At 51.5% G+C, this 275,688-nt stretch overlaps 9 protein-coding genes and 1 long non-coding RNA gene across 17 annotated transcripts; 5 read left to right on the top strand and 5 right to left on the bottom strand.

Moving 5' to 3' along the window:
- Positions 1-47,124: 47,124 nt before the first annotated feature.
- On the bottom strand, positions 47,125-89,783 carry MORC2 (MORC family CW-type zinc finger 2). Of its 5 annotated transcripts, XM_083874030.1 has the most exons (27): positions 89,690-89,783; positions 83,523-83,576; positions 82,071-82,105; positions 81,069-81,137; positions 75,011-75,101; positions 73,335-73,443; positions 71,966-72,125; positions 71,773-71,884; positions 70,398-70,523; positions 66,140-66,219; positions 64,651-64,733; positions 63,702-63,787; positions 61,666-61,806; positions 61,090-61,244; positions 60,834-60,962; positions 59,499-59,604; positions 53,724-53,856; positions 53,292-53,366; positions 53,024-53,180; positions 52,806-52,924; positions 52,252-52,392; positions 52,104-52,158; positions 51,187-51,328; positions 50,671-50,862; positions 50,483-50,576; positions 48,922-49,110; positions 47,125-48,073 (listed from the first exon to the last, which is right to left on the bottom strand). In XM_083874030.1, exons 1-27 carry the CDS (start codon positions 89,773-89,775, stop codon positions 48,005-48,007), a joined length of 2,988 nt encoding a protein of 995 aa, XP_083730156.1. In that variant the 5' UTR covers positions 89,776-89,783; the 3' UTR covers positions 47,125-48,004. The 5 variants fall into 5 exon arrangements, 4 of the variants coding, with proteins under 4 accessions (XP_083730156.1, XP_083730155.1, XP_083730154.1 ...); XR_014591302.1 differs by having other exon boundaries at positions 50,460-50,576; positions 52,806-53,180; XM_083874029.1 differs by having other exon boundaries at positions 52,806-53,180; positions 61,702-61,806.
- A 386-nt stretch (positions 89,784-90,169) lies between these two features.
- On the top strand, positions 90,170-95,414 carry LOC310916450. Its single transcript, XR_014591300.1, has 2 exons — positions 90,170-90,233; positions 94,218-95,414. It is a non-coding gene; the product is annotated as an uncharacterized lncRNA (long non-coding RNA).
- A 15,366-nt stretch (positions 95,415-110,780) lies between these two features.
- Positions 110,781-132,705, top strand: SMTN (smoothelin). The gene is made up of 21 exons (XM_083874249.1): positions 110,781-111,005; positions 115,985-116,145; positions 116,383-116,476; positions 116,569-116,647; positions 116,741-117,024; positions 118,491-118,593; positions 118,798-119,027; positions 119,154-119,217; positions 120,383-120,481; positions 120,998-121,336; positions 122,291-122,394; positions 124,554-124,670; positions 125,668-125,826; positions 125,918-125,993; positions 126,253-126,417; positions 126,927-126,989; positions 127,159-127,222; positions 127,557-127,727; positions 127,826-127,946; positions 128,018-128,169; positions 131,798-132,705. Exons 1-21 carry the CDS (start codon positions 110,955-110,957, stop codon positions 131,946-131,948), a joined length of 2,847 nt encoding a protein of 948 aa, XP_083730375.1. The 5' UTR covers positions 110,781-110,954; the 3' UTR covers positions 131,949-132,705.
- Positions 132,706-133,345: 640 nt separating this feature from the next.
- On the bottom strand, positions 133,346-134,978 carry SELENOM (selenoprotein M; the record flags this gene model as incomplete). The annotated part of the gene is made up of 5 exons (XM_083874291.1): positions 133,346-134,038; positions 134,128-134,206; positions 134,600-134,634; positions 134,714-134,749; positions 134,832-134,978. The coding sequence occupies 5 exons, from the start codon at positions 134,976-134,978 to the stop codon at positions 133,826-133,828; spliced, it is 510 nt and encodes a 169-aa protein (XP_083730417.1). The 3' UTR covers positions 133,346-133,825.
- A 4,287-nt stretch (positions 134,979-139,265) lies between these two features.
- Positions 139,266-147,355, top strand: INPP5J (inositol polyphosphate-5-phosphatase J; the record flags this gene model as incomplete). 2 transcript variants are annotated; one of them, XM_083873712.1, is made up of 12 exons in its annotated part: positions 139,266-139,864; positions 140,689-140,799; positions 142,271-142,379; positions 142,971-143,087; positions 143,159-143,334; positions 143,873-143,984; positions 144,387-144,496; positions 144,793-144,982; positions 145,193-145,330; positions 145,692-145,784; positions 146,020-146,124; positions 146,280-147,355. In XM_083873712.1, the coding sequence occupies 12 exons, from the start codon at positions 139,266-139,268 to the stop codon at positions 146,898-146,900; spliced, it is 2,481 nt and encodes an 826-aa protein (XP_083729838.1). In that variant the 3' UTR covers positions 146,901-147,355. The 2 variants fall into 2 exon arrangements, with proteins under 2 accessions (XP_083729838.1, XP_083729839.1); XM_083873713.1 differs by lacking the exon at positions 139,266-139,864 and adding an exon at positions 140,016-140,481.
- Positions 147,356-147,442: 87 nt separating this feature from the next.
- On the bottom strand, positions 147,443-150,179 carry PLA2G3 (phospholipase A2 group III). Of its 2 annotated transcripts, none has more exons than XM_083873714.1 (7): positions 149,691-150,179; positions 149,485-149,617; positions 149,280-149,414; positions 148,726-149,186; positions 148,487-148,616; positions 148,244-148,378; positions 147,443-148,084 (listed from the first exon to the last, which is right to left on the bottom strand). In XM_083873714.1, the coding sequence occupies exons 1-7, from the start codon at positions 150,124-150,126 to the stop codon at positions 147,877-147,879; spliced, it is 1,638 nt and encodes a 545-aa protein (XP_083729840.1). In that variant the 5' UTR covers positions 150,127-150,179; the 3' UTR covers positions 147,443-147,876. The 2 variants fall into 2 exon arrangements, with proteins under 2 accessions (XP_083729840.1, XP_083729841.1); XM_083873715.1 differs by having other exon boundaries at positions 147,444-148,081.
- A 12,197-nt stretch (positions 150,180-162,376) lies between these two features.
- Positions 162,377-197,171, bottom strand: POLE (DNA polymerase epsilon, catalytic subunit; the record flags this gene model as incomplete). Its single annotated transcript, XM_083873630.1, has 48 exons — positions 162,377-162,628; positions 162,789-162,878; positions 163,004-163,129; positions 163,411-163,611; positions 163,817-164,010; positions 164,114-164,245; positions 164,336-164,525; positions 164,619-164,751; positions 165,272-165,397; positions 165,676-165,849; positions 166,269-166,473; positions 167,084-167,304; positions 167,452-167,675; positions 168,046-168,222; positions 169,248-169,354; positions 169,435-169,588; positions 171,822-171,962; positions 172,294-172,437; positions 173,568-173,777; positions 174,831-175,049; positions 175,137-175,259; positions 175,334-175,414; positions 175,605-175,707; positions 175,965-176,179; positions 178,380-178,575; positions 180,524-180,681; positions 181,155-181,299; positions 181,965-182,057; positions 182,415-182,563; positions 183,326-183,471; positions 184,044-184,190; positions 184,285-184,387; positions 185,196-185,324; positions 185,997-186,104; positions 186,807-187,019; positions 187,788-187,901; positions 188,514-188,646; positions 189,387-189,506; positions 190,773-190,858; positions 191,127-191,237; positions 191,639-191,746; positions 191,963-192,043; positions 192,337-192,478; positions 195,371-195,525; positions 196,021-196,113; positions 196,252-196,296; positions 196,381-196,461; positions 196,941-197,171. 48 exons carry the CDS (start codon positions 197,169-197,171, stop codon positions 162,518-162,520), a joined length of 6,888 nt encoding a protein of 2,295 aa, XP_083729756.1. The 3' UTR covers positions 162,377-162,517.
- An 18,019-nt stretch (positions 197,172-215,190) lies between these two features.
- Positions 215,191-253,152, top strand: AIFM3 (AIF family member 3). Of its 2 annotated transcripts, XM_083873963.1 has the most exons (19): positions 215,191-215,236; positions 222,526-222,739; positions 228,636-228,745; positions 230,104-230,213; positions 231,264-231,308; positions 232,497-232,593; positions 234,642-234,754; positions 237,617-237,703; positions 238,284-238,375; positions 240,063-240,193; positions 241,287-241,402; positions 241,733-241,804; positions 242,133-242,196; positions 243,110-243,186; positions 244,009-244,126; positions 245,040-245,138; positions 245,716-245,791; positions 250,124-250,228; positions 251,910-253,152. In XM_083873963.1, the coding sequence occupies exons 1-19, from the start codon at positions 215,206-215,208 to the stop codon at positions 251,947-251,949; spliced, it is 1,797 nt and encodes a 598-aa protein (XP_083730089.1). In that variant the 5' UTR covers positions 215,191-215,205; the 3' UTR covers positions 251,950-253,152. The 2 variants fall into 2 exon arrangements, with proteins under 2 accessions (XP_083730089.1, XP_083730090.1); XM_083873964.1 differs by lacking the exons at positions 215,191-215,236; positions 222,526-222,739 and adding an exon at positions 227,846-227,887.
- A 3,975-nt stretch (positions 253,153-257,127) lies between these two features.
- LOC310916614 (transmembrane protein 17B-like) lies at positions 257,128-258,811 on the top strand (the record flags this gene model as incomplete). The annotated part of the gene is made up of 4 exons (XM_083874292.1): positions 257,128-257,251; positions 257,543-257,646; positions 257,963-258,148; positions 258,548-258,811. 4 exons carry the CDS (start codon positions 257,128-257,130, stop codon positions 258,809-258,811), a joined length of 678 nt encoding a protein of 225 aa, XP_083730418.1.
- A 544-nt stretch (positions 258,812-259,355) lies between these two features.
- On the bottom strand, positions 259,356-269,434 carry P2RX6 (purinergic receptor P2X 6). The gene is made up of 12 exons (XM_083874174.1): positions 269,177-269,434; positions 268,927-269,071; positions 268,659-268,730; positions 266,515-266,590; positions 265,986-266,079; positions 265,618-265,698; positions 264,743-264,884; positions 264,463-264,572; positions 262,922-263,015; positions 261,253-261,318; positions 260,474-260,551; positions 259,356-259,763 (listed from the first exon to the last, which is right to left on the bottom strand). The coding sequence occupies exons 1-12, from the start codon at positions 269,299-269,301 to the stop codon at positions 259,725-259,727; spliced, it is 1,122 nt and encodes a 373-aa protein (XP_083730300.1). The 5' UTR covers positions 269,302-269,434; the 3' UTR covers positions 259,356-259,724.
- Positions 269,435-275,688: the final 6,254 nt, after the last annotated feature.

The following is a 275,688-nucleotide window of genomic DNA, read 5'->3' on the forward strand; positions in this document are numbered from 1 at the left end:
TTCCCTCCCATGGATTTTCCAGGCCCATAAAGTACCCCCTTGTCCTCCTGCTTTTGTGCCCTGGCTTTTCCACTGACAGATGTGTTGGAGTCCAGGATATCCCTTTGGATGACCTGGGACCTGGAAAAGAGAATTTGATCCCTGGACAGGGGGGTGTGGAACAGGTTCAGGGGGGTTGGAAACCTTGGCACAGAGCCCAGGAAGACATTGAGTTTGATCTTAGCCCATGGGAGAAACTTCCAGCATTAGGAGAGGAATTGCAAATCACCAGGAAGTGAAAATAGTAGTTTAGCATAGTAGAACATACAAAATTCAGTAGTTTTAGGATTCTTAGAATAGAGGTAAATGGGGGCCAAGATGGTGGAATTTGGGTGGTACCTCGTGTCCCTCTCCTTCTTCCTCATCCTCCATCTTCTGGGGTGGTGATGATATAAGGTAGTTAGAGTGGATTGGGTCAAAGTAGGAGTGACCCTCTTAGTGTAAGCACTGGGCATTGGTGTGAAATAGTAAATATCCTATACGTAATTATCTGTATAAATGTAAGGTGATGTCCCATCGGTGGGCAGTCACCTCGTGTCCCAGCCGCTGTCCGGACCTTGGCTGGGAGCGGAGAAAAACTTTGTGATATCAAATAATAAACAACTCGAGAAACCAGAAAGCAGGGCCTTGAAGACTCCGCTTCTTTGTACCAACACAACTTGGGGCTTTTAGAGGGCAAGGACTTTAAACAACTTGAATCTTGGGTGAGAAAACCAACCCGAGAAGATGAGTTCCACCACTTAAGACCAAGACCTTTTCTCTTCCCAGACATTCACACCCCAGAACAATGGGAGTGGGCCAGCACTGAGCCCAGGGGTCCAGCAATGCCTCCCCATTAGGTGATCATGAGTCCAGTGTGCTGGTGCTCAGCAGCCAGAGCTGGGGCAGCTCCTGGTCAGTCCTGCTCTGGCACAGGGATCATAGCTGTCTTTGGCAGTCCCAAATCCAGACAAAGAGTGCCTGCACCACAGGAAATTCCCTCTCCCCCAGAACCCTCTCTGTCCCTGACTATGATGTCCCCAGGGTGCCCAGGGCACCAGGAGCCTGGCTGGCATGGGCAGGGCAGGGCTGCAGGGCTGTTTCCCTGTGAGCAGCACACAGGGGATCTGCTGGAGCAGAGCAAGAGTACCATAGCAAACATATGCTGCTCCACATTGTGCATGGGCAGCTGCAGTCAGCACCCAAGGGCACCCCACTGCAACAGTGGGCTTGTGGCTCCCTTTTCCTGTGCTGGGAGTTTCCACAGCCCTGATCACCACTGGTGTCCCAGTCAGAAGAGAGAGCCTCCTCCTGCTTCTCCTCTTCCTCTGCTTGGACCCAGCCATGGGTAATGTGGCCATGGAGATGAGTGCATTCTCAAGTGCTATATATCCCCTCTCAAAATGCCAAGGAACAGGCAGGGACATGGGACTCTAAGGGAATGCCAGGCTAAGACATCAGGCACAGCCACATGCAGTGCAGGGCAGCAAGGGCAGGGCCATGGTGGGGACCTGAACCCCCATCAAAGAGGCACAGCAGAGACTCCTGACCGATATGTGCAATAACAGGAGGTTTTTGCATCACTTCCTCAATTGCTGCATGCCACTGTGGAAGCACTGCTGCTGCTGTCCTCACTACCACAGAAATAGACAGCCTCGTCCTCAGCTTGGACCCCAGAGATGGTTAACGTGTTCGTGGTGCCGGACTGAGATCTGGAGAATTGCGAAGGGATGCCTGAGGGTCTGCTGGTACCACCATAGATCAGAGTGACAGGGCCAGTGCCAGGGACCTTCTGCTGGTACCAGCCATAAGCATTGTTGCTGCCCCTGCAGCAGATCAAGGTGTTTTGCTGCAGAGACATGGACACTGGGGACAGCTAAGCCACGTGAGAGCCATGGGCTGTGGAAGAAGCTCTCCATGCCCAGCCAGAGCACCCAGGGCTCCTGTGTCCTGGCAAACACCCACACACCCAGCCCTGAGCTGCCAGGGCGGCTGCAATGCTGCTGGGTCCTGGGCAGGACTCAGACTGTGGAGCAGATATGTGACAAAGGTGTTCTTGGGCAGCTTCACAGGCTGCAGCTCCTAATATGGTTCCAGCTCCTCTGTCCCTCACACAGATATTGGGCAGTGAGGATGAGACCAGGCCAGGGCTTCTGCAGCACCAGGGCCCAGTCACTGGGAACATAGTCATAAAATCATGGAATGGTTTGATTTGGAAGGGACATTAAATACCATCAACACCTCTGCTATGGGCAATGACACCTTTCACTAGATCAAATTGCTCAATGCCTCATATAACCTTGCCTTGAACACTTCCAGGGATGGGTCATCCACATGTTCTCTAGGAAACCTGCCTCAGTGCCACATCATGCTCAGAGTCTCAGCCTTGAGACATGGCACACACAGGGATGGGAACCAGGGAGAGAAAGGAAAAGTCCCAAAGCTGGAAAGTTGGCCATGCCTGGCAGAGTGGAATGAGGCACCAAAACCAGCCTTTTTGAAACTCAAGGTCTCACTTGCCTGTGGCTCAGTATCACCATGAGAGCAGCACTGTTGCTGTCAAAGCTACCACAGTAATAGATAGCCTTGCTCTCAGCTTGAACACCAGTGACCCTCTGGAGCCAGACACAAGACCAGAGAATCGTGAAGGAATGTCTGAGGGTCTTCTGTCATTCCAGTAGATCACAGTGACGGGGCAGTGCCAGGGACCTTATGCTGGTACCAGCCATAATCATTGCTGCTCCCAGAGCATATAGCCCAGAGAGTTTGTCCCAGCTTGGCTGGCAGCGAGGATGACTGAATGGACCAGAGAGCCTGGAGAGGGAGAGCTGAAAGGCAATAAGATGGGGGGGAGCCATTGCCTCAGGAGCACATCTCTGCCCAGACAATGCGACAGGTTTGCCTGTGGTTCTTATGCCACAGTGGGACACACGGCCTCAACAGAGAGAGGAAGATTAGAGACCCATGGCCCTAGAAGGACAACTGACAACAGTAGAACAGTAGAACATCACCCTCTGGGGGAAAGGGACCTGGTCATGGCTACAGAAACATAGGGGAATCAGAGGCTAGCCTGGCCCAGGGCAATGCAGCAGAGGCAGCTTCATTAGCAACAGTAGCAGCGGCAGCAGAAGGGGGTTGCCTGAAGCAGCAACAGACAACAAGGCTGGGGATGAGGCAGTGCCATTCCTATTATGAGGACAGGGGAAAGAGTCACCTCCGGTGCCTTGTTGTGCACATTCATGTACACAGGCATGGGACAGGAACCTGCCTCAACTCCACTATCACAGCTTAGATTGGCCATGAGAAAAATGGCTCAAAACCTTCCTGTTTTGACATTGGGTTCTGTGTCTCACTTTCCCATTACTCATGGCTTCATCACCCCTATCAGTACTGCTGCTGTCCCAGCTACCACAGAAATAGACAACCTCATACTCGGCTTGGACCCCAGAGATGGTTAACGTGCCCGTGGTGCCGGATTGTGATCCAGAGAATCGCGAAGGGATGCCTGAGGGTCTGTTGCTATTGGCATAGATCACAGTGACACAGCCCATGGCACCTCAGCACAGAGGGAGCAGGAAGAGGACATGATCATCAGCAAGATGTGATGGGCTGGGGGACAAAGCCACACTGATCTGTGTAGGGACAACAACAATGACCTTCAGACATGGTGGAAAACAAGAGAACCTCCAGTTCTGTGGGACAATGGAAGAAGGACATTTGTAGCCATTGCTGTACAGAAGGGATAGAAATCTACCCCACAGCCAGCCAAAAGGGAGGAGGGCTGAATTTTTTTCTATAGTTTTGGATTCTGGAAATCCTTGCAATTCACATTTCCTAGTTCTTGTTGTCATTATACACCATAGCCACCACTGCTGCTGTCATAGCCACCACAGAAATAGACAGCCTCGTCCTCGGCTTGGACCCCAGAGATGGTTAACGTGCCCGTGGAGCCGGACTTGGATCCGGAGAATCGTGAAGGGATGTCCGAGGGTCTCTTGGTGTTTTCATAGATCACAGTGACAGGGCCAGTGCCAGGAATCTTCTGCTGATGCCAGGCAGCGTAGCTGCCACCACCGGTGCAGGTGATCCTGACGGTGTCTCCCACGTTGGCTGACAGTGAGGATGGCTGAGTCAGTGCTGCTGCCTGGACCAGGGAACCTGGAGAGGGAGAGGAGACAGGGGAAAAGAGGCAGTCAGCCAGTGTCCCAGGAGCACAGTCCCCTCCAGGCAGGGGAAGAGTAATGACAGAACTCTGCCTTCAGGCACACATGTGCGATGCCCTGGGTGCAATCCCCACCCCAGGCACTTCTGAGGGATTGCTGTAGCCAGAGCCAGAACCTTCTCCCTGCAGACTGCACCTCAAGGGCACTCATCCCAGGCACTGAGGCCAGACAGCCTGGGGACATGACCTGCTGCAGACACCCAGTATCTGGGGCCGTTGGCGACAGCCCTGCCCATGGACCAACAGGAACCACGTCCAGGCCAGCAGCCAGGGACTGCAAGGCAGGGGGTCCCCAGGAAGTGGGGTTATAATGCATGACAAAGGAATGGGGACCTCTGGAATACACTATGGCCACCAGACGGGATGTGGCATGAGGACACAATTGCAGACAAGACGCGGTAAAGCAAGAACCAAAATCGCTGCAGGCACCAAGGGTAGGAATTGTCTATGCTTTGAAACTTCCCTACACAGGGAAAGGTTCAGCAATCGAGGAGTGAAAAAATTACCCCATCATCACCAAGACCCTGAGCAGCACTGCTGTCCCAGCCACCACAGAAATAGACAGCCTCGTCCTCAGCTTGGACCCCAGAGATGGTTAATGTGGCCGTGGAGCCGGACTTGGATCCAGAGAATCGCGAAGGGATGCCCGAGGGTCTGTTGGTGTTGTCATAGATCAGAGTGACAGGGGCAGTGCCGGGGACCTTCTGCTGGTAAAAGCCAAACCAGTTGCCGCTACCCCCAGTGCAGGTGATCCTGATGGTGTCTCCCACATTGACTGAGTCACTGCTGCTGCCTGGACCAGGGAACCTGGAGAGAGAGAGAGGAGAGAGGGGAGGAGAGGGTGTCAGTCGGTGCCCCAGGAGAACTGACCAGCCTGGGGAGTAAGGTTACAGGGAATGCCCCAGTTAGAGAAGAATGGAGGACATGGTCATCTGTAGCCAGAGGCAGTGAGGTGGGGAACTATACCATGAGTTTTGTATAGGGGAAGAGAATGGTTCCCAGCCTCCTGTTCTATGGACAAAAAGGGAATTCATAGCCATGGTCATGCAAGAGAGACATAAACCAGCCCCAGTCTCACATCCACAACTCTGCTTGGCCAAGTGAAGGATTGAAAATCTATATTTTTAATTCCTCTACACTTGATTTGAAATTTTCTCTTTGTCACTTCAGCAACGTAGCTGCTGCCGTCCCAGCCACCACAGAAATAGACAGCCTCGTCCTCGGCTTGGACCCCAGAGATGGTTAACGTGTTTGTGGAGCCGGATGTGGATCCGGAGAATCGCGAAGGGATGTCCGAGGGTCTCCTGTCATTCCAGTAGATCACAGTGACAGGGGCAGTGCCAGGGACCTTCTGCTGGAACCAGCCAAGGCCATTACCACTGCTAGCCCCAGAGCAGGTGAACCTGATGGTCTCTTCCACCCTGGCTGGCAGTGAGGATGGCTGCTGACTCTGCACTGCCGGGACCAGGGCAAGTGGATGGAGAGGAGAGAGGAGAGAAGAGTGGAGCCAGTCAGTGTGCCAGGAGCATAGACCTGCCTGGACAAGGGTACAAGGAATTCAACAATCATGGACAAAACACACAGTGACAAGGTCACAGGCACATTTGAGCAACAGAACCCAGCCCATTGCAGAATGGAGGCACAAAACCTGCTCAGGCAGCACAGGAGGTCATCTGTAGATGGAGGCTGTTGGGGACAGAGCCACACAAGAACTGACAGAAGGGAGAAGGACCAAAATGTTTCCTCTGCATTTTGAGTCTCTGTCACTTTCTTTTACTCATGGCCACCACACACCATAGTAACTGCCACTGCTGCTGTCCCAGCTACCACAGAAATAGACAGCCTCGTCCTCGGCTTGGACCCCAGAGATGGTTAACGTGCCCCCAGAGCCGGAGAATCGCGAAGGGATGTCCGAGGGTCTCTTGTCATTGTAGTAGATCACAGTGACAGGGGCAGTGCCAGGGACCTTCTGCTGGTACCAGCCATAGTAGCTGCTGCTACCAGTGCAGGTGATCCTGACAGTGTCTCCCACGTTGGCTGACAGTGAGGATGGCTGCTGAGTCACTGCTGCCTGGACCAGGGAACCTGGAGAGGGAGAGAAGAGAGGGGAGAAGACAGGGGTCAGTCAGTGTCCCAGGGGCACAGACCTGCCTGGGCAGCCAGACAAGGCCCCTGTGCCAAAATGCCTAATTAAGGCACAGTGAGTCTGGCCATGGCATCTGAGCTGTGGATGAGCACACTGAAGAGTAGAAGGACCCAGGCCATGGTGCAATCCCGCCAGCTCCATGTCTTCACATTGATGGGGCTGAGCTGTGGGCATTGACCTGTTTTCAGCCCCTACTTGCCCAGGCACAGGCCCTCCATGGCTACATGGCCCTGAAATGTTCCTGGGACCTCCTGTCCCACTGCTTCCTCAGCCGTCTGATCCCTCAGCCCCCTGCAGGAATCTCTGTCTCTCCAAAAGGCAGCAAGATTGGTCTGGGTTGCCTCCTCCTTCCTCAGCATGACTGCTGAGCTCTGAGATCAGCCATGGACAACCCAAAGCCTGTTCCTACCCAGTAGGACCACAACCTCAATGCACACATCCTGCTTCAATCGAGGGTGCCACCCTGGGCCTCTCTGAATTGCCACAAGACAACGGTGGAGCAGAGAAATGGGGTTTGAAAGGGAATGGGAACCACACCAAGACCAGGAGCTTCAGGGCTCCACAACACTAAGGAAAATCAAGCTCCCAGTTGCTCCAAATTCCAAGTGAGCTGAGGGTGTCCAGCAGCTTTGCAGCAAGTGTGGGCAGAGCTGGTGTGGTGTTTGTAGCAAGCAGGAGCACGGGGCACCTGCACTCTTGTCCGGCCAGGGGCAGCCCCTCTGCCTCCTGCGCACAGCGCGGCCCACGGCAGCCGCCAAAGGAGCCTGCGGGGCTGCTCTGAACCTCGCTGGCACACGCTGGCACCTGGCTGGCCACAGCCCCTTCGCCTCCCGCCTGCCCGGTGAGCCTCAGCACTGTGCAGTGCAGCCACACTGACACCGTGTGGGGACAAGAAGGGCGTCAGGGACAGCGCTGCAGGAACTGAGAGCAGAGCCCGGCCCAGGACTCGGCCCTTGCTGCCTCTCACCCCTGCCACGGCTTCCACCAGCTGCAGAGATTCCTCCAGCCCTGGCCACAACCATCAGGGTCTCTGTCTGGCACCCTGCCCACGGCAGGCTGTGCTCACCGGGGAGAGCCTCTCCCACAGACACGGGGCCCTTTGGCACAGTTGCTGTGTCCAGAGATGAGTTGGCATCAGGCCTGAACTGGCAGGGACTGGCAGAGACCAGAATGTCCAGAGATCATGACAGAATGCCCATCACCAGGACAGACCATGCTCAGCTCCTCTGAGCAGCCATAGGGTAGGACCTTTTGAGGAGAAGGACAAGTAGCCCCACCACAGCTTTTCACTTCCAGGAGCTATGTCAATTTAATGTCTTCCAGCACCACTGAGGGTCTCTTGGAGCTATCACAGATCACGGGGGCACCGTCAGGGACCTTCCGCTGGAAGCAGGCACAGCCACAACTATCTCTGGGGCAGAAGACCTTGATGGTTTCCCCCAGACTGGCTGGCACTGAGGATGGCTGACTCAGAGATGCTGCCTGTGCCAGGGACTGTGGAGAAGGACAAAAGTGGGGAGAACAGGGGTTTCCTTGTTTCCATGTTTCAGGAACATGGCCGTCTCCTGGGCAGGGGGATGGGGAATGCCACATTCAGAGGAGAATGGGTGCAACCACAGCTATGAGTGAATTTAGGGAGCAGAGCCAAGCCAAATGTACCCCAAGGTATCCCAGCACCTCTGAGGCACCTCTGGCAGGAGCAGGAGAACGTGGTCATGTGTAGCAAGAGGTAGTGGGATGGGGGACAAAGCCACAGCATGAGTTTTGTAGGGACCAGAACAATCATTCCTATCCCCAAGTTCACCTCCAGTACTCTATGACACAAAAGAGGGTAGCCACAGTCATGCAGAGGAGAACAAAACCTCCCCCAGCCTCACATCCACCACCCTCCTTGGTGATGAGAACAGTAAAATGCAATTTTTCTTTCCTCTGTACATAGTTTGAAAATCTATCATTTTCATTACACCAACATAGCTGCTGTCAATGCTACCACAGAAATAGACAGGCTCATCTGCAGCTTGGACCCCTGAGATGGCTGAAGTGTTCCCAGAGCCAGAGAATTGTGAAGGGGTGTCCAAGGGTCTCTTGTTGTTATCATAGATCACAGTGCCAGGGCCAGCGCCAGGGATTTTCTGCCATAGCTGTTGCTGCTACCAGTGCAGGTGATCCTGACGGTGTCTCCCACGTTGGCTGACAGCGAGGATGGCTGCTGAGTCACTGCTGCCTGGACCAGGGAACCTGGAGAGGGAGAGAAGAGAGGGGAGAAGACAGGGGTCAGTCAGTGTCCCAGGAGCACAGACCTGCCTGGACCATGTTACAGGGAATGCAACAGTCAGACATGGACATGGTCACAGGCACATTCCAGGAGCAGAGCCTGGCCCATTGCAGAAGGGCTGCCCAACAGCAGCTCTGGCAGCAGAGGAGGACATGATCATCAGGAGCAAGAGGCTGTGGGGGACACAGCTACACCATGAGCTGCCAGGAGGTAAAAGGGTCACAATGTTTCCTCTGCATTTTGATTCTCTGTCACTTTCTGTTCCTTATTGTGACCACACACCATAGCTGCTGCCACTGTATTCATAGCTACCACAGAAATAGACAGCCTCGTCCTCGGCTTGGACCCCAGAGATGGTTAACGTGGTCGTGGTGCCGGATGCAGAACCGGAGAATCGCGAAGGGATGCCCGAGGGTCTGTTGGAATCCCTATAGATCACAGTGACAGGGAGCTTCTGCTGGAACCAGGCATACCAGCCACTGCTACTGCCCCCCGTCCAGGTGATCTTGATCATGTCTCCTACATTGGCTGACAGTGAGGATGGCTGCTGAGTCAGCACTGCGTGGACCAGGGAACCTGGACAGGGAGAAGGAGAAAATGGGGGTCAGTCAGTGTCCCAGGAGCACAGATCAGGCTGGGCAGGGGAACATGGCCCAAAGGCCCTCCAGGCACAGGGACTCTGGCTGTGCCACATGAGCTGTGGGTGAGCACTGCAGAGGGGGAGGGGCCCAGGCCATGGTGCAATCCCACCAGTTCCATGTCCTCACACTGGTGGGGCTGTGCCATGGATGTTGACCAGCAAAGCTGCTGCTGTCCCAGCCACCACAGAAATAGACAGCATCGTCCTTGGCCTGGACCCCAGAGATGGTTAACGTGTTCATGGTGCAGGATATGGATCCAGAGAACTGTGAAGTGATGTCCGAGGGTCTCTTGTTGCTGTTGGTGATCAGAGTTAGAGGGGTACTGTAAGAGACCTTCTGCTGGTACCAGCCATAGTTGTTGCTACTCCCAGAGCTGGTGATCTTGATGGTTTCACCCATGTTTAATGACACTAAGGATGGCTGTGTCAATGATCCTTCCCAGGCCAGGGAGCCTGGAGAAGGAGAGGGGTAGCATGAGAAGAGTCAGTCATTTCCCTAGGAGCACAGCCCTGCCCAGGCAGTGTGACAGTCCCCTGTGCCCAATTGTCCTGGTGCCACAGTAGGACACACAGCCTCAATAGAGAGAGGAAGATTGGAGACCTGTGGCCCTGGAAGGAGAGCTGGCAGCAGCAGAAGAGTACAATATCACCCTCTGAGGGAAAGGGACCTGGTCATGGCTACAGAAACATGGGGGAGCCAGGGCCCAGCCTGGCCCAGGGCAATGTAGCAGAGGCAGCTTCCTCATCAGCAGTAGGAGGGGGCAGCAGCAGGAGGAGGCAGCCTGAAGCAACAGCCAACAAGGCTGGGGATGAGGCAGTGCCATTCTTATTATGGGGACACAGGAAAGGGTCACCTCCTGTGCCTTGTCATGCACATTCATGTCCTTAGGCAGGGGACATGAACCTGCCGCAACTCCACTATCACAGCTTAGATTGGCCATGAGAAAAAAATGGCTCAAAACCTTCCTCTCTTGACACTGGGTTCTGTGTCTAACTTTCCCATTACTCACTGGCTTCATCACCCCCATCAGTACTGCTGCTGTCCAAGCTACCACAGAAATAGACAGCCTCGTCCTCAGCTTGGACCCCAGAGATGGTTAATGTGCCCCCAGAGCCAGAGAATCGTGAAGGGATGCCTGAGGGTCTCCTGTCAGTCAAGTAGATCACAGTGACAGGGGCAATGCTGGAGACCTTCTGCTGGAACCAGCCATAGCCATTACTACTGCTAGCCCCAGAGCAGGTGATCCTGATGGTCTCTGCCACCCTGGCTGGCAGTGAGGATGGCTGCTGACTCTGCACTCCCTGGACAAGGGCATGTGGAAAAGGAGGGAAGAGAGGAGAGAAGAGTGGAGCCAGTCAGTGTGCCAGGAGCATAGACCTGCCAGGTCAAGGGTACAGGGAATGCCACAGTCTTGGACAAAACACACAGGGACAAGGCCATAGGCACCTTTGAGCAACAGAGCCAGGCCAGTTGCAGAATGGCCGCAAAAAAGTAGCTCAAACAGCACAGGAGGTCATCTGTATATGAAGGCATTAGGGGACACAGCCACACCAAGAGGTGGCAGAAGGGAGAAGGACCAAAATGTTTCCTCTGCGTTTTGAGTCTCTGTCAATTTCTTTTACTCATGGCCACCATACACCAAAGTAACTGCCACTGCTGCTGTCCTCACCACCACAGTAATAGACAGCCTCGTCCTCGGCCTGGACCCCAGAGATGGTTAACGTGGCCGTGGAGCCGGACTGGGATCCGGAGAATCGCGAAGGGATGCCTGAGGGTCTCTTGTCTTGCTGGTATATCAGAGTGACAGGGGCAGTGCCAGGGACCTTCTGCTGGTACCACGCATTGTAGCTGATGCTGCTACCAGTGCAGGTGATCCTGACGGTGTCTCCCACGTTGGCTGACAGCGAGGATGGCTGAGTCAGTGCTGCCTGGACCAGGGAACCTGGAGAGGGAGAGAAGAGAGGGGAGAAGACAGGGGTCAGTCAGTGTCCCAGGGGCACAGACCTGCCTGGGCAGCAGGACAGGGTGTCTGTGCCCATAGATGCAATTCAGGCACAGTGAGTCTGGCCATGGCATCTGAGCTGTGGATGAGCACTGTGAGGAGGAGAAGGACCCAGGCCACGGTGCAATCTCACCAGCTCCATGTTTTCACATTGATGGGGCTGAGCTGTGGGCATTGACCTGTTTTCAGCCCCTACCTGCCCAGACACAGGCCCTCAAGAGACATGTGGCCCCAAAGTGTTCCTTGGATGTTCTGTCCGACTGCTCCCTCAGCCCCCTGCAGGAACCTCTGTCTCTGCAAAAGGCAGCAAGATTGGTCTGGGTTGCCTCCTCCTTCCTCAGCATGACTGCTGAGCTCTGAGATCAGCCACGGACCACCCTAATCCTGGTTTTGCCCAGTAGGGCCTTGACCTCAATGCACACGTCCTGCTTCAATCGAGGGTGCCACCCTGGGCCTCCCTGAATTGCCACAAGACAACGGTGGAGCAGAGAAATGGGGCTTTGAAAGGGAATGGGAAGCACACCAAGACCAGGAGCTTCAGGGCTCCACAACACTAAGGAAAATCAAGCTCCCAGTTGCTCCAAATTCCAAGTGAGCTGAGGGTGTCCAGCAGCTTTGCAGCAAGTGTGGGCAGAGCTGGTGTGGTGTTTGTAGCAAGCAGGAACACGGGGCACCTGCACTCTTGTCCGGCCAGGGGCAGCCCCTCTGCCTCCTGCGCACAGCGCGGCCCACGGCAACCGCCAAAGGAGCCTGCGGGGCTGCTCTGAACCTCGCTGGCACACGCTGGCACCTGGCTGGCCACAGCCCCTTCGCCTCCCGCCTGCCCGGTGAGCCTCAGCACTGTGCAGTGCAGCCACACTGACACCGTGTGGGGACAAGAAGGGCGTCAGGGACAGCGCTGCAGGAACTGAGAGCAGAGCCCGGCCCAGGACTCGGCCCTTGCTGCCTCTCACCCCTGCCATGGCTTCCACCAGCTGCAGAGATTCCTCCAGCCCTGGCCACAACCATCAGGGTCTCTGTCTGGCACCCTGCCCACGGCAGGCTGTGCTCACCGGGGAGAGCCTCTCCCACAGACACGGGGCCCTTTGGCACAGTTGCTTTCTCCAGAGGTGAGTTGGCATCAGGCCTGAACTGGCAGGGTCCAGCAGCACTGTGGGTCTCTTGCTGCTACCATAGATCACAGTGACAGGGACTTCTGCTGGGAGCAGGCACAGCCAATGCTTCTGATCTTGAATGTCTCTCCCACACTGGCAGACCCCTCAGACAGCTGACTCACAGATGCTGCCTGGACCAGGGAATATGGAGAGGGAAAGGAGAGAAAAGGGTTGTCAGTCTGTGCCCCAGGACAGCCCTCTCTGACCTGCAGGATGGGGCTCCTGTGCCAAAAGGTCCTGGTGGAACAGAGGGATCACTGCCTCAGACAGAGCCCAAGGCCTTGAGCCCAAGGCCATGGCCCCATGAAGGGATGTAGGTGATTTAAAGGACGTGGCTGGCAGCAGAATGAGGTGGTGGGGCTGTGACATGGCAATGCCAGGCACTGCACAGCCCCAGGGTCTCCTCCTGCACAGCATGGGGCAAGCAGGAGGCCATTCAGGGTCAGTGGTCATGGAGGGGGACATGAAGCTGCATCAAGCCCAGAGCCCTGCTCAGCCCTGAGAGGGAGGGCAGAAAACTCCATCTTTTTACTCCTCTGTACCTCATTTCCACATCTCCCTGTATCACCATACCAGCTGCCACTGCTGGTGTCATCACCACCACAGAAATAGACAGCCTCATCCTCGGCTTGGACCCCAGAGATGGTTAATGTGGCTGTGGAGCCGGACAAGGATCCGGAGAATCGCGAAGGGATGCCCGAGGGTCTGTTCGTGTTGTCATAGATCAGAGTGACAGGAGCAGTGCCAGGGACCTTCTGCTGGTAAAAGCCAAACCAGTTGATGCTACTCCCAGTGCAGGTGATCCTGATGGTGTCTCCCACATTGACTGAGTCGCTGCTGCTGCCTGGACCTGGGAACCTGGAGAGAGAGAGAGGAGAGAGGGGAGGAGAGGGTGTCAGTCGGTGCCCCAGGAGAACTGACCTGCCTGGGGAGTAAGGTTACAGGGAATGCCCCAGTTAGAGAAGAATGGAGGACATGGTCATCTGTAGCCAGAGGCAGTGAGGTGGGGGACTATACCATGAGTTTTGTAGAGAGGAAGAGAATGGTTCCCAGCCTCCTGTTCTATGGACAAAAATGGGAATTCATAGCCATGGTCATGCAGGAGAGACATAAACCTGCCCCAGTCTCACATCCACAATCCTGTTTGGCCAAGAGAAGGACTGAAAATCTATATTTTTAATTCCTCTGCACTTGATTTGAAATTTTCTCTTTGTCACTTCAGCAACATAGCTGCTGCTGTCTTGACCACCACAGAAATAGACAGCCTCATCCTCGGCTTGGACCCCAGAGATGGTTAAAGTGTTTGTGGAGCCGGATGTGGATCCGGAGAATCGCGAAGGGATGCCCGAGGGTCTGTTGGTATCGCTATAGATGACAGTGACAGGGCCAGTGCCAGGGACCTTCTGCTGGTACCAGCCATAGTAGCTGTAGCTACTGGTGCAGGTGATCCTGACGGTGTCTCCCACGTTGGCTGACAGTGAGGATGGCTGCTGAGTCACTGCTGCCTGGACCAGGGAACCTGGAGAGGGAGAGAAGAGAGGGGAGAAGACAGGGGTCAGTCAGTCTCCCAGGAGCACAGACCTGCCTGGGCAGCCAGACAAGCCCCCTGTGACAAAATGCCTAATTCAGGCACAGTGAGTCTGGCCATGGCATCTGAGCTGTGGGCGAGCACTCTAAAGAGTAGAAGGGCCCACGCCATGGTGCAATCCCACCAGCTCCATGTTTTCACATTGATGGGGCTGAGCTGTGGGCATTGACCTGTTTTCAGCCCCCACCTGCCCAGGCACAGGCCCTCCATGGCTACATGGCCCCAAAATGTTCCTTAGACCTCCTGTCCCACTGGTCCCACAGCCGTCTGCAGGACGATCGCTCCAAGCCACCTGCTCCCTTGGGGACTCAGCTGCGAAAAACAGGTCCTGCTGCAAGCCAGGACACCACAAACTGTATCTTAGGAGCCATAGGACTATGCTCAGCTGGATGGAGGTGTGTGGGCAAAGACCCCTCAATTTTAGCAAAGATCAACTCCTCCATCTCTTCCTTCCCACACAGGGACTTCTGCACTTCTTCCACCCAGGCAAACACATGGCCCCCTACCAGTGCTGCAGTGCCACAGCACCCCCACTGCAGGCCCTGCCCCAGCACCAGTGATTCTCTCCCTTGTCAGCAGCACCAGAGGCAACAGAAGTGCTCTGCATCCTGAAGCCCCTGGAGCATGAGGGCGAGGGCCCAGCCTGGCCAGCCCCACACACCTGCAGAGGCCTCTCCACACCACCCTTCCCAGATCTGCCTCTGCCTTTCCAAATGCTGTTGCTTTGGTGGTGGAGGCAGACAAGTAAAACTGTAAAGGGATTCTCCAGGGTATGTTGTTGCTCTAGTGACAGGGGCACTGCCAGGGACTCTGTGCCTGGATCAGCCAGCATAAGTCTAGCTAGTGCTAAGCCCAGAGCAGCTGATCTTTGTGGTTTCTCTGAGATTAGCTGACACCAAGGATGGCTGACTTGGCAATAGAGAATGGATGAGAGGTGCTAGTGAAAAAGATGGCAAAAGACATGGTTCAGTAAGGCAGGAACATCTACCCCGATGCTTGACACTGGAATGTAGGGACTCAGTACAGAACTATGCCATGGTCAGTTTTTCTATCACTTCAACAATCCTCTGTACCACTGTGGCAGCATCACTGCTGCTGTCATCAGCACCACAGAAATAGACAGCCTCGTCCTCGGCTTGGACCCCAGAGATGGTTAATGTGTTTGAGGAACCGGACACAGATCCGGAGAATCGCGAAGGGATGTCTGAGGGTCTCTCATCATTTCGGTAGATCACAGTGACAGGGATAATACCAGAGACCTTCTGTTGGAACCAGCCATACCAGCTGCTGCTGTAGCTACTGGTGCAGGTGATCCTGACGGTGTCTCCCACGTTGGCTGACAGCGAGGATGGCTGAGTCAGTGCTGCCTGGACCAGGGAACCTGGAGAGGGAGAGAAGAGAGGGGAGAAGACAGGGGTCAGTCAGTGTCCCAGGAGCACAGACCTGCCTGGGCAGCCTGACAAGGCCCCTGTGCCCATAGACGCAATTCAGGCACAGTAAGTCTGGCCATGGCATCTGAGCTGTGGGTGAGCACTGTGAGGAGGAGAAGGACCCAGGCCACGGTGCAATCCCACCAGCTCCATGTCTTCACATTGATGGGGCTGTGCTGTGGGCATTGACCTGTTTTCAGCCCCTACCTGCCCAGGCACAATCACTGCATGGATATGTGGCCCCCAAATGTTCCTGGGACCTCCTGTCCCACTGCTCCCTCAGCCGTCTGATCCCTCAGCCCCCTGCAGGAGACTTTGTCCTTCCAAAAGGCAGCAAGATTGGTCTGGGTTGCCTCCTCCTTCCTCAGCATGACTGCTGAGCTCTCAGATCAGCCAGGGACCACGCTAAGCCTGTTCCTACCCAGTAGCACCACAACCTCAATGCACACATCCTGCTTCAATCGAGGATGCCACCCTGGGCCTCTCTGAATTGCCACAAGACAACGGTGGAGCAGAGAAATGGGGCTTTGAAAGGGAATGGGAACCACACCAAGACCAGGAGCTTCAGGGCTCCACAACACTAAGGAAAATCAAGCTCCCAGTTGCTCCAAATTCCAAGTGAGCTGAGGGTGTCCAGCAGCTTTGCAGCAAGTGTGGGCAGAGCTGGTGTGGTGTTTGTAGCAAGCAGGAGCACGGGGCACCTGCACTCTTGTCCGGCCAGGGGCAGCCCCTCTGCCTCCTGCGCACAGCGCGGCCCACGGCAGCCGCCAAAGGAGCCTGCGGGGCTGCTCTGAACCTCGCTGGCACACGCTGGCACCTGGCTGGCCACAGCCCCTTCGCCTCCCGCCTGCCCGGTGAGCCTCAGCACTGTGCAGTGCAGCCACACTGACACCGTGTGGGGACAAGAAGGGCGTCAGGGACAGCGCTGCAGGAACTGAGAGCAGAGCCCGGCCCAGGACTCGGCCCTTGCTGCCTCTCACCCCTGCCACGGCTTCCACCAGCTGCAGAGATTCCTCCAGCCCTGGCCACAACCATCAGGGTCTCTGTCTGGCACCCTGCCCACGGCAGGCTGTGCTCACCGGGGAGAGCCTCTCCCACAGACACGGGGCCCTTTGGCACAGTTGCTGTGTCCAGAGGTGAGTTTACATCAGGGCTGAACTGGCAGGGTCCAGCAGCACTGTGGGTCTCTTGCTGCTACCATAGATCACAGTGACAGGGACTTCTGCTGGGAGCAGGCACAGCCAATGCTTCTGATCTTGAAAGTCTCTCCCACACTGGCAGACCCCTCAGACAGCTGACTCACAGATGCTGCCTGAACCATGGAATGTGGAGAGGAAAGGGGAGAAAAGGGTTGTCAGTCTGTGCCCCAGGACAGCCCTCTCTGACCTGCAGGATGGGGCTCCTGTGCCAAAAGGTCCTGGTGGAACAGAGCGATCACTGCCTCAGACAGAGCCCTAGGCCTTGAGCCCAAGGCCATGGCCCCATGAAGAGACGTAGCTGAGTTAGAGTACGTGTCTGGCAGCAGAATGAGGTGGTGGGTCTGTGACATGGCAATGCCAGGCACTGCACAGCCCCAGGGTCTCCTCCTGCACAGCATGGGGCGAGAGGGAGGCCATTCAGGGTCAGTGGTCATGGAAGGGGGACATGAAGCTGCATCAAGCCCAGAACCCTGCTCAGCCCTGAGAGGGAGGGCAGAAAACTCCATCTTTTTACTCCTCTGTACCTCATTTCCACATCTCCCTCTATCACCATTCCAGCTGCCACTGCTGCTCTCCTCACCACCACAGAAATAGACAGCCTCGTCCTCGGCTTGGACCCCAGAGATGGTTAACGTGCCCGTGGAGCCGGATACAGAGCTGGAGAATCGCGAAGGGATGCCCGAGGGTCTCTGGTTATTGTTGTAGATCACAGTGACAGGAGCAGTGCCAGGGACCTTCTGCTGAAACCAGCCATAGCCACCATTGCTGCCATAGCTGCTACCCCCAGTGCAGGTGATCCTGACAGTGTCTCCCACATTGGCTGACAGTGAGGATGGCTGAGTCACTGCTGCTGCCTGGACCAGGGAACCTGGAGAGAGAGAGAGAGGAGAGAGGGGAGGAGAGGGTGTCAGTCGGTGCCCCAGGAGAACAGACGTGCCTGGGGAGCAAGGTTACAGGGGATGCCCCAGTTAGAGAAGAATGGACCCAGGTGGAGTCACCAGCCTATTTGGAGTAGAGCCCAGGCCAAGGCATTTCGGCAGAGAGGCAGCTGTGGCAGATGCAGGAGGACATGGTCATCTGTAGCCAGAGGCAGTGAGGTGGGGAATATAGCTATACCAAAAATTTTGTAGGGACAAGGACAATGGTCCCCAGCCACAAAGTCACCTCGTGGTCTCTAGGACAAAAAAGGGAATTCATAGCCATGGTCATGCAGGGGAAACATAAACCTGCCCCAGTCCCACATCCGGAATTCTGCATGGCCATGAGGAGGACTGAAAATCTATGTTTTTAATTCCTCTCTCTTGGTTGCTTCATCAGCATAGCTGCTGCTGTCCTGGGCACCACAAAAATAGACAGCCTCGTCCTCGGCTTGGACCCCAGAGATGGTTAACGTGGCCGTGGTGCCGGATATAGAGCCGGAGAATCGCGAAGGGATGCCTGAGGGTCTGTTGGAATCCCTATAGATCACAGTGACAGGGACCTCCTGCTGGAACCAGACATACCAGCCATCACTGCTACCCCCCGTGCAGGGGATCCTGACCGTATCTCGTACGTTGGCTGACAGTGAGGATGGCTGACTCACTGCTGCCTGGACCAGGGTACCTGGAGAGGGAGAAGGAGAAAATGGGGGTCAGTCAGTGTCCCAGGAGCACAGATCAGGCGGAACAGAGGAACATGGCCCAAAGGCCCTCCAGGCACAGGGATTCTGGCTGTGGCACATGAGCTGTGGGTGAGCACTGCAGGGTGGGAGGGCCCCAGGCCATGGTGCAATCCCACCACTTCCATGTCCTCGCACTGGTGGGGTGTGCCACGTTGACCAGCAAAGCTGCTGCTGTCCCAGCCACCACAGAAATAGACAGCATCGTCCTCGGCCTGGACCCCAGAGATGGATAACATATTCATGGTGCAGAATATGGATCCAGAGAACTGTGAAGGGATGTCCGAGGGTCTCTTATCGTTAAGATGGTTCACAGTGACAGGGCCATTGCCAGAGACATTTTCCTGGTACCAGCCATAGTTGTTGTTCCTCTGGAGCAGGTGATCCTGATGGTTTCACCCATGTTTAATGACACTAAGGATGGCTGTGTCAATGATCCTTCCTAGGCCAGGGAGCCTGGAGATGGAGAGGGGTAGCATGAGAAGAGTCAGTCATTTCCCTAGGAGCCCAGGCAGTGTGACAGTCCCCTGTGCCCAATGGTTCTGGTGCCACAGTGGAACACACAGCCTCGATAGAGGGGAAGATTAGAGAACCATGGCCCTGGAAGGAGAGCTGGCAGCAGCAGAAGAGTACAACATCACCCTCTGAGGGAAAGGGACCTGGTCATGGCTACAGAAGCATGGGGGAATCAGAGCCCAGTCGGGCCCAGGGCAATGCAGCAGAGGCAGCTTCAGTATCAGCAGCAGCAGTACCAGGACGGGGAAGCCTGAAGCAACAGCAACAGGGCTGGGAATGAGGCAGTGCCGTTCCTGTTATTAGGACAGGAGAAAGAATCACCTTCTCTGCCTTGTCATACATAATCATGTCCTTAGGCAGGGGACAGGAACATGCCTCAACTCCACTATCACAGCTTAGATTGGCTATGAGAAAAATGACTCAAAATGTTCCTGTCTTGACACTGGGTTCTGTGTCTCACTTCCCCATTACTCATTGACTTCATCACCCCATCAGTACTGCTGCTGTCCAAGCTACCACAGAAATAGACATCCTCATCCTCGGCTTGGACCCCAGAGATGGTTAACGTGCCCCCAGAGCCAGAGAATCGTGAAGGGATGCCTGAGGGTCTTTTGTCATTCCAGTAGATCACAGTGACAGGGGCAGTGCCGGGGACCTTCTGTTGGTACCAGCCATAGTTGCTGTAGCTCCTCCCAGTGCAGGTGATCCTGACAGTCTCTCCCGTGTTGGCTGACAGCAAGGATGCCTGAGTCATTGCTGCTGCCTGGACCAGGGAACCTGGAGAGGAGAGCAGGAAGGAAGAAGAGGGAGGTCAGCCAGACTCTCATAAGCACAGACCTCCTTGGACAAGCTTACAGGAAATGCTAGACTCATTGAGAGAACACACAGGGACAAGGTTACAGGTGCATTTGTGGGGAAAAGCCCAGCCCATTGCAGAATGGCTACACAGAAGAAGTTCTTGCAGTACAGGAGGACATGGTCCTCGGTATCAAGAGGCTGTGGGGGACACAGCTACACCAAGATCTGTGTAGGGAACAGGATAATGGGCCCCAGCTGTACAGCCACCGCCTGATCTCTGCAACACCAAAGAGAGGACATTCCGTGCTGTCGGCATGCAGGAGGGACAGGAACCTGCCTCAGCCACACATGAGTCAGGAGGGAGAAAGGCCAAAATCTTTCATCTGGTTTTGGAGAGTGTCACTGTTTTGGTACCCATTGTCACCACACACCATAGCTACCACTGCTGCTGTCATAGCCACCACAGAAATAGACAGCCTCGTCCTCGGCTTGGACCCCAGAGATGGTTAACGTGTTTGTGGAGCCGGATGTGGATCCGGAGAATCGCGAAGGGATGTCCGAGGGTCTCTGGTCATCGTAGTAGATCACAGAGACAGGGCCAGTGCCAGGGACCTTTTGTTGATACCAGCCATAGCTGCCACTGCTACCAGTGCAGGTGATCCTGATGGTGTCTCCCACATTGGCTGACAGTGAGGATGGCTGAGTCACTGCTGCTGCCTGGACCAGGGAACCTGGAGAGGGAGAGGAGAGAGTGGAGAAGGACAGAAGTTAGTCAGTACGCCAGGAGCACAGACCTGCCCAGATAAGGTTATGGGAAATGCAACAGTCAAAGGAGAACAAACATGGAAAAAGGCCACAGGCACAAGTGGGGAGCAGAGCTCAGCCCCAGGTATCCCAGCACAGAGGCACCAGGAGGAAGACATGGTCATTACTTGTTTTAGTGGAGTGGGAGACAAAGACATTATTTTTGTAGGGACCAAAACAATGATCACTAGACCCAAAGGCACCTTCTACTCTTTTGGACACAAAATAGGCAAAATTCAGAGCTGTAGTGGTGCACTACAGGAGACGAAAACCTGCTCCATCCAGCATCCACAACTCTGGTTGGTCTTGAGAATGATAGCAAAATCTCCATTTTTAATTCTTCTGTACATCACTTGAAAATGTGTATGTCTACCCCAGCACCACTGCTGTCCCAGCTACCACAGAAATGGACAGTCTTGTCCTCAGCTTGGAGCCCAGAGATGGTTAACGTGGCCAAAGAGTTGGATGCAGAACTAGAGAATCGTGAAGGGATGTCTGGGGGTGTGCTGCTGCCATAGATCAGAGTGACAGGAGCAGTGCCAGGGACCTTCTGCTGATGCCAGCCATAGTAGCCATTGCCACCAGAGCAGGAGGTCCTGATGATGTCTCCCATGTTGCCTGCCAGTGAGGATGGCCAAGTCACTGCTGCTGCCTGGACCATGGAATGCTTAGAGGGAGAGGGTAGAAGAGGATCAGCCAGTCGCCCAGGTGCACAGACCTTCCTGGACAAGGTTATCAGGGAATGCACAGTCATGGACAGAACATACAGGGACGAATTCACAGGCACATTTAAGGAGAAGAGCCCAGCCCATTGCAGAACGGCTGCACAGAAGTCGCTCAGACAGCAGAGGAAGACATGGTCCTCAGTATGAAGAGGCTGTGGGGGACACAGCTACACCAAGATCTGTGTAGGGAACAGGATAATGGGCCCCAGCTGCACAGCCACCGCCTGATCTCTGCAACACCAAAGAGAAGACATTCCGTGCTGTAGGCATGGAGGAGGGACAAGAATCTGCCTCAGCCACACATGAGCCAGGAGGGATAAAGGCCAAAATCTCTCCTCTGGTTTTGGAGTCTGTCACAGTTTTGGTACTCAGTCCCCACACACCATAGTTGCCACTGCTGCTGTCATAGCTACCACAGAAATAGACAGCCTCGTCCTCAGCTTGGACCCCAGAGATGGTTAATGTGCCCGTGGAGTCGGACTTGGATCCGGAGAATCGCGAAGGGATGCCTGAGGGTCTCTTGTCACTCTGGTAGATCACAGTGACAGGGCCAGTGCCAGGAACCTTCTGCTGATACCAGCCAGCATAAGCATAGCTGCTGCTAATCCCAGAGCAGGTGATCCTGACGGTGTCTCCCACATTGGCTGACAGCGAGGATGGCTGAGTCAGTGCTGCCTGGACCAGGGAACCTGGAGAGAGAGAGAAGAGAGGGGAGAAGACAGGGGTCAGTCAGTGTCCCAGGGGCACAGACCTGCCAGGGCTGCAGCATGAGGCCCCTGTGCCCATGGACCCAGTTCAGGCTCAGCAGGTCTGGCCATGGCATCTGAGATGAAGGCGAGTCCTGTGAGGAGAGGAGGGTCCCAGGCCATAGTGTGATGCCATCAGCTTCATCCTCTCACTTTGTGGCACCCAACACCCTCTTATGTGCCTGCCTTCCCAAGAGAGACTCTTCATGAAATGTGGCCACCAACATTTTGTGACTGCTCCTGTCCCACTGTTCCCTTTCCCTCTTTCCGTCTAATGCAGGAAGATCACTCCAGGCCACCTGCTGCCTTGGGGACTCAGCTGGGAAAAACAGGTCCTGCTGCAAGCCAGGACACCACAAGCTGATGTATCTTATATCTAAGGAAATGTCCCTTCCTAGGCTTAAAAATCAAAGCTTTGGCCCTGGCCCATGGCATTTCCCCAGCTCTGGGTGCTGGGCCCACAAGGCTAAAGCCCTTTGGGTGATTTCCAGGGGCTTCAGGCACATCTGGGCTGGGAGGCAACCAGCAGGGCCCTGGACACAGCTGAGGAGCACAGGAGGACACTGGCCCTGGTGCAGTGTGCAGGGACAGGGCTGCTGGGAGGTCATCCCTCCTCCAAATGACAGGAGATGGGCACTGTCATAAGACTCCAAGAGAGAGCTGAGGCAGGAGGCTTTTGTATCACTTCCCCATTGTTCCATGTCACTGTGCAGCATCACTGCTGCTGTACCTGCCACCACAGAAATAGACAGCCTCGTCCTCGGCCTGGACCCCAGAGATGGTTAACGTGCCCGTGGAGCCGGACTTGGATCCGGAGAATCGTGAAGGGATGCCCGAGGGTCTGATAGTATTGCTATAGATCACAGTGACAGGGCCAGTGTCAGGGATTTTCTGCTGGAACCAGCCATAAGGGTTGCTGCTACTCCCAGTGCAGGTGATATCCTGACCCTGTCTCCCACATTGGCTGACAGTGAAGATGGCTGCTGACTCAGCACTGCCTGGACCAGGGAACCTGGAGAGGAAGGGGAGAGAGGGAACAAGCAGAGTGGCGGATGCTGGATGGGGCAGGTTTTTGTCTCCTACGCACCACCACAGCTCTGAATTTTGACTATTTTAATTTTAATATTTAAATTTGCCATTTTTAATTCTTTGGTACATCACTTGAAAATCTGTGTCTCTATTCCAGCATCACTGCTGTCCCTGCTACCACAGAAATAGACAGCCTTGTCCTCAGCTTGGAGCCCAGAGATGGTTAATGTGGCCGTGGAGCTGGACTTGGATCCGGAGAATCGCAAAGGGATGACCGAGGGTCTGTTGGTACTACTATAGATGACAGTGACAGCGCCAGTGCCAGGGACCTTCTGCTGATACCAGCCATAATAGTTGCTGCTACTCCCAGTGCAGGTGATCCTGATGGTGTCTCCCACATTGGCTGACAGTGAGGATGGCTGCTGACTCAGTGCTGCCTGGACCAGGGAACCTGGAGAGGAAGAGGAGAGAGGGAAGAAGAAGGAGATCAATCTTCGCCCCAGGAACACAGCTTGCCCAGAGCAGCAAGATGTGGCCCGGGGTGCAGAAGCCCCATCCAGGCAGAGTGAGAGGTGGCCATGGCACCTGAGCTGTAGGTGAACACTGTGAGGAAGGGAGGAGCCCAGGCCAAGGTGCAATCCCCCAGTTCCATGTATTCACACTTTGTGGGGCTGTGCCGTGGGCCTTGTTTTGCTTTTAAGCCACCATATGCCTGGGCCATGGCTCCTCCATGAAATTCAGACTCTATCCACAAGTCATGAACCTGCCCATACATCTTTCCCCAGCTCCCACTCAGCTCCCTCATTAGGGGATTCTTCCCATACCACACTTCAGCTGCAGAGAATACCTGCCAGATTTATGGTGAGTTAAACCTGACATGGTGATGACCAAATGTTCCCATGGGAGAACAGGCTGTTGGTCCTGCCAGGGTTCACTAAGGCCAAGGGCCTCTGATGCACTATCAGTCTGCAAAAACATTCATGTAAAAGGCAGTTTTCAAACCTCAGTCATTCCCCAGACACAGCATCTCCCAGCAGCCATGGCCAACAACAACCATGCTGCAGGGCACCTCAATCCTCACCAGCACTGCTGTCCCAGCTGTCACCACAGAAATAGACAGCCTAATCCTTGGCTTGGACCCCAGAGATGGTTAACGTGCCCCCAGAGCCAGAAAATTGTGAAGGGGTCCCGAGGGTCTCTTGTCATTGAAGTAGATCACAGTGACAGGGGCAGTGCCAGGGACCTTCTGCTGGAACCAGCCATAGCCATTACCACTGCTAGCCCCAGAGCAGGTGATCCTGATGGTCTCTGCCATCCTGGCTGGCAGTGAGGATGGCTGCTGACTCTGCACTCCCTGGACAAGGGCATGTGGAAAAGGAGAGAAGAGAGGAGAGAGGAGTAGAGCCAGTCAGTGTCCCAGGAGAACAGACCTGCCTGGACAAGGGTACAGGGAATGCAACAATCAGGAACAAAACACACAGTGATAAGGCCACAGGCACATTTGAGCAACAGAGCCCAGCCCATTACAGAATGGCTGCACAAAAGTAGCTCAGGCAGCACAGGAGGTCATTTGAAGCAGGTGGCATTGGGGGATACAGCCACACCCAGAGCTGCCAGGAGGGAGAAGGGCCAGGAGGGAGAAGGGCCAAAATGTTTCCTCTGCATTTTGGGTCTGTGTTGGTTTCTGTTACTCATGTCCGCCACATACCATAGTAACTGCCACTGCTGCCATCCCTGCCACCACAGAAATAGACAGCCTCGTCCTCGGCTTGGACCCCAGAGATGGTTAACGTGTTTGAGGAACCAGACCCAGATCCGGAGAATCGCGAAGGGATGTCTGAGGGTCTCTTGTCATTGTAGTAGATCACAGTGACAGGGGCAGTGCCAGGGACCTTCTGCTGGTACCAGCCATAGTTGCTGTAGCTGTAGCTACTGGTGCAGGTGATCCTGACAGTGTCTCCCACGTTGGCTGACAGCGAGGATGGCTGAGTCACTGCTGCCTGGACCAGGGAACCTGGAGAGGGAGAGAAGAGAGGGGAGAAGACAGGGGTCAGTCAGTGTCCCAGGAGCACAGACCTGCCTGGGCAGCCAGACAAGGTCCCTGTGACAAAATGCCTCATTCAGGCACAGTGAGTCTGGCCATGGCATCTGAGCTGTGGATGAGCTCTGTGAAGAGTAGAAGGACCCAGGCCATGGTGCCATCCCACCAGCTCCATGTTTTCACATTGATGGGGCTGAGCTGTGGGCATTGACCTGTTCTCAGCCCCTACTTGCCCAGGCACAGGTCCTCCATGGCTACAAGGCCCCCAAATGTTCCTGGGACCTCCTGTCCCACGGCTCCTTCAGCCATCTGATCCCTCAGCCCCCTGCAGGAGTCTTTGTCCTTCCAAAAGGCAGCAAGATTGGTCTGGGTTGCCTCCTCCTTCCTCAGCATGACTGCTGAGCTCTCAGATCAGCCAGGGACCACGCTAAGCCTGTTCCTACCCAGTAGGACCACAACCTCAATGCACACATGTCTTGTTTCAATCGAGGGTGCCTCCCTGGGCCACCTTGAGCCCAAGGCCATGGCCCCATGAAGAGATGTGGCTGAGTTAGAGGATGTGGCTGGCAGCAGAATGAGGTGGTGGGGCTGTGACATGGCAATGCCAGGCACTGCACAGCCCCAGGGTCTCCTCCTGCACAGCATGGGGCAAGCAGGAGGCCATTCAGGGTCAGTGGTCATGGAGGGGGAACATGAAGCTGCATCAAGCCCAGAGCCCTGCTCAGCCCTGAGAGGGAGGGCAGAAAACTCCATCATTTTACTCCTCTGTACCTCATTTCCGCATCTCCCTATATCACCATTCCAGCTGCCACTGCTGCTGTCCTGGCCACCACAGAAATAGACAGCCTCGTCCTCGGCTTGGACCCCAGAGATGGTTAATGTGTTTGAGGAACCCCAACCAGATCTGGAGAACCGTGAAGGGATGTCTGAGGGTCTCTGGTTATTGTTGTAGATCACAGTGACAGGGGCAGTGCCAGGGACCTTCTGCTGATACCAACCAGAGCTGCCATAGGTACCCCCAGTGTAGGTGATCCTGACGGTGTCTCTCACATTGGCTGACAGTGAGGATGGCTGACTCACTGCTGTTGCCTGGACCAGGGAACCTGGAGAGAGAGAGAGAGGAGAGAGGGGAGGAGAGGGTGTCAGTCGGTGCCCCAGGAGAACAGACCTACTTAGGGAGCAAAGTTACAGGGAATACCTCAGTTAGAGAAGAATGGACCCAGGTGCTGTCACCAGCCTATTTGGAGTCGAGCCCAGGCCAAGGCATTTCAGCAGAGAGGCAGCTGTGGCAGATGCAGGAAGACATGGTTATCTGTAGTCAGAGGCAGTGAGGTGGGGAATATAGCTATACCATGAATTTTGTAGAGACAAGGACAATTGTCCCGAGCCACAAAGTCACCTCCTGGTCTCTAGGACAAAAAAGGGAATTCATAGCCATGGTCATGCAGGGGAAACATAAACCTGCCCCAGTCCCACATCCAGAACCCTGCTTGGCCACGAGGAGAACTGAAAATCTATGTTTTTCATTCCTCACTCTTTGTCGCTTCATCAGCATAGCTGCTGCTGTCCCGGGCACCACAGAAATAGACAGCTTTGTCCTCGGCTTGGACCCCAGAGATGGTTAATGTGGCCGTGGTGCCGGATGTGGATCCGGAGAATTGCGAAGGGATGCCCGAGGGTCTCTGGTCATCACCATAGATGACAGTGACAGGGGCAGTGACAGGGAACTTCTGCTGGTACCAAGCAGAGTATTTTTTCAGATTGCCTTCAGAGCAGGTGATACTGACAGTCTCTCCTAAGTTGGCTGACACAGAGGATGGCTAACTTGGCGATACTGCCTGGACCAGGGAACCTGAAGAGGGGGCAAACAGAGGAGAGAAGAGGAGCTCAGTCAGTGTCCCAGGTACACACACCTGCCTCGACAATGTTACAGGGAATGCCACAAGGTGAGACATGGACATGGTCACAAGTACATTCCAGGAGCAGAGCCTGGCCCATTGCAGAAGGGCTGCACAACAGCAGCTCTGGCAGCAGAGGAGGACATGATCATCAGGAGCAAGAGGCTGTGGGGGACACAGCTACACCATGAGCGGCCAGGAGGGAGAAGGGTCAAAATGTTTCCTCTGCATTTTGAGTCTCTGTCACTTTCTGTTCCTCATTGTGACCACACACCATAGCTACTGCTGCTGCTGTATTCATAGCCACCACAGAAATAGATAGCCTCGTCCTCGGCTTGGACCCCAGAGATGGTTAACGTGCCCCCAGAGCCGGAGAATCGCGAAGGGATGTCCGAGGGTCTGTTGCTATTGGCATAGATCACAGTGACAGGGCCAGTACCAGGGACCTTCTGCTGGAACCAGCCATAGTAGCTGTTGTAACCAGTGCAGGTGATCCTGACGGTGTCTCCCACGTTGGCTGACAGTGAGGATGGCTGCTGAGTCAGTGCTGCCTGGACCAGGGAACCTGGAGAGGGAGAGGAAAGAGGGGAGAAGACATGGGTCAGTCAGTGTCCCAGGAGCACAGACCTGCCTGGGCAGCCAGACAAGGCCCCTGTGCCAAAATGCCTACTTCAAGCACAGTGAGTCTGGCCATGGCATCTGAGCTGTGGATGAGCACTGTGAAGAGTAGAAGGACCCACGCCATGGTTCATTTCAACCAGCTCCATGTTTTCACATTGATGGGGCTGTGCTGTGGGCATTGACCTGTTTTCAGCCCCTACTTGCCCAGGCACAGGCCCTCCATGGCTACAAGGCCCCCAAATGTTCGTTGGACCTCCTGTCCCACTGGTCCCACAGCCATCTGCAGGACGATCGCTCCAGGCCACCTGCTCCCTTGGGCACTCAGCTGGGAAAAACAGGTCCTGCTGCAAGCCAGGACACCACAAGCTGTATCTTAGGAGCCATAGGACTATGCTGAGCTGGATGGAGGTGTGTGGGCAAAGACCCCTCAATTTTAGCAAAGATCAACTCCTCCATCTCTTCCTTCCCACACAGGGACTTCTGCACTTCTTCCACCCAGGCAAACACATGGCCCCCTACCAGTGCTGCAGTGCCACAGCACCCCCACTGCAGGCCCTGCCCCAGCACCAGTGACTCTCTCCCTTGTCAGCAGCACCAGAGGCAACAGAAGGGCTCTGCATCCTGAAGCCCCTGGAGCAGGAGGGCGAGGGCCCAGCCTGGCCAGCCCCACACACCTGCAGAGGCCTCTCCACACCACCCTTCCCAGACCTGCCTCTGCCTTTCCAAATGCTGCTGCTTTGGTGGTGGAGGCAGACAAGTAAAACTGTAAAGGGATTCTCCAGGTTATGTTGTTACTCTAGTGACAGGGGCACTGCCAGGGACTCTGTGCCTGGATCAGCCAGCATAAGTCTAGCTAGTGCTAAGCCCAGAGCAGCTGATCTTTGTGGTTTCTCTGAGATTAGCTGACACCAAGGATGGCTGACTTGGCAATAGAGAATGGATGAGGGGTGCTAGTGAAAAAGATGGAAAAAGACAGGGTTCAGTAAGGCAGGAACATCTACCCTGATGCTTGACACTGGAATGTAGGGACTCAGTACAGAACTATGCCACGGTCGGTTTTTCTATCACTTCAACAATCCTCTGTACCACTGTGGCAGCATCACTGCTGCTGTCATCAGCACCACAGAAATAGACAGCCTCGTCCTCGGCTTGTACCCCAGAGGTGGTTAACGTGTTTGAGGAACCGGACCCGGATCTGGAGAATCGCGAAGGGATGTCTGAGGGTCTCTTATCATTCCGGTAGATCACAGTGACAGGGGCAGTGCCAGGTACCTTCTGTTGGAACCAGCCATACCAACTGCTGCTGTAGCTACTGGTGCAGGTGATCCTGCCCACGGCAGCCGCCAAAGGAGCCTGCGGGGCTGCTCTGAACCTCGCTGGCACACGCTGGCACCTGGCTGGCCACAGCCCCTTCGCCTCCTGCCTGCCCGGTGAGCCTCAGCACTGTGCAGTGCAGCCACACTGACACCGTGTGGGGACAAGAAGGGCGTCAGGGACAGCGCTGCAGGAACTGAGAGCAGAGCCCGGCACAGGACTCGGCCCTTGCTGCCTCTCACCCCTGCCACGGCTTCCACCAGCTGCAGAGATTCCTCCAGCCCCGGCCACAACCATCAGGGTCTCTGTCTGGCACCCTGCCCACGGCAGGCTGTGCTCACCGGGGAGAGCCTCTCCCACAGACACGGGGCCCTTTGGCACAGTTGCTTTTTCCAGAGATGAGTTTGCATCAGGGCTGAACTGGCAGGGTCCAGCAGCACTGTGGGTCTCTTGCTGCTACCATAGATCACAGTGACAGAGACTTCAGCTGGGACCAGGCACAGCCAATGCTTCTGATCTTGAAAGTCTCTCCCACACTGGCAGATAGCTCATACAGCTGACTCACAGGTGCTGCCTGAACCAGGGGATATGGAGAGAGAAAGGAGAGAAGAGGGTTGTCAGTCTGTGCCCCAGGACAGCCCTCTCTGACCTGCAGGATGGGGCTCCTGTGCCAAAAGGTCCTGGTGGAACAGAGGGATCACTGCCTCAGACAGAGCCCAAGGCCTTGAGCCCAAGGCCATGGCCCCATGAAGAGATGTGGCTGAGTTAGAGGACGTGTCTGGCAGCAGAATGAGGTGGTGGGTCTGTGACATGGCAATGCCAGGCACTGCACAGCCCCAGGGTCTCCTCCTGCACAGCATGGGGCGAGAGGGAGGCCATTCAGGGTCAGTGGTCATGGAAGGGGGACATGAAGCTGCATCAAGCCCAGAGCCCTGCTCAGCCCTGACAACCCAAAGCCTGTTCCTGCCCAGTAGGACCACAACCTCAATGCACACATCCTGTTTCAATCGAGGGTGCCACCCTGGGCCTCTCTGAATTGCCACAAGACAACGGTGGAGCAGAGAAATGGGGCTTTGAAAGGGAATGGGAAGCACACCAAGACCAGGAGCTTCAGGGCTCCACAACACTAAGGAAAATCAAGCTCCCAGTTGCTCCAAATTCCAAGTGAGCTGAGGGTGTCCAGCAGCTTTGCAGCAAGTGTGGGCAGAGCTGGTGTGGTGTTTGTAGCAAGCAGGAGCACGGGGCACCTGCACTCTTGTCCGGCCAGGGGCAGCCCCTCTGCCTCCTGCGCACAGCGCGGCCCACGGCAGCCGCCAAAGGAGCCTGCGGGGCTGCTCTGAACCTCGCTGGCACACGCTGGCACCTGGCTGGCCACAGCCCCTTCGCCTCCCGCCTGCCCGGTGAGCCTCAGCACTGTGCAGTGCAGCCACACTGACACCGTGTGGGGACAAGAAGGGCGTCAGGGACAGCGCTGCAGGAACTGAGAGCAGAGCCCGGCACAGGACTCGGCCCTTGCTGCCTCTCACCCCTGCCACGGCTTCCACCAGCTGCAGAGATTCCTCCAGCCCTGGCCACAACCATCAGGGTCTCTGTCTGGCACCCTGCCCACGGCAGGCTGTGCTCACCGGGGAGAGCCTCTCCCACAGACACGGGGCCCTTTGGCACAGTTGCTTTCTCCAGAGATGAGTTTGCATCAGGGCTGAACTGGCAGGGACTGGCAGAGACCAGAATGTCCAGAGATCATGACAGAATGCCCATCACCGGGACAGATCATGCTCAGCTCCTCTGAGCAGCCATAGGGTAGGACCTTTTGAGGAGAAGGACAAGTAGCCCCACCACAGCTTTTCACTTCCAGGAGCTGTGTCAATTTAATGTCTTGCAGCACCACTGAGGGTCTCTTGGAGCTATCACAGATCACGGGGGCACCGTCAGGGACCTTCCGCTGGAAGCAGGCACAGCCACAACTATCCCTGGGGCAGAAGACCTTGATGGTTCCCCCCAGACTGGCTGGCACTGAGGATGGCTGACTCAGAGATGCTGCCTGTGCCAGGGATTGTGGAGAAGGACAAAAGTGGGGAGAACAGGGGTTTCCTTGTTTCCATGTTTCAGGAACATGGCCGTCTCCTGGGCAGGGGGATGGGGAATGCCACATTCAGAGGAGAATGGGTGCAACCACAGCTATGAGTGAATTTAGGGAGCAGAGCCAAGCCAAATGTACCCCAAGGTATCCCAGCACAAAGGCACCTCTGGCAGGAGCAGGAGAACATGGTCATGTGTAGCAAGAGGTAGTGGGATGGGGGACAAAGCCACAGCATGAGTTTTGTAGGGACCAGAACAATGATTCCTATCCCCAAGTTCACCTCCAGTGCTCTATGACACAAAAGAGGGGAGCCACAGTCATACAGAGGAGAACAAAACCTCCCCCAGCCTCGCATCCACTACCCTCCTTGGTGATGAGAACAGTAAAATGCAATTTTTCTTTCCTCTGTACATAGTGTGAAAATCCATCATTTTCATTACACCAACATAGCTGCTGTCAATGCTACCACAGAAATAGACAGGCTCATCTGCAGCTTGGACCCCTGAGATGGCTGAAATGTTCCCAGAGCCAGAGAATCGTGAAGGGGTGTCCAAGGGTCTCTTGTTGTTATCATAGATCACAGTGACAGGGCCAGTGCCAGGGATCTTCTGCCATAGCTGTTGCTGCTACCAGTGCAGGTGATCCTGACGGTGTCTCCCACGTTGGCTGACAGCGAGGATGGCTGCTGAGTCACTGCTGCTGCCTGGACCAGGGAACCTGGAGAGGGAGAGAAGAGACGGGAGAAGACAGGGGTCAGTCAGTGTCCCAGGAGCACAGACCTGTCTGGAAAATGTTACAGGGAATGAAACAGTCAGACATGGACATGGTCACAGGCACATTCCAGGAGCAGAGCCTGGCCCGTTGCAGAAGGGCTGCCCAACAGCAGCTCTGGCAGCAGAGGAGGACATGATCATCAGGAGCAAGAGGCTGTGGGGGACACAACTACACCATGAGCTGCCAGGAGGTAGAAGGGCCAAACGGTTTCCTCTGCATTTTGAGTCTCTGTCACTTTCTGTTCCTCATTGTGACCACACACCATAGCTGCTGCCACTGTATTCATAGCTACCACAGAAATAGACAGCCTCGTCCTCGGCTTGGACCCCAGAGATGGTTAACGTGGCCGTGGTGCCGGATGCAGAACTGGAGAATCGCGAAGGGATGCCCGAGGGTCTGTTGGAATCCCTATAGATCACAGTGACAGGGAGCTTCTGCTGGAACCAGGCATACCAGCCACTGCTACTGCCCCCCGTCCAGGTGATCTTGATCATGTCTCCTACATCGGCTGACAGTGAGGATGGCTGCTGAGTCAGCACTGCGTGGACCAGGGAGCCTGGAGAGGGAGAAGGAGAAAAGGGGGGTCAGTCAGTGTCCCAGGAGCACAGATCAGGCTGGGCAGGGGAACATGGCCCAAAGGCCCTCCAGGCACAGGGACTCTGGCTGTGGCACATGAGCTGTGGGTGAGCACTGCAGGGTGGGAGGGACCCAGGCCGTGGTGCAATCTCATCCAGTTCCATGTCCTCGCACTGGTGGGGTTGTGCCATGGACGTTGCCCAGCAAAGCTGCTGCTGTCCCAGCCACCACAGAAATAGAGAGTCTTGTCCATGGCCTGGACCCCAGAGATGGTTAATGTGTTCATGGTGCAGGACATGGATCCAGAGAACTGTGAAGTGATGTCCGAGGGTCTCTTGTTGCTGTTGGTGATCAGAGTTAGAGGGGCACTGTATGGGTCCTTCTGCTGGTACCAGCCATAGTTGTTGCTCCTCTGGAGCAGGTGATCTTGATGGTTTCACCCATGTTTAATGACACTAAGGATGGCTGTATCAATGATCCTTCCTATGCCAGGGAGCCTGGAGAAGGAGAGGGGTAGCATGAGAAGAGTCAGTCATTTCCCTAGGAGCCCAGGCAATGTGACAGTCCCCTGTGTCCAATGGTTCTGGTGCCACAGTAGGACACACAGCCTCAATAGAGAGAGGAAGATTGGAGACCTGTGGCCCTGGAAGGAGAGCTGGCAGCAGCAGAAGAGTAGAACATCACCCTCTGAGGGAAAGGGACCTGGTCATGGCTACAGAAACATGGGGGAGCCAGGGCCCAGCCTGGCCCAGGGCAATGTAGCAGAGGCAGCTTCAGTGGCAGCAGCAGGAGGGGGCAGTAGCAGGAGGAGGCAGCCTGAAGCAACAGGCAACAAGGCTGGGGATGAGGCAGTGCCATTCCTATTATGAGAACACAGGAAAGGGTCACCCCCTGTGCCTTGTCATGCACATTCATGTCCTTAGGCATGGGACATGAACCTGCCGCAACACCACTATCACAGCTTAGATTGGCCATGAGAAGAAATGGCTCAAAACCTTCCTGTCTTGACACTGGGTTCTGTGTCTCACTTTCCCATTACTCATTGGCTTCATCACCCCCATCAATACTGCTGCTGTCCCAGCTACCACAGAAATAGACAGCCTCTGGGGTCCTCGGCTTGGACCCCAGAGATGGTTAACGTGCCCCCAGAGCCAGAGAATCATGAAGGGATGCCCGAGGGTCTCCTGTCATTCCAGTAGATCACAGTGACAGGGGCAGTGCCAGGGAACTTCTGCTGGAACCAGCCATAGCCATTACCACTGCTAGCCCCAGAGCAGGTGATCCTGATGGTCTCTGCCACCCTGGCTGGCAGTGAGGATGGCTGCTGACTCTGCACTCCCTGGACCAGGACATGTGGAAAAGGAGGGAAGAGAGGAGTGGAGCCAGTCAGTGTGCCAGGAGCATAGACCTGCCTGGACAAGGGTACAGGGAATGCCACAGTCATGGACAAAACACACAGGGACAAGGCCATAGGCACCTTTGAGCAACAGAGCCCAGGCCAATTGCAGAATGGCTGCAAAAAAGTAGCTCAAATAGCACAGGAGGTCATCTGTAGATGAAGGCATTAGGGGACACAGCCACACCAAGAAGGGAGAAGGACCAAAATATTTCCTCCGCATTTTGAGTCTGTGTCACTTTCTTTTACTCATGGCCACCATACACCAAAGTAACTGCCACTGCTGCTGTCCTCACCACCACAGTAATAGACAGCCTCGTTCTCGGCCTGGACCCCAGAGATGGTTAACGTGGCCGTGGAGCCGGACTGGGATCCGGAGAATCGCGAAGGGATGCCTGAGGGTCTCTTGTCTTGCTGATATATCAGAGTGACAGGGGCAGTACCAGGGACCTTCTGCTGGTACCACGCATTGTAGCTGCTGCTGCTACCAGTGCAGGTGATCCTGACGGTGTCTCCCACGTTGGCTGACAGCGAGGATGGCTGAGTCACTGCTGCCTGGACCAGGGAACCTGGAGAGGGAGAGAAGAGAGGGGAGAAGACAGGGGTCAGTCAGTGTCAGTGTCCCAGGAGCACAGACTTGCCTGGGCAGCAGGACAGGGCCCCTTTGCCCATAGACTCAATTCAGGCACAGTGAGTCTGGCCATGGCATCTGAGCTGTGGGTGAGCACTGTGAGAAGGACCCAGGCCATGGTGCCATCCCACCAGCTCCATGTCTTCACATTGATGGGGCTGTGCTGTGGGCATTGACCTGTTTTAGTCCCTACTTGCCCCAGCACAGGTCCTCAAGAGACACGTCGCCCCCAAGTGTTCCTTGGATGTCCTGTCCCACTGCTCCCTCAGCCCACTGCAGGAACCTCTGTCCTTCCAAAAGGCAGCAAGATTGGTCTGGGTTGCCTCCTCCTTCCTCAGCATGACTGCTGAGCTCTGAGATCAGCCAGGGACCACCCAAAGCCTGTTCCTACCCAGTAGCACCACAGCCTCAATGCACACATCCTGCTTCAATCGAGGGTGCCACCCTGGGCCTCTCTGAATTGCCACAAGACAACGGTGGAGCAGAGAAATGGGAAACCACTCAAGAGGGGATGGGAACCACACCAAGACCAGGAGCTTCAGGACTCCACAACACTAAGGAAAATCAAGCTCCCAGTTGCTCCAAATTCCAAGTGAGCTGAGGGTGTCCCTCATTTTGACGTGTTCAAATTTTGGAGGTGGTATCCAAATTTGGGAGGTGAGCTCATGAAGGAGGAGGACAGTGCCTTCCCTTCCTGGGGGAGAACAATACCCAGACCCAGGGTTGGTGGGGCAGATGTTGGGCTGCTCAGGGAGGGTAAAAGCCAGTGACAGCTTTCTGCAGTGCTCTACAGTCTCCCCCGTGCTCCTGAGTCCTCCTCACGGCTCCCAGTGCCTCTTCCATTGCTCCCTGTCTCCTGCACTGCTCCCAGTGCATCTTCCAGGACTCCCAAGTGTGCCTCACTGCTCTCCACTGTCTCCTCCTTCCAGTCTTCTCCAGTTTCTCCACTTGGATGGTGGCACCTCACTGGGCAGTGACATCTCAGCAGGCATCAATGATCCCATGGGTGATCATTGCTCCCCAGACAGCACTCCCTCTTGGTTCCTTATCACCTGTACCAGGAAATGCACTCTGGAAGTCTCCCAGATGTTTGGATTCTCCTGCTGTCAGGTACCAGGGAAGGATGGAGGCCTTGGGAACTGGCTCAGGTCCCCCATGAGGACCAGGGCTTGTGAAGGAACCTCACCTAACCTGTTCCTCCTGAAGAGCAGGCACATCCAAACATGACACCCACCTGCTGCTCGGTCCACCCTGAGCAGTAGGCAAGAGGCAAACCCACCTCCTCACCTTCCTGAAGAGCTCATGTCCCCCCACAAGACCCGCCCCCCTCCGTCCCAGCCCCCGGGGTCTATGCGTGGGTCCCCATATCTGCATTCAGGGGTACCTCTCAGTACCTTTCTGATCATGTGGGTATGAGCCTCAGGCAGAAACGTGGCAAGTGGCCTGGAAGAAGAAAGGAGGACTCCCACGTGGGTTCCAACTAGGTTTTATTTCACCCAGAGGGCTGCCCACATACAAAGTGAGGTTTTGCCCTTGGGTTTCGGCTTAAGTACAGGGGGCGTGTAAAGGCGCAGGAGGTGATCTAGAACCAATACCAGTGAGGAGGGGAGTGACCCAGAACAGGGGACAATTAACAGAACAATAAAAGAGGGAGGAGAACCGAGAACTTGCCAAATCGCCTTGCAGCCCCACCAGAATATTCTAGGCTTCTGGGAGGAATTGCAAAGTGCTGGACAGGACCCACAACCCGGGAAAGACCAAGGGGGGATTTGAACAGGAGATATAGGGACAAAATGAGGAACAAAAGCATGCAAAACTTTGGTACAGCCAAAATGCAGCGCGACAGTGGTGCCAGCACAGTCCCAGCCATTAGACAGCTTCATCACCAGGCCTAGGCCACTCAGTCCAGGTAGGAACAAAGGTATTTATTTTGTATCCACAGGTGGACCTCAGCAGGTGAGCAGCCTTCCAGCCCCATCACCAGCAGCCACTGCTGCAGCCACAGCTCCAGTCCCAATCCTTCATGTGCTGGACCGGCACCTGGAGCTGAGGTGAGAGGGAGAGAGAGAGAGGTCCAATCAAACAGGCAGGCAGAAGACAGTGAATTTTTACAGGGTTGGCTCAGGCCACCTGGGATCGGATCACATCAAGGTGCCCATGGAGATGGCTCTGGTGGTTTCCCAGCCCATGAGAAGGTCTCTGGTGCAGCTGAGGCAAAGCCAGGTTGGGCTGAGACCTTGGGTGTCCCATACAGGTATCCCCGCTCAGGACAAGGTGGTGTGGGGTAGGACTCCACCAAGGAAGGACATGCTTTCAGGTTTGGGAAGGGGACAGCCTGTCATCAAGGTCCCTCTGCCTTCAGCCAGGACTTTTCTGTCCCACATAGCAAACTGATGCTGGGTGTCCAGGTGGGGGTCAGAGAGGTGTCAGGCAGCCCAAAGGCAGCCTTCAGATCCCGATTCTGTCCCTCAGGGCTGCCTCTTTCCATCCCTTTGGAGTGACCTGCAGAACTGCCTCTGCTGCTCCTGCTGCCGGCGGTTGTTCTCAGCCAAAAACATGAAGATGTTCCTCCGTGTCTGATGTGGTTCCAGTCCACGGAGCACCTGGATGGCTCGTGGGGAAAGCTGTCTGCAACAACAGGGAATTGGCATCCCAGAGCTGCCAGCTGCTTCTCCCCTTTCCCCACCCGGTGCTCATGCAGTCCCACATCCACCCACCTGGCCCTGCATTCACCCACCTGATCCCAGGCTGGAATCTCTCTGCCGTTTTCTCTGTGGGGAGGGGGGGTCCAGCCCTCCCCCACCTCACAGTGACCCCCTTTCTTGGTGGCTGGGATGGATGGTGGGGAGCCCAAGCACCTCCAACGGGGAATATCTGCCAACGGGGGGACACTTTCAGCAAACCAGAGGTGCCACTTCCCAGAGGACCCCTGGAAATGACCATGAGACTTGACTATCCACCATGGCCTACAGATGCTTTTGTTCCCCCAGAGCTCTCCATTGGGGCATATGTAGGGAAATCCCTGCCCTGCACCTATGTGACCCCCAACTGCACCCCAGAGACACCCACCTCCTTGAGTCCTAAGAATCCCCTTGAAGTCCCAGGCCACCCTAACCCCATCTGAGACCCTTCTCTCAACTTCGGTGTCCAGGGACTCCCATCTCCTGGGATCCCAAGAGTCTCCCTAGTCCCCAGGGACTACTCCCAAACTTGCCTGGGGTGCCCAAAAGCCCCCTAGGACACCCTAAGCCCTCCAGAAACATCCAACCCCTCCAAGGGACCTGTCCCATGGACGGACAGGTACTTCAGGTTCTCAGTACTTCATGGTCTACCCTGACCTACAATTCCATGCCCTGTGCCCCTGTCCCAAGTGGTTCTATGGGCAGCCAGGGTGACCTGACACAGTGGGTTTCTGCCCCTACCTCCGGCATCTGTTGGTCCTTCTCAGCAGCCCAGGCTTCCCACGCCACCCATTCCACCTTCTGTTCTCTCAAGTGGAAATTCCCATGCTCCCATTCTGAAGATAGCTGCCAGACCACCTGGAGATGTCAGGCATGATTAGCCTCAGTTTTTGAGGGGCTTCCTTCAGGACTGAAGGACTGTCCATCTGGCACATACCTGCAGTGCTCTCTGGCAGTTCTCAGAAGCCAGGAGTGTGATGTCAGACCTGGCTGAAGGAGATAACTCCTGCCCACCTGCCTCCCTCATCCTCAGAGAGCTCGCTGGGAATGGGGTGAGCACACTGCAGAAATACCAGCAGTCATCAGCATGAATGTGTGACAGATAGGGGACCTGCTTCCCGTGAGGCCAAAACTCCACAGGTGTTCAGAAGTGGGGAGCTAGGGCTGTTCCAGTGGACCTTTATGAGTTGCTACACAGTCCAATGAGGGAGATTTCACCCAGGGTGCATGTATCCCTCCAATCTATTACCATGAGAGTTTCACCTGGCAGGTGGCTTTGGCCCTGGCTCTTGCTGCCTCGTGCCTGGCCTCTGGTATGGCAGCACAGGGAGAGAAATCTTTCCAGGATCCTCTTGTTTCCCTAGGAAAGGAGGAAGCTCTTGGGAGCAGCCTGTGAGGTTGTGTGGTCACAGGATGTGTGTGGTCACCCCATGTGTGACGGAGAAGCAGGAGCCCATTTCATACCTGTTCTGACCCTGTGTTTCTCTGCAGCCTTTGTATGTTGGGTGGAAAAGGCCTCAGACACAGCGAGCTGAAACCTAGAATCACAGAATGATAACATCCTGAATTGGAAAGGACCCACAAAAGTAAGTGAGGCCAACTCCAGAAGCAAATGATGCCACAGGCTTGAAGAATGGCAGACCCCACACTCTGTAGGCAATGAAGGAACCAGAAAATCACCAAGGAAATGCACTCACCTTGGGAACATGTGAGCCAGTGAAACCTGCACCCCCTGAGCAGTGGTCACTCCACTGTTGACACCAGAACCTGGCACACTCAGCCTCTGCAGAGTGATGGGGGGCTGTCAGGAGATTTCTATGGAGGAAGCAAACCTGTCTCCTGCTCCTATAAGAGCAAATTCTCCAAACTCCTCTTGCCAAACTTCATTCATGAATATCATGGAATCAAAAAATCAATAAGGTTGGAAGAACCTTTGGAAGCCAACAAGCCCAACCACGGTCACATCCACATGTCTCTTAAATCCCTTCAAGGATGATGAGCCCACCACAGCCCTGGGCAGCCTGTGCCTGGGGTGAACAACCTCTTACATGAAGAAATTTTCCCTAAAATCCCACCTTAACCTCTCCTGGTGGAATTTATTTTTTGTTATCTGGGAGAACAGGCTGACCCCCACCTGGCTTCATCCTCCTTTCATGTAGATGCAGAGAGCAAGGAGGTCCCTCCTGAGCCTCCATTTCTTTAGGCTCAGCCCCCACAGCTGCTCCTCATGAGACTTGAGCTTCAGATCCTCTCCCAGCCTCTCTGCCCTTCTCTGGGCACTCTCCAGCACCTCAATGTCTCCAGATGCCAGCTTACCGTGAGCAGCAGAGCCACCCAGGTGTCCCGACTCTCCAGTCCTGCAATGCAGCTGCAGTGGAACTGCATGCACAAGACATTGTCCTGGCAGGACAGGATTCCAATATTCTCAAAGGCAAAGGCAGGGCACTGCCCGTCCCTCAGCTGGAAGGAGTACAAGAGAATTGTCTCCTCCACACAGCCCCTCACCACATCAGGTGGGAGGGAATTGGCCTGGGACAGCCACCAGTAATCCAGTGGCATGATCTCAATGTCACCTGCAAGGAGGAAAGCATTCTCACTACCACAGCTGAGCAAATTTTCAAGTGAGATTCATGGCAAGATTCCAGAAAGACGGGTTTGGTCTAGGGGCAGCTCAAGCTGTCTTCCAGCTTTTTGGAGGTGATTCTCCCCTTTGGAGGCAATTGAGGGCACCCAGTCCCCCCAAATCTGGAGCTGGATCCCTTCTTACCAGGCATCATCACTGTTGGGAACACCAGCTCCCGTAGACAAGACATGTCCATGTCCAGCTGGAAAATGGGTCTTCGAACAACATACACCTCTTCTGTGCCATTGATTTGCTCAGGGACCACAGCAAAAGTCCCAAGACCTGGGACAAGAACACCCTGCCCAGGAAGAAGACAAAACAGTTAAGTGTTAGATCCCAGACCCTTGAATCGAGGGGTTAAACTCGAGGTTCCTTTACTCTAGTTGGTGCAAAGGAGAAATCCCCACCAGCTATTTTCAAGAGGTAAAACATGACACTGATTTGAAGGCAAAAATATAGAAAATTAAGGAAACTTTGGCAAAGGAATAAATACACTAATAAGTTCAACATAAAACCACTTATAATCCCATTACTTAGCATTTATTTAGCATTTACCTGAAAGGTGCCATGAAAAGAGGATTAGAAAGAGAGACAGACAGAAAAGGTACAGCAAAACACACATATAGCAACCAGCTCCCAGGTTCCCCCCCAGAGTCCCAGACCAGGCAGGGTCCACGTGCTGGATACCTTGTGCTCAGCCTGTTTTAAGCCCTTGGGCCTTTGTGGGCCCGTGCCCCAGGTGGGACTGCTGGTCACTTGGCCAGAGGGCAGCTTAGCACCCCCCGCCCCAGGTGCTATGGTTGACAGCCCGGCTGGGGACTGGGGGCAGAACAGGGCACTGCTTCACCTACCCAAAACCTGACTTTCCCCTCCCACCAGACATAGACACTGGCATTACCAAGTGCATGATGTTTCGTGACCTTGTTCTAATCCAGTCTCTAATAAAGGAAATGTGAAAACTGTGGGAAAAACCCATGTTCTCAATTTTTTTACTTTCCCTCTTCAAAATATTCACAAAAATTCCTCGACTAAAGAAGACCCCAAGCAATTCCAACCCAGGGAAAGATTCCCAGGGATGACCCTTGGCATGGACCCGGCAGGATCCTGTATCTCTCTGCTAGGTCTCTCCACCCCTGGCAGATCAGGGAACCCTAAGATGACTTCTCTTGGGGTGGTGCTATGATGCTCAGGGAGGGGTATCACAGGGGTCCAAGACATCAGCCAACCTTTTCCAGCTTCATCTGTCCAAGAATGTAGGCAGACACGACATCCCAGATGGCCACCACCTCTGGAAAGTACCAGAAAGAGGCATCAGGTTGCACTCATGGCATTTCGGGGAGCTCTGGGAGTGATAGATGGGGCTGACAAAGAGCCTGGACTGGACTGTGCCCCCGGTTCTGCCTCCTTCTACTCCCCAAGCAGGTTAGGGCAGAACTGGGGGTGTGGACAGGGCTGAGAACCAGGGGTGTGGTCATCCAACCCCCAAAAGATGGCAACTCAAAATCCAGCTGGCTCCTGAGAGCCCAGGAGGAACTGTCAGAGCTCCCATAAGAGCCAGAACATCAAGAGGTGCCCATGGGACCCTCAGAGCAGCCCCAGACTTGTTGAACCCTCCTTCTGGCCCCTGGGGGGCCCTCAAAACCCTCACCTTTGGTAGAGAGACTCAGTAGTGTGGGGAACAAGCAACTCTGCTTCTTGCTGATGCTGATGGTGCAGCACCCCTCCATCTTGCTCCCCAAATTCCTCTCTGATCAGCCCCTGCCCTGCCTGTTCCTGAGGGCCCTCCCATAAAAGCCCCCAAACTGACCAGAACAACCCCCCAGCCCAGCTTGAGGCTATAGGCAATTCCCAGAAGCCCTCAGTTGTCACCATGGGGTGTCCCAGTGATGGGGCTGCCACCTTGTGATGTCACTGGCAGTCTGAGGAGGTGCCCTGTGATGTCAGCAGAAAGATTGCACCATGGAGATGGGGGAGGGGGGTTGTGGAAGGAAGAGCCTGTCTTGGCCCACCCCAGGTGTTGCCAGGTGTCAAGAGGTATCACTGCTGCTGAGCTGGGCTGTGTTCCTAGAGAAAACCATAGCTAATAACCAAAATAAACATATAAAAATAAAAATTCTTCAATAATATAAATTAAAAATTATTAATGTTGTGAATAAGGTGTAATGATTGGCTCACGCAATTGAGGAAGAGTTGTTGAGTGTGGTGGGGAGAAGTATTGTTGGGGTTTACAGTTCTTTTGGCATGCACTTTTGCTGTTACAGTATAGTTTGGAATTGGGAATACAGGCATGTATGTCAAATGCTGCAGGACAAAGCTTATGAAGCAGGTGTTGTCCAAGTTGTGGAGCTCCCCCCACCCCAAAACTGGCTGGTTGCTGAACCCTTTGTGGTCAAGTGGTCAAGTTATTCCCTCACTAAGGTCTGCAAAGAAATCAGATGCTGATGGACAAGAAAAGCTTCTTGTGGCGGAAGAAAGGCTTTTCGCAAAGGACTCTTCTGCACCCAAAAGACGCAGCTCTCACCTATAACCCAAGCACACTCTAGAGGCAGCCTTAGCGCTGTCATTCTCCTTCACTGCTCCACACACAGCTCTGGCAAAAGGGCAGTTTCCTTTTGCTCACATGCAAGAAGCTGCTTTTCTCTATCTCTGGCCAACTTTCTTTCAACCCAGAGCCTTTCATCTGATCACTAGTCTGATTAGGCACCATGCATTTCTACAGGGATTCACCCGGTAAAGAGCGTTCAGAGGAAAGACAGAAAAAGGCAAGTGACTAGTACACAAGGCAAGCCCACTCACTGCACCTTCCTCCAACGTGTCTTGTCTTTTGGGGAAGTTGGGACTGTCTTGGGATGATTTTGTGATGATGTTTTATTCCTTAATCAACTGTTTTATGCCCAGAAAATAAGTGCTGTAGCTTTAAGATGGATCCAGGGATGGGGTGGGGAGCCTTGGGCTCCTGCATGGATTCTGTTCCAGCTCTCTCTCTCCAGGTGCTCCAGACAGTGTGGACTGGGATGCTACACTGTTCCTTTTGTTGGATTGTTGGGTTTTTCCCCTAGCATGAGGCGGTTTTTTTCTCTTTTCTTCCTCTAGCCTGGAGGCTGTACTAGGAATCCTCTTGGTGATTTGTTTCTTTTTACTTGAACTTTCTTGGCTCTTTTTTTGTTTTGGTTGGTTGGTTGGTTGGTTTTTTGGTGGGTTTTGTTTGATTGTTTGTTTTTTTCCTTTCTTCAGCCATCCAGGGAGCCAGCCAGACCACCCCAAACCCAAGACCTTGCCAGAGATCATTATAGATGAGTAACAAAATGGTTGGCTTTCACATTTAACACATAAATATTATCTGTATGTTAGAAAAAGTTTTGTGGATGTATAGCTATGTTACTGTGATTTGTCCTCCCACAGTCCTCTTTTCCTTCCCCCTGCACTGTTGTCACACGATGGCCTTGGTAGTCAGGGCATTTGGGGATGGCTGGTTTGTTAATAAGGGGTGCAGCATACCCACACCTGACCTCCAAACAAGATGTAAGAAAGTGATCTCCACCAATGGATGGCAAAGAAGAAGTTGACTGACAACACTTTGGGGAGGTCTATAATAGTATAGAAAGCAAAGCATTGATTTTGTAGACATGCACATGGCTGCTGGTCACAGAGACTCCCAGCACTTCTCTTTCTCCTTATTCAGTGTTTTGTTGTATTTTGTTAAGGTTTAATAAACCTTTGAAATTTTAAATGTGAGCATAGTTTCTCACAAGCTGAAACAACATGAGAAAGGATATTTAAACCCACCAATTTCAGCTGCTGCAAGAAGACACACATCAGAAATCCAACAGGTTCCCAGCTGCTGTGAACTCTTTTCTCCTCCCATCTCTACAAAGAAGGGCAGTCGCCATCTTTGCCTCTCAGCCACGTGGTAAGGTGGGAGTGTGATGTAAGGTTAATTTGGGGTTTTTTTTTTTTTTTTTTTTTTTTTTTTTTTTTTTTTTTTTTTTTTCCTGTGTCTTGCAGGCACCCCTATTATGTTTTTTCCTTTCTTAATAAAAAATTCCTCTTTTTTTCCCACTTTTATCCTCTGGTATCCATTTCTGTTATTGGTAGAAGAAAGGGAGTTGTTGAAGCCCTCTATCTTTAGAGAAAAACATTCGTTTTAGAGCATTTTTCTCCTAGAATTTGTCTCCAAACTGAGACAGGTACTCAGGGGAACTGCTCTCTGTGATGGCAATTGCTTGGACCTTTAATGGGGGAGTGTTAGGGCTTAGTATTTTTTCCTTTTGTTTTTTTCTCTCATGGAATTTTATCCCATCTGTTGCTAAGAAAATATAACAATTGGTACTTAAGAGAGACAAAAGTTACCAAGCTCAGGGGAGGAGGACACATGGCTGCACTTCTCTTACCTGTGGGTTTCCCTCAGAGGAGCAGAGATACTGAGAGAATTGGGCTAGAGAAAATGGGGCTGGGCTCCTAGCTCTCTTGCCTTCTTGGCCTTTGGAGGTGGAAGAGACTGCAGTCGCTGTGGGAAGAATTTGCCATCACTGTGGGGCTCTGTTTCCTGATGCCTTCTACCAGTGGAGCTCTGCTCATAAGAGCAGCCATTGCACTGAGACCTTATTAGCACTCTTCCTGACCAGAAAAAGGACCCTTCACTGTCTGCTTGGGTGCCTCTGGGGAAACTCCAGGATCCCTGAGCCCCTTTTCCCTCCAAGGGAGCCTCTCCCAGCCCTGTTCGGGAGCTGGCCTGCTAGTAGCTAGCTGACCAGTTACTGCTCTGGGGTTTTTCTGCAGGACTGTAAACCCCAGACCCCCTGCCTGTCAGGACACCCCATGGCTCCTGCTACAGATGTTGAGTTTCTGCTGCCTCTTGCTTGCTATCCTGGGTGAGCTCATTCCTGCCATTTTAGCTTGCTGCTTCCAAGGTTCCTGCTGAGGCACTGGGATCACCTGCCCCTGAAGGTCTGTGGAGCAAAAGCCCTTTTTCCATCCCTTCTGCCAGCATGGCACCATTACATGAGAGGCAGCCGAGCTCACGCCACAGCGCCCCCTGCAGCCACAGGAGATTCATCGCACCTTCCCTGCCTGGCCGGGAGCCAGCAGCGCCCCTGCTGGCTGTGCCCGGAACTGCACCAAAGGGGAAGGTGCTGTAGCCAGGAGAAGGCTGGGACTGGGTCTCTGGGTCTGTTTGTTGTTAATGCCATAGTTGTTGTTTGTTTGCCTTGTTACACATATTAGTAAAGCACTGCTGTTCCTTTTCCCCATATCTTTGCTGAAAGTCCCTTAATTTCAAAGTTAGAATAATTCAGAGGGAAGGAGGTGATAGTCTCCATTCCAAGGGACGCTCCTGCCTTCCTTGGCAGGAGCCTCCTTCTTCCCTTCTTGTCTTTCAAACCAAGACAAGGTGGAAGCTTTGGTTGACAAAAAGTGTGTCAAGAAGTACTCCAAAGGACAGGAACCACACAGTCCTCCTCATTTCCTTGCTAAGAAGCAACTCTGGACACTGAGAAACTTTCAGGGACAATGAACACCTCAAAAACTGCATGCACATACACCTCGGTGTTCTCCATCCAAACCAGATCAGTGTTACTTTACACCTCTGCAGAGCTGAGCATGCAGGATATCCCCTCCATTTCCACAGTGTTTTAGTCCACAGCAATTATTAATTGGTGAATTTCCCAGACCCACTTGGTTTCTCCCAGAGTGACCCTCACTGCCAGTCTTTAGTTTCCCGCAGGCAAGAATGTCAGTCATCTGCCGTTCCTGCTGCCCTCAGCAGATACTAAGGGAATGGGGTAGAGCTTGAAGGGAAAATGCAGCAGAAGTGAGCTGGCATGAAATACCCAGCCGACAGCTCTGGGGGGAATTTCAAAAAGAGGGGCATAAAGAAGGGATTAAGCTGGCCACAGAGAAGGGGAGGAGAATGCTGTGCAAAATGAAACTTGTGTCGTTAGTATTTCTGCTGCAAGAAACAGCTGAAAGTGAAGAGGAAGACTTAAGGGAACACCTGAGGCATCAAGAGGCTTAACTGCAGGATGGAGGTGTCATGACAGGGTTACAGACAGGGGACATGTTCTTGATGGCAGCTGGCACCAACCTTCAAGATGTGGCAGGGACATGGGAGAAGTGTGTGGTGCAGAGCTATGGGGCAATGTCTACCCCTGATTTTAAGAGCTAAACAGGAAAATACCCTGAACCACCTGATACAGCTTTGGAGCATACACCACTTGGAGCCAGCAGTCTGGATCCCCTCTGGAGGCATTCTGAGCCTATGGGTTTTAAAGGTGTTACTAAAACCTGATGTTACACACATACTTGCTTAAGAAATTTACAGAAACAAAATCAAGGAAAAAAAAAAAAAAAAAAAAAAAAAAAAAAAAAAAAAAAAAAAAAAGCAGCTGTAGAGGATTGCCCAAAAGGGTTTGAGAATTAAAAACTTGTTTTATTGGACCTTAAAAGCTTGGCTTGCTCTTCCTGACAAAAAACCTTGGTAGAAGATCAAAAAAATTAAATGCATTAAAAAACAGAAGTTCAAATTGGAAATCAGAAGTTCCACAGAGCAGAGGAAAAAACCCCAAATCTCAAAACAATTGCACTTTCCTAACATGAAAGAAGTAGGGAATCAAACTGTGCCAGGAAGCTCAAGAACTGTGTAAGAGCTGTTAGCCTCATACTGGTGCCCTCTGGGTGTCAAAAATTAAAGCCTGTGTGAAGCATCAGCTGTAATGCAACAAAATTATAGTATTTTGTTATATTGCTGAACTGCAATATAACAAAATCTCCTTCTCTAGAACCTCTGCTGGCTCCTGGGAAGGATGAAGACTTCTTTCACCTTAATAAAAAATGCATCTTCTCCAGATTATTTTCATCAGAAACTGCAGTGTATCATCACAACTAACAAACCTCCAGTATGTGTGAGGAAATGAAGACTGGTAGTCTGTTCATCTGTTTAAGGAACACTGCCCCTCTGTGCAGGAATGTGTTATAGAGGGATGTCAGGCCCAGATTCTGAAGGGAAGCAGTCAGTCTCACTGTGTGCTGTGACAAGCACCTGGAATTCACGTAACAAGCAAAAGCCTCTTCTGAGGTGTGTAGAAACTTGACAGTTCTTCAGGACTATAAACACTTAGTGCCAAAGATTTTCTGTGCAACAGATACTTAATTTGGAAGGGTTTTCTGAAAAACATCTATTACACATCCAGGTGTCAACTCCAAGGGGTCCATTCCACCTGACCTCCCTGATAGACGGTACCTCTTGCTCACACCACGTTTCTCCAATCATCTGGCTTGCAGGGGACGCCTGTTTCCGAGCATGAGTCCAAAAACACTTTGTCCTAGCAGGCCTGAGAAGCTGCTGGCCAGCTCACAAATTCTGACCAAGTCCCCTTGGCCACAAGTGGCCTACCAGGAACTGGCTGCAGCTGAAGGATAAGGGACAGGTATTTCCCTTGCTACAGGCACAGGGCCAGATGCCAATCAGCGGTGTAGCTCTGAAGGTTTCAAACAGCCTCTCTCTAATAATTAGAAATCTCTAATAATAAAAATACCTGGTAGAGCAAATTGATCAAAGCAACACAAACCTGAGGGGGTAACAATAGAACAGGGGTCACTTTATTGTCAGGCGGTCAAGGAGTTCTTCTGACGCTGTAATTATGTCTCAAAGAAACAGCAGCAGAAGTGAGTGATAAAGTAACTGCAAGCAGAGAACCCGAACTCCAGCATTCTTCCTCTGATGCTCACAGCCCATTGTAAGCAGTTGAGGAGCTGATCCTCTTCTAGAAGGACCCTCAGCCTCTTAGCTGTTACCATGGTGGCAGTTTCACCTACTTGCAGCGACCTCCTGTTCAGGAAGCTCACTGCAGGTGCAGTGCCAAACTTCCAAGATCCACCGAGGTTCCATCCCCTCTGCTCACACTCATAAACAGACATCTCCTTTCTGTAGCTCCAGTTCATGGTTGGCTTCCTCTAGCCCTAGTCCAGTATCTTCCCCCAAAAATTCCTGACCCCCTCTGCCACAACTCAAGGCTTATTTTTTAATTGCTGCCAGGTTCTTACTGCAGAACCAGTAGGCTAAGCAGGGTGCTCTGAGCTCCCAGGTTTACCGTTATCAATATACTCAAGTTGCAATAGGGTTACTCATACTTCTACATCACTAAAAACACCCATCGTATCAGGCACAGTTCCCATTTCTTTTAAAAATAAATATTTATAAACAAAAGGGAGAGATTCAGAGAACTACAAAGTTAAAAATTTTCCTGCCAACAGCACAAATGTTTCTTATGTACAGTTATGGGAACAAGTTGTACACCAACATGAGCACTGTCTAAAAAACTCTCTCCTCATCAGCTGCCCCAGTCCCCCCACACAGAGATCCACATCTCCCTTTGCAGCAGCCAGCTCTTCTGCACTTTTCCAGGACTTGTACTGGAGCTGCTCACTCTCCTTTCATGATCAAGTCCTCAATATATGCATCCAGTTCATCATCTGTATTAATATCAATGTCCTGAAACCAAAGCAAAAGGAATACCAGTGAGAAGTGAATCCTGAAGAACAGTGCAAGAAAAAAGGAGCCAGAGCAGCTTAGCATCCTCTGTTACATCTGGCCTGCTCAGCCTCTATGCCCCAACCTCCAGCACCCTCCAGCTGCTGACAGCTGCAGTGATAGCACCCCCAGCTTCCCCTCTCAGCATCTGAAAGACAACAATGGAAACCCATCAGCACCTGATGCTCAAACAATGCACTCAAGTGATGGACTTACTGTACTGATTTTGATCAAGGCAGGTTTGGTTGGGGTTCTTTTAGATGCAACATTTTCCTAATAGGGAGCAACTGCTTCCAGACACATTCAGTAGCCTTTCCATGTGGATCTTGATTTTATTAAAGTAGTTTTTAAAGTTAGTTTATTTATTGAAATGTTTTAATTATATATTTTCTACTTTAATTTAATAGTATAACTAATATATCAATTTCACCACAAGACTTTTTTATATTGTCTGTTTTAAGGTTTGCATTTCTATATGTGGAGTTCAGAATCTGCCCAAGAACAGGGCAAAAATTCCCTGCTGAGCACTGCCTATGCCTGGGGAAATTCTCAAGCAGCCTTATGGCAGAAAACAAACAGAACCCGTGCATTACATAAACACTGAGAAATCATTCTGTGAACATTAATATACATCAGGACGCCCAGAGCCTGGATCCCAAGGGTGGGCAGTGACAGCCCAAGCTGCTCTCAGCTGAGAAAGCTGGAGCCCAGTGAGATGCTGGACTGAAACACTTGTAATGCCTGGAGGGGATGAGCCAGGTGGCTACTCTGAAGCAGCTCAGGGTTTGCTACTCCTCCTCCTCACCCACCTCCTGCACTTTCTGCAGAAGGGCCATGATATTAGACCTCAACTTCTGCAGTTTCTCCTCCGTTTCCCTCAGCTTCTTCTCTGACTTCCGGAGGTTTTCCTCGCAGGCTTTGGCTCGGGCATCAGCACGTGTCTGATATGAATTGCACAGGTTCTGCAGACCCACCTCATACTGCTTAAAATATTCTTTCTGTAGTAGACAAAACACAACAGATGTCACTTTAAGAGAAAGCATCAAGCATCACAAAAACACAAGCACTCACAGGCTATAGAAGATCCAAACTCCTGGCCCCCATGATCAAATCCTCCCCACAGCGTGCCTCTGCATGCACTGCCCATGCTCATATTTACATCCGATTTGCCTACACCAGCCGGCACGGAATTCACAGAGCTTTTCATATCCTTCCAATACCAGAACTGCCCACAAAGCTGCTTGAATTTAGATTAAGGGTTCAGTGTACTTTAAAAAGCCTGAACCCACAGGTATGCTGCAGGACTGACATCCCCTGTACACTGAGTATCCTTGGTACAGATCATCCAGACAACACAGCCTCTCACTGCAAGGTACCAACAGCTACACTCACCAAAAACCCCTGACACAACCAAGGTGTCCTGTGGAAGAAGCAGGAGTGGTAACTCCAGCAAATGCCAGCAGATGCCTGAGTTAACAGAAGGGGAGGAGACAAGAGAGAGACTGCCAATACACACAATGTGAGTGTGAGAGTCTAGAACAATTGGCTTTGGTCATGTGGTCATCTGCAGGCAGCTTTTTACATGCCTCCTTGGAAAGGTCTCTGTTGGTGGTATGTTAGAGAAGGAAAAAGTCAGATACGCCAGTTCCCTTGCCCTGCATTCTAGCCAGCACTGGTCCTCCCAGTACTAGGCTGCTGATGGAAACTCATTCCCACCTGTCCTGTACTCAAATAAACAGAGGTCAAAAGTCTTAAGGTGTGCAGATGACTCACTGGTAATCAACCTGCTCTCCTGGAAAAGTGGGAAAGGGTTGCCTTCCATGTTCTCTCACACTAAAGTAAATAGCCTATAAAGGGATTGAATCCACACTAACGTGGATTCAATCCCTGTATGGCCTATTTACCTAAAAGTTGGACTTGATCCTTGTGGTTTCCTTCCAACTCAGAATATTCTGTGAAGCTGGGGATAATTATTTGTTATTATTTATAATTTTTACGATTGTCTCCAGATAAGTTATAAGGCTGGGAGCAAAACAAGCAGATATGTCTACCTCCTGCTTCTACAAACCTCTAACCTGGTCTCTTTTTTTTAGAAGTTTAAAAACAATGGTTAAGAATTTAAGGTAGTAGCAGCCAACAGCATTCCCACACAGATGCATGGTAATTAGAAAAATCCTCAGACAACTGTTACAAGACTCAAGGCATCTCTCAGAACTCTCAGTCTTTTCCTCAGCTATGTTAGTCGGCCAAGGATCCAAATTATCTTTTCAAGCGTGCACTCTTGCATCAGCAAGATGCACATTTGCCGTAAGAATGGAATATGTGTGGGCAAAACACACAAACTTACTTTTCTAGAAGTACTGAACTCACCAAGGGAAATGCCAACAACCCTTCTGAGCTCATGGAACTCAGCTCATTCTTGGAAATTGGAAAACTTGGAGGCAAGAAGTATCGCAAACAATTCCTGTGCAGGAAAACAAAACACAAAGCCAGAGCTGGGAGTTTAGCAGACTGAAGCAATCAGACTGCAGAGTTCACAAGGTCTGTGGTGAACCCACCGAAGGATCTGGACTAGCAAGTCAACTGTTTCTTGGCTGCTGCTGGGACCAGTGGTGTCAGGCTCAGTTCTGACGCAGTCTGAGGTAGAAGGTTCAGGCATGACCACCTCCTCTTCCTGCTGTGTGTCTGGAGCCTGGTACTCAGGAGAGGGAGGCTTCATAAGCCTTACATCCTCACTGCCCTTCTCTACCCTGAGAAAAAGTATTAAGGGAATGTCAGGAATCTTTTTCAGTATTGGACATACCTGAAACATGGTTAACAGTTTCATCAGAACATGTACCCAAATGTCACACAGACCTCTAAACACAAAACAGCTGCCTCCAGGGCAGGCATCAGAGTGACAGACTGACGGAGTCTGTCATGCCCATTCCTTATGAAGCCCTGAACAGTCCTGACCTCACACATTTCTTGACATGACAGCAGCAAATCTGTTTTCAGCATCTATGACAATAAAACAGGCCCTTCCTCCCAAAAACAAAACAAGACTCCAAAATCCAGTAGCTTGAGATAGTTACCAACGATCCCTTGGTGTGGTGTCTGTAGGGACATAATCAAACTTCACCTTCCACCGGATTGCATGCCTGACCTTTTCCACAGCCGTGACACGGCCTGTGAACCATTCCTTGTTCACACGCACCTCCACGTGTAGCCCCTTATCTGTGAGGGGGAAGCAAAGGTGTTTGCAAACATTCAGCTGCTGGAAAGCACGTCCTACAGGAGCTCTAGAGACTCAGGCACCTCAGCAGGAAGCACACCTGAACCTCTGACAATGCCCTCAAACAGTATGGACACCACCAAAACACAATGGGCACGCAAGTCGGCTCCTGCTGAGGAACATGAAGATGCATGGAAATGAGCTGTCAATTCCAGATGGAAGGTTTCTCCTGTAATCCAAGTTGTTTGACATGGGCTTTACAGTCTTATGGTGGGCTCTAGGACAATTTGCCATATGTCCCTAGTGGGTCACATTCCAGACAGCTCCCTGAAAGCATGCTGAAAAGATGCCCTGCTCTAGCAGATGGTGCAGTAACATCCTGGCTATCACCTTTCCTGGGGTCTCCCAGTCCCTATTCTCTCACAGCACTGCTGCAGATCTGCATACAGTCCTGAGCACTTTCCAGCTGGCATGGCTGCATGATACGCTCAGGAAGTGTGAACATGCCATCAGCTACACCCTGTGCATCCCAGCCCCACCCCTGTGAACGTGATGCAGCCATCATCACAGACCTTTCCATGCCACAACTGCCTCTGGTCTAATCAATGGGCTCCCACCCAAAATGTTTCATGCAAGTTAGAGTAATCTTGGGGTTTGGAATTCAAATTTACACTATTTCTTATTTAAAAATCGCATTAATGAAATTGCACATTTAACTGGTGCAACAGTTCTTTTCTACGTCAGATACTGGTGGCAGCCTAAGGGCCCATTTCTCACCTTTCTGTGCTTTCTTCAGTTCCAACAACTCTTCCTCTCCAGCACTGTCTGTGAGCTAGGAGCAGAGAGAGTTCACATTAGTTGCCTCCCATCAAGATTATAAACACCTGACAAATACCTTCTGCTGGGGAAATTAGCACACTCTCACCTCCACAACCACCTCATTGGAATCCTTCTCTTCTTTCACTGCCAAAAATTTTCCTCGTTTTGTCCTCTCCTTTTTGGGCTCCCCCTCCTCCTCAGACCCATCCTCTGGGATGTTCAAGGCCCTCTTTCGAGTGCTGGAGGCCTGAAGGAAGTGAATAACCTCTAGCTATTAATTCCAGCCTGCTTCCAACCAAAACCTTCTTGCAGCCAAGTTAAAAAAAAAAAAAAAAAAAGGCGCCCAAAATCCAGTATTTAATTTGGTAGTTAATTAGCTTTTTTAGAAGGTTTAGAGGTGCTACATTATCATGCAAATGCTCACCCCACTGCTCCACGCACTTTTTTTTTCCTGGGGAAACAATCTGATCTAACAGGAAAGAGATGAGACCAATCTTCTCCAGGGGTGTAAAGGGCACCCTAATGGCACCTAACCCAAGAGTAAAATAAAAGTTATCTTGTCCTGTGCAGTGCCCACAGTGCACATCCACAAGACAGAGCAGACAGGCTTAGTGGGACAGTGGGTTAGGAGCTGAGAGCTTTCATCCCATTGATTCTTACCTGTACACTTCTGCCAGAGGCAGATTTCCTTACTGCTGGAACCCTGGCAGCTTTTGAAGTGGGTGTCTCACGTGGGCTTTTGGGGCTCTGCAGGCCAGAGAGGGACTTCATGCTTGTACCTGGTGTGGCAAGAGTTTTTAAAGTGCTGTTAGACTTCCCAGCTGTCACAGTGTGGTGGTGTGTCTTGGAAGTGCTAGCCTCCTCCTTTAAGAGCATACTGGATAGCTTGGGAGAGCTGGTATTTGGACGGTCTGAAGAGCTCTTTTTCAGCTGACTGCAGGACTTGGGAGGAGGTGAAGATCCTGGTGGTCTGCTGGGAGCATTCTTGATTACATCAGGCAAAGGAGGAGATCGTGGGCGCTGAGTTCGGGTGTGCTGAAACAAAGGAGGGTAGAGAGAGAGGAAAGGTACACGAGTGGGGAACTGCTGTTCAGAACAGCTAAGGAAGCACAGAAGAGTAAAAGCCTACAGCAGGATCCCATTTACCTCCCTTGAAGGCCGTGTGGTCACTTCCAGAGGCAGTTTCTTTAAGTCAGCCTGAGATCGAATTGGAGTGGTTCTCTACCAAAAAAAAAAAAAAAAATATATATATATATATAAAAATTTAAAAGTAATAAACAAAAAAATCAGAAAGGTCATGTTTACAAGCTGCCAGGGGCTGCCTAAACCCATTGGCAGTTTTCCAGGCTAAAACCAACAATCATATGGTGTGTTTTGTGTCCTTCAAGAGATAACCCTTCAGCTGTCATTCCCATTTTCCCAACAGAAAGTTAAATGCAAGCTGAGATGGTCAATTTCTGTTATTAGAACAGCCCTAGCCCAGTGAAGGAGCATAGGTGGTTTCAGACTCAGCAGCAGCCCCTGGCACAAGGAGGTCCATCACACCTGCTCTGCTTAGCTGGAGACCTCCAGACTCACCTGCAGAGCTTCCAGCTTTTTCTGCTGCTGGCGGATTTTCTCTGTCAGTTGTTTCTGCTTTTCCTCATTTGATTTCATGTCTTTTTTTAGAGTTCCCAGTGGTACCTTCTGTTTCTGCTCTGCAGCCTCACATCTAGCATGGAAGGAATGGAAGACAACCTCAGCAAGGACAGCAGAACCTATATCATCTCATGCAGGATTATCCCAACATCCCATTCCAAATGCAGCAGGAAAGCCACTTGCCTTTCTACAATAGCCGCAATCTCAAAAGCAGCGGTTTTCATTTTGGAAAACAGATATGAATTAAGGATCAAAAGCACAGTTGTTAATAAAAAGGCACTTATGCTGGGAATCACCAATTCAGAGCCCAGGAACTATGATGGCTGTGATAGATTCTGTACTGCATCTGTACTCCAGACTTTTTCAGAAATTCTCCTTCCTATCAGCTTATTTCTTCATATCAGTTCTTCTTTCTACAGACTTCAGAAAGGAAAGCACAGTACCAGAAACCCATGACTAAGATGTTACCACAAGCCTTCCAAGCCTCAGATGCCTTCTGCCTTGCCACTCAAGGCCAGGCAGTGTCCTTTGCAATATCCTGTTGCTATTTGCTTTTTCCATCATGTTCAGCCTATGGCTTACAAGAGTGGTGAGTATCCTACTCTCCCAGGTCCTCTCAGATGCAGAATCCTGGAAGAGTCCTTGAGAGAGAAGAAAAACAGAGGTAGGAAATACTCGCTCAAATGGACTGACATCACCTTTGAAGTGCTGGCTGAGCAGCTGGCCCTCAGGAACACTGCCAGACGAGGAAGAGGGGACTGAGCCCAGGCGCATTGCCTATCACTGAACAGAGTCATGAAAAGACAGACCAGGATCAGCTCTGCTGGAGTAAGGTCATGGAAGAATGGTTTGAGCCAGCAAAACAGCAGACAGCCCTTTTACAATACAAGAGATCCAGCAGATCCCACTCTGAACTGGCACCAAGCTGGTAACCTGCAGATGTGAGTCTTACTAGTAAAGGGAGAACCCTGCTCTCTCTGTAGAACACTCAAAGCTCCAAGAATCTGGGGAGAGATGATTTTATCAAAATCTCTATCTACAAGATACACACTGATCAGCTTTGTGAGTGAGAAGGAGCACAAGCAGCAGTTTCTCCATCAGTCTCTTCCCAGCTGAAGCACTGCTGGGGTGTTTTCCATAGACTGGTTACTTCCTTGGCTAAGGAAGTATGTATCATCACTGGAAAATGACTGCCTGACATTAAACCTGCAGTTCCCAAAGATAAAGTTGAACAAGTGGCACCATGAACAGGTTTCCCAGCACAGAAATGTGTCTTCCAGCTCATAGCAAGGCTGGAAGCATTGCCAAGCTGTATCTTACAGCACAGTAAACAGCGAAAGCATCTTAAGTCCTGCGACAAGAAAAATTCAGACTACTCATGACATCCAAACCCAGAGATTGCATCACTGGCAGCAGCAAATCAGAACAAAGAAATTATCTTGGTAGTCAGAATGGACAAAAACCAAGACTCTGGTGGTGCTCAAGGAGCTCTGAGACACAATCATCTTCAGCTGGTGCTTCAGCCACCCATTCAAATGACATTTAGGATCCAACTGGATATCAGATAGGAGAATAAAGGCAAGCAAGCCTGACACCATTTCACAGTGTGAACCAGGGACACTGCCTTCTCTGTAACAAAGTGAGAGATGGTGGCACCTGGTGCTGACCTCAACACAGACAGTGGCATTGGAGGGAGTGACTGGTTCCCCCTACAGAGACTAAGAAGGGCATTCATCTCCCATGATCTGGAACACCATGCCACAAACAGCCACTGAAGGGTACGTGAACAAACCAGAAGGGTGGGGAACAGCTCAGTGCCAACAGTGGACACTGTGCTGAGGCAGCCAAAACTACCATATGACCTCTGATGCCAGGAGAGTCTCAACACCTGACGTTGCTCTGACATTGCTTCATTTCCAATTTGACTAGATGAGACCCTGCACAGACTCTCACAGTACAAAAACCTGAGGACCCCATCCATGTGCTTCTCAAATCTTGTCATCTTTCAGACACTACAAATATCTGGAATGGTCAGGACACAGATGTGAAGGTTCCAAACTCTGCACAAGGACCCAACAGTGCAGCATTTTGAATTGGCCCCAGGCAAAAGCCAGAGGAGTGCTGGAGCAATTTCTGCTTCATGTAAAGGACACAACTGCACTCACTGCTGTAAAGCACATGTAAGCCTATTTAACCAAAAAATGTCCTGGAGTTCTTTGTTCTTCCAGAGAAAGACTCCTGAGATCCCTTTTGAAGCTAAAATGACCAGACGTTTGGCTCACCAGTGCCAAGTGCCCCACCTGCCCTTTCCCAGCTTCTTGCATGGGGGATATAGGATGGCACAGCACACACTGCAGAGGCACTCGGACTCCAAACAACACCTCAACATGTTCTCATATGAAATGTAGCCACCCATCCCCAATTTTCAAGGTATTGCAAATAAAAAATCTAAATTCTTTCGTCAGTAAATCAAGTTCCTGGTAGGTGATATAATAAAGACCCCATCTGCAGACAGAAGTGCACAAATATAATGGCAGTTTAGGGAACCTGAATAACACCTTTTCATGGCTACCTCCAGGCCATCCCAGGAGCTGCCATCCCAGAAGCTATCAGCCCATCTAGGGTCCATTTCCACGAGCCCAGAGGCCCAAAGGCAGCTCAGGGGATGTTTGGGAATTAGGTTTTCTGGGAATTGGGGAATGCAAATCTGTTGAGATGATCAGAAACCCTGTTTGGGGTCCTGCTAGGACTATCCTATGGCCACCTCAGCCTCAGTGTCTTGTCAATGGGGGCAGCCCTCTGAAACATCTTCTGGACCAACAGAATGAAAACAAAACAGGACTGAGATTATTTAGGAAGAACAAACATGGGAAAAATAGACTATAACAAGGGCCAGTTGTACATAAACCTTTGGCTGGTCAGTATACCTCTGTGTACTTACCTCCATGTCTCCCTCCTTCCTAGGTGAGGGCCTCTGTTCTGCATGTGCACCTGTTTACTGGAGTGCAAGTGCCAGCAGCTCTAGTGGGACCACTGGTCACAGTGATCCACATGCTTGACTGCCACCAGCTGCTGTGACTACTGGCAAGTGAATGAACATGAGCCACGGGAACGTTAAGCCAGAGGAGCCAACCAGAAGGCTACCTGGGAGCAGGGGAGGGGATGTCTGAGGGTGACCCAAAGAAGCTGATTACTGGAGGCACAGGTGAGTCCTGCCCAGCTGATGGAGATGGGTATAGGGATGTAGGCAGATATGTGAGTTTCTCTAGGCAGAAAGCACCTAGGAAGAGCAAGGATCCCAATCCAGGCAAGACAGAGAGATGCCCAGTGTGAGACACTGGGAGGTCTGTAGTGTGTGTGTGCTATCTGTAACCACAGAAGGTCTGTACACCTCCACCTCCTGGGACTGCAGGCCTCAGGGCTTGTCTATCCCAATGCAAGTAACCAGAGGAAAAGGATCTGGAGGCCAGGCATGGACATGAGTATTTCCACTAGTGGTCCTTTATCCTGACAGGCCAAGAGGGAAAAGAATGAAACTGCTAGTGCAGTCTGTGGGAGTGCTGCACATGGCCACCTGTGCTATCTGTGGGGCTGTACATATACTGTCTGTCTGTTGTGTTTGTGTGTGTCTACAAGCAACATCTTCTGAGCCTCGTGACTGCTTCCACCTGAAGGGCTGGGGATGTGGCAGCCCCTTCTTAGGTTCCAGGCTCAGCCCTGCCCCAGCATTTTGTCATCTTCAGCACTGCCACATTCCTCAGAGCTCTACAGCAGGAGCTCTACATACACATGGAGCAAACAGGGAAGTCAGCACAGTTATTCTTCCACTGGGAGGTACCAAAAGGAAGAAGCCAGAAAGTCAATACTTTGAAATAGAATCAATATTCTGTAAAATTTTTGGCCATTGATGTTAATTTTTTTATTCCAATCAAAAGTTACTGCCTGGATTCATCCCCTTTGTCTTTAAGCCCTGAGCCAAGGAACTGAGTTACAGTGGAGCAGCTTCCCTTCCTTATACAATACAGACAAGAACTGGCTTCCAGCAGTGTTGCTCTCCACAGAGAAGCAGCCTAGAGCAATCATTTTCCTCACTCAAGTAAATTACTAGATTCTACCTACATTTTGTAACTGTAACACACATCCTTGGAAAGTGAACCATTGTGCTGCTCCCTCAAGCATGCAAAATGTCCCTCCTGGACTCACCCCAACTAAGTGCAATTGTGAACCATTTGCATGCTCCCTTAAGCATGCAAAATGTCCCTCCTGGGGACAACCAAGCAAGTTCACCCCAACCAAGTGCAATTGCTGCAGCTTGATGTCTGATGGGTGGGAGCAGTAGGAGCAATAAAGACAACTGCAAGTAGGAGCAATTAAGACAACTGCAAAGCCCCCCTGAACTCACCTAACTCCCAGGCTGCACCATGACAGTTGTCCAACTGTCATCTATTTTGCCCATGGCAAAATTAATATAATCTAAACCTACAAGAGTATTTCCAATGCCAGTGCAGAAAAACCACTGAGGATCCAAATTTCACCATATCACTGGTTGATAGGCTCGAGGCAGCTCTGGGGTGTATCTGGTTCCACCCTGCTTAGGCAGGGCTGCCGAGCACCAGGAGCCCAGGACCACATCCTTGAATATCTCCAAGGATGGAGACTGCACAGTCTCCCTGAGCAAGCTGGGCCAGGATTTGGTCACCCTCACAGGCAAAAAAACGTGTTTCTGATATGCAGAGGGACCCTCCAGCATTCCAGTTTGTGCCCATGGTGTCTGGTCCTGCCACTGGGCACCACTGGGAAGAGTCAGGCTGCATCCTCTTTGCAGCCTGCTTTGAGATGTTTGTATACATTGATGAGAATGCTCTGAGCCTACTCAGTTCTGGGATGGACAGCACACACCAGTGGCTGGGGCTGTCCTCCCCAAGGACAGGACTTTGCATTCACCTGGTTGAATGTCAGGATAGGTTTCTGGTGGTCTGTTGCAACATTCCTCAAGGAAGGAGGACATGATTTATATCTAGATATTGAACTACCCTGACTGAAGCCTGACCTGAGGCCTTGCTGAGGCCTTGAAGCCTGTGACGCAGATAAAATTCCTTAGTAAGTTGTGGCACACTCAGAATTAGATATTAAGATGTCTGGGAAAAATAATGAAGTGTTGAACGTCACTGAATAGAGTTATTAATAGGCACGTGTTAGCCACCTTAAGAGTAAACTAAATAATGTGTGTTTGCATTCTTTCTTCTGCTGTGTGCCAATGAAAAAGTTATTACATGTATAAACTATGTAGAATTGTATATGTCACCGTGCTGCACATAATAAACAGACAACATAGAATTAACCACAGCGGTCGGATCTGTGTTCTCTCAGTCCAACCCTCTCTTATTATTATCGGTATCCCTGACTTCACTGGCCCATTTCTCCAACCTGCAGCTCCCTCTGGATGGATCTGTGGCTGCCTGATTTGTCAGCTGTTCCTCCCAGTTTGGTGTCACCTGTCAGTTGTTGAGGGTGTCCTCTGCAATTTGCACATCACAAACACCTACCCAGCATTCAGTTCCCTACACAATTGCTACTACTGCCTTTTCACAGACTTTGAGCACAACTTAAAAGGTACAGAATCCCTCCAACTATTTTCAAAGAACAGACAATCAGAAAAAAAGCTCCAAATGTGCAGATAAGGCATCCTGCAGAAAGTCTTAATATTATTCTTACCTGTCTTGTTCAGGATCAGGGTTCATGGAGCACACCCAGCTGTCAGGGTAGTTCTTCTCCACTGAGCTCAGCTGGAACGGAAGAGTCCGCCACTTCAGACAGACATCTGTCAGACAGACGCTTTGCAAGTCAGAAATACATAGCCTGAGACACATAATTTCTTCCCATAGCCCATTTAATGCCCAAGGACCACACCAAAGTGTATCCAACAACAGTAAGACTAGTGGCCAAAAAAAACCTATGATGGTCACAGAATATATTGAGTCAATTCTTTCTTCGTGCTCACAAAATGCTTGAATGAAACCCTCAAAGACAATCCTAACAAGAATACAATGAAGCCTGGCATCAACCAACACCAGAGGACCTCACACTCCTGCTGCAACATACAAACTGAATTGAACAGCCAGTCCTGACATCACAGCTCAGCTCAGCAGTCAGACTGTCTCATAATGATATCAAAGTAACAAAAATCAGAGACTTATCCATTAAAAAAAAAAATCTATTAAATTTTTGATGAACCAGGAACACAAATTTGTATTCCAGAGTATTGCTGGCCTACCAGAAAACCAACAGCTTCACAAAGTCAAGTTCTGCCAAGAAAATCCAAATATCCTTAAATCAGGCTCTGGAAGGATATCAACAAGGGAAGACAAGAAGCAGGAGAGCAAAACCTCTCCTCCTTCAGAAGAACCTTTTTTCGACTGAGACAACCATCAAGGCAGAAGAGCCTAACAAATAGTTCCACAAGAACGGCCTTACATTCCTTCCTACAATCACATCCTCAGGGACAAAATAAGGGAGTTTGGTGTTCCTCTACCAGGCGACAAAGTGATGGTGTTGAGCTTCCCATCACCCTAAGAAGGGCACAGCCAGAGCTGTTTAGAGGTGCAAAGAAGAGAACTTGGATTAAATTCCAAGGCAAGTGTAAAAGGTTCCCTCTGTGCTGACACAGTGCATCAGGGTACTCATTATTTGGCCACTTCCCATTGCCTGTGAGGATGTTTCAGATCTTATTCTGGTGCTGGGATGAGTGCCTTTGATGAGTTCCAGTTCATATGACATATCTAAGTCTGCTCTCAACACTGCTACTGGCCATACCTGTCCTGCTCTGTCAGGGCACCTGAAGATCAGCTAGCGAACTGTGCAAGAAAGGAGCCTTACGCCAGGATGTCACAGAGTACCACTGAGTGCAGACAAAGGCAAACTGCAGAGGAGACAGGCCCTAGGAAGGTATAGTGATAGCCCATCCCGAATCTCTTATACATGTAACTGCCCTCATCTGCAGCCAGGAGCGTCCCCCCCTTCCCCAGGGAGAAGCAGCTGGATCAAACGCACCGCACTGAATTGTAGTGGGGATCTCCATGGCTCTCCTGCGCTTGTAGCGCAGTTCACTAGATGGAGGCTGGTTCCAGTTTGCTGATAAATAACCAAATTCATCCCAGAACTTGATGATACCTCTCTGGGCTGGAAAACAAACCACATCCTGCTCAATACAGAGCGATTACCACAAAATCACCATCTGCATTTTTGGCTGCCCTCCAGCCACCCAAATTTCTCCTTCCAGACCCTAGTAATCGTGAAGCTTCATTACCTATTGCAACATCCTTCCAATACTGAGCCAAATGCTCTCCCATGGCCTTCAGCAAGTGTCGATACTCCTTGGCATCAGCGAAGTCTTGTTTATTATGGGTTGGCTCCAGAACCAAATAGGGCACATCCACCACACCTACCACTCCTCCACATGCCCTGGAAGAGGGACACAGAGATGCAAACATTAAACTGACAGGCTGGCAACCTGAACCATCATACAAAATGTAAGATGGGCTCAAATATTTGTATTTGCTGTTAAGACCTATTTTGCCTGTCTTTAGAATGAGGCACTATTACTACCCACACCCATCAGCACCAAATGCCAAACACCTCCACATACGCTGCAGGGATGACTAAAATTTGTGTAGAGAACTCTCTATCAAGAAACTAGGGAAATATTACACAGTATTAAATATCATTTATTAGTCAGACTGCAAACTTAAGGCTGATAAAATGAGCAAGCCTCAGACTCACGAAGAATGATTAATGCAGAACGTGGTTATTGAACAGCCTAAGTCAGATGTAGACACGTGCTAGGCTTAAGCAAAAAGATTGCAGAAAAATCTGCAGGACTCACATGCCACCCTCCAGCTGTGGGCCCACCTTCTCATACATTTTGATCAGACGACTGCAGTTATAAATGAACATGCCGTCCAGCTCACGTTGCTCAATGTTCACCCCAAAGATAAAATTCAACTCCTTGGGTTCCTTCAGTGCCCTGTAGGGGACAAAAGACAGCTTGAAGAGATGCTGAAAATAAAGCATATTATTGGCTGGTGTTAGAGAGAAGGTATGGAAATCCAACACCCTTGAGCATTAAATTAATCCTGTAAACTGCTACTCCTGAAAAAAACCAAACTTTTGTTGAAAGAGCATTACAACCAAATATGAACAAAATACAAAAACTTCTCAATACAGATACTAATTTAGGCTGGACACATAATTTAATTATTCATTTGAATATGTTTTCTTCTTCAGAACGGATTCTGGTTTTTACTTCAGACGTTTATATTCAGTGAACTAGTTTTATGAGATCATCCAGACTGGTCCTTTCTCATGCTATTTTGGTTTGTATTTTCCAGCTATATATCCCTCTCTAGATAAAGAATGGAAATTCAGATTTCAGTACAAAACTACTTGATATTCTGATTGTAGAAAGTTCTCCTAATTCCAGATTTCACAAGACTGCCCCTTAAGTTGGAGGATGCAACACACAGTCCAAGCAGAGCTGTTTTTTCTGGAATTCCAGGATATCAATTTGCATGATTTCTCTCTTATCTATGCAGCAGATTACTCCAACAAAAGTTGGCCTCGAGTACATTTGTGAGCCCATAGGGATTTCTCAATCTGAATCTTTGGTTACCAGGAATTTTATCTCCATTAAGGCCAAAAACCTTGAGATTTTGATCTCTTTGTGCTATAAATGAAACAAAATCCCTGTATCTCACAAACAGAAGTCCTGTTCTTCAACATACTAAATTAATCAGGTTCCACAGCTTCCCTGATATCCATGCTGAAGTTTTTTCATAAGAAGGATTCTCAGCTTCAGGATGAAGGTATCCTCAAATATGAGGTCCAAACCAGTAACTCCTGCACAGAAGACTCTATACAATGGTCCTGCCCACCCCTCTCAATTTTGACCACCTTTATATTCCCCACTTGCCTCCATCAAGTCCTTTGCAGTTATGTACTCTATCTTAATGAGGAATTTGACTTCTGCTTAAATAGTTAGCTGAAGATAGTGGAATTCTTTAAAATGTTCTGTTGACTGTCTACTAATATCAAGTATTAGGAAGACCTGAGCCGTGCACACCTGAACCCTACACAATGATCACCTGCAGATACGAGATCCGAGTCTGTCTTAACGGTGAAATGTTGCAAAATAAATCCCAAAAATAAATAAAATTCATATTCTTTTTTTTGTTTAGAGCCATCCTCGCTCACACAGATGCAATGGTACCCTGTGACACACCTTCATTTAAAACAGGTGACTGTAGTACATTCCTAGGAAAATACCTGAAATAGCAGCTTTCAGTAATTTTAAATCTAAACCTTTACCAAGAGGGGTTTTGAACTGCTGTGCTGGAATGTGACCCTTTGGTCTCAGCTCACTGAGGTAGACAACCATGATGCAAGAGCATGAGCAAGCATGGCAAAACACCCATATCAGGGATTCATTTTCTAACTTCTGGAGAAGAATGTAGAGCCTTACACTTCAAGGAATAGCATGTACTCACCTACAAAACAAGAAGAAAATCTCCTCATTTTTATCAGAGAGGACAGGAAGTAAAATTATCATCCAAATCATGGAAAAACAAAGCCAGGGATTTCATTACTAGAAATTTAGTATCTGCCCTATTGTCTGGATTCAGATCTAACCTGATCTTACACAGCCTTTGCAAACCATAAAGAACTTCTTTCATTGATGTACCCAGCATCAGGGAAACAGCAGAAAATTGTCCTAGGACATCCTCTGTAACTGAAGAATTTTCCAAAAGACAACAGGAATTGATATTTAAGCTGAACCAAACACACATGCAAAGCAGGAGAGATACATGAGCACCTGGAGCAAACAGCCAAGGTACTCCAGAATTTGGAAGCCTGTGCACTCACCGTTGCTTTGCATCCTTAATCCTTTTCTTGACGTCAGCCTCCCGCCGCATGGTGATGGCCGAGTTCTGGACCTGACGCAGTGTCACCTACAAACAGGCATTGTCACAGTCAAGCTGGGAAATTCATCAAGTTCACTCCATTTATGATTTTCTGTTCTTTCAGAAAGAGCTGAGAAATGTTTTAAATGTAAAGAAGTCACAACCGGTAGACGGTGACAACCAGCGTGACTCCACCTGTAGGGCACACTTATGCTAGGTTGTTTAAGCAGCTATGCAGTAGCTTGGAGAAAAATGTCTACATGTAAAGAAAGGATTAAGGAAATTGAAACCAGTGGCAAAGGAAACATCCAGGGCAGTTGGATATTGTGGTTTCCATAAGGTACCAATAGGAAGCTCAGTGATTTTAAACTGGTGTTACTTGCTGACCTTCCTGGTGTCCCTGCCAGCCCTCCTCCTCAACTCCTGGCACCAGAGCTCAGCCTTGCCCCTCTCAAAGGCACAGTCTCACTGGAAAGAAGCAAAGAGGCCCCTTCCAAAAGCCTCTGCCCAAATGCCTCTGAGACAGCTGCACAGGCAGCAAGGAATAGCCAAAAAGCCCATAGCTCTAGTTCTGTTCCCTGGGCCACTTCCATAGAGGCTATCAGCAAACAGCACCTGGAGTCTGGAGGTCACCTTCCCATGCAGAATATATCAGGGGTGTAGGCAGGGGAATGCCAGCACACTTCTCCCTTGGGCTGGACACCATGTGAAGATGAAGCACATCCAGATGAGGCCATGGAGATGCCTAAATGCTGCTGGAAGTTCACTGCTGACTGGAGCCACCACCTGCTTAACCAGCACACCACATGCTGCCACGGGGTGCTGCCCAGGCAGCATCACTCCACTGCCAGCACTCCGAACCATCCCTTGGTGCCCAAAACACAACACGTGGCCAAAAGCACAAGGCTCACCCTGGACTCCCGCGTGAGATCCCCTCCGAGGCGTAGCTCGAGAGCACGGGCTTTGCTCTCTGCCTCACGAGCCTTCTCTTCCGCTGAAACGTACAGGGATAAGGATGATATTAGCCAATTGGTACAGACAGACATTGTCAGGCATTCATCCAAGGAGAGCAATTCCAGACAGCCTTTGCTGAATTGATGCGTACAAGGGTACAAAGGGAACACAAAAATGTACAAAAATCAAACCTTACATAAGAGGGTCCCACTGACACGGCATCTTAAACATGCTCAGAGGTCACAGTCAACACTGGCACAATAGCAGGGATAAACTGTGCAAAAGCATGTTTGAAGGAAGGATTTGTGAGGAAGTCAACAAGGAACCGGAAAGTATAAGGATGCCCATGGCACTGCCTGCTCTGCCTGGTAATGTGATTCAGAGAAAGATTCTCACAAAACCAGGACTAAGTTCAGGCTTGAAAAGAAGTTCCAAAGACGTCATTTTCTTGCAGACATTAAGGGAAAGGACTACTCTCAGAAACACTTTTATCTCTGATAATTGCTAATTTTTGCAATTCGCACCATTTCCCTCTGCTGCTTTTCTCTGGGGCACAGTCACAGTCACACTGTCCTCTGTGATGCCATACAGGCTGAAAGTAGCATCATCCCTTGTGCATCTGACCTGCAGCCACACATGGAAGTGCCTAGAGCAGCCCTGAGACAGGGACAGAGGACGCATGCCTCCAATGCCTGATTTATGCAGCTGATTTATGAAACCTACCAGAAGAAACAGGTCACATATAAATCAGTTAATACTTCCAAGATTCTTCCTTCACTACAGCATTTTTCCATCAAGGATTAGGGAGGGACGCTGCTTTATGTGTTAAATTTCTGGAGATTTAATGCAATTATAATACAGTTTAATGCTGTATTTATACGCTTGTGTGATTTCTATATGCTGAATATCCATTAATGACAAACTGAGTTTTCCCTGAAGATTACAGAACTTAACAGGAAGGGAAGATTAGATTGGCAAAAGGTATGCCTGGAAGGGTTAAAACCAAACAAACCAGGGCTCCCTTGTACACCCAGATCAATCCCTTTACATTAAAATGACAGAATAAAAATCTACTTTTTTAACTGCCTGAACAAGAAGGGCACAGAACAAAAACACAATCAAAAGCTCAAAATATGTTAAAGGTGAGAGAAGAACTGCAGGGTGACAGTGCTCAGCCAGGCTTCTGCTGGAGTGGGGGCAAACTATTGGGACTCCAAGGGTTATCCTGTACATCTGCTACTCAGATGAAATGGTCTCTGGGAACAATGTACATTCCTTCCATTGCATGAATGTAAGTCTGTGCCATCTGTAGTTGCTGCATTAATTCAGTTCCTGAGCAATCCTAATGATCCCAGAGGCAAGCAATCCCAGGTCAGAGCAATCAAGAGTTTGGTCCTTTTGTTAGCAACAGCTGAATGAGGGCACATGCATACCCTGATAACTCACCTATCTTCGCCATGTGCTCTGCTTTTTTCACTTCTTGCTCTGCACGGGTCTTGAAACGATTTGAAGTGTATTTGTACATCCTGTGATGATCAAAATTTATTAATCAGCAAACTCTGTAGTAAGGTCAAACCAAAATTTTATCACTGCACGAGAGAACAAGGTCCCCACATGCTACTCCTCAACAGATTCAATAAATGGAAGTTTACATATCATAAACTGGACGTTTTTGGATGAAGCTAGGCAAAATCTTTTTAAGTCAGAGATGATTTAGTAGTAGCTGCAACCACAATATCCTCTCTTTTTCTGCATTAACCCCTGGAGGTGAAAAATATCCATATTCTTGTGGCAAATCTCAAGACTTAGACGATTTCTTCAGAAATAGAAAGGAGGAGTGAATATATATGGAATGGTTCTCAAAACCCTCCCACCATAGTAAATAACTGTTCCTGTGAACAGCTGTCCACAGGTGTAGTCTGACAGGTCCATCTCACACAGGGCTAGCTCAAAGCAGAGCAACAATTAGACCAGAACTTCAAGTTTCAGGACACTTCTGTATGCTTCACATCTAACTCACAACACTGTAAATTGTGCTGGAGATGGAGCAGCTTGTTTCACCTTCTCTGCATAACATGCCAAATACAGACCCAAATTCATTGACTGCTGTAGAGTGAGAGATGGGCGTTTCTGAGGCAGAAGCTCATGGATGTGAATCACCTCCATAGGAAGGGAAGATGATACCTAGGACAAGCAGAGCCTGCAGGAACTCAGATCACCTTAAGACACGAGGTTTTGGATATGCCAAGAGGAGAATCCCATCCCAAATGGATGAGATAAACTTTTCCAGTATTTAGCTAAAGCAAAAGCCACAGAGAGGCAAAAACACATGGGAATGTAACACTTGACTGACCAACTGATTGGAATCACACTCAGATCCTAATGAGAGACAAAATTTCCCCCAAATGGCAGATAAACTGTCAGGATTCATGAGAAACAACCTTGTACTGATGAAAAATTTTGTTTACGTTTGTTTCTGTGGGTGAGCACACATGGATGTCGGTACTGACATCAGATGTAGTCTCACCAACAGGAATCCCTTGCTCTCACATCTAGAAAATTAATACCACAAGCACAGTTCCCGGAAATACATTCTGTTAAACTCATTTTCTGCTATTTATAAGGATTTCCTCCCTGGGGAAAAAGCAGACAGGTGCTAAGACTTCCAGAAATCACAGCTGGTGATTTCATCATGTCAGGATCTACAGAGTCAGGATTTCAGTGGTGCCATCTCTAACATATGCAAGGTTGATGAAAGCTATCTGGGGCAGGAGACGCAGACTCTGAAAAGTCAGACTGTTTTCAACATGTTGGAATAGCTACATTACTTCATCCACATCTGCCTGACTTTGAAGTGGAAAATAAAAAGATAGAGAAGCAGAGTGAAGCTGAATTATCTCCCCATGCCCAGCTCAGAGGGCAGGGCAGCACTTGGGGGGACTGTAGGGACAGCACTCCTTTGCACCGCAAGCAACTGTGGGGTGTTCTAGATGATGGCACTATAAGCCATCACCAGCTTCAAGACACTCAGTCCAACTGCCTTGAGTGTCCTCATGGAGGCACATGCCTTGTATGTGGCCTGGCTATTTCTACCTGCACAGCGCATATTGCTAAACAAGCTCCAACAGGTACTGGGGAAGAGAAGAGATGGAAGCAATCCTTCAAGACACAGGCCATTCCCAGGGAAGCTGGGAATGTGGTAACACAACTGCAAATGCTGGTGAAGGATCTGCACACGACCAGCCTGCCCTGCCACCGGGATGTTATCAGGTGAGGAGAAGCCTCTCCCATAGAAACAGGGATGGTGATGAACAGAAAACAAGTGTCCTGCTCAGAAGATGCACAGTTATTCCTGAAAAATAGTGCAAGGGCTGCAAAATCTTTTTTTCAGTAAGGGCACTTATATACCCTAAATCCACAGTGAATTTCCACTCATTGTCGACTAACACCAATGCTGGAACCTGCAGACAAGCCACTGTACAGGCTTTTCCTTCAGAGATAAAGGCAACCTGACTGACAGCAGGAGGGAGCCTCCTCTAAAAGAAAAGAACCCTTCAGATGTCCCACACAAGCACAGCAGCTACTCAGGCTGTAAGGCAGCAGCACCTCCACTGTCTGTTTCCTATCCCTTTGCTTGACCAGAAAGTTCAACACTTACCTGGCCCAGGCTACTGGGCCAGAAACGCAGCCATGCTAAAGAGCTGAGCATCACTGCTACATCAGCTGACCCCAAAGGAACACCATGATGGAGGTCCCTGTCCCTGTGCATTCACGCACAAAGCAGTGACTGTACAAATGCAAGTGATTAACCCAGTATTAACCTGCAGAGCACTCAAAGCCTAGTATATAAATGGGGATGGTGAGCTCTGGCTCCAGCTCTAAAGGGAAAGTGAGGGCATAAGCAACCCTTTTCAGCATGTTCAGGGAGAAAAATGTAAAAAAACCCTACACCTATGGCAGTTAAAGCAGAGTAACTCCACTTTCAGAATGGACAGATTTACTGGTTTTCCCTTTGGAAAGGGCCACCCAGGGCAGATTCGACCTCTCCTCAAGAAAAAGACTGAGTTTCCTCAACCTGCCCAGGGCACAGTGTGGCCTCTACCCCAAGTGCTGTGCTGGCTCTCAGAACCCACAGTGAAGACTTTGATGGTTTGTCCTGAAGGCCACGCAGCTTCTGGAGCCCGAAGGTGGCATATCAGGAAGTCCAGCCAGAAGGGAGCAGCCTGGACACTCTCCAGAGAGGCCCAGTAAAGCCACAATAATTGCCACAAGCCTGAGAAAATTTACACTGTGCTCTACAAGAAGGCCTTGCACAGTCTTTACTGCTCTGTTGCAGGAATGAGGACTTTAAATGCAAATGTCTTTACAGTGTTTGGGAATTTGTACTGGCCTATCACTATAAGCAGATCTACAGGAGTCTGCTCAGATGTGGCACAAGCAGATCTGTGAGATATACCTGCCATCAGCACTAATCCATTTGGGCTCCTTAGAATAGACTACTGATCACTTGAAAAAGAAGACACTGGGCTAAATTAACATCTGGGGTGACCTGGGACACCTAATATTGTCATGATGCTGGAAGCAGCACCATCCACAATGATGGCATCCTGTCTATGAGTCTTGCAAGAAGCTTGTCTCAGATGAGATAAAAACCTGTGTCCTCCTCTGGTTTCTCTCCCTAGTACTTTTGATGGACTGCAGCACAAGAGAAAGGAGCACAAGGCCCTCACATGTAGGTAAAACACAGTCAAAAATCTGGAAATCCAGAGATTCTCTACCCAGTAAATCAGGATTTACAGTGACAAGTTTCCTGCTTTCCACAGGGAAACAACTGGCCTGGCCAGCAAGAGGAACAGCGGGTGTAACATTCTTTTATTTTGGCAAGGTTTCTGATACCATTTCACACAACCTCACATAAGGAGCTGAGGAAGACTAAGTTTAAAACCAGCCAGGCTCTTTAGGCACTGTCAATGGTGTGACATTGGCCTGTGGCTGCTAACAGCACCTGGTAGGCTGAGTGAGCCCAAAATACCATACTAAAAAATCCACAAATACCCTACAAAATTACTACTATTTTATTCAAATAAATTATGCCACATTATCTAGAATGCAGACTGTGTGCTCCCAGAGAATCTGCCTCAAGCAGACTTAAATACAGGTTTCCCTTTGCCTTCCCATCCTAGTAATCTTTTCCAGTCTCTGTTCAGCCAACTGACAGCATGCTCCAGCTCACTGACACATTTTTTGTTTAAAGAAATTTAAAAGGAATATAGGGAAAGCTTTTTCTCAATCTCTACTCAAACTTAGATTAGCTACATGTAAAAGCAAGTGTTTCAAAGTGCTCAGTCTAGTTTTTTGGAAATAATCCTAACACCCACCATATGTATATCCCTCTTCTGCTCAAATTACCCAACAGTTTTGTGTGAGTATAGCATTTCATACAACCAGGATCTTAATTCATTTGCTCTGAAAGGGAGTCAAATTGCACCACTGACTCATGCAATTTTCAAAGGCATTAGATTTTCTTCTATGTATCTCTCTTCCTATTATGTCAACAGCACACACCATTCTCTTATGGTCTTATTCCATGGATTTAGGGTTAGGAACGGAATTACACAGGATACACCTGGAGAGCAAAACACTACACCTTTTCTCCAGCTCCAAATGGTACCACATATCCACTGATTTTGGATCCAACACTTACCTTGGCTTGTAGAGGCAGCATGAGAGTCGTTTGGTTTGTACTTTGTGTCCGTTGATGAAGATCCTCATCCTGGGATCAATATAAAGCACAGCAGCATAGGCACGGAAGGAGCGGCGCTCCGGCTTGCTGCAAGAGATCCATCTACTTCAGAACAAGCCCAAGAGATAACCACAGCAAAACAGGCAGGTGTAAGAAAAGGTCTTTTTATTTTAATTACCATGAAGCTACATTAAGCAAAGCTTTTCTTTAATTTTTTTTCTACCTGTGTCTTCTCTGCACTCTTTGTTGAGTTGTACATCATAACTACTGCTACAAGACAGTGATACACGTTACTGCAACCTGAAGAGGGAGTTTGAATACATCTGGATAACAATGGCCAAAGCTATAAACTGGATTATTTAACACTAAAAGTGTGCCCACCTATCAGAGCTTTTCTACCTTTCAGTGAGTCAGCAGTATGCTGCCACATAACCTGCATTAGTCGCTGACACACATGGTACCACAGGATCAGAAGAAAGAGGCAGTGATCAGTGGCAATCATGGCTGCCTTACAAACAGGCATTAAAGATGCTGAGACCCCTTAGAGAGCCCCAAGGAATTTGCTCAGTATTATCACTCTGATACATATTCAAAGCTGCTTTACAGGGTCTGAAACTCCCTATGGAAAATTCAAGCACTTCAGGGAAGAAGCATGTCATCTCATCAAAAAGGCACAGCTTGCTTAGGTGTGCCCATGGAGCTCTGGGATTTAATCAAGCATTTGGCTCATTTCAGCTCAGTTTTTCATTTTCAGGCTACAAGTAATCAACTCAGCAGACACTCAGCTCTCTCTAAACAGGGCCCTGTGCTCCTCCAGCTGCCCTCTGAACACATCCTTCTCGCCCCTCTGCAGGTAGGAGTGCTCCCTGCTCCCTGACAGATGTGATTATACACCCCACCTGCCTCCTGTACCATCCGCCCACAGAAGCTGACCTGCACAGCACCTCATGTTTTGCCACAAAATCACAAAACTGAACAGCAGTTTGGGAGCAGCAGTGATGCACAACCAGCTCTCATTCTGAAGAAACTATCTTTGATAGGTGTAGAAAATGAAACATATAGCTTAGGTCTCCTTTTTTTATGGTGCTTAAAGGACACTGAGTCTGCTGCTTTGGCTAAGCTGAGATCAGCCAGCGCAGGTGTTCACCCCAAACACAGCCACAACACCCATGGGCTGACACACACATAGACCCCAAACTGCTAAAGAACAAACTATGGATCTTCTAAATTCTCTAATTCACTACAAAAAGAGAAGCTTAAAAAAACCCCTATGCACAGTATACAGCCAAACCTTACGCAAAATTTGATCAGGGCCTGTTACACCAGTCACACTTACGTTCCCTCTGGGGGTGTTTCTGCCATCTGAATATCTTGAGGGTCAGAAGTCACATCCAGCTCTGGCTCTCCATTATCCATTAGTTTGAGGTTAAAGATGATCACCAGGGTGCCTGAGCAAGTAACAAGTCAACGAGGTGAACCCTAGGCAAACCCCAAATACCTCACCTGTGACCTGCTCCACCCACACGTACCTTTCTCAGCACGGATCTTATTGAACTGGTCCATCACTTCCCGTTCTGATTTGAAAGGGGAATACTTGTAAATGAGCTCCGTCTCAATAGCAAATTTCTCCATGTTGTCCGTCATGGGTTCACAGGTCCGTGCATTCCAGGTGGGGAGGGGAACTATGACCTGCAAATCCCATTGTATTGAGAGTGACTCAGGCTCTCCCACTCCAGTCAGCCCCTCCTGCAAGTCATGGTCCAGTGACTTATCCTCCTGACAGCTCCCTAAGTCAGCATGAGAATCTTGTCCAGCTTTTCAGTAGTTTGCATGTCTGTCAAATGCTCATAGACCCTCTCTGCCAGCCTCTGAGTTGCCTTCTTACAATACCACTCTCAGAGTGAACCATTCCCAAGTCACATGTATAGTACTAGCTACTCACACACTCAATGACCTTTTTCCCCTTCCCACGTAGCAACTTCTGTAACACTGAAAAACCACTCTGGCTTAATTTCTGTCTTGAACTCAGATATCCTTCACTCATATTTATCCTGATCTCAGTCTTTGATTTTTTAAAGGATGCTAGCAAGGTGGTTTCTGCCATTTAGAGCAAAAAAAACCCAGATAGAATTATTAACTGCAGCTGCACATCAAGGACACAAATGCCATTCCAGAACTGTAGTCAAGCCAAAAACTGTCGTGGGAATTAGAATTACTTTACTGTTCCCAACCTGCTTCAGTCATGGGCTGGCTACCAGCATGCACTGCCCCTCTCCAGCTTCTCTGCACAGATCCCTTCAATCCCTCCCTCACAATGGAAGATGCTTTCTGAGATACCACTCCAGTGCAAATTTAAAACTTTTAATTATCAACCTTGTCTGGAACAACAATGCCTGATCTATCTATTAAAATATACAAGCTTTTCATAGGTAGAACTACATTGACTTTTTATTAAAAATCAAAAATATCTGTAAGAAGAGAAAGAGCTGCAGTTAATGACCTGTGGGTAGCAACTTCAAACACCTTTAATTCTCTACACAAAATCAAATCAGAGCAGTAAAATTAAATACATCTCAAACTCAAATTTTGTGGGAAAAGGAAAATGCAACATGTGTGGCTATATCCTGAACTTAGAATAAGCACACCTCTAAGTGACTGAAACAAGCCCTTCAAACTTGCTCTACTCTAGAGAGAATTCTCAATTAGAATTAAAACCAAAAGGAAAAAAAACTCTGTTGACTTTGCAGAAGCCCTACAAGCATAATCCCAAAAGAAAACCAAACACTGATCCCACCAGAGTCACAACCAGTCCTGATATAGACTCTTCTGTGAGAGCTGGACAAGTTCAGATGAGGCAGCATTCACTATATTAGTTCATTATGAGTAGCATATGCAAACCTCGTCGATGCCTTCTTCCTCATGGAATGTCCGTGACAAGAGGAGGCAAGTCATGGTGTTATCTTTCTTTGTGAACAGGATAAAATCCTTCCCAATCCGCATGGAACCCCTGTAGACAGAGGTCAGACTGTATTACACCTGATGTACCACACTGTTCAGAATGCAGGCCACATTACTGAGCTTTCTTCCCATTATGTTCACTTATGTGATGCCAAAACCAGGTTAGGCAGAAGGGCTGAAACAGCAACTACCATTTCTCTCTAAACATCTCATTTCTTTAAGAAGGCATAACAATCTGGGCACTTCGGCAATGTTTAAAAACATTTAACACCAGTCACAATTAAAAGGTGCACAGCATTGCAGACTCATATTATGTAGAAAGTTTAAACAAAAATTTTAAAAAAAATTAAAAAGACAACTGAGGTGAGATGTGACAATAACCTTCAAATTTCTGAGCAGAAATGTCAATGAGAAAGCAAGCACATTCCTCATTTCACTGTACCTAAAATCAAGTGTAGCAGTCTGCAGACAGAAAATTCATTTCCTAACCTAACTAAAGGCTTACTGACACTTCAGCTAAGGCAGCTTAGGATCTTGTTGTCATAAAAAGGGACAGTCTACTCTTCCTCCCCACTCCCCTATCCCAAATAGTGTCTTTGCATCTTCTCTATCTTCTCTACCAAGTTATCCTGTTACCAAACTCATCCAAAACACCTTAACAGATAACAACTAACATTGCACTGAAAGAAGTACTAGTGTTATGTCAGTGCATTTCTCTTCAGATTGGCTTATGTCCATACCACAGCGATACCACAACCCACCTTTCACATGCTGGGGCTTCAGGCAGCATTTCTCAGATACAATACAGTACACCTCTTGCTCAAGCTTAAGAAAGGACAGAGATCTGTTCTGGAATCCTGATCTGTCAGGATCTGCAATCTGTCCTGCACTGCAGCTGAACCAACAGTGTCTTAAGATCTCCTAATCCTGGATTTTTTTCCCTCAGGTTATAGAGTCCCACTGATTTCCCAGTAGGATGCATATAATCAAGCCACATGGGTGAGCACAAAGAAGAACAGCTGGAGTAAGTCACAAAGCCCTGTAACTTTTCCAAAGACACAACAAACTTCTTCCTCTTTCCTAGCAAATCCACTCCAGCCAGCAGGATTCCCTTCCCACATGTGCTCCTCTGTACTTAATCCCACCCCTCCTCTCATTGCTTCCATGATTCCCCTTTTCCCTGCATTTGTTTCGTTTAAGAACAAAAAGAAAAGGTTTAAGTTCATCTGCCTTGCACCAGAGAGCCTTTCCTGTTGAAAGGCTGCAGCACTATTTTGCTGAAATTGAACTACCCAACTGTAACAGGGAGATTAACATTTTGTTTCCAGCTCTTCTATTATTTTCCCTGACCTCTGACCTGTACACTCTGCCTTATGCAAACCGTGCCAAATCACTGTCATCAGCCTTCTTGGCGACTGAAAAACTACAGCAGATGTTGACAGAGCTCTTGTCTACCAAACCAGGGGATCTTGGACTTCATCTGCTTTTTTGCCTTTTTTTTTTTTTTTTTTTTTTTTTTTCTGGGAAAAAAGCTATACACCTCTGAGCAAAAAGCACATCGATCACCTGCACTATGACCTCTGCAACCTCAGAAGGCTGGCTCTTGTTGTACCTACGATTTCAAGCCGTTTCCATATTGCCCGATTTGAGTGGACTCAGGTGATCGCTTGGCTGATTTACCAAACTGGATAACACTGGCAGCTTCATCTGCAACAAGAGACAGGGAACAAAAAAGGCTTATTTCAGTGTACAGACACACACACACACACACTTATTTTAGATAAAGAAGGAAGATAACTCCTTCACCACTGGAAATAGGCCAGAAAAGAGACCAGAAGCCTAAGCTGAAGTTCTATCCTGAAGCTGTACTACAAAGCCCTATGAGATACATGCTGATTGAGAGCACCAATGTTACCAGAAGCTTTATACAGGTGCCAAGATACTGACAAGGAGTTTTAAGTTTCAGTCTAGTTCACCGTCCCATCTGAACTGCATGAAGATGTTCCTTAAAAAAAAACCCACAAAAATGGTCTATTGTGTCCACCACGGTTGTCAATTCTCATAAATTAAGACCCTAGGATGCAGTGGATGTGTTGCACCCCATGTCCCACTAACACCAAACACTTGAGCACACTGGCACTAGAGCTTAAGTCAGGACTACTAAAAAGGTCAGGAATCGAGAATAAACACTGCTATTTCCTCACAGTGCTGAACTGAACACTCTGGTTAATTAAAACACTAGTAGGGCACAAGCTAACTGGCAGCAGGACAGCTGGGGAGAAAGTCAACACAAGCAGGCCCTACAGCAATCAGCAGAGGATTTCATTAGCACAGGACAAAATCAAAGGACACAATGGCTTTACAGCTGAGAGGGTCTGTAATTTTTAGTTCAAGCCTTTCTATTGTTCAAGGAATAAAGCCTTTTCACATCAACCCTAGGACAGAATGATTCCTTGCCCTTCCCCCAAGAGATAGTAATCATTTCACCAGAGTTTACTAGGAGAAATAAAGTTTAACTCCAGAGAAAAGGAACACAAAGTGCCTTATTGTGAGGGCTAAAAACAAATGCATACACAAGCCATAAGGAAGCACAAGACATCACTCAACCCACCAGGTAACTTATAGGGAGGCTGAGCCCATGGACAAGCTAGATTTCAGCACACAGGAGACTCACACAGGCCTATGAGCATTAAGCAGTTTTACAGTAAAATATTCTGACATCATTGAGCTGGAGTCAGAATGCCATTTTCAGTTTAAAATATATTCAGGTTTAAAGACACAAATATGGGAGAACAATTGTGCAAACGCCTCCCTGCCTCAATGGCAGTTGTTCTCAATGAAGCTTCACAGCCATTCCAGAAACAGCTTTGGACTGGATAAGGGTACCTCTCCCTTCCCTTCAGCCTACAGTAGTATTTCCAAAGAAGGAAAACACTGGAATGTCTTGTATTTGAGATCTGGGTAAGGATATTGGTGATACTGATATTATTATTGTTATTATTATTATTACTCTTACTACTATTACTGTGTTATTTTTAAAGCCTGGTGAGGAAAGCAGATAGGAGATATTCTAAAAAGAGAAGGACTATTGGAACCTTTTCGCTCTACAAACATCTTTCATTAACTATTTTGAAGAAACTTTTTGAAAGCCTAAAAGGGGTAAAGAGTAATTATCCAAAGCACTTTCCCTCTCAGGAAAGGTGACCAGATGGTCTATCACTCAATGCTGGATGTCTGAAACTACTGTATTGTGACTCTTCTTTCAGGGCAGAGGGATGAAGGTGATGCTGAGCAGAGAGGACTGTGAGACAGCACCTCTCTCCAGGCTGTCTTTAGGAGAGATTTAATACTTATATCCTCTCAAGAATCAAGATAGAAATTAATTTTTTTCTAGCTCTTTATAGGCTCTTGAGGGTGTTTCACTTAAGGCTATTTTAGTCACACTTTTTTTGTTTCGTTATGCCTCAGATTTACTGGATTAAAAAAAGCCAAACTCCCTAGCAAGAAAAATGGGGGAGGGAGATTTACACAAAACAAAGAGAAAAAACAAGCTGAAGAAATTTGCTCAAGATGGTCAAGATAGCAAGTTGATCTTCAAAGCCCAAGAAATCAAGGGCACATATAAAAGGATTCTTCATAAGAAACACTGGACACCTGGATGAAGGAACTGGTGGACGGAGCTGTTCAGCTCCTGAATGTTCCTGAAGTCAGACCCCGCTTTGCTTGTTAAGCAGAGTCCTCTTGCATCTCCAAGTTCTTTAGCTGAGAATGCTTTAAAAATGTCCCAATCTGAGCAGAGAAAATTATACTTCCTGCCTTCTCCACAAAATCATCTGCTATATTCACGTTAGGTGAAATATTTGCAGTGGAGTCAACAGCATCTTCAAAAGATATCCCAGAGCTAAAGGATTTAATTCACTACCTGGGGAAAATTAGCCTAAAGCCAAGTTGAATTTTCCTGAGGATAGGGGAACAAGGGAGAAGCTGTGAGGCCCTTTGTCACTATAACAAACACAGGACACCAACCCCACGTGGGGCAATGACTGAAAACAGTGACTGACCAACCACTTTGATATATGTTCCTGTGATTTATTTTAAAAATCTGTTAACTTTAGAGGAAATATCAATGTTTAGGTTAAAGATTTAACCTTAAAAAAGGTTAAAGACACATTTTCTCCTGAGAATTGTGTAGACTGCTCCCTTGAAAGTAGCCCCCAAGGCTCATTGTCCACACACATAAGTGTGTACACACTCTAAAGTAGGAATTGGACTTCCGATTAAACAGTGTTCCTCACCACTGTGAGCCTTGCATAAACACTATTTTTAAAATACCAAACCTAATAAAGCAACAAGACACTACTACTTAATTAACTGGTTCCATTAAAACAAAAGCTGTTTTGAGCTTCCAAACTTCAAAAATACAGTTGAAAAAAGCAAGACCTGAGATATTTACTTCAATCTCAAAAAGCAAGGGAACAAGTCCTCTTTAAAAGTATAAGAAGCCAGACAAGGCAGGTGACTGGGCTAAGTCTGCAGAGATTTACAAAGGCAAGTCACACTTGACTGATTTGATCACAAGGCAGCACTTCCTGTCCATATGGAGAGAGCAGTGGGTGTTATTTGGCTGGACTTCAAAATGTTGGACATAGTTTACCACAGCCTGTTCCTGCACAACTGGGGAGACACAGCCTAGGCAAGTGGTATACAAAACAAAGAGGCAACTGGCTCATGGGTTATGCTCAGAAGTGATCATCAATGATTTTCACTCTGGCTGGCAGCCTGTCACAAGCTGAGACCTCAGGGACTGATGCTGTGCCCTACATTGTTCAACATCTCCATAAAGAACCTCGATACCGGGGTGTTTTTGCACACTCACCAGCTTTGTTGATGGGGGTAAATTGGGCACATAAGGAATGCCTTTCTTAGACACCTGGACAGGCTGTGCCCAAAATCGATAGTCTCTTTAAGACCCAGCAGTGCAGCCAGAATCAGAACCACAGGGTTTTGGGTGGGGGCAGCTGAGTGTCAAGCTCTTTAAAGTCGAGGCACTCAGGCAGAGCTTTCTCTCTCCCCTCATAACTTTTGCTCAAGGCAGAGGCTCTGCTTTGTGAGGTTTTTTTCTCTCTGTTTCTCTCTGACCTCCAGGGGGGGTTGTTTCGGGTAAGTTTTCTACGCTCACAACAGTAGCAACTGTTGCTACAAAGTGATAAGCTACATTTCACAAACGAAAACTGTTTCAGTGTGAATTTTGCAACATCTCTCTGCAGCCTAGCGTGGTGCTGGGAGGAGTGAGGAGGCCCCCCTCCCTGGAGTTGCAGCAGCCGCCAGCAGCACCCGGCCAACACGAGAAGGCACAAAGTCTGAGCTGCCTTGCCATTCTCCACCAAGAGGAAGGTGAAGTCCTTCCACAGGTTCTAGTCCTTGCCCAAGTACCAGGCGCCTGAGCGCGTCAATCGCATACACTGATGGAGCTGCTGCCACCAGAGAGATAAAAGGGAGGGTTCTTGCCATTTTCCCTTTGTCTCCCCACAGTTGCCTATGGCAAGTGTCATCTTGGGGAAAGGGGTCATTCTGCCATTTTAAGTTTCTCTTTGTTCCCAGGGATTCCATGAGATTTAGCAATTTTGTATCTAGTGATTATTTATGGTTATTTTGTGCCTGTTGCTGTTTTACTTGTTAGTAAACTGGTTTGGTTTTTTTTCACTTATATTTACATATATTCACTTTCTGTGGAAAGGGATTGGTTAAAACTAAGGGGACGTAACTCATTTCAGAGCATCCCCCTTAAGCTGTCTAAATCCATGACAATAGCCAATACTAAAATCCCATTTTGTCACAAAAACAGCTATACAGAAGCAATAACAGTATAAAAGCTGTTGCCAAATTCTGTGGCATTAGGCACCTTCCAGAAAAACACACCATTTTCAACACAGGCAGAGAAGGTTGTATTTCCTCTCCCTGATCCCAATGATTACAAGAAGGCCACACTTCAATCTCAGAGCTTCTTTTTATGGATGAGGCTTTTCCTTCAGTTAGACTGGTGGCAGAAAAGTACTCTTGGAAGACCTGTTTAGTATTCTTAATTGTATTGCAAAGAATATACAGAAGGTACCTAGAGTTCAAACCAAATTCCTTTATGGAAGTCACAAGTCTGTGTATCAAAACACAAATTAAACTGACTGAAATGTTTCATATCTGTACTGATTTGGGCTGGGATAAAGTTCAATCTCTCCATGCTAACTTGCATGGGACTGTGTTTTAGAGAAGAGTGTTGCTAATACAAGAGTGTTTTCATTAGTGCTGAGCACAGCTTACACAGCATCAACGCCTTCTCTGCTCTTCAAACTGCACCAGCAAGCCAGCTGGGTGGCACAAGGAGTTGGGAAGGGACAAGTCTGGGATGGCTGACCCCAACTGATCCAATGGATTCCAGACAATATCATAAAATCCCAGAATGGTTTGGATTAGAAAGGGCCTCAAAGAGCATCTCGTTCCACCCCCTGCCATGGGCAGGGATGCCTTCCACTAGACCAGGTTGCTCCAAGTCTCTTGCAGCTTGGTGGAGTGCTTACTGAATAAAGCTGGGGAAGTAGGAGGAAGAGGGGGACATGTGGCCTTACAGCATTCACCTACCCAAGTCACTGTTACACATGATGGAAGCCTGCTCTCCTGGGAATGGCTGAACACTTGCTTACCTATAGGAAGTAGGGAACTAATTCCTTGGTTTGCTGTGTTGTGTGCATGGCCTTTGTTTTCCCAGTTGAACTGTATTTATCTCAACACATAAAGTTTTCTCAGTTTTTACCCTTCTGATTCTCTCCATCATCCCAATGGAGGAGGAGCAAGCAGCTGTGAGGGGCTGAGCTGCCAGCTGGGATTAAACTATCACAAAAGGAACTTAAAGTACTGAGGAGTAAGTGCAAAAATGTTAGTTGTTACTTATTTACCCCTTTTCTTTGTCTTCTCCAAATTCACCTCCCAATTTCACCCAATTTTTCTGCCCTGTACAGACCTCCTCACAGGATGATTTACCAATCCTCAAGACATAAAGGTGGGTTGACAGCACTGCTCAGTGATGCTAAAGTAAAGCAGAAAAGCTTTTAGCTTTCTCCTGCTAGATACAACACTAATTTACACCAATACTTTCAAAGCAGAAAAACATTTGTAATAATCTTCTCATATTACTAAGATTTTATATTGTCCAGTATTGATCACAGACATAATGTGCATGATGAAACAATGGCAAACTGTTTTCAAAGCAGAGCCTCTAATTTCTGCCATGGTACACCTTCTGGTTACAAATGAGAAACACTGATCACCTGGCAGCCAGATGGGGAAAAGGCTTATGCCATCAAACCTTGTGCTTGTTCCCCTTCTTGCTCCACTATTCTCCCTTCAGCCCCAAGGCCAACTTCAGTATACTGGGTAACTTCATGCCAGGCTGACCCAACTCTATAATGCAGCAAAACAATTTTCTTCTGACCAGATTAGTTTTCTGCAATGGAAGAGGTAAATGGTTTCATATCTAACATGGTGTGAAAAAGCCAGTGGAGAGGCAGGAACATGTATAAAGCCGTGGAATATGCTCTTTTCAATGCAACTAAGCTGTTAATTCAACTTAAACCATAACATGAAACCTCAGCTGGCAAATGCAAGTGTAACTCTGTCACTTACTTGAATCCATTCCTGTTCCATCATCCAAAAAACATAGCATGAATCCACCTCGTAGGTCCTCTCGTCGCTCTGCAAGAGAAGAGTTATTCATTGCGCCCATAGCAGAAGTTAAAAGTTCCATAAACTCAACCAGTGTTAACAACAAAAGTAACACAACAAATGGGACTTTTACACCTGCAATATGGCTACGCTGTAAGAAGGAGCACCAGATTTCTGTTACAGTACGATTAAGAACTTTTTCACTTCTATGCTACAAAACTGCATTGTGTCAGTGCAGTTTTTTAGCATCCACTACAAACAGCAACTCATTTCACCTGACCTCAGGTGAAGGCTGACTTAATTGCTTCCCTAAGGTATTTGTAAAGGTACTCCTTCTTGAAAGACAACAGGCACGGAAGAAATGGTAGAACAATAGAATTGTTCAGGTTGGAAACTATCCTTAAGATCATCAAGTCCAACCACAAACGTTCACTAAACCAAGTCCCTAAACACCAGACATACACATTTTTAAAATATGGATAGATAGTGACTCCCCCACTGCCTGGGGTAGTCTGTTCCAGTGTTTGACTAACTTTCAGTGAAGGTATTTTTCTTAATATCCAATCTAAATTTCTCCTGGCACAACTTGAGACTGTTTTCTCTTTTTCCTCTCACCTGTTACCCAGGAGAAGAGCCCAACCCCACCTGGCTGCACCCTCTCAGGGAGCCGTAGAAGCCATAAAGCCCACCCAAGACTCCTTTTCTCCAGGCAGAGCTTCCTTAGCCACTTCTCATCAGACTTGTGCTTCAATCCCTTCTTCAGCTCCCTTGCCCTTCTCTGGATATGCTCCAGCCCCTCAATTTCTTGACCTTCTTGTCTGGAAGGGCTCACTACTGAGCCCAGGATTGGGCATAGGCATTCTCACTCTTATTCTATCAAGGACAACACACATCTGCAGCCTAAATCCCAGTAAACTACTGACTTAATTTCTGACATGCAAGGAAGCAGCAGGAGTGACTTACCAGTATAAATGTCTATTCTCGTGGCATCTGCATCTCTACAAAGAAATAAAACCAGAATTGTTGTTCAAATGTTAAACAGAAATGAAGCTAAAAATCTAGGCATGTACAATCATTTCCAAAAGAAATAGCTGCACAGATCAAAGTCTACAGAGGCCCCACAGCCATCACTGACAGAAAACACTGTCCCACTTTTTATCTATTTGAACCTAAACTCCAGCATAGGACATTACTGGCACACTAACAGTTCTGGTGACAGGAAGTATCACTGGCATTTTACAGAAAGTCATTCTGAGCTCCCTCCTGTACAAAACAAACAACGCCTATAGTTTTTCTGTCAAGCTGTGTACAAAGGGTTTAGTAACCCTGCATAAAGCTTCATTCCAATACATTCAAGATTGTTAGAGGAAACTGCCATTAGAAGATCACTGAAGTGAGGCTCTTAACACACTGCACCCTTGTATTTGAAAGTACAGCACGTACAGCACTACTGCTGTCAAACCAATCTTGGTTTGCTGACTAGAGGCATGGAGTGCTGTAACAAAACCCCACCTGATAAATGCCACAGCCACTTTGTTTCAATTGTGTACCTCCAGCCCAGCCACCTTTTTCCCAAAGACAACCTCTCTATAGCCAAGGAAAACCAAGAGGTGAAGGAAAACCAAGAGGTGAAGGGAAAACCAATTCCAAAGACCCTACTTTTTATTACCTTGTAGCAACCCTGAACACAAGATCAGCTCACACAGACACACACAGGGATGATTCCTTAAACAGAAACTTTCCAGCTCAAAAATGCCCCAGTTTCAGCTTCTTACATCACAAAATGCACACTGTGACATATCACATTTGAGAGAAAACAATCCCAAAATATTTCCATAGTGTTTCATGACAGTACTTCCTGCACCTCAATAGAAAAGAATGCAAGATTTGGGAGGCTGCTATCAGGGATTCCCCACACAAACAAGACAGCTGGCCCAACACCTGCAATTTTCAAAGACCGTATCTCCTCAAGTGTCAAAATTCCTTTAGCTATTCTTTCTCTATTTTTTAGCATCCCACTCTGTGATTTGATTTTTATTGTCATGTTTGATACTATGATAATTTAGATATCAGAAAATTCATAGCACCTGTAATATACATTTTAGCAATTTCTTTACAGAAAAAGGCAGACTAGTTTTTTCTTTAAATCTATCTTGTGTCTGCTATCAATTTCCTTTCCAATATGAGTTGTTCCAGGATTCATTCAAACCTGTCTTTCCAGGAATAATTTTTTTTAGGGGTTTGATGTGACCATGTAAGAGGAGCAAGTGAAATATTCATACTAGATTGCAGCAATGCCTTCTATTTTCTTGTAAAGTCTACTAGAAGTGAAAATTGCTTAAGATCAACTAATACATAGGTGAATTAAATCTTAACCAAAGTTACCTTGGGAATTAGGTAGTCTCAGGTACATACCTGGCATTGTCTACAAGTTCAGCAAGGGCACCAAACAAGAACTCGTGCGTAGTTCTGCAATGAAAGACACAAGTCAGCAGAGTTACATCAACACTTAAAAAAAGAGAGACCTTTAAATAAATGAGAATCTCAGCTATATTTTAAACAAATCCAGTCAAATGGGTAATACACTATAATCTGGCTGACAGCAGACTAGGAATGAGTGATTTACTGTCTGCCAGAAGCAGCCATGTAGCAGCCGGTCTGCCCCAAACTGCAGCTTACTATGGTCTAAAACACACTGCAGGTACACAGACACAATACAGAACATGGGGATCTAAAGAACCAGCCTATAACACAGTGAATACTTCATGGAAGTCCTTATTCACCACACTGACAGGTCTTTTTATGGCAACTAAATACTGCCTGTAAGTAAATATGGCCAGATGAGGATTATCATAGAATCACAGAACAGTTTGAGTTGGAAAGGACCTTAAAGCTCATTTCATTCCAATCCTCCTGCCAAGGGTAGGGACATCTTGCTACAAGCCCTGTCCAACCTGGCCTTGAACACTTCCAGGGATGTGGTAGCCACAGCTGCTCTGGGCAACAAGATATGAACAAGGTGAGTCTCTCCCATGCACACAGTCCCATTGCAGAAGTTAAGTGAGACAGAAAAAAGCTTCCATATCCTGGCTAATGTCCAACAGGTGCAACTGCAACTAATCCAGAGAAAGAGTCTTCTGACACCACTGTACCACACCACCTTCCCAACTTAACGCTAAAATCATGAACCCAGCTACCACTTCAGCACAATCTCCAGAGACAGATTTAGTTTCCAGCCTCTTAATTGCCACCTATTATAAGCAGCTCCCATTTGGAAGCCATTAGTTATATGCCGCAACATTGAAAGAATATAGATGGTACGAAAAACTTAAGCAGTTAATAAAAATCATTATAATACATTGTCTGTCAACATAAATGCCCTATCTCCACTTCATGCACAAGCTGACAACCTAACTTCAAAATCTAACAATTATTTCAAACATAGATGAGCCACATCCACCATAATGTTAACAGCAGAGACGTGGAGAAACAGTTGCTGGGATTTGTTGCTCCTCTAGGTTGTTCAATGAAAAGACCAAGACCTCAGAAACTAGTTTTATCAACGTTTCAGCCTGCACAAACCCCTCATACACAGCCAACAGGTAACCAAAGAGAAGATATTTGTTCATATTTTCAGCCATCCAAGAACAGACAAATAGGTACTTCCTACACATAAAATATATAGCTGTCCACACCGTTAATAACCACAAAACAAGCTTTCATATCCATCTTCAGGATGATGACACTGAACACATCAACACAGCTCTGGTTAGAGGAAAACACATCAGTCTTCGAAGTTATCACTAAAACCATGGAAACAGAGATTTCCATATCTCCACTGTCCTGCAGGTCTTTCCTGCAGAAAGACCAATGGGAACAGTGTTTGGAAGACCTACCTACCCAATCAGAAAGCTTCCATAGAAACACAATCTTGGTGTTCCTTCCTTTGAACAGGATTTCCAGCTGTCCTGGTTTCAGCAAGGACAGAGTTAATTTTCTTCTCAGTAGGTGTTACAGTATTGTGCTTTGGATTTAGTGTGAGAATAATGTTGATAACCCACCGATGTCTGGTGTCAAGCCATGCATACCCTAAGCAAAGACTTTCCAGTGTCCTATGCTAGTCAGCTATACGAGAAGCTGGAGGGAAGCATGCCCAGGGCAGCTGACCCAAACCAGCCTGAGGAATATTCTCTACCACAGAATATTCTGCTCAGTCTACAAAGTGGGGGAGCTGACCAGGAGGGGCCAATCGCTGCTGATGGACAGGATGGGCAGGGGTCGATGGGTGCTGAGCAATTGTACTGAGCATCACTTGACTTTGGGGGTTTATTCCTCTCTTTTTCCTATTATTATAAAATGTTTCTTCACTCCAATTTTTGAACTGTTCCTAGCCCATGTGTTTTAGCCCTGTACAATTCACCACTCTATGCCACTGAGGAGGTGAGTGAATAGGTATGTAAGATGACTACAGATTTCAAGTGTTCTCTTGAATTTACAAGTGTCTATTCAGCTCCACAGATCAACATCACAGAAGTTTATTTAGGAAGTAACCCATAAGCATGCTTTAGCACTAGTAACTGCGCTTCATGAGCACCTTTTACTCTACAATTTTAGGAATACGTCAAAGAAAAAAGCAGATAAGATAAAAATAAGGATTTCCAAAGATGATAACACAGCTATAAATGACAAGAAAGGCAAAACAAAACATCTCCACGTAGCCCTACACTGTACTGACCTTGACCATCTCCCCCCCTATAACCTCCTGTGCTGACACAAGCAAAGGGAAATCTTGGTACAAGCCAGTGAAATTCACTCCAGCTGTTTATCACTAACAGAAATGAATATACACTGTAAAAGTCTACAATTTATGAATTTGAACATACTTGTCAATATCTAACTAAGGTCACATGAAGTGCTTTGGCCTGATTTAATTAACTAATCTCAAACAAACCCCGTGATCTCACCTTACAGTCAAAAGTTCCTGAAATACTTCACATCCATCATGATCAATCAACAACCACTTCTCACACCTCCCCAAAAAAGTTTGAGACTATTTTACTTGCAATACAACTTTAAAAAAACAAGACAAGCTGTTGGCAAAATGAACTCTATCAGAGCTTGCAAGAAACCTGCAAACATGGTAAGCTTATTTTAGATAGGCATCATCAGAGGCAACAACAACCTGCCTCAGAGCATCCAAAATACAACTTTTACTGCCACACAATGGGTGAAACAACATATAGAAGGGAGGAAAGTATTATCAAAATCCATATTGTCAAGAGTTCATCTGAGTAGACTGTCTGGGTAGACAGACAAAGACTGGCCTGGAGCACCCCACAAAGTTTATCTTCCATTTGAGCCAGCTCCATGCAGAACTGGAGGCTTGACAAGGAGTAGAACAGGGAACTCCAACACTGGCAATTTATTGAAACATAGGTGACAAAAGGTCAACTTAGACAGCTCTAAAACACAACCAACCTCAAACACCTCTACAAAGAATCATTTGGTGGAGTAATGCCCCAAGGGAAGAAAAGCTTGTTCTGTGAGGAGTTCCTACAGGAACCTCCTGCTTGAACCTAGTTGGACTCCAGACCTTCCGGACAAGTACCTAATTACTAATAAGACATTTAAGATTTCACTTTTGTTTTGAAGGAAGGTACATCTGGGAAAATGTTTTATTGTGGCACATGCCTCAGGAACAACAGCCGTTCTCTAAGTAATGCACTCTGTTTCAGGCCAAAACAGAAAAAAGGCACAAAAAGAGGGAATTGGGAGGGGGCAGGGAGATGATGTCGGTCTGTCATTACTAGTTTTCCTCAAGTCCATAATTTAGTCATCTTGAAGTCTATTTGAGTGACCTCCTTCCACTCCAACTGTACTCACCAGGACAATTCCAGTTACACAACAATACATAAGTTACAAGCTAAAGGCTACCAACTGCTAGAAGACAATTTCAGGTCCAACTTTCTACAAACTTCTTCAATTTTTTATTACAAATATTCAAAATATAAAATTACAAATTGGCTGGTCTCTATTATATTTTTTGCATCATCTCAATGAATAACTTTGAGAAGCATCTTAATGTAACAGCACTTAATTGTTAAGGAAAACCAATGTGAAGGCAAGCGGATAACTCTGGAAAGTCATAAAACAATGCACACGTAATTTTCATGTGCTAACACACAGTGATTTTCATTTTAGGATTGAAGAAAAGAACTTTAACATACAAACATAAAGGTTGAAAAAGACCTTTAAAGGTCATCTAGTCCAACCTTCCACAACGCCAGGCTGCTCCAAGCCCCATCCAACTTGACCTTGGACACTTTGAGGGATGGGGCAGCCACAACCTCTCTGGGCAACCTGTGCCAGGGCCTCCCTACCCTCACAGGGAAGAAAGTCTTTTTATCTAGTCTGAATCTCCACTCTTAGATTAGAGTCATTATCCTCTGTCTCATCACTACAGAACTTACTAAAAGTCTGTCTCCACTCAACTATTCATCAAGTAAAGCACTTGGAAAAGCACAGTGGTACTTTTACTTTTAAAAAAACATGGCAACTGAATCGATTCATGTAGTTGCTGGAGGCTCAACTCAACGTGCCATCAGACACATAAGTTGCTATCAGAAAGATCTGCTGTAGGTCCTCAAGCTCAGGGACCTGATCAACCGTCTCCTGCAAAGGACTTCGGACTGAGCACTCTGAGTTAGATATATGGCAACTTTTCTGAAAGGTCTTAGAAAGGAAGGAAAAAAAAGGCATGGATTTCTTCGGCACCCTAACAGCCAGATGGTTGGTCTTTCACTGCAATTTAAAGAATTTCCACTTCCTCGACTGTGAGAACATGCTTAACACTGAACTAGAATTTATCTAAGATGGGATAGTCTTCCTCAGCAAGACAGAACGGTTCAAAAGACCAGTCTCCTCTATCAAAATCCCTACACTGGCCTCGGGTTGATTTTGGGATTGGCTCTTTTTCTTTTTTGCTCATTTTTTTACCACAGGAACAGGAGAGGTTATGTGTTAGTTTGGTGCCTTCTTTGTTTTTATAACGATGTCCATTACTCCCATTGCCATTCTTAGGGAAGCATTTGACTTATGCACTGATTCCCATAACCTCAAGACTCTTTGTTCACGATGGACAAGAAGCTCTGACTTCGGCTTATCAAAGCATTAGCTTCCAGCTCCTCCCAAGATTTCGGTAATGCAGCTATCACTGTAGACATGTAGCACACTACAAGAAGACAGCAGCGTATGCACAATGACCACATGAAGTAGCTTTAATGTACTTGAAAGCAGCAGCAACAACTCAGTCTTTTCTACAGCACAGGCTTTATCTTCTTATGAAGACAGAGTTCTGGAGTTTTGCTGGCAAACACAACCTGCTGACAGAGCACTGCCATCATCTGCATGGTCTTCTGATCCATAAAAAAAGATTGTCTTCTGGAGCTGGACATGAGACTTTCACAAATCAACAACAGCAACATGACTCAGAATTGTCCATCTTCAGGCACTGACTGTTTACTCCATATGCAACTGCTACCAGCCAAGCTAGAGAGCAGACCCATATGTGACATGGAACCATTACTAGATTTATTCCCCTGTTCAAAACCCATTACTTTCCTGATTCTGAAAATAAATGGATCGTAATGGTCTTGGCATATGTAAGTGAGATGAGTCTTAACTGCTCTTGCAGATGTATCTCATTGCCAACAGAGCCAAACAAAAATACTTTGAAACCAAGTTGCCCATGTTTCCGTGCCATCTTCACACTGCTGCAGGGCACCATGATCCTTCACACGTTGAAAAGGGCAACAAAAAGATAAACCTGCACTTTATTTGGTCTTCTATTGATGGATAGAACAATAGATGGTAAGCCAACTCTTCTATAGAACATCAGCAGACAATCTCACACCGTTGACCGGCTGATCAAAATGAAGCAATTCCAAGTGGTTCCACAGAGTTCTTCCAGTTTGGGCAGAACAAGCTCCTTCCTCTCCTCTATACATGGCATTACAAGGCTTAGGAGCAGCAGGCAGGTGTGGATGGGTGCCTGACCCTGCTAAGCGCCGCTTCCTGATGGTGCTTCTCATTTTCTAGACATGCGCTCAGAAGAAACTCATTTTAAATAATGGCTTTGCCTCTTCTCAAGAGGTGTTAGTTTGGGGTATTCACCGGCGATATATAAAAACCTGACTGGAAAAAGAGTATCATAATCCTGTTAAATATAAACCTGCGAAACACTCAGAGTCACACACAAAACCAGATGCTGCAGAGGGATGGTAACCAGCACGGCAGCCCATGCACACTGCTCCACAGAGGCCTGATCGTGTGAGTTTGGTTGCCAAAAGGGCCTCTCTTGTTTCTCCCGGGACCTCTTGTCCCCACGCACCGGCTCTCTATGCCCCACGGATGTGCCCGCGGTACAACAACCTGTCCCTGGAGGGACCACGAGGCGCCCGGGCCGGGGGCAGGGGCCGCTCAGCCAGACCGGCCCGCGTGGCTTCGGCCAGGCCCATCGCACCGAGCCGGGGCCCCGAGCAGGCCGGGTGCCCCAGGCCCGCCCCGACCCAGCCGGTACTCACGAGTTGGTGTGCAGGTATTCGAAAGTCAGCTGGGCCCGGTTCAGGCTGCTGTAATTGCCCAGGGACATGGCGGCAGTGGCCGCCATCGGGCCCGGGCCCGCGCCGCATGCACCGGCGGCCGCGCGCGCCTCGAGGCCTCCCCGCCCCCTGCTGGTCACGGCCCGCGCCGGGTGAGCGGCTGCGCCGCGCTTCGTTACGCCGCGCCCCGCCGCCCCCTCGCGGGTGCGAGTGAGGATGCGAGTGAGGATGCGGCTGTGGATGCCGGTGAGGATGTGGGTGCCGGTGCGGGTGCGACTGCGGATGCGGGTGCGACTGCGGATGCGGATACGGACGCGGCGACGCGCAGGCCCAACGTGGGCCCGCTTTGTCTCGGCCGCGCTGGAATCGCACCCGCCGCCGCAACTGCCCCCGCGGGGCGGGGCCACGCGGCCGCCCCCCATTGGTCAGGAAGAGGCACGTGACACGAGTGCCCCGGCGCGGCCAATGCAGGCTCTGCGCCGCCGCGTGACGGGCGCGCGCGGCCGGGAGGGAGCGGCGGAGGCGGGTGAGTGGGGCCTGTGCGGCCGCTCCGGCATCCTTCGCGGGACCCCCTTTTTTTCCCCCTTTTTGCTCCGTCCCGGCGGCAGCCGAACGCCTCAGCGCCGCGGGAGCCGCCGCCGCGGTCTCGTAGGGCGGGGGAGCGGGTGTGGTGGGGCCGGGCCGCGCGGTGAGGCGGCCCGGGAGCGGGATCCCCATCCGGCCCTGGGCGAATAGGCCGGAGGCGGGGACCCGATGGCCGCGGTGCCGGCGGCGTGCGCGGTGCGCCCCAGCGGCGGTGACTGCTGAGGGCCGGGCTGGAGCGGGTGAGGCCGCCAGTCCCCAACGTCGGGAGCGGCTCCGGGAGCGGCTCCGGGAGCATCTGGATGGAAGGATCCTACTGCTGAACTCTTACAGAGGCTCCGCGCGGATCTCGGCGGGTGCCGGCCCTGCTGCGCTGGTGAAGGTTCTGGGAAGTCACCGAGGAGAAGCTCCTGTGCGTGCCTGTACTTACGGAAAGCCATTAGTGTAAAGGGTGTATAAAATCATAAATAGTCTTGCTTCAGTTCTGTGCCTTGGGTTCATCTTAAAGCGTGAAGAGATTGAGCTCAGGGGCTGTCTACCTCTGTCCTGCCCCCACCATTCCCCCCCCCCCCCCAAAATGCAGCCTGAATGTAGGAACCCAGGAATGCTTGTCTGAGCACCTGATGGAAAAACACCCTCAACTGTCCTTCTGAAATGGGCAATTTGTGTCTGCTGTGTCTTGGATAATAAGAGTCTGAACTTAATATCCAAAATCTGAAGGAATTCAGTCTGTGCAGAGATTAATGTGGCATATTTCCTCTTGAAGAATGTCCAGCCAGAATAAAACATGTAAGATTGCAGATTTTAAAAGGATAAACATAATTTGATACTTTATTAATACGGCACCACAGGGAAAAGGTAAAGGTTTTGTTAAAAAAAAAAAAAAAAAAAGAAGCACTTAAATGTTTTCTCATAATTTTCCAACAATAAAGTCTAATTCATCAGAGGGAAAAAAAAGGCTGTAGGAGTTGGGATTATTCAGCCTAGGGAAGAGAAGCATCCAAGGTGACCTTACTGCAGCTTTTCAGTACCTGAAAGGGGCTCCAAGGGAGCTGGAGAGGGACTTTGGACAAGAGGTAATGGCTTCCCACTGCCAGAGGGCAGGGTTATTGGGATACTGAGAAGAACTTCCCTATGAGGGTGGGGAGGACCTAGCACAGGGTGCCCAGAGAAGCTGTGGCTGCACCATCCCTCAATGTGTCCAAGACCAGGTTGCATGGGGCTTTTGAAGCAACCTGGCCTAGTGGAAGATGTCCCTGCCCATCGCAGGAGGTATGACAAGATGAGTTTTAAGATCCTTTCCAACCCAAACCATTCCATGATTCTGTGATTCTCTGGTATCCAAGATACGTGGTAAAAAGTTAAATGTTACTTATGATTGGTAAATGGCTAAAACCTGAATTTCATATTTGAGTTGTTTGACCTCCATCCCCAGTGGTGTGTGAGCCTGAGCTAACAAGTCTGCAGCTTTGGCCTGAAAACTTCACTTCCCAGAACAGTATTTAGCTCTGTTTACCCTCAGATTGGCCTGTGCAGGCCAGCAAGTTTTATCATTCCTCCTGGCAGAGATTTCTCTGTGTGTTCTTGTGAAGGCATCAAAAAAATCACTGTGCATGTATGTGCAGTGGCTCTTTTAGGTCTTATCTCTGAAAAGCTGTGCACAGCAGGACATTGAACTACATGAAAGAATTAGGAAAATTATGGTTGAGAACTATTTAGGTGTATTAGGTTTATGACAATCAGTGAGTCTGTTAAAGATTGTAGCATCATCTGTTGTGCTCAGCTTTTATTTTGTCACATTGTAGTCAATATCAGCAGCAGATGTTCAAAAGCAATTAAAGATCCTATCAGTGTAAGGGCAAAGTAATTACCCAAATGTGTTCCTGAGGAACGTGAACCTGAACTTATGCATCGTAACAACCTTGTCCTCTTAGGTAATCAGAATGTATCTGTGCCTTACCAGGAACTTCGTCTCAGCATCTTACCTTTAGGGAGGAGCCAATGTTTCTTTCCTGCTGTTGCAGAGGTTGACAACATCACCCAAGTACTGCAGTGCTGTGGACAGAGCAGTTGAACACCTTCCTGCTGGTCCTATGGGATCTGACCTGTTCTGAGGATGGACTGGCTGGATGCCAGTCCATTCCATCTGGCCCTTGGTAGAAGGCCAGTATATTGCAGTTCTATTTCATTTGGCAAGCCCAGGCAGGAAATTGCTCATTACTGTCTTGCCATTTGGTGGTGATCAATTTTACAAAAGTGAGGTGAGAATTTAATTCTTACACTTTCTTTAGCTGTTCTGGAGTAGGTTTCAGACATGTTCCCAACTTCTGCTCTTTGGTCTCTCTTGCCCAAGTTTTGAAAGATTTGTACCTTCATTTGCTGTCTCTCTGAGCTGCTAGATGTTGGCCCAAGGTGTAATGAAGTGAATTCATCTTTTGCAGAGCACCATTTAGATTACATCACAACTCTGCCTTGGCCACAGCAGAGCTATGCTTTGATAGGAGCCTCTCTGCCCATGGATGGAGACATAACAGGCTTGTGTGACCTGTGTACCACTGCTGCAAACTGTTGAATTTCTCAGTACTTTGAAGATTAAAGTCTTCCCACTTTAAATTCATATTTATCCTCTTTTGGGGTACCTGTTTTTCCTTAGAAACTCTCTCCCCAAACTTTGTTTAAATAGTTCTAGATCCTTCAGTTATATTGGTTATGACAGGCAACCTTTTTTTTTTTTTTTTTTTTTTCTGCTACCAGCACCATTTCCCTGATTTCTGTTCAGTCCCAGGATCTCTGCATCTTACAGTAATGAGCAAAACTAGTCTAGCTGCTCAGGTGTCACAGGCAGTCCTCCTTCATTTTTTGAAGTCTCCAGTGCAGTAGAAGGCAGCTGTTTGCTCTAGTGCACATAACTTTCCTCATAAATGACCTGTGGGTTGGTTTATCCAGCCTATACAGGTGGAGCTTGGGGCAAACTGTACTGCTTTTCTTTAACCCTAAGGCTGAGTTTCTTACTCTAAAATAATCCCCAGGTGCCCTTGTAAAACTAGTCTTTTGATTCCACACTATTCAAAATCTATGTTTCTAGGCTGTGGTGTGAGTTCCTATGCAGTCCTGTGTGGTGTTTGCTGGGTCCTTACTCCGGCATAACATTTTGTTAAGCCTCTTTCCGCTGGAGTCCAAGCCATGACCTGAGGTCATTGAAGAGTTTATTTATATGGCCATTGTTCTGCAAGTTGGAGGCAAACGTTTCTACACCTGTGTGGGTCTTGCGTCAGCAATTGTTATTTTCCTCCCTTATTTTTTAAGAAGCTAGCCTTCTAAGCCAGTACTTGATGCAGTGGTAAGTACTAAATGCAGTGGTAAGTACTAGATTCTGCACCAGACAAGTGCCATGAGATCAGCGAAGTGACTTTTCCACATGCCTGTGAAGTCTCCCAAATTAATTGTTTGTAGCTTTATTCTGTGTTTATGTACATGAAGAAACGTAAAGCTTTGCATTGTAGAAATGAGGTTTTCAGTGTCAGGTGAAATAAGCAGGCAGTGACAAATAAATCTGAGACATCACCAGTAATCCTCAGGTGTTTAATGGTCCTTCCTTTATCCTTCATTTTTCTGGAAGGAAAAAATGGCATTGCATTTGGATGCAAGGTCCTCTGTCTATGTCGTGACAGAAACTGCTGAAGTTCTAGGTCAGTGCTGTTCTACTGAGCCTTCACCTTGGTACTTCTAAGAAGATTGCGTGCAGTTGCAAGCCCCAGTAACCAGATTAGCATGGATCTCTTTTCCATTGCCCTGAGTTTGTAGAAAGAATTTCAAAGCAGCTTCCTTTAATGGGCTTGAAATCATGTTGCCTCACATCTTTTTGGGTTTGTGTCATGCCGTATGCTGCCTCTGCTGTGCGATGAGTTCTCATTGTCTCCTTTTACAGAATGGGAGCTTCTGCCATGGAACACTGCTGCCTCTGGTGTGGGGTGTTCTCCTTTAGATAGAGCATGCCAGTCTCACTCACAGAGAAGAGCTGCTTCAAAAAGCATCAAAAGCATTCCACCTTTTCTTGGTCATGAGTTGCATCTCTATGTCGATTGAATATAATCCAAGAACACAACCCTGAAGTCAAGCATTTAGAAGGAAGTGTTTTTCTTCTGGCTTCTCCTAGTAAGGAGTTATTCCCTATATGACCTGGGGCAGCCCTGTTTCTTGTGTACATAGCTACACATCTGCCCAGCCTCTCCATCATTCGCATCAAGTAGCAGAGCAATTTACTGACTAAATATAAGTATCATGAAGTCAGACCTCTCTTCATGGAAGTGTGTCTTTTTCTCCTATGTTGGGAAGCCTAAATCCTGTAGTTCTTCCTTGGAACAGTAGTTTTATGAAGAGTCTGTGTATCAGTCCTTACAAGACGTGCAGAGCAAGATGTTCAAAGATGAGTGCCTAAACATGTGTGTGGAAGATACTGGAATAACAGTTCAGAGACCTTTTCTGTAGTGCCAGGTGTCAGCCTCTTGATGCTTTGTTTTCATGGAAAGTCACATCATGGATTTAAATTCCTTATTTCAGTCTAGGTACCACTCTCACTGAGACACTGGTTGTCAGAAATTACTTTGTAAATGAGTTTGTCGAAGAGTGGAAAGGATAAGATTAGGTGAGAGCAGGGAGACATCTTGGAGTGAATTGTCAGTGGAGTGGTGAACAGGGAGGATCCTCCACTGCCAGTCAGGCTCCCAGTGTCCTGAGCCCAGATTTGATTAATGAATTAATAACATGAAAAAAATGTCACAGCTCTTACAGCATTATGTCATCACCTCAGGCCTACTCTGTGCCTTGGCAGGAAAGATAGGCAGAAGAACCTACAAGAAGATGGTAGAAAAGGAGCGATGGTGTCTTATAAGAATTTTCCTCACAAACTTTAAAGAGTTATGGATGGCATGAACTCATTGTCAGAAATTGATAGTTTGGTTGAGGTTGGATGGTTTTCAACAGGGATGCTGCAAAGGACCCAAGCCTGACGACTTTTTGCTCTGAACTGTAACTGTATGATGATGTTTTTAGTGGCTTCGACCAACATAAGACGGTGTGCAAGCTTCTTAACAAGGCGACTAACTAGTACAATTGTTTTCATGAATGGTTTTCCCTGTCTCATTATTTGAAATACGTGGACTGTGTTTCTTGTGGGTTTGGTCCAATTCAGAATATCTGTTTAACCCAGTCTGATGGATGTGTGCGTGACATGGGCAGTTCAGGTAATTTCAGTCTGGCATCTTGAAAGCAACTGAAAACTTTCTCTTACAGTGAAAAGCTTATGATAATCTCTTGGGTGCCTCATGGAAGCAGCATCCAAGTAGATTAAGCTGTGATACCAATGAAGAGATGAACAGATATGTCACCATGTCTGGCACAGAATACACTTGGGGAGTGCTGTGGAGAGATCAGGGCTTTGCCAGTCATTCCCATTGAAGCATCTGTCAGTGGTGACTAGATAACTGTTCCCCTAGCATGTGCTGGGAATGCCACCGTGGATCAAATGTCTTTTGTCATCTCTGAAGGCATTCATCTCCCCAAGCTTTAGCTCTAGACAAGTGCAAGGTGCACGAGAATGCTGGGCTGCCTTTCTGCATTTTAGGAATCTGTCACCAACATGAAGGGCTGACTGCCTTGCTGGGAGAGAATGAGGGGAACTTCACAGATGTGTAATATATTCCCTGGAATGTCATGGTTTGTGAGAAGCTGGTTGGTCTGGCAGTCAAGAGATGTTGCGAAGAGCAAAAGTACTGTAGGAAAACTCTGTCAGCACTCTGTCAGCTCTGGAGACTGTCCCTCGCCTGAGCTGGGACTATCTGGAAGCTGGGAAGTTCTTGGGAGGCCACAAAAGAAGAATCTGTGAGGCAGTGCCATTTTTTCAGCAACTTCATCCTGAAGTTATTTCTTGTCACTCAGATCTTCCATCCAAACCTAGCTATTTTCTTTAAGAGAAACAAACTCAGGAAATGTTTTGTCAGCACAGTTGGATCATCTCATGATGGTTTGACCAGTCCTCATCGAACCTATAATGCCATCCATTTGGAGGATGTGTGATGTCATCATGCTTGCTCAATACATCCTAAGCCGTGCTTCTTTGTCCTGCATTGGTGATCTGCATAATACATAATCTGCATAATATTTTACAAAGACAAAAGATTTTGTTTTGTGAAAATGTTCTTGCCTGTGTGCCTCTCCCAAACTCTTTCCCTAACCCCGCCCCACCTAATTTAAGGAAGAGCAAGAGTATCCGTAGGCTCACAAGGAGTGTCGTGGTGACTTGTTCCTACTGGCACATGGAATAATGGGTGCATGAAAGCCAATGAAGAGAGACTCCAGCCTGTGTTGAAAGTCAGTTTTGGTGTTGCATCAGGTGGCAGTGGCTGAAATGTAGGAAAATACCAACACTAATGACAGTAGTGCAAAATTGCAAGGAGGCTCTGGGCTGAGGTTAAATGAAGAGGTGACTGCCAGACCAAAGAGAGGCCAGCCCTGTCCAGGGGCTGAGCAAAAAGCAAGAAACAGTCAGACAAAGGAGTGAGAGTATCAGCAGCGCTGCCTGACTGGAGTCACTCACCAAGGCTACAATCACTGAACAAGGGTGCAAAATCAGCAAAAATTGAGCCTGAGAGAGAAAGAACTGGGCTAGGTTGTTCATATGGTGGGGGGAAATGGGGGCAGAATAGAAGGCAAAGCATGTGATGGGGCTATTTGGGGCCAGGATGGGCATCAGCTCAGGAGCACAACACCAAATCTGCTAGGGCTCTGTGGGTGGGTTTGCCTTGCTTCTGCAGCCATGGTAGTGGGATGTGACCCTCAGCATCATTGAACAAGTCCCCTGACATGGCAGCAGTGAGTGTGACTTAAATTAGCAGCTCAGTTCATCAGAATCTCAGAAAAGGCCATTTAAGGAATCTCATTTGTGTTTACATCCCTCTGCAGCCCTCCACATAGGACTGAAAGACAGAGGAAGGTCACAAACTGCCTTTCCACTTCCCAGGAAGAGCTTTGCAGGCCCTTTCCCAAGCTCCTGCTAGCAGGGTCTTTGAAGTCAACAGCACATCTCACACTCCAGCACACCCCATACTCCAGCACACCCAGCCATTTGGTTCAAGCTGAGAGGTGACCCTCACCATTCCCAGGCAGCAGGAACACATGCCACCAGACCTGTCAGTGGAACTCAGTCCTACCAGAAGTCATCCCAACTCCAAACACTAAATGGGGAAGCTGCCTGAAAAATGAGGGAACACTTTTGCATCAGGAATTACTCAAGGCTTTGGTATAGAGTGTTCTCAAATATTTATTTCAGTGTTCTTATAAATGTTCTATTTGAAGAAAAATACTGTAATTGGCCAATATTCCACAGAATCTAAATATTTTGCTCTAAGACAGTACTTCCTTCTCCTGCCTCATAGAGATTTAATTCTTTGCTAATTATATAGCTCAGGTTCTGGTCATGGTGAGGGCTTCCCTGTACTGTTCACATGTAGCTAAGGTATTAATCCAGCCACTGTCATAGCAAGGGGGAGAAAAGTTATCCTTAGTTAAACCTGGGAAAAGCTTTCCGTCTGACAAACTTATCTGCTGAGAAGGAGGAGTATGAAAGAATGCACATTGGAAGATGATGGGACAATGAGGGGGCAAAAGCCAAACCTTTCTGCATCAGCTGTGCAGGGAAGGGGTCACTTGCCAGGAAGGGGCAGCCCTTGAAAGAGAGGCCATGGGATGTCAGAGCTTGTGGGATCCTCAGAGCTCACAGCATGGTGAAGAGCAGGCAGTGTGCATCAAGTGCCACAACTGGAACTTGTCCCTGCCAGCTCCTTCCTGAGGTTCCCCAAAGCCTTTGCTTGTTGAGGGGCTCGCCTTCCCTCTGGATAGCAAAGGTGTTGCCCAGTTTCATAGTACAGAAAGGATGCACCTTTCACAAGTGTTTTTAGGCACACCGCATGGTCCATGCTGTGGAGAAACATCCTGCCCTGCACCCAGGGCTCTGCAGCGTTCACAAGTATCTGCTGGATTCATGGTCTGGAGATGCAACAGGCATAGAGGAGTGTGAGCCTGCACTGCGGGATGCACCTTGGCAGGACTGCCATCAGAGCACAAAGTGGTTGGCCATGCTCTCTCCTCTCCTGAGTTTGTGGCCGAACTGAGGTCAGGCTACTGGGCTGTAGCTGTTGGAATGAGCAGGCACCAACTTCCAGGTGAAGACGGGTGAAGCCCAACTTCCTTTTGGGATGTCAGTAACTGGTAGGAGCTGGGTGTCTCTTGAGCAACACTTCCCTGAAACATGGAGAAAGATGAGAGGACTGGAGACCAAAGGATTCAAGAAGAGAAGTAACAGCATGCAGGTGTGTTGGCACAAGTTCTGCCCAGCACAGGGAAGCACATTCAGCTGGGAGCCCACCACCCCAGCCTGGTGTTGAGCTGTAGCTGGTGGGTTTTGGACCAGCTGGAGGTTCCTGCTGCTACTGAGACTGAGCCAGAAGACTAGGCACACAATGTGGTTGTCAAGGGAATGTGGACCAATGTGTCTGTCACACATGGTAGTTGGTGGGACAAACTGCCTGCTCTTTTTGCTTTCAGTGGGAAGTTTGGCAGTTACAGTATGTTCTGTGGTGTTTCCTCAGTGACCAGTCTGGCAGTACCTGCTGTGTTTCCATGGGGTGGTTTGAGAAAGTCCACTGTAGGAGCATCTTAAGAATTGTGAGGAATTTTTGTAACATCAGATGGAGACTTTAATCCATTTTATGATCTTGGTGGATATATTCATAACATCCTTCATTATTCTGATGGTTCACTTTACCATGTGTACCTGCGTCCAGGAACATCTTAACAGGTACTGGAAGAAGAGAAGGAGCCTTGTAACAACCACCTGCTGATATGCAGGATGTTAAAGGTGTGTGGGTGTTAAGAACAAAACATAAATGCTGCAAAGTGGTTGGGAGAAGCTTTACTTGACAGTTGGTTTTTGTGTCCTGCGTCACAGCTTCTGGAATGGGGACAGGAATGATTTGGATGGCAGGCAGAGCAGCTTCTTGAGGGACCAAACACAGCATAAGGGACATCGAAATGTGGGCACAGCTTGCGAGGAATGGCAGAATTTTTGTGAAAGGTTATTTTAAGATTTCTCTGTGTGCCATCATACTGCTGAGGAGGGAGAAGAAATATCATGGAAGGAGATAGCTGGATTGGGATGCACATGACAGCTGTAAATGAGTCAAAAGAAGCAAAGTGCTGGTTTGTAACCGCCATACATGATGGAGCTGTAGTTGACCCTAGTTCAGTGACTGAAGTTGGGACTTAGGAGAATGACCTCCAGAAAAGGGAAGGGTGGGAAAGCACTTAGCAGAGACCCAGCAGAGCATCATGGGATGCTGGTGGGAGCTTTTGCTGCATACTTTTGCTTCATACTGGCTTTGCAGCGGATAAATTAATCTTCCACCTCCAAAGTTAATTTGAGACCACATGTGAAATGCTGAATGGAGTACTAGCAATCTTAGTTGGTCAGAGCACGGTGCTAGTAACTCCAAGGCTGTGAGTTTGATCCCCCATTCACTTAAGATTTGGACTTGATGGTCCTTCTGGCTCCCTTCCATCTCTATTCTGTGATTCTGTTTAAAGCTCTGTGAATCTCATTGTGTGTGGACAGGGCATTTTAATGCAACAGCTCTGCCTGACTACAGTATTTTAGGCATAGTAGTAAGGATTAGGAGTCCAATACAAGAGTTGGCAGAGTCACAGCTGGGTAGGGAAGACTCCTGACCGGGTGGCTGTTCGGTTCTTTCTTAGGTAAGCTATCTAGACAAGAAGACGAGAAGCAATGCCCTGGCATGAGAGTATTGCTCCCTACACACATGGTCTCCAGTCTACAGCTTTCATATCAGAAAGCAAAGCTTGTGCAAAGCAAAGAGGGGACAGAAAAAGGATGTTGGTAGTGCAGCCAGCTATGCATCAGAGAAAAATCTATGAACTGCTATAAAACTAATGGAAAAGAACAGTAACTAGTGAGATTTATTACAGCTAGGAAAATTTATTACAGTTATCTGATGTTTGCATACAGAAGGTGCAGCATTGACAAGAAATAACTCCTCATGGTGAGCCCACAAAACTTGGGTAGTGCAAGAGGACACAGCATGGAGCTGCAGGCAAGGAGAAGGATGATCCTGGGGAGGAGCAGCCCTGAAGAGCATACTCAGGAATATTTTTCCAAATCTTCTTAATTCCTTGTGACTGTCCCAGGGAGAATCAAATGTTTATAAGCAGAAAATATGTTCAGAAAAGAGTCTGGTCTTGAAAGACTTCACATGGTAAATGAGACAGAAGGGTCCCTGCCTGAGACAGGCGCAGAGGCAAACAGAGCTGTCACCAGAGAGCAGCAGATGAAAGCTCATCCTCTTGATCCATAAGGAGATGATAGTCCTGGAGCATGGGGCAGCCATCATCAACCACAGGCAGCAGAAAGCCCAAAGGTGTGACACACAGCCAGACCCTCCACCAGTTGGTAGGACATGACCCATTTGGAGCAGTACGCCCAACAGTCTTTCATCAGCATGTGATGTGACTCATTAGCAAATACCAGGTCTAGTCATGTACAGGTGCTCCATAACATTACAGCTTCCAGGTTTCTTGGAGTCGTATGGCACTTGTGCCTTGGATGCAGTTTCCATGCTGCCAGTGACCACACGAGGGCAATCTCCTCAGTCGTGGAGGAGAAATTGTGCCTGTAGCCAGGGCTGCCCATAGCTAGGGCTGCCTACAGCCAGCCTGTGAGTGTGGGCCATGCTGAACCCTGCACTTGGGGCTCTGTCTCCCTCCATGTAGGTAGTTTTGCAGCTCCAGGACAAGCAGCCTGTTTGCCTTGGCACAAGACTGCAGAGAAGATCTGGGCAGTCGAGGGGGTTTGGCCACCTTTTGGGGGTTTGGCCTTCTTTCTGGCACAGTGTGGGAATACACAAGACAGAGAGTAAGACAGACTAAATTAGCATGACTGGTTTGATAACCAGAATGCCATGGCAGGAACAAACAGAGCTCTGAGATTACAGAAGATGGGATTAAACTTCCTTACAGAAAGATGGGATTAAACTTCTTTACAGGAAGAGGAGAGATTCAATCAACCCCCTGCAAGAAAGATGTTGTAAATGTTGTTTGTATGATCTTTTAACCTAATTATTGTAGTGGAAATTATTAACCTTCCTGAAATGGTATATAAGCTTTTGGAAAACCTGAGTAAAATCAAATTCTGATCATCGAATCAGTCTTCCCGTCTCTCCATCAATCATCAATAATTGATGCTTCATGTGAACAGAGAACAGTCAGCTAACTGACGGCAACTGACGACACCTCTGGAACTGATCGTGGTGGTGAAAGAACTGTCTTTGGGCCCACAATCCCTGTACGCTGCTACGAGCCAGGGGAACTAAAAGTATGGGACAGGGAATGTCTGCCCAGAGAGACGTCTATGAAACCATGCTACACCTCCTGCGCAAGCATGGATCCTCCATCATTAAGCGGGACCTTACGTCGCTCTAACAACGGGTGTCACGCATATTCCCTGATACCACCCCTTCTATTTTTACTCTCCGCTACTGGGACAAGGTCAGTGTAAAACTCTATGACCTGGCTACTCTGCCTGGCCATGAGCCAGAACTTCATCTGCTTCCTGCTTGGAGGGCAGTCATGGATACAATTAAAAAAGAGGGGGGAGTGAGGCAACCTGTGAGGCTACCACAGAGATGGCCCCTGCAGCCGTGCTAAACCACAATGTGCCCGGGTCCCGCTCCCTGTCTCCCATCTGCACACCCTCCCCGATAAAAGCCAGAGATGGAGCACAGACATCACCTGTAGCCTTGCCACTATCCCACCAGCAACCCCAGAACCACTGAATGCTAACTGATTATGGGGACACACACTCTAGCAATGATGAAGAGCCTTTCGACCCTGGCCCTGAAAAAGATCTGGACTTACTCCCTTGGGATGCACGTAACAATTTGTTACAGATAAAAAAGAAAGTCCTTAAGGACAGAGACTTTGCCTTTATTTCACTAATCAATGCTGCTTTAAGTTTCACCAGAATGGCCAGCTTTTACAAGGAAGCATCTCACAGCATGGCAAACTGATCTACAGGCTTTTGACTGGCAATGTGTTCTTTATTACCTCTTTATCCCTTTTCTCCTGGACTAATCCAGTCCTAAGCTAAAAGGTTTACCAGTTCTTGAACTCAAAAGAACGTACCTTCCCTTTTAGCTTTCCTGTGATTAATCCCCAAAAACTCCCCGAGTTTTGAGTTTTACGAGTGAAAGGAGTTTTATCCTGTTACGTTCACTTCCCAAATGGCTGACCATTTCCCTCATGGGAGAATGGAACTGCAGCCACAAGGTCCGCTATCACTTTGTGATAATATCATGTCTCAGACACACGCTCAGTCAACCACGCGATACTTACAGCTCCTTTTCCTGCGTGGGCTCTTTGTGCACATAGAATTTTATGAGTGAAAAATTGCCACAGCTTCAGAAGACCCCTCTCTTGGGTCTCCTCCAAGTTCTCTGAGAGCTCTGAACTCATATCCCCTTTTATCGTGGCTGTGGCCTAAATTTGTTTGTGATAAAATCGGTTCCACGGGATTTCCCACACTGTCAGGCCACTAAAAAAAATCAGTGGGGCACCTCCTGAGTGGGAAGGGGTGCCTGTGAACCCCAAAATTGTATCACGTCGGGGTCACCAATAATGTAATAAACAAAACAGCCATATTGAAAATAGAAAAATAAAAAATTATTTCGCATAACAGCGAACTCGTAAAAGCCACAATAAAAGGACAACTCCGATCCCAGGATCGGAGCTGGGAGAAGCTCGCACTGGCATCTATTGCACCAGTCCCCCCTCGTTCACAAATCCCACCACGGAAGGTGCAGTTTGTATACTGTTTATTTTCCCTAAGGCAAGGTTTCTTTATCCACTTCTGCTCAGATTGCATATTCATGTGTCTTCCTTTGAGATTTCTGCTTCTTTGGGACAGCTTTCTGGGCAGAGGCGAGGGATTGATGAGTTTTCTGAGAAGCCGATATTGGGATGTACAGTCCTGACAAGCTTGGGTGTCTTGTCTTAGATGCATATCTGGTATCAATGACCTAGGCGTAACCTGGCTTATCACCCTTGATTGCCCATCTCCCTGGCCGCAGCTCTTTTACTGTTGTAAATTCATGGTTCCTCCTCAGAGCTGCCCATCCCCTTACAGTTGTAAATTAGCCTTCCCCATTAGCCACTTGTAAGTTCTCAATTCTATATTTCTTAATTTCCAAGCACGAATTATTTTATAGAGACATTACACATAAGAGTACAGAAGGGGGAGATGTTGGAATACACAATACAGAGAGTAAGACAGACTAAATTAGCATGACTGGTTTGATAACAAGAATGCCATGGCAGCAACAAACAGAGCTCTGAGATTACAGAAGATGGGATTAAACCTCCTTACAGGAAGAGGAGAGATTCAATCAACCCCCTGCGAGAAAGATGTTGTAAATGCATAAGTTGTTTGTGTGATCTTTTAACCTAATTATTGTAGTGGAAATTATTCACCTTCCTGAAATGGTATATAAGCTTTTGGAAAATCTGAGTAAAATCGAATTCTGATTGTTGAATGTCTTCCCATCTCTCCTCAGTCGTCAATAGCATAGTAGTGCCACTTTGGTCTCTAGTCCCAGTGATTTGGGGAACCTTCCCCAAACCCATCCCTGCAAGAAGATTTGTCTTGCTCTTGGCATACAGCTTGTGAATAAAGCCATTTTTTAGGGCAGTCTAGAACACAGTTCCTTGATTGCCTCCCAGTGTATTGGTGGTCAAAACCCCTAACTCCTAACTGACAGGAAGGATTCTTGGAGATGCAGGTGGCTGCTCTAGTCTTGTGGGAAAGCCCTGAAAAGGTTGGTATGTTTCACAGAATAGTTCAAGCTGGAAGGGACCTCAAAGCTCATTTCATTCCATTCCCTTGCCATGGGCAGGAACATCTTCCACTATCCCATGTTGCTCCAAGACCTGTCAATCTGGCCTAGAACACTTACAGAGATGGGGCAACCACAGCTTCACTGGGCAATATGCCAGTGTTTTACTATCCTTACAGGGAAGAATTTCTTCCTAACATCTTATCTAAATGTCTCCTCTGTCAGTTTAAAACCATTCCCCTTTATCCTATCACTATCTGCCCCTCTAAGTACTGGAAAACTGTAATAAGATCTCCCTAGAGTCTTCTCTTCTCCAGGCTGAGCAGTATTTGGAGGTGTCTGGAGCCTGGGTTTTAGGGGTAAGTGACCAGGAGCAGCATCTTTCCTGAACCCCTGTTCTTTTCCCAAATCCTTCATTTCTTGCCCACAGCAGATCTCAACATTTGATTTATGGGGTTTTGAGGTGTCTCAAAAAAGAGTTGTGTTCATTCATCATGGGAAAGAAATTGGAAAGGCAGGAGGGGAGATTGCTGTCAGGTCACCTTTCAGGAATGTCCTGTCTGGAAATACTGAAGCCACGTCCCTCAGTGTAACACACAGCCAGGGCTTCATGTGAGCTCCCAGAGCTGCAGCTGAGCTGGAGCCTCCCTCTCTTCTGATAGCACAAAGATATTTCTCTCCAGCTCCAGGTAGAACTTCTGACGTGGCCAGGAGCTGAGGTGCCCCTGGGATCCTGTTTCTTACCACCGGTCCAGGTGCAGAGAAAAGCAGGATGAGAGTCCTGTGGGTCAGCACGGCAGGAGGGATACAACCCATTGGAGGAAGGAGAGTCAGACAAGGGACATCTGGAGGTCTGGGCAGGGTGGAGGGGAAACTCTTCAGCCTACCAGTGCCATCTAAGCAGGGGCACAGCTCGGCAGGAAGCTCAGGTGCCACAGAGTGCCTCTGCAGGCCCTGGCAGCAGTGGCTATGCAGCAGGACAGGGACCATGCACCCAGTCTGGGTACACATGTTGCCATGTAGCCCTGGTTCATGACTGAGATGTTTGGTTTTCTGAAATTCCTTTCCCAGGGAATTTTCTGTAAACAAGAAACATGTTTTTCTAGTGGCAAATTTGTTGACATTTCTTCCCTAGGAGAGACTTCTTGATGTCCTTCTGGTCTGACCAATGTGATTGAAGAAGTTTGTCTTGTCACCAATCAAATTGGTCTGTGTAAAATAGTATAAAAAGGGAGACATGTCCCAAGAATAAAGGAGTAATTTTCAGCATTCTGAAGTCAGAGTCTTTGTGTCATTGTGGTGTACAACAGCACCACTGCCGTGCACGGATCCATCTGGAAATGCCAGCATACAACAGGGAAGGGAGGTTCCCACTCTTCTTTGCAGGCTGGCAGCCCTGTGGTTACTGGAGATGCTAACACCAAGGCCCTGACAGTTTTCAAGCACTCTAATCCTCTGGGCCCACTGCCAGGGAGCAGGCTGCTGCCTGGGGAGTCATCTGCCTGTGGGCTCCCTTTACTCCTGATGGACATAATGCCCTGCTTGTGGGTGCATCCTACACTGTGGAGTGCTGCTCAGTGCCCTGGGTTCCTGCAGTGCTGGGTACTGAGAGTGTTTCCCTCTCCCTTCCTTCCTGGGGCACAGGCAAGGTGGACTCATGGCCAAGAGGTGCGCAGGTAGGAGCAGGCTGTGTCAGAGGCACTGCAACAGAAGCAGATCCAGGCTCCTATGGCAGATGTGGTGCTGCAGGATAAACCCACTGACTCCTGTGGCAGGGCAGAGAATGGGACAGACTGTGCTTGCTTCACAGGATCCTTGGGAGATTCTGTGCAAGACTGGGGCCAAAGGTCAGTGGAGGGAAATGGATTAACTTATCTATGCTTTAACTCCTACAAGCCAAGGCTGCAGTGGGGCAGGAGCTCAGTGCCCTAGTGCTGCAACCCCCTCAGCAGGAATTGAGCTGGACCAGGGTGGGCATGGGCACTAACCCAGCACCTTGTGTGTGGATCTACCCTCTTCACCAGAAGCAGAGGTGCATGTCCTGAGCAGGCTGAGCCCCCACGTACTCACCAGGATTGCTTCTGTACCAGCATGAGCAACAGACAAGAGCCTGCAGATAAATGGATAGACCTGCCTGTTCTCTTCCTCTGCACAGGTAAAGAGGCACAACAGAGATCCAGCCCTTGAGATCTGCACCTGGGGAAAATTGCTTCTGACTCATAGGGAAGTGATATGTGCTTTTTGCATGCTGGTCCCAATACAGGCCAGCCAAGTGGGACAGCTGGAGCCTGTTGGAATTTTAGAAACTGAAACTTCCTGTGCTAAAAGGCACTGACTCTCAAGCAAGTACTACACTTGACTTGAGGCCATGGAACAGACTTCCAAAACTGAGTGATAGCACTGGGGTTGTGGGTATGTAGTTTGAATAGTATTATGTGATCTCACAGGGTGAAAAACTTAGGATTTAAGGTTTTAGTATATAGTAATATATATGGGGCAATATGGAGGATTTAGGGTGTTGCCTAAGTCCTTCTTCACCTTCTTTTTCTTGGTTTCGGGTGTTTTTTTCTAATTGGGTGAAAAAGGTCTACATTCCAGGCCCTGTGTGGTCAATTATTGGGTTAAAAGTATAAATAATATAGGTGTTATCTTGTTATTGGATAGTTTCTGCTTAAATAACCTTGGAAAGAGTTAGAGACACCTCCATTTTCTATCTTGCTAGTTAGAGCTCATGACTAATGAGACTGTAATATAGATAAGAATTAATAAACACTGAGTCCGATCAAGAAGCTGCGACTCTTGTGTATTAATCCTGGCTCTAACACAAAGAAAAGAAGATAAAAACCTCACAGGAGCCCCCAGTGCATGTGGCAGCACTGATCCTCCTTGGGCAATATAACACCCCAAAAGTGGGACCTTCCTTGTCACATGGCTCCTTCCTATTCTAGATGAAGCAACACCCCTGGGCAGATTGGAGGCTGCCCAGTGCCCCTGCCAGCAGCAGGATGTGAAGGATCCGTCATACCTGATCCTGCTCTGGCTCCCAGCAGGATGTATGTGAATCAGGCCTAAGAAAAGGGGATATGTTTAGGCATGAGTGCCCTGTCTTTAGCAAGTGGCACCAGTTCTGTGCAGGCAGGTGGTCCCTGTGGCTGCTCTGGCTGCAGCACAGCTGTCCTACTGCTGCCTTCCTGCTGCTGCTGCCCTCCAGCTGCACTATGTGTGCCAGGACACCTTCCTGTGCATCACCCTGAACACTCTGTGCTTCCCAGCCTCCATTCACACCCAGGGGCAGCCTTTAACCCATCCCTTGTCCTTCCCCATCTCTGGGATGTGCCCATGCCCAGGTTCTGCCATCTTTCAGAGGGCACAGTACTACATCCACCCCAGGTCCTGCTGCTCTGGCCTCTCTTCATGCCAAGCCTCTGAATTAAACAAGCTGCATAGTTCCCAGAAACTTACTGTCAAGGAGGATCTTGGCACATCATCACACCCAAGGCTGCAATTCTCAGGAGTGAGAGGAGGAAGAGGAGGCAGGGAGAGCCCAACTTCTTTTGCAGCCTCAGGCAGCTGGAGGAGCTTCCCTCCTGCCCTGAGGAGCTGGGAACCATGGGAGTACCCTGCCATGGGAAACCTTGGGAAGTAGGTCTGAGGGCTCTAAAACTCTACCACCATATGTCACTATTGATAACAGCATGGTGCCCTCTGGGAGCTGACTGTTGTCAGCATAGAGGAGTGGCAGCATGAGGCTTCACATGTACACGCCATGGGCAAACAGCACAGTGCAGTGAAGCCTGGAGTTATCCTTCTTCTTCTACCCTTTTTCCTCCTCCTCCTCCCCCAGTCAGCCAGGAGTAGGTGCCTGGCCCAAACATCCTCCTGGGGTGACAGGTCCCTCCTGGCTTCCTCTGGGACTGAGGCCAGCCAGGTCAAGCCAATTTGTGATTTTAGAAGCAGTCACAAAGTATTGGGTGTGCAAAAAGTGGGATTGACAAAAGCGTGTGGGTGTCAGAAGTTCCCAGGAGAGGAAGCATGAAACCAGGAAGGCTTCAGGAAGAAGAAGAGATTGATTCCAGGACCCTCGTCTGCCCACTGCAGCCTGTGTGGCCCTTCACTGCCAGAACAGCTGGGTAATGCTGGCCCCACACTGTGCTTCTGTGCCCAGAGGAAGTGCTATGCCCCAAATGAGACTGAATTCTCCCCGCCTGGCACTACCGTCACATCCCTACCCTTGTCTGCATTGTCCCATCCCTGAGTCAGGCAGGTGCCCAGACCAGTTCCAGATGTGCTTGCACAATAAAATTCCATCACTGGTATTTAACATTAGTATCCCCAAAGGGAACCCAAGGAATTCTTGCCCCTCCTCCCTTTGCTGCACTTGTCCCCTGACTGGGGGAGCTCCCACCAGCTGTGCACCCATCCAGGCCTCTGCCCCCATCTACTGGGCAATATGACTGACTTTGTCAGCACAGAACACGCAACAGAGCACTGTGATTGCTGCAAACCGAGGAGATCACTCCCTCACCTAACCTGCACCAATGCACAGGGCAGCCTCCCTTGAGCCCTCCCAGAGCCAGGCCTGGAGCTGGAGCCGTGGGCTCTCCAAGCGGTTTGTAAATATCTCCTTGCTCCACTTCATGGAATAAGGAGATCTGCTTGGAGTCTGTGCTTGGCTGGCTGCATGCCCACCTCACCCTCAGGGAACCCTGCATATGCTGTGTGGTGGGTGGTGATCCTGGGCATGTGGCAGTAGATCAGTGAGGATGTGACAGGATCACTACGTGGGGAGGATAGAGCCAGGAGTGGTGCAGACCTGTGGAAGCACAGGCAGGATAAATGCCCCTGCACATGCTGAGAGCTGTGCACCCAAGGCTACTTTATCCACACAGCTCAGCATGCTTCTGCTTCTGGGTGCTGCATGTGGGAAGGCCACCGTCCATGCTGCCAGCCATGCACCAGTATCCATTGCCCTGCCCAGTGCTGCTGCTGGCAGAGGGGCTGGGGAACAAACCTCATGTACCTTCAACAGATGAAGGTTGGCAGTGGGGTTCCCCCCATACCCCAAGCGCAGATGAACTGCTGCCAGCTGTGCTGCCTGAAGGCCAGGAGCTGGGTATGTGGCAGTGCCTGCTCCCATGTGACTGCAAAGCTGCAAGTGATGCAGACCCCTGAGTGTGCTGGTGCCTGGTCCCTGAGGGGCTGTGTAACAGCAGAGATACAGGGCAGGGCAGACCCCAGACCCCTGTGTGACAGTTCTGTGGCAGACATGGCAGGGATCATCCAGCAAGTGAAGATTATGTTGCTGCTGAGATTGACAGAGGGTAATGTGATGTTATGTTAGAGGTTACAGTGCTTGAAGGGGTTGGTTTAGTGTAGCTGCTTGGGCAGCAGCTGCCATGCTCCAGTGGAGCCCAGTGTTGCTCAGGCCTGGAGAGTGGAAAGCTGCTGAGGAACCTAGGGGAGCAGAGGGCTCTGGGATGCCAGTGCAGCTGGAGACCCACCCTGCCAAACAGGCCTGAAGTGAGACATCTGAACCAATACTTCCAGCATGGAAACTGCTGGACCTTCTAGGCACCTCTACCACACCCCATCTTTCTGGCCTACAGTGGTGGGTCCTTCCCTATGTCAGATGATGTGGTCCTGCTCCATCCCATCCATCTGCCCAGAAGTGCAGTGAACTTAACCTCAGTGACTTCCTCTGGAGAAGCCCCTTGGTCTCTGGGTTGCCAGTCAAGGCAGGGAGCAGCACCTCTCCCCCTCCCCGAGGAGCTCAAAGCAGGTGGCAGCTGTCTGCTTTGCAGAGCTCACAGCACCTCTGGGTTATGTCAGGTACTCAGTCCTCTCCAGGGTATCCTTCTGGCCTTTGCCTGGAAACAAGATTAAGCCCCAACAAGATTAAGTGCAGAGCAGGGCTGCACTTCAACTGCAGGTAAGGAGCTTGAGGTCTCCAGGGGAACCTCTCCACAGCGAGACACCAGGGCTTGGTTGTCCTAGCACTGCCTTCTGGGCCCTGGGACAGGATGTAAGGACAAGGACACCACAAGCAGCTTCTGAGTTAGAGCAAGCAGTGAGACCATGTGGGGGGAACAACACATCCCAGGGAGCCCTTGCAGGCTTTTGAGGGTGTCCTGGGCGTTAATCCTGCCCAGGATTAATGGGATTAATAGGAGCTCAAACGGGTCCCTAGTGCACACAGGAGCATCCCATGGTGTGATCCCCGGGGCCCGGTGGCGAGGGCCTCTGGGTAGGAGGTGCTGGTGGCTCTCTGCCCGCATCTCACAAGCCACGGGGCTCGGGGACACTCTGCGGGCAGCAACACACCCTGGGGTGCCATCCCAAACCCAAACGGGCTGGGCCCAAGTTCTGCTACTCCAGCTCCGGCACGGGGGCCGGGACGGGAGTGAGCCCGGAGCCGCACGGCACAGCACGGCGGCTCCTCTCGGTGCCGGTACCGGGACAGGGCTGGGCGCCGGGATACCGGACCCGCGGGGCCGGAGCGCGCCGGGCTGGGGGCAGCGGGCGGGCGGGGCGGGGCGGGGGCGCTGCTGGGAACACGAACGGGAGTGGGACGGCGCCGCGGCGGGGCAGGGCCGGGCCGGGGCGGGCGGGGCTGGAGCGCCGCCGAACGAGCGCGGGGCCGGCCCGGCCGCGCTTTGTTGTCTCGGCCGCCAGCGAGTCCCGGCCGCGGCGGCGCGGGCCCGGCGGGCAGGATGTCCCAGGAGAGCCTCCTCGGGATGGACGAGGGAGCGCTGCGGAAGCTGGTGAGTCCCGCGCCTGCCCCGCGGCTCGGGGTGCGATGCGCGCCCGCGGCGGGTCCAGGGCCGGATCGTGCCCGGAGGTGCCTTTGGCTCCTTGAGCCCCCTGGGCCGGGGGCTGCTGTCCAGGGCGCGGCAAGAACGGGGCCGGGCGGGCCTCGGGTCTGTCGCTCGGCCGGGGGATCCGGAGCCATGTCTGGGGGCGGATGTAGCGCCGGGGACCCAGCGCTGGTCCCAAGGGCAGCACCTGGAGGGATCCGCGCCGGCTCCGCTCGGGCTCCGGGCCGGGTGAGCTCCAGCACGAGTCTCCGCTCCGCTCCGGTGATTCCCAAGGCTCTGGCTCGGCCGCTCTGGCCGTGCTTGGCCCTTTGCTCGCAGCCGTGCCCGGGCGTACCGCCTGTGCCGGCTCCATCTTCTGACCGGCGGGTCCCGGGGAGTCGCTCCCCGATGCCGGCGCAGTTCCCTCTCCCCGCTTTCCCCACGCGGGCTCCCGCGCTGCCGGGGCTGGCGCCGTGCCAGGCGCCCTTCCCGGGTTTTGCCTCCATGGCTTTGCATCCCATCCCGTCCCGCGGGGCGGCTTGTGGGGCACGGACCGGAGCCCTGCCCCGGGAGCGAGAGCCGCAGCCGTGGAGCAGTCCCGGAGCCCTGCCCCAGGAGCTGCCGCGGCCGCTGAGCTCTGCAGGACGAGGGCCCCCGTGTCCCCAGACGGGACTCAGAACTCAGCCAGGGCTGGTGTCCCGGGAAGCCCCTAGAGCTGCCCGGCTTTGGGTACCCCCGGGGGCTCCCGGCCCGGGGCTGGGGCTGTGCTGGCTGCCCCGGGGGCTGCCCCGGGGGCTGAGCCGGGCCAGCGATGGGGAATGGGCACGGCAGGAAGCTGAGTCAGCCGGGAAGGCAGGTCTGCTGGAACAGGAAAGAGTCGGGATGCCGGCGGGAAGTGAGGGCTGTGCCGTGGGTCAGCACAGGGGCTGCTCCCGGCTGAGTCTCCTGTCCTGCCACCCTCAGCCAGATCTGAGTGACAACACGCAGACCTGCCCGTGGTTCGAGCTGAGGAGCCCACTTGCTTCTCGTGGGGTGATGTCGGGACAGACGGACCACCCATCCAGAGGTTTGGGGATGGGTGGTCAGGGTGTCTTCCCATCCTGCCAGTACTCCAGCTCTGCCATGGCCCAGCTGAGGTCTCTGATCTGAGATGGAGCCCCAGGAGAGGTGGTGGGTTCCTGGTGTCCGGCCAGCCCAGGGAGGTGGATCTCATCCTGCAGCAAGCACTGCCTCTATGGATGCTTTTTCTTTGACATGCTGAGGCTTTGCCTGTGCTTGTGACCCACATCTCCCTATGCTGTGTGGCACAGGCTAGGGAAAGCCTCATCTGAGCTGACGTGAGTCAGGGAAGGAATTATTTTTCTTTTGGTTAGGTTTTTGGCTCCACTCTGCTGGAAGAGGGTTAGTCCATATAAGGGAAAACTGCCTCTCCTACTGCTTCCTCCCTTCTTCTCTGCTCTCCCCAGCCCTCCACTCTGCCTTGCTTATCCTCATTTCTTCCAAGTGACACCTTGGCAGCAGCATCTATGTCCCCAGGGAAACTGGAAGAAGGAGGCTCGGGGACTTAGAGGTCCCTGCAGCCCCCTCACTCCTATGCTAGCTGGGCTGGGAGCTGCCAGGAAGCCTCTGTCCTGCAACTCCTGCCTAGGCATCCATATGATTCCCTCCCCAGCTGCCCACTGGTATCCCAGTCACAGGGAGGCCAGTTGGGATGAATCAATGGTGCAGCCTAAAGGTGACCAAGAGCCTGGAGAAGCCAGAGGGAGCTGTGGTGGATGGGGTGCTACTGCAGGGTGGCCCTTAGGTGGATGTTCAGAAGGAAGAGATTGTTTGAGCATTCACCGCTGTACTGAGCTCCAGGCTAAGGCCTGCTGGCCTTGAGCTGGGGAATGGTTCCCTCTTCCAGCCCCTCTAACTCTTAGTCTGGTGAATTAAGGAGGATGTAAATACCTTTGGAGACAGAGGCAGGGCAAGCTTGAGATAGGAAAGTCACTGCCATGGGAGCCTCTTCTTCTTATACACAGTAGCCTTTGGCAAATCTTTGATGGCCCTGAGAAGCACTGCGTCCCTGCCATGTCCCTGTCATCCAGTGTCCTTCCTGCTTTTCTCTGCCTGGGGAGCAGCCATGATCCCCGTGGCTCTTTCCAAAGGTGAGAGTGAAGCTTGGAGCTGTAGAAGGTGCTTGATGTGCCAGGCTCATCCAGTGTCCCAAAGTGGTTTCCCTGTGGCCAGGCACCAGCCTCCAAAGTGCTGTGTGCTCCAACCCTCCAAAGAGCCCGGATGGATGCTGGGCTAAGTAGCCTTCCTGGAGAAGCTGCCCACTGCACCAGGCTCTGAGCACTGCTGTGTTGGGCAGCAGTGGGGAAGCAGCCTATGGGTGCTGTGCCAGTGCCCTTTGACAAAGGCACTCTGTGTGCCGAGGAGGGTGTTTGCTTGAAACCATTAATTTGCTGGCAGCTGGGCAGGGCCCATGGGGCCCTAGCGTGTGCTGATCCCTGAGCCTGCCTATGCTGGCAGGGTTGGGCCCCGAGTCCCTTTGCAGCTGTTGTGGTTTCTGTCGTGCTTTCCCCTGCCACTGGCTACGGAACTTCCAAAGCTGCTCATTTGCCTCATCCAAGCTCCCTGCTGACGTGGGCTTGGAATAAAGCATTTTCTCCTGCCCTGCTGTTTGTCCTGTGGGGAGAAGCCTTCCAGGACCTCGGTGCAGGTCAGGTCCCAGCTGGAGCCTCCTGGGTAGGGCAGACCCCAGAGCTGGCAGGTGGGTGCCACACACTGGTGCCAGCAGATTTCCTGCACCACGGTCCGCAGGTCTGGTGTCCCACTGTGTCCCCCTTTCCTGGCACTCACAACTTCAGCAATTGCTGTGTGCACGCCCCTTCTCCTCCCTCCCTCCACCTTCCCCACCGCCCTGACCCAAGTGCTGGGACCAAGCCACTCACTGCCAGCAACTTATTTAGGGAAGGCCTTGGCCATGTAATATGCAGTTAAGGACTGTTTTCCTGTCCTCAAAGCCTTTGGATGGCTGCAGGGAGAGCTGTCCTTACCACAAAGCTCTGCCTCCAGCCCCTCATTTTGAGTTGAACCAAATTGCACCACTTCCCAGCCCATCGATGCTGCCCTGTTTGCAGGGAGCTAGGCCACCATTGCTGCTGGACCATGCCTTTGTCCTGGTAGTAGTTGTCACCACTGTAGTGGCATCTTTGGGATGCTGGCAGCCATCCAGAGCAGACGGGAAATGAGAGGCCCATGTGGATGGACGGGCTGGTTTTCTCTCCAACACTCCCCACTGTTCTGGCAGTGCTGTGGCTCCTTCTCTTCTCAGCCACTTCCCTGGCCTTGTGGTGGCAGAGGTGCCTGCTCTGGATAAAAGCCCAGAATGGGCTGCAGGCCTCAGCTCTAGCCAGGATGCTGAAAGGGATGATACTGCCTGCTGGTATAGTGGGGACTGCTGGGGTGGAAGGGAGAGAGCACCCTGGCTCCAGGCAGCTCCTCCATTTTTAGAGTTGGTCCGCCCTAGGGGTTGGTAGTCCTGACCACCAGGATCTTCCCAGCTGGGGAAGGATAATGCTCCTAGTTGGGCTTTGCAGCTGCCAAGGGTTGGATGACCACAGTTTTGGCTGTTGCTGGGGTGGCACATGGCATCTCTGTGCCTGCTCTGTGCTTGCCGGCTTCACTAAGATGGGAACACCCTCCCATATCTCCAAACTCCAAGCAGAGAGGGCAAAGGGCAATAGCTTTTCAGGGTATCTGCAGAGAAGTCTGCATACAGGTGGTGGTGTGGGGCCACCAGGCTCAGTTCAGGTCCAGTCAAGGGACTAACCCTGGATCCCTGCTGCAGCAGAACCCAAAGAGCCTGGATGGGTGGCCTGTCAGTGGCCCATGGGACAGGAAGGGAAGGGACTGATGCTCTTGTCCTTTGGCACAGCCATGGCTTTTCCCAGCAGGATGTGGCTTGATGCTGACAGCAGCTGCTGTTGGTCACGGGGTTTATTTTTAGTGAGCTCCATGGGAAATCATCTCCTGGGTTCCGAGTGTCAGGGCAATCTTGATGTCCTACAGCAGGACAGTGTGAGGATAGTGGGGCCATGCCTGCTCTGGCTGGCCTTTCACTGCAGATCTGGCTGCCTTCTGCCCCTTGAACATCAGGAAGTGTGTTCATGGCCCTCCAAAAACTGGAGCTGGCAGTGGGGTTGGGCTGTGACCTGCTCTGGAAGATGGGGAGAAGCTCTGGGTGCCCGTGCCAGATGCTGGCCTTCGGTGGGCTGAGGAGCACCTGGAGCACCTCTGAGATGTTTATGGGGACACTTGTGGCAGATTTGTGGCTGTGCTTCCCACACATAAAGGGTTGGACTTGGATTTAGGACAGATCCCACTCATGGATTTGGTTCCAAGAGCTGTCTGCCATCTGCTAGCAGTGGATGAGGGTGGGGAGGGCTGCAGGGTGGACAAGATGACCTCTTGGTAGGATGCTGGGGCCCTTTCAACCAGGACCTCCTGGAGAACATGGGATGGAAAGACAAGGGGCTCTCCTGTCCATTTGCTCAAGAGGGGCTGGCGTGGGTAGGAGGACTCATTCCAGAGCTGGTGGCACTGGGAGGGGCAGAGCCGCAGGGCACCAACCCTTGCAGGCAGCAGGACCACTGGTGGGTGTTCATTTCACATGCTAGTCTCTTTGATCTTTACACGCCAGGAGGTCTCAGTGCCACCATGGCAGCCCTTCCTCACCATGGCTGGTCCCAGCATCCTGCCTTGGGGGACACCCTGCCCACTTCCTGCAGGGCCTGGCAGTGCCGGGCAGCGTGCACTGGGCATGCGGGTGTCACACACAGAGAGCGCCTTTGTCCAGAGCGTGGGCAACTCATGGTAGTGTGGCAGAGGGCGGCACCAGCGCTGAGACAAAGGCTCAGTGGCCAGAGCCAGTGTTGAGCCCTGTCCTGTGCACCCAGCTGGAGGCCACACTGGACCTGGCCGAGCGGCGCCGCATCCGCTCGGCTATCCGGGAGCTGCAGCGGCAGGAGTTGGAGCGGGATGAGGAGACATTGGCATCCAAGCGCTTCCGCCCAGAACGCAGCAGCCACCGACAGGACAACAAGGAGAATTGGCCACAGTGAGTCCTCTTGGGAGCTGGGATCATTCCCTGCCTCTGCCCCTGGGAGATGGGGGCTGTGGTACCTGGCCCCACTGTATCTGGGACAGATTTGAGTGAACGTGAGGGTGGGAGCAACCTGGCATGCTTGGTGCATGGTGGGACCTGTTGCCTGGATCTGCCAGCTGCCCACAAGGGGACTTTGTTTGCAAGTGCCCATGACAGCTCCCAGATAGCCACCCCTCTCACGCTGCTTAGGTCCCAGCGCCTGGAAGAGGAGCAGCAGGCAGCCCTGGCTGCCTTGTCTGAGCAGCTCGAAGCCATAACCAGCGTGGAGGAACTGACAAAACTGGTGAGCAACTTTGTGCCAGGGTGGGCTGTTTGCTGGGATGGAACTTGTGCTGGGGCTGACCCACTTCTTTCCTGGGTCCTTCCCTCTTGCAGCTGCGGGCAGCAGGTGAGTATGAGGAGCGCAAGCTGATCCGAGCTGCCATCCGTAAGCTGCGGGCTGAGGAGATTGAAGGTGAGGCACAAGTCCCGTGTTCTGGGGTGGATGTCCTGGAGAGTCTGGGATGTGGGCAGCTCCTTCCTGAACACCATCTTTGCTCCCATCCAGCTGCGACCCTGGCTGGAAATGTGCAGAGCAGCCGGAGGGATGGCAGCAAGCCCCTCACTGTGCCTGGGGAAACAAAAATTGTCCAAAGGGACAATGCTGAAACACCAGCCCTTACTGGAAGTGAAGAGAGCTGTGATGAGGGCAGCACCAAGCCTCCAGGCAAAGACAAGAGTGGGGAGAGCAGCCAGCAGGACGACACAGAGCCGGCACTGGCTGGGCCAGAGGAGAGTGGGTACCAAGACGCTGTGGAGCAGCACCCTGCCCAGGAGCCCAAAGGCTCAGTGGTGAGTATGTAGAGCACTGCAAGGGGTGGGACTGTTCAAGATTTCACCCTTTCCTGGGGTTCCTGTGCCAGCCTGTCTGGTGCACAGAGCCCTGGGCAATCTGTGCTTTCCGGCCTGAAGCAGGTGGGGCTGGGGTCTTTGGGGACAGGGGAAACATGGCTGGGCTGTGTCAGCATGGCCCCAGAAGTGGTGAGCTGGGGCTGGGGCCTCAGGCCAGAGTGCCCCTTGGGCTTCTCCCAAGGATGCAACCTGGTGGGGATCTGGGAGCCCCTTGATGCATGTAGTACACCCATCTCTGCTCCAGTTCTTGGGGATGCGGCTCTTTGGAGGCAACAGCCATTCATCTCTCCTGCAGCCATTCCCTTGCATGGGTAGAAACCTTGATTCCCTGTCCCTCTTCTTGTGATGGCTGTTCCTGCCAGCCTTTGAGGGGCCAGGGCCTATTCTGGAGTGAAGCTGAGGGCTTTGTGGATGGGAGGATAAGCTGATGTGCAGAGCTGGAAGTAATGAGTACAGGGATGTGACCCCAGTGCAGCAGGGGTGACCCTGCAGAGACTGTGGTGGTAGGAGATCTCTGCACCCAACCCTGTGGGGTTGCCCCTTGCAGGTAAGGGTGGGAAGGGGAGAAGCAATGGGTGTGCCCACAGCCAGGTGAGAAGCTGTGGGTTCCCTCATCTGCCTCTGTCCAGCCCTGCTTCTTCCTCCACCTGCCCCAGGGTTGTAGCAGGAGACTGCCAAAGGGATGTGGCCTTGTGCCACTTTTCATCATTGTCTGCCTCCCCATCCGGATGTGCTGGCACACTGCCCCCCCCTGGATGGGCTGGGACATCACTGAGCAGCTGAAAGGGCTGTTCTGCTCGGTCTGGCTGATGACTACAAACACAAGGGCGTTTCCATTCTTGGGTTTGGGGCTTGATTTCCCTGTCCCCTCTCAGGGCACCTCTTTGTCTCCCCCTGCCCTAGAGTCATGGTGTTGCTAGAGGCACTGGCACAGCCAGGACTGGCACCTTGTTCCCTAGCTGACACCAGGACACCCTAGCCCTGCTCAGACTTATGTCAGAGACACAGCTGTCACCTGTGTGTGGTCCTATGTCCAGAATATTTCATCATTTGCCAAGCAGAGCTGCAGGTGCTACAGACAGGGACAGAGTAACATAAAACTGGGTATTCCCTGCGTCACGGAGCCCTGAAGTGCCTGGGCTGTGGGCATGGGGAAGGTTTGGGGTCCCCCTTCACTAGACAGTCTCCCTCCCTTGCCCACAGGATGCAGCAGGGTGTGGGGACACTTGTCCTCCTGCAGCCTCTTGCTGTGACCCCTGTACAGAGACTGGATTGTCAATTCCCAGCAGCATACAGGCAGGGACCTGGATAGCACGGGAAGAGACCACAGCCTGTGCATCCCTGGCTGGAAAGGGCCATGGTGGACCAGTCAGAGACTGGAGCGGGGCTGGTTCTGTTCTCCGCAGGCCTGCAAGCAAGAGGATGTGGTGGAGCAGGAGCATGTCCCAGATGGGATGCAGAAGCTGTGCAGCCAGCAGGGAGGAGACCCCCAGAAATCCAGTGCTCAGGGTGAGTCCCCACAAATATCCATGGCAAGTCCAGTCTAGGTGTGTGCTTGAGACCAGAGCTGTGCCTGGCCAGTTGCAGGACAATTGAGGACATACCGTCTCACAATGGTGGGTGGGGCAGCCTGGTTCCTGGCGGGGCTGCCAGAGTAGGGATGCATTGCAGGCAGCTGCAGGCTTCCCAAGCAGAACCTCTTCTCACGCACAGCTGTGGTTTCGGGGACCCTCGTGCTTCTGGAGCTGCAGCCAGCCCCAGAGCCCAGTCCAGAGCCTGAGGATGGTGGTGAGGACCTGCAGCAGGGCCACCCCCAGGGGCAGCCCCAGGCAGCCTGGAAGGAAGGGAACCTGGGCAGCCCTGCCAGCGCCCCAGAGCCCAGTGTGGCGCAAAGCCCTAAAGGAGAGCAACTCATCCCAGGCCAGCCCAGTACTGGCAGCCAGGTACAAAACTGGTGGCAGCTGCCACTCCCTTCCTTGCCCAGGGCTGGCAGTCTGTGGGTGAAGGCAACTTGATGGGGGGACTGCATGTAACCCCTAGCTGAGTGCTCTGCCCTTCTACTCCCACAGCTTCATGTTGGGGTGCACTGCCAGGTGCTGGGGCCAGGTGGGAGGCACGAGAGGCCATCAGTGGGTAAGTGTAGCCCTGAGGAGGGTGACATGAGAGCTGTGGCCCCCTGCCAGCTGGGCAGCACCACCCCAGGGCCCACCCACTCCCCTGTCCTGCAGCATGTACATCGCAGGCAGCCCTAGGGACATGACCCCAGCCCGTGTGTGCTGGGCCAGGAATGTGAGTGCAGGACACGGCCAGGCCAAAGGTCACCCTTGGCTGGGGTCCGATTGCTGCCTAGCCAAGTGGTGGCAATGCCCGCCCCAGCCAGGGAACTGGGTGCCAGGCGGGCTGTTTACTGGGGCTCCCACTCTGGCCGGGTTACTGCAGGGCCATGAAAGGGAATCGGTGCCAGTAGTAAACCCTGGCCTTTTGCATTCTTTGTCCCAATAAGGCTGGGAGCTGTGCACGGCTGGTTTTGACCACCCCCACCCTGGGCCCAGCACCCTGCAGGGCCTCCCCACACCCCTGAGGGATTCCAGTGGACAGCAATTGCCCTCTTCCTACTGCTGGGAAAACCATCCCCATGGCTGTGCCAGGAGGAAATTAGGGAAAAACCAAAAAGCAGCTCTCCTTCCGGGGTCAGGGGTGCTGCCCTGGCAGGCAAAGGTTGCTGTCCCTCTGAGGAGTTCCTGGAGTCTGCTGGCTCCTGGGAAGGAAAAAGCCCCGGGAAGATGCTAGGGGTTGTGGGTTGCAGCATGGCACAGACCTGGGGTAGAGGGAAGTGTTCAGGATCCGACACGCTCCCCCCCCCTCCCCCTCCTTGCCTCACAGGGGGCTCAAACCTGGGTTCTGGGGAACTGAGCCCCCCTCCCTCCATGGGCATCAGTGACTCCAGAGCCCTGCCTGCACCCTTGAAGGCTGAGCCACCTGCCTCCCTCAACATCTCTCCAGAGGCAATGCTGTGCTGGGGAGTGGAGTGATCCCAGCCTTTCAACACAGACCCCAGGGACCCCCACTGCACTGCTGGGCAACAGAGCCTCCCCTCCTCTGCAGTGTGGTTTTGCAGTGTGGTTTTGGGGTGTAGGGCAGCCTACACGTGCTGATGAATTTTGGCACTAAGCTCTGAGAAGTGTGGAGTGATGGGGGAGGATGCTGTGCTGGGGTGGGGGGATGCCAACAGCACCTGTGCCATGCTCACCCTCTGCTCCCTTTGTGTCATTCCTTCCCTGGCCTGTCTCTTCCCAAGCATCAGTGCCCACCCAGGAGGTAATGGGGGCCCCGGCTCGCCTGAATACTCACCGGTGGGAGCTGGCATCCTCCTCCCTTAGCCTGGCTGGCCCAACAGGTAAGATCCTAGTGGTGGCTGCCTCCATTCGCTGCTTCCCAGTGGCAGGATGTCCCCGGTGGAGCCCGGGCGGGTGCGGAGCTCCGCAGTGCCAGGATGCCGCAGGATGCTGCCGGCTGCCCACCTGCTCTTTTGTTTCCTGCCCAGAATCCTTCCCCCCCTCCCTCCCATCGATGTGCACAAGCATCCGGCAGCAGTGGGGGGAGGGAGCAGAGGCTTTGAGGGGCTGCAGCCGCCCTGAGAAATGCTGGCTGTGTGATGGGATCTCTGGGAGGCACCAATACATCCCGTGAGCACCGTGGGGGATTGCACGCATAGTCAGGCACTCCGGGGGCATTGTGCGTCATGTGGGTAACCTAGGGGGGGCTGCATGCATCGCAGGGGGCACCCCAGGATGGGGGGCGACGCGTATCGCAGGGGGCACCGCGGGGCGCGGCGTGCACGGAGCGGGGCCGAGCCCCGGCGGGGACACGCGTGGGCGGCCGCAGCCCGGTGACCCCGCGCCCCTCCCCGCAGCGCCGCGCCCCGCCGGACCCCCGCCTTCCCCCGCCGCCGGCTCGGTGCGGGAGCGCGCACAGCGGTTCGGGCCCGCGGGGGCGGGCGGCGCGGGGGGGCGGGCCGGGGCCGGGGCCGGGGCCGCCCAATGGCAGCGGGGCCCCCGCACGGCCCCGCCGGCGCCCGCTCAAAACGCGCGGGGCAACGGCGGCGGCGGCGCAGAGCAGCCCCTGGCGGCCCCTCGCCCCGCCGGCTCCCGCCTCGACGCCATGAAGACCTTCTTCACCATCGAGATCAAGGATGGGCGCGTCCAGCCCCTGGCGCCCCGCATCACGGCCACCCCCGGCGGCCAGCGGGCAGGTGGGCACCGATGGGGTACGGGGGTGTGCAGGACGGGTCCAGCGGGCAGATGGCATCTGTCATGAGGCTTGACACTGTAGGGGCGATGGGTGTGGGTGTCGTGCAGGGAGGTGGGACTGGAAAAGGTGGGATCTCTCGGGAAGGTGGGCACCACAGGGGAATGGACATCTGCCAGGCTGTAAGCACTACACTAATATGACAATGTGCACGGCTGGGCAGTGGAGCAGGTGGGTGCCAGTGGGCAGTTGGGCACTGACAAAAGCTGGGCATAAATGGGCAGGTGGAGGTGAGCAGTCCGAGCCAGGCCAGGTGGGTGCTGATTGGCAGCAGTGGCATTTGAGTGCTGGCAACCCAGAGGCTGAGCTCAGGTGCTGCCAGGAGAACAAAGCGTGCCTGTTACCCCTCATCTCAGCCTGCTTGGGGCATTTCAGTTCAGGAGACCCTCTGGCCCTGCAGCCTGACCCCAGCCCCACTGTCTTACCGTGTTTATATTTGTGGTCATTCCCCAATCCCTGCCCTGCCCCTGTAGCCCTGCCCCATCCTCCCCCACTGACCTGCTAGTTCAAGGGAGCCCACGCCATCCTGGTCTGTCCCATCCCACTGCTGCACTGTGTCTGTTCCAGCCCTGCCCCAACCCTGCTTGCCTGCAGATATGGCTGGCTCAGGATGCTCCTGTGGCCAACCTTCTCACCAGGGGGTCTTGGCTCCAGCTGAAGCACTGCAGAAAGTGCCCTCCCTGGGGGAGGATGATGAATCAGGGCAGTGAGGAGTCTCAACTTCCCCATCTCTTGCTTGCCCCCAAAGCCCTTTCCTTATACCAGAGCTCAGTGCTCACTGCTGGGGCAGGGCAGGGTGTGTGGGGCAGGCAGATAGTCCAGCCAGAGTCACTCCCCAGCTGTGGGGCTGAGCCTGCGGGTTGGATCAGCCCCCACATGCCTGTTGCTCCCCTTGCAGAGGTGACACTGGGTCTGCGGAACACCCCCATCCGCATCACCACCATCCCCAGCAGTGTCAGCAGCATCTGCAACATCAGCAGTGTCAGCAGCAATGTCACCAAGGTGAGTACCCAGGGGGTCTTGTGGGGTTGTGCCCCACCTAGTTGTTGCCTGGCAGCTCCAGGGCTTGGGGTGGGGACCAGGGACCAAGGAGTTAGTGTAGGCAGCATGCTCTGTCTGTTTTTGGTTGATGCTTTTGTTTTGGTAGGGTTTTTTTCATCAAGAGACCCTGGACTTGGTGTGTGGTTGCACAGCCCCACATGAGCCCCCTGCACTCTGGACTGTGCCACCATGTACTCAGACACTTGGGGAGGTGGATAGCATGGGAAGAGACATGGGGGACAAAGGAGTCTTTTGTGGGTGTCCCTCTGTTTTAAACACCTTTAAGGGTGGCAGCAGCTCAGGGAAAAACCCACTGGCAACCAGCCGTCTATTTTTTCTCCTGGGGATGGACTTTGGCCATTTCTGGGGAGCCTGCCTTGGAGGAGGATACTCCTCAAAGGTCTTCAGCTTTGGGGCTCACCCTTGTGCCCACTTTGAGGGCACTGAAGAGCAGTGGCCCTGTGGTCCATCTACCCACTTTCTCCACTATGCACCAGCAATCGGCCCTGGAGGTGTGGGTTGGGATCTTGCCTGTTTCTGCTATGCCATCCTGAGTGGAGAGTGCCCAAAGCCCCAGTCCACCTAGGAGGGATTCTTGGGTGCAACTGGCGAAAAAAAATCCAAAAAAACAACCCCTCTGCAGTGTCTTGCAGGGAGAGCAGGCTGTGGCCACCCTGGGACTGGGTGCATACAGGAGACAGCCCTTCAAGGGCTTCAATCTGCTCCTGCCCATCTAGGGTAATGCGAGGCGCCTGTGTGCTGCCTTGGCAGGAGCCAGGATGTCAAACATGGCTCTGTCTCAGTTATGGCCCTGTGCACTCCTGGCTGCCTCTGCAGGAACAGCACGGTGGGTGGCCTGTGTCACTGTGAGTGGCTGTGGTACCACCCATAGCCTGGGGCATACTGGTGGCTGTGGTACCACCCATAGCCTGGGGCATACTGGTGGCTGTGGTACTACCACTGGCTTCACCACATCCTCAGCCCAGCCCTTGCCAGCATGAGGCTGGCAGTACCCACAGGTGCTGCCCACACCTGCCACCAGGTCCTGCCTGTAGGCAGCTGGCTGTGGTGGGGTGACTTCCCTGTGCTAATGCGCTTAGGCAGGCTTGGCCCAAGTGCTTGTCAGCTCCCATTAAGGTATTAGTGGGTCTGTCCAGTGATGGGTGGGGGGCCTGAGACCCATCAGCTGCCTGGCAGGACACGCAGCCCCCAGGTATGCTCCTGGTGGGCAAGGAAGAGGAGGAGGATAAGGCAGCGGTGCTGGCAGCCCTGCCAGGAAGCTTGGTCAGAGAACCAGCAAGCTCCAGGGACCTGGGGGAAGTAGCCACAGCGACATGTCTTCTCACTGGTGGGGTGCTGCCTGTGCCTGTGCAGGGACCTGCTCCCCCTGGGGCAGGCATTGAGCAGCACGGGGATATGAAGACTAAAGTCCATGCTGTGACCAAGGCCCTTGTATCAATGCCAGCGTGGGGCTGGAGATGTTGTGCTGTGGGTGATGCTGGCCCAGAGTGGGACGGCACCTTGGCAAAAGAACACAGCAGTGATTGACCTTTTCACTCACCCAGCACTACAGTGGTCAGGGCTGGTCCCCAGGCTGGTATCTGGCCCTGGCAGCTTCCAGGGGTGGGGGGGGGCACTTGCTGAGCCACCTGGTCCCATAGCTGGATACACTGCCAAGTGTGGTGCCTGGCTCAACACCCCTGCACGGGACCCCCGGCTGCTGGGACCAGAATAGCCCACAGGCAGGGAGCGGGCCAGCCTCCAGCTGCGGGGGTGCCTGGGCCCCTATAAAGGGCAGCGAACAGCTGAGTGGGGCTCACTGCAGAGCCTGCACCGCCACCATGCCAGGGCTCAGCTTGGAGGGGCTGGTGCAGGCTGGGGCAGCTGAGCTGGCAGAGCTGCGGCAGGAGCTGGTGGCATTCTGTGGGACGGCAGAGGGGCAACTGGAGCAGGCTCTGCAGCGAATGCAGGCGCTGGAGCAGGCACTGCAGACATTGGAGCAGGAGCACCTGGAGTTGTGGGCAGAGCTGGGGCGCCTGGGCCGCTGCCTTGATCTGCTGGCTCCAGAGCTGCAGGGATCCCCTGGGGAGGACATCAGCACCCTTTTTCTGGAAGCACAGGACCCTTGTGCCCACTTTGAGGGCACTGAAGAGCACAGTGGCCCTGTGGCCCATCCACCCACTTTCTCCAGTACGCGCCAGCAATCGGCCCTGCATCTCTCCCGAAGCAACAGCAGCGTGAGTGTGGGCAGCCCTGCCCCATAACAGGGGGAAGGGAGGGTGTCATCACCAGCCCCCAGGGCTCCTGGGGGTGTCCATAGCCCTCTCACAAGGTGTGACTATGGCAGTGGTGCATGGGGACACGACACCGTGGGGATCTGCCACTCCTTGGGCTCACTGTGGTGGGGCTGTGCACCCATTTCGCATTCCCAGTGTGCCAGGTGGGAGGCTGCAGGCAGCTGTGTTGCCCCCACCACAGCACCAGGGACAGGTGGTGGCCAGCATCAACTCCTTCTGATGGCTTTGCCATGGATCAGTTGCTGGGTCACAGGATGCAGAATGGGGCCAGGTGTGTGCGTGGCTGTTCTGGCCCCACTCTCTCATCCTTGGTGCCTCTGTGCCCTATTCCGGGCCTGGCCCACTGCCTGCTATGCATTGCTGGGGGGTTGTGCTGAAAGGGACTTGGCATCCTAGCTGTGCTCAGGCAGGGGTTGAACTGGCCTAGATCCTGGCAGGGATGTGGGGGAAGGCTCTTGAACTCCTGCACACACTCTTCTCTACACTAAGTCCCTTAATTCCATGGAAATCCTTGTGCTGCTAATGGTGTGCACTGGCCTTGCCAGCACCTTGCACACTGCTGGGTGACAGCCCCTGCCCAGCCCAGAGCCCTGGGCAGCCCCTGCCTGCTGGGGGACCCAGCCACCTCCTACCAAGGAGCAGGGAGGATTTGGAGATATTATGGCATTCAGACTGGAAGGAAGAGAAGGACTGCTGGGCCCTCCTGGGGCATGGGATGCTGCAGATTGTCATACTCCCCTGCCTGCCTTGGGTTCTGCAGATGCTTGCGGCATCCCACCGGCTGAGAGCACTTAGGCCTCATGCAACACATCCTCTCCAGGGTCCTCACTGCCTGTAGCACTGGGCAGGTGTCAGGGTGATGAAGGCCTGAAGCCTGAGAAGAGGTGGGGGGTGGCCAGGCTGGCTGGGGCTCAGCTGCATGGTGATGTTCTTGCAGATGGAGCCGGAGGTGGTGGATCAGCACCAGGCACCAAGGCGGGAACCAGAGCTGCCCAACGGCATGGAGAAGGTGCAAGTGAGGGAGGTGGAGAGAAGGAGCAAGTTGAATGTCGAGGAGCTGAGCAAGATTGAGGATGAGGATGTTCTGGATAAGATGGTACCTCTTCCTCTGGCTTGAGCTGCTGCAAGAAGGTAAAGGGACCTCAAGCTGATGGCAGAAGACTAATGATGACTTTCCCCTCCTGCAGCTGGATCGGACCACAGACTTTGAGGAGCGACGGCTGATTCGAAATGCCATGCGGGAGCTACGCCAGCGCAAGCGAGGTACTCTGGGATTCTGACCCCTGCTGGGGTCAGGGTGGTGGCAGTGTAGGGTGCTGAAGTGGGGCTGTTCAGCCGTGGGGAAGCAGTAAGGGTGTGTGCTGGGTCCTCTGTTGCCCTCCCTGGCTTTGTGAGGCCAAGGACATCATCCTTCCCACAAACCAGTTGTGGCCCAGCAGCAGCTGCAGGACCCCTGGTATGGCAGGAACCATGCCCTCCACTCCACCTCCCTACTAATGCCATCTCCCACTCATGTTTGCAGACCAGCAGGAGAAGGAGCGGGACCAGCGGCTGCAGGAGGCTAGGAGCCAATCTGTGGCAGGAAGGGCTGGCCACGCCACAGAGACCACCACCAGGCAAAGCACTCAGTCAGCTGATGGCTCAGCACGCAGCACCGTCACCAAGACTGAGCGTCTCGTCCAGTCTAGTATGGGCTGGGCCGGGGAGTGGTGTGCCAGTCCTTTGGGGGCCTTGTAGAATCCTTCCCAGTGGTCTGCCACCACAGCTCCTTTGCCATTCACTGCCTGTCCTGAGTCTGGCTTGACTGTGCTTGGGAGCAGGACTGTGTTTCAGAGCTGAGTCTCTGTCTTCCCCAGAGCCTGCCAGGGGATAATTAAGGGTTCTGCTCTGGTGACTTCTCTCTGAATCTCTAACCCTGTCAGGATGGCAGGGCCTCATCTGCACCTTTGGCCTTACACGCCTGCTCTCCCAGTCCCTGGGTGGCTCAAGCTGAGTGGCTGCAGGGGCTGAGGGATGCCCCAGCTCCCTGCTGCTTTGCGCTTGCCTCTGTCCTCCCTCTGCCTGCCATGCCCATGGCCCTACCACCTGGGACTTCTCCCTGTTGCACTGCATGGGTGTGAAGGTGCTTGGCAGCAGCAGGAGTCTGTGGGTGCTGCTCCTTCCAGCCCAGCAGTTCTTGTTGCTTTGTCCCTGCAGGTGATGGCACTAAGACCTCCCGTACTACTACCATGGAGTCGAGTTATGTGAAGAGATCAGACAGTAAGAGGGTTTTTTCCTGCTCTTTCCCCACAGCTTCCTCAGGGTGTAACCCTGGGGCATTGCTGCTTCTGAGCCGTCGCTGCCCTGGTGCAGGCAGATTGCTGCCTGCCTGGCACAGCTGCCCTCAGCTCCTGCCCAAGGCCTCTCTCTCCTTTCTCTCTCTCTGCAGATGGCAACAGCACTTTTGTTCAAACCAAATCATCCTACAGCTCCTCATCCAAAAAGACAGGCAGGTGAGCAGCGGTGCCTGTGGGGACAGCCCCACATGGTAATTGTCACTCATCTGCTTGCACAAACCCTCTGCCCAGCTTGCAGTGTCCCCATGCAAAAGTGACCCCAAAGTCTCCTGGTCCTTGGGGTATATTCATTGTGTTCAGAGGTTCTCATGGGTTCTTCCATGCGCACAGAGATAGATAGGTCTGCCAGCTGAGGACCTTAAGCCACCTGTCTTCTGTCTCAGGGGCATGGAGGTCTCCAGAGTTCCAGGGCTGGCCATGGGCTGAGACCACTGCTTGCCCTCCTCTGAGTTGCCCACAGCCCCTTTAGCATTGCCTGTGTCTCTCTCAGCATTTTTGACCGCGAGGATGAGAGTGCTTCTCGACAGAGCAGCCTGGCTGCACTGGAGCGGCGACAGGCAGAGAAGAAGAAGGAACTGATGAAGGCTCAGAGCCTGCCCAAGACATCGACCTCACAGGCACGCAAGGCCATGATGGAGAAGCTGCAGAAGGAGGGTGGGAGGTGAGGCTGGGGCTGGGCCAAGCTGGCCAGGGCAGTGAGTGCTGCACAAATAACAACACCCTGCAGCTATGGATAACATCCCACATTTCCTGCTACAGTCCAAACCCTGCAGCATCACAGACCACCGTGCAGCGCTCCTCCAGCTTTGGTGTGCCTAATGCCAACAGTATCAAGCAGATGTTGCTGGACTGGTGCAGAGCCAAGACCCGGGGCTATGAGGTGGGTGCCACGTCCTCTTCCTGCCCCAAAGCTAGTCACTCTGTCCCTTGGTAACTCTGTTTCCCTCTCAGCACGTGGACATCCAGAACTTCTCATCCAGCTGGAGTGATGGCATGGCCTTCTGTGCCTTGGTCCACAATTTCTTTCCCGATGCATTTGACTACAGTAAGCTGACGCCTCAGAACCGCCGCCAAAACTTTGAGGTGGCCTTCTCTTCTGCAGAGTAAGTACCTCTCTTGCCATTGTATGGACTTGGGATGGCTTGGAGTGGCTTGGGGTGGCTCTCCTGCTCACTGCTGGGATGAGGGGGGACATGTGGAGGTGATGGTGTTGGAGGTGGGTGCCTGTAGGCATCACTCCCTCCATGCAATGCAACAAGGTTAGGTGCTGTGGGGGCAAGCAGCAGCTCTGTGGCCAGAGTCACAAGAGGCCAGTGCAGCCCAGTCTGGTGTGTTAAGGGTGGGTATGGGGTCTGGGTTCCTGGGGGGGGCAGAGCACCCAAAGGCAGAGCAGCAGCCCTATGAGCCCACCTGGCTTCAGGCAGTACATTCCATCCTGGGGTACCAGGTGTGGGACTGCAGCCTGTGGGGCAAGCAGGGTTTGCCTATGCCAGGTGCCTCCTTTCACAGTTGTAGGGGCTCAAACACCGTTGCAGCTTCTCCAGTCTCTTCCCTTCCCCTTTTGCTTCTGGTTTTCCTGGGTGCTGAGAGATGGGAGTGCGCCCAGCTGGAGAGCTGGCAGCAAGCCCCTCTCTTCTTCCTTCTGTCTATCTCCCACCCACCCATTCCTCTCCTCCAGCCCCCTGCCAGGGTAGGCAGGGCTGGGGGTGAGGGTCCCATCCTGCTGATGTCCAAGGTGGTGGGGTGAGATGGGGACTCCTGCAAGCTCCCAGGGTGCCGTGGTGCTATTTGGTGGAGCGAGAAAGGGGCTATGGGCCTGGCTCTTGGCGCTCCTGTTAATGGATTTTTTGCCTTAATTGGGAAACTGATGCGCGGACTTGAGAGAGCCATCGATCTCTCCGGCCTGTAAGCCAGGTGGCCTCTCGTCCTTCCTCCTCCTCCAGCTCTTGTGAGCGTCCTTTCCCAAGCTTCCTGCACCAGGGCTGTGCTGCGTGGTTCCAAGTGGAGCTGGGCAGGAGGGCTGGGCTTGCCCCCACCCCCACCCCATCCTCCCAGCGGGTCTATATAGGAGCTATATAGAGCGCCGCTCCACTCTGGAACCCGCTCCCTGAGCACCTGGCGCACCAGAACACCTCACTCATCCTCCTACTCCCCCTCCTCTTCCATCTGTCTTTTCCTCTGGACTTCACGCCTCTCCACGCCACTCACCTGCCCCTCTCCCCTTTGCTTATGCCCCCCCAATATCACTGAATGGCCTTGGCATGGGGTGCCCCAAGCCCTCCTGCCCCTGCATCGTGCATCCCCAGAGCATGCCAGAGCGGAGCAGCTGCCAGTGGGATGGGAACTGCACTGATCTGTGTCTTGTTTTCTCTTCCTCCCCTCCCTGACTGGGCTGCGGTCACTGGCTTGCCCCTCTCTCTCCCTGCACCCAGGAAGCACGCGGACTGTCCGCAGTTGCTGGACGTGGAGGACATGGTCCGGATGCGCGAGCCAGATTGGAAGTGTGTGTACACATACATTCAGGAATTCTATCGCTGCCTGGTCCAGAAGGGGCTGGTAAAAACCAAAAAGTCGTAGCCCATTGTCAGCCCCCCAGGACCCATGGTGAGAACCTTCCCCTCCAAGTACCTGCCCGTGCCCTCACCACCACCAGGGCTCAGCAGGGAACTGACTGCCTCAGCTGTGGATGAGGCTGGGGGATGCTGGTGGGTGAGGGGCTAGACAAGGCCCAGCAGGAGCTGGGCAGAGACAGCTGGCTGGGCTCAGTGCCTATGGGGATTTGGGCAGGGGGCACTGTCACCTTGGAGTGCTGCTTGTTCTCTAGCTGTGGGGAAGGCAGTAGTTAGAACAGAGCACTGCCCCCATGGCTGAGCCTGACCCAGGGATCTGGTGCTGGGGATGCCACTCAAGGTGTTGTGAGTGGTGCTGGCCTGAGTGTGGGTGGCCCCCAAGGATGCTGCAGCATCACTGCTTCCACTTGCTGCCTCATTCCCCTGCCCCAGGGTGCATGCCCAGCTCCAAGATGCTGCCTGCTCATATATGGGCAGAAGCAGGAGCCTGGAAAATGTGACTCAAGTTTCAGGTCCTGCCTTGTCCTGCAGTGTTTGTGCCTGTCTCAGGGCATCCTGGCTGGTGCTAGAGCTGCGGCTCCCCTGGCTCTGCACAGTGCTGGCACACCAGGGCCCAAACAATGGCTTTATAAGGGCAGAGCTGCTCTGTGCGCTGCCATTGCTCCACCATTACCCCCCCAAGCCAGGCTGGCAGTGGCAAAGGGCTTTCCCAAGGCCCCAAGCCTCATACCCCCCATCCCCACAGTGGCCAAATCATGAGGTGGGGCTGGTGCCAGCCAGGCTGTGGGCTTGGAGCCCACTGATGGGATGGTTGGGCCCATGGGACCCAGGGTGGGGGACTCTCCTGGGCCCTAGTGCTCTCCCAGGGGCTGGCAGTGGCAGGAGTTGCTCCTTGAGATGGGGCTGTTCTAGAGGGCCAACATGTGCAGCAGGGCTACTGCAGGAGGGGAGAGGGGAGCTACAGAACTTGGGTTGAAGGTGTGGTCCTGGTGGCAAACATAGAGTTCAGACCCTCTTTGTGCACCCAGAACCTTGAGTGGCCCAGGCCAAATCAGCAGATCTGGTCATGGCAGCAGCAGGTGCTGCCAGTTTGTGTCAGAACCACCCCCAGTGCCAATGCAGCCCTTGCTCCAGCAGCAGCCTGAAGGGGGAAAAGTGCCTGATAGGGGTGTGGGACCTGGGCAGGGCCAGCAGGGTTGGCAGCAGTGGCAGAGTTGCTTCTGTGCCCCCCACTCCTTCTCTCCCAGTAGAGAGGACAAGAGGTGGCCAGATCCTTTTCATGCTCTTCCTGGTTTTTATCATAACTCCTAATTGTGTTGTCAGTCCCTTCAAGCACCCAGGGAGCCCCAACTTGAGGAGAGACACGGCCCAGAGAACTGGATGGGTGGCAAAGCAGAGTGGGCCACCCCACCAAAAGGGCAGCAGCAGAGCTCCAAGTCTACTATGGGGATGGGGACACAACCACTGATGATCTGCCAGGGTGCCACAAGAGTGATGGCTGCTGGAGGCGGGTCCTGCATGGACTCTTGCATTGTGGTGGGACAGGGAGAGGAAGAGATAGGCCAGGTTGAGTGAGCTGAGGCAGGGCAGTGCCCACTCCAGCAGTAGGGTGTGCTGTGCCTGGAGCAGGTGGCCCCCAGGCTCCAGTCCAGGGCAAGGCAGGGAGCCAGGCTGGCAGGGCTTGGGGGAAGGCAGAAGAACAGGGTCAGGGCTTGAGGCAGGAGTAAGGGGCAGCATGTACCCAAGACCCCTGCTTTCCCTGAACCACTTGGTATGGTTTGAGGCAGGGACACAGCAGACACCTGCAGCCAGGCTGGGCTCTCTCTAAAGGCCATCAGCATCAGCTGGAAGAGCAGGGTGGGCATGGCTTTAGCAGGGGATGACTGCCAGCACCAAGAAGTGGGACAAAGAGCACCCAGGGGAGCAAAGGGTGCAGACAGTTGTGGGCAGGCACTTCCCAGGGCAAGACAGCATGTGCTCTTCCTGTTAGCAGCAGCAGGACTGTGGGTACCAGGGTGGGATGGGAGATTTGTGAAAGGAGCTGACGAGGTCTGAGGGCAGCAGTGCCCACACCAGCAGGCCCTGGGCAGTGTGGTGTGCCCATCCCAGCCCCCACATGGGGCAGCTGCTTGAGGCCATGCTGAAGGATTCATCTCTGCAGGACGCTGGTGGACTGCGTGCCGCTGGTGGAGGTCGAAGACATGATGATCATGGGGAAGAAGCCTGACGCCAAGTGCGTCTTCACCTACGTGCAGTCCCTCTATAACCACCTGCGTCGCCACGAGTTGCGCATGCGGCAGAAAGAGTGCTAGACCCTGCCCTGCCCACCCCCACTGCCGACCTCATCCCAGAGCTGCCTGCAGGCAAGGGAGTTGCTTGCCTGGGAGGATCTGGGGGGCCATGGGTGTGGCACTGGGGATAGGAGAACTCTTCCACCAGGGCACCCCCCACACCTCTGCCTTGGCAGAGCTGCTTCTGCTGTGGGCTGACCCTGTGGGCAGAGTCAGGTGGGCACTGCTGGGGATGCTCCCACCTTGGCTTGCCCCTCATGCTCCAGCCTTTTAAGTTATTTGTTCTCCAGGAATTATTTGCCCTGCAGGTATCATCCCTGTGTCCCTGGGGTGGCCCAGGCACAGCTGTACCCTCAGACTTGGGCCACCTACTGGGTCTGTGGCTGAGCAAGGCTGTACAGTTCAGCCAGGGTCATGGCACATCCTGCAAGCAGCACCTGTCAGTGGTTCCCGTGGCCCCCTGCAAGGAAGCCTCTCTGCCTACTGCAGGCCCTGCTTGATGTCACCTCCCTGGGGACAGCTCCACAACGTGCCAATACCCTGCTTCCCACCTCCACGTGCACTTGGGGCACTTCCACACTGGGGGCACCTGTGGGCTGGGGAGGGGGCAGCAGCGAAGGGTCCCAGGGGAGTGCAAGGCAAACAGAGCAAGCTGGGACAACTGCCCCCACTCTCCAGCTCAGGGCACCCGCGTGCTCAGTGCCGCTCGCCCCTCTATCGCATCTCTACACCCATGCTGACACGTGTACCAGCACCAGCCAGATAATAAAGGTTTATGTAGGGCAATGCCTCTGCCTCAGGTCCTTCTGCTAGTGGCGTACTGCACACCACAGTGCTTGAGGAACGCTGGCAGTCCAGCTGCTGCTGGCCCCTCTACCTGCAATTCGAATGCTCACCCAGCCTGGAGGGACATTGGGGCATGTACTACTCCTCGCCTCATTGATGATGCTGAGCCACCCTGACCAGGGTTCACTGGTCCCCATCGCCCCAGGCCTGGCACAGGGAAAAGATCCCACATGGCCAGCAAGGCTGTGGTCAAGTGCAGCTGTGCCCCACTTCCTTCCCTAGCTGAGGGCCAGATGTCCCCACTGTGCCAGTGCAGCCATGGGGCCTCAGTTCAACACTGCAGGGCTTGCTGATGGGCTCATGCCCATCCTGCTGCTGCCTTGTGCTGAGAGCAGCTCATCGTATGCCATGGTGCCCGCCACCCTCACCCTTCTATCATGCTGAGGAGGGATGGCACAGGAGCAGGACACTTGGTCTGTAGGTTGGTTTGTGGCTCACCAGCAGTGTCTATGACTATGCCATCCTCTCCTGCCTCTGTGAGAAGCTGTGGGGCACCCAGCTGTCCTTGGAACAGAGCAGTGTGGCGGGATGCATGCTGCCACGCTCACTCTGAAAAGATGACACAGTGCAGATGACTGCAAATAAAAGCTTTTACTAGGAGTTGGATATGACATAACCCTGCTGGGGGATAAAGTCCCCTTTTTGGGGCAGCTCTCCCACCTTTGGGACTCAGCACATCTACCCTCAGCACCTGGTGCTTTCTGCTGAGGGTATCATCCTGTCCCACACAGGCAGGATACTGCTGCCCAGTCCTGGGACCATCTAAACCTCTGGGCATAGCAAGGGACTGCAAGGAACGCTGCTCCTCCCGACTGGCCAGGGATAATGGGCTCCAAGGACAGGAGGGCATCAACCAGTACACAGGACCCTCAGAATGCCCAGAAGTGCCCAGGAAGCCCCTGCCTGAGGCTGGATCTGCCTAAGGCATCTTCAGGGCAGAGGCTACACAGCACCAAGCAATAGTGGAGGGGAAAACCCTTGCCACTCTGCGACACCATCCCCAGCTGCCATAACACCCTCACTTCCCTACACTGGGGAAGTTGCACTCCTTGCTAGAGGTCTGGGCGTTCTTCCTTATCCCATTTGGGTGGGGTCTTGCCATCAGTGGTGGGTGCTTGTGGGGGCCGGAGTACTGGCAGAGGCTTGGCAGGGGCAAACTGGAACTCCTCTGGCACAGGGGCATCAGGCGTCTCCTTGCGGTAGAAGCCCAACTCCTGCACCAGCTGGTTGATCTCCTCCCGGGTCATGTCGCTCAGGGGAATTCTCTGCACCCAGACAGGGACTGTAGCCTGGCACCTGCGGGGCACTGACCACCCCAGGCCCTGTGGCTCCAGGTGACACACTGCTCACTCACCTCTAGCTCCTCGTACCGGCGGCTGAGGAGCACAAGCTCAGGGTCGGCACCAGGCAGGTGTTTCATCTCCAGGTTATGGCTGGGCAATGTGTCAAGGAGTGGGCAGCTCTGGTCAGGCCCATGCAACCTTTATCCCATCCCATCTTTTATCACACCCCCCTCTATCTTCTATCACATCCCATTCCTGCCCATCCTGTACCATTCTCCATCCCAGCCCATCTCTTACATCCCACTGACTTCCATCCCATCTGTTCTCTCCCCCACCCCATCCTTCATTGCGTACCATCCCATCCTGTTTCCCATGTAATACCATCCAATTCTCCATCACATCCTCCAACCACCCATCCTCCACTCCTCACCAAACCCTGTCCTTCATTCCTAACAAAACCCCATCCTCCCTCAGCCGATCCCCTCCCATACTTCATTCCCATCCCACCCCATCCGCAGCGCTGCAGCCGCCGCCGGCGGGTACTAGAGCGGGATGTCCTGGGTGACGAACGCCTTCACCTGCGGAGAGCGGCCGGTCGGGCCCGGCTCAGCATTAGGAAGCCCCGACTCCCCGCCCCGGCCCGACCCCGGTACGTACCTCCCTGAGGCGATTCAGCCGTCACCCGCCGCAGGTCTGGAGGAAGAGGACACCCCATCAGGCACCCGGCGGGCACCGCTTGATCCCGGCACGGCCCGCAGCCCCCGCTCGCGCTCACCTCCACCTTGCCGCGAGCCAGGTCCCGCAGCACGGCCTCGGAAAGCCGGGGATGCTCCGAGCCGCCGCCCGCCGCGAGCACCGCCGTCAGCAGCAGCCACAGCCACAGCCACGACCCTGGACACGGCCCCGACGGCACCGCCCGCATCGCGCCCCACACCGCCACGTCCGCCGCGCCTCGGACACGCGCACGGCACCGCGCATGCGCGGGGACTCGCCCTCACAAATACGTGCGCACGAAAACGCAAAAACAGACATGCGCGCACACGTGTGCGCACAGAGGGACACGCACGCGCTCACGTGCACGGACATGCGCAAAGGCGTGCCCACTGCGTGAGTGGCGCGTAAGTTTCGCGGGCGCGCGGCGTGTACAGGACGAGAACGGCACCGCACAGTGGAACAACACCGACACACAGACAGTGACACCGGCATACAGACAGCAACACCAACACAGGGCAGCGACACCGACACACAGTGCAACACCAACACAGGGCAGCGACACCAGCACACAGTGCAGCGACACCGACAACAGTGCAGCGACACCGACACACAGACAGTGACACCGGCACACAGACAGCAACACCGACACACAGTGCAGCAACAGCAACGCACAGTGCAGCGACACCGACACACAGTGCAGCGATACCAACACACAGTGCAGCAGCACAGACCCTGCACACATGAGCACCACACAGACCAACAGCACCGCCACCAGCAGCACACACACAGCAGCGCACACCAACTGTGCACAGGCCGGCACTGCACAGACCAACAGCACCAAAACACACACAGCAGCACACACCAGCCGTGCACAGATCGACACATGGAGACCAACAGCACCAACACACATAGAGCAATACACACACCCAACGTGGACAAATCAGCACCTGGCACCACAGAAATTGACAGCACCATCACACACAGCAACATGCACCAGCTGTGCACAGATCAACACATAGAGACCCACAACACCAACACACACAGAGCAACACACACACACAGTGTGCACAGAACTGGCACCACACAGACCAACAGCACCAACACACACAGAGCAATACACACACACAGTGTGCACAGAACTGGCACCACACAGACCAACAGCACCAACACACACAGAGCAATACACACCATACACAGACCGGAACCACACAGACCAACAGCACCACCACCAGCAGCACACACACATCAACCGTGCATGATTGACGCACAGAGGCCAACAATGCCAACACACAGAGCAATACACATACTGTTCACAAAGTGGCACCATACAGACCAACAGCACCAACACCAGCAGCACACACACCAACCATGCACAGATTGACACACGGAGACCAAGAACATTGAACACATACAGAGCAATACACACCAACAACACCAACACAGAGAACAACACACAAAGAAACAGCAACTACACATACACACACAGCAGTCACACACCATGCACAGACTGACACTGAAACAACACACCCCAACACATACATACCAACAGCACACTCCAATACAGACACACCCTACACACCCCCCAACACCACACAACACATGCACGGACCAACACTCAACAGCTCAACAACTCCACACACTCCAACACCACACACACTATCTCACACAGGCACTGCACACATCCGCACTATGCACACTGACACCACATATACAAAGACACGCAGACATCCAGGTCAGGGTGTGTGCATTCACACACAGCTGTGCGCACTCACACACCCTCCTGAACACACACACACACGTACCTGTGTGTGCACACAGCCCTACATACATTTAAATGCAGTCTGCACAACAGCACATGGGTACACACACTGCTACCCACCTTCCAGTTGCTCTCAGCCATGCCTACAGCTGCATATATCAGCCTACACCGCAGTGCACAGGTGTACTGTGATGATCTACATGTACACCCAGTTGTATGCATACACTGCACACACACACATCTGAGGCACATGCATGTGCAAACCATCATGAACACCTGCACACACCCACCTCAAATCCCTACCCGCCACCCCCCACTGCAGCTGCACACAAACATCCATGCACAGGCACATCCTGGACACAGGTCATGGTGCTTTGGGTTGACTGAGCATGGAGGCAGCTCTGGGGTCTCTTTTGTCCCATCACCTGTTCAGGCAAGGTGACACAGAGCCAGGGGCCCAGGACAGTCTCCATGTGACTTTTGTGAATATCCAAGGATGGAAACTGCACACCTTCCTGGGCAGCTTGGGCCAGGGAAAAGTGTTCCTGACATGCAGAGGGACTGTCCTGCATTCTAGTTTGTGCCCATGGCCTCTGGTCCTGCCCCCGGGCACCACTGGGAAGAGCCAGTCTTTGTCCTCTACACTTCCCCTCAGATATTTATATACATGGATGAAAATACCCCTGACCTTCCTCTGCTCTGGGAGGCACAATCCCAAGTCTCACAGCTTATCCTTATATGAAAGATGCTCCAGCCATTTCTTCTTGGGGCCCTTCACTGGACTCCCTCCACCATGTCCATGCCTCCAGGACTTGCTCTTGGGAGCTCTGCACTGGACACAGCACTCCAAGGGTGGCCTCACGGGTGCCTCCATGACCTCCTGGTACCTGGTGACAACCCCCCCAGTGCAGCCCAGAGTGTCATTCACCTGCTTTGCCCTGAGGAGACAGTGAGCTCATGGTCAATGTGATGCTGCTACTCATATGCCTCTGCAAAACTGCTTTCCAGCAGGGTGGCCCCCAGCATGTCCCAATGCCAGGGTTGTTCCTCCCCAGGGGCAGGACCCTGCATGCTCCCTGGTTGAGCCTCAGGAGATTCCTGATGGCCCATTCCTCCAGCCTATCCAGGTCCCTCTGGATGGACACAAGACCCTCTGGGTTTTCAGCCACTCCTCCCAGTTTGCTGTTACCTGCACAGCTGCTGAGAGTGCCCTGTCATTCCGTCTCCAGTAGGGATGAAGGTGTGTGGGGACACCACGAGTGATTGGCTTCCCACAGGACTGTGTGCTGCTGACCTCCATCCCTGGATCCAGTCATCCTGCCTCAAATTCTGTTTATCCAGCCCATATGCCAACAGCTTCCCTAGGAGAAGCAGGTGAGCTCGACGCCTCCAAACAGTGCAGGTGAACACTGTCCCCTGCTGTTCACATCTGCCATCCACTCACTCCATCACGGAAGGTTGTCAGGTGGCCAAACAAGACCTCCCCTTGGAGAAGCCAAACTGACCCCTCAAGATGTTGTTGTTCATGTGTGCCCAGTGATGGTTACCAGAAGTTACTGCTCTGTCATCTTCCCAGGATGAAGGTGAAGCAAACTGGCTTCGAGTCTCCCTTCACATCCTTCCAGAAACTAGCAGTGACATCAACTCTCCTCAGTCCTTTCCCAGTTGATCCCAGTTGAGCCACCATTGATCACAAATTATTTCGAGTGCCCCCTCACGATGGCAGGAGCCACTTCCCACAGTTCCCTTGGCTCCCGACTCAGTCCCACAGGGACTCAAGGTTCCTGTACTCTCTGACCAGTATCCTCCTCCACTGCACTTCTTAATTCACCAGGGTCCTCCTCCTCCTCAAGCTCCAGCCTTTCCCAGACACTGGCAGGTACATTCTGAGGGTGGACCTGTCACCCGGACCCCTGTTTGTGTGCACCCCGAGTGCAGGTGTTCACACCTGCCTGTACAAAGTGCTTCACTAGAGTACACGGGCACTGCCACACACAGGTGCAGCAGCTCCTACACACAAAGCCACATACACACATCTGCACACACAGAGCTGCAAACAGCTGCACACATAGAGCAGTACACTCACAGAGGTGCACATGAAGCACACAGAGCCCACATGTAAATAGACACACAGCCAGACACACACACACACACACACACGGCTGCCACGTGGGTGTGTGTGCTCACCAACAATGCAAACACTCTGCAGCAGATCAGAGAGATACGTGGCACAAGCTGACACAACGGCTACAGTGGTGAGCACAATCATACACACAGTAATGCACCAGGGCAGGCATTCATTTGCAAGGGCAGGTGTGCACGTGCAATGACAGATGTGCACTTGCAAGGACAGGTGTGCAAGGACAGGTGTTCGTGCACAAGAGCAGGTGTGTGCACGCAAGGACAGATGTGCAAGAATAGGTGTGCACGTGCAATGACAGGTGTGCAAGGACACGTGTGAACGTAGAAGGACAGGTGCGCACACGCAAGGACAGGTGTGAAGGGGCACTGAGCACGCAAGGAAAAGCTTTGGGGGGCGGAGGGAGGAGGCGGGGCACGGCCTGTCCCGTGACCGGGGCGGGGCGGCAGGTGCGCGAGGGGCGGGGCCGCTCCTGCGCCTTTAAGGCGCCGCGCAGGTGGCGGGCGTTGACGTCACTGTGTGCCTACGTCACGGGGCGGATCGCGAGGTGAGCGGGGCCGGGTCGGGGCCGGGGCCGCTCCGGTCTCCTCCCGCCGATGGACCCGGCCCGGCCCGGCCGCGCAGATCGCGGTTCGGCCGCAGGCGCGGGGTCCCGACCCGGCCCCCCGCGCGGCCCCGAGAGCGCGGCCCGGCTCCCGCCCGACGCCGGGGCTTCGGCGGCGCCTCTCCTCGACGGCGGCGTCCCGGGTGGCCGCAGGAGCTCCCGAGCGGACGGGCACGGCCTCGGGCACGGCTGCGTGCGGCGCGCAGGAACCGAGGAGCGGCCCCGGGCCCGGACCCCTCCCGAGGGTCTCCCGCTGCCGGCCCTGCCGCCCCCTGTCCCGGGCGGACCCCCGTCCCCGGCAGTGTCCGGCCGGGCCGCCTTCCCCGCGCCGGAGCGGCGGGAGATGCTGCCCAAAGCGGAGTCCAGCGACCACATCGCGGCCTGGGCGGGCCCCGCCGTGCCCCGCGCCTCCCCGCTGCCCAAGGCCGTGTCCAGCGAGTTCCTCGCCGGCGGACGGGCGGGCCTGACCCCCCGAGCGGAGCCGGGTGAGCTGCCTGTCCTCGCCCGGCCCCTGGACCGGCCCGGCCCCGGCGACGTCCGCGATGCCGTGGCGGAGTGCCCGGGACGGGCCCCGGGGGACGGCGCTTTCCGGTGAGCGGGGCCGCGGGGCGCTTCGGGGACGGGATTCGCGGGGCCGTGGGAGCAGCACCCGCTTTGCCTCCTCTTCCCGCCGTGGCGGGTGCAGCAGGATTGGGGTGCAGGGCTGCAGGCGAGCTCCCGGCGGGGAGGATGCCCGGTGCCCACTGTTCGTGCGGGATATCGTGATAGAGACACCGGCTGTGAAGCGAGTGCCGCCTGCCCCGGCTGTCCCCGAGCGCTGCGGCTGGCGCGGCTCTGCTCTTCTTGCCTATTGGAACGTGTCCCCTGTGACTGAGGCTCCTCCTGTCGCTACCAAAAGAGCCTGCGGGCCCTTTGCGGGTGCCCGTTGCGCAGTGGCATTAATGTGTTGTGACGGATGTGGCTTTGCGCTGGTGAAGGACACCGCTGCGGGGCTGCAGCACCGCTGTCACATGCGCTGCCCTGGCCTTTGTGGCTGGCAGGGGCTGGGAATGGGAACTGAGATCCGGGTCCTTTTCCTCAGGAGCCTGAGCCTTCCTGAAGAAAGCTGGGGAAGTGGTTTTCCAGAGACACCCTGTCTCGCAGCCTGCCTGTGTCAGCTGGTGGTGATGAAGATGAGGGCTCTTTGTGCTGGGTTTCTAAAATTTCAGGTGCAGATCCTGGGGGATCTTGGAGGCAAGGACCTGTCTCCCTAATACAAGCATTAATGACCTGGTGTATATGCCATGACTAAGCTTCAGCCTTGGCTACTTCTGTTGCCAGCAGAAAGCTTCCTTGGTGAATCTAGGGGTTGAACAGGGTTACAAGGAACCCCTCTGAGACCCCGTGTTAGCCTGTTCTTCCTTTGTCTTCCCAAGCATCACAGTGGTCACCTGGAACGTAGGTACAGCCATGCCCCCAAGTGATGTGACGTCCCTGCTGCACCTCAACACGGGCGAGACAAACGATGTGGACATGATCGCCATTGGGTAAGAGGATGAGGTGCGGCTCCCCCTTTTCCTTCCCCTCCTCCCCTCTGGCAAATCCCCTTTTGGAGGAATCCCCAGAGCCCCCAAAGGGAACAAGGAATGGAAGAGCTGCAGCCTCAGCCTCCTCTAGGGCATGGGGAGCAGGGAGGGGTGTGCATCACAAATGACAGCATGTCAAAAAGGTGATGGAAAATCAGCTCCTAGTAAAATGGGAGTGCTGAGAGGAACTGAAATCCTTGAGTACTGATTAGACTTGAATCCTCATTGAGCCTAAGGCAGGCTATGCTGGGCCAAGTTAGCCCTACTCTTGCTGTGAGCCATGGCAGTCCTTGGGTCAGGTGAGTCAAGGCATTTGACTCACCTGGCCAAGTCCTCTGGGAGCATTCTCCTCTGCTTTTGCATGTGGTATGCAGGCTGCAAGGGCATAGATCTGCTGTCCTCCTGAGGCTGGATTGGCTTCATGCCCCTGCTACACAGACCTACTGGCAGGACAGTGCCACAGCATTGTGGTGAGGCTGGTGAAACGAGGGCAGCTGTCCCTTGAGGACTGCAGTGGTGTGTGAATTCCTGCTAAGGCCCGGGATGTGCTGTCTCTGCACAGGGAGCAGGAAGCAGCCTCTGCCTATAGGTATGAAGTAGAAGAGCTGGACCTGCCTTCTGAGCTCCCAGCTGTGGGGGCATAGTGGTGTAAGGGCTGATGCTGCTGGAGCCGTGATGCTGTGTTTGAGCTGGCCTCTCAGTCCTCTCAGCCTTTCAGGCCAGTGGAATGGGTCTGTGTGGGTGGCAGAGGTCAGCCTGAGCTGGATGGATGGGGTGACGGGTGTAGCTGATAGTAAGGGACCTGCTGGGACCATGTTCCAGCCAGGGCAGGGTATCCTGCTAGTCCTCACTTCCTGGCATCTCTGCCTGGTGTCCTTCCTCTAACCCGTGTCTTTGTGCTCTAAACACTTGATATATTTGGGCAAGATGTTTCCTGATTGCACTGTCCTCTGTGGACATTTTTCCCTCTCTTCACTAATTGCCAAGCTAGGAGGAGCACTATTAATTTCCTGATTGCTGCTGCTCTGAACTGTGCAGCTCGAATACATCTGGACACTTCATGCTGTTGGGATTTCTCTTCTCTGTAGAGACTGAAAGGCTCTGTAAGCCCCTCTTGCACACACAGATAGGCTTTAGACTTCTGCTCAACCCTGTGCAGCTTAAGTGCTTCTGCTTTAGAAAGGGCCAATGCCTCCTGGATTCAGGGCCACTTGTGCCTCCTGCCAGCACATGGCCCAGAATCATTGAAGCAAGGACATGGCTGGTTTGTGCTCTAAAATCAGTGCCTTCCCTTGAACTGCCCTTCCCACCCTGTCTTGCTGCCCAGCGTTGTGTTTTGGCACATCTCCCAAGTTCTCACTAACTGGGACACTTTCTTGGTGCTGAAGATGCTTTCCTGGTGTGGCTGAAGGACCTGTAAATTTCCTCCCAGGCTGCAGGAGGTAAACTCCAAGATAAACAAGCGCTTGAAGGATGCCCTCTTCACAGATCAGTGGAGTGAACTCTTCATGGATGTGCTGAGCCCCTTCCACTTCATCCTGGTAAGGAGTCCTGAAGGAGTTGGCAGCTGGTGTTCTCTCTGCCTGCCAGACAGGTGGGACACAAGGACAGAGAGCTGGACTGCAGGATGGAGGGAGTTGTGATGGGAGAGCTGACTGTCTGCAGCCATCCAAGCAGCAGGAACCACTGCTGCATCTCACCCAGCAAGTTGTTTGGCTTGTGCCACCCAGCTGCCTTTCCTGCACTAATGCTTCTCCTCTGGTGCTTTAGGGTAACTTTATGTTGCCCCCTGTATTGAGCCAGGGTGAGGAGGTGAATGTGGGAACCAGCTGGTGCTGCTGGCCAGTAGCCTGTGAGAGTCAGGGCAGGCTCAGCTTCCCCAGACAGGTTCATCTCCCCAAGGCATTTGCTTCAGAGCATATGTAAGCCCATCATCACTGAGGCTCAGGTTTGGCTGTCAGTGTTCAGGAGGGTATGCACAGATCTCTGAACCAAATGTGCTGTTAATCACCTGTGGGATGGGGGAGGCACATGAAGGGTGGAGGTGCTGCCCCATCGCCTGGAGCAGGGGAAGTTGTCCTCCTGTCCCCAGGCTCTCTACCATCATACTCCAGCTCTTGCTCCCATTCCAGGTCAGCACAGTGCGGATGCAAGGTGTGATCCTACTGGTGTTTGCCAAGTACTACCACCTGCCCTTCCTGCAGGACATCCAGACAGACTGCACCAGGACAGGCCTGGGGGGATACTGGGTGAGTGTGGCTCTGGGGTGAGATTGCAAGGGGCTGGCTTCCCAAGGAGTCATGGGATCCTCTTGGTGCAGGGCAACAAGGGTGGGGTGAGTGTTCGTCTGTCCATCTTCGGCCACATGGTCTGCTTCCTGAACTGCCACCTGCCAGCACACCTGGAGAAGGCGGAGCAGCGCAAGGAGGACTTTGCCACCATACTGCACATGCAGCAGTTTGAGGGGCCTGTGGCCAACGGCATCCTGGACCATGAGTGCGTACCCCATCACTTTGCTCCCTCGTGCGGGCTCTAGTGCCAGTCCCAGTCCTTGACCACCTCCATGTAGGGTCTGGGGTCTGACCCCTGCGTCCCAGCACAGCTTGGAGATCAGGTCTTGCCTGCAGAGCTGGCCCAGCATCGACTCAGCATGTTGGGGTAGGTGTTCAGAGGGGTCTTGGTCTTAGCACGTTCAGGGCTGATATAGCTCCTGCCTTACTAGCACCACTGGGGCTTGGCACCAGTCAGGCAGAGGGGCCGGCTCTGACCTGGTGTCCTGGCTGTGCAGTCTGAATCCGACGGGTGCCTCACTACCCTCGGTTTCAGCTTGAGGAAGTCTGGCCCATTTGGCTAATGGTGCTTGAATCCTGGCATCTGGCCAGGCTGCTAGATGAGCACTGACCTGTGCCAGTGTTCCCAAGAGTATCTGTGCTGTGGGATAAGGCTGCCCCTAGGCTGGGGACATCTTACCCTGCTGTCTCTGGCTCTGGTAGCCTCAGCCCTTTTAGCCTGTTGCCCTTGCTACTATCTGCAGCCTCGTGTTCTGGTTTGGGGACCTCAATTTCCGCATCGAGAGCCTGGACATCTGCTTTGTGAAGTATGCCATTGACAGCAATGTCCTGAGCCAGCTCTGGGAGAAGGATCAGGTGAGGGATGGGAATGCTGCCAGCCTACAATGGACCCCAAGTAGTCATCCACTCTCCCTAAAACTGCCCATGCAGCTGTGGGACAGGGCATGTCCTCTTGCGACCCGTAGGACATGAAGGGCCCTGGCTCTTATGTCTCTGGGGGAGGAAGGGACAGCAGAGTCCCAGGTCAGCCTGGATGGAGCTGGGCACACTTCCCTCATCAGTGTGTGAAGAAGAGCTGAGGCATTGAGTCTATGGACTAGCTGATGGCATAGATGGACAGACTCTGAGAGCTGTGGTAGCTAGCAGGAATGGGCTGGGATGTCAGAGTGCATGATGGGGGAGAGATCTTGGTGGGATTTGCAGAGGGGTCTGGCTATGGGAGCTGCTGTGCTCCTTGATGTGCTCTCTTCCCCACAGCTGAACATTGCCAAAAGCACGTGGCCTGTTCTCAGAGGCTTCCAGGAGGGACCCCTGAACTTCCCACCCACTTTCAAGTTTGATGTGGGCACCAACAAGTATGACAGCAGGTAGGAGAACAGAGCTGGCATGAGGTGGGGCTGAGAGATGCGGGAGCCATGGGGCTCAAAGCCAGTTCAGGTGCTGGTGTGGATGGGTGGGGAGAGCAGCCATGCTGGGGTGGGGGCAGGCTGGACTGGGATGTGATGGCAATGCTGATGCCAGTGCAGGTCTGTCCCTGCACCTGTGCTGAGTGCCAAGATGAGCTGCCTCCCCTGCCCACACGTGCTGTAGTGCCAGGGGGAGGCAGTTTGGGTCAGAGCCCACTGCCTCTGCCAGGCAAGAGATGCCCCTCTGTGCCCTGCAGTGCCAAGAAGCGAAAACCTGCCTGGACCGACCGCATCCTGTGGAAGATAAAACCTCCCAGCAAGGGGTTGGGCACAGGTGGGCATCAGCCCACCCAGGGTGTGCTGACAGTGAGCCAGCTGTGCTACTGCAGTCACATGGAATACACTGTGAGCGACCACAAGCCAGTAGCTGCCATCTTTGCTGTGCAGGTGAGCACTGTCCAGGGCTGCTGAGAACGCAGGCAGGAGCTGCAGAGATGTAACGCCCAGCCTTGTGTGTAGGGGGCTTACTTCTGTTTGGCAAGCTCAGCTGCCTTGTCCCTTACTGGCGGCTGCTGTGGGTATATGCATGGGGGCCCTGGGTAGCAGAGGCAGCTCTTTGCCACGCCCTTGCTCACCATGTACCTCTGTCTCTGACAGTTTGCTTCCAAGGTGGACAAACCCCTGGTTGAGATTTATGTGGCTGATGAGTGGAACAGGCCTGAGCAAGCAGTTGTCAGGTACAAGATGGCTGTTGGCTTCCACCGGAGCTCCTGGGACTGGATAGGACTCTACCGGGTAGGGGCTTGGAGGCTGTTGGGGCTGGAGGGAGTGGGGAGCACTGCACAGCACTGCGGGGTCCCTTCTGAATTATCCCCTCACCAGCGAACAGGGTGAGGGCCTGGGGCTGTGCCCTCCCTTACCCTGGCATCATGACGTGGTCCTGCTTCAGGAGGGTGAGGTCCAGCAGTTCCCTCTTCCTCCTGCTCTGTGGGTCCCACAGGACCCCAGGGCACACCTCGGGGGGTGCAAGGCAGCTTTGGGTCACAGCTTACCCTGTGTGAGCAGAGGGGGCTGAGCAACAGGAGACTGAAGCAATGGTGCAGAATGGGACTCACATTGTCCTACTCACTTGTGTTCTCCCATGTATTGTGCACAGGTGGGCTTTCGGCACCCTAAAGACTACGTGTCCTATGTCTGGGCCAGGAGTGATGATGGGGAACGCTGCCTGGAGAAGCAGCTGTGTGCGCAGGTGAGGTGGGGCCAGCCCTGCTGTCTTGCTGGCACTTCTGCCCCACAGTAGGGGGACAAAGGCCTCTTTGTGCCACTGGATGGGGGAGGCAAGCACTGAGTTACTGCTTTTTGCTGAGCCTGGGGCAGGCTCATGGTGTTGGCAGCAGAGATTTGTGCTTTTGGCTGGGGTTGGAGGTCTGAGGGGGGCACCCTTGTGCCAACCCCAGTGCCCATCAGGTGTCTCTGGGCTGCAGGTGATGTTCTCTGAGGAAGCACTGCCCAAGGGGAACGGCGAGTACATCCTTGGATATTACAGCAATGCCTCCAGTAGCATTGCTGGTGTGACTGAGCCCTTCCAGGTGAGCACAGCCAAGAGGTGACTGTGAGGGAGAGTTGGGCGGGGGGGGGGGGGGGGGGGGGGGCGGTGTCTCTGGATGAGGGAAGCCAGTTGGTGTGGTACCCAACAGTCAGTCCCTTGTGAGGGTCAGCTAGCAGTGCTGATGCATGGGTGCAGATTTCCCTACCCAGGTCAGAGGAGGGCAGCAGCTCTACGGACAGCTCAGGCAGCAGCTCAGAAGAGGATGACAGTACACTTGTCCTCCTGGCCCCCAAATCCCGTAGCCCCAGCCCGGGCAAGATGAAACGTCACCGGAGCCGAAGCCCCAGCCTGGCCAAGTTCCAGGGCCTCATCCTGCGGCCATCAAGCCGGGACAGGGGTACAAGCCGCAGTCCCTCACCCCAGAGCCGTCGCAGCCTCCCCAAGAATATCCCAACCATCCATCTGCCCCAAGGGGAGCTGGGGCACCATGGAGTCAAAAGCAAGGAGCTGGGACAGGGAGCAGAGAGCCCAGAAGGCAGCTCATTCTACCAGACTTTGCAGGAGCAAGGTGGCCTCCGGTGTGTCTCTGCTGACAGCTCCCTGGCCAGGGCTGACCCCCGGAACCTGGGCCTGCTGCCCGCACTGCGCCTGGAGATGATTGACCAGGCCCTGGGCTGGCGGCGGGAGAGTGCAGACCAGAGCTATTACCCCTGCCGGAGAATGAGCCCTACCAGCCCTGCAGGCTGTGGCACCTCCCCAAAGGAGGGGTACAGCCCCCAGGAACTGGACAGACATAGCTGTGCCATGGGCCGCTGATGCAGTGGCTCCCTTCCTTCTCCCCATAGGGCGCTTGCTGTGTGCTTTCCTCTGCCACTTCCCTGCTGAGACACTCTCTCCCTTATTTATTGCAGTGACTCCTCACCCCTGTTGTGTGCCTGGCAGGTAGAGGCCCTCCCTCGCTGCCCCCAGCCCAACCTACTGCCCTGGGCAAGGCTGTGAGGTGACACAGGGAGGGTGGGAAAAACTGGTCTAATGTGGTTTGGGGAACCCCTCATGAACTTCAAAGTGCAGGACTCTTGTCACATGGGAGGAGTGCTGGCCTCACACCTGAGGTGGCACTAGAGACCAGGGCAGGGCTCTGGCAGGAATGGTGACTGGCACAGAGCAATGACCACAGGGTACCCTGGAGATCAAAGCTTGCTCCTTCCCTGCTCTACCACTGTGCCTCAGCCTGAACATAGTGCAAGTGACAAAATAAATGATCCTGCCCACCCCAGCTGCACTGTGCTCACTGCTGGGGGCAGGATCAGCCCCCATGTGGGGGCCACAGCATCAAGAGTGGGACAGCAGGCTCAATACTTCCACCATACACCATGCTCTGGCCACCCTTTATTTCTTCTGCTGCATGGAGGTACTGACTCCAGCCCTCCTACCATGCCCGGGTATCCCACCTCACTGCTCAGGCCCCTCCATCAATCTAGGGGTGGGGGGCCCTACCATCCCTCCTGCCCCAGAGCACACCAGGGAAGGAGGACAATGAGTTTCCCCTCTCCTGCGCCCCCTCCTATTTCTTTCCCCTTGCTTTTGATACTCATGGATAGTGGCCTCAGCTCCTTGAGAGGCTTCTCAGTCCCTCTGCCTGCTCTGGCTGTGGTTCTCGGCTCTATGCTGTCATGCCAACAGCCATGCTCAGTGCTATCCTTTGACCTGAGGACCAGACCCCAAGCAGCTCCAGGCTGTAGCTGCTGCACATCTTCCTCCCCTTCCTTCCCAAGGCAGCCCTGCTTTGGTGTCATTGAAGCACTGTGTGAGGCCAAGCACCTGTCGTCTGCTCTATGACCAGATGCTGGCACTGCTCACAGAGGGTGCCACCCCTGGCCTGTGTCTTCCAGCGTGGATGCCTGGCCTTGGAACTTGCACGCAGAGGGCCCCAGCGTCTTAGAATTTTTTTGAGCGGCCGTGCAGGTACAAGCACAGCCCTGGTCACCGTGGTACAGCTGCTGGAGAAGCAAAGCTGTGCACATCACTGCAACCCTGCAGCACCAACATCCACTGCCCCTGCCCTGCAGCCTAGTTGTGGAACGGCAGAGCAGGGGCCAACGTTTGTGCTATCAGTTTCCTGCCCACCCAGGCCCTTGCCTCTTGACCTCCCCACTTACCTGTGCTGTGACCCGCTGCCAGGGCTGCAGGCAGCAGGCAGCTCCAGAACAAAGCAGTCCATGGCAATGTGGTCAGCCAGGACAGCCATGTCCCTGTCACTGCATTCCCTCGCCCTGTGGAGGCACTGTGCCAGCCTGCAGGCACAGGAGGGAATGTGTCAGCAGGTGCTGGCTAGGGCAGACATCCCACCTCCTCTGATCCCCAACTGTATGCACAGTGCCCTTTCCCTCCTGGACTCACACCTGCGTGTGCAGTTGCAATGGAGGAGTGTCCGGCTGTTCACATTGTGCAGCTGGTACCTTGCCTCATGGGGTGCAATCTGATGCTCACATTTACGCAGGTGCTTGTTGCACCTGCACCCCCTGCCCGGGCCTGGGGAGAGCAGGGAGGTAAGGGGCATCCCCAGCAGTGACTCCACCAGCCTGAGGCCTTGGGCCACCCCAGCTGGAGTGTGCACATGCTGCCCACAGTACCAGCTCACCCTGTTGCCTCTGTCCCTTCACAGCTGGCACGGGAGTGGCTCCACACTTTGCTGTGGCTGGGCTGGGTCCAATGCTGCCATACCAAGGGTGTGCTAAGATTCCAGCTCCTTGCTCTGCTCCAACCAGATCCTGTCTTGACACTGTCAGTGCTGTTGCAGGGCCAGGCTCTAGCCCCCACTGCACTGCTAGGTGCCTGGTTGTGAGCTCAGACTTGTCCTTGGCCGATGCAGCAGTACCTGGCTCCCGCGGCTGCTGAACTGTCTTAGGTCTCCGTGCCTGGTGGCGCCCAGGCTTTGCCCTCGCTTCCTGTTGAAGCCGCTTACGCCCCGTTCTAGAGGAATTCCTTCCCTTGCCCGGGGGCAGCACAGTGGGACAGCCCCCCTGATCCACCGGTAGACTGGGGTGGTACTGATTCTGCTGCACCATCCTGGCCAGAGGCACTACACCGTAACGCTCACACCTGCGGACACCATGTGCCGTGAGGTCCTGCACACCAACCAAGCCGTGCCGAGGAGGCAGCTGGGCAGGGCACGCTGAGAGCCGGGGCACTCACCCGCCCCACCAGTGCCACTGGACGCACTCCTCGCTCTCTTCCAGCACAAAGCACGGCACCTCCAACAGGTTGAAGAATGTGACGCCGATGATGTTGGAGACGGTGTCGTTGATGGCGAGCAGGCACCGCCGGAACCTGCGGGCAGGGACCGGTGAGGAGGGCGGGCTCCGCAGCCCCCCCGGTTTCCTCACGGCCCCGGGCTCACCTGGCGTCGCAATCGCAGTGAGACACGGTGTGCAGGCGATAGTTGCGGATACCGTAGTTGAACTGCAGCGCCGTGATCTGCGCCCAGCACTGGTCGTGCTCCCGGCAGCAGCGGTCGGGACCGCGGAACAGCCCTGCGGAGGCGCCGGTGAGCGCGGCCCCATGGCGGGAGACCGGGGGCTCCCACCGCTCCCCGCCGCTCCGTACCCAGCTCGCTCCAGTTCCCCGCCGAGTCCCCCGCGCCGCACCACAGCGTTCCTGGCAGCGTCCAGCCCCGGCGGCGGCGGCGTTGCGGTCCCGGCGGCTCGGGGTCGGTGCAGGCGGCGCGGCGCCGCCACAGCGCGGAGAGGGCCCGGCGCAGGGCGGCCCCGGGCGCGGCAGGCGGGCGCTGCGCGCAGGCGGCGCGGAAGGCGCGGGCGAGGCGCGGATCCCGGCGGGCCCAGCAGGCGCGGAGGTGGCCGGGGGCGGCCCAGACGCTCTCGACCAGCGCGGGCCCGGGTCCGGTGCCGGTGCCGGTGCTCAGGAACGCCACGTACCGCGCGCCGCCCGCGCCCGCCGCCTCCCGCGCGCACACGGCCCCACCGAGCCAAGCGCGCGCGCATGCGCACAGCGCCGCGCAGAGCACGACCGTGCGCGCCCACATCGCGCGCGCCGCCCCGCCCCGCCCCCGCGCCCGGCTTTAACCCCGCGCCCGGCGGCGGGCCCGGCGCTGATTGGCCCGCGCTGCGCAGGCCCCGCCCCGGCCCCGCCCCATCCCGGGTACCGCCCCCGTCCGGGGCACGCTCCAGTGCCGGGCATCCCCGACTGCCCGCACCCCACCCCACTCTCTCCCCGGGCACTCGTGAGTGTGCTCTCACGTACAGACTGTGGATACAGGTGTGTGTGCGGGTGTGCGCAGCTGCCTGCACACTCACCTTGAGCACACGTGTACACGCGTGTGTGAGTGTATGCCCATGTGCCTTGCATGCCCAACCATGTGTGTGCCCCGCACAGGCTGTAGCTGTGTTCCTGCTCAAATGTCCACCGTGTGTGCAGTCAGGTCACAGAGCCCTGTTCTGTGTAGCCCCTGCAGAAGCTGCCCATGGCCGAGGACCACACCTGTTCAAGAGCTGAGGATCCCTGAGGATTGACCCACCACAGCCCCCCAGGACAACTCCTACTACTGGCTGACCCTCACAGTACAAAGTTGTTTCTTGATATTCAAAGGAACCTCCCGTGTCCCAGTTTGTGCTTATTGCATTTTGTTCCAGTACTGGACATCACTAGGAAGAGACAAACTCTTGTGTCTTTGCACCCTCCCTACTTGTGTATTAACAGGATCCTTCAAAATTCCTCTGCTCCAGCCTCAGCAGACCCCGCTCCTGCAGCCACTGCACACAGTACAGGTGCTCCAGTCACTCTACCACTATCCCAGCTCTTTGCTGGACTCATCCCAGCACATCTGTGCCTTGGCCAGGTGATCCCAGCTGGAGCAGCATGGCCTCCCCCTGGTGCTCCCTGCCCAGCTTTGCCTGGTGCAGCTTGGGCTGCTGCCATAAGGACACATCTCTGGCTACTGCTTAGCTGGTGCCCAGCAGGATCCCAAGGTCTATCCCTGCAGAACTACTTTCTAGCTGGTGGCCCAACTTATGCTGGTACAGTATCCCCCTGGGAATGAGGATACCTCTACCCTGGAAATACCCTGGGAGGGTAGGTGGGCTGTGGGGCAGAGCTCACCCCTACACCTATCCAAGGGCCCCAGTGCCCCAGGGGAAGTGTTGCTTAGGGTGGCCAGTGGGTGTGGGAATCCTGCTGAATCACTGCTGCACCCCAAAAGGATGCTGGCCCCGCTCTGGAGAATTGGCCCACTGAAGTCCAGATACTGCTTTCTGCCTGAAGGGGCTGGAAAGAGAAGGAAGGGTGGAAGGGTGGAAGGGTGGAAGGGTGGAAGGAAGGAAGGAAGGAAGGAAGGAAGGAAGGAAGGAAGGAAGGAAGGAAGGAAGGAAGGAAGGAAGGAAGGAAGGAAACCATGGTTCCTCTGGTGTGGCTCTTTCTTCCAGGGCAAGTCTGGAGTCATGTCTGTGTCCAGGCTGATGCTTTGCCCTGCTGAGGTTCTGGGGGTGCCAGGGGAGGCAGTCTGTGGAGTCACATATGCCTTAACCCTAACCAAGGGGCACTGGGGGCTGATGGATGGGGCTTGGGAGTGTAGGCTAATCGCACCTTATCAGGCTTTCCCTGACAACAGTGCACTGCAGGCAGGACAGAGTCCACGCTATGGCTGTGATAGGGCTGCCAGGTGCCACCCATGACATGGTCCCAGGTGTCACAAAGGTCTCCCCTGTCCTGGGAGCTGTGTTCATGAAGCTGGATGAAGGCTGGCAGGATGGGGACTGACATGCCAAGGCTGGGGAAGGGCTCTGCTTTGGGGTAGCCCAGATGTGGCAGAACCAGCCTTTCACCCACAGCGATCCACAGAGCCCTCCTGCCATGGGCTTTCCCACACTGTGCACTGCACTGTGTTCCTGTCCCAGTGCCTCTAGGGCTGCCCTGTGCCTGGGCTGTGTTGGCAGCCCCGTGGGGCCCCACAGGGAGGGATCCATGGGGCAGCACTGGACAGCCTTGGCTGACAAGTGTACGACTGCGTCAGAAACATAAACTAGTTTGGGTTTGTCTAGAAGATAACACGGGATAAGGAGGGATGTCCAATGCTCTGGCCTTCACCGCCCAAGCAGCCAGCAGGTTACAGGGCTGGCTCTGCAGCAGAGCTCCCTGCTGTGTAACCATGCAGCTACTGCCCTGCTGCCAGCTGCTGGCACAAAGCTGGTGTCTTGGCTGGACAGTGAGGACATGAGGCTGAGCCCTGGGTTACCCACCCCAAAGGCAGCACTGCCAGCCCTGCACCCAGCTCTGCTGACGTGGCTCAAGGCCACAGACAAGGCCAGTGCAGAGCTAAGCTGCCAAGGACTCAGGGCTGAGCCTGCAGTGGGGGAGCACTGAGCTCTGGTGAAGATGCCAGCAGTCATGGTCCATGCAGCAAGGGTGGGGAGTGGGTCCCAGCTTGGGTCAGCAGGAGTGCAGAAATGGGCTGGTAAAGCAATTCTTTCCCTCCTTCTGCATGCCATATTCCATTTGAGGCTTCCCAGTACAAGTTCCCATACTGGAGTGAGGCTGGTGGAGGCTGGTCAGGACTGGAGCTAGGCTTACTTGGGCTGAAGGAGAGGAGAAATCAGACTTTATCTACCCTGAACTCTGAGTCACAGCAGGGCTCATTTCATCTCCTTTTGCACTCCCCAGGCCAGCATGGGCATTGGGGTGATGCTTCCTATGGAGACATCCTGCAGGCAGGGGCTGGATGACCAGACTGTATGAGTGGCTGCCAGACCTGGGGCCTCATGCAGGTCTCAGTGCTGACACATCCCCAGATGTCCCCATATCCAGCCTCGCCCTTCGCCCCAGCCAGCTAGCAGCACTGGCTCCCACTGTGTGTATACCATGCATGCTGCTGGCCATGTCCTGGTCATGTTCCCTGGGGAAAGGCATCCTTGGAGAGGATGCACAGCTCTGCCTTCTGTAAAAGGAATTGTTGCAGCACTGGATATAAGCCTCTCTGCTTTTTACAGATCTAAGCTGGAATTTACAGCTTTGTGGAAGGAAGCAAGAGCATCCAGGGCATCCATGGCTTTTAACATAAAAGGCAGAACAGGGAAACAACTTCATGAGAGAAAACATCTTGTGAAGATTGAAAAGAAATTTCAAGTTGAAATGAGCAAAGGAATGGTGCAGTTATTTCATGCCTGAGTTGGGATTATCAGTTCAAGCACTTTGCAGACCCAGAGAGACCATTGAGGGCTCCTGTGGACTCTGGCATGCACCCACAAGTCCCTTCACCCCATGCTGGTTGGTGGGCACTCCCCAGGCTGGCAACCAACACAGCCACTGCCTAAGAGAGCCTGGGTCAAGCTATGGCCCCATGTGACATCTTTGTCACATCTGGATCCCATCCTTTGGCACCCCACACCAGTACCACCCTATCACACTTGCATGGGGACCCTCATCACACAGGAGCCAGGAGTGCCCTAGCCTGCTGCATCAGGCTGCTCAGGCTTTCCACCAGCCTGATGGAGATGGTGGCACCGGGATGTGGTGGGAGTCAGACTCTTCCACTTTTGTGGCACATGCCTCTCCCTGGCTACCCTGTGGGGCCAGAGGCCAGGGTGGTGGGCTTAACTCACCTGCACTCTGCAGTCCTGGCTCTAGGGAGAGCCTAGGTTCAGGCTGGGGTAGCACTGGTGCCCATGGGTGCTCAGGCCACCCTGGGCAAGGACAGCCCATGCACCTGGCCCCAGGCTCTGGGGAAGGCTGTGCTGGTTGTCGTCATGTAGGATCTGCCCAGATTTCTTCAAGGAAAGACCCATCCTTCTAGGATATATTGTCTAATACATTTTTATAGGAGGAAGGGACTACAGAGGCAGAATTTTCTTCTCTCTAGCCAGTCTCATTGCAGAAGCACAGTTGGCTCCATCAGCTATTTTCAGTGTGAGTCTGGGCTTTGGGTCCTCAGCCACAGCTGCAGCCTCCTCAAGGTCTTTTCCAAGAGTGAAAGAGCACCCTGAAGGCCCTGGGCACCCCTGTGTAGGTGATCCTGCTTGAGCCAGAGACTAGACAACCTCCACCCTCAGCAAGGAGGTGTGCCTTGCTTCCAGCAGTAAATAACCAGCTTTGCCTATAGGAAAATACAGAAAGCCCCAAGATATAAGGAACACAAAGAAAATAACCCCCAAACCACCACAAGGCACAGAGGTTCCTTGTAAGAGGATACTGATGGTAGGAGGAAATTTCTACCATCTTCTGTTTTCCTTTATCCCCTAGGCATTTCCCCATGCCATTGTGATCTTGGGAGCAACTGGCTTTACTGCCCTGGTGAACACGTCCCTTTAAATTATAGAAACTACCCAGGAGGAAGTAGCTCTGCAAGGAGTGGTACCTGATTGGTGCATATCACTGCACTCCAGGTGAAGGTCAGGTAAGTGATGCGTCAGCAGGAGCTGGGTTTACCAAGAGCTGGAAGAGCAGCCACTTAGAGCAGGGATCCCCTTCCCAGCATTCGTGGGGGTTTGGCAGAAGCTGTGGGCTGGCACACTGAGGAGAGGAAAGGTCATGGGGCTGAGGCATTTCTGGAAAGCACAGTCACTTTTCTTTCAATGTCCAAGTAAAACTGTGGGCTGGTATTATCATCTCTTCGGAAAAGAGATGAAGGGACCAAGGCAGCTTGACAAGAGAAAAAATGCCCACATGCTTCAGATTTCCTTCCCATTGTGTACAACAGATGTGACTGAGCTCTGCCTGTGACAAATGCTGGGAAGATTTGGTGCCTGCAGTGGGAAGCGTGTATGACACTGGGTGAATCATTTACTGCAAAGTCAGGCGAACAAGCCACAGCACGTCTGTGGTTGTTACTCTCAGGTGGTAGAGCAGGGCCTGGCGCACAGCCAGCTCCACCCCAAGCACCCATGGGGGCTGGCAGGGCTGCAGCCTGTGTACCCTGGCCTGCAGCATCCACACCCCATCCACATCATCGTATGGCTCCGCAAAGGGACAGCCTTAAAAACTTAAGGATTCCTCCTTGAACTCCACACATCTTCCAGTAAAGCCAGTTTGCATGGTTTTGGTAAAGAAAGCAGCTAATTTCAGATGGCCTTGGGCCCCAGTGAATTTCTCTTTCCCACTGGAGCTGAGTCTGGTGCAACTGAGTCTGGTCTTCTACTGGCTCAGTCCAATGAAATTGCTGTCTTGGCTCTCATTTGTAGACCAGCCCAGAGACAAGGCAGGAACTCCAGCAATTTCTACAGAGGTCAAGCCTCAGCAACAGTCACACCACAGAACCTCTGCAGATGTTGGCCAGCAGCAGGATGTGGCCAGCTGTGTCCCAGGCTGTTAAACGTTGTCAGCAGTAACAAAGCAGGGCAGTTACACAGAGCAACAATTCACGGAGTCAGTCCTGGAGACATGGCATTCTGCTGATACAAGGGATTCTAAAAAGGAAACTGTGACTCAGGAGGTTCCTTGTCCCCTGGCCAAAGATAGTAAGCCTGGGCCTGTGCTGCTGTTGTCATGACCCACTGGTCAGCGGAATGATGTTCGGCATAAATTCTCACCAGGCTGAACAAAGCCACTGGACACATCTCAGGAACTCCTGTGTTTCACTGTAACTGTGGTAACCAGCCCACTGATTAAGCTCAAAAGGTGTTGGCCATCAAGCCTGTAAATTCTTGTAACACACTTCCACAAGGTGTTGGCTAACAAGCTACAACACATTCCCCTAAACTTCCCACTTGCATAATGAAGTCCAGCACAGAGTATGGGGTGAAATATAGTAAATGTGCTTTGCCCAGGAGAGAAATAAACACAGAAAAGGGAGAGAGAGAACAAAGATTATCATCAGTATGTAGATCCCATCTTGGTCTTGCCACATGGGTGGTCCGGAGCTGGGGTTGTGAGACAAAGAAAGTGACAAAGAAAGGGAGAGAAACAAGAGTGAGTGGGCCCAATCCACTTTTTTTCTAGTTAAGCTGGTACAAGCCTTTTTCTAAACTTGACTTTTTGTGCTGTTTTGTTCATGCATTCACAGCCAGCCATTTCACCCCTCCTGCAGGCAGTGAGTTGGAGGAGGGAACTGAGACTGAAACTCAGGGGGGAGCAGAAAACTGGCTAAGAATGCACTGCCTAACCTCCATGGGACACTCTCCTCCAGTCATATCTTTCCTGTTGTAAATCAGAATGTTTGAGACAAAACATGCCTATGCCTGGTCCAGCACAGCCATCAGGAATGGTGACTCTGCAGAACCACCAAAGTTTTGTGAGCAGCAGGAGCCCGTGGCCAAGGAGTGAATCTGGCCTAGAAAACCACCACGTTAATTAGCAAATCCAGCTGCTTTTCCAGAAATCTGCCACTGGAGCAGAAAAAAAGGGCAGTGCTGGTCAGGAAGCTGCATGTTTTTATTTTGGATACTCACAGCACCTGCAACTTTGCTTTAATTTGTCCTTGTGTCCATGTCAGTCATTTTGGAGGGCCAGAACAGCTTCACAGGCTCTCAAGCTTCAGGACTGCCTCTGCCATGTGGCCACACCACACGCAGAGTTACCTCATGTATTCTTGGGGCTGACAGTCTGATAGTTTCCTGTGCCCTGTGGCCAGAGGCTCTCCAGGAAAGGAAAGGGCTAATTTTCATCAGTTTCTTTTGGATTCACATCATGGCAAAGCAGAACTGGCCGTTTTTCTTGGAAAGCACAAATAAAAACACGGGAGGAACCCCTCAAGCATTGCCATGCACTTCCACCTGTGAGGATGTACTTCAGGGTTATGCAAGGACATGGGCTTCCCGAGTTCTGTTGCAGGAACACCGGAGAAGCTGTGAGCAGATTCGGCTCCTGTTTCACTCACATTCCAGTTAGTGATGATGTAACCTGACAGGTCCTCGAGCTGAGGTGGTGACTGAGGCACAAACCACTGGTCTGGCAAAGAGAGCTCTGCTTTCATTGCAGGCATGTCCTGGCAGCAAGTGGTGACTCCTTCCGGGCACAGCATGCCACCAGAAGCCTTAACAAGTTGGCCACGTTCTGCACAGGGCAGAAGCCCCTCAGGGGACCCTCATACATGGAGATTCTCGGAGCTGGAGTTAGCTTGCCAACCTGGCACAAGCAGGAGAGGCAGAGGGATGGAGGACACGGCCGGACTCCAGGCCCTGCCACAGCAGGGAATCCCTTGCCAGAATTGGCTCCGAGGCCTGCTGGTGCGGGGTCCTGCTCAGAGCTGCGAGAGAAAGGAAAAGCCCTCGGGCACTTGTGCCAGTTTGTCCAGGGGATAACGCTCCCTGCCTGTCTGGCCAGGAGATGAGACTCTCTCCTGGCTACGAACTGGCCATGAGCCATTCCCGGAGGTGAGCCCAGCCGAACGCGGCCGAACGCGTCCGAACGCAGCCGAATCCAGCACAGCCCACCGAACGCGGCCGAACGCGGCCGAACGCAGCCGAACGCGGCCGAACGCGGCCGAACGCGGCCGAACGCAGCCGAACGCAGCCGAAGCGCTTCGCTCGGGCCGGTCCGCGCTGTCGTGCAGCGCCCCCTGCGGGCCGGGCGGCTCCTGCAGCCGCTGGCGCTGCCCAGGGAGCGGGCGGAGAGCCCAGGCCGCGGAGCCCAGGCCGCGGAACCCGGGGATGGAGCTGGGGCCCTGTCCCGGCGGGATGCGGGAGCTCCTGGCGGCAGGGACTGCCCATTGAGTTCGGGTCGCTGTGTGGGAGCCCAGCAGGTCCGCATTCTGCCGGGGAATGGCACCCAGTCATGGGTTGTGTCAGAGCTGAAGGCCCAGCTTTGAGAAGGTCTCAAAGCTCCAGAGGTCTCTTCCAAGGCAATTAATTTACTTTGTGAAGAAGCTGTTTGGAATCACAGACCTTACCTGGTGGATTGTCAGCGCTGCAGAGAGACAAGCAAATCTGTCCCTATGTGCAAGCTGGACAGTTTTTCTTTACACACAGGTTTCTCACTTGCTGCCACTGCTTTGAAGCTTCCACCGACACACTTTCTGCTTGTCCTTTGTTCTCCAGCCACCTCACCAAGTAAGGCATGTCCTCCACTGGCCCAGCAGTTGGAAAAGCAGGATGGACTGTGGAAGGAGGGCATGAGGGAACTCTACAGTCAGCCCCCTGCAGCCTGGGGACACTGGGCCAACTGTCTGCACTTCGCCAGAACTGCTCAGGATGAGGTGGAGAGAAGACATCTGCTCTGTGCACCTAGTACACTCCTACAAGTTGTCCTCCAAACAGATCTAAACAAACCTCCCACACAAAGATGTGGAGTACAATGAGAGATCTAGAGAGTGGGCTAGGTTTGTCATTGGTTACCTCCTAGCACACCAAGCCTCTCTCCTCCTCTCCATTTCTTATGGGGTGTTCCACTCAGCCATGGACAGGGCTGTGGTCATCCACTTGGTTTCACTGAAGTCTATTGGAACTTTTCTTGCAAAGTCTCTGCTATCTCTGCTGCTGAGTGTATCACAGAACAATGTAGGTGGGAAGGAACTTTCAAAGGTTTCCAGAGAAGTCTCCCACTCCAGGCAGATTCCATTAGGAGTGGTTGCTCAGGTCCTCCTCTAGGCTGAGCTTCTAGTGTCTCCAGGAATGGAGATCCCACAGACTCTCTGGGCCCTGTTCCAGCACCTCACCCATCTCATGATAATTTTTCTCTCTTGTGTACCCCATTGAAATTCCCTATGTTCTATCATGTGCCCATCATCTCTTGTCCTATCATCATGCATCTCCAAGGACCCAGCACTGTCTGCCTGTCTTCTCCTTAGGCGGGTGCTTCTGAAGGCAAGCAACTGGGATCCTCAAAGCCTTTGATAGTCCAGAATGAACAAACTCAGTTCCCTCTCCCTTCATGCATCCATTCCAGCTCCAGCAATCCTGGTGGCCTATGCTTTATTTACTTTTGTGTGTCAGTGACATTTTTTTTGTATTTATCTGGAGTCCCAGCCTGGACATAGTACCACAGAGGTTTCCTCAGGATGGAGCAGGGTTTATGGGGCTCCACATTCACTTTGCTTCCTGTCTCTGCTTGCACTCTGCACTGGTATTGGATAATAAAATGCAAGTTGTTATTCCAGAAGCTTAAGAACTTCCCATTTCCCGTAGCTCAACATAAAAACCTTTTTTTTTTTTTTTTTTTTTTTTTTTTCCTCCTCCAATTAGGATAATATTTAGGTTCTATAGACATTTCATGGGAGCCAGGTGGGGTCCAGATGCTTCTTGGGTGCACTAAAGTAGTGCAAGCACTCATCTGAGCTGAGCTGCCCAGGCTGGAGTGCTGTCAGAGCCTGGTGACCACTGACTGCCTTATGGTGCAACCCAGAGCTCTTCATTTTAGTGAGAAGGATGTCTTTTACAGAACAGTGGAACATTCTGCCTTCCTGCCCCAAAAAGGCAAAGCAGTATCTGCTCGTGTTGCTTGTTTACATTTTTATTTAGTTAATCAGAAACCTCTTAGTTTGTACCAAAACTTTTGTGTTTGGTACAAAAGAACTTATTTGGGACACTGTTTTTTCAACAAACATCACTATTAGGCTTCAGTGGGATAAAAAGTGTTGCTTTTTTATCACTGCTCAGCTAGGTCACTGATCATTGGAGGTTTTCAGTTGTGTCTTTTTTAGGAGTAAAATCTGGCTGCAGGAAGGCTTAGGACAGCTCTCTGAGAGGGTATTCTCTCTAAAAACCCCAGAGGAGACTACTGCTGCTGCTGTAGTATTTCTGCAGCCCTCCAGGAATCACTGTGCACAGTGGAGGAGTGAAAAAAAATCTCTGGGAATCTTTGAATGAAGGGTAATTAAACGAATAACAGGGAAACATGACCTCATTGCAATTTGGGAGAGGAAGGGATCAGCTACCAGGGCGACTGCCAAGGGACTGTCATTAGGAACCAAAGTTAATGTCGACTTTGAGATGCTTTGTATGTTGTGACAAGACCTGTAACAAGTTAAAGGCCAGCTTCTCTGAAGCTGTGGGCTTGCACTGGAACCCAAAGTGTTCTAGAACCCAAAAGGGAGCAGCAGCAGCAGCAGCAGCAGCAGCAGGAGTCTCAGCTGGATCGTCATAGAGCTTCTACCAAAGAGCAAAACATCACAGGCAGCTTCCCAGGAGTAGTCTGGGTATGCTAACTGGGATTTAAGGTCTTGAAATCACAGATCCAAAAGCCCCAGGAGGTGACAGGGAGGAGTCTTGGGGTCACGCGGGATAGTTCTCTCGAGGACAGATAAAACATATCCAATAGCTTCCTTGGCGCAGTCTTGGACTGCTACCCAGGGCACCAGGGCTTTAATAAGTAGAAGTAAAAAATCTATTCGAACTGTCCAGCCCGGCCCAGATAAATGCAGCCGAAACCAGCCCAGCTGGACTCAGCCGAACGCAGCCGAGCCCATCCGGATGCAGCCGAGCCCAGCCCGGCCTGCAGCGCCCCCTGCGGACGGAGCGGCTCCTGCAGCCGCCGGCGCTGAGGACCCGGCCCCGCGCTCAGGCCCCTCCCGCCCCTGCCCAAGGTCCACGGGAGACAGGGAGGGGCGATGGTGGGGGAAGCAGGCGTCAGGCGCAGCAGAAGCACGGTGCGGTCACTTCGGAGTGGCCACCGGTGTGAGCCGGGTAACGGGAGGAGACAGAGCATCCTGCAGAGCATCCCCTGCCTGCCTCACACCGGGAGTGAGAGAACCCATCCCAGTAGAACTGCAGTGCTGCTCCATCCTGCCTCCATATCTGCCCAACCCAAAGCTCTTCCCCCTTCTGGGGATCTTCCAAGGACTCCAGAGCTATTCCTTGGCACCCAGTCAGTGCTTTTCATAGAATCATGGAATATCCTGAGCTGGAAGGAACACAAAAGACTCATCAAGTCCTACTTCTGGCCCTGCCCAGACAGCCCAACAATCCCACCCTGTGCACCTGAGAGTGTTGTATAAACACCACTGGAGCTCTGGCAGCCTCGAGCCCGTGCCCATTCCCTGGGGAGCCTGGGCAGTGCCCCACCACCAGCACCCTCTGGGGGAAGAACCTGTCCCTGATCTCCTTTGCCTGGCACAGATTCCGCTGTTCCCTCAGTGCCTGCCCCGCAAGAGGAGCTGCAGCCCCCTTGGTGAGGCCTGAATAAACCAAGTGCCCTCACCTGCCTCATGTATGACTTCACATCTAGACCCTCTACCATCCTCACAGCCTTCACTGGATGCTAATTAATAGATTTACAATCTTGTATTGAGGTACCCAGAAGCTCCTGGTGCCAAGTCCACAAAGATGCCATGGCTGCGGTGGTCCTGTGCCCATTGAGATGCATGGCTGTGGTGGGCTCATGCCCTTTGGGATGCTGTGTCCATGCAATGTGATGGTCCCTGCTGCTGTGTGCCATCATCAGACATAAGTGCAAACTGGACTTGTCTGACCACCCAGTGCAGCCCATGCTCTTCCTCCCACTGTCTCCACCCTGACAGGACTTTGGCTTCCCTGGCTACAACTACAGGTGATGGCCCACCATCACAATGTCGACTGGTCTCTTCCTTAAATGGTTCCTCAGTGAGGGGACATGACTCTGGGGTTGCTCCAGTCTCACACAATCCCATCCTATCCCATCCCAGGTACCACAACAGCAGGAAAGGTCATGGTGGCAGGGTGGATAATGTGTGCTCTGCCTGAAACCATCAGCAGTCCTCAGTTCTGAGGGACCTGCTGCCTCCATGAAGAGCACCACACATGGAAGAGTGAGACGTCCTACAGCTCACCTGCTACCACTGCCAGCCCCAGACTGTCAATAAACCCTACCTAGGGCTGCTCACTGTGGTGAAATGGAGGGACATGGGCATCAGAGCTGGTGGCTGCGTCCCCATCCTCCAGCCCCGCACTGCCATGGTAGAGACATGTACAGCCTCCAGCCACGGGCTGCTGGTCCTGCTGCAGGGATGTGTATAGGGTCTCAGGCCCCCACCCATCACTGGATAGACCCACTAGTACCTTAATGGGAGCTGACAAGTGCTCGGGCCAAGCCTGCCCAAGCACATTAGCACAGGGAAGTCACCCCACCACAGCCAGCTGCCCACAGGCAGGACCTGGTGGCAGGTGTGGGCAGCACCTGTGGGTACTGTCAGCCTCATGCTGGGCAAGGGCTGGGCTGAGGATGTGGTGAAGCCAGTGGCAGTACCACAGCCACTTGGCACCCCCAACCCATGATTCCTCCCTCCCTAAAAACTACACCTGCCTTCTACAACCTATTTATTTACAGAAATTGAAGATTAAAACTACAGCTGGGGCCAGTACAGATCTGTGGAACCCAGCTCCAGCCACTGGAAACCCCCAACTCCTGCACCAGGCAGCTAGGGGCAAAGTCAACCCAGTCCCAAGCATGGCTCTCCCTCCCTTCCCTCACTGCAGGAGGGCTGTGCAGTGTCTCTGTGGTCTGGCCCATGGCCAAGGGGGTCCAATACCACTCTCCATGGATGTGAGAGCATAGAGTAGGTAGGAAGAGCAGCCCAGACCTCACTGGAACTGGAGCTTGGTGTGCATCAACCACTCAATGGTTTCCAGCAGGTAGGCCATGCCATAGTGCCGGGCGATGTTCTGGAAGACGCTGACATGGTCCATGAAGGTCTGGGGAGAAGATAACATGGAGGGAAGGAGGCTGTCCAGCGGCAGTCCAGCAGGTGCCAGGGGACATGCAGTTAGAGCAGAGGCAGAGGAGGCACAGGGCACGTTAGGGCCCCTCACTGAGCTGCTGGGCCGGGGCTGGGCTGGGCAGGTGTTAAAGTACCTGGGAGGAGATGGTGAGAGTGAATTCTCCAGCACAGCTACAGTACACAGGCATGTGTGTCTCCTTCACGCCGTGACACTTTTTGCACACCTGCAGGCCAAGGAGGTTCGGGTGGGTCAGGAGATGAGACCAAACCCCTCTGCCAGTGGCAAAGTGAATGTGTTCAGGCTCAGACAACCACAGGAATGGGCAGAGCAGGGGATTCCTGTGCTTACCAGGTCCTGCAGCACGAAGGCCATCAGCTTCTTCTGCAGGGCTTCCACCAGTGCCATCTCGATGGCATCAGTATCGTACTGCACATGGCAGTTGGGGCAGAGCCAGCCGGGCAGCACCAACCTGTCCTAGGGGCAAAGAGGGGGAGATTAGCAACTCAAGTCCCATGCACTGGGATGGTGAAACCTGTTCCTGGAGAGGACAGAACATAAACCAAAGCCCAACCATGCTCAGATCCATCACATGCAGCTAGAAAAGATGAACAGAAAATTTGCTTTAGGTGAGGATGATCATGGGCAGCGGGCACAGCTACAAAACAAAGGGGAGATAAAGCGATAAAGGGGATGATTGGCTGGCCTCCAGCACTGCTGTAGTGGGGCCTCTATTGTCCCTAGGAGACAGACTCCACCTGGGAAAGGGCAGGGTCCTTGCACAGGTCCAGGTCCCTGCAGAAGTTGCAGTTCCTGCAGATGACTTCGGGAAGCACATAGGAGCGGCAAGGGTCTTGAAACTGGGCTGCTTCTGAGAACTCGCCCACCTCAATGAGGCGCAGCAGGTCCCGGCGTAGTTTGTTCACCTGGTTGGTTATGTTGGCATCCAGGGAGAGGACCTGCAAGGATAAAAGCCAGGTGAGCCTAGCAGCAGAAACTGTACTCAGCAGGACAGCTCAGATTCTTGTGACTCTCATATGGATTCAGGGCACAATAGACTTGTTGTAGATCCCTTCTGGGAAAAGCTGAAGCAATGGACAAGGACCAAAACTTCAGTTCAGACCCCAATCCTTCAGCCAAGGGACCTGGCCCACCCCCACTGACCTTGCAAACGTATTTGATGAACTCCAGAGCTGGATTGTTGAGTGGCAGGTAGGAGCCAGGCAGGACAGGGAACAAGTCTGAGGGCTCTGTGGCATTCCGGGAACCAGCCATCTTCTTCTGGATCTTCTGGGTGATGGTGAAGAAGCTTTGGGTAAGCTCATTGGCCACATAATCTTGTGAAAAGGTGATCATGCCTAGAGAGGTAAAGCAGAGAGCATTTGAACCAATTGGCAGCACATTGGGCAAGGTGGGTGGTGCTCTGCCTGCAGCAGGGCTGCCCCAGGGCTTGGCACTCACCAGGCATGGCCCTCAGCTCCCCCAGAGCCTCCTGGGACACCTGGCTGGTGCTCCTCCTCTTGATGGGGGTGCTCCCAGGGGCGTTACGCCGCAGTTCCTCCTTCATGCTGTGGTACACAGCCACGATGTAGGCTGAGAAGACATAGGCAAGGCTCCAGCTCCTACCCAGAGCTGGCACGGGGGTAGGGCACAATGATCTCAGCATCTCCCCATACTGCTCACCTGATACGATCATCAAGAAGTAGTTCTGGCAGGAGCTGGCCTGGGGCAGGAACTGCATGATGTTCCAGTTGTTCTCCAGCAGCTCTTCCACATCTGTCTGCTCCCCTTCCTCCTCCTCTTCTTCCCTTGCCACCTCCTCTTCCTCACTTTCCTCCTCCTCCTCCAATGCCTGCCTCTTGCTTGTGGCCTTCTGGGGGTCCCAGCAATACCATAGCAGTCCCTCATGCCCAGCCAACACCTCCCTACCCTGCTCCCAAGGGACAGGGTGATTCCAATCTCTTACCTCCCCATAGTGGATACGAGAATCCACTTTTCCCTTGATACCTCCATAATTTGCTGGGTCCATCCAGAGCAGGAACTCCCAGCAGCGGGAGAATGAGATGGTCAGAGAGTGGAAGATCTCCTTGGAGTGGATGCTGAAGGGAGAAAAACTACAGTCAGTCCCTGGGTCAGCATCATCTCTTCTCCATGGGACTGTGAGGAGGTGGTGCTGGCCAGGACAGAGGGGTGTTGCCTTTCCCACTGGACCCCTGCCAGAGATCCCAGGGGAAGTCATGCTCAAGGACTTGGCTCTCTGTTCTTGTGTCAAGGTGCCTATACCACAGCTGGGATGCAGACAGCCAGCTAGGGGACAAGTTGCTGGGCATCTCAGGCTCTCCTGGAGATCTCTTCAGGATTCAATCCTATGAGTTTACTTGGAATACTGCCTATAGAGGGCAGCTAGGGACTGATCACTCCTCCAGGCATGACAGCAAGAGAACTGGGAAGCTTTGTTCCTTCAGTAGCTTTGCCAAAAAAAGTAATAAATTCAGTTCTGAGGTGCATCAGAAGGCAAAAAAAGTCAGCATCTTCCTGCCTGAGGATGAGGATCCTGGCCTTGAACCCTGCCTGCCCCATCCCCACCACCCAGGAGCCTCATCTCCAGGTGCACCCCACCTGTTGATGATGTATTCCATGTAGTTGATGGCATCCTCAATGCGCCGCTTCTTGGTGCACAGGATGATGCGGTTGAAGTTGGCGTAGACCACAGAGGAGCCCAGGCGCTTGAACTCAGCCACCAGCCTGCAGAAGGGCACAGGGTGGGGTCAGTGGGTGGGAAAGCAATGGCAAAGGGGCAGATGCAACCCAAAGAAGATGTGTTGATCCATCAGCCTGGAGTCAACATGCAGCAACAGTGGCCAAGGGAAGAGGGTGAGGTCCACCCAAAAAGGGATGAGAGAGAGGTCCATCCTACTGCCCACCTTTCTGGAGGATCACTGTGAGTGCCAGCATCCTGATCACTAACATCACACCTCTCCATTCCCCATCCACCAGCCTGGCACACTTTAGACCTCACTTACTGCAGGAAAAGCTTCTTCATCATGTTGTGGAGTGTGCGGTGCAGTGCCGGGTCATAGAGCAGGGAGGAAGGAGAGCGGAGCCAGCGGTAAAAGTGAATGACCTGGTTGTCTGCATAGACGTTGTGGTACTGTGTAATCTCCTTCACCCAGCTCACCACCATGCTCTTCAGAATCCTGCCAGCAAGCAGAGACCAGCATCACCCCACTGGCCACCAGCAACCCCTTCCCCCTTCTTGACAGGAACATGTTCATGGACACACTAGAGGATTTAGAACAGGAACTCCCTTGTTCAGCCCTCAGCACATGAGCCACAAGGTAAATATGTGCCTCTATAACCTGGTGGAGCATGAACAAAGGAGAAAGCAACATCCCCACATATCTGCTGGCTGAGGCAACAAGCAGCTCTGAAGATCTTCCAATGCATTGGAGAGGATGCCTGCTATGCACTTGAGGCTTGGATTTATTCTTAGAGAACCCTACAAGCCCTGCTGCTGGGGAAAGGCTAAAGCCAGGATGGAATGAAGCAGGACTCTGAAGGGACCTGCCAGGATGGAGACCACCTGCTCTACCTCCTGGTATTTCTCAAGCCACACCTGAAAGTGTTGGAGCAGAGGGCAGTCTCATCATAGCTGGCTGGGAAGTTGGCAGCTTGGTTCCCTGTCACCATGTCCTCCAGGGATGCCTGCTGAATCACATCGAAACTAATGCTCATGCTGGAGCCTCCTTCCATGTCATTCACGTGGTGGGACTGCAACACGGTGTTCACAGCCAAGCTCTGGATGTCCAGCTCCAGACACACTAAGAGCAGACACAACTGTCAGCAGGGAGGCAGGGAAAGGACCAAGAACACCCTCTCTGCTGGTGCCAGAAGTGCTTTTCACAGATACAGGGTGATCTATAGGTGCTGCTGCACCCAGAGGGCAGATACTTTCCAGTCACGCCTATGCATGACTGGACCTTTTTAAATGTTGATTGAGTTTTGTCTTTCAACCAGACTTGGACCTACTGACCCTGTGGGGACCACCAGTTTTCCTGGAGGCCGCAACAGTGGACCTCAGAACTCGTTACACTCAAGCTGCCTAAGAAAGACCTGTCCCAGCGTCACCAGTGATGACCAAGTAAGCTGTCCTTGGGCTGACAACATGGCAGGTAGTCTGCCAAGTGATGCTGTCATTGGTCACTGGGAAAGAATCCCCATTTTGATGCCTGCACATGTTACAGGCGAGCCTTCCCTGCTCCAGGACATGCTTCTAATATCCACCTTGCCCATACCAATGCTGAAACCCAAAAGCTGCTGGTTACAACTGCCACCATAGAGACTCTGGGAATTGCATCCACCCTCTGCAGGACTCACAGAGCAGGATCCAGCTCTGCTCCATTCAGTGCTAGCACCCTCCTGCCTCTTCACCTGTGGAGTAGCAGCCAGGGTTGTTGATCTCAACTGAGGCTCTCTCATCAAACTCCATTACCAGGCGGTTGTCATCAGCCTCCTTCCCCCCTAGGTCAGGGCGGGCTGTGGGAGACAGCCACAACAGGTGGTTGTGACGACGAAGGTGGCGTGAGAAGAACAGGTCAGAGCCAAAGGTGGAGATGTCATCAGGGAGGTTTCCAATGGGGATGTGGTAGTACCTGAGGCATAGAGACATCAGTGGTCATTGGCATGAGTATGGCTGCAGGGAAAATGGGGACCCTGAGCATCCCCTCAAGGGATAAGGCAGCTCCTGTTGTCCCACTGAGGGCATGGCAGCCTCAGTGAAACATGGCCACCCTGGGTACCTGCTCATCTCAAAAGCCTGTGAGAGGCAGGTGTCCAAGTTGAGGTAATGGCGAATCATGCGGCGGGCAGCATGGCGCTGCCAGTCGAGGACTGAGTAGCTGATGTCATCTACCAGCCGGATGGGGACCAAGGGGAACTCCTCAATGATGGGGATCCCACTTGCCAGCAGTTTCAGGTCCCAGTTGGACTGCACAGCCACTAATGTGGGGCCTCGGCGCTCGTCCTGCACCGAGAAAGAGACATGTCCTGGTGCACCTCTCACCTGCTCAGCAGAAGCTGGTGGTGTCAGGTGCCCCATCCCCACAGCAGGGCCCCACGGTCCTCAGACAGCAAACCCCAGCATTCCTGAAGCATCCACCCACCTCCAACAGCACCAGCTCTCCAGCTGAGCACAGTGATGGAGCGAGATCCTGAGGTGGCCTTGCTGCTGGCATTGCCCCAGGTAAACCCCCCACAAGCCAAACAAGCACCCACTTCTTGACCTTGGGTCCAGCAGTTATGTGCAGGTGCTCTTGGTGCACCAGCGTCTTCCACAGGATCCTTCCCTTAGTCCCAAAGGTCCCACTGAAACTTTCTCCATACCTTCATCTCACCTTGTAGCCTAAGAGCAGCCGCTGGACACCTCTGTAGATGGCCTTGGGGTCGGTCTCAGCGCGCACCTCAAAGGTGTGTTTGTCTGGGGGCAACAGCTCCTCGCCCATCTTTTCCAGCAGACCTGCGCGCTCCACTGAGAACAAGGTGGTGAGGTTTGGCATCTGGTTGCTGCGTACCTGGGTGCAAGAGGGACCAGGTAAGAGCAGGGGGAGAGCAACCCTGGGATGTGCAGTGCCAGGGGCACTGCCAAAACATGGCAGGGACGTGTGAATGTATGGAGAAACCTCCTGCTGCCTGGCCCTACCAGGCAATGGTCTGGGGTGGAAGGGACCTTTAAACGTTGTCTAGTCCAACCCCCTGTCATGGAGAGGGACAATACATAATCTCAGAATTGTTTAGGTTGGAAAGTACCTTTATGATCAAGTCTAGCTGTTCACTCAACACAAAACCATGTATCCAAGTGCCCTATCTTCACATCTTTTGAATCCCTCCAGGGATGGTGACTCTACCACTGTCTTGGGAAGCTGTTCCAGGGCTTGAAAAGTCTTTGGGTGAAATTTTCCTAAAATTAATCCTAAACCTCCCCTGATGCAACCTGAAGTCAACTAGACCAGGTTGCTCCAGGCTCCATCCAACCTGGCCTAGAACAGGCTGGGGATGGGACAGCCACTGCTTTGCCAGCAAACCTGTGCCAGGGCCTCACTACCCTCACAGGGAAGGATTTCTTCCCAATATCCCATCCATCCCTGCCCTATGGCAGTGGGAAGCCATTCCCTGTATCCTGTCCCTCCATCCCTTGTCCCCAGTCCCTCTCCAGCTCTCCTGGAGCCCCTTTAGGCACTGGAAGGGGCTCTAAGGTCTCCTTGGAGCCTTCTCTTCTGGTTGAACACCTCCAGCTCTCCTAGCCTGTCTCCAAACCAGAAGAGCTCCAGCCTCCATCAGAGCATCTCTGTGGCCTCCTCTGAACTTGCTTCTGCAGCTGTGTGTCCTTCCTATGTTGCAAATCCCAGGGCTGGAGGCAGCTCTCCATGTGGGGTCTCCCCTGATCAAGGCAGAAGGGCAGAATCCTTCCCTTCCCTGCTGCCCATGCTGTAGGGATCAGTCTAGGACATGGGGGGGGTTCTGGGCTGTCAGGGCACATGGCCAGGGCATGTCCAGCCATCAGCACCCCCAATTTCCCACTCTTCACAGCCCTCCTTACCTTGTCCAGCACGAAGACGGCAGCCTTGCGCTGTGAGGGGATGAAGAGGCCCAGGAGTGCCTTGCTACCCTGGGAGCTGTGGTACAGGTAGATGTGGCGAATGCTTCCTGGGGACACAGAGCACAGAGCATCAGTGGTGCCCATGGGCGCCAGGTGCCCCAGGAGCCCCTCTCCCAGGATGCCTCACCTGGTTCTAGGTAAGTGAACTGGGCCAGTGAGCGCATTTCCAGGTGCTCGATGTTGAAGGTTTCAGCCTCTCGCCCTGCCAGGTACTGGACGAGCTGCCTGTTAACCATGCACACGCAGCCCAGGTGGATCAGGGCACGGAAGAGCAGTGGCACCTGGAATGATGGGGAGAGATGTGATGGAACAACTGCTACTAAGCTCTTCTTGGGGGTTGCAGACCTAGAATAACATAGATTAAAACCCACAGGTGGCACATACCTCAGGTGCCTTGGCATGAGTTTGGTATTATCAGCCTTGCTAAAGGTAGAGAACAGGTATCTCAAAATCTACATCTTCCTATCTAGACTCAGATCCTACCATCAAGATACTTTGGGGGATGTGTGGAGCAATATTTGGGTAATCTTGCTGCTCTGCAACTTGTGGTTTGTCACTCCAAGGCAGGGGCTCCATTTGAACCTCCAGATAATCAGCATGGTGGGAGATTCACCACAGATCCATCCTGTTTTATTAACCCTCTAGCTGTCAAATCCAGTGCTGCAGAAGAATCCTGAATGGCTTGCTGAGGAAGCTGGTCCCAAACTAGTGAGAAGAAATAAACATTTCTTGCCTGATTGCTCTTCCCTTGTGCTATTTTTAGTTGTAGAGGCCCCTCACATCTCTTCAGCAAGATGAAGCATTCCCATCAAAGTTCCATCCCTGAGGGCAAACTGTTCCCTCCCTTGCATCCTTCTGTTACTCCTGCTGCATTTTTTGGGATCATGATCAGAGCTGCACTGCAGATGTTTAAAGATCAAGACAGATCTTTCCTTGCCCAGGTCAGTGTCCAGCTGGGTTAACAGCATGTCCATGTGAGTATGGAAACTCCACAACCTCTTGGGGAACCTGCTCAATGATATTTGCTGAAGTTTTTTCTGACATTTACATAGCATTTTCATCTTTTAGGTTTAGGTTGTGTCCACTGCCTCTCATTCTTTCCTGGGCACCAGTGCAGAGCCTGGCTCCTCTTCTCCACTCTTCCCATTGAGCAGGTCCCCTGAGCCTCTTGTGGGCTGCACAGTCCAACTCACTCAACCTCCCCTCAGATGATAGATGCTGCTACGCCATGAGTATCTAACTTCCTTCATATCTTTAAAACTTCTCCATGCCCTTTGTTTTACTTCAGCTGCTCATTTAATTTCCTCTTAACTGCTTGATTTTTCCTCTTCCCATTTATTAAACACTACTAGAATGGAGAGGATTCAGGTTTTCCTAGAGGAAGGTCTATAGATATAAAGAATTTGAGAACATGCCAGTCATGTCGGACAAGTAATCTGATGTAAGTTTTGGGTGTTGCTTACTAAACCTCAGTATGGTTTGGTGGGTACCATTTTCAATTGCTGATGGCATATATGGTTCAACCTTTTACATCACCACAGGATTTCACAGCCTCCACATAATCATTAAAAGTTGTGCCTTGCCTTCAGAGACCTTCCTTCAAAGTTTTCAAAAGCAGAAACTTAAGGTGAATTTAAAAAGTTTTCTTTAACTATATCCCCCTGGAATGCTTCACAGGTTAAACCAGTAACTTCAGCAGCAAAAGTCTCCCATCTCTGTGATGATCTTTTTGCCTTTGCAGACTCCTGCACCTTAGACAGCATTTCATAGCCAGCATCTCTGCTCACAGCAAAGCTTGTCCTACTCAGGACTTTTCATCCCTAATAATCCTACAATGCATTTCAGTATCAAAGTATCACCTGCCTTTATGCTTTCTTTAACTCCACTTTTACAAAGGTGTGGTCTATTCTGCCACTTCCATACAGTCCAAATATTTTCATTGCAGTATCTTCTTAGTTAAATTCTGGTCATCAGGTTTTGATCTGCTGGACAAACCAGTATTCTCACTGGAAGCAAGCATCCCATGTTCCCACCTCCATTTTCAGCACTGGCAAATTGAATTTTAGCCTCATTGCTTTCTACGGAATTTTATTTAGGTTGTTCTTGCTCTTCCCAAACTTTCAAGTTATATGCTGTTCTTTTTTCAAAAGCTTTTATAACCTTGTTTTAGAGGACATGGCATGTACTCAGACCAATGTATCACTCCACAGATCTTGGGTTTTTTCCCAGCTTTTCTCCAAATGTCCCTTCTCTTTCCTGGTTCCAATACCAGCAGGCTGGCTCTGGAATGGTTTTAGAGGAAACTCTTTCTTTCCCCAAAGTTTCCTAACTCCAAATAAACTGAAGTCCCTTTCTCAACATACTGTAACCCATGTGCTGATACTCAGCATTTCTGTCCGTATGAGTTTCCTGGACAATGTCCAGAGTCTTGGATTTTTGGTGTCTCACTACTGGAACTCAGAGTAACAAGCTGCTGTTCAGCAACTCTTAAAGATGAACACCTGGAGGAGTTACCTGTGTCTCATACACTCCCTCGATGTCTGGAGCAGAGAGGTCTGCGTTGATTTCGTTGATGTGCTCTTGGTACATGTCTTCAGGAACAGAGTATTCGTACAAGTTGTAAACTAAGTTTGAGCGGGGCAAGATCCTGTTTACCTGCCAAGGTAAGGGATAGGATTATTGGGACATCCCACCACATGGCATCACTGCCACGAGCCAGGCTCTAAGCCAGGCCAGCTCCTGGTAGTCTCTCTAAGGAAATCAGTGGGTTATGGTCATGCATGTTACAAATTCCCGTAACAGAGAACTTGATTTCCAGGCAGGCTGGGATTAGCAGAGGCACTAGGGCCTGGATGAGGGATATCCATGGGGTAGGAGAATGAGGTGTTGCATGGCAGATACTTGTAACTCCTGCTTACAGGGGAGGTGAAGTGCCTTACCTAAGTGCAAGCTGCTGTTTCCCCTTCCAGAAGGGGCAGGTCCTCACCTTTCTGTAGGCTGTTCCCTCCTCAGGCTTTGGGATGCGCTGGTTGACATAGAAGACACGGGGGATGCTCAGCTTGATGCAGTGCAGGTCGCTGCCTATCACCGCCCACAACCGGAACAGCCCAGGTTGGCTGGTCTCAGCAATCTGCAGGACATGGGGCATGAGGTCAGCATTAGCAGATCCAACATGCTAATCAGTGCTTACATCTACACTGCAGAGCACTCTGGTGATCTACATGGTCAGCTGGTGGCTAAAAACAAAGTGGGGAGCTTAGAGAGTCATCACTTTCAGCTCTGGAGTCCCTGTGTCCTGCTACTGTCCCAAGGTACCATGAAGAAAACTCTGCCTCAGGCTGGCAACTCCAGGGAATGTCATCCAAGTCACCCTGCAGTCCTGGACCTACAGCTTTGAGATCTTTCTGGAGGATGAAGTGGGTGAGAGGGGCTGGGCCTAGATGCCCATAACAAAGGTTTGTAAAAACACCTGGATGACACCACCCCACCTCTTAATTTATACATTGTCTGCTTCTAGGCACCACTGGAATCCTGTGCCCAGTGCTGGGCTTCTCAACACAGGTCATGGACATACTGAAAAGAGTGAAGGGCTATAAGAAGGAAGAAAGGATTGGAGCATCTTTCGTATCAGGAAAGGCTCACAGAACTGGGACTGTCCATCCCAGAGCAGATAAAGTGCAGAGGGATCTCATCCACATCTGTTCCAAAGGGAAGTGCAGAGATGGAACCTGACTCTTCCCAGTGACGTCCAGTGGCCAGGACCAGACATCATGGGCACAAAGCAGAATGCAGGAAGGTCCCTGTGCATGCCAGAAACTTTTTCCCTGCGAAGGTGAACCTGGTCAAGGTTGCCTTTGGAAGGTGTGCACTCTCCGTCCTTGGAGATATTCCAGGACGTGGTCCTGGGACCCAGCTCTAGGTGGCCCTGACTGAGCAGGATATGGGACCAGAGGGACATGAAAGCTGCCCCAGCCTCAGTTGATATTTTTGCCATTCTGTGACTGCACAGAGCTGCCCATGGGCTGAGCTAGAGCCACTGCACCAGCAGATCTAGCCATGCATCCAAGAGTCACCAAGAATGACTTTGTAGGCAGCTGTTTCCATCCAGAGGTTGGAGTCTGAGGCCCTGTACCCCTCCTGGGCTCTCCAAGGCTTACATGGGATGTATGTCAGGGTTCCTGAACTTCACCGTTTGACCACAGAGTGTAAAAGTGGGGCTTGTGCCCCAGGCTGCTCTGTGCCAGATCTCCTCCCTGGTACCTGCACAACCTGCCAGGGCAGATCCAGGATGCTGCGCGCTGTCCGGCGCAGGTAACTGCTCAGCCCTTTGGAGAGGGCATCGCGGACCACTCCTCCGCCTGCCACCGCCCCACCATCCTCCAGACGCCGCCTCTTTCGCCGCTCCTGCCGCTGCCGAGCCTGCAGCTCCCACTTCTTCTGGTGGAAGCGCAGCCAGACCAGACGCTCTTCCTGAGTGAGGTGACAAGCATGAAATCAGCAAAGGCTTCCAAGCCCCGCATCACACCATACAGCCTAGCCCTCCAGCCCCCAGTCCCACATCATGTTCCTGCCTATTGGGGGTTAGATTTGTTTCTTTTTTACTCTTAAGAATCTTTCCCCATAAGTTGCTAGAGATTAAGTACTGGGTGCTTAAGGGTGCTTGACCAAAACAAAGAGATGGCCAAAAGTCGGGAGGGGGAGATAACAGGGCTGGGGGCAGCTTCTTTCTCTTGCTCTCGGCATTGCATTGGGGAGAGGACACAATCAGGCTGCTGCTTGCTGTGGTAGGAGTTCGCTGTTCCCCAGCAGGGAAATCTACCATCATCTGCTCATGGGTCCTGGAACACTGAGCTTGCCTCCTCCTGCCCTGTTGGCCTGGCCCTGTCCCACTGCAGCGTTTCTTCGCACTGCCTTGAGGCTTTTTTGCTATGCTGTAGCCTTGCACCCCCTCCCCTGCTGGGACATCCCTGACATTCCAGTTACCACCGGTGAAGCTTCTGATCATCCACCAGCCTGGGATTTTCCACCATACCAGTCCAGTGCTCTTGGAGTCCCAAGAGATTGGACTGCTCTAGGCTTTGTGAAACAAAGCCCCTTGAGGTTCTTGGTTCTGTTATTATTAATGCTGTAGTTCCTGTTTTTGTTTGCTTTGTTATACATACTAATAAAGAACTGTTATTCCTATCCCCATACCTCTGCCTGAAAACTCCTTTAATTTTCTAAATTATAATAATTTGGAGGGAGGGGATTTGAATTCTCCATTCTGAAGGGAGGCCTTGCTGCTCCCTGGCAGATACCTGTCTTTCAAACCAAGACACTGCCCCAGCTGCGAAGCCACCACCCCCCTTTTCTCTATCAGTGGTTGTTTTTCTGTCTCCTGGTTATATTTCTCCTTGTATTCCAGAGCCATGTACGTGCAGAGTGTTTTGGGAAACCTACAGCTTGGTCCTGGATGCAGCAACCAAGCCATTTGGACAGATAAGTACAGTCTGGAGTATGCCCTTCAAAATCTGCTTCACCTACCTTGGTGGTGCCAAGGGGTGGAGGTGGGCCCAGGATCTCCCGCCAGGACTGGGATAGCTCCAGGTCCTGGGACAGCTGTTGGCTTTCCTCTGCTGCAGGGATGCGCTTCCGCTTATTTGCGATGGGAACCAGTGGCTGAGGGATCTTGACGCCCCCAATGTCCTCTATGTCACCCACCTGTGAGCTGGGTGTCCCATCCACAGGCCGGCAGGCAAGAACCTGAGAGAGCAAGGAGAGCAGGAGGATGGGGGCTGCAAGAGAAAAGCCCCAGTGGCACTACCAGCACCTTCCCCTCACCCTCTGTACCTGTTTATTGCCTTCTGAAACAAAGAGCTCATTGATTTTTTTCTGTTTGTACACATCATTCTTCTCCAGGAGTTTCTTGTGAAGCCAGTCTGGGTGTCGGACCCGTGGCACTGGGTTCTTAACCTGCAGAGTAGCTTCAGATTACACTGAGTTCCCCACACAAATCCTTCCTCCTTTCCATGCTCCCTGCCCTGTACCTGCTGCAGAGCTGCAGGAATGGTGATGATTTTCTGGATGGTGCTGCCCAGTCTCTCGATGTAGTAGTCCCAGTCCAGGATCTGGGAAGAGAGGCAGAGCTTGGGCAGTGAAGAAAGCCAAGCAGAAGGGCCCCCAGACACAGCCAAGCAGTAGCACCCCCACCCCAACCCCCTGCTCTGTGAGCACAGGAAGCCACTACGAAGGTTGTGTCTCCAAAGGACAAGCCCCTGTCCCAGATGCGGGGGTCATCTGCAGGGATGCCTCACTCACCGCACGGATGTTGAAGTCCTGCAGTGAGGGGCTCTTCAGCCATTTTCGGAGGTAGTGTTTGCGCACACTAGGCTCGGCTTGGAAGATGGCGAGGGGGATGGCCCTGGGGAAGGCAGGGAATTGATGTCCTAGCACCCCATAATCTACTCTCCCAGCCTGTGGAGATCCTCCAGGCTCCTCCTAAACTCCTGCGAGGCCACTGGGCTGTACGGTGTTACTCACTGCCCTGCTCATGACCTGTGCCAGATTCAGATGAACACCTGGCCATGTATTGCAGCTCCCTCTCTTCCTACTACCTGCCCATCCCCTCTTGGTTTCTCCCACACTGCCAGAAACCCTGGCCCCTCCAGGTGGGGTTACCTCTCAGTGACCGGAGACCCTTCTGGTTTCTTGGAAATTATGAACCGACAGCTCAGCCCTGCATCCTTCACCATCTGGTCCCCCAAAAACTCTGCCAGGCGCTTGGCAGTGCTGATGGAGGTGGACTTCTGCTCCCCGTAGTCTTCTAGTTTGCGTGACATGGACCGGTTCTCTGAGATGAGCTCAAACAGCTCTGAATCAGGCATGTTGGCAGCCTGAAAGACAGGGAAAAGCCCAAAATTAGCAAGAACTAATGATCAAACTTTTTTGCTGTCAGGAAGAGGGAGCACCACACACAGCTGATCTATCTCTTTACAGGGAGCCTGGGAATTGCTTCCTGGTGCAGCTGCCAGTGGGAGCTATATAAAAAAGGGGGTGTGGGTTTCAGGCTGCACCAGTTTGTGCCACAGCTGGGCTGTGGCAGCACAGCTTTGTGTTGTGCATGTGAAGTTAGGCTCAGCAAGAATTTGTTGTAAAACAGCATCACAAAATGAAGGACTGTAGAGGATTAGAATGAAACATGTTTTGTCTCAACCATTCTCAGTATTGCTATAGGAAAGGTGTGATTGGAGGAGAGGGTCCCATGGAGGTGTGGCACTGCTGTTCTGAACCAATTCCCTCCCACACCTTAATACTCATGCTTAGTCCCCTCTCCAACACCCATCCAGAAGGGCTGACTGCATGAAAGGGAACAAATAGGTCTCCTCTCTCTTTTCTTTTTCACAGAATCACAGAATGCATAGGTTGGAAGAGACCTTCAAGATCGAGTCCAACCCAGCCCTAACACCTCAACTAGATTTTCTCCCCTTTCTCTTCCACTTTCTTTGTCTCATTGTTTGCCCCAGCTCTGGACCATCCATGTGGCATGACCAAAGGAAGACCAACATAGATCTAAGGACTGGTGATACTGTTTTTTCCCTTGATTTGCCTGAGCAAAGCACAGCCATCATACTGTACTTCATACTTTGTATTGAACCGTGATGTGGGAGTGGGAAGCTTGTGTAAAAGCTGTGTTGTTGCTTGTTAGCCAGGACCTTTTAGTGGTGTTGTGGCTCATGTGCCAGCACCTTTGTTTGATGGTGTATTGCAGCTTGTCAGCCAGTACCCTTGAAAATTGTGAACCAGTGCCTTTTGAGGAGCATGTGGTGGGAGTTGAGAATTTATTGAAGTGTTATGTACAAAATTAAGGGATCATTTGCTTCCACTCTTGTGGAAGTCTGTTGTAAGAATTGGCTTGTTGACTACCACCTTTTGAGTTTAAGCAGTGGGATGGTTGCTGGAGTTACAGCAACTACAATAAAACTTAAGAGTTCCTGACACATGACTGGTGTCTTTATTCAGCCTGATGAGAATTTATGATGAACATCTTGCCCTCAGACCTGTAGGTCATGACAAGGACTCAGCTAGACTCTTGTTCCCTCTCACACCCTTGTCTCATAGAAACACAGAATCATTCGGGTTGAAAAGCCCTCTAATATCACCAAGTCAAACCATTCCCCCAGCAGCAGTGCCAAAGCCACCACTAACCCAGGTATCCAAGTGTCACATCCACACAGCTTGGAGTCCCAGGGATAGGGACTCCACCACTGCCATGGGCAGCTTGTGCCAGAGCTGGACAATCCTTTTGGAGATGAAATTTTCTCTATTACTCAACCCAAACCTCCCCTGCTGCAATTTGAGGCCATTTCCTCTAATCCTGTCACTTGTTCCCTGGGAGAAGTGCCCAGCTCCCACCTGGTTCCACCCTGCTGTCAGGGAGTTATAGAGTAAGAATGGCCCCCTGAACCTCCTTTTCTCCAGGCTGAGCCCCCACAGCTGCTCCTCATCAGACTTGCACTCCAGCCACTTCCCCAGCTCTTTTTCCTTCTCTGGACATGCTCCAGCCCCTTAATGTCTTTGTTGTCATGAGGGGACAAAAACTGACTCCAGGGTTCAAGGTGCCTCACCAGTGTCCAGCACAGGGGGATGGTCACTGTCTTGGTCCTGTTGGTCATGCTATGGCTGGTACAGGCCAGGTGCCATTGCCCTTCTTGTCTACCTGGGCATGTGTTTAGTCACTGTTGATCAGCACCCCCAGATCCTTTCCTGTCAGGCACCTTTCCAGACCCTCTGTCCCAGCATGGAGCACTCCATGGCGTTGTTGTGCAGGACCTGGCACTTGACCTTGAACCTCACACCACTGGCCTTGGCCCATCGATCCAGCCTGTCCAGTTCCCTCTGTAGAGTTTCCAGCCTTCCAGCAGATGCACACACCCACCCAGCTCAGTGTCATCTGTGAAATGGCTGAGGGTGAAAGAGGTACAGGGGACCACTGACTCTGTGCAAGCAAAGTCTATCCTCCCATAGTGCACGACCAGCTCAGATGCTCCTTCCCAGGCTCCACCTTGGAGCGCAGATTTGCTGAGCTGTGCCCACCTTGCTGTAGAGCACATCCAGCCAGTAATCGGCCACCTTGGCCACCGAAGCGTAGACCTCCTCCAGGGTGCTGCCTTTCAGAAAGGCTTCAAACACAGATGACTGAAATATCTTCACCAGCTGCAATTCTCCCCGGCGTTTCACCTCAAACCCCTTCAGCTCAGCCAGGGAGCCATCCTCGTTGAACACAGCATACCTAGGAGAGAGTGTGAATAAACCTGGCCTACACCACAGGACACGTCCCCCATGGTGCCACTGATATCCCTCCTGCCAGGGTGGTTCTCCCCATGCCTTTGTGCCACCATCCAGCACGTTCAAAGGAGCCATGGCAGCACCTGGATAATCTCAAGTATCTACAGCTTCTCTTGCAACCAATTTACCTTGGTCTGGAAAAGGACATCAGCTCTTGCCCCAGCTCATCCACACTGACTCATCGAACCACAGTGGAAGGGACCTTAAAGATTATCCAGTCCCATGCCTCTGCCATGGGCAGGGACATCTTCCACTAGACCAGGTTGTTCCAAGCCCTGTCCAGCCTGGCCAGGAATACTGTGAGGCAGCCAAAGCTTCTCTGGGCAACCTGTGCCAGGGTCTCATCACCCTCACAGCCAAGAATTCCTTTCTAATATCTAATCCTGCTCTCCGACAGTGGGAAGCCATTACCTTATGTCCTGTCCGTCCCAGCCCTTGTCCAGAGTCCCCCTCCAGCTGTCCTGGAGCCCCTTTAAGCCCTGGGAGGGGCTCTAAGGTCTCCCTGCACCTTTCTCTTCTCCATGTGAACACCCCAGCTCTCCCAGCCTGGCCCCAGAGCAGAGGGGCTCCAGCCCTTGGAGCATCTCCATGGCCTCCTCTGGACTCAATCCAGCAGCTCCATGTTTTCTTGTGCTGAGCATGCCAAACCTTGATGCTGCACTGAGGGTGAGAAGTCACCTTAATTGGTGGAGGATGACTTTAACTGCCTGTAAGTAAGGGTGGGAGATGAGAGCCCAAGCAGGGAAATGAAGATAGGAAGAGATTTAGAAAGAAGGAAACTAGCAACTCCAATGCTGGCAGAGGGGTTGAGAGGAAACTGGATGCAGCCACGACACACCTATGGGAACATTCCTCCCCCTTACCTTTTATCCTGCATTGATTTGCCTTTCACCACCCTGAAAATTATCTGTATGTCTCAAAAAAAACCCCAAAACACCACTGTGGCAATGATCACTGAGGAGAGGAGACACTCAAACCTGCTTGGCCAGCCCTTCTCCCATCTGCCCACATTCCCATCAGCACAGCCTTTCCTTCCTCCACTAACCATGGTGCCTGCAGCCACGTCCCAGGCTGTTGTGCTTGGAGAGTGGCCAGGAAATAAATGCCCTTTCTAAGATCTCTAAACTATAGGAATCCAGGGGCCCTGAAGGGAGTCCTGCAAGCACAGCCCACTCAGAGTTGAGCAACACTCTGACTCCTGCAGAAGGGTCTGAATGCCTGGAGAGGGGCACTGACAAGGAATGGTGTGTGCTGAACCTCATCCTGTCAGGGATTAAGCACAAAGAAGTGCAGAATTGTGAGGACAGAGGGTGTTGGGGATAGCAACAGCATGTTTTGGAGTCAGATCAAGTCTATGGGCTGCTACCCAAAATAATAGATGCTACTGCTCTAGCTGCCATTCTTGGTTAGGAGGTGGTTGTTGAGAAGTCAGTGAAGTTTGGATACAACTATCCTATAATGTGACAGTAATGGCAGAACCAGTCCTACTTACAGATGGAGAGGAAGGGGAAACACATAGAAGTGTTACTAGAAGTCTATGAACTCTTGAGAGATAGGAAGGCAGGAACTGCTGAGTTTAAACAGATTAGATTGAATATAAGCAGTATTAGAAGCAAGGTCAATGTTCTCCTGCACACCTCAGAGCCAAACATGGAGATGTCTGGTCACTAGGCTGGAGAAATGTAATTTTGCTGTTATCTGCTAAAATTTACTGCCATAGTAGCTGGATTCAACAATGATGTGATGTAAGGAACTTGTCATTTAAAGCCAGTGAGTCAAATGCTGCTGGCTCTGGAGACAAGGACCAACATGCCCCACCTGTACAAAGGCAACGAGACTCTTAGTCTGCTAACCCAGGGAAAGAGACAATATTTCAGACTTTGAAATCTTACCTTTTCTTCAGCTTCTTGCCCTCCTCTTTGGAGGCTGGAAGGATCATGGCCAGGTATGGACCATCCACTTCAAAAAAGATGCTGTTCTCTGAGCGCGTAATGTAGGTGAGTGAGGCTGGATCCTGCAGTTCCTGGTATTGGTCATTTGTGAAGCCTTCCTGTGGCACAGCCCCAGGAGAACAGGTTCAGTCCACAGCTGTCGGGTCACATCAGGGGATGCCCCTGGGACACACCCTGCCCAAAGCACCCCTTTGAGAGCTACGGCACAATTTAGGACTCAAAACACCTGTCCTGCATGTTGAGAAAAAGACTTTGGACCCTAAAATGGTATTTTTTTTGTCCTACAGAGCCTGGAGTGAGCAGAGGATAGGTTTAGACCTTGTGCTGGACTCCCTGCCTGCAGAGGTCAACATACACCTAACCTGGCCTCTTACAGACACCCCCCTCCCCTGCCCCTCTGATGGGGAAAATAGAGCCTCTTTCTCCACTCAGATGCTCTCCAGAACCATCATCCCCAACATCTCATTCACTATACAGAGAGTGGAGATGGAAGAGGGGCTCTCCCTACTCATCAGTGCTCCATCTCCTTTTGCCAGGCTAGAGAGCTGGCCTGGACAGGTGCCAGACTCACCTTCACCAGGATGTTCAGCATGGCACCTGGGTAAGATATGGTCACCTTTGGCTTCTTGATATTGGTTGACTTGATGACAAAGTTCTCTGGGAAGCTGTTGGGAAGGACACACCAAATCCCATCGGTATCCAGTTCTAGAGGTCTCCTAAGGAAGGAAGGAAGGAAGGAAGGCAGGCCACTGTCAGGAGCAGAATGGATGAGAGGTGAGGATCAGCTCTGTGTCCCCCATGAAGACAGCAGCAGCCTGTTGCATCCACTCTATTTCCTTTGGCAAAACAAACCCTCAAATACAATAGCAGTGTCAGGAATGTGAATGCTCATAGAATCAGAGAATCACAGAGTACTTGAGGTTGAAGGTACCTTAAAGCTCATCTCATTCCAACAACTCCTTGTCATGGGCAGGGACAACTTCCCCTAGACCATGTTACTCCAAGCCCTGTCCAACCTGGCCTTGAAATACTTCCAGGGATGGGGCAGCCACAGCTTCTCTGGACAGCCTGTGCAGAGAAGAATTTCTTTCCAATATTCCATCTAACCCTGCCCTCTGGCAGTGGGAAGCCTTTGCCTCTTGTCCCACCACTCCTGGCCATTGCCCAAAACCTATCTCCACCTTTCTTGGAGTCTCTTTAAGCACTTAAAGGGGCTCTAAGGTCTCCTTGGAGCCTTCTCTTCTCCAAGATGAAAACCCCCAGCTTTCTCAGCCCTTCCTCATAGGAATGTGTTCCATCCCTCTGAAAACTTGAGTGTTTAACATGCTCCCACATCTGTCCTAGATGCAGACAGACCTTCTTCAGCTCAGCACACACTCACCCAATCTGCTCAATCAGCTCTCTGGCCTGGGTGATGATATTTGCTCCTGTGAAGCAGACAATGCCAGCCATTTCCATGGAGTACCAGCGAGCTCTGTGAACAGAGGAGTCACAGTTAAAAGCATGACATGCTCCCTCCAGAACTCAGCTCTGGAAAGGCAGGAGGATCTCCAGGGGAAGAAGGGCAAGAAACACAACACTGGGCCTTGGAACACTGTTCTTCTATGAAAGTCTTTACTTATGATGCTCCAGAAAAGCTCCAGACAAGATTCCCATCATTTAATGTCTAAGAGTCTCCAGGATAAGGAGTAATGGGTAGATGCAAGAGATGGGTGTTACACCCAAGATCTACTCTCATCTTCGTGCTTCAGGAAGTGACTACCTCACCAGGACAACCCTAGTTTCCAAGAGTCCTCTCTAGAGGATCCTGGATGGCCCAGGGGAGACTTACCCTTTCCGCATGACATATCCATAGAAAGAGTTGAGGATGCACTTGTGGGCCAGCTGCAGGGAGTCATAGAGAATCTCCATGTTCTTGCAGCGTTTCACTTCAGAGGCATCTCCTGTCTCCACTGCTGCAGACAGCTTCTTTTTCCACACCTGCATGCCAAGGGCAGAGTCAGAACAATTTCACATATCACTACTGGTGGCACTCAACTAGTTTCCACTCAGTCCTAGTAGAGGATTGCAGCTCTACTTTGACAAAGACAGCATCATGAATAAAACAACCCATTTTCTTTTGCAGCATGGGAGGATTTGGCCAGAGGCACTTTGTCACTTGGCAGAAGAGACTTGCAGCTCCCATAATTGATCAGAATTCAACCAGTACCAGCTGTGCTACACCTTATGTGTGCAGGGAAGAACTCAATACACTGCCTGCTGCAGTGGTGCCTGGCTGACAGCAGAACCACCAGTGTAGGAAAAGCCTTTCTGTCAGCCCTGGGAATCATGGCAAAATAGGCAGCTGGGAGGAACTGCAAAGCAACAGGCTCTTTAATTAACTCTGCCAGATGCAGAGCCTCAAAGCCTCCTAGAATAGTTTGGGTTGGAAGAGGCCTCAAAACTTATCTCATCCCATCCCCTGCCTTGGGCAGGAACACCTTTTACTAGATAAGGTTGTTTTAAGTCCCATCCAACCCAACTAGCCTTGGACACTTTGAGGGATGGTGCAGCCACAGCTTCTCTGGTCAACCTCTGATAGTCTCTTACTTCCCTTACAGCAAAGAATTTCTTCCCAATAACTAATACAACCCTGCTCTCTATCAGTGGGAAGCCAACAGAGTAACCCTATGAGGTTTTCAGCAAGCCACAAGAGGTGCCCAGGCTTGGCAAGACTACCTGACCAGCACCCAAGCTTGGTACCTTGTGCAGCCCCTTGAACTCATATCGGCGGTCCCGGAACGCTCGCACTGTGTCCACATAGAAAGAGTTTTCTCGTTGGCAGATGGTGGTGACTCGCTCCTCCACCTTGGTGACATGGATCTTCTTGTATGCCTTGCGGCAGTAATCTGGTCAAGGAAGGAGGCAGAGGGAGGTTCTGAGGGATGGGTGCTGTGCTACAGAGGGATGAGCAGAATAAGGATAGGGAGGCAGCTAAGCATAAGGCATGGGTGAGTGGGGGATAGTCCTACTGCAAAGGGAGAGGAAGATCCCAGTATGGAAAGATGCAGCATCTCTTTATGGAGGTGGAGGACAAGGTGGACAACAAACTAATCATATGGCCCACCTACAAACCCAGGCTCTGCCCCCAGCCAGGCAGGTGATTCTGCTGGACAGTATCACTCCAGGTGATAGGATAATGTGTTGTTTCCCTTTCATTAACTGGCTTTATTTAGCAAGACAAAATTCGTATTTCAGCTCAAATCCGTGGCTCTCCAAGACAAAGGGAAACACTGACAGAGATACCAGTAGCCTGGCTCCTCTTAGGAAGCACGCATGAGTCTGTTGAGGTCCTGGAGAAGTTCTGAGACCAGCCTGACCTCACCCCACAGCCCTAGGAGGGCGTCATTACTGCTGAACACTGCTCACAGTCCAGTTTGCAAAACACTGCCAGGATCATGACCTTGATTCATTTTTTTACCTGCCAGGCGCTTTTTCTCATACTTGGCTTGTTCTTCCCGAGAGAGCTCGTGGAAGGCACGGGGTGGTCCATCAGGGAGCAAGGGAGGGAACTTCTCCGACTCCAGCTGCTGCTGGATGCGGTGATACTCGCTGCGGTTGGCAGGCACTGCAGAGGGGGACAGTGATCAGTCTCTCAGGGGAAAAGCAGGAATTTGGCTCCATCTCTGTGGGCTGGACTACATGGTCCTTCCTGTACTTACTGAACTCTCCTCTCCACTGCCACGTCATTCGGCGCTGACAGTTGGCACCTGGCTTGTTGAAGTCACAGGCAGCACATGTGGCCTCATCCACCATGGCTGAGGGCTGGATGCAGTAACAGACACACAGGTGTTAGAGGGGCCAGGTACCCAAATGACAACCCTATGACAATGCTAGAACAGGTGCTGAGCTGCAGGAGAGCTCAGGTGTGAACATCAGAGATGGTACTCAGTGAGTTCCCCTTTGCAGAACCTTTCAGGAGAACAAGTCCCACAAAACAACAGCTGGGTTTTTGGGAAGAGCTCTAACTAAAGCTGTAGTGGAGTACCTGAAGACCTGGCCATCCAGAGAAGGACAAAAGAGATGGGGAAGGGGCTGGAGCACAAGTCTGATGAGGAGTAGCTGAGGGGGCTCAGCCTGGAGAAAAGTAGGCTCAGGGAGGACATTCTTGTTCCTACAACTCCCTGATAGAAGGGTGCAGCCAGGTGGGAGTCAGGCTCTGCTCCCAGGAAACAAGTGAGAAAACAACCTCAAGTTGTGCCAGAAGATGTTTAGGTTGGATATTAAGGAAAAATCTTTCACTGAAAGGGTAATCAGACACTGGCACAGGGTGCACAGAGTGGCATTGTCCTGAAAGCATTTAAAAGCCACGTGGATGTGCCACCTGGGGACATGGGTTAGCAGTGGTAATGCTGGTAGAGTGGTTGGACTCAATGGTCTTAAAGGGCTTTCCCAACCGAAATAATTCCATGATTCCACAATTCCATGACAGCTTGACCAAATTTCACACCCAGCCATATCTGCTTCCCCTGCTCTGTGCAGAAAGTTCAGCCCTTGCTTTTAAGGGGATCCAGAGGGACTATGAAGATTATCTGGAACTCAGATTATGAGATACAAGATCCATGTTACCCACCTGCAACCTGTTGGTCAGAATGATGTTGGGGTACATGGCCCCCACATCCAGATGATAGATAAGAGGACACTCAATTCTGTTGGGAACTTCCTTCAGAGAATTCAGTTTGGCCTTGATTTCATCACAAACCTGTGGTGAGATAAACAGAACTGAAACTAGGCCAGGAAGGAATTAATGAGTCAAATACTTTTTGAATTTAGCTCTTTTTCAGAGGGACACTTGCCACAGGCTCTGGGGATGGATCTAAATGACCAAAGAACCAGATCAGGGACTCCCCCACCACTGGTGCTTTAGGTTTTCATTCGGACCTCCAGGGTAAGCTTTTCTGTAGGGATACCTGGCAAGTGGGAGCAGCTGCTCTCTAAATATGACTTGATTGAGGACCTTTTCAGTGCAAATGGGTTAATGGAGACAACAGCAAAGACCAGAGGTCCCCACACCAGTGCTGCCCTCCAAGAAATTCCAGACTTGGATTTGGAGAGGGGCAAACCTGCGCTTTTGTAGCTGATAAGAAGTGGGGAACAAGAGGAACAAGAGATTTGGGATATCTGAAGGGTCTGCCTTCTCCCTAAATTCTTTCCCAGTTCTCTCAGAGCTTTGTTCCTGGTTGAACCTGAGAAGCGAAAAATCAAGAGCTGCATTCCTTAAATAGGGCGAAGATCCCCAGGCTGGGCTGCAGGACTCAGCCTGTAGATGGGCTTCTAAGTCTCTTTTCATAGAGCATAAACCAAACCCAAACAAGCATTTTAGAGCTGCAACCTTAGTTTCCTGCCCAGCTCAGCCGTGTTGTGGGTGCTGTACCTCCTGAAAGTTGGTGACCTGATCCAAGGGCAGGCCCTCTTCTTCCTCGATGGCGTGCTGCAGGGTCTTCTCCACATGCTGCACCAGGAAGTCGAAGGCAGCAGGATTCTACAGGGACATGGAGATGGCAGTGAGGCCATAGGCAGCTGTCCCTGGCTGCAGACTGGCAGCTTCTGCCCTGCACCCCTGTCCCTGCTTGGCTTGGGGATCTCTAAGCTATAAGGGACATGTTAAGGCACTGGGGGAAGTGATGGAGGTAGCAGAAACAGCTAAAAAACCCTCAGGAAGTGTTCAGAAGAAGTTCCATTTGGGAGAGAGGACAGGACCCCAAGCAACAGAGGTATAACTTCCAAGAACCACTGGCTGAAAAACAAGCCCAAAACCCTACTTCACCACCATCCCCTGCTGTCAATGAGCTCTGGATTTCTTGCTCTCCTAGTGAAGTACAGATGGCCACTTAGAGATCTCTTCTCATCCTGCCTCAGCCCAGCTTCAGATAGCAAGAGTCTCCTGGCGGTTGCCAAGCATTGGAACAAGCTGTTGAAGCTAGTGAAATCACCATCCTGGAGGTGATCAGAAGACATGCAGATGTGGCACTTGGGGAAATGGTTTAGTGGTGGCCTTGGCAATGCTGGGTTAACAGTTGGAATTGGCAACATTAAAGAGCTTTTCCAACCTTACTGATTTCTGTGATGCTAGGTGCTGCCCTGGAAGCCCAGCAGGTACACACTACAGATGCCAACAGTGGAAATGCTATCCCTTCCCACCATGCTGCTCCACAAAGAGAGGGGCTGGCTGCTGGCCCATTACCATTTTGAAGCGGCAGGGAATGTCACTGCGGAAGACCCCAGATTCCAGAGCTTCCACATGGCCTCCCACGTAGGTCTCCGAGTCCAGCACATGTCCATCTTCTGTAAGCTTGTTGAATTCCTGCTCCTGCTTGTTCGGGAAGATGATGTTGGCATGGTAGGCCTGAACCATCAGCAGTGCCTCGCACAGTGTCCCAGATCCTTTTCTTAACACCTGCACGTGAGAAACCAAATCTGGTTTCAATTCAAAAATGGTAGATTTACATATCAGGAGGAAATTCTTCCCTGTGAGGTTGGTGAGGCAGTGGACCAGCACAGGTTTCCCAGAGAAGCTTGGCTGCAAGATTCCTGGAAGTGTTCCAGGCCAGGTTGGACAGGGCTTGGAGCAATCTGGTCTATTGGAAGGTGTCTCTGCCCTTGACAGGAGGGTGGACAAGATTATATTTAAGATCCCTTCCAACCCAAACCAGTCTGTGATTCTGCAGAAATGCTGTCCCAGCATTAAACAAGACTGGACTGTCACACAATGAGCTGGACAACTTCAGCTGGCGACACATCTGCAACAACACTCCATCAAGTGTCTTTGTCACTCAATCAAGTGGGAACAGACTGACATCTTCCACATGCTTAGCATTGACAGCTTCCTCATTGTCTTCCCTACAGCTGACAACAGCCATCAGGAGACCAAACTTTGCATGGCCACAACTGCAGGTGAACTTGGCTGAGCATGGAACATCAGCCATACTTTCTTGCTCCAGCTCTGCACTGCCAAATCTCAGGTGTTTTCTTCTTAGAGAAACTTGTCTTCAAACACCCTGTGGCTGCAGGAGAAAGGAGTAGCTTCTAAATTCACCCTCCCTTTCTGCCACACATGCAGAATGTCTAGGCAGTGGGAATCAGATCTGTGGCCAGAGCATCCTTGCAGCGTGGGATCATGGCACTTCACCCAGAAAAGAGATCGTCATTTTAGGGAAGCACTCACCTCATCAGGCTCCATGGGAATGATGGTACACAAGGCAAAAATGAAGGGATGCACGTACTTCATATACATGTAATAAGTAGCAACAGCATCGGACACTGAGTAGGTGGCCAGGGTCTGTCAAGGAACAAGAGAAGCAAATTAATCTCAATCCCATGTGACAGAGTGGCTCAATGACAATGATCTTTCATTGCTTCCTGATGGACATTCTCCTATCAGCAGGAAGAAGGAAAAGATGTATTTCTCCATAGCCTAGGTTGCAAAGAATAATGTGCTTGCTTCTGAGGCTATCCTGCTTTAGCTCTAATCAAACAGCAACATGTCAGCTCTAACTGAGAAGGAACAAGGACGATGAGCTGAAGGCACAGAATCTGCCCAGTTTGGGTCTCAGAAGCTGCTAAAGGGCTCAGCAGAACCTCCTGCCTGTGACATCTGGAGCATTAACCCTCTCCTGTTCCCCCAGCAGGTCTCAGTTCTTTGGGGTGTTTCTGCTTTCAGTGGTGCTTTTCTCCTCACACTAATGTAAAATAAATACAGAGAATGTACAGTGCAATGCCAGGGCCAGAACCACTTCAGGGGAATCCTGTTTCTTCTCCCTGTGAGCTCTAAGCCATTGGAAGTCTGGGGAGACAGATTCAGTTATTTCTCAAAATTCACTCTAACTTACAGACTCAGTCATAGTGCAGTTGCTCTAGGCATGTTTTCCCATAGAGCACAGGGAGAGAATACCTGAGGCTCCTCTGTGGCCATCCGGCACATCTCCTCAGGGTCCAGCTCCACTGGGTCATAACCCAGTTTTGCTTTAGCTGCTGCTTTCAGGTTGTGACTTCCCACTGGTAGGTAACTGTCTCTCTTCACCCACCTGGACAGAATAAGGAAAATATCACTTTGTGCAGAGAAAACAGCCCTGACCTTCACAACAGGATCAAGGTGAAGGGGACCTTAACTATCATGGGGATCTCTCACCAAGGACAGCCCAGCATCCAAGAACAGTGGGGTACAAGGCTATCCAACTTTAGCTAGCCCAACCAGAACAAACCTCCCTGTCCACCCCATCACCACTTCTCATAATTTCTACCTTCCAGTTCCTTCAGTGGCTTTAAGATAAATATTTCACCACTGAAGACCCCACCTGCAACAACTGCAAGGACATTCAGCTGTGCTCCAGAGCGCAGACTGCTCCAGGGGGAAACCCCACATAAACCCCCAAAGTTTTGTCTCTCCCATGTGTCCTTTTCTCTTTCCTCTGTGTCAGGAGACTGGTAGGTGAGGCTATAGTCCCTTTCCCTGCTCCAATGGCCAGATCTTAATCCATTCCCTCTCCCATTCTCTGTCCTCCCAAATCAGCAATCAAACACCGAAGGCTGCAGGGCAAGAGCAGCCTTGCAGCCCTTCAGGGGAAGACTTGGCAGCCCCTGTGGGATGCAGGATGCCACAGGGAAGAAGACAACACAGAAATGGATTGTCACACAGCTGAATAAGGTTACACAAAGCTTCCAGCAGATAGAATGTGAGAATAGTAATCAAATACAACCGTAGGTATTTTATCTGAACTGAAGAGATAAAGACACAGCTATGTAGTAGAGCGGCAGCATTCGGTACCTCAGACAGTCCATGTGGATGCACTGGGATGCTTTGTACTCTCCCTGGCTATCCTTCTGAAACCCAATTTCTTGATACATATTAATTCCATGAGCTGCTGCTCTTGCTTCCACAAAGGGCCTGTGGAAAGAGGCAGCATGAAGTATACTACTGGTATACTAACTAAACAGGTGGAAAATGGCTTTTCTGGGGTTATATTGGACAGACATATGATATCTAAATCTGATGCATTGGCTAAAGCCATCCAGACATTTGTTTTAGGTTGTCTAACTGGCAAATTTTAACTACTAAAAGCAAGGGAAGTGAAAAAGCATAAACATAATATTTGATTGAACCTCATATTTCCCTTAAACTATTATCTAACAAAGGAATGCTACAGCACTACTGATCTCCAAACATTGGTCTTTGGTTGATTGACAGGTAAGGTTGGATTGCTGAAGGCAAACAAAATAAGATATGAACATGATACCTGATTTAACTTCATGCTTTTTCTTTGGTTATTTTTTTTAAGGCATTTTCTTTTTCATTCTTAATTTCCAAGCAAATCTTTTAGCACATTCTTTTTTTTTTTTTTTTCCAAATTTGTTCTGGTGCCAACCAAATATAAGGCACTAAATTGTTTTGTTTGCATTCAACTCTGCAAATTTGAACCTCTTTGGATTCTCTCAAAAATTCTCTTCTACATTCCTCCCTAGGAACAGGAAGAAGGAACAGAACAGCCATTTTCCTGCATCTCCAACAATGGCTCAATGACTACTTTGTTATAAATTGCCTAAAGAATTTTTCTTGTGATTTATCTGTGTATCTGGTCACAAGGAAAACTTCCTGCAGGACAAGTAAACACATAATTCCTGGAAGTCTTCAAAGCCAGGTGGGACTTGAAACAACCTGCTCTAGTGGAAGGTGTCTCTGGTCATGGCAGTGAGGTTGGAACAAGATGATTTTTTTAAAGGTGTCTTTCAACCCAAACCATTTTGTGGTTCAAGAGGCAAACCTGCTTGCTTGTATCCAGCATCTGGAGGAAGAGGTGTGTGGTCCGCCTCCTCCCACTTCCCCAGACTCGTCTGTGCACCTCTTCCAATATCCTCCAGGTCTCTTTTCACCCTCTCCCTGCTCTCCCACAACTGAGCTTATCCATATGCTGACATTCTTACACTGCCAGGGGTTTAAAAGCAGCTCAGGCAAGTGGAAAGGACTCTTCAGAAAGTCCTACTGCCAAGCCAATGACCACATGATTTGGTGAGGTGCAGGACATGGCTGCTCCACATGTGGCCACATGGCCTGCCCACACTGTCTGAGCCATGGAAGGATGTTGAGAAACCAACCTGACCTTGCCCTCTAGCTGAGGTGACACCTTACCAGTTTTGCCATTATCCCTGATCTTACCAGTCAAAGAAGTCTCCATTGTATGTGACAATGATGGTGGGTTTGGTCTCCTGGACGTGTTCAAACCATCTCTGGATTAAATGAGCCTGGGATGAAACAGAAAAGACATGTATTTTAAGGAACTTCATCTCCTCCACAGAGAGGTGGTGGACACCACAGTTTGCTCCACCCTTCCCCTTTCCTCTGCACCTAGCCCAAATCTGATCTCTCTTACCCTTATACCCAAGAAACAAAAGCAGAAGCAGCCCTGCTGGACTTACTGTGTTCCCCAGGGAGGCAATCTGCCAGGGAATGAGTTCTCTGGCCAGGAAAAGCTCCAGGCAGGCAAAACTCTGCAGAGAAGATCTGACTTACCTCATCTGGTTCGTTAAAGACACAAAATGGACCCTCATACTCTGGCTTGGGAGTAAACTCAAAGTCTTCAATGTTCTCTGAGACAATCTCCCTGTTTGTGATCAGGTAACCCTGAGGAAGTGACAAGGAGGCAGTGAAGAGAACTGGAGTTGCAGACAACTCAAAAATGCTGTCCAAACAATGGGATGCTTTCCTCTTGAAAGCCAGAGCTTTCAAGGGAGAACAACATTTTGGGAGTCATCCATTGAAGCACCATTGACCATCAGAAAAGGAGGCCATGGAGAGATAACATGGGACACCAATGTTATCTCTCTCCTGCAGAGGAGCACCAGCAACCTGGGCTGGGTTCCACGAAACTTCCTGTACACCCAGACTTTAATGCTATTCCCACAGCCACACATCATGCAGCTGACAGCATGGCAAGCCAGGAGACAGCAGGATTGGAGGGGAATGCTGGGCTGCTTCCTGGCTTTGCTGCCCAAGCCTGAAGGAAACCATCCTGGTATCCTTACCTGCCCATCAATCATGTAGGAGATCATCATGATCTGGTCTGTGTCTGCATCAGGAAACTTCAATGGGAGTTTGGTTGTTTCAATATCAAAGGCAAGAACAACAGGATCCTGGGCAGGACCAAATCCATTAGAAAAGATTCCAGAGCTGACTTGAAAGGTGTTGATTCAATAAATGAACCAGAACATCCCCGTTAATCATTTTAGTGCTTTATCAACCCAAAAATCACTACCCAAGTCCAGCATTTCCCCTGCCACCATGGTTTTACTCTGGCAGCACGTCAGACACCAGTCTGTTGGGACAGAGGACACCTGCCCAGTGCTCACCGGCCGCTCCACAAGGTCGTCTCGGCGGGTGATTTCAGGGGGGTAGGCATTGCCCCGGTATCGCACGTTGTACCAGTGAGCCTGTGGAGAGATGAGAGTGGGTAGTGCCTTATGGCAGGGCCACATCCCCAGGTCACTCTGTCTAGATGCTGGGGATGGAACTATGGCAATCACAGGCAGCCCAGAATAAAGGCTCAAACTATGGCCATGCATTAATCAGGTAGCTTTTCTGTGTGCCATTAACTAAGGGGAAGCCCAGCAGAACAGAACTGAACTCTAGACATGAAGTCATTGTCACCAATACTTTTGTAAAGGTGTTGGAGAGAAAAAACTTTTCTGCGCTTCAGGAGTGTGATTGGGAAAGCAAAGCTCACCACATGGATCTTCAGATCGATGGAAAGGCGAACGTGGTAGGGCACATCATACTCCCGCATATCTACGATGTTGTCCATCTGGTTGGCAATTTTTTTGGAGGCTCCTTCCTCATCTGTGCTTAGACTGCCCCCACTCAGAGCACTGCAAGAGCAGAGGGAAGCAGCTCCCTTACTCATGTGTCACACAGAATCACTGGGTTGGAAAAGACCTTTAAGATCATCAAGTCCAACCCATACCCTAACATCTCAACTAAACCATGGCATTGAGTGCCACATCCAACTTTTTTTTAAACACATCCAGAGATGGTGACTCCACCACCTCCCTGGGCAGATGATTCCAGTATTTTATCACTCTTTCAGTAAAAAACTTTTTTCTAACATCCAAACTAAATTTCCCTTGGTGCAGCTTTAAGATTGTGCCCTCTTATTCTGTCAGTTGTTACCTGGAAAAGGAGACCAATCCCCACAAGACTACAATCACCCTTCAGGTAATTGCAGGGAGTGATAAAGTCACCTCTGAGTCTCCTTTTCTCCAGGCTAAACAACCCCAGAACCCTGAGTCGTTTCTTATAGGGCTTGTGTTCCAAGCCCCTTGCCAGCCTTATTGCCCTCCTCTAAATTCATTCAAGTGTCTCAACGTCCTTCCTAAACTGCCTCCAGAACTGGACACAGCACTCGAGGTGCAGTCTCACCAGTGCTAAGTACAGGGTAAGAATGACCTCCCTGCTCCTGCTGGCCACACTACTCCTGATCCAGGCCAGGTGCCATTGGCCTTCTTGGCCACCTGAGCACACTGCTGGCTCTTGTCCAGCCTGCTGTCCATCAGTGCCCCAGGTCCCTTTCTGCCTGGGCACTGTCCAGCCACACCATCCCCAGCCTATAATGTTGCAGGGGGTTATTGTGGCCAAAATGCAGGACTCGGCACTTTGAATTAGCAAACTTCATCTTATTTGACTCTGCCCATCCATCCAACCATTCCAGGTCTCTCTGCAGAGCCCTCCTACCTTCCAACAGATTGACACATGCTCCCAGCTTAACGTCATCTGCAAATTTACTAATAATAGACTGAACATTCTCATCCATGTCATCAATAAAAACATTAAATAGAACTGGCCCCAGTATAGATCCCTGAGGGACACCACCCGTGATTGGCTGCCAGCTGGATGCAGCACCATTCACCACCACTCTCTGGGCTCAGCCATCCCACCAGTTCCTAACCCAGCAAAGAGTGCTCCTGTCCAACCCGTGGGCTGCCAGCTTTTCCAGGAGTGTGCTGTGGGAGACAGTGTCAAAGGCCTTGCTGAAGTCCAAATAGACAACATTCACAGCCTTTCCCTCATCCACCAGGTGGGTCACTTGGTCATAAAAGGAGACTAGGTTGGTTAAATACAACCTACTCCTCCTCAATCCATGCTGGCTGGGTCTGATACCCTGGCCATCTTGTAGGTGCTGCGTGATGGCACTCAGTATAAACTGCTCCATAACCTTACCAAGTACCAAGGTTAGACTAACTGGCTATAATTTCCAGGATCCTCCTTCCCACCATTTTTGTGAATGGGCGCCACATTGGCCAGCTTCCAGTCTTCTGGAACCTCACCAGTGAGCCAGAACTGTTGGTAAATTATGAAGAGTGGCTTTGCAAGTTCCCCTGCCAGCTCCCTCATCACCCTGGATCCCATCTGGCCCACAAATTTATGAACATCCAAGTGGCTCAACAGTTCTCTGACTGCCCCCTCCTCCACTCAGCTTGCTGACACCATCTACCTGCCCAGGAGGGCAGTTGTCCTGAGGACAAGCTGCCTTTCCACTAAAGCCTGAGGCAAAGAAGGCATTAAACACCTCCCCCTTCTCTCCATCTGCAGTCACTAAATTCCCTCCAGCATCCAGTAGAGAACCGAGGTTGGTCTTACCCTTCCTTTTGCTGTTAATATATTTGTAAAAACATTGTTTATTATCCTTCACAAAAGTTGACAAATTGAGTACTAACTGAGCTTTGGCCTCTCTATTTCTTTTCCTACATGCCTTAGCAACCCCCTTAAATATTTCCTGAGATACCTGACCCTCCTTCCAAAGATGATACATCCTCTTTTTATTCCTAAGTTCCTTCAAAACTTCCTTGCCCATCCAGGCTGGACACCTGCCATGTCAACTCATCTTTCGGCACACAGGGACAGTCTGTTCCTGTGCCCTCAAAATCTCTGTTTTGGAGCACGCCCACCCTTCCTGGACCCCTTTGTTTTTAAGGGCTCTTCCCAAGGAACTCTCTGAATAAATCTCCTAAATAGGCCAAAGTCTGCCCTCCAGAAGCTCATTGAGAAAATCTTTTTGATGTGCCTCCTTATTTCACCAAATATCGAGAACTATAATTTCATAATCACTATGGCCCAAACAACCTCCAACCACAACACCTCCCACCAGCCCATCTCTACTTATAAACAACAGGTCTAGTATAGTCCTTCCCCTGGTGTCCATCTACCAGGGACACCAACTGGCACTGGTGACACTGGCAGCAGGAGTCAGGGATAGGAGAGAAATAGAAAATGTTGGATTAATTCTGTCTTGATCACAACCAGAAGTAAGAGGCATTGCCTCTCTGGATTCTTTCACAGGGAACAGGCAAAATATTTGACAGACAACCAGGGATACCACCACATTCCATTCCATCAGCTCTGGGGCCTCTTAATGTGCCAGCACAGAGCTGGAAGATCCACCAGGCAGAGAGGTATAGCAAGGGTAAGACCCAGGCAAGACAACAACCAAGGACAGCTGGGAAATAATCAAGAGAGTCTATTAAGTGGGTGGTGAGGCACTAGCACAGATTGCCCAGAGAAGCTGTGGCTGCCCATCCCTGGAAGTGTTCAAGGCCAGGGTGGATAGAGCTTGGAGCAACCTGGTCTAGAGGAAAGTGGCCCTGCTCATTGCAGGTGGGTTGGGCTAGATGGCCTTTAGAGGACCCTTCCAACCCAAACTATTCCATGGTTCTGTGAATTATTAACATCAACGACCAACTGAGTCCCCTGCAGGGAGCTCCCACCTTGACAGCATGGTCGTGTAGACATCATTCGCCTGGTCCTGCTCCCTGTTTTTCCTCACAGCAGGAGAGATCTCCTTGCGCACCTTCACCAAGTCCTCCACCGTGTTGAAGGACAGCTTGATATAGTTCCTCTTCAGGCCCACCAAGTGGTTTGGCTGCAAAACAGCAGGAGAGTGGCAGCTCAGCAATGGGCACCATGAGGGAAGGGTGGAAGGATTGGCCAAAAAAGAAGTGCTGATGGGTGGGACAGTAAAGCACCGAGGAGAGATTCTGGTGGGTGTGTCAAGAGCACAAGAGTAGCACAGAAAAGAGCCCTGTTGCTTGTGCAGGCACTCACAAGTGTGATTTACCCAGGGAAAAAGAGGAAGAATGGGGTGAGCATGAGCAGCATCCCCCTCCTGCAGTATCCTTTTTCCTCCAATCACTTTAATTCTAGAGATTAATGTCCTGAACACATTGTCTGAAACGGCTGATATGTTCAAGAAGAGGAATGTAATTACTGCTGATAAGCGATTAGCCATAGTAAACACATTTCTGAGATGCCATGGCACCAGGAGACTTAAGCATGCTGTTTTCTCTCCCTGCTCATCCCTTCCTACATCACTAGAGCTGTGCAAGACCCAAAAAAACCACCACGGAGGGATACAAACCAGGTCCAAGTCCTCTTTGGGAACAGTTTCCAGCTTTGCAATCTTCCCTTGGAACTTCTTGGAGAGGAAGGAGGACACTTCCCGCTCGCAGCCCTGTCAAGAGACCCTGGGGCTGAGAAGTGTGTCTCTGTCCTTGGGAGGAGACCACCCTAGAGCAGCCTGCCCAGCAGGTCTTGAGCTCCCCAAGGTGCTGTCTCCTTCCCTGGGGAGCTCGGTCCTGCCCCTCCTCACCTTATGGGTGGCAATGTAGAAATATGGCTTGTAGGGTAGGGCCACCTAGGAAAGAGCAGGCAGATGATGGTGACAGGTTTCTTTCTGGGACACCCAGAAAGTACCCACTTAGTCTGCCCCAGTACCCACCTTGAAGCGGCTTCCATCCTCCTGGATGAAGTAGTAGTCCACTGCGCTCACTGACCGCCGGTCCTCGTCCAGCACCTCCGTCTGCCCATGGGCACCAGGACTCAACAAGGTCCTTCCATGAGACTATACCGCGACTGCACCACCAGACCCTTTCTCCCTGGGGCTTACCCGAAGTCTCCGTGTGGGACTTCCCTCCCAGTAGGGCCAGGGGAACACGAGAGGACCAGTAGGGACACTGGACCTCCTCCCCCGAGAAGGGCCGGGATCTGCCTGTGTAAACGGCTCTACCATGGGTCTCCCCAGGGGACTTCCTCCCCCACACCCTCCCTATGTGGGGCATCTCCCTGGTGACTTTCCCCACACCCCGGGCTATGTCGGGGGTCTCCCCACAGGACCCCCGCCCCCAGCCCTACCGGCGATAACTCCGTGGGACTCCCATCCCTGGTACGGCTGAGGTGTCTCTGTGAGAAACCCCTCCCCAGGCCCTATCGGGAATCACCCCACGGGACGCCCCGTGCCCCGTGCGCTGCCTGCTCGCCTCCCGCCGCGCCGGCCCGTACCGGGTGCATATTGATGAGCCAGCCCGTCCGCTCACCGGGCTCCGCGGGCCGCTCGAAGCCGAACAGCGCGTCCAGCCGGTCCGTGCGCTGTGCCCGCTCCAGGCGCTTGAGCGCAGACAGCGCGGGGCCATCGTCACGGCCGGACCCCGCGCCGTCCGCCGGCTCTCGGGGCCCGCCTGGCCGCCGCCCCCGCCGCGCTGCCTCGGGCTCGGCGCCGTCCCGCAGCCCCATCCCGGCCGGCCCGCCGAGGGGGAATTTCCCGCGCTGCACCCGGTTCTCGCGAGAGGGAACCTCTCACCGTTATTCCCTGAGGAGAGAGCACCAATCAGAACGCGGCCACGGCTCCCCCCGCGGGCACATCCCACCAATGACAGGCGGAGCTTTCGTTCTCCTCACGTCCCGCCGCCGGCGCAGCCCACCGCGGCCACCGGGCGGAGCGGCTGCGGGGACAGCGGCCGCCAGGCGGCGGGTCGGGCCCGGCCTCGGCCCAGCGGCAGGGAGGCCCCGGCCCGGCGGCAGGGAGGCCCCAGCCCGGCGGTAGGGAGGTCTCAGCCCGGCGGCAGGGAGGTCTCAGCCCGGCGGCAGGGAGGCCTCGGCCCGGCGGCAGGGAGGTCTCAGCCCGGCGGCAGGGAGGCCCCGGCCCGGCGATAGGGAGGCCTCAGCCCGGCGGCAGGGAGGCCTCGGCCCGGCGGCAGGGAGGCCCCGGCCCGGCGGCAGGGAGGTCTCGGCCCGGCGGCAGGGAGGCCCCGGCCCGGCGGCAGGGAGGTCTCAGCCCGGCGGCAGGGAGGCCCCGGCCCGGCGGCAGGGAGGCCTCAGCCCGGCGGTAGGGAGCGCGGCTCAGTGCACCCAGCGGGACCTCCTGCCCGCCTGCTCGAGCCCTGGGGCCGAGTTCTGCCCAGGCCCAGGATGTGGCTTCTGCTTTCCCCGTTGTGAACTCAAGTAGTAGCGAAGCTGAGCACAGGTCCCAGAGTGAATCCTAGGTGGTATGTAACAAAAAGTTAACCACAAGTAATATTGTAAATAGACGTGCAGGTAAAACAAGCAAGATAGCAAAGAAAAGCAAAATAGCGGGGCAAGTGAGATAACAAACGCCAGAACTTGCAAACTACAAAATTAGCTAAAAACAAGTTAGACTGAAAAACAAGCACCAGGCATGCACTGAAGATATAGAGGTAGAAAGTTCAAATGTGAGGAAGACTACAGAAGCCTTAATCAAAAGACCACTAGAACGCTGACGACCACCACAGAAGAAACTGAGACATGCACGAAAGCAACAAACTGTTGTAAAACCGTGACACAGCTTTATGCAAATATGAGTATGCTAATGATATGTTGTAATTGTGACATTGCATGGAAGGACTTTTAAAATGTAACTGAAAGCTAAAGAAGATTCAGTGAGTTCTTGGCGGAGAGATCCCCCTCACTCCCAGTGCTGAATAAACAGATACATGCTCTGTAGCTGTCTGATTATAAAGTTTTATTTTCTTGCCCAGTTTTGGGCTTCAGGAGACACACATGTCCCAGAGACACACACATGGATGCAAACACAAGACACTCAGGACTCACAGGCACTGGGGCCACCTGCAAGGTGCTGCTGTCATCAGCATCTTGCATAGGACCCACATCACACCCCAGCCGCCACTCCCACATCCTTTCCTGTGTCTGGTGTCCTCCTGGTTCACAGGTTCAGTAGTGGAAAGCCCAGGCTGATCCTTCTGGAAGGGTCAACCCCAATGGGTTTCCAGAGAGCCCATGGATTAGTAGTTCCCCTTTGTATAGAAAATCATGCTATGAAAAGCCAGTGTACTTAAAGGAGACAGAGCGTTGGAAATGATACAAAGTTTAACATTTTTTAATGTAACTTTAGTCAGGTCAGTTCTCCTTTGTCCAGGGGAAAACGGAATTGAGGTTTCTTTTCAAATTACTCTCTCACCGGGCGAAAACTAATGAGTTTTAACGCCTACATAGATTGGGAATAGCCACCAGGCACAGATACCAGCAGATAGGCAAATTAAGAAACATCAACCATCATACCCAGACACTGTCCCCTGGCATGGTCAGAGAGACTTGGTCAGGAAAAGACTGATAAGAGAACCAAGGAATGAGGACCAAATCAGCCTTGGAGGCGAAGAAATCCTTAAACAATAGGAAACCAAATACTAAGAACTGTGTAATTTAGGACTAATGCACATTGAACCAATGAATTTCTATGAGTTTGACTGTGTAAAATATAGTAGGGAATTAATTTACTAGGGAAAATCTAGTAAAATTTAAGTGTCATGGAATGATTTTCTCAGCACATCTGGGCAATGTGTGGGTGAAATTATTTCTATTGCATGTTCTGGCCAGAATAAAGTAATGCCGTGATTCTCTAACACTAAAAATGGTTATTGGAGAGCTTTTTGTTTTCATCACAGTTTCAATAACATGTTCATCCTTTCTATTTGACCTGAATTCTGAGTGTGCCAGGGGGTATTGAGGTCTCACTGAATTTTCAAAGCAGCCATAATCGTTTGAAGGACCCCTCTGTAAAATAAATTCCCCTGTCTGAGTCCACTGCCTTCACAATCCCATATTCAGAAATAATTTGTTAACTGATCAAATAAGTCACTGAAGCGGCTAGGAATGCCTCTGGCCACCCTGCCGGCCAGCATACCACTACCAGCGCATATTTAAGCCCTCTTGCCCAGGGCATCTCAAATATACCCAACATCTCTGGAAGGAGTTATAGCCCAGGGTCTCTCCCTTGCCTTGAAATCCTTTGTAGTTTGGCTATTAACTTTAGCCAGGCACCCCTCAATAGCTTGTTTTGCTAAAACAAAAAGACCCAAAGCAGAACATCTTGAGGAAGATCTCTGCCAATCCTTGAGAGCCCCAAAGACTCCCCACATGGAGATGCTTTAACATTTGCAGGTCGAACCTCCTGGCATCCACTGTTTATGGTACTCTGTAAATCAATTTCCCCCTCTTTCTTCTGTGCCACCACCTTTAATTATCTCCAGTTCCTCTGGTGGGAAAGACAGCAGCACCCCACCACTTCCCCCTCCCCCTGGCAATGGCTGAGCCACAGGGAGCAAAGGGAGGATCCCAGAGACCTCTGGCAGAAGTACTGCCTTCTGAATCTCTTCATTGGCCAGTTGATTACCTATTGTCTTTTCTCAGTACCCTGCCTGATGTCCCGTAACATGTATTATTTCTACCCTTTTCTGTAAATTCACCACCTCCAATAGGCAAGTAAGCGAGCTCTCATGAGCGGACTTTTTTTCCCTGCAAGTTAACAAATGTCTCTCTTGCCAGTATTACAAGCTCAGGTACCATCCCACATACATACTTTTAATCTGTAAATATTCATCACCTTTCCTTGATACACTTTGCAGACTTTTATTAAGGCGTACAGTTCTGTAGTCTCTGCTGACCATGTGCATGATAGCTTCTCTTCTTGCAATTCCCTTCCTATTATACCATATCCAGAAACTTGTTTTCCTCCTATTAGTCTTGAAGATCCATCAATAAACACCTTTCCCCATTTGGCCAAGGGGTATCCTGTAAATCTTCCGTAGCTCAGGTCTGGCGATCTGTTATATGGATACAGTCATGAGTTCCTTTAGGTTTCCTTCCTTGGGACCAGTTAAACAGGAGGCTGGTTTAAGCCCTTACCCACTTCTCAATTCTAAATCCTCCTGTTCCATCAAACAGGTGTCCTGGTTTAGGACAAATTTGGGAGAAAACCTCTGAATGAGGTCCCTCTGGGAAACAAACCCAAATGGCCACTTCCCCAAACAGGCTGGGAGAAAATCTCCTCAGAGAAAAGTGGAAAAAAGATGTATTTAACAAACAAAGTCCCCACAAGCATAAAAAATGAATAATATTAAATAATAAAACCTCTTGCCACTCTGAAGAGAGATGGCAAAACTGAGAGAAGTCCTTTCTGTGAGTGTAGCTTGGCTCACTCGGTCTCTTATCAGTCCCTCCAGTACTGGAAAATGCCCAAGTCCAGGCCCTGGTGGGCTGCAGGTGTGAACTCCTGATGCTCTTTTGGGTTTTTCAGTCCAGAACAGGTTTAAACAGTCCCAAGAAAAAGAGAAAAACCAGTCCAGGGAACTTCTCTGCTTCAACTAGCTAAACTAACTAAAAGCACAGGAGATCTCTGTCCCGCTGTCTGTTCTACAGATGAACACAGTCCAGGAGTGGAATGTGGAGGAGTGAGTGCTGTTTCTGAAAACAAACTGTGTGCTTCTCTTTCTCCCTGCTTCACTCTCTGAACCAGTCTCAAAGGTACAGAACATAATATCCAACATAAACAGAACAGACAATTGGGAATACAAGAATCAAAAAGTTATCCCAGGGCGCCTTGCCAAGACCAGCAAAGGTCTGACCTGCTGGAGGCAGGCAGAGAAGTCTGAGAACATGAGCAGCAGCCCCAGCACCAAGTGTGATTCTGGCCCTGCTCCTTGCTCCTGCGGGATAGCACTGGCCTGGCATGGGCACTGAGCCTGTCTAGCCCACCATCAGGGTCTGTCCCTCCCTGGGATCGAGGGCAGCTCCTGCCACATGATGTGGTGCTGTTGTGTGTAATGCTGGACCCCCATCCACAGTGACCCATGTGCTGCAGTCCTGCCTTCCCCCAGCTCTGCAGTGCTCCTTCCTTAGGAATCTCAGCTTCAGGTGAGTCCTCTCCTCTGTGGTCCTCAAGGAGCATCTGTCAGAAGTGTGCGAATGCCAGTCACCAGCTCCTCAGTCTGTGTCTGGAATAACAGGAAGATTTTATCGTTTATGCCTCATGTGAGAAGAAGCCATCCATCAGCAATTTTCACCCAGCCTTCCTGATCCCATTAGCTGCACAAGTCCCCTCAGGTGCCACTGTATACTCTTGCATGTGCTGTGACTTTCACATCCTCCCCCATGACCCTGCAGCTCCAGCAGACCTGCTCACCAGGCTGTCAGTGAGGACCAGCGCATGACCTGACCTGATGATTTCTTTTCACACCTCCCTGGTGCACACAGAGACACAGCACCTGGCTCTTTCCCTCCTGCCTGCACTGCTGGCTAGGGTTCCTCTCCAGGAACCACCCCAATCTGCATCCACTCCCCCTTCCCACTTTGGACAAATCTTCACTCCCCAGCCCACCCTGCACTTACATGTTGGTGTGCTACACAGAAAGCATCTGGAGGTGATTTCATGGTTCTGCAGGATCAGGTCGATCTCCGTCTGCCTTCTGTTGTAGTGCAGCCTTCTCGTTTGAGGGGCCTGGAAGGAGCCCAGTGCCTGGAGCTCTTGCATGGAGACACCAGCCCTGCGGACGTTCTGCTTTGCAAAGTCCTGATGAAAATGCAGAACTGGCCAGGGCTGTCAGCTGTTGTCTGCTGCTGTGCCATGGCATCTGCCCCAGCCATCCCAGAAGATCCAAAGCTCTGGCTCTGTCACTCCCCAAGAAACTGGAAATGCCGGATGACGTCAGGGCTGATCCACTGTCAAAGCGCCTTCATGTCCCAGCTGAGCACTCCTTCTCCTGCCCATGGCCCTGCCTGCACCTGCTCCCTCCCCTGGGCTGCTCCATTTGCACACTTGTCTCCCTTGTTCCCTTTCCTCTGCCCTTCTCCCCCACCTGACTCCTCTTCCAGGACTTCCTTCCCAGGGGAAGGCAGAGCAAGGCTGTGCAGCCAAGGGCAGAAGTTCTCTTGCAAGGAAACATTGAAGCATAGACTTCAATGCAGCCTGGAAAGCAGGTCTGGAAATGCCAGAGGCTCCACCATTGGGTTATGAGGTCACCTCAGCACTTGCCCATGATGCTGTTCCCTGCATCTCCCTGGCCTCCCAGCGTGTGCCTGGGCTGGGCAGTCTCTACCTGCCCCAGGCTGCATGGGACACCCCTCGCCCTTGTCCCTGCTGCAGTGGCATGATGAGGTGTTAATTTTGGGGTGGTGGGAGGTGAAGGGCTGCAGGTTGTCATCTCCTTGAGACCTGCAGAAATGGCAGAGAGCTAAGGGTTTGCAGCACAGTGGGCAGCTGCCTGGCACTGCTGGCACGGCCCTGTCAGCCCTGCAGTGAGGCACCACTGTCCCACTTGTGGCAGACCCACAAGCTGGGCCTCAGAGCACCCATTGTCACCCATTGCCAGCAGCACGGCTGAGCACCATACCAAGCACCACGGGGTAACTGGGTCAGCTCAGGAGCTGGGTAGGACCTACTTGGGCAGGACCTACCGGTGACATTTCAGTGACCAACACTGCAGTGTAGGCAGTGCTCAGTGTGGGAATGGTGTCAGGGTGATGGAGCCAGTGCCAGGAGCCCAAGAAACAACAATCATGGGGGCACGCACCACCCAGCAGTTTTGTGAGGTTTCTGAGGAAGGAAGGATCTCCAGCCATCCATCCCTCTGAGTTCCTACTCAGTCCCTTCACTGCAGGCAGAGCTGCATCTCTTGCTGTTCCCAGGGCAGCACAGCTCCACAGTACTGCTCATGTCTCACAGTCCCATCCTTGGAGAGAAGTGCACAGACCTGTGAAGTGCAGTGAAACAACACCAAATTTTGTCCACTTGTGTTGCCAGCTAAGCATAGAATCACAGACTGGTTTGGGTTGCAAGGGATTTTTAAAGGTCATGTAGTCCACACCCCTGCCATTGGCAGGGACACCTTCCATTATCCCAGGTTGCTCCAAGCCCTGTCCTACCTGGCCTTGGACACTTCCAGGGATGGGGAAACCACAGCTTCTCTGGGCAACCTGTGCCAGTGCCCCACTAACCTCACAGACAAGAATTTCTTTTCAACATCCTATTCAATTCTACCCTCCTTCAGCTTACAGCATGGCCACCCACAGCTTGTGATAGAGCTTGCTGTCAGGATAATTCCCTGCAAACCCATTTACTGTATCCTTCCAAGGCTCAATCCTTGCTGTTTGCTTGCCAGCTGCATAGGAGCAGTTTTTCACACCACAGATCCCATGGAGCTCTGCATCATGCCCCATGGAGGCACAGCACCACATGCAGTGATGCACCTTCTCAGCTGCCTGCAGACAGTGGACATGGGATCATTTATTTCTCTTGCCTTAGAATTGAAGCTACTCCATGAAGACCCCACTGTCTGTCTCCCAAGGCTCTGGAAGCACGGGGGTCCCTGGAGCTTCTATGCTGGAATGCCTCATCCTTGGGGTGGTGGGTTTTTTTGGGTTTTTTTGTTTGTTTGTTGTTAGTTTGATTTTTTTAACGACAGTGAGAACTGCAGATTAACAGCCCAGTTAAACAGCTCATCCTACTTGGACCGGGGAACGAAACTGGATATTGAAGAGCAGTGATCTGCCTGGAAAGCCTCGGGGATTGTATATTTGGAGTGCAAGAATGCAGCGACCCGAGACAAACTATCTGGAGGCGAAGGGAAACCATCCTCTATACCCAGCGTGAACTCAAAAGTCATCCACTGAACATGAAAACATAGTTGTGGCATGTGATAGAAAAAGGCACAGAGAGATGCTGACACTGCCAGATGGCATGATGGGGAGGGAAAGACTTTTCTGGGGAGAAGAAAGGTTCCAGGCAGCAGGAACCGGAGGGCGGTGCAGATCTTTGTCTTTGAGGGGGGAGCAAAGACATGAATCCAAAACGAAAATGTAAAGCGAGTGAGCTGGGAAGGACCGGGCTGGGGTATTTCAGGTGAGCAGGAATATCCCCGGCAATGGCGGCCCAGTAGGACGGAGCTGAACCAGCTGCCCCGGTGCGCCTGGTGCCAGCGGGGACCCCCCGCCCGGGCTGTACCGAGGGCGGGCAGGGCCAGCGGGTACCCCCCCCCAGGGGTGTACCGAGGGCGGGCAGGGCCAGCGGGTACCCCCCCCCAGGGGTGTACCGAGGGCGGGCAGGGCCAGCGGGGACCTCCCGCTCTCTCCCCCCGCGGGGGCGGGTCCCTGCCCTGCCCCGCCCGGGACCGGCCGCGCTCCGCCCGCCGCGCCGGCACCGCCGCTGTGGCCAGGTAAGCGCGGGGGGCGGCGGGGACCCGTCCTGGGGAGGATGTGAAGCGAGGGGCGCTCCCAGGGCGAGGCCGCTGTCCAGGACCGCACCGCACCTTCGGCGGGGGGCGGGGGGGGGAGCGGTCGGTGGGAGCCGCCGCTGCCCCAGGAGCGGGGCACCGGGGGTATCGGCATTACCGGGGTGGCCCGAGAGCTTCTCTGTAGCCAGAGCTGCCGGCGGGGCCAGGAGCGGAGCCGGGGGCAGGCGGTGCCAGAGCGCCGCATGTCTCCGCATCCCTCCTGAGATGCAGCAAATGCCCAGGCAATCAAAGCGGCGTAAAAATGGGTCGCGGAGAAAAGCCGCGTTTGCCCTAAACGGGGTTTAGATCCTTGTGTCGTGTCCTCCCACCAGCGTGTTCTCCAGATTTGTCCGTGTTTCAGGGACCGTGATCTCGCCTGGAGAGGGGTGAATTTCTTTAAGCTGAAGAAAGGTAGATAAGATTAAATACTAGGAAGGAATTCTCCACTGTGAGGGTGGTGAGGCAATGGCAGAGGTTGCTCAGAGAAGCTGTGGCTGCTCCATCCCTCGAGGCGTCCAAGTCCGGGTAGGACGGGGCTTGGAGCAAGCTGGGATAGTGGAAGGTGTCCCTGCCCGTGGCAAGGGGTGTGGAAAGAGATGACCTTTGAGGTCCCTTCTAACCCAAGCCATTCCACGGTCCTTGTGTGTTTCTTCCAACTCATGATATTCTATGGTTCTATGAGCTGCATGGTCTCCTTTGAGAGGGAACATCTGAGTGCGATGGATGGAGCTGGGCTGTGGTGTTGTATTGTAGCTGTTAGTGGAAAACGTTGCCGGGATAAACTCCTTCTGCCCTGCTCCAGCTCCTGCGGGGAACGCAGATTGCTTTTGTGCAGTGTGGACCTGGCAGTGACAGCACAGCAGGGGCTCGGCTGCCTGTGGTGGAGCAAATAATAATTAAATGTTCTCTCGTGTTGTGAACTAATTTGATTTTTACATAGAGCGCTCTTCATCTGGGCAGAATTTCCAACATTTATGATTTTTATTGGCAAACTTTTACTATCTGAACCAAATGCCATGATTAATGATTTCCAGTCCAGCTCACAGAGGTGTGTGGAGGGGCGGCAGTGACAGTACTGCCGAACGAGCCTTTAACCTGGAGCCGGTGCTCCTTTAAGGTGGACTGTGCTCTGACCCGGCGTTCCCGCTGCACTTCTCCGGGAGCCAGCGGAGCACATTAAACGGCAGCTTTGTAGCTTTATGTGCTGCCGCTCACACAAACTCCTGGTGGCAAGGTGAAGTGCACCGGGGCACGTCACTCCCTGCCCGCATCCTTCCCTGCCCGCACTGAGACGGGGCCAGGCAGCCCATCCATCGCTGGGACACTGAGCTGCTCTCGCCGTTTTGCAGCCACTTCTGTATCTGTTTCTTGGGACCATTTAAAAAGAAATCACCTGGCAAAGCCAAACCCGCTGCTTTCTCCAGGTGGGTATAAAGCAAATCCTGGATCCCAGCAGGAAGTGGCCGGAGAGGTAAAGCTTTGGCAGGGAGGGCTATACTGAGGGGGCTGGGCAAGCAACGTGGAGGACAGAACAGGAGGCGAAGGAGGGGTCCAGTGCTGCTCTGAGAGTATCAGAGTCACCGTGTGTCAGCAGCTGGGGGACCCTGAAGGAGAAGCCAGGCAGCAGGATTGGGATAGGTACGGAAAAAGCAGGAAAGTGGGAATGGGAGAGTTGGGCAGAGGGAAGGGGAGAGCTATCAAGGGAGAAGAATGGGGTGAAAAGCTAGAGAGGAAAAGAGGAGGTCGGGCTGCCAGGGAGACAAGAAAATGGGGTTCCTGTGTGCCAGCCACCTTGATTTTTCCTCATCTGCTCCATGGGCAGAGGGTGGGCAGCAGTGCATTGCATGTCTGCACAAGCAGTGTTACCATGTCCTGCGTGCAGCATCTTTGAGGTAGAGGGACAAGAAGCAGTGACATGAACACAGGAGAGGTCCCCCAGCTGGGCACCCCATTCTGGAAGGCTGATTTGCTGGTCTGGTCTGGGAACCACCAGAGCTAGGGGTTGTGGGACTCTCTTTTCATCTGTTGTAGTGTGATTCCTGACAAAAATATTAACTTCAGGATGGAGAAGTTTTCATCTTCATATTATTTTAAAACTCTGTTTTCATCCTCATATTATTTTAAAAATACAAGCTCTCCCTGCCCTAAAAACATCATCTGCTATCACACTCTCTTCTGTGTGATTTGATTCCTTTCCCACTGTCTCCTATTCTCTTGGCAGGCAAACCTTGTGCCCCTCCCCGGGGTCAGAGCAGGGCTGCTTTGGGTGGTGTTGACAACACAGAGTGCACAGCATGGTCTATGGGATGGGGGTAGAGCCTTGGGCTCCCCAGTGCTTCAACCATGCCTGGGCTGTGTTCAAAGTCCTGTGTCCAGTGGAGAGAGCTGCTTTTTTTGGCAGCAGAATCTGGATTGCCCTGAAGACAGGGAGGTTTGATTTTGCTGAGCCAGACCTTGCTGGGAAACATGGGAGATCCTCACTGAGATCATGGGCTGTGGCATGCAGGGTGTTGCAGCAGGTGGAGGATGGACCTCAGGGTGAGCAGAGAGGGAAGCCACAGGCAACTTGGGGTGTCAGTAGGACTTTGTGTCAGTGGCTGCTGTGGTTTTTGGGGGAGTTAATCTCTGCAGGGTGGTGAGAATGGCACGAAGGTGCCTCTGGGCTGTGGGACACTGGCAGTGTGGCTGTGCTTGGACAGCTGGAGCCCAAATACTGTTTCACCACCACTCTGCACCATGAGGCGTGGGGTGTGTCCACTGTGGTGGCTGTGCTGGCTCCTGCTCTGACAGGCTTTGTGGAGATGGACTAGGACTTTGCCAGACCAGTGGAGACTGGCTGATTTGGGGGAGGGAAGGAGGTGAGCTGTGCAAGAGTGGTGGTGCATCTCTGGGCTGAAGCCTGCTCCCTGGCAGGATCACTAGGGCCAGGAGGATACTGGAGCGGAGGCAGGTGTACTGCTTGGTGAACTGCAGGACTCTTGGGATCCACTTTATATATTTTTATTAATGCCCTCTGCCCACAAAGCAGCTGAAACTGGTTGAGTAGTTGTAGGTAGAAAGCATCACTGCATCCAGGTGGCTGGAGTTGCACCACTAAGCAGAGATGAACGAGAAATGAGCATGAGACTGTGCATGGTGGTACTAATATGAAACAAGAGTGGGCCTTCAGGATATGATGGAGAAGGATAGTCTGAGTATACTCATCAAGGACAGAGGAATGTGGACTGACCACTCTAAAGTCTTTCTAATACTGGTGTAGATGTGGAGGAACCTGGTGAGGGTGGTGGCCCACTGCTTAGCTTAGACTAAACACTGTAGGAGTTAAACTAGATCAAATCCCCAGAAAAGAGAGAGAAATAGGCAGCCCATTTCTCTGTGAGTCTGGTGCGTGGGGACTGGTGATGTGGCAGGGGCGTGTGGTGGGTCAGAGTGGGCATGTGTCTGGCTGGTAGGAGGAGCCAAGGAGGGTGGTGGTGGGGCTGAGGGATGGGGTCCACTACAAGGTGCCATTGTGTCTGGTGAGGAGGTAGGTGGGAAAGAATGCTCTGGGTCCTGGTGATGTTCAGGACCAGGTAGACCAGAGTCCTTGTGTCCAGGGACTAGAGCCTGGGCTGCCCGTGGGACAGACTATGCTTCGTGGGATGGGCTGGAGAGGTTGTGGTGGGATCTGTGCTGCAGTTTGCTTGTAGGGTGTGACCAAAACAAGTCTGCTGCTGGGACTGCTCCATGGCTCCTGCTGGTCTTGTGTTAAAGACAATATTTTGCATGTATGGAGAATCATTGGTGCTGTAGTGGATAGGGTACAGTTTGGGATCAGGGCTTGTTTTTTCCCACAGCAGGGACCAGAATTAGAGCCAGCTCCTCCCTGCAAGCATGGAGGGTGACACCACATGCTTTGGGGCTCCAGCTGCCCTATCCTCTTGTGTTTCTGCTTGGGGGATGTGGGGAACCAGCTTGCAGAGCTGGATGTGAAATGGCTGGAACAAGCACATGGTGCCCTTCACTCTGCAGAGCAGACAAGCAAGTTTTCCAGATGTTGAACTCAGTCCTTAAACAGAGCAGAAAAGAAATGACTTGACCTGGACCCTTTAGAGACATCCTTGAAGGATGTCTCAATAAGAAAATGCTGAGCTCTTTAAATAGCTGTAACATTGTTCTGAGTCCAAAAATTATCTGTGGGAACTGATAAAGCTCCTGAAGGACAAAGTTCTTGGGGCAGAAATAGGCAAATGTTTGCAGATAACAGAACACAGATTCAATAAAAAGAAAATTTTATAATTTTATTGTATGCAGGAGCGGTTAAAAACCAGCAGCTCCTGTTCGGTGTAGAGCTGTTGGGCATTGCCTTAAAAGATCTATGCTACAAGTGACTGAAAGCTAGAAAAACAAAGCTGCCATGGGGAAGAGAGGTGGAGAGATCACATGCACAGCTGGACTCCTGGCCCTGCCACAGCAGGGAATCCCTGGCCAGAAACAGCCCTGAGGAGCCTGGCAAGGAGCGATGTTCACAGCTGTAGACGAAGGCAAAAGCCCCCTGGCACTTGTGCCAGTCTCCAAGGGAGACCTTTCTGACCCCAAACTGGCAATGAACTGTTTCCTGAGCATGTGAGCAACCCCTGTGCCTGACCCCTGCAGCTGTCATTGCTCCAGGGCACAGCACAGCTGCCTAACCCCTTTCCTTCCTCTACTGGAAGCACCTCAGGGGGGCTCAGCACCACAAAATACTCCAGAAGTGGAGTATCCTCAGAGTGAAAATTAATTCCCAGTCCCACCAGGAGACCATCAATGCTCCAAAGTGTTGGGGAAGTGAAATCTTTCAACATGTCCTGTTGCCATTTTTAATGAGTGCTGCATCTGGCAAATGTATGGATGCAGAGGTCTGTGGTGGTCTCCAGATGCCTGGAATGGATTTTCTTGTTCTTTGTAAACCACCGAATCTTTCCCACTGATATCCATCTAAAAAGGTCTGGTAGCCTTGGGGACACCCCCAATGTGAGTGGATATTAGTGTTGGGCCCATTCTCCAAAGCTTAAGGCAGAATTAGGATTTGACCCAGGTATGTCACCCTGCTCACAGCTGGAGTTGGGTCAGATGACCCACTAGAGACCTCTTTCAGCCTAAATTCTTCCATGATCATGGGTAGAAGGTGCAGAGCAGGAGGTGCCACCCTGATGGGAGATGAATATCAGCATAGTCATGACCTCAGCTGCCTTGGGGCTGCCGTGTTAATTCTCCCTGCATTAAAAGCTGCTAAGAGGCCCTTTGATTCCACTCTCTTTGGGAAACAGCCAGCCCAGGGCTCACACTGCCTGCCTCTCCTTTGTAGTTTTCATTAGTTCTCCAGTACTGAGGAGTTCTCCTTGACCTTGGGGAAGCTCTCCTTCTCATCATGACAGAATGTCTTTTGAAGATATCTCTTGTTGACCTTTGAGATCCTGGTGTGTGTCTGAAAAGAGACCTTCCTCATCCTCACTTGTGTGGACCTTGGCTTTCCATGGACCTGTAGCCCTTCTCCTTCAGACTAGTGATGTCAATGAAGAGACAAACATCATCTCCTTGGGAACAAAGCAGGTCCCAGATGTCCCACATGTTCACTGAATTCCAGTCGTTCTTCAGAAACCTCCTCAAAGGTCTTCTAGGTGCTCTGCCAGGTTGCCCCCCAGCTTTCCTCCAGATTCTGCTGCAGAGTACTGCAAAGGAAGCAGAGAGCTCACCTGTGTGGAGAAGATAAAAGTCCTTGATGTCTGATTTGCTGAACACATGTCAGAGATCATTCAGGCATTTCCAGCTGTGGGAGGGAGCAGCCAGTCCAAGCAGTAGTGCCTGGAAATCAAGAGAGGAGAAGGGCTGGCTGAGCACATGATCCTGAGCTCCCTGGGAGAAGGGGGGTTGGATGCTGGTGATGGCAGGATGGGATCATCCATTTTTGTCTGCTTTCCTTGGAATGATGGACATGTTCCTGGGCCTTGGGAACCTGAACTGTGTCCCCAGCAGACCTAGAGCTGGCTTGGGTGTGTCCCAAGAGGAGGACAGGGCAGCAGAGGACGTGCAGCTGTGGGACGACCAGGGCCATGCAAAGCCTGGAGGATCTGAGATTGTAGGACCCAGGGACTGAGATGTTTCTTATTCTGGTAGCCACATTCAGGATCCTCAGCAACTGGCAGCTGCTCTAGCATCTTTGTCTCCTCCAGGACAGGGTCCCTTCTCTGAGAGCATGTGGTGAGTTGTCACCAAGCCCCTGCCTTCTCTGGCCTCATACCTGCTATCCCCTGGTGCTGGGAGATCATATCATTCCTCTTCTTGATGACACTGGGAGTTCCCACATCACTTAGGAGAGGAAATTTGGGTCCAGAGCTTGAGAGGAGGGGTTTAGTGGAATGGGAGGGGACAGAGCTGCCTTAAGAGGTGGAGAAACTCCCTCTATCTGTCAAGGGAACCAGGTGAGGGGACTTGTGCTGGACAAGTGGGAATGGAATGAGAAGCAGCCCTTTTGCCTCTTCTTCCTCTGGTGGCACCCAGGGCTGGTGTGGCTAGGGCAGTGGGGGTCAAGGTGATGTCCACAAAAAGATGAGTATGCAGTCAGAAGCTCAGTGAAGGGGTCTGGAGGAGCCTGGAGAGGCCACAGTAGCAGCTGGTGTCCATGTTCCCCTCACATAGCAGATGAATCATGGCTGAGGGGACTCAGTCAACAGTGTGTCTCTGCTCAGTGCTCCACAGAGGTCTCCAGCTGGAGCTAGTTGGGACTGCAAACTGACATCTCTGGGAGATGTCCGTGTCATGGGGCATGGCTTGGTGCTCATATGTGTGCCAGAATTCTAGGCAGGTGATGCAGGATTATTTACAGGAGCAGGATAGATAGTGACAGATGTTGCAGCTGCATGGGAGGGACCTGCATGTCAGGTGAGGAAATGATACTGGGGAAATAAGCAACAACTGATGCTCAGGGATAAAACATTATTTATACCTATGGTGTATATATTATATATTATTTATACCTATGGTGTACTAATACACTTATACAGTTGCCACATTAGCTCTTGGAAAGGATTTTAAAGTCACAGCAGAGCACTTGATTAAAACAGGAGCCTGGGGCACTGCAGAGAGCAGAAGCACAGTGCTAATAATAGCCCTGCCAGCACTGCACTGCTCAGGAGTGGTGCAGGCTCTGGATCCTGCTCTGAGCCCAGTGGGAAGCGTGGGCTGGAGTGTCCCTGCCTTCCTGCACTGTTCCTGCCTACTCATGGCAGATGGGTGCTGTTGGCCATATTCAGGCAATGGACACTGGGTTGAACCAGGTGGGCTGTCTGGTCTGGTATCTCTGATTTTGCTGCTGTGCAGGGGAAATGCTCACGGTCAGTAGCACTAGACTGCTTTGCGTGTTTCTCCTGTTGGATCATTTTCCCCATTTCTTCTGTTTGGGAACAGGCTGGTGTCCCTGGCTGTATGCTCGGGCAGCGCTCTCTGTGGATTATGGAGTTCTGCAGACAGCCTGATGTAGGGCCAGTTCCTCATTCACACTAGAGTTTTTAGGGATGGGACTAGTATGTTCCTCAGCACAACAACAGTTGCCTCATATTTTGGTAGCCAACTCCGTCTTGCCCTCTCTGAGCAGATACTGAAGGTGTTCCTGTTCAGCTGTGTGCCACAAAGTGTTGTTTTGCTCAGGGAACAAATGATGAACTGGTTTACTGAGCATGGACACCTTGTTCAGGTCAGGGTGTCACCCTTCAGGACCTAGCAAGGTTTTACAGGTGATCCTGTGTTCAGCTACATTGTGTTGTATATAGGCTGATTTCCTTCTCCTAACAGAGCTTATGGTTTTGGCCACAAATCCTTCAGGATCCAGCTCTGGATCGATACCTCTGGATGCCACTAGCAGATACATGGCCCTGTTGTGTCCCCTGTGTTGGTCTGACAGAGGAGGCTGGTGCCTTTCTGCAACCAGCCGAGTCTTGGGTGACTCTAAAGCATTTTCATGTGCTTGCTGGGACTGAGGCTGGGAGCAGCCAGATGGCTTCTCTTCTGATGGCCTCAGCTGAAGTCCTACCAAGAACCATTTTGGTTTTGCCTGGTGAACTCTAGGAGTGGAGAAGGGACGTCTCTGATAGCAAACACTTCCCTCTGACCCGCTTTGGGAGTTGCAGATGTCTCAGTGCCTTGGAAAGGCTGGAGGGACCATCAGTGGAGAAATTAGGAGATGTGAAATGGGCTTGAGGGGATGGCTGCAGATTGTCATCTTTAAGGTCCAAACAAAGCGAGGGCATCTCGGATGAATGGCTGACATTCCAACATTCAAGCATTCCCCCAAGTCCTTGTTAAAACCAGCCAGACCTGCTAGAAACCAGTCCCTCATCAGCATATCTGGGACGGTTGGAGAAATTGGGTTGATTCTCTGGTGTATTTGGGAGCCACCCTTCTGCCATCCAACCCCACTACCTGCCAAGGGGTCCCTGCTGTGGTCCCCCATATGTGCAGCATCCCAAGGGAATGCTGCAATAGTACCACGGCAGTGCTTGCCTGGGGCATGATCCTATCTTGCTGCCACAGGAAATCTGCTGCAAGAAGCTCATATGCATTAGTGGGGGCTTGATTTGCTCCTGAGGCACCAGTGGCAGTATTTTATTATATGCACTAAATTGTTGTCCTGTATCACTGATAGATACATCAGTGACTCAAGACTGGGTTTGCCTCATACAAAGCCATTTTCTCTTTCTTTCTGCTGGTTCTGGCAAAGGGCCCTACAGCAGCTACTCCATTTCCCCCCACTGCTCACAAATCTTCCTCTGCATTTATGCACCTTCTTGCATTGTATCTTTTTTTTTGCATTTGCTCTTGCATAAACAATGTCATATGACTTTCCTGGGATGCTCTTGGGAGAAGAGTTCTTCCCTCTGCATTTAATAATCCCTCTTTGCAGAATATCAAATAGCACATGCCTGCTTTCCACCATGGGCAAGGCACCAGGTTTGTTTTCCTCTATAGCTTGGATTGCTTAGTCAACGTGATCCAGGCTCTGAAGCTGCTTCTGCAACACAGCTGGGGCTTGGCAGAGGTGATGCTATGCATGGACGGGGAGTTTGAAAGTATATTTTGGAGGGATATAGCTGAAAACAGAGAGAAACATCCTGATATTTTGCATTGATGTTTAAGCTAAGAAGAGAAGATGCTTATCTCTCTCCTGTCACTTCTCTAATATTTTCTCATTGTAAAGATCTTGAGGCATTTTCTAAGCTACAGGAAAACCTACTTTGCCTGTCTCAAAATATAATTTGGAATTTGTTTTTAACTTCCTGCCCAGATCAGAGGGCTTTTTGAAAAATATGTGGCAAAACCATAGTAAATCAGTTCAATTCAGGTAGGAATGAGTAAAACAAATGAAATAGACTATTTTATTGCCGGTGTGTTGGATGACTCTATGCTGTTTTCAGTCATGGAATGGAATTGGAAATGTTTATCTAAATTCTTAGTCTGTACCAAATCCGAGAGCACCCCAAGTCAAAGCTAATAAGAGAAACACAACTTGACCTTAAAAACTAAAAATCAAAACAAAACAAACCCTTACAATTTTTTCAATAGTGTAGAAAAAGGAGGTTGATGCAAAATGGTCTGTTATCAAAACTCATTTCTCTAAAAAATTAATTGTTCCTAAGTCAATGGCAGTTCCACAGGAATGAGCATAACTGGCATAGGGGAACTTGCAGGACTGTGTAAAAAAGCAGACTTCCTTTTTTCAATCTCCTAATAACACAAAAATCCCAACTGAAATGTATTTATGGTTCAGTCATTGTATTTGGCCTGTGACCTGTGTGCTTAGAGCTTTAATTCCCAAAGGCAGGGCTTTGGGAAGTTATCAAAGTCTGGCCATAAATGATATGAGGCTTTTTTATAATTAACTTTGATGATTGAATTTATAAACTTCATAAGTGAATTTATAAACTTCGTAACTGAATTCAATGGTGACCTCAGCAGCTCGTTCTCCCCATGTCCCTGGGGTCACTGGGGTGCCCACAGTGTGTGCCCGCAGTGCTCCCGACATCTGTGGGCACAAGTGGCAGCGCTGTCACGGGTTTGCTTCCCCTCCTTGTCGCACCTGCTGTATCAGCTCTGACGGAGCTTTTCTACCCAACGCAGGTGGGGATCGCCGCGGGAGCTGGGACACGCGAGCTGGCCCTGTACCATGCGAGGATGTGCCCGCGCCCTCGCTGACCTGCCCGCCCCTGTCCCCGCTGCCTGTCCTGCCTGGCACCATGGGAGGATGCTTCTCCAAGCCCAAACCAGGTGACTGCGCTCCGACCTCAGGCCCCCATCCCACTGTCCCCGTGGGAGAAGTAGGTCAGCGGTGGATGCTGGCTGGGGAATGTTAATGCTCGGCTCCTGCAGGGAGGATTACTGGGCTCTTAATCCCCCCAAATTCCTCAATGCTCTCACTCTCAGGCAGGGAGCTGTGGGGGGTTGCAGCAGTGCCAGGAGAGTGGTAGGTGAGTGGGAGGGGAGCTCACCCTGTACCACGACGGGAGGCATCTCTGCCTGGTCACATCTCCTTATTCTTCACCACCCACCTGCTTCTACTTTTCTGTCTGATCTGGAGCAGAGTTGCCCCCCTCATGCACCAGTGTAGGTTTGGGTGACAGCTGTCCCAGCACAGACACATGGGACTCCAGTATCTTCCTTCTGCCACAGCTTTGTCACTCACTGGCCAGCCCTTTTTTCTTTCTCTGCGGGAAGGGAATGACCTGGGAAGGAGCAGGCCAGGTCCTGGAGCTGCTTTGCTTGTTGGGATTTTATTTTCTTGGTGAAGCTTTTCATCTGTACTGCTTTTGGTGGGGAAAGCAGCTGCAGACACCTGGACATCAAGGAATCTCCCCTTGGGTACATTCCTTCCATGGCTTGGCTGGGTGGGCTACCTGCTCAGTACGGTTTGGGGAAGACTGGGTGCATGTGCAAGGAGCAGGGGTGGTGCCACCTGCCCATGCAAACTGGCTGGTTAAGGGGGGCTTGGTGTGGAAGTGTCAATGCTCAGCCTTGTCCTGAGCAGGCTGGACATGAACAGGCACTGTGTGATAACTCATACTCATCACCCTTGGCAGCACCTGCATGGCTCCGACACAGGACCCCAGGGAGCGATGATTGGTCCTGTCGGTGTTCCCAAAGCTACCATGGAGGAGTGCTCCCAGCTCCCATCCTGCAGCTTGTTTTGGCCACCTCAGAAGGAGCTTAGGGTGACCTTGCCCTTGTTACTTGCTTTGGCCCTAGTGCAGGGGGAATCAGAGAATGGTGATGATCTATCAGACAAGTCAGCATCCCTGTGTAGCATTTGTGGATGGAAAGATGTCTTTTGGGGACATTTTCTTGGCAATTTGTCTTTACTGCCTGAGGCAGGAGGGATTTCAGGTTGAAGGACTAAACAGGTCAGAAGGGAGATAGAAGTTGTGATTCACTGAGCATCCGTGGAGTGAGGTCCCTGCCTTTCTGCAAGGCACAATGAGAAAAAAAAGGTGGTTTTCTGCCCTTGACCTTTACTGGGATTATGTTATGGGTCACCACCAAGGTAATATGACACTGGACACTCTGACCTGTAAGTTTTCTCTGTGAAAGCCTGTTTATGTTTCCTTAAAATGTTTGAGGAATAAAACCACGTCCAGGAATAAATGCCTTTGTTAACTAAACTTGTGACAAACTCTGCTATGAGCAAAATTAAGCTCCACTTAATTTTGTATCCTATCAGCAAAACTGTGTAATCTTGGACCAGTGTTGGAACACCAATGCTCTGTGGGGAACTTTCCTGAGCTGAAGTTTTTTTGTGGAGAGCTGTATTTGCATAGCAGAACCAAATGCCTGAAAATGCCATTCTGCAATGCACCTCCATCCCTCAGCTCTGGTTTGGATTAGCATCTTCAAAGGCTTTGCACAAGCCTTCCACAGCCCCTGGCTAGTTCAGCACTGACTGAGAGGCTCCATCCCAGGATTATAAAACCTGCAAATGCAAAGAGGTAAACAGAGGTGTTTGAGGATATTGATTGTTCTAGCAAGGGGTTTCATATGGGAATTGTACAGTATTAGAGCTGAGTACTGGACTTTGCTATTTGTAGGAATTGACCTGTTCCTTGTCCAAATAAGCAGGGACAGAATAGAGCTATTTACTCCATCAGTGCTGTTTCACCATGAAGGGAATATTTCAGATGCAGCCTGAAGTGAACAGAATTGATTCAGGCACTTTTTCAAGGTGTACATGAGGTCCTTATTTGCTCTATCTCTTTCATTACAAGAGAGACCTTCAGTTGCCTTGAGCACCCTCAAGATAACCTTGGCACTGTGCACATATCACCTCTTGATGGGCAGATGAGTGATACAAGAGCTCTGAGGAGTGGAGTCCTGGATCCCTAAATAGCTGTGCTCACTGTACTGCCAGCCAGCCATGAGATCTGGCTGCTGCTGGAGCACCCATCTCCCCGTCCGGATATTTCACTGTTTAATTAAGAGCTTACGTTCAAACAGTGAAGTAATCTGCTGTTATCTCCTGTGCTGCAGTCCCGTGATGCCAGATCCTCTTCTGAAGGCCCAGTTCTCAATCTCTGCATAATTTTCTTGGGTTTGTCGGTGTGATGCATTGAGGATGAGCTGCCCAGCTGGCAGCCTATGTGGTATCCCAGCACCCGCTCCCACAGTGCAGCCAGGTCAGGGTAATGGGTGACAGGAACCATCTGTGTGAGCTGTGGCAGCTCTATCTCTGTGCTGGGTATGGGAGAGTGGCTTTAAAACCTATAAATTGTGTTTCTTCTTCTGCTGGGCTCAGTGTTTGATGATGGGGCAGAGCAGTTGCTTCCCAGTGCATGGGGTGTCTAGAGATCTAGAGGTAGGCTTCACCCTTGTGCAGAGGATGCATTTAGCAGGGAATGTGCTCCCTTCCCATGGATGCTGCACACAGCTGGAGGGTGCTGGAGGGGGTCCTGTCGGCTGTGTGACCTGAAGTTGACTCTGAGCTTGTCCCCAGCCTTGGTTGGTAAGTCCAACCTCCTGGTTTTGGACTGTAGTATTTGCTGACAGAGCATCTGGAGAGGGAGAGCAGACCCAGGCACATTTGACATGGTAGTTTGTCATTGGCTCTGTCATTTTTAACAGAATGATAGAATCATGGAATGGTTTGGGCTGGAAGAGTCTGTAAAGACCAAGTAATTTCAACTCCCTGCTATGGGCAGGGTCACCTTGCACTGGACCGGGTTGCTCCAAGCCCTGTCCAGCCTGGCCTTGGAGGGAGGGGAAAAGTGGTCCACAGAAATGATTTGGAGTCTCTTTGAGACCACCTGAAGTCACTGTCGTTGAGGCCTGTAGTTGAGGTGGGTGAGCCCAGGGGATGCCTGGAGAGTGCAGCTCTGGCAGGGCACAGTGAGCCTCAATCATGTCCCATGGTGGTGGATTTGCTCTGTGCTGGCTTTGGGAAAATAAACCCTGCTGGGGTAAATAGATTTCTGGCTCTGCCTGCTGGTCCCTCCAGCATCATCCCTTGATGCTTTTCTGGTTTCCACTGCTCCCAAAGCTCTTGGCACCATACAGCTGTTCCTTGCCCTCAGCACTCCTCTGCCCTGTGCCTGCAGCCCTGAAGTGGCACACCTTGAGGCATTGCAGGGTTTTGGGGATGGGGAAGTCAGTGCTTTCCCCTTGCCAGCTCAGCTCCTCTATCCCCTCCCTATAGCCAGGCATCTTCATCTTATCCAGACACTCCTTGGCTCAAGTCAGCTCTTGGCTCATGTCAATTTTCTCTGTCCATATTAACTCAGTATTTTCCTGGTTTCTAGTATTTTAAGTATTGGGTACCTGGAGGTACAACCTTTCAATGACTCAATATCCACAATTTCACTTTAGCCTCCAGAAGGGCTCTGAGCCATACTGGGAACCCAATCCTGTGATAAAGAAGTATTGGGGCATCTAATTGCCGTAATTTTTAAAAAAATAATGCCTATGACTCTGCACTGCTGCCCAGCCACCTGCTAGTACCCTGCTTTGGGATCGATGTCAACAGTTCCAGCCTTACATCTAAAGTACCTCTCCTAGAGCAAGCAGAGGCTTTGACTTGTCCCACAAGGCTGTGAATAGTGATGGAGAAGGAATAAATTTACAAGAGATGTAATGGGATATTAAGGACTGACCGCTTGTGTATGTGACATCAAGGCAAACCACAAGAACATGGTGGCCACAAGAGAGAAACAACACCTGAGCCAACTGTCATAAATGGTGTTGGGACATGGCTGATGAATGTATGTGGAGTATCTCAGCAGTGCTCAACCTAAAGGCTCAAAACCTGGTAGAAAAAAAAAATGGGTCAAAATTTATAGTCTTGTCAAGAGTCTGTATTTTAAAGATTCTGTGACTTTGAGGACCTGACTCAGGATTTTTGGGTAGTGAGAGCTTGCAGTGCTGAGGTGTTCATGGATATGATATGAGTATTTGCTAATGGTCAGCCACTTCCTCTGCTCTTTTCTATATTCTTATAAAATATTTCCAGCACTGACCTTCTGGTTCTTCATCGATGTGAGTGTGTATCTATAGAGATATCTTAAAAATGTGCGTGAACTTACACAAACACATACATGCACATACATATGTGCATAAGTGATGTTGGTGGCACAGGGCAAGCAGGCACATCTCTGTCTCTTTCTCTCATCTACATCTATACCTATACCTATACCTATACCTATACCTATACCTATATACATCTCTGTTTGTATTTTTATCTATATCAACTATACCTTTATGCCCATACCTATGTATCAATATCTATATTTATATCCATAACTCTACCTATATTCCTGAGGAGTTGACTACTGTCTAGATTTGTAGTCACATGCCTAAAACTTTCCAAACAGTTTGCTGTAAGGTCCACACCCTCTTCTAGCAGTTATAGGATATGACCGTCAAAGAGCTGGAACACACTGGCCCCAGCCCCATTGTACCAACTGGATTTCAGAATTAAACTTGGGTTTATAAATACTTCATTTAAATGTCATTTTCCCTTATGCCAACTGAACCAGTTTGCTGGATCAGCTCAGGTGCTGCTTAGCCCTGGATTCCTGGAGGGATCATCCCTCAGGAATGCAGGTTTCAGGCCAGAGGGACACCCCATGAGGGGCTGAGAAGCATGAGAAAGAGGAGGAAGTGGGGGTAAAGTGGGATATGCTCCTCCACAGAGGCAAGTGGTGAAGTGTGGGACCCGAAATAGGAGAGGGAAGATTTTATAACTCTTTTCCTTTTCTTCTGGACATTTGTGCAGCAGTGTTGGTGGGTGCCAAGTGGGAGTGGCTGAGTGCCAGAGACCTGCTGCTTCCTGCATATGTTTTTCTAACTGAGGAAGGGAAAAGCTCAGAGCTACGATTTCCTTCTTCATCCCTGCAGGTTCATTTGCCTGTGAATCAGTGGGCACATGTGCTTACCTGACCCAAATGTGCTCTGGAAAACAAAGTTGTGGGGCATCAGTCAAGTGAGAGATGGGAGTTGTTCCCTGCAGGGTGAATTCATTGATAATCCATGTCCCTCTCACGATTAGGGCTCAGAGCCACCAGCTTTGCCCAACCTTTGTCTCATCTTGCGACATGGTCTAGCTCCACAGTCTGGCTGCAAGGATGCACAGCCACATTTTCTGCAGATTGACTGTGAAGTCACATGACATCAGCCTCCTGTTTCTTGGGCCAAAAGTATTTCACTGGGACTAGCATAAATGGGTATTTCATTATATTTTCCAACTCTGTCTTGAAAAATCCAAGTCTATTTCTCCCAATGCCCTAGGAAAGCGGTGCTTATGGAGAGCAGCCTCTTCGTTGGGTGCCTGTAGCAGCTGGGCTGCTTCTCTAGAGCTCCAGGAACAGATTTACTCATAGGAATGTGGGTTTTTTTAATGCATGGTGCTGGCCCTATTCATTTACATTAACTCCTGCAGCTACAAGAGCACAGCAGAAGGTGACGTTTTCTGTTGGTTCAGTGTTCATACACAGAAAATCACTTTCCTGGATATGTCTGTCACTACCCCTCCTGAATCCTGCCTGGGCGAGCACAGGGGTTTGACACTTTGGCAAAAAGCCATACATCCATTGCCTTGCTGAGCAGGCACAAATAGCACAAACGTGCAGGACTCCTGAGACAGCCACCTGCCTCCAGGGCCCACATGGTCATGACCACTTGCTTTTCTCCCTCCCAAAATGAACTACCTTCTCCCTGACGTGTTCTTCCTTGTTCTCTCAATATTCTTACCCAAAATAAAATTTTGGGACAACAGATGAGGCTGGGAAGACCCGGCATCCCTGTAATTCACAAGCCTTGCTGAAGGGCTTGTTTCTACCCTTCCTCTGCCTTTCCTTAACCTATTTAGTTTATGAACTTTAACTTTTATCTTCTGCACAGATTTTCCTGTTCATGACATTTATAATGTATTTGAGATACTTCACCAGTCCCCTGGCTTGCTATAGAACTCCCTGGTGTTTATTATATTAATGGCTTTAGCTTGATGAAGTCCCTAGGAGATAAAGTGATGTTTTCCACTTTGTGATGTGAGAGCTCATCAGTGGCTTCTGATGCTGCTGTGACCAGCTTGCCCAGGCCGGACATGGGGTGGAGCATAGTGGTGTAGCTGCGGGGGCCTGTGGGGAGGGTGGATGAGTGCTGCCCTTCAGGGAGCTTGTATGAACACAGAATAACAGAATGATTTGGGCTGGAGGAGGTCTTAAAGCTTGTCCAATGCTACCCACTGCCATGGGCAGGAACACCTTCCACTATCCCAGGTTATTCTAAGCCCCATTAAATCTGGCCTTGGACACTTCCAGGGATGGGGCAGACACAACTTCTCTGAGCAAACCTGTTCCAGGGCCTCACCACCCTCACAGTAACTTCTGCATGTCCTCACCTGGATGGCCGAGGATAGTGCCTTTGCTCCCCACTGTCTCTGCTCCCGTGTGTCCCTGGGTCCTCTAGTCCCCAGGACAGGGATGATTTATTGTCAGACCTGTTCACTGGTGTACACATGAGAAAAATGGAGCATTCTTGCTTCTCACACCTATTGCTGAAGGGTCACTCTACACTCAAAACCTGATGTGGAAATAATTTTGGATATTTCTAGTTCCTTATTAATTGGTCTCCATCTAATGAAGCAGCTCTATGCACCATGCAGTGTGGGCTTTCTCTTTCAGTTAACATTACCTACAAACAATTAAAGGAGTTTTTGAAGTCTGTCTGAGCCCCAGAAACCTTGGCATGCCTCATATGGAGCTGCATGAAGCTGTTTTCCACTAAACAGGACAAGAATTGTAGCTGCGTGGTTGTTTTGCAGCAATGACTCATGTCTGCTTTCAAGAATATGTACTTTATGAATGCAAAGTACCTGATGCAGAAAGAACAGAGGAATAATGGGCTCAAGTAATCAAGCCAAGCTTGATGTTAAATGTTTTATCTTCCAAGTCAAGCCAACAAAAAATATCTGTTTTGATGTCTGTTTTCAAGTTCAGGGAAGGAAGGAGTGATAGAACAGTGAATAGCAGCAAAACCTCTGCCTTCATTTTAACAAAGGTTTTGGGTTGTTCCTGCAGTTGAAGTGAAAATTGAAGTTGTGATACCTGAGAAGGAAAGAAACAAGGAGGAGATGTCACCCAATGGGAAAGCCAGCCCTCTGATCTACAAAGTCAATGGGACTGCCCGGCACTACCACCTCGAGGAACATCCAATTGCCAGCAACCCCTACCACAACCCAAAGGACATAGTAGAAGCATCTGTGTGCCACGTGAAGGACCTGGAGAATGGACAGTAAGTGCCCAAAGTCTTTGCAGATAAAACTTGAGAGACCTTCTAACCTAATCTGAATGCCCTGTCTTGTTCTTTAGAGTTGTTGGAAATGATAATTTAACTTACTAAACTTTTTTTGTCTTAAAAAATTACATCATGGACAAGTGACAACTGTCTTTACCAGGTCTGCTTTTCCCTGCATGATCTGCACTGGGACTTGTCTCAGAGGTGATGTTCTGTAGCAGAATTTCTCAGGAGGCTCCATTCAACTTGTGTTAACCAACCTAGACATTTTTTAATAAATTCATAGCCTTAGTGATTTTACAAAACAGCAAGAGAAGTGCATGGGTGGAGCTTATGGGCTGGATCATGTGCTCCATCCTGTCTGCAGTGCCTGGCTCTTCCAGCTGAGCTCATCAATTTGCTCTTTCACTAAGGATGCAGCTTTTCATATCTCTTGCAAATGAGAACCACTTCAGCTGGGAACATTCAGTGCCCTGATTTAATTTTCTGAAATCTAAAGAGTACCCAGTCACTCTGCTTTACAGGTGCCTCTTTTCTGAGGTAGAAGTTCAGGTTCCATTGACATCTCAGAGGGCTCCATCTGTATGTAAAAGAAAATAGTGTGAAATAGCTTTTGTTCCAGTGATGGAGCAATGTAAGGTGTGTGGGACACAGCAGGAGTCTGGCAGCTCTTTGCTTTAAATTTAAGTATTGCCTGTGATAGTATCCAAGAACAATCTATGTACTGTAGCTACTTTGTGCTAAATTTAAGGGGCTTTATGGGCCATAAATTTTCTTGGGTAAGTTCATCCAGACATAAATGTGGTTTTTTTCATTGCAATGGGAATTTATGTATTATACCATTCTACAAAGGGATGCACTGGACTCTGTTGGATTAAATCCTCACATGATGTGAAGCTGTTGAGGTTGCTTGGCTTGTATCCTGGTTCCAAACAGGACAAGGTTAATTTTTGCAGTAGTCAGGAGGTGCATGGCCAGGACCCAGAGGTTATTCTGCACAACCTCATCTCATTGCTGGGGTGGGGAAAGGGAGTCTCTTGGGGGGAGAAGTTGTTCCTTGTGGTTGAGTAACTGTGAAGGACAGAGCATGGTGCACAGGACGGTGGGGTAATGCTCGTTCCAAGCCACAGGGAGTGGGGTGGTGAGCTCTGAGCTCTGGGTGAGCATTTTGGCATTGACTCACTCTCTCTTTTGTACACTTGTGTAATTAAAATTCTTGCTGTTACTGTTGGTTTTCTTCTCTCATTGCTGTTTCCAGTAAATTGTTATATCAGCCTGTGATCTTTGCCTTTTGTGACTCCAATTCTTCTCCAGCCACCTACAGGTGGAGCAGGGGGAGAGGAGAGTGAGCAGCAGCATGGTTTTAGTGGGAGCACTAAATTCAGGAATTCCATTCCTAAACCACAGCAGCCTTGTTTAACACCCAACATAGGGTGGGAAGGGTTGAGATATCAATAGATCTACCTAGAGAGGGGTGGAAACAAAATTCAATCTAAGTATTTGTTGTATTAGGTACAGAGCAACTGGTGTCAATGTTGCTTGATCTGTTCATGTTCGTGTGGTACCTCACCCTGTCTATTTTCATATATATCCTCTCTGTGCCCATCACAGTGCTCCTTTTGAGAGCAGGGAGAAGGGTCAAGATTGGAAGGACAGAAGACAGCCCCCCAATACTCTCACAGCTCTTGAGCAAAGGTCCTTTGCAGGCCAGAGCTGAGATTTAGCTGTGCTTCCCAAGTGGGGAGTGGGGTGGGACAACAGGACAAATGCCCAACTGACTAAATAGCTCAGCAGGGTGCAGGGCAGTGTAAAATCATTCTCTGGATTACTCTGGAGTGAGTGCAGGATGGGAGCCTTGCAGGTGGCTGTGTGCTGGCTTGAAGACACCAGGTCATGTTTTTGACTCTCTCAGCTCACAGTTCCTTGGGTAAGCTGTAAATTCTTTAACTTATCTTATCATATCTTCCCAGGGAGTTATGGTTGCCATTGAACAGGTTTTATCAGCTGAGGAATGCAGCAGGACTTGTACTGCTCCATTCCCTTTGTGTGGAGGGAAGAGCTCCAAGTGCTGAGTGTCCTACTTGGGGAGGGAGCAGACCTGCATGGTGAACTCTACTGGTTTTCACCCAAGGTGGCAAGGAAATTTGGAAATTGAGCATTTGTCATTGGACAGTTGACGCTGGTGAAGCACTTGGTGAAAAATCTGATTTGGGGTGGGTTAGAGGGTGTAACAGAAGTGTTGGGTGGGCTGAGCCCTGTTCTCATCTCCATGGTTTCAAAGCAGAGTGGGGGCAAGTGTCTGTGTAGCCTAGAGGCAAGTAATGGGATTGAGTTGGGATGTTATCTGAGAAGGAATGTGCATGCAAATTCTGTCCCATTTTTCTGAGACCCTGGAACCTAGTGTGCATGAATACCATTCTGGAATCACACATGGCCCCCTTTCCTTGGGGTTTGCTATGGCCACGGTGATGTGTTTGGCACCCCAAAGGAAATGCGCTGGGGTAGCTGTAGAGATGGTTCCCTCCATGCAGTGGGAGCAACCAGGATTTCCAGATAAGCATCAAGCTGTGTAGGGATAGGCTTTCTGGCTGGAAGAGGGGAAGTCTCCAGCAGCTCTGTGTTCGCTGTCCAGCTCCGTACAAAAGGAGGACTCTCTCCTCAACTCTTACTTTCCTCCATGGTTAGCTGGAAGACTCTGCTCTGGGGAAGCAGCTGCTGATGGTCACATTGGAAAGAGGTTCAAGTGCCTCAGGCAGACCATGGATTGCACAGAGTGTGTTGAGACTATTGGTTGGAAAGGGAGCATCCGAGAGCTGAGAAGAGATAAGATGAGCTGAGAGGAAGGTCTGGTGGAGGCACAGTGAGAGGGCAGAGAGCAAATGTCTGTTCAGTGCAGAGCAACATCAATGTCACTCAGCAATGCTTGGGCACTGCACTGCAAAGCTGTGGAAATGTCTTTGGCCAAGGTGGAGGAGTGGAGGCCTCAATGCTGGAGCCTTCTGCACTCCAGTCTTCAGCCTGCAGAGAGGATCAATGAGCAGCCTCCTGGGAATGATAGATGGTTGAAAGACTTGTGCTCCAGTAGATAGTGCCACTGACTGGGCTCGCATGGCTACCAACACGAGCCCAGTCTGTACGCAGTCTGCAGGGCATGGGAACTCTGGCAAATAGAAGCATGTGTTGAAGCTGCAATGCAGAGCCTGTGCCCAGCCAGCCCGCAGCAGGCAGAGCCAGAAGCTTGCTAGGCACCATGCAGAAGACACAACATCCCTACATCTCTAGGAGATGCTGTGGACGAATTCACCTGCATGCAGCTGGTGCAGAGGTGTGTATTGCTCAGTTTATCTCTGCTGGGACAGAAGGCTACAAAGCACCTCTTGGACAACCCAAGGGTGGTAGAAAGAATTTTCTAAAATGCTGCTTTTCAGTACTAGTGGCATCATCAATCACTCATTCAGCAGATGGTGTGCTCAGTAGTTCTTTCTGGCTTGCAAATAAGGTGCGTGATCAGCAGAGATGGTTTTGGCCAGGATGGGGCTGAATCTCACCCTGGCTTAGCTGGTTGAGGACAGATGTGTGGCCCAGTGAGCCTAAAAACTGCTCAGTGTTGTAAATAATTCCTGCTGTGCTAATCATACTTTGATCCAGAGTACCACACCATGGAATCATTGAATCAGAATGGTTTGGGTTGGAAGGACTATTAAAGGCCATCTGGTCCAACCCTCTGCCATGGACAGCAGCATCTTCCACTAGACAAGATTTCTCAGAGCCCCATCCATAGAATCACAGAATATCCTGAGTTGGAAGGGACTCACAAGGATCATCCAGTCCAACCTGCAGCCCTGCACAGACACCACAACAATCTCACCCGGTGCATCCCTGGCAGTGCTGTCCAAATGCTCCTGGAGCTCTGGCAGCCTCGGGACCATGCCCATTCCCTGGGGAGCCTGGGCAGTGCCCCAGCAACCCCTGGGAGAAGGACCTTTCCCTGATATCCAACCTGACTCTCTCCTGGCACAGGCTCATGATGTTCCCTTGGTAACTGCTCTGTATTTCAATTTGCCATCAAAGTGTTTGGCAGAGGCATCAGTGAACCAGACGTCTTTAACTTCAGAGTATGATGTAACTGCAGGAATGCCAAGTATAGCACTAGGGTTATGTAGTTGTTGCAAAGCCAGCATATCTGGAATCATGACTGTCTGTAATTTTGCAGGTTTTGTTGGCCGTTCACTTATATCCATTAGACCTGTGACTCTTGAGACGTGTGCACACCATTTGTGCCCTGTGGGTCTTTGTGCAATCCCACCTCATGGAGCACAGCCCTTCTTAATACTGGCTAACAGATAAAAAGATCTTTGGATTTGCTGTTGAAGTTTTTCTACTTGTTTAAGAGCTCAGCTCAGAGATGGTAATCCCTTTTCCCAGTCAGAGTATCTTTTCTCAGGATCTTTTAATGCTGCAGAACTGAACCCTAATGGTTGCTTAGGTCTGTGTGGGCTTTTCTGGAATATGTTACAGTAAATCTCATGTTCAGCAAAACCCCAATCAGCTCTTATAGGATCATTGGAATGAACTGCCCCAAGTGATGAATATATTTTTAGCTCCTCTATTAGTGTTTGTAAAGGCTTTTGTGACTATTAAGCCACCCCTAAGTCTAGTTTTTGCTCATTAATGCATACAATGGTCTTGCTCTATAGAAAATCCAGGAATATGATTTCTCCAGTATCCTGAAATGTAACCATGAAGAACATGTCTTTTACATCTAGAACTGCCATCCATTTATGTGCAGCTTCCTGCAGGGTGGCACTGAGACTGACAATGTTTGGCATGAGTCTTCCCATGCTGGCATTCAGCCACCAATAATCAATCATTAAGTGCCACTCATGTCTGGTTTCCTCACTGACCAAACAGGAGAATTATATGGGGTATGTGTCCTAAATATAATACTCCTTTGTTCTAAGTTTGTAATAGATTAATTTTCTATTTTTTTCCAGATATTTTATTATATGGAGTTTTTGTGGGTCTGGATGACCAAACACTCCTGTTGTGCAATTGCCAAACTTCTTTTAAGGATATCATATCCTAAAATGTTTTCTTCATGATCTGTGATTGCAAATGTGTGTGAGGTCATTCATTTTTCCCCAGGTAACCAGAAACAGATTTTGACAGTGGAATATGTAATACTTAGTCCTTTGAATCCTGTTAAATGGACTCTTTTTCTTTTAAAACTTAAATTAATTTTTTCAGCATCTGTGGAGTGATTGGAGATATTTGGGCTCCTGTAGTAATTAGAAAATTCAAATGTTGTTTTCTAGGTCCTACAGGTAAGTAGATATGGGGTCTGTCCTTATCAGACCATTGATGGATCATAATTCACTGGTGAGAAGTCCCAAAGTTCATCCAGAGCTTAGTACTTTTTTCCTTTTACGTTTCTGTTAACTCAAAAGGGTTGGAGGGGGGGATGTTTTTCCTTTGGGGGCTTTACATTACTTGTGTTCCCTCCATCCTGCATCACTTTGGCTAAGTCTGCTGTCCTGCATTGGACTGTCCCTGAGGGCATCACAAGGGACTCCTAAGGTCACTTGCTCCCACTGCCAGCTCCCCCAGCAGCTGGGAAGGTGCTTTGAGCTGCCTCTTGATACAATGGGGCATAAATTAGATGCTGCCACTCAATGGCCCACCTTGGATGTGCTCCAGGCTGGGATAGCAGAGCCACCTCCAAAGTTGGCTTAATGACAAAGAATGACCCACATCTGTAGTCACCTGAAGCCAGTAGTGAGCAAGTTGAAGGAGGAGGGGAGCCTGGTGGGACTAGGGATGTATTGTACAGTGGAGTGGTGGCATCTGCTATAAGGTGGATGCTCTGCCATCTTTCCATTTTCCTCCTCCCCAGGATGCGGGAAGTGGACCTGGGCTGTGGGAAGGCTCTGCTCATCAAGGAGAGTGGCGAGTTCCACGCCGTGGGACACAAGTGTCCCCACTATGGGGCTCCGCTGGTCAAAGGTCAGTCTGCATCATGTCTTGGAGAGCAACCAAGGGCATCACAGAGCAAAGGACAGGCCCCTGACTGTGGTGCCAAGCATGCAGCAGTGCTGCACTGCACACTCTGCATCACCTGGGCATCTTCTGGCTGGGGAAGGCATGGGCAGCAAGCTGGAGTTGCACAAAATTCCCCAGAGCACTTTGCCAGCTCTGATTTGCAGCTGCCACTGCTTATCACGGGGGCTTCTTCTCTTTGAGGGGAAAGAGGACTCTCTTTGAGCTGATGGGATCCTTTAGGTAGCAAAAAGAATGTCGCTCGTGTTTTTGACTGAGGTGGGATGAGGTGGAGTGGTTTCCCATCTTGGCTCCTAAAAATATGCATTCTGCCACTTTCTCAGTACAGGCTTCAGGGCCCGAGCCTAAGCAATGGCAGCAGACCATACTGGCCTGGCTGTGTACTGATGTGCATCACCAAAACTGGGGTTGGGAGGGCACTTTGCTGGAGGGATCCTGGGGAAGACAGGGAAGCATCCTTCTGAGTGTCTTGTGGGCATTGCTGGCCCAGCAGCCATGCTGGGTGTAGCAGCCAGGTCTCAGCCCCTCCCCTGGGGTGAGCAGCTTGCTGAACAGGACAGAGGAGCCCCACACTGCCCTGGAGGTAAGAGCTTACTGAGCTTTCAGAGACCTGTGGTGCATTCTTCAGACTGGCTGTATCACAAGGATCTCTCTGGGGACTTTGCTGGAGCTGTAGGTGCAGGGGGGCTGCCCCTGCGCCCTACATGTAGTGGTGATGAGATGTGGCACTGCTGTGCCTCAGCAAGCAGAGACACAAGCCCAAGACCAGTCTATGTCCACATGGTGGCCTATGCTCTGCCCTGGCATTGTAGCAGGGAAAGCTGAAGTCCAAAGTAGCAGCCTCTGAGCCAACACCTAGAGAAATGAACACATGGCTTTAGACATGCCTGTGCCTCCCAGGCATGTGCCTTGCTCTGTCAGAGTCTCCTCTGGAGCACAGTACTCTAAATCAATGATGCTCTGCTTGAGGCACCACTTGTTCTGGGTCATAGTGGGGCTTGTAAGGATGATCAAGAGACTCTGGGGATGGCAACTCCATCCTGGCTGAAGAGTGAGGTTATATCCCAGAGCAGACAGCTTGGGAACTCTGCCCAGAGGTGCTAGAGGAGCCTCCCATTCAGGGCATCCTCATATAGGATCCCAGGTGGTCCCAGACATGCCCAAGTATGTGTGTTGAGAAAACTCCACTGTTGCCCATCCAGGTCCGCATCAGCTGCCATATGTCCTGTAGGAGAGGTGCCATCTCACAGGATGGGAGGCAGCTGCAGGGCAGCACCAACCCTGCTCTGCCATGTTCTCTGCAGGAGTTTTGTCCAAAGGAAGAGTCCGCTGTCCCTGGCATGGAGCTTGCTTCAATATCGGCACAGGTGACATTGAGGACTTTCCCGGCTTGGATAGTTTACCCAGGTTCCAGGTGAGATCCTTGTCCTTGCAGCAGAGGAAACCACAGAATCATGGGATGGTCTGGGTTGGAAGGGACCTTAACCTACCTCATTCCACCCTCTGCCATGGGCAGGGACACTTTTCACTATCCCAGGTTGCTCCAAATGCTGTCCAGCCTGGCCTTGGACACTTCCAGGGATGGAGTTGCCACAGCTTCTCTGGGCAACCTGTGCCAGGGCCTCCCCACTCTCACAGGAAACAATTCCTTCCTAATATCCCATCTAACCCTGCCCTCTGGCAGTGGGAAGCCATTCCCCCTTGTCCTGTCACTGCAGGCCCTTGTCCAAAGTCCTTCTCCTGCTCTCCTGGAGCCCCTTAAGGCACTGGAAGTGGCTCTGAGGTCTCCCTGGAGCCTTCTCTTCTCCTGGCTGAGCAATTCCAGTCCTCCTTAGGGCAGCTCTTGATTCCTTCATCCCCCAGCCTGGACTGATAAGGCGAATTGCTCACATCCAGGTGCAGCAGCTTTCATTTGCCCTTTTTGAACCTCATGAGATTCCCATTTGGCCACTTCTCCAGCCTGGCCACATTCCTCTGCATGGATCCCTTCCCTCTGAAGCACCATTCAGTTTGATGTCACCCACAAAATTGCTCTTTTTATTGTGATAAAAAGAATTTTGTATATGGTATGGAGCAAATATTGTCCAAGGATGTGCTGGTATCACCAGTGGAGAGCAGCTCCTCATCCAGCTCCTTCCTCCCTGCAGCTCCCTTGCACTCACCCACAGGCATCAGACACCTCCTGGGAACCTGGGAGTGTCCAGTCTGGGAGGTCTCTGGAGTAGGAGTGGGGTGGGAATGAGAGACCATATGTAAGTTTGGGGTAGAAATCAGGTTGTACACTGAGTGTTGGTGTGTGCTCGATACGAGGCAGGAGATCCCACAGCCTCGAGCTGGGATGAGCCCTGCTACGGCCTGAGCTGCTCCTACAGGTGACCCAGTGCCACAACCCCTTGCTCCTTAGCTGTTGCCCAGAGGGAACCCTTGCTACTCTGCAAAACAAGCACTGTTCTGTCACCCTCAGGTGAAGATTGAGAAGGAGAAGGTATACATCCGAGCAAGCAAGCAGGTGAGGGGCCACTGACATCCAAAAATCAAGGCCAATGCATTCATTTTTTGATGTATATGCATGGGGATGGGGAGAAATGCTTATCTTTGATCCTCTGGCCTGGGCAGAGGGATGTATGAGTATCCAGTTTATGCGGAGGTGCAGGTGGAGCAGGACAGAGGTGTTGTGTCCCCCTTGCACCCAGCCTCGCTGCAGCTGCTGGACACCTGGCTTAGGCTGTCCATACTTTCAGGTCTTACAGATGTTTGTCCTGCACTTGTCCTATGTTCTGTTTCCTTAAACTCAGAGCAACTTTTAATTTAGCTGGTCCATGGAAAGAGGCCTCTTCCACCAACCTTTTGGTCTTATCTGAATATGGTATGGTGATGACAGAGGCCAGTTGTGCTCCGTCTTGAGCCCACACCTCAGCTCCTGCTGGAGAGGAACCTGATGCAGGAGTAGAAAGGGCTCTCCCTGCCCTGATGGGATGCAGAATGAAGCCCACTCAGACCACTGCCATCTTTCTTTTCATTAAAAGCCTTCTTTTGATGCATAGTACATGTGCCAATCCAGGGGCTCAGAGCCCCAGTGGGCCCTTATAGCACTTGGGTTAGATACAGAGATGTCACCTGAATGGCAGCACTGCAACTCCAGCTGATTTGCAGATTTGATATGGGGAAACTGAATCTATTTGCTCTATCAGGAAGAGATTTTGGCCTCTATTGCCTGGGAGCAGGGAGTCTGTGCATCAGGGCTGCACTGGCACAGGTCCATGCCTGTGCTCTGGTGGATCGGACAGTTCCATCAGCTTTGGATATCAGGTGTACAAGCTCTGCTCAGGTTCAGGATAAAATTTCTGGCAGAATTTTCTTCATTCTTGTCTCACCTTTGGCTCAGAATTGCACAAGGACACACCTGCTTTTTCTATTGCCCCTTCCACCACCCTAGCTCTGAGTAGCTGCATGGCTTTGCAGAAGAGGATGGATTTCTTTTTTTGTTGTTGTTATTTTGTACCTTGTAAGGGGTGCACTGGACATTGGAATGGTATTTGGACAAGCAGGGGTTTGGAGTCCTGGTTCAGTACAAGGGTATTCCCTTCCTATCCAGGCTGGTTTATGACACTGCTTAAGTTGTCTCTATCCCTGCCTGGCTGCCCAGGGTAGTGCTGGATAAAAATAATTGCTTTTCTTCTTTGTGGTGGTGACACAGGCTCTTCAGACACAGAGGAGAACAAAGATGATGGCAAAGTGCATCTCCTTGAGCAACTACAACCTGAGCAGCACCAATGTGCTGATCATTGGTGCAGGTAAGACACATGCTGAGACCACTGTGTGTGTCCTCTCCCAGACAAGGATGCAGGGAGGCGGTGTCTGTGTGCCCTGCACACTATGTCACCCCTCCTCCATTCCTTCTCTGTGCAAAGGGTCACACCAGAGGGTCTTCCTGAACCTTTTTGTCCTACATGCTAATGATCCAAAAGTACTCAGTGGTCCAGTCTGTAGAGCTTTGTAGTTCCCTGTTACCATGCTTTGGAGTGAACCCTAAATCCTCTTCCTGTAACTCGCTTCCTAGTTACATCAGCAACCCCTGATTTCCACAGATGATGAGTGTAAAGTCTTTTCAGGTTCCTGTGGTGTTGATGCACCTTTTTCTCTTGTAGCTCGCACATCACTGTCTCATCCCATTGCAGCTCCAAAGTTTTTACCTCAAGATGCTTCTCTGCAGATGAGTTCTTCCACCTTCCCAGCAAATATCAGATCCCTGCCAAAAATAGCAAATCTGCCAAGCTCTATTTCCTTCCCTTCCCCTCCCCTATTTTTTTATTGTCATTTTTGTAGAAAGCCTGATGGGGTGGAGCCCATCTACTGAGTCTCTGGAATGGGTTAGATGCCAAGGCTGGGTTGTGTTGTGTGAAATGGAGGGTGGGAGGAGGACAGGAGCTTCTGTTCCTGGGTCTGGGAGGAAACATCTGTTCCCAGCACATAGGTTGTTCTTTCTTGAGTCTCAAGGTCAGCAGATCCAAGCTGTGGAAATTGAGATCATCTAAGGTGCATCTCACAGTCCGAGCAGAGGGGAGAACCAGCTTGACTGGCTTTTCCCATGCTGCTGGGTGACATTTTTCCCCTCCGTGTGCCCTTCCTGTTTGTTGACTGAATGCCAGGGTGGGACATGCTGCTCCCTGAGGTCAGCTGGAGTGTCCAGGTGTGTGGCAGGTCTCACAATCCTCAGCAAGGTCACTCCACAGACATTAGCCACTGCTGAGGAAACTTTCTTATGCTTTACCAGATAAATTTACAGGTCTGTTAAAGACCAGAGTCTATTCTGGTGGACACCAAAGGAGATTTCAAAGCTGGATTTGCGGAGAAGTGTCGGGGAAAGACTGCCCATCCAGCCCTGTGTCAGGGACCGAAATCCAGCCATGCCCAGCAGACCTGAGAGCAATTGATTGCAGTCCCTTGCTTATGTGAGGATCATCCTGACAGCAGCACAGCATTAGCTCTGGCTCAGAATGTTCCTGGCAGCATGCACAGGATGTCCACCCACCTATCTCTTCTCCCACTGTCCCCTAGCTCCATCAGTGGGAGTGTCTTGTTGATGGACCAAACCATGATATGGTCCAGGTCCATCTTCTCTCAGTGGTGTTACAGAATCTAAAGTGGCTCTAAAACACTTGTCATGGAATGAGCCTTCCTTGGCTGAGAAGAGACTCCAGACTTCTCACCTGAGCTCTCCAGTCTCATCGAGTTCAGTCAAGGAAAAAGGGACATGCCAGCCAGGCTGCCTTGCTGTAGTGGGACAGTATGTCCCAAGGCAGCTTTTTGTTCAATTTAACCTTTTTTTCTGTGATTGGAACAAGTGAACAAAAACCCTTAAAGAAATAGCATGGAAAATGCTCTACAGTGAATCACACAACCAACACCTTGACCTTGGAGAAGGGAGGACTCCCTGCTCTCTGTGCTTGGCCATAAATTCACCAGCAGCAGGGTGTGCAGACCCTTCCCTGACTAGAGAAGTCCAAAGGTCTGAGCAGCTGCTTGTGTCCTGGAGTTTGTGAGAGGCGTGTAGGCATTAGGAACACTCCTCAGATGTGCTTTTTGTGAGTTTGTGACAGTTTAGGGGCAGACAGAAGGATTAATGTCATGGTCCGTAGACAGAGCATCCCTTCTCCAGCCTCGTGCATCTGCTCCAACTGGCTTCCCATGTAAGCTGTTTGAGTTAGGAAAGGCTGTGAAATGAGGCCAGGGCTGGTGGAGATGGTGATTTTTGAATCAGCCCCAATAGGTTTACCATTAAAGGACATAGACCTCCCAAGGCCACATACACATGGCTGTCACTGGTCTCCTTCTCCCTTAGGGGCAGCTGGGCTGGTCTGTGCAGAGACCTTACGCCAGGAGGGTTTCTCTGACCGGATTGTGATGTGTACCATGGACAGACACTTGCCCTATGACAGACCAAAGCTCAGCAAGGTTTGTATCACTCTGGGTATGCCACATTCCTCCCCAGTTTTAAAATTTGCTCTAGCACCTTTCCCCACTGTTATTCATTGCAGCAGCAAGGTTCTGTTTCCTTAGTCATCCTGTCTCTGTTTCCCTTGAATTTTCTTCTCTCTTTGTGATTGAAATATGAAACACAAAAAAGGAGTTGTTCAGACTGAATTAAGAGTACTCCGGCAGAAAAACAAGGGCATTGTGTGGGTGGTGGCACCCTGGTACAAGTTGCCCAGAGGAGCTGTGGCTGTCCCTGGATCCCTGGAAATGTCCAAGGCCAGGAGGGATATTGGAGCTTGGAGCACCCTGGGATAGTTGAAGGTGTCCCTGCAAATTGAAATGAGATGAGCCTTTAGTCCCTTGCAACCCAAACCATTACATGATTCATATAATGATTCTTTACAGATCTAATGGTAGCTGTCTTAGCCACCTTGTACCTGGATGGGTCTTCTTAAAGTGTTTCTGGATCAAAATCTTAGGCGATGAAACGGAGCATATAAAAAAATGGTGTTGTCTACCAGGGTTTTTATTAGTGCCTATTTCTTGCTGCCAAGGGATGCTCTGTACCATAATTACGATGATTCTCAGCTGTCATCGCAACTAGATAACTTGATGGAAGTGCAGAGGTCACTTTTTCTGGCACACATCCCATTTTGTATTCCAGTTTATAGACATAGGATGATCTTTAATCAGATTTTTTTCTGCTGATTCCTGGGCCTTCTTTGATGTCAGACAGCAGCTCAAGTTGGACAGCAACATTTGGCCTTGGAGCTTGGAGATAACATAAGGTGACCTATGTGCTCACCCTCATGTCAGGAATGCTTACCTGTGAGGACTACTACAATCACAGCATTTAACTCTGCTTCCAGCACCCAAGAAAGAGATTTTAAGATGGGCAAACATGTGCATGGCTTTTTGGGAGCATTCAGGCCATTTCTGTGCTTCTGTGAGTCCTGGGTGGGGTGAGGAGCAGCTTCCTAGTACCTGCACCCAAGCATCATAGGGGTTGTGCTGGGGAGCTCGAGGAATCTAAGAGTCCCTGTCCCAGCCAGGCAGCTCTTCCAAACACTTGTCCCCATGTAAGAGTTTTAGACTAGCTCTTCTTCCCTCCTTTAAATAGTATGAACATTTCATGTCCCAGAGATGTTACACATGATTTGTTAAATCCTCCACTAAACACTTCTGACTGTAGTTGCTCTTGGAAGGTGCACAAAGCCCATTGAAGAGAAGGAAGAATTTTTGGGAAGATGGTATGAAAAAATTGAGTTTTGCTTAATTCTGTTGTGAATGGGACTAAACCTGTACAAGCCACTGGAGAAAGACTGCAATCTCTGTAAGCAGCAGAGCTCTTGCTCCCTGAAACTGCAGCACTGCCCTTCCTCTGCCCTGCTGAATGCCTGTTATCAGTCTGTCCCCAGGTCCTGCTGGACTGTTTCCCTTTGTCCCCTTTGGACCATGATCTACTCCCTGTGTGTTGCCACATCTCTGTTACTGTCCCCAGAGCACCAAGCAGCAGCAAAAGCCATGGGGGTTGTGCACTGTTCTGCTTTGCCCTTCCTGCACATTGTCACAGAGGGATCAGGTGTTTCTCTCTGTAAATATGGAGTATTCAAAGAATTTGGAGTAAAACCTGTATGACCCTGCCCCTGCTTCGAGTCCTGTGACACCAGTCTCCTGAGCAGAGCATTGTCTGAAGTCGGAGTAAGGGAGTGTCTTGTCGGGCTCATTCCAGCCCCTGACCAAGGACTGGCCCCTGGACCTGGCCACCTCCAGGGAGAGGAATCTAGCACATCCATCTCTATGGGCCAAGGGGAAAGCCCTTAATTCCTGCATCCCCTGTCGCTCCTGGGTCAAGCCCAAACATCATGCCTGTGTGGCATGAGTAGATGCTGCTGCTGAGCACTGTGCCAATCTATAGCAGGGCTTGACCATGGCATCCATGCCTGTTCCTGCTACACTGCAGGCAGGGAGGGGTACACAAGCAAGGAGCAGCCTGCATACCCAACAGGTCACTTGATGCTCAGCTTGTCCTCAGCCGGAATCTGAGCTTGTGTCCACAGAGTGAAGAGGACAGATGAGCTTGGGCTCAACCCTGTGTGTAAAGAAGATGTATATCTCACCCCAGTGACCAGGGGAGGCTGGGAAAAGCAAGAACCTTTATCTTGCAGCTGAAGAAGTGCAGATATGGGCCCCACCTCCTTGCTTCAGCATTTGCTGGAACTTGTGCAGCATAACTTGGGTGCTTTTAAAAGTATATCCTTGTGTGTTAATGCTGCTTGTTCTTACTGCTCTTCTCACTTCCATTTGCCCTCATAACTGGCTGTTTTCCAGTTTTCCAAATAATCATAGAATGGTTTGAGTTGGAAAGGACTTCTGAAAGTCATCCTGTGCCACCTCCCTACTGTAGGCAGAGACTCCTTTTACTAGACTAGGTTTTGCTCCAGTCCCGCACTTTCAGGCATGTGGCGGCCATAGCTTACATGGGCAGCCTGTTCCGGGGCTTCACCACCTGTGTTGTACAATGAGGCTTTTCTCTTTCTCCTATAAACCTGTGTGTGCTGGGAGGGGCTGCAGTTATGTCTGCTTTGCTGACACTCCAAAGCAGTTGCTGTGGTCCTGCCTCAGGCACTCAGCACCAGCCCCACGCCAAACTGGCAGAGAAGGCACCAGGGTCCAGACCAGCCTCTTGTGACGACTCCTACTTGAACAGGCTTTCATTCCAGCTCTGTAAAGCCATTCCCTTAACCCATGCAACAAGTGCTGACTTGTGCTGGTAGCAGCCATTTCTCCACTCACCTGTTCAACCCACAGCAGCTGACAGAAAAATGGCTTTTTTTGCAGTCGATGGATTCCCACCCTGAGCAGATTGCCCTGCGCCCCAAAGAGTTCTTCTGCACCTACGACATCGAAGTCCTGACTGAAATGCAGGTAAAGAGAATCCTGTTTGTGCCTAAAGGAAAGTGCGGGTATGCAAAGGCTGTATTAGGGAATGTGGCCGCTGTCTCTGTTCTTGGCTCAGTGGATGCCACTCTCTCAGTCCCCCTCTTTTTGCCCCAGAGTGCAGGTTGCCTGTGGTTGTTCAAAACACAGCTAATACAGTGCTCCTGTGGCAGGAAGGGCACCCCAGGCGTGACCATGGTGTGGCCCTCTGTGGTGACCATCATATGTTACCATTCCTCATGTGGGTCTGGGGAACCAGGTGCCATCTGATAAGGATAATCAGCCTTCAAACAGTGCAGACAAGGATGGCTTAAATATTTCTCCCCATTATTTTATTTATGTTGGGAGACCTTCAAGAATTTGTGAAAAGGCAACTAGGAATATTTAAGGCGTAGGTTGGCCAAGCTGTGGACAGGGGGGACTAAAACTAACAGACTAACTAAAAGCAACTAACTGACTAACTAAAACTAATATAGAGGACTAAAACCTGACAGACAAGTTGATTGGGTTGGGACCTCGGTGAAAATCTGGGATTTCTTCCCTTAACATTATTTAGGAATGATTTTAGGTGGCGGCTGTGGATGTCAAGAGCAAGATAGCTGTGTTCAAGGATGGGTTTAAGATGGAATACAACAAGCTGCTGATAGCAACAGGAAACATGTAAGCTTCAGACAAACATCTTAAAGATCAAGAGAACCTGTTTAATCTGAGAATGTGAGGAGCTTGTGCCTGGGGATAAGAGATGAAATGTGGCAGGTGAATTTGAACACTGAATTTGTTTGAGAATGGAAAAGTCAAGGAACACAAAAGATATTAGAAATGTCTGTGTGTATCTACATCTACATCATCTATTTCATACATCTACATGAATCACAGGTTTGTGTTGGGAGGGATCTTAGAATTCATCCAGACCCACCCCTGCTGTGGACAGGGAACAGTTTCCACTAGACCAAGTTGCCCCAAGCCCCATCTAACCTGGCCCTGGGCACTTCCAGGGGTGACACCAGGACCTTGAACATATTTTCTTTAACAAAAGTTCCAAAGCGTAAGTATCCTTTTTTTTTTCAGAGGGCATTTTTGCCACATTGCTCTTCTTTTCACTCCTTGATAACACTCAACCCTGACAAACAGATAATTCATCCCTCTGAATTTCCATCTTTCATTTTCTTCCAACCTTTGAATCTTTCTCAGCAATTACAGCTTAACACTCTGCTGTTGCAGCCTTAATTAAGTGTTGCTGTTGCCCCATTCTAACAGACCCTTTGGGAGCCTTGGCCCCAGGATAGGAATTTTCAGGACTGAACCTGGTCCAGCCATAGGGAAAAGTGGTGATGATGTGTTAGGATGCTGAGCGTCACCCTGGATTGCTGTTGTCACTTGTGCCCTGAAAGTAGTGGATCAGTTTGTTTTCAATTGGAGGTTTGTCAAAATTGGCAGTTTAAGCTGAAAATGAGGCATCCTGGCTCTCCTTCCTTGTGTTCTGTACATCAAGCCATAATTTGAAGGAAGAAAAATGCAGCCTCTGCATAATTTATCATCTGGGGAAGGGATGCTGTAAACAGCCAAAGCAGGGACTCACACTGGAAACCAAAGTGCCACCAGTCATAGCCAGTGCCACAAGCTGGTACTAGGGTATACAGGATCACAGCCAAAATGCCATGTGCACCAGTCACCCAATTAAGTTAAAAAGAGGATTAAGCCTTTGGCAATAATTTCAAAATCCTCATGCACAAGCTCCAGGTACACTAGGTGAATGCTTTTTAGGGTACCTAAATTATTTAGGATCTTCTGTCCTGTTTCCAGATGTGAGTCATGTATGCAGGGGCCAGATATTAAAAAATATATGGACTCCAGTGGGTGCCTGGGGGGAGCACAGTTAAACTGCTGCAGCATCAGCAGTGTGCCTGTGAGAATGGAGAGTTTAGCCTGCATCTACAGAGCCTTATGAAACTTCCAGTATCTGGCTCCAAAGTACTGCTGGAGGACAGAGTGAGTTTTCTGTGTCCCATTAAGCTTCCAAAAATTTTATGATATGCCGGTAATTGAGCATAGGCTTGTAAAGCAATGCCTGTCCTGCACTGGCTGCACTGCCCCAGGAAGGAGCTCCCTGGACCTGTGGATATACCAGTCCATGATGGGGTCTGGGGTGGCTGCTCAGCCTCCCCTGCTCCACCACTGGCCACCAGCATCTGGGTTTTCCTATGTTATGTCTCCAGCCCAGAGAAAGATGAATAAAGGAAAGTTGGGAATGTTCTTGGAGCCCTGGAAAGGGTGTCTGCAGTCCTGACTGGGTGCTGAACCACACAGAGTTGAGAAAAGCAGCTGTATCACTCTCAGTGTTTTTCAGGCCCAAAACTCTCAGCTGCAAAGGCAGGGAGATAGAAAATGTTTTCAACATCCGGACACCCGAAGATGCCAATCGTGTGGTGAAGCTGGCCACGAGCAAGAATGTGGTAATTGTGGGAGCGTCCTTCCTGGGTGAGTACTTGCCTGGCCTGTGTCCCTGTCCCAGCTTTACACCTCTGCCTGCAGATGGGTAAAGTCCCTTGCCCAGTTTGTCACTCCCCAGCTAGAGGTAACACCTCCATGAAATTGGACTTGGAGTAGTCCAACCTCCAGCCCCAGGTGTGTGTAAGGACAGTTCCATGACTAAGAAATTGATTCTTCAAAGCGAGTGGGCTGGCAAGGGCACAGATATTGCTGTCCCAGTCTAAAAAGCACATAGCAAGACAAATACTGGTGCTCATGTGGATCCAAATCTGATGTATCTAGAGTTGGCTTCAGTCAGGAGAGTCTTGGTGGGTGGGAGCCTGTGGGCTTATTCTCTTTTACATTTTAGCAGTGTGGTGAATTTTTAAAATGCAGAGGAAAAGTCTTGTAGTTTCTTTGATGGCTCTTTTTCTTGCTTGATATGATTCCAACAAAATTATTGTGGGTCCTAACAAAATAAGAGTGGGTCCTGCAAGCCTTAAACATAAATGGTTATTCATCAGGGAATTTATTATAAAACGTTAATTATTTGTTTTTCTTATTTTATAAAAGATAAACTTGTTTTAATTGTTGAATCAATATGATCTACAGAAAAACATGTGGTGTGGGTGGCCAACTGCAAACTGCAGGTCATCAAAAACATTCCTTTCCGAAAAACCTCCACAGACAGAAAATGACTTGGTAGAGGTTCCCATGCAATTCCCAGCACCAAAATTCTACCATTCTGATGGGAGAAAACAGCTACTCCCAAGAGCTGTTTTCAGAGCACAGCTGAGGTTGTCTCAGCCGTAGGAGGAAGGTTTCCCTTGGCTGAGGTCCCTTGTCCCATCTTTTTCCCAGGGCACTTTGGAATTTCATGGCTAGTTCCTCACTTTGGTCTTTAAAACCTACACTTAAGAGCACCTGAATGGGTGTGATCCCTGGTGTGATCAGATGTTGTGGCTCTCCAGTTCTCCCAGGAGTGCAGCTCCAGCCTCCCCAGTTGGAGTGGGTGAGGCTGCTCCTTGTCTCCTCCAGTCAGGAACACAGGGCAGTGCTGGGTGGGTTAACGTGGCTATTTGGACCTGCTTCTCTTCCTCAGGGATGGAGGTGGCTGCCTACCTTGCTGAGAGGGCCCACTCGGTGTCCGTGGTGGAGCTGGAGCATGTTCCCTTCAAGAAGTTCTTTGGAGAGAGGGTTGGCCGTGCTGTCATGAAGGTGACCTTGCTTTCCCATCTGTGTGGGTTGGTAACAGAGCAGGTTTTGCTTGATTCACTTGTTGCATTAATTAATTTACTTCACATTTATTGACAAAGCTGTGATGGCAACCCTCAGTGAGAATGGGCTGTGCTTTCCCTGTCATGGTCCATGTGCTATGGAGCTCCTTCTAGAGCCGCTTTGGGGATGTTGAGATGCTGACCCGCTTAGCAGTGAGGGTCGAGACAAGCCTGCAGGGTGGGCAGGGCAATGCAGGGGGAAGCAGGACATCAGGACCAGGGTGGTTCAGGGTCCTAATGTCTCCTGCTCTGTCCCTTGTCTCCCCTCCAGATGTTCGAGAACAACAGGGTGAAGTTCTACATGCAGACAGAGGTGTCGGAGCTGCGGGAGCAGGAGGGGAAGGTAAGTGGTGGGCAGGGTCTTCCTGAGGAACTGCTGTGACATCCCCCAGAGCTGCCATTCCCTTCCCTAGTGGGGTTTTACTCTCTTCTCTTTCCTATCCTATGAAATTCATGTTCCTGGATTTGGCCCCCAGGAGCAAATGTATGCCAGTGTGGTGTGTGGGGTGGCTTCATTGCTCCCACTCATCTCCTGCTGCTTTTCTAAGGAATTATGGTCAATTTGCATTTCACAAATGAGGTGAGCTACTAGCTTGGCTTCCTGCTGCTACAGAGGGGTTTTGGCCCTAAAATAACTCTGATGTGCCCCCCACCCTCTGTGTCTTCTGCAGCTGAAGGAGGTTGTGCTGAAGAGTGGGAAAATCCTCCGTGCTGACGTCTGTGTCGTGGGTGTTGGTAAGGGTTGTGTGTGTGCAGAGCCAGGGACGGAGGGCAGAGAAGTTGGAGGGGACCTGGCAGCAGGAGGTCCCTGGGGCTGGGTGGCCAGGTGGTCTGCCAGCCCTGCTGGACTGCCACACATGAGTCTGCATATCTAAAAAAGGCGTTTCTAGAGGCCCCACCACAAAATGCAACTGAAAATATATTTCAGAATTAACATTTTTTTTTCCAGGAAAGAAGACATTTGAAGCAGTTTCATCCTCTCGAGTATTTTTTTTTTATTAAAGCTTCCCCAAATTGAATTTTTTAATGTGTTTTTTTTTCTTTTTAATTGCTGCTTACAGCAATCAAAAATGTATTCCATACTATAAAATAAAAGAAAATACCCCATAGAATATGATATTTTTCTCCTTTACACCTGGGGGAAAAAATTCCCTTTCCTTCCTGCTTCAAAATGCTGTGGACTGAAAGAATCACAGAATTAATTTGATTCTGGTTTTGTCATTTTTATTGACTACTCTGATTTTTTAACAGCCTGGAGTTAAAAAAAAGGATAAAAAAAGGAGGAGGAAAGTGAAAGAAATGTACAGGCTGGAGGGAGGGTGAGAAGTCCTGGCTGGAAACTTGAAGGTTCTCTTTTAAATATATATTTTTTCAAAATACCTATAAAAGAGAATTAAATTGAAAATTATCTCCAAGCACTAGAAAAGGGTGGTGAGCAGGTTACACTGGTGGCTTGGGCAGGACAGGGATCCTGAGGGGCCAGAGGCAGATGCAGTGGGGGCTCTGGCCCTGCTCCACACACCCAGAACAGCTGCTGCCTGTCCCTGGGTGCAGCCCCACTGTCCTGGCAGGAGGAAAGGCCTCAGGATCAGCCCCCAGGGCTGTGGAACACTGGACACTGCAGCAGCAGCCTTTGGCTTTCCCCCAGGTGCAGTCCCAGCGACGGGCTTCCTCAAGCAGAGCGGCATCAACATCGATTCCAAGGGCTTCATCGTAGTCAACAAGGTGAGCCCAGGGGCAGCCCCTGTGGAAGGGAGAGCAGGAGGAGCTGGGTAAGCTCTTCTGGTGGATGAGCTTCCCTGGTGCTCCAAACTGGGCTGCCACAGGGGCTTTTTGTGGCCTTTTATCTGTCCAGAATGGTAGAATTGGAATTTTTGAATTCTTTGGCTTGGCCTGTGCAGGGCCATGAATTGAACTCGATAACTCTTGTGTTGCCTTTCATGTCAGGATATTCTGTGAGATGCTGAGATTCTGCTGGGACCCCCCTCTGCAAGTGAGGGAGTTTAAATGCCAGACCTGGATGCTTTGGGTCTGGCTCTGAGCTGTCCTGGAGCAATATGGATATTTAGAGGGGAAAAAAATTGAGATAGATCCATCTTTTCAAGTATCCTAAAGGATCTCATCCTTTCTCCCCACCACCAGTGACTGCTATGGGAGCAGTGTTGGAGCTGGTGGGTGTTGTTGCCTTGGGCAAAGGAGCATGTCAGGAGGCTGGGGCTCAGTGCCATGCAGTGCTCATCCCTGCAATAAGCTGGGCTCTTATCTGCAAACACCAACAAATCACAGGCTTCTGAGAGGGGCTCCAGGACAGCAGTCCATGTGTCTTTTTACTGGATAACCCACTGGCCGAGGGATACTGTAGGTCCCTGCATGTGTGTTCTCATTTGCAAGTGTAGAAGGCTGAATGAGATCTCCCCTGGGGGTCCCACAGCCAAGCAGAGTTTTCCCTGTGTTCTGAGTGACCATGGCAGCTCTGGACCACTCCAGCTCTGGAGTTTCTGTTCATGCAGGGTGTGAACTAATGCCCATCTCTGTTCCCCCCTGCAGATGATGCAGACCAACATCCCAGGGGTTTTTGCTGCTGGAGATGCTGTCACATTTCCATTGGCCTTGAGGAATAACAAGAAGGTGAATGTCCCCCACTGGCAAATGGCCCACATGCATGGTAGGTACTTTGCAGAAAAGAGTGTTTTCCAGATTCTCAGGAAATTTCCAAACCCACCAGGGCAAGAATGAGACAACTGCCAACAGAGGGACTGGGTGGTTGTATTGAACATTTTGAAGCGTGTGTATATAATGCTGCCTGTTGTGTCTTCATCTGTCAGCATTCTTGCCAAGCTTTGCCTAATGATGCCTCATCATCAGCACAGAGGAGCCCAGGGACAGGCTTTCTCATATTCCCTTTGCTCCCTGGCACTGCTGCAGGAGCCTGCTCTACTCCTTGCCACAGGACACTTAGGAGCTCATATCCTAAAGCCAGCCTGGGCTCAGGTTCCTAGCTGGGCTTTCTGGGCTTTCTTTTTCCCTGCCAGGCTGGGCCGGGAATGTTCAGCAGAGCTCTGACTCTTCTTGCCTCTCATCAGCTTGGAACCCCTGGTGTGATGGGCTGCCTTCATGGCCACAGTCCCACAGGGAGGTTTCCTGTGCCCTGAGTGAGAGGTTTTGGAACCACAGCTCCAAATCCAGCCTTTGGACACTTCTCCCATGTCCAGATATGCTTCTGCAGCAGGGACTGTACCCCAACAGTCTCCATGCCCTCCAAGGGTTTGTCCATCCCATCCCCATCTGGGTAGGAGCCCAGCACACTCTCAGCCCTGTCACTATTGCACGAGTTGGGGGGAAAGTGTCTCATGGCTCATGGCAGTGGAGGTGATGGAGTAGGAGCTGCACCATGGGAAGGAGTCTGAGCCCATTTTTGTGTGCTTCTTGCTCTGTCTTTCTTGCTGAGTGGGTTTTCTCAGCAGCAGTTCTTGGTTTCCCTGTACTCTGTGACTGCTAGTGTTGATGCTGTGACCTGAGGACAGAGCATGGAGCTTGCTCTGGAGTGGCAATTCCCCCATCCCTGTGCTCTCTTGCAGGCCGCATTGCCGCACTGAACATGCTGGCCCATGGCACGGAGATCAGCACTGTCCCATACCTGTGGACAGCTATGTTTGGAAAGAGCATCCGATACGCGGGTAAGGGGCTCCCTGAGGCTGCTGAGGGTTTGAGCTGGTAAAGGTGTCCTGGGATAGAGAAGCCAGGGTCACCTCCTTCACAGTGAACCCTCCTCACCGACCTCTGCCCCAGGGCTGCTTCCTTGCCTGACTTCTGAGGTGGTTCAGTGTCTCCTCTGAAACCCATCTGCCATGAAGTGCACTTCTCTAAACAGGACGAAGGATTGACTTAGATTAGATACTGGGAAGAAATTCTTCCCTGTGAGGGTGATGAGGCAGCCCTGGCACAGGCTGCCAGAGAAGCTGTGGCTGCCCCATCCCTAGAACTGTTTAATATGAGATTGGGCAGAGCTTGGACCAACCTGGGATAGTGGAAGGTGTCCCTGCCCATGGTAGAGGGTGGGAACAAGATGTTTTTCAAGGCCTTTTCCGACTCAAAACTCTCCCGTGATTCTGTGGTTTTTGGTACCTGCATCTCTTGATGTTGGTCTCTTGGTCACTGCAGGACGTTCTCCATGTAGTGGTGGAATGAAACACCCTGCCTTAGGGCTGGATCTAGAGGAATTGCTGCTGAATCCACTTCTTCTTTGCTTTCCAGGCCACGGGGAAGGATTCGATGATGTCGTCATTCAGGGAGATTTAGATGAACTGAAGTTTGTAGCATTTTATACCAAGTAAGTGTTTCTCTTGTCCATGTTCCTACGCAGGCATTCATCTGAGATTACTCTGCTAGGCTGGAAAGTAGTTTTGCCAGAGCTTCTATCAGTTGGTTTTGTTCACCTCTGCACACTGGGCTTGTGGGACACTTATACAAGGCCCTGGAGAAATGCTGTTCTGATTGTACAAGTTAAACTGGTCTTTAGATCTGGTGTATATGCCCTTTGTGAGCAGATGATGGCTTTGTGATGCTGCCTCATAATCTTTGTGAGCAGATGATGGCTTCTACTGGCAATTACCATCAAATATTTCCTTCCCATCTCATCACCATATTAATGATTTGTGACCAGTGCTGGACAGAGTGCTCAAGCATCACTGTTTCTGCTTCTGGTTTGACAAATTGAGCTCAAAAAACTCTTCTGTCTATTGCAAGCTGTGAAGGTTTGAAGGAACTCAGGAACTTGGTTACATCTGTAGTGAAACTTAGGCTGGAAAGTCAGTGCACTGTGAATTTATCCCCAAAATACTTGCTGCTGTTTATTCTTCTGTTGCCTTTGTCCATCCCAGACCAAAACCAGTGGCCACAGAACATCCTTATGCTGGAACCAGAAGGGTCTCTCCAAGTGCTTTCTGATATTAATGATAAGGAGAGGGAAACCAGGGTAGCAAAGAGCTGCCCAGCTCAGCTGTCAAACCACTTGCAGCAGCATCCAGGCAGGGATCAGGAGGGAGCTCAGGACAGAAGCTAGCTCCAGCTCTGCAGACATCATCTTACTGCCCCTCTGTCCCATCTCCAATGTACCCCATGCCTTCTCCCTGCCTGAGGGTGGCCCACTTGCCCATGTTGCTCCAGAATAGAGCCTGGCAATTGGATGTGTGCATTGGGCATGAAGGGGCTCACTGCATCACCCTGGGGATCCCCAGTGCTCACCCTCCTCCCCCTGGTACCTACACACCTTGGGTAAAACACCTGCTGCAGGGATGGGGCTTCAAGTGGCACCCAGGGACCTTTGCACACTAAATACAGCTCAGAGTGTGCTGGAACCTTGGTCAAAGTTGCCTAAAGGGGTGGGTTTGTGCCAAGGCACCACCTGTGCTGGGGAGAGCTACTGTGCGAGTGTTCCCCTCCTGCAGCCTTTCCATACGAGAGCCTTTTATCTCTTTATCCCACCCCTAATTAGAAAGGAAATGTCAGGTTGCTTTAATTAAACATCTGAGGCTGTTCAAAGGAATAATCCCTGCTCCATGCCAGGGCCCCACACTCTGTGCGCCATGGTGGCTGCAAGGGACAGGGGCTGCCAGGGGACCTGGGGTTGGCAGGCAGCCCTGGAAGTCCTTGCTGAGAGCTGTGTTGTTCTGCCACCCAGGAGGGTCTCCCAGAGATGGCGCATGGGTACCAGGATGGCATTCCATGCTGAGAGCTGGAGGTACTGGGAAGCACTGGCTGGTGGGGGTCAGCCAGTGTGTCCCCTGCTGCTTGGCTTCCTGTCTGTAAGAGACCTCTGGAGCATTTCTTTCTCTTTCTACCTTGGTGGTGGGTCTTCTAGTTGGTGCTAATGCTTTTGGACTGAGGACAGTCCCAAGCTGACCATTTCCTCCTGCTTCCTTTTGCTGTGCCCACCCTGTGGTTTGGACTCTCCTTCTCCTGGTTCTCCTTCGTTGTTGCAGGAACCACTGGTGGTTCCCAATCCTACAGCCTGTCCTCAGCATTGGCTTTCACAATAAGGCTTCTTTTGCCCCAGAGTTTGAGGAGGAAAGCTGTTTTATCAGAGCTATGTAGAGGTCAATAAAAGGCCCTGTGCTGGGAGGGGTAGGGGACAGCACTCTGCTCTCAGGTTTAATCTGTTTTTTTCTCACCCGAGATTCCAAGGCTGGTGGTTCGTGTGGGCTCGAGGGAGTGATTTTTCCTCTTGACCTCTGAAGGATTTAGGGTCTGCTGTCTCACTCTGTGTCTCTGTGTTCTGTGGTCGGCACGAGAAGGATGAGGAGTCTCAAGGTCTTGGTTTTCTTGGTTTCTTGCGTTGTTTATTAGTTCTTATCTTACAATTCTCTGTGTCCGGCCAAGATGTTCACAGCAGGTCGGACACGATGTGACTCCCCCCTTGTGATGGGAGGTTGCTACCTCTTATACAGATAACTACGTACCCATTGTTTACAATTCTGTGCCAATGTCTATCACCTGTACTAACAGGGTCATTTCTATTTTGACCCAATCCACTGAAACTACTTTGTGCCCACGTCACTGCAGAGGATGGATGCCAAGGGAGAAGAAGAAGAACCCAGGGCACTGCCCTAAAAAACTCCAGCTTGTCCCTTTGCATCTACATTCTAGAAATCCAAAACTACAAAATCTTCTACACAGTGATAACTACACTACTCTCAGTAACACCTTTGTGACTTGCAATTCTTCTCTCTGTTAGATGTTTTTTTTTCTCATGGACTAAAATCAAAGATTGTGTCTTCCTGGGCTCTGTGCCAGGCAAACCCCCCTGCACAGACCCCAGACTCACTTTTTCGGGTCCCAGGCCTCTCTACCGAGGTCTGTGACTTCCAGGGTGCCCAGAGGGATGCCCTGGACTCCAACACTCTGCAGATGTCCCCGTGGGACACTGCCTTCACAACAGACCGATGTCCTCCTACCCCTAAGATCTAGGATACAGGGGAATTGCCGTGGCTGTCCTCTTCACAGTTCCCCACCTCTGTTACATTGAACCCTCCAAAGGAAGGGAAGACCATGTAGACACATCCACTGTGCTTCCCTCTTCCCTCAGTCTTCACAAAGACTTCTGATTGCTCCAAATCCCAGGGTCAGGATGGGAATTCTTGTTGCCTTTGAAGACCTTTTGGAAAAGAGGGATTCTTTCTGGTTTCCTCATCTGTCTGACAAAGTGTTCAAAACCACTACTGATGCAGGATGCTCCAGCTCACCAGCACCCTATGAGTTATTTTGCAAAAGGAGCAGCTACTCCATGTCCTGCTGACAGATATGTTTGGGCTGCATCTGCCTTCCTGGCTGGCCCCTTTGGGCACTGTCTGAGTTTAAGGCTGAGCCAGTGGGCAGCTGGTGGGAATACATCTTCTGGTTCCCTTGCACACCTTGGTTATCCATTGCTTGGAACAGCACATCTCCCCTTGGTTTTGGTGGATAGGTCTCTCCAGCCACTTTGTGTTTCCCGGCTGGCAGCTGGCTCTGCTCAGGAAGCTGCTCTCCTTTATTTGCCATGGGCTTATTTAGGAATGGGAGTTATTTGAAACAGTCTGTGATGGAGCTGTCCCATGGCTTTTTAGACAGATGTGAGAGATGGCTTTAACTCCCATGGCTGTACAGGACTGAAGTGTCCTCTGAGACATGGCTTTTGGTCTCCTTGTCCTGGGAATTAGGCACACATCCCTCTGCACCCCAACTGCTCTTTGCTCTGTTGATCCCAGAGCTCTTTGGCAGTGGATTTAAGAGTAGATCTTGGTTTAGTGGGTGCTTCTACTCTTCAGTTTATTCAACAATATCACCAGAGTTTAAAATGTTACTCATACATTTTCCCTGATCTCACACTGTCCACTCAGTTATCTCTTCATGAGTCAGGCTTTAAATGTTTACATTTGGATTGACCTTAGCAAACCCCAATTGAGAAGCACCCTTCTCATTTACCTGTGACCTTTAGCCAAAGCTCTTCCAGCAGTTTTACATCCTCTTCCTTCTGCTTCATTTGTCTTCCACTCAACCTTTCAGGCTGCATTGGGATCCCGCTAGGGAAACAGTTAGCCAACCTGGATGTCCCATACACACGGGGACTTCCTTGCTGGGGCTGTGGGACTGAGGGGTTGGACACCCCAGCTGTCCCAGTGCCTGTGGAGCAGCTCAGAGCAGGGCACTATGGAGGTGGGGATCAGGAAGGGGATGTAGAGCATCCCAACTGAGTGTTCCACAGAGAAATCCTGACCACCTGCTTCTCCACTCCCTCAGCACAGGGCAGCAGTGTAGGAATCACAGCTGGGCATCCTTCGTGGTGTCCACATTTTTATCCACCATCGGATTTACTTTTGGTGGTGTTTTCCCATAGATGCCAGGGTGCCAGAGTTGTCTCCATCACCCAGGCACCCTAGTGATGCTCACCACATCATCATGAACATCAGTTGGACCAGTGGGGCCTGCTCTGCCACTCTGTTACCCTCTCTGGATCTTTGTTCCAGCCACTAGCACAGTCCCTGTGGTGCTCATACCTTGGGATCAGGCCTGGCTCTGGAGTGGGTGATCCTCTTTGCCTCCCCCTTTTCTCCATCATGGTGGGTTTTGGGTGGTGGAGCTGTGGCCATCCAGACTGCCCTAACTGCTCTGCTCTGCCTGGCCCTAGGAGTGATGAAGTGGTGGCTGTGGCCAGCATAAACTATGACCCAATCGTCTCCAAGGTGGCTGAGGTCCTGGCTGCTGGCAGGACCATCCGGAAGCGTGATGTGGAGTAAGTAGACAGGCAGTGGACAAACAGCGGCAGTGCCAGGGCAGCAGCTAAGCACAGCCATGGGGTGCTGGGCAGAGCTGGGCCTTTCCCACTGATCCCTCTCCATACCCTCCTTGCATCTCCCTTCTTGTTCTGCTTCCTCCATCCCCCCTATGCTGCCTCCCAGCTGCCTCCAGGTCTGGCATCCCCTACACACAGAGTTTGTCTTAAACACCAGGACCGAAATACTTGCACAGGCAGGATGGGATGGGGATACTCCTTGCCTTTGGGCACTGGCATATCATCGAGGAAGCAATGTGTGATGTTGGGGTGCAACTGGGCACCCGGACAGTCAAGGAGACCTGCAGAGAGGGACTGGGTGTGTAGCCTGTGCATAATCCCCTCAGAGAGCTGGTAGTGCCAGGATGCCAGCTGCTGATGTCTCAGCCTCTGGTTCCTTGGAGTGGAGCTCAAATGCTGCAAAGGGCATTTTTCTCCCTTCACTTTGTTTTCAAGACCATGCAGAGGAAAGATCATAGCTTTGTGCTGAGGGTGGATGCTGAAAAGCAAATGCTAGGGAGGTGATAACAGCTGGGAAGAAGAGTTTAGAGTGGGAATCAGAGCTGCTGAGGTGATGTGGGTCCCTGTCCCAGGAGTGTTTCCACATCTGGAATAAAACCAGATCTTTTCAAAAGCTTAGAGAGAGGAGCACTCCCAACCCCATGGCAGCTCTGAACCAGCTCAGACTCCCTGGGCACCCCTAGGATAGGGAGCATGTCCGGGCCCACCCCCCCAGCTGAGACAAGGCTCGTAAAATGACAGAATAGTTTGAGTTGAAAGGGACCTTAAAGCCCATCCAGTTCCACCCCCTGTCCCCTTCCCTTCCAGGTTGCTCCAAGCCCCATCCAACCTTGTCTTGGACACTTGCAGGGATGGGGCAGACAGAGATTCTCTGGGCAGCCTGTGCCAGGGTCTCAGCACCCTCAAAGGGAAGAATTTCTTGTGCCATCACCCCAGTACATCGGGAAATGGTTGCTGGTGTCCCACTTTGTGGCTGGGAGGGAGGTGGTATCTTGTGGGCATTCTAGAGGTGGGGAGGAGGTGCTGGCCCTGTGGCAGGGCTCAGGGGCTGGAGGAAGCCAGATTAAACCTGAATGTCTTTTCTCTCTTTGTCTCCTGCTGCTTTCATAACTTCAGGCTGTTTGTCCATCATGGCAAGTACGTTTGATTTGGGGTCCTGAGTGTGGTGGATGTGAGGGGCTGGCAGGAGAGACAGCTGGCCCTCTGACTGGGCCATGTCCCTAATTCCCATGTGGGGACACTGGTTACATGGAGGGTGTCCTTGTTTTGCATGTCCCTCACATGGCGGACAATGCTGGGTAGTTGGGCTGGGGCTGCCAGGAGCCACAGCAGGAACAGATCCTGTTGGCTGGGACCTTTCTTGGCTGGGGGGTTGGTGATTTTCAGCTGAAGGACTGCTTTTAAGTATAAATAAATAAAATGTTCGAGCTCAGTTTTGCACGAAATTTAGGATTTGGAGGTGACTTTTTGGACAGTTTAGTGACAGGTGAGTGAGGGCAGAGGAGGGAGCAGGGTGATGGGACGGACACCAAGTACTGAACTAGCACCAAGGCACACCAACAGAATTTCCCTGCACACATTGAGAAATCCCTCACAGCACTGTGATTTTTCTCTCTTTTAGAACTGGAGACATGTCCTGGCTAACAGGGAAAGGCTCCTAACGCTACTGATGGCTGAGCCCTCCTGATGCTGCACTCGCCGTGGGGAGATGGGACAGCAGCTCTGCGGCCCGGTGGGAACCCCATGGCTCAGCCATTTCCCTTTGAGACCTAGATGAACCTGGCATTGTGCACTGACCTTCCCAGGAGGATCTCACACACCTCCTCTGCCCCTGTGCCTGCTGGGCTAGGGCTCTGCTGTTGCAATTGCTGTGGAATGCTGGAAAAGAAGCCCACAGAGAGCATGGGGTTTGGCACTAGCAGGGGGTATGGGTGCCATATGACTCTGGATCCTGCCATTGGCCTGAGGGTCCCCAGGCAGGTCTGCGCCATGCATGTCCCTCACCCCCATAAGCAGCATGAGTGCCTTTGGTTGCTCCTGTGCTTTCATGCATGATGCTCCTCTACAATTCTCTTTGCTCCCAGCAGAACTCCAGTGTGCATCCCTGCAGAGCCTGACATCTGCTCCCTTCCTGCATGGCTGCAGCACTTGCCACAGCTTTCCCTGTGCCCACCCACCCCAGGGGCCATCTGGGCAGGCCAGGAGAAGGGGTTACACTGGGTGATCTCTGTGCAGCTGGTGCTTGTGTTGTCCAGGCTGGTCCTGTGCAGCCCCACCAGCAGAGGTGGATCCCTGTCCATGCTGAGGGCTCTGGAGCTCATTGGTCCCCATCCCAGCATCTCCTGTCCTGGAGGAGCCAAGGGGCTGGGGTGCATTCCCTGTCTCCCCAGGCTCAGTTTGGGCTGGGGCACTGGCAGCTCTTGGCCCATTCCTGGGGTGTGTAGCTGGGGTGCCTGAGAGCTGTGATGGCTCAGCTGCAGCCCTGGGCTGGGTGGCCACCCTTCCAGCCAGCCTTGGGATATCTCCCCTTAATGCTATCATGGGATCAGTGCTGTTGCTGAGGTGTTATTCAAGGAAAAGTAGCTGGAGAAGCATTTCTAGGTGTCCATTCTCTGGCCCTAGTCTGGTGTAGTGACAAGGCTGTATTTCCCAGCCCACCATACCAGTGCTCTGCTGTCCTGTTTCCTGCCCCATGCTGAAGAAGAGCCATGTCTCCAGCTCAGGAGTGGACCTGGCCAGCCACAGCCCAGTGTCCATCAGCTCAGCAGAGTGGGGGTTGAGGGTCCCCCTTGGAGAGACTCCAATGCTTTGTTCTGGGGGTGACTCCTTCCCCATCAAGTCAGTGTTTTACCCTGAGTCTCAAACAAGAGGATTTATATTTTTAATTTTATTCACCCCCTATGAATTAAAGCAACACTATTCTTTGTGTCTGGGTCATTTCTGATTCCTTCCAAGTCCTTAGGTCACCTCTGCATGGCCAGGTTGTTCAAGCACCTCTTCTCTGGAGACTTCCCACCTGTGTCCAGCTCACCTGTATTTCCAGTCTTTCAGATGTTGTGTAGAAATGCACCAGTGTCTATCACATCCCTAGTTGGTCTCTCCTGGTTTCACTGCAAAGCTTTTCCCAGATGGAATGACTAGGAGGGATGGTAGCAGTTAACACTCCAGCACACAGTGATGAACAGGGACCATTGCTTGTCCACTGGATCCACAAAGCGATGGGAACTTGCAAGTCTCATGTCAGGTTCCAAAAGACAAATGTCAGTGTTCCTGTCCCCAGGTCCTCCTCTGAGGGCAGGGATGGCTGGGGCTGCTCAGCTCTCGGGCTCTTCCAGAGTGGGCTAGGGCTGTGGGCACTGCCCAGGTGGAAGCAGCTACCCAGGTGTTGCCTCAGCTCTGCCCACTACCCACGAAGACCTGGCTTTGTATCCCATCTCCTGCTGATGGGATAGCTGGACTCGGCTTTGGCAGCTCCCCAGGGGACCCAGCTGGAGTGCCAGGGGACTCTGGGGCACCACCAGGTGAGATTCCTGGAGCTGTGTGTTTTGCCCAAGCTCTCTGTCATATTCTCCATACTGGGTGAGACTGGCAGCTCCCCCAGCACAACTTGGCTACACTGGGGACACATTGGCAGAGTGCTTTGTTTTTCAGGAAGATGATTTTTTACCTCCTTCGCCTCTGATGGGGCCTCATCCAGTATTGGGCATGAGCTGCATAAAGTGGGCATCATCCCCATGTTCACAGGGCTGAAGAGCATTCAGGGGCTGAGGAATGACCTTCTGCCCCAGTCTACAGCTGCAGCGGGGGTAACAAGTTCCATTCCCTGCTTTTTACAGAGGAGTTGTTTCAGCCAGGGCTGGTAATATCACCTGTGACATGAGAAATCCCAGCCACCACTTTAGCTTTCCCTGGGACATGTGACAGGTCATGGCAGGGCTGCTGGCTCAGATGGATATTGCTGCTCTGCACAGATATGGGTTGGTGTTGAACCTGGGACCCCTTATCCAGTGCCTTGGCAAATGCTTCCCAGTGGCGAGTCTCCTGGAACTGGGCAAGGGTGGGTTGTGTTCTCTGCCACCTTTCCAGGCACATCTTGCAACCTCTCATGCCAGGACATAATTTTTACATCTCTTCTTAAGAAACTGCCTGTTCCCATGAGGAATAAGAGCCCAGCTAGAGGACATGCACTGCCCCATCTCAGTTACCTTCACCAGCCTGCCCAGGTATCATCTTGGTTGCTCACCTTGCCTGCCCATGCAGACTTGATGCCCCCAGATCCTGAGCCCTCCACCAGCTCCTGCTCCTCAGATTCTGGGCTGTGACTGTCACCTTGCCCATGTCTCACCTGTGTGCTGGCAGGACTTGGGGGACAGCTGGGGTTTGCCTCTGCCCCATGCAGGTGAGACCCCAACTGGAGAACTGCATCCAGCTCTAGGGTCCCTGCACAGGAAGGACATGCTGCTGGACAGAGTCCAGAGGAGGCCACAGAGATGCTCTGAGGACTGGAGCCCCTCTGCTCTGGAGCCAGGCTGGGAGAGCTCACCTGGATAACAGAAGGCTCCAGGTAGAGCTCAGAGCCTCTTCCAGGGCCCTACAGGGGCTCCAAGAGAGCTGGAGAAGGACTGGGAACAAGGAATGGAAGGACAGGACAAGGGCAGGTTGAGATATTGGGAAGAAGTTGGGATATAGTGAAGAAATTCTTCCTTGTGAGGGTGGTGAGGCCCTGGCACAGGGTGCCCACCGAAGCTGCAGCTGTTTCTGGATCCCTGGAAGTGTCCAAGGCCAGGATGGATGGGGCTTGGAACAACCTGGTCTAGTGGAGAATGTCCCTGCCCAGGGTGGGATGAGGTGAGATTTGAGGTCTCTTCCAACCCAAACCATTCTGTGATGCTACAACTTCAGCCCGTAAGGTGTTGATCTAACCATGCTTTCAGTCCCAGATGGTTTGGTTTTGGCAGTGTATGGCAGTGAGCTCTGCAATTTCATTTTAGCTTTATCCAGAATAGTCTCTTTGGTTTCTTGTGTTCCTTGACAGTTCCCAGCCCTTAAGGACCCCATTTATAGCACTTGCTCCTAGTTTTTGAGGCAGCTTCTCTGATGCACCTTATAGAGTGAGTTGGAGGCTGAAGATCATGAGGTGAGACCCGATCTGTTCAGTAGAACTGACTGACATTTCAGTGTCAGAGGAGGTGTGTCCAGAGAAGGCAACAGTGCTGGGGAAGGGGTTGGAGCCCCAGGAGCAGCTGAGAGAGCTGGGAAAGGGGCTCAGCCTGGAGAAAAGGAGGTTCAGGGGGAATCTTCTGGCTCTGCACAACTCCCTGACAGGAGGGGACAGCCAAGGGGGGCAGGCTCTGCTTCTAGGGAACGGGACAGGAGGAGTGGGAACGGCCTCAGGCTGTGCTAGAGGAGGGTCAGGTTGGATATTAAGGAATATTTCTTCATGGAAAGGTTTGTCTAGCTCTTACACAGGCTGCTCAGGGCAGTGGTTGAGTCCCCATCCCTGGAAGTGTTCAAAAAATGTATAGATGTAGCACTTGGGAATGTGGTTTAGTGGTGGCCCTGGCAGTTCTGGGTTAATGATTTGACCTGATGATCTTAGAGGGATTTTCTCACCTTACTAATTCTGTGATTTTAAACTCGGAAGCTCCTGAAGAACCTTTCCCTGCCATTCACCTCTGGCTTAACCACCCCCTAACACATCATCCCTCACTGCCCTCCCCAGCACCCCTGAGCCTGGATAGGTAAATTATCCATGAACCTGGACACCTTGAAGAAGCATTTCAAGTGAAGACCACCATCCTCTCATGAGGCATCCTCATCTGTCAGGGGTCTTTGAGCAATATTCGTGTTTATAGAGCCCAGCTGGGAGAAGGTGCAGTGGCTGCAAGTCACGGTGACAGGTACAACCTGCTGTAACCTCCTAAAGATGCGGCAGAGGGGAGATGCTCTGTGACTTGTGATTCCTGCATGAGCTTCATGTTCCAAAGTGGGTGTTGGAGTCCAGGACATCCCCTTGGATGACCTGGGACCCGAGGGAGGGAATTTGAGCCCTGGACTCAAATTCCAGGGGGTGTGGAGCTAGTCCAGGGGGTTTGGAGACCTTGGTACAGAGCCCAGGGAAACACTGGGTTTGATTTTAGTCCATGGGAAAGACTTCTGACACTGAGAGAGGAACTGCAAACCACCAGGATGTGAAAACAGTAGTTTAGCACAGCAAAAGATGAAAAATTCAGTAGTTTTAGGGTTCATAGAATAGAGGTAAGTGGAGGACAAAATGGAGGAATTAGGGTGGTACCTCGTGTTCCTTTCCTTCTTCCTCATTTTCCATCTTCTGAAGTGGTAATGACACAAGGTAGTTAGAGTGGATTGGGTCAAAGTAGAAATGACCCTTTTAGTGTGAGCAGTAGGTATTGGTATAAAATTGTAAATAACCGACATGTAGTTATCTGTATAAATGGTGATGCCCCATCGGTGGGCAGTCGCCTCATGTCTCAGCCACTGTCTGGACCTCAGCTGGGTGTGGAGAAAATTCTGAGATATCAAATAATAAACAACACGAGAAACCTGAAAACAAGGCCTTGAGGACTCCGCTTTTTTCTTCCAATGTGACTCAGGGCTTTTAGAGGGCCAAGGACTTTAAACAACCTAAATCTCGGGTGAGGAAACCTCACCGAGAAGTGGGAATTCTCCTTCCCCAGATCTCCCTTCCAGCTCAGCAACTCTGTCCCCAGGGAGCCAATGGCCATGTGGCCCTGCGCATTAGCCTGTCCTGTCATCTCACTGATTCCCTCCTCGCTAATCCTGGCTGAGCTGGGGCGAGCAGGGCTCAGCTGCTGTCCATGGCTGTCCCCATGCTGTCCCCACTGCCCCACAGCCTGCGCCGGGGCTTGGTGGCATTCAGCGGCTCCCTCTTCATCAACAACAAGACGTGGGATAGCGGCACTGCTCACACCTACCAGCCAGGTATGGGCAGAAGGGCTCTGTGGAGGGGACTTGGGAACAGGGGCTGTCCACCACCGTGACTCTGCTCAGCACATCACCAAAGCACCTGGGTCCCTCTGAGGCAGCAGCACCCAAAGGCTCCCTGAACCCATCCACCAAGGAGGGGAGCAAAAATAAGAACATTTGCTGCAATTGGCTGTGTGTGGGACTTAGGGTCTGTTGCTCCCTCTGCAAGCTGTGAGGGGAGTCCCTCTGAGCAGGGTGATCCTGGAGCTGTTGAGCAGCCTGCCCATCCCTGCTTGTCCTGCCTAGCTCACGAGTTGCTGTCCAGCCTGCCCCTCCAGGTGATGCTCTACTTCAATGTCTACTACTTCCCGGTCTGGTGCCTGGCTGAGGGAATTATGCTGCACCTGAAGGTACCATCCCATGGGGCACGTAGGGATGGGGTGAGCTGCTCCTGCCAAGTCTCCCTGGGCTTGGGTGGGAGACAAAATGATCAGGGGAGAGAGGAGCCTCTTCAGAATTAATGGATCCCCAAAATGCCCTGACCCTCATGAGAAAAGATTGCTCATCTCTGTTTGCTAGAAATGGAAATCATGAACTTTCCAAGCAGGAATGGTTAAAATGGGGGGGGAAGAGTAGGCAGAGCTGGGCACCAGCATGGTGAGAGCTGGCAGAGCATGGAGAGCTGGGTATGGGGAGGAGAGCACAGAGAGCTGGGCTTGGAGAGAGGGAATGGTGCACAGGAAAAGGGAATCTGGGCATGGACAGCTGGACTTGGATAAGGCTGTACTCCCATTACAGTACCACCTGCTGCCTTGGCACTACCAGTTCCTGCTGGTCACAGCCTTCCTCATCCTCTCACTGGCTGAGGGCTCCCGCCTCTACCTGGGCTACCTGGGGAACCTCCAGGAGAAGGTAAGCACTGCCTGCCCAGGCCACAAAGCCCCCTGTGCTCAGTGAGGATCAGCCCAGCTTGGGGAGTTGGATGTCCCCTCACTTACGACCAAAGTGCCCATCACTGTCCTTCCTCAGGAGTTCTACCTGGAGTTGTCTCAGAAAAGAACTGGTGCAGGCATGACCTTGAGAGAGGGAATGAAGGGCACCCACTTGCCCTCCTGCTGTATCTCTCCTGTGTAACCCTTCAGCACTGTGGGGTTTGACAGCATCTGACCACAGCTCCATGTGGCAGGGCCATCCCTGGTCCCCGGGTGCCAAGGCCAGCAGAGGCTGATGCAGGAAGCTCCAAGGGCACAGAGGGTCTCCCCAGCCCACCACTGCCTCCATGCCCTATCTCAGCAGGTTCTGATCCTGCAGGTGCCTGAGCTGGCTGGGTTCCTGCTCCTCTCCTTCCTGATCCAGCTGCCCCTTCTGCTCTTCCTGCTGACAGACAGCCAGGTCATCCACCTGCCGCTGGAGTTGTTCATGCACAGTTTGTTCCTGGCCTTCCTCCTCCTTGAGATCGTGGCTGCCTTCCTGGCACTGAGGACCATGACCAAGCAGCTGGCGGCACAGTTCTACCTGCGGCAGTTCCAGGAGGGTGGGAGGGGCCAGCTGGAGCCAGGGGGCACAGGGGAATAGGCAGCTGAGATGCGGTGATGCTGCAGGACCCTTCTGCCCCACACAGCTGGTCCTAGCAGGGAGCATTAAACAGTACTCAAACCCACAGACATTGTTTCTGAGCTTTGTGGAGCCCCCAGAGCAGCACCCAGGCACGGCACAGCCCAGCTGATCCCTGCCTTGCACCAGCCAACATAGCCTGGAAAAGTGGTAGTGAGGGGTCAGCGCCTTTGAAATGTTCCAGATCACCCCAGGGCTGTGCCTGTCCTTGCTGAGCATCAGCCCTGGCAGAAGGCAAGAACCAGGGTGCAGGAGCCACTGGACACCCCTAGGAAGTACCAGCCCAAGGCTGGAACCTTAAGCTCAGCTCCTAAACCCTCCCTGAGCTTCCCAGGGAGCTTCTTAGAATCCAGGTGGCCCACATGAAGCCATCCCAGCTAGAAGCATGCAGGGTGCCATGAGGTGCAAGAAGAGCACTCCACAACCTTATAGTCCCCTCCAGGGCTAGAGACAGACCAGAGCCTCCTCCTGCTTCCAGAACAGCTTTATTCCATTGCATCCCTGTTTTTCAAGGGAAATCAAGGCCCACGGTCATTGGAACATGGAGAAATGCAAAATGCTTTAAGCCTCTTGTGCCAAGCAGGACCAGCTGCTCCCCAGCATGCTCTGGTTCTGGGGCAGCTCTGTGAGCAGCTCTGCTCCGGCACTAGCTGTCAGTGCTGGGAGCTGCCCCTAGGATGGCTTTGTGCTCCAGCAGGCAAGAACTGCCCCTGCTGCCAGTGTTTCTCCAGGAAAGGCAGACCCTAACCCCAGCAGTGCCCACCTGGGCCAGGACTGGCCCATCTCCACTTGTGCTGCAGCTGTGTCACCATCACATCTACCTGGAGGTGGCTCTGGAGGGAAGGATGTTCGTGGTAGAGCATTCCTGATGTCCCTAGGCTGTGGCCTCAGGCTTACCTTTAGGTGGTCTTGCCTGCAAAATGAACAGGGACATCAGTATACAACAGGCATGGAGGCAGCCCAGCTGGCCTTCAGCTAGTCTGCCTGGTTCCATGCAACCACTGTCCAGGGCCCCCACCCCATTGAGGATTCAAGATCAGGTATTGGGAAAATTTCCCCCCCATAGGATGGTGCAGCTTTGGGATAGTGCACCAGAAGATGGGGGATCTCAGTCCTCAGAGGCTCCAAAGACTTGGCCAGACAAAGCTGGAGATGACCTACAGCAGGGCTGCCAGCTCTCCTGATCTTTAGGGGCCTCCCTGTGACTCCCTGATTCACCAGGTCAGTGAATTCCCACAATGGAATCATGCTTGGCACACAAATCATTCAATGAATCACAGAACAGGACATGCCCTGAAGAGCTGGCCTCTCTCTGCAAGGAGTCCCAACAGATTCCATTTGGAAGAGGGTGAAAAAGCATAGAGCCGGGTCAGTTTTCCAGGTAAGGTCCCCATGGCGACCCATTGATGTTTTGACAGTAGCTGAGGTCATCGTGGCTGGTCCCTGACTCCTGGCACCCTCTCCCAGTTCAGACTGGCAATCAAGCCCAAAAGTTGGAGACTAAGAGCTTCTCCATCAGGTTTTTTCCTGATCTTGGGAACTGATTTTTAAAGGTCAGAAAATCATTAAATCCAAAATTATTCACCTCAAAACCTCCTCTCTCCCATGTAGCCCTGTCCTTACCTCCTCAAACTTCTCCTTCCAATAAAGGTCAGCCTTTGCATCCAGGTAGAGCAGAACCAGGTCACAGACCATCGTAGCCTGAAGACAGACATTGAAGATGAGAAACTTCCCACAGGAATGCCTGGCCTTCCATCCTGGCTCCCACTAAGCCCTGCAGCCAGCTGTGGGCATTTGCCAGGGAAGTGAGCAAGCCTGGCCTCCAGGCAGCTCCAGTGCCTCTTCTCTGACCCAACCCAGTCCCAGGAGCTGCACAGGAGGTCAGACAGGATCCCCAGGCTGCAATGGATGGACAGGGAGGACTGTTCCAGCATCCTCACAGTCCTGTATGGACTGGGATGAACAGGTCAGGGAGGAAAGGGGGAGATATGCAGGACCTCTCTGTTACTCTGCTGGAAGGGAAGAGCCACAGAAGGGCTCTACAAGGGGCTGCCCTACCATAGTGACAGGACGCTGGGTCTCTTCAGTCAGAGGAGAAACAGAGGAACTGGTCTCTCCTGCCAGCAGCATCCCAGTGATGCTCTGTCCCAGGATCCACACAAAAACCTGACCTCCATGAGATGTGACCCTGACAGCACTCATGATCCCAATCCAGTGGTGCCATTACTAATGGTCGCAGGGAGACCTGAGCTGACACTCTGCCAGACCATCTCCCCTCTGTGCTGGCTGGCACTAATCCAGCTAGCCAGGAAGCCCTGTGCCCAGTCAGGCAAGGAAACAACTGAGAAGTGGCAAATCCTAAGCCACGGAGTGAAGGAAAAGAGTGTATATGGAATACTCACGGCACCAAAGAAGGCGATGCTGGTGCCAAAGCTCACAGCAGTAGGAACAATGCTGAACTTCCCAGCCTGGTGAGAAACAGTGGAGAAGTAAGAGAGAGGTGGAGAGTGGTCAGAGGGTGAGAAGGTTGTGGGCTGAGCCTTGCAGGGCAGCATGCTCAAAGTCAGGAGGCGCTGAAAGGATCCAGGGATATTTCACCATGCCCATTTGTAGGAACTGCTGTTGTGCTGACCTCAACTCCCTCTGGCTGTCAAAGAAGGGACTGAGGTGCCTGACGACCTGAAAGCAGCAGAGGTTACTATGACCCACCTGCTTCTGCAGGCACAGCAGGAACCTCCCTCTTGCTGCAGCTGCCATCCATGGAACCACATCCCAGTAAACACAACCCTTATGTGATGTGTCCCTCCCTTCACAAATGAGTCTGGTGGTGTCTCTTCTGGCTGCTCTCTCCTGCTCCACAGCTCCTGGACATGGTCTCACAGCCTAGAAGTGGTACACACTGTCCGGCACTGTGTGCTTCGCTTTTTTCAGGTGCAAAAGGCACTGCTGAGCACGAATGATTAGCTGTGGACATTTCTCAGTGTGGGAAGTGCTCTCAGCACAGGCTCCCTCTTTGGAAAGCTAAGCACTGAGTTTGTGAGTGATGCTGCACAGAGTAGCATCAACAATCATGGAAACACGGAATAGTTTGGGTTGGAAGAGACCATAAAGCTCATCTCATTCCACCCTCTGGCATGGGCAGGGACACCTTTCACTGTCCAGCCTGGCCTTGGATACTTCCAGAGATCCAGAGGCAGCCGCAGCTTCTCTGGGCAATGTGTGCCAGGGCATCATTACCCTCACAGGGAAGGATTTCTTCCCAATATCCCATCCATCCCTGCCCTATGGCAGTGGGAAGCCATTCCCTGTGTCCTGTCCCTCCATGCCTTGTCCCCAGTCCCTCTGCAGCTCTCCCGGAGCCCCTTTAAGCCCTGGAAGGGGCTCTGAGGTGTCCCTGGAGCCTTCTCTTCTCCAGGTGAGCACCCCCTGCTCTTCCAGCCTGGCTCCAGAGCAGAGGGGCTCCAGCCCTGGGAGCAGCTCTGTGGCCTCCTCTGGGCTCACTCCAGCAGCTCCGAATCCTTCTGGTGTTGGGGACACCAGAGCTGGAGGCAGCACTGCACCTGAGCAAGGCAGAGAAGCAGAATCCCCTTTTATCTCCTGCCCATACTGCTGGGGATGAGTCCAGGACAACAGGGGGGTTCTGGGCTCTCAGTGCACATGGCTAGGGCATGTCCAGCCTTGATCACGCCACACCTATACCCCCGAAGGGTACTTTTAATCAAGAAGAGATTAATTGTCCAGGTTCAGTAGAGTTCAGGTTGAGCTTTGTCAGGGTGCTCCCATCATAAGACCCCTCAGAGAGAGACACCCACAAGTCCAGACCAGCTCACCTTGCCTACTGAACAGCTTCATAGCCCCCATGACCCTCAGAGACAGAAATCTCCCTCCTCAGGGCACTACCAAAAGGTTCTTCTTCAAATGAGAGAGACCGTTTTCTCCTGCTCTGCTTAGAAAACTCTGGAGGTGAAGAGCTCATCTGGGTGTGGAGAAGCGATGGCAGCAGAAACCACAGGGCTGGAGTGGGAGCAGTGGTGCAAGGAGTCTGCTCTGTGGCTGAGGAGACCACAGTACCTGGCCATGCACAGAGAGGTCGAAGCGGATCCCATAGAGCTTCAGCAGATTCCGGTAGAGCTGCCGCTGCGAGCCCCAGTAGTAGGAGGCAGTTCTGTGGGAGACATTGGGTATGGCTCAGAAAGGCACCTCCATGCAGGCAGGGAGGGAAGGGGGTGCCAGTGCCAAAGGATTGCTAGGCCTGTGGGTTCCTGGGTGTCCTCCAAGCTGGGAACTGGGCATACACATGCAGTGATGACTCACTGGCACCAAGAGTGGGGCATCAGCATCCCCTCAGCACCCAGTCTGGGTCACTGGGAGCACAGAGCTCTGTGTGCCCAGTTCAGATGTGGACAGTCACAGGTCCCTGCTCTCAGGCAGGTAATGCCCTGCTCAGCTCTAAACACAACAGAGCTACAAAGTGTGGCAACTGCCACAGCATCCCTATACTGACAGACCCTGCCCTCAGTTACCATTCCCTGTTGCCCTGACCAATGTATCATTGGAAAAGGCCTCTAAGATCATGAAGTCCAATTAACCCAGCATTAATCCATGTGCCACATCTATACAGCTTTTAAGTCCAGGAATGGGGACTCCACCACTGTCCTGGGTACCTGCACCAGGGCTTGAACAAACCTTTCAGTGAAAACATTTTCTCTAACATCCAATCTGAACACTCCTTTAGTGCAACTTCAGGCAGCTCTCTCCAATAAGGCTCCCTCTGCCCAGGGAGGTGGTGGAGTCACCATTCATGGATGTGTTTAAAAAAAGACTGAATGTGGCACTGGGTGCCATGGTTCAGTTGAGGTGTTAGAGTATGGGTTGGACTCACTGATCTTGAAGGTCTCTTCCAACCTAGTGATTCTGTGATTCTGTTGTTGCCTGGGAGCAGAGCCTGAACCCCCTGGCTGCCCCCACCTGTCAGGGAGTTGTGCAGAGCCAGAAGGTCTCTCCTGAGCCTCTTTTTCTCCAGGCCGAGCCCCCCCAGCTGCTCATGGGGCTGCAGCCCCTTCCCCAGCTCTGTTCCCTTCCCTGGACACGCTCCAGCCCCTCCGGGTCTCTCTTGTCATGAGGGGTCCAGATCTGCCAGAACTGGAGGTGCCCCAGCAGGGCCAGCACAGGGGACAGGTACTGTCCCATGTGCTGCCACATCAGGGCTGGCACAGATCAGGTGACCTTGGCCTTCTTCCTCACCTGGGCATACCTAGGTTCATGTTCACCTTCAGGTCCTTTTCTGCCTGCAGCTTTCCAGCCACTCTGCCCCAGCCTGGAGTATTCCATGGCACTGTTTTGACCCCAAGACAGGACCTGGCACTTGACCTTGTTGAACTTCACACCATTGGTCTTGACCCATGGATCCAGCCTGTCCAGTTCCCTCTGTAGAGCTTCCTGCCCTCCAGCTGACCCACACTCCCACCCAGCTTAGTGTCATTTGTGAACTGACTGAAGCAAATTTCCTGTCCCTCCTGCTCCTTTCAGAGCATCCATCAGAACTGAAATCTCAAACAACTGCCATGTGCTGATCCCACAGGCCTATGTGGCCACTGTCCCAGCATCCTCACCTGAAATTGTACTTGGTGTCCTGCAGGCTGAAGGAATACTGTGGTTGGCACTGGGTAGTGGAGTGGTCCAGGTCGCAGTTCCACTCAATAAGAACTCTGATGCTTCCCCCCTGCAAAACACATTTTATTCCAGGAGAAGCATGCAATCAGATTGGTCGAGTCATTAACTGTTCAGACATTCCCAGATTGCACATTCCCTTAGCATTTCAGTCCTCTGCTTCTTGCTCACAGCCTTGGGGAATTTTCAGTCACCTTCCATAGTTATATAAAAGACAAGTACCAGCAGTGCAAGGTCTCCAAAGTTCTCTCCAGCTGCCTCCACCATGTCACGAACACGGAACACAGGGCAGAAGGGGTTAAAGACTGGATCATATGTGCAGCTCTTGAAATAGCTGGGGTCAGTGGTTTGTAAAGTGTTGCACCTGAGACAGGAGACAGGGGGGACAGGGGTGTGGGAGGTCATGCAGCCTGGCTATGGGACTGCAAAGGGCTCTCTCATTGGCTCACCAGTGCTCCTGCATCAGTGCGGGGACAGTTAACGCCTCGCCTAAAGCCTCAGACAGAGAGAGGGTGGAGAAAAAACAGAGGAATCTCACGTGGAGTTATCCTCTATAGCATGTGCCATGGCCTTCCTTTCTACCTCTTTGTGCTCCTTTGTTTCTTCCCAGCACCCAGCTCTAGTCACTGCTAGGTACAGTTCATGCCACACCTCCTGCCACAGTAAGGCAGCACAGTCAGCGTGCCTGGGGCAGTGGGGCCAGTGCAGCCTTTTATTTGCCTTCTGTGAAACCACTTTGCAAGGACTAAAAGACAAAAATATTAGTTTCTCTTCCAAATGGGAGCTTGGGAATGGCTGGCCTTGTCTGGCTCTCCACAGTGGGCAAATGGACACCAGTATGGGCAAATGGACACCCATTTGCCACAGTCCTTGTCTCTGAGGTGTCCCCATCCCACTGCTCTTTGAGCTGCACACCCAGCACAGCTGAAGTACCTGTATTCACCTCAACACCTGTCCTGCCCTAATTGCCCCAGCATCACCTGCCTGGGGTGTCACTGGCTCCATGAGTTCTTCAGCTCCTCAGCCCCACTGACAGGCTCAGTGCCAAGGCTGGACCAGGCTGCATGCTCAGCCTAGCTCAGAAGTACTGTACTTACTTGGAGAAGTTAAATTTGGTGAAGTGGACAGTATTTTTTATAAAAAGAGTGAAATTCTCTGTCTCAGCCAGAAGAGATTTCCTAGGAAAAAAAAAAAAAAAAAAAAACAACCAACAAAGTCAAGTCCTGCACAGTGGCCAAGGCCCCATTTCATGAGCTCTGCAGTCTCTCCTGCAACCCCAGGATTTTGGCTACAATGGAGAGGGGCAGGAAATGCTCTTGGGTGAAGTCCCTCTGAGTTTAACTGACCAGAAGGTCAATGTCAGAGGTCTCTCTGAGCCTGGCTGCCCCTTGGGCTAGTGTGGTCAGACTCCTGGTAACACAGAGTGAAAGCTCCCAATATCTGCTGTCTCCTCATGTGTGATTACCTGGGCAGGGTGCCATTCTCCACAGGGCACCAGCCATAGATCTCACAGGTGGAATGGGTGGCATTGAACATCAAACATTTCCCAGTTTTTATCCCTAGAAATGATACAATACAAGACAGGCTGAGAGTGTAGGGATTGATCACCTGGAGAAAACTTTGGAGAGACTTCAGAGCCCCTTCCAGTGCCTAAAGAGGCTCCAAGAGAGCTGGAGAGGGACTTGGGACAAGGGCCTGGAGGGACAGGACAAGGGGGAATGGCTTCCCAGTGGCAGAGGCAGGTTTAGGTGGGATATTGGAAAAGAGTTCTTGGCTATGATGATGGGGAGGCCCTGGCACAGAGTGCCCACAGAAGCTGTGGTTGCCTCTGGATCCCTAGAAGTGTCCAAGGCCAGGCTGGACAGGACTTGGAGCAACCTGGGAGAGGGGAAGCTGTCCCTGCCCATGGCAGGGGGTGGAACAGGATGAGCTTTAATTTCCTTTTTACCCCAAACCATTCTAGGATTTTGTTTCTTTAGCAAAACACCCAGTACCATTGCCATGAACCACAGGATTTCCCATGGGACAATCTGCATCTTCTGTGCACATCCCGTCAAGGACAGAGGGGCTCTGGGAGGGACAGAGAGAAGAGCTGTCACTGCACTGTGCAGCTACCTGAGGCCATGCTGTCACTCATCCCCATTGCAGCACTGCTGCTCCTGCTTCTCCAAGGGCTTCCCAAACAGTTAGAGATGAACATTCACCAGGCTCTAGCCAGTCAGAAGAGAGGCATGCCCAAGGGGCAATCCTTCCTCTCCAGAGCACTTGCATCCTGCTGCTCAGTGGCAGGGGAAGCCTCAGGAGCTACCTCAGACCTTTCAGATGGATCTGGGAGCCAGCACAGAGGGATTCAGGATGGCCCTAATGACTGAGCCCATTAACCACCTTGTAAAGTACCATGATAAATTCCCTGGGGAAGAGCTTAGTAGACCCTAAATCCAGCATAACAGAAGTTTTACAAGAGATAAGAAAAGCTTTGCCCTTACTCTGGACCTACCTGATTGTCAGGAGCAGTAAAAAACTCTTATTCAAACACAGAGAGATGATGGTTGTTTGGGAAACACCACTAACACCTCCCCCAGCTACCCCAGGTCATGACAGGAGTCACCACCTCATCAGAAACCCACCTCCCTAAGCTCTGGGGGGCACAGAGGCCCAAATGCAGGAAGGGAGTCCTCAGTTATAGAGTCAGAAGTGGGGGTCTGTTCAGGCCTTCCCTGGGCTGTCCCAGGACAGCCTCAGCCCCTCATTCAGGTGCAAAACCCACCAACATGATCTGAGAGGAGCAGCATCTTTGGGCTGGGTGGGGTCTGCCTAGGGGTCTGAAGTCATTATAGGATACAGGAGAACATCTAGGGATTGCACAAGGTGTTTAGAGAATGGTTTATTTAGGGGAGGAACAGAAGGCATGAGAAGGAGGGAACCTGGTAGTCTGAAAAGGAACACAAACACTGAAACATAAAGGCATAAAAGGATGCAAAGACTTAAGTGCACATACAGCTGCTGAAACAGCTCGGCTCACGTTTGGTGCTGCCTCTGGCCACAGACTCATTTGCCAGCACCAAATACTCTGATCATCAAGAATATTAAGACAGCTCAAACTTTCTGCAAAGCCAAAAGCTGCCACTGCTAAATATTCAAAGCCTTCCAAATATGAATGTCATCTACAGCCCCAATGCCAGAAACTGAGGAACTCTTAGAGAGAAGCAAGGGTGTAGGCTGGGACAAGCACCCACACGTACCCCAGCTCTGGAACAGAATGAAATCCTCAGGTCTGTGTCCTTGGCTTGCACACTGCAAACCCAGCATCTAGAGGTGCCCGTGGTTGCCTGTGAGAACCCTGAAATGCCCTATAGCACTTGTGTTCTCCCCTGTTGGGACTTTAGGAGTTCTCAGCATTTTAAAGATGAATCATTGGTGCCATTTTCCCTGACCCAAACCCACTGCTTCTCCTCCCCTACAGCATTTGGCCACAGCAGGAGCTGAAGGGACCATTAGGACAATTGGTGCCTGGCTTAGGTACAAAGTGCCAGCTATGGTACAGCTTAAAGGACATTTACTCCCATCTGCTGAGCTGGGTCCAGCCTGGGAGAGCTCAGCAGAGGAGCTGGCCTGACTCCAGCCTAAAGGGAAGATTTCTCCCAGAGAACATATACCATTAAGTGCTGGCTGGCAATCCACCTAGACCTTGTGCCCCAGTCCTCCTAAAAACAGGACACTAAGATGGACATTAGTCCTGCAGCAGGGAGGTATACAGGAAACATGACACAGGTATCCATGGAGTGTGTGTCAAGGCATCCCCTTGCTCAAGAGCAGCAGAAAGCCCAGAATAGTCATACAGTGCCACCACACAAAGAGTTCAGAGCTGGAGAGGCCCTATGTCCCCTGTACTGGCCACCACAAACAGTTCTGGTAGAGCATGTGGATACACATCTTGGCTTATGAAGGTATGACAGAGCAAGTGGAGTTGTGCTGGGGAGTGCTATGAAGTAGTGAGAATGAGGGGGATCGGGTTTCGTGGGAATATAAATCCATTTTTCCCTTTTATCTGGTCTCCTGCTGGGTTCCACTGAGCAGCAGGACCACTGGCTCCATCCCACCCCTGTGAGGCTGGGCTGGAGCAGGTCCATTCACTCACCTCGGGGCAGGTGCCTTGGGCTTGCTGGATTGTGGCAATGAAATTGGTCACCAGGAAAAGCACATTTTCTCCCTGGGAAGCAAGAAGGTGCTGTCAACGGGGGGCTGAACCAGGGTGGGTCCAAGGGGACGCCCTGTGACACTATGGGCAGGACAGGTACTAATGACCTCGCCAGGGCTTTGGGAGGCCAGTGGTACCCGCGGCATCCCCCGGCCAGGGTGACTAACCCTGTGTGACCTCCCTGCCCCCGCGCGGACCCCAGCCGTACCTGCGGGGGCCAGGTGAGATCCGCAGCGTCCCAGAGCCGCCGGCCCGCGGCCTCGGCGGCCACCGCCCCCTTCACCTTGGTGACCACGGCCACACGCGGGGACGTGTCGCGCTCCTGGTACCCCTTCCGCAGCAGCAGCACCCACCTGCGGAGGGGCGGGGGGCTCTGAGGGACCTCCGGCCAGGCCCGAGGGCTGAGGGCACGTCCCTACCTCAGCAAGGACCCACCGCCCCGAGGGCAGGGCGCCTACCCCAGCAAGTAGCCAAGCGCGCCCAGCTGCAGCAGCCGGTGCAGCAGCCCCACCCGCCGGTTCCTCGTCAGAGAGAACTTGGCAGTCTTGTAGTCCAGCGGGGACCCGCAGGCTGGGCCCGGCATGGCGGCACCGGGGGGAAAGGCGGGAACAGGAGGGTCAGCGGTACTAACGGGAAAGGTGGGCACGGTAGGAAAGGCGGACAGGGCAGGGAAAGGCGGGCACAGTAGGGATAGTGGCACCAGGAGGGAAAGGCGGACACGGTAGGAATGGCAGTCAGGGGACGGAAAGGAGGCGCCCCTCACCGCGCCCCCGGCCCCGCTCGCGCCCCCCGCCACAGCCCGGCCCCGCCCCCCCCGCGTGCCCGCCCCTGCAGCCCCGCCCCTGCAGCCCCGTTGCCATGGCGGCGGTGGGCGTGGCCAGGGGGGACTCTGGGGCGGGGCCTGCCAACAGCCGGGTGAGCCTCCGCTGCCCCCGGCCGCGGGCCCTCCCCGCAATGAGAATCACAGAATGGTTTGGGTTGGAGATCTTAAAGCTCATCTAGTCCAGCCCCCCTGCCATGGGCAGGGACACCTCCCACTGTCCCAGGCTGCTCCAAGCCCTGTCCAGCCTGGCCTTGGACACTGCCAGGGATCCAGGGGCAGCCACAGCTGCTCTGGGCACCCTGTGCCAGGGCCTGCCCACCCTCACAGGGAAGAGTTTCTCCCCAGTATCCCATCTAATCTAACCCTGCCCTCTAGCAGTGGGAAGCCATTCCCTGTCACTCCAGGTCCTTGTCCCAAGTCTCTCTAGCTCCTTGGAGCCCTTTAGGCACCTGAAGGGGCTCTGAGGTCTCCCTGAAGCCTTCTCCAGGTGAGCACCCCCAGCTCTCCCAGTCTGTGCTAAACCAGCACGGACGCCCCCGACCAAGGGATGGGCAATTTGTCTTTCCCACTAATGAAAATGATGTCATTCCTCTGGATGTTGGAGTAACCCAAGTTTTACATCAAAGATACATCTAGGGCCCTTTTCAGCCTGCCCTGCTGGAGGTTCGGGGACCTACCATAGCCCAGGGTTCACCACATGAGATGTGATGATGGCCAGCAATGGGGATTTGCCAGCAGACTGCTTTGAAGTGCTCAAGAATCAGAATCATCTCCTTCTCTGGATGCAGGTGGGAGGATGGGATATGTAAATAGGTTAGTACATCTCTTGCCCCTTGGGCTGAGAATTTTTCCTTTGTGTCATCTTGCCTGGATTACTCCACATTTTTAAATTATTATTTTTTGGAAAAAAACCCTATAAACCTTCTGTTTTAAATTAATATTTTAAAATTAATATTTTAGGAAGAAATTATAAATCACCTGTACATTCATGTCAGGTAGCCCTACCTGAAGCTGCTTTCAGAAGGCACAACATCTTAGAAATGTGCAGTTTGGACCATAAAAGAGTACAGTCTTTCTTACTCATTTTTTGACTATAAACTTTTTTGTTAAGTTTATTTTGTCTGGAATAGTTCTTGGAGGTCCCTTCCAGTTAATTTTCCTGATATCTGTGGATGATATCCGTGGATGGAGAAAATAATTTGATTTTGTAGGATCTTTTGTATAATCAAGGTCATGGCCATTCTTCTGTTTAACTGCAAACATTTTTGAAATTAGAATTGCCACTGACAGAGAGGAGGATACTTGAGGCAATACAGGCTTAAATGTTGATTTCAGGATTCAGAGCACCTGTGAGTAAATGAAAGGGGCACTCACCCCAGGTGCAGTCATAGGCTGCAGGCAGAAATGACACAGAAACTTGTAAGATAAGAATTAATAAACAACATGAGAAACCAAGAAAACCAAGACCTTGAGACTCCTCATCCTTCTCGCACTGGCCCAGACTCAGAGACAGAACCAGACTCAAATCCTTCAGAGGTTGGAGGGGGAAAAACACTCCCTCAGACCCACAAGAACCATCAGCCTGAACTCTCGGGAGAAAAGAAACATAAAACACGAGACCCAGCCATGCATATCTCCAAGATGAAGATTCACAGATCTCCCTACTCCTGGTCTCACCCTGCAGCTGTGCTGCAAATCCCTCTGCTTCCAGCACTGCTTTGATGGCTACAGATTCAGAAAGGAGATACTGATTTTTTTCTCTGCCATGCCACATCCCATGCTGTATGCCAGGTCCATGTTCTCCCTGGGTGATGTCTTTCATACAAAATTTAACATCTACTCTATCCACTGCTTTACAATTCTCAGTCCTCATACATCTCACCTGCTAGAGCTTCCTCCTTGAACATCCTTCATATCTTCAGTGGGCTTCTTTGGCTCACAGGTGAGAAAACAATCTTGATCCTCACCACTTCTGGCCTTCAGGAACACCCCAGCCATCCACCTCCTTCGTTCCAAGTTCCATGCTGCTTTTTTTTTCCCTTGTGTTTACTTTTGAAGGCTGCAGTGGCTGCTTGTCACCACCCCTGTCCTCGTCACCTCCTGTTCCTTTCACAGTTCAACAGTTCTCCTCAACTGTCTCGTCTTCAGGCATAGACACGGTTTCCTTTTCATTTGTCCTGGTTGACACCCTCATTTTTTTTCCTGTCTCATTGGAAACTCACAGAACATTTGCTGAGCAAACCTATTCTGATTTCCAGCGGCTCTGAGAGGGGTTGCAGGACCAGGAAGCTGTGGGAGCTCCCTGGCTCCTCGGTGTCAGCTTTCAGGCTCCACCAGCTGGAGAACGAGTGTGGTTAGTCACAGCTGCACTGTGAGCACCAGCCCCTGGCTTTGTTATGGTGATTGAATTTTCAGTCCCTCTTTGCTGTCTTGGCAACCTGAGGTCAAAGAACACAGATGCTTCGCTGTCTGGCAGCTTCTGCTTTGGGCTTGTGGTAAATGAGGTAGAAAAAAGATATAGTTTTAATTACCTAGAGGTAATAGAGACAGTTGCAGAGAAGTACATTAACTAACCCAAGCTTCCATTTAACTCTTAAACTGTTTGGTTTCATGTATTTTTTCTTAGGAGAGATTTTTGGAATGGCTATAGCAGAAAACATTGGATTATAACTTAAAATCAGCTGGAACCATTTCCATAGCCAAGGGCAGCTGCCTCAGCCAAAGGCTTGGAGCAGGGAATTGTTTTCACTCCTGTTCTTAAACTGTGAGAGCTCACATGAAGCTGATGTGCTGTTGGCTTTGTGCCTGTCCAAGAGTCATCTATGACCTGGGATCACACAGACCTTGGAACTGAGACAAAAATCATCCAGTATCTATGGACATATCGCAGATATTTTAATTTCTCTGCTTCTAGTTTTCCCTTTTTAGAGTCAAAATTACTATAATGAATCTTTTGAATGGTTTAATTTCTGACTGATTAATCAATACAGGTATTGTTTTGTAGTCTATATATTGTTTTTGTTCTACTAAAATTTTATTCACCAAAATAAAAACCAGTTCTTCCAGCCTCTGAGGCTGAAAGGGACCACGTGTTGGTGGTTAGTAGTGAGTTGGCAGTGCTGGGCAGTTTCAGAGGTCTTTTCCAACCTAAATGATTCTGCGATTCTATAATGTTTATCTTCTTTATTTGAAAATAATTCTATGATTTACCTTGAGTAGCTCTCACTTTGCTCAGTGGCCTTTTGAAGCCCTGACTGTCCTCTTCCCCTGTCACCTTTCAGAAGGATCTGCCAGCTTGTTTTGCTGCATTGCTCTGGGACTGCTCCAGCTGCCCATTTCTGGAAAATGAGCATTACTACTCTGGGCAAGCTCACTGCCTGATTCCATGTGGAACTTCTCTGGTGTAAGTTGCACAGGTGATCCCAAAGTTCTAGCTGTAGCAACTACTAACTTTGGAGGCAGGGCTGGGCAGTGGAGCCTCCAGTGTGGCTCCAGCTGCTCCACCTACACAGAAAAGGGGGTTTTGTGTTTTCCAAGTATTTTTCCTGAGCACTTCCATTTCCTTTAGGATATCGAGCATGCTGCCAAGCCCAGAGGTGCATTGACTCTAGTCCCAGCAAGGATTGGAGCCCCCAGTGCTTCCCTAGAATGCTTCCAGCCTAGCAAGGCAGGTGTGGGATAATGAGAAATCAGCCATCCTGGCTCCAGAGGAGCCGCTTGGTGCAGCTCCTTCCTGCCAGCATCTGACAGATGTTTCACAACCTCGGGCCAAGCTGTCATTGCCTCAGGAGGAGTTTCTGGTCTCCTACCTAAATCTCCCTCATGGCAGTTTCAGTCTACTGCTTCACTCCATGTCTCCTGTGCATGTAGGGAAGACTTATTCTCTTTTTATAAAATCTGCAAGGTTGGCAAAAACTGCTAAGATCATCACAACTGGTAGGTGCAGTTTTGTGTCTGTGTGTTACATGTGGGGAAATGGCTGTTTCCTCCCTTGCCCCCAAAGCAGATGCAGCAGATGCATCTGGTGTTGGAATGGAACCTCTGCCACAGGGATGGGGCCATGCCGATTGTGCCCTTGCTTACACAGGTCCTTGGAAAGTGCTGAGACAGGGAAGAGCTGTGGCTTCAGGGACTGCCGGACACAGTACAAACACTCCTGGAATGACCTGGGGACCTGTCTGCCTGACTGCCAGCACATCGTGTGGGGATGAGGGGACAACACCACCACCTTGCTCTATGGCATCTTTTAATGCCCTGTCATTCCCCAGCTGGTGGCAGGAGCAGATACACCACTGCTGGCATCCTGGAATGCTGCGTGATGCTTACCTCATCCTTGGGCTGTGTCAGCAGGAGGAGGAGGGGAGCATGGCAGGATAATGAGAGGATTACTTACAGCCAGCCTCCCTGAGCCCTGCAGCTCATCTGTGCTGCTTTCAGAGCTGTGGGAAGGGGGAGGAGTGGAGAGGGAGAATTTAGGAACATGAGGCAAGGAAGTGATTTAATTAGGATGTGGAGCTGCTCTCTCCTGGGTGCAACCCACCACACTCTTCCAGTGCTTAGGACTCCCCTTTTCCTCCCTCCAGCATGGACAGGGCTCAGCTATGCAAGCAGCTGCTTATCCCAGTTATTAAACTGTGCACCCGTGACTCCTGCTCCACTTTCCCAAGCAAGAGGCCAGCAATCTCTGTGGGTTCCACAGCCCGTGACCCCTGTAAGAGCTTCTGCAGCTCAGAGATCTTTGCAGCTCCCACTGATTCCATCCCTGGGGCTGCATGGGCTGCAGCAGTGATACTGTGCCCTGAAGCCTCCAAAATCATCACTGGCTCAGTCCTTGTGTCCATCCCTGAGCTGCACCTGGGGCTAAAGTCCACAACCTTGGTTACTCACTGCCATTTAAAGGGGGTAGGTGGCAGCCCAAACACTGATTTTCTCTCCTGTACAAATCCCATGTTATTCCCCTCTGGATTTGCATTTCTGCTTGTCCTGATGCACCTGCTTATGGGAACTGTGCTCCCAGGATACAACAAACCAGCACTGCCCTGCCAGCTATTCTCTCAGTCCTCCTAGTCCAGCAGCATCACTGGAGAGGCTCAGCCAGCCCTGGCTGCTGCCTGTCCACTCCCATGGTGTCTGTGGGGATTATAATCCAGGATTTACATTAACCCTCTTAGTCCAGCCCAGAGCACATGTGCCACAGCTGCTCCTGCCCCATGGTCCATAAAGCCCTTCCCAGTTCCCAGTGTCCCAGCACTGACGCACATTACTGCCATGCAGTTCTGGAAAAAAGATTGATTTCTTGCAGTCTGATAACACCATTGAAATGGCTCTTAGAAAACAGAGGAGTTTATTTATTAAAGCTAATTTGGAGAAGGATACTGCTCTGGAAAACAGGTGTATGGTCAGCCACAGGGAAGCAGCAAGCAGCTGCTGCTGGAGCTCCATGAAACAGGGTTCTGGGAGCTGTGCATGGGAATGGTTTCATTTTACATCGGTTTGGAGGGTATGGATGGGGCAGCCAGTGTTTTCTCTTACAATTACAGACTGTCATCTTAAAGCCCTGCTGATGCTGTTTAGTTTGGATTATTTTTATCTGCTTATACAATTTTCAGGAACAAATTCCTGTAGAAGAGCTGTCCAGGTGCCAGTGGCTGCTGTCATCCCCCCTTTTTTCTGTGTGCATTAATGAGTAGTCAATTAAAAATCAATTAATACATGTTCTGTGCAGAGCATGTTACTACTGTAGGATAGTGTATGACACATGAACTGACCAATTTTGTAATCCTATTTAAAAAAAAACCCCACAAGTGTGCTCAAGAGGCCCCACTGGCCTCCCAGGTGCTGGAGAATTACACTTCAATCCTTTAATACTGTGCTGGCTGCATCCCTGGCATCCCCTGCCCTGCTGGGGAGGACCCTGTGCTTTGCATACCCGAGCCTAGCAGGGATTTCTGTGCATTTTTAAAAATGAATGATTTTAAATAGAATATCAATGGTTACAAGGCTCACTCAATAACTCTTTGGTCTTTTGCAGCTTAAAAGGCTGATTGAGACCCCTGCTAGGAGAACTGAGAGATGTGATTGCTGTTGATTTTCCTCCACACGGGAACATAAAGGTCACCCTCAGCCCATCCCTTTCTGTGAGGACGT

The sequence above is a fragment of the Zosterops lateralis genome, assembly GCF_965231275.1.
Source record: "Zosterops lateralis genome assembly, chromosome: 17".
Classification (NCBI taxonomy): domain Eukaryota; kingdom Metazoa; phylum Chordata; class Aves; order Passeriformes; family Zosteropidae; genus Zosterops; species Zosterops lateralis.

Bases quoted from the DNA above. Each gene is read 5' to 3' on its own strand.
- AIFM3 (XM_083873963.1), top strand. From the start codon at position 215,206: ATGGGAGGATGCTTCTCCAAGCCCAAACCAG. The intron at 215,237-222,525 runs GTGACTGCGCTC...TTGTTCCTGCAG, and splicing joins CTTCTCCAAGCCCAAACCAG to TTGAAGTGAAAATTGAAGTT. The intron at 232,594-234,641 runs GTAAGACACATG...CTTCTCCCTTAG, and splicing joins TGTGCTGATCATTGGTGCAG to GGGCAGCTGGGCTGGTCTGT.
- SMTN (XM_083874249.1), top strand. From the start codon at position 110,955: ATGTCCCAGGAGAGCCTCCTCGGGATGGACGAGGGAGCGCTGCGGAAG. The intron at 125,994-126,252 runs GTACTCTGGGAT...TCATGTTTGCAG, and splicing joins GCTACGCCAGCGCAAGCGAG to ACCAGCAGGAGAAGGAGCGG. The intron at 126,990-127,158 runs GTAAGAGGGTTT...CTCTCTCTGCAG, and splicing joins TTATGTGAAGAGATCAGACA to ATGGCAACAGCACTTTTGTT.
- MORC2 (XM_083874028.1), bottom strand. From the start codon at position 89,775: ATGGCGGCCACTGCCGCCATGTCCCTGGGCAATTACAGCAGCCTGAAC. The intron at 66,220-70,397 runs GTAAGTGTTGGA...TGATCATCACAG, and splicing joins TGCTGCCTCTACAAGCCAAG to GATGTACAAATACACTTCAA. The intron at 52,393-52,805 runs GTAAGAATCAAT...CACTTCCTTCAG, and splicing joins CCTCTGGCAGAAGTGTACAG to GCCTCCAGCACTCGAAAGAG.
- PLA2G3 (XM_083873714.1), bottom strand. From the start codon at position 150,126: ATGTGGGCGCGCACGGTCGTGCTCTGCGCGGCGCTGTGCGCATGCGCG. The intron at 149,618-149,690 runs GTACGGAGCGGC...GCGCCTCCGCAG, and splicing joins GGGGAACTGGAGCGAGCTGG to GGCTGTTCCGCGGTCCCGAC. The intron at 148,379-148,486 runs GTGTGAGTCCAG...CTGTGCCTGCAG, and splicing joins CATTGCAACTGCACACGCAG to GCTGGCACAGTGCCTCCACA.
- P2RX6 (XM_083874174.1), bottom strand. From the start codon at position 269,301: ATGCCGGGCCCAGCCTGCGGGTCCCCGCTGGACTACAAGACTGCCAAG. The intron at 264,573-264,742 runs GTACTTGTCTTT...TGTGTTTTGCAG, and splicing joins TTGGAGACCTTGCACTGCTG to GGGGGAAGCATCAGAGTTCT. The intron at 259,764-260,473 runs GTAAGGACAGGG...TTCATTTTGCAG, and splicing joins GGAAGGAGAAGTTTGAGGAG to GCAAGACCACCTAAAGGTAA.